Genomic DNA, 288358 nt, shown 5'->3' on the forward strand with positions numbered 1-288358 from the left:
GCAAGGGGGTGCATTTTAGGATACATGTTTATAGGAAAAAAACAGTCTTATTTTAACTCCAACAACACGCTCTTAAAATATTTGCACCGAATTTTGTAACACCCTGTATAATAAAAAAGTATTCTTAGTACACCCCTGTCGAAACTAACCTAATTTTTCATCACAGGACAGAATCCTAAGCCTAACCTAACTTTTCAGTATATTTTATGTATAGGTTATGTATATTATTTTCGTGCTTCGCGGCGATCCTAGTCGTTTTAAGTTAAAAAACGTCGTTTTAAATAAAAATGAGCCAAACTGACCTTAATAACACTGCATCGGAAATCCAAGATCCTCCAGATACCGATAAGGCAACTGTACAAGAAGAAAACCCTTATGCCTACCTAGACAGGGATTTTTCATCAGAAAATTTTAAAATTGAAATCAAAAACTTGCCCAAGTTTTACGGAATAGGCGTAAGTTGTTCTTAAATTAGTATAAGAAAGACTCGTAAATTTCTATTAATTTTGAACGTGTAGGATTATTATCTGTATCATCAAATCAAATATCTACACATAGAATTCAGGGAATGGTCAGCAGAGGCTGTCTGCAGGGAGGGGTACTATCACCTCTACTGTGGAACAAAGTTCTGCATAGTCTCATCATCTGCTTGAATAATAACTCCCACCACACCTATGCAGATGACTTCTTCAGCGATTGCTTTTCAGATCAATTCGAGGGCTTGAATTGACCTTGCTGCTGAGCAAGATCTTTACTTTCACCAAACCCTACACAATCAATACAAATGGCATTGGTACCAATTAGATGGTGGGTATTACTAATATCTCATCAGATGGTTTTAAAATTAAACCAGGGATATTATTTATTTAAGGCTGTAATTCGAACAGGCTACTTGGCTAAATGTTACCTGAAACAATAATTAAGTAAAACAACAATAAAATCAAAACAAAAGATAAGACTCCAACAACAATATAATAAACCTAATGAAATAAAAAATCTAAAAATAATATACATATAAGTTCCAACTGCAATAAACCTTAATCAAAGTCATCATGATATATCAATCATAGCACCAAGAATAACATTTATAGTAGACACAGGCTGCAACTTTATTAAATATATGGCACATTACATATAAAGGTGATTTTTAACAGCATCTATGAGGCCTTGGTAAGAAGAATGTTTATGTGACTTAAGCCTAGGTACCAATAAAAAATACAAGAGAGAAGAACAGGACTGCCCATTAAATCATTAATTAACCCATATAAAAACTTATCAAAAAAAAAGATACTTCTTCTCAGATGTATTGGATGTAGGTTAAGCAGTCTTAAAGTTGGCAGTGGTCAAAACGCCATTATTATCAAGTCTGTAGGCTCAGTACTTAGTAAACTTGTGGTGAACAGGCTGAATCAAATCAATGTGGCACTGCAGCCATATACCAATTTTGTCCTGACAAAGCAGCTTAAAAACAGTTTAAACATAGACTCAGCAGTAAAGCTCTGAGAGTTCCTAATTACAAACTGTATTTAAAATGTTCCTAATATTAATAGCAAATATGATATAGATTCTTAGGTGGAACATAGTGCAAGGCACTTATGTGAGTTAGTAGGTATGGCTTTGTTTTTTTAAAAGAAACTAATTAATTTAACTTTATAATTCTTATTTCAATTCATATAGGGTCTTCTTGCATAACCTCCTTAAAGAGCTACTGTTAGCGGTTTTGTATTCATGGATGAGCTTCATCTTTTGCTGGACACATGTAATTTTCCTGATATTGTACTTCTGACTGAGCACTGGTTGAGGCCTAGTGAATGTTTTTTAATATCTGATTGTGTTCCTATATAAATTTTTTGTCGTCGACAATCTATTTATGGAGGAACCATGATCTTGGCAAACAATTGAAACAATTTTTTGTAATATTGATAAGTATGATAATCTTCGGTTAGAGAATGTTTTTGAATTCTCTCTTTCTTTTTGTAAGCATTTTAATTTATATATTCTTTGTATTTATAGGCCACCTACAGGAGATATTGCTATGTTTTTGGACAAACTTGATTTTCTTTTATCCTAGTTGTCCCTACACTCTAAGGTTATATTGGCTGGTGACTTTAATATCAACTACACCGATGAAACTTTGCCACATACTTCTCTTTTAAGTATTTTAAATTCTTACGACTTGAAAATGCATGTTTTTTCTCCCACACGAATAAGTTCTTCATCTGTAACTACAATTGACTATTTCTGCACAAATTTTGATGACATTTTATGCACAGTACTCCCATCTGGTATTTCCGACCATGAAGCTATTCTTGCTAAAATGCTATATAATACTGTATTATCTTCATCTCATTATATGGGAAGAATTTTCAGCAGGAGAAATTTCAATGCTTTTTCTGCTGCTACAGCTTCGGTAAATTGGAATGCACTTGAAACGGCTTCTGACCCACTTACTTTGTAAGTTCTGTGTGATAAGATCAATCAGTGCTTTCCTAAAATGAGGCTTAAAACTAAGAATTTCAGCTAAAAACCTCAGTTTTTTTGACTAAATAGTGCAAATATACCACAAATGAAAATATCCTTGTATATCATCAGAAATTCCGTAGTCTGTACAGAAAGACAATTAAAGCAACAAAATCTAATTATTATAGGGATCACTTAAATATGTCATCAAATAGGCAAAGAGAGTGTTGGTCGATTATTAATGATTGTAGACATTGCCATAGAAAAGTATCTGTACCGTAGTTAAGGCCTGACATTTTAAACGACTATTATTGTGATATACCTAATATCTTGCTCAAGGGCATTTGTAGTAACATTGATCCCTTACACTATCTTCAACAAGTGTTGGTTAAGCATTCATTTTTCTTTCATCCTCTCGATCTTACCGAAGTAAAAAATTAAATCAAACGCCTAAAAAACCATAAATGATCTGGAGCTGATGAGATATCTTCGAGGTTGTTACTCTTTTTGCCTGATTCAGCCTTAAATGCTTTAGTTTCTGCATTAAACAATTCTTTACATATTGACATTTTTCCTTCATGTTTAAAAGAGGCAGTGGTTATCCCTCTTCATAAGGGTGGAGATTTGGATCAGCCTTGTAATTTCCGTCCCATTTCTATTTTGTCTACCCTCTCTAAGATAGTTGAAAAACTTGCAATTGCAAAAAGCAGAATTTTGTCCTTTTTACATCATAATGGCATTTTGTCTGCAAATCAGTTTGGATTTCAAGCCGGTAAAGGGACTCATGCTGTTTTTAGCTTTTTGGAGAGCGTCTATGTGTCCTTGAATTCTGGAGAGTCATCGGCGGCAGTGTTTTGTGATCTATCCAAAGCATTTGACTCTGTGGATCATGGAATACTGTTATCTAACCTCGATAAATATGGTTTTAGGGGCGTAGCGTTGCGATGGCTTGAGTCCTATCTATCAAATCGTACTCAGAAGGTTACAGTGTCTTGCGGCGTTCCCCAGGGTTCAGTGTTGGGACCACTGTTATTTTTACTGTATGTGGATGACTTGAGTTTATTGAAACTGCAGGGCAAGGTGGTTCAGTTTGCTGATGATACCACCATACTATGGAGCCATAAAAATTCTGATTATATTAAGACTTGTATCCTTGAAGACCTTCAGATTTTATCAGGGTGGTGTGCTTCCAACAGGCTCGTGTTTAATGTAAGAAAGACGTCTATTATGGGGTTTAAGTGCGATGTTCAAGGTCTGATGTTTGACGAAAATTCCCTCTTGCAGAATAAAGAGTGCTGCAAGTTCCTAGGAATTACCATTGATGGTCGCCTTCAGTTTGAAGATCATATTTTACATTTAGCTGGAAAATTATCTTCTGGATGTTTTGCAGTAAGAATGGCAAAACAAGAGCTGGGAGGGGTGGTTGCACGTTCAGTGTACTTTTCACTTATTGAATTTCATATTCGGTATGGCTTGCCTTTTTGGGGTTTAACCAATAAGGGGCTACTTAACATTGTCTTTGTTATTCAAAAAAAAGCAGTTAGATACCTGTGTTCTGCTAAGTTAAGAGATTCTTGCAAACCCCTCTTCATTTCTGAAAAAATCTTAACTCTTTTTTCACTCTTTATCTTAGAAACAGCTGCTCTTATTGACAAAATTCCCAAATTACCCTCTGACACTGGCCATTTGACTCGTCATGTAAATGATGTTCCCCTACCTATTCCTACGTCTTCCCTTACCAAAAACTCATTAACTTACATAAGTAAAAAAATTTACAATCATTTTCCTCTATGTGTTAGACATATATCGGATGTTAAGAAATTTAAAAGAGAATTATAGACGCTTTTATTGGCTTAGGCATATTATAACCTGGATGACTTTTTTAATGATAGGTTTTAACCTTGGACATGTTGTAAAGTTTTTTTTTTCCTTTTTTCTTCTCTGGTTTTGTCAACAAGTTTACCTTTATTTAGTAATTGATTGTTTTATTTAGTTATCTTTGATTCAAGTATGTTCAAAAAGTTTTGTCTCTTGTGTTTAATTTTGTTCATTGTTTTGTCAATTTTTGAAATTGTATTTTTGTTTTGTTTTTTTTAGCTTGTAGGATGCTTGTACACAAGATTATTCTTAGGTAATATAGCACATTTTCTTTCTTTCTTTCTTTCAAGAGATAGTCCTATTTTGTCAAAATATTTTTAAATTTCATTTTTATTATATATTGTAACTTGTATTATGTATTGTTTGATGTATGTTTAATTTGATAATCTGAATAAGCATGCTCAAAATGGTATTATTGATAGAGTCGTTGTAAGTAATGAGGATCTTTGATCTTGAATAACTGACCACACTACACTTTGTTGCATTAAGCGACAAAGCGACGGTTATCAGCACACCAAGTGTCCAAGAATCCAGACAATTCTGAAGGAATGAGCAGTCAATAATACTGTCTATGTTAAAGAACAAGCCATCACCAAAAGCCTGTCTATGGCAGTTGAGTGAGCTAACTAACTTGATAGACAAAATAAATAACAACGGACCTAGGCTTGAAACTTGAAGTATATCCGAGATAGCATTAAACAATTTGGGTAATATAGTCCTGATGTGATCTACCGTGTAGGTACCAATTAACTAAATTAATTAGCCCGGACAAAAAGCGATTCAATTTATTCAACAAAATATCAATGCTTTCAAAAGCTTTTTGAAAATCGGCTTTTAACGTCAAGACTGGGCATCAATAAATTCATAAATATGACTGAAAATACAAGGTAAATTAGTGATATAAGATCGAACCTCTAAACAAACTGTGCTGATCAATGGAAATAAGATCTTTGACATGGTCGAAGAAAGACAGATTCAATACAATTTAAAATATTTTTAAAAAATTGCAGATAATGAAAACTGACTGGTAGTTGGTTACCTGGTCACATCAGGTACCACACTAAGTGTTAAAAATTAATCATTGATTAACCAAACAATACCACACAAACAGCAGACAGGCAGTTCTTGTGCTATTCCGCCTCTTGAAACTGGTGCAATAATGCAATCGTACCTTCATCAGCTTCTTTTAAGAACAGGGTGGGAGTTGGATCAAGGTACTAATAAATTCAGACCCTCACACTCTTTTCAAAAAGCAGCGGAATGACTTGAGGCTGCAATTTGTCACTGTCAATGAAATGGTCAAATTTGCTATATGAAACTAAGAAGGAGTCATTATGTCAGGCATGCAACCATAAAGATGCGATTGCCCTGTTTCGAATTCAATTATACTACCCATTCCTTGAAGAGATAAGCAGACCCCATCAAGAGACCTCTTGGCGACGTTGTTGCCTTCGTTAATTGGTGGAGCTGAATGGCGAGCTGAGGGAGAGATCTGAGATAGAGAAATGACAATGGGCCTTCTGAGACCTAAGTGCACCACCCTATGCAGTTACATGAAAATTGAAAGTGTAGATATGATGATGAATTATATTATTTACTTCATTTCAGGAATTTAAGAAGTTACTAAATGAAAAACTGAAACTAAATGCCAATAAAATCAAAACCCCTCGCAGGAATTGTCAGTATGCATTTGTCTGTTTCCGCAATGAAGAAGACAGAGATAATGCTATTAAAGTGATATCAGAATACACATGGAAAGGAAAGCAACTTGCTGCAGTGGTAAGACAATCTAGCAACTTATCTACAAGAACAATTTTAATTAAAATTTTTATTAGTATGCCAAACCATGTGCAGATCCACTAGTGAAGAAAAGACAACAGTTTGACTCATCAACTGATTCAAATAAAAAGCAAAAAATCCCTATAGAAGACAGAATTAAACAATCAACAGTACCTTTGGTCGATCTTGAATATGAAAAACAATTAGAAACAAAGCAGGATGGCATTAAGACGACCCTCAGGAAACTTGGAAATGAACTTTCTCATCAAAATATTGAGTTAAGAAAGTATATTGAACAGCAAAAGGAGAAATACGACGGGCTGCCTTGTGAACTTTTAGGTATAAAATACTCAGATCAAATCAATGGGTAGGAAACATAATTGGAATATAAGCAAGTTTTATTTTACATTTTTCTTTTAGATATAGAAACAAATGTGAATTTTCTGTTGGCATAAACCCAAAAACTAAACTGGCCACAGTAGGATTCAGGATTGGGGCTTATGTTGATGGTATAACTGGTGTAGGACCAGTTGAACATTTAGCCCATATACCTGACTCCATGAAAATTGCTGTAAAGGTATTTGAAGATTTTGTAAGATCTTCCAGCCTAGAAGTGTACAACGCTGAACACCAAACAGGACATTTTAGGCAATTAACTGTGAGATCTGCCATAGATCAACTGATGGTAGTTGTTGGAATTCACCCTCAAAATCTGGAGCCAGCGAATATTGAGACCTTAAAAGAACAGCTAATTGAATTTTTCTCTATAGGCCCTGGCAAAGATGCCAAAGTAACGTCTTTGTACTATGAAGAAATTGTTAAAAAGTATACATTTTTAAAAAAATCAAAAATCTTCAATAATCAGCTCTTGTTTTTTTAAAGACATTCAGGAGATGATTTTACCCCAGCCACTTTTCTATGGGGGGAAACGCACATTTACGAAACCATTTTAGGCCTAAAGTTCAGGGTGTCTCCACAGGCGTTTTTCCAAGTGAACACGAAAGCCGCCGAAATTTTATATCAATCGGCCATCGATTTAGTCGAACCGACCGAAAACTCCAGCATGTTGGACGTATGCTGTGGTACAGGTACTATAGGGTTATGTTTTTCCAAGGTACAAATTAACTTAAAATGGAAAAAGAATTGTATAAATTATTTTTTTTAGCATTGCAGTCAAGTGTTAGGCTTGGAAATCGTTCCTCAGGCTATCGTGGATGCTAAAGAGAACGCACTTATGAATAAAGTGGAGAACAGTGAGTTTTTCGTGGGTAAAGCCGAAGAGATTTTGGGTTCAGTGTGTTATAAAACGAAAAATGAGGATGTTTTTGCTGTTGTGGATCCCCCTAGGGCAGGATTACGTAAGTACAATCAAATTTTTTAAGGAATATGTTAATCATATTCGGGTCTCAAGTAAATTTATTTTTTTGGATAATGTTTTCAACCCTTAATTGTTCCAAGATTTTTTTTTCAAAGAATTGGTAAAGTATGTCTCCAATTGCAATATTTATGTAGGTGCAATGCTTGAAGCGGATGAAGCTAAACCTAAAAAGTATCTATAAGTCGACATCCGTTTTTACATTTTTTATTGCACCTATTCCAATAAAAACTTTATAATTTTATTCAATAAAACCCTAATTTCACACTTAATCGGTAATACGGCGCATGTTACAATTGATTTTTAAGTTTTAAAGTTTATTTTGTCTAGTGTTAATTTAATAGAATACCATGAATTTCAAGCATCTGTGTTGAGAGAAAAAAAATAGAGGCATTGAAATGTGAAAAGTAATTGTCTAGTTGAAATAAAAACCTTTGTTTCCGGCTTAAATAAAATTGCTCTCATCATTCAAAATTTTGTTCAAAACTATTTGACATTATCATTCATGTAAAATCTGTATTGTTGTGACGAATTCATAATGAGTTACTTATTTTATTGAGTATTACGTCACTTATAGCAAAAATCAATTTAGAAAATACCCTAAAATCTCATACGCTCATAAATTAAAAAGAAGAAGAAAATAGACTCATTCACGTTTTTAAAAGAAATATGAACTCAAATCTTTAATGATACCTTTCGATATTCTTAATTTAATTTAAGTTTAATAAGTTTTAAATACAATAATTTACTTGAGGTATAATAGATTTTTTTATTATATATATATATATATATATATATATATATATATATATCTGAGGAGCTGAGGTTTAATCTATTAATATCTGAGCTCGTTCCTTCTTTTCAATATCCTACCTAACTTTGTTATGAATATTAAAATTAAAAACGATAAAAGCAACGAGAAGACTTACTTTTTTAATAAAAATACCTAATTTGAACAAACGTTTTGGTAGTTATATCTACCACCGTTATCAAGGTAAATAAAATTAAAAATATTAACAATACATATACAGGGTCCTGCAACAGTGCGTCGGTCTTCCATAAAGCCTAAAAAAAAAGGTTAAAAATTTCTAACCTCTTAAAAAAATGTTGGGACCTGATAGCGCATATCTGGAAAATATTTTGAAATATAGAGGGTGCTTCAAAAAAGTAGGGAGATATAAGCAGCATTTTTTTAAAATGGAATGCCATCCTATTTATTTTATTTTTAAGACCGTCTTAGGCTACCTAGTATATGCGCTAAATATGGCTGCTTTGTCATGCGCAGTTTGACTGCAATAATTTTTTTTTATAAAAAAAATCTAAAAATCATTACATCATTTAATTTCATCTTGATACTAGAAATGTTAATTCAATGTCAATATTGGACTTAATTGGGATTCTAGAAGAATGGAGAATTACTTTGACTTAAATTTGTTTCCTTCTGTCATATACAGGGTGTTCGTAGTTAGCAATCATATTTTACGAATTTCAAAGCTCCATTTCTCGCTTTTTTTAAATGGAACACCCTGTATATTTTTTATCTATTTAATGAAGATTTAATACATGAACATTTTTTATTATGTAAACATATTAGCTATCTTTAGTCGTTTTTAAAATATTCACGATAATAATTAAACAAGCATATTAAAAATATTTATCATTTTATTATTATTACATTAAGTGTTCAATATGTCCTCCGTTTGTTCAAAACATAAATTAATACATTCCTGAAAACTTCTTTCTACTTCATGTAGCATTTGTGGAGTTACTTGAGCAAACGCATCCCGTATTCTCTGCTCCATATCTACTGCCGTTGTAGGTGGATTTCTACTATAAACAATTTCTTTTACAAAACCCTATAAAAAAAATCTAATTTTGTTAGGTCAGGTGATCTGGCTGGCCAATTAATAGGTCCAATCCTTCCAATCTATTTTTCTTCAAAGGTTACATTTAAATATTCAGTGACATTTCGAGAAAAATGTGGAGGAGCTCCATCCTGTTGAAACCACATTCGGTTTCTAGGAATTAATGGAACATTTGCAAGTAATCTAGGCAGTTCATTTTGTAAAAATTGAAGGTACATTTCTCCATTGAGATGACCATTAAAAAAATAGGGACCGATAATGGTGCTTCCAATAATTCCACCCCACACATTTAATGACCACCTATGCTGATAGTCGATCTGCCGCATAAAATGGGGGTTTTCGGATGAATAATAATGAGAGTTATGTCTATTTACTGATCCGTTTTTATGAAATGTTACGTCATCCGTAAATAGGACATTATTAAAAAACGTGGGGTCGTTTTGTAATTTATTTCTGCTCCAAGTACAAAATTCAAGTCGGTTTTGTATATCCCTATCAAAAAGTGCTTGATGTTCATGGATGTGGTATGGATGAAAATGATTTCTTTTTAAAATTCGTTGCACTGGTCGTTCACTTATTCCAACTGCTGCTCCGATATTTGACTGACTTAGGTGAGGATCTTCGGTTACCGTTAATAACACATCTAACTCTTGCTCCTGATTAGTAACAGGCCTCATTCTATCTTGCTTGGGGTAACAAACACTCTCTGTCTCCACAAATCTTGCTAGTAACCTTCTAAAAGATTTTTCTTCTGGACATCTTCTATCAGGATAGCGCGCCCCATACATTCGAGAGGCTAAGAGGCAATTCTTTTCAGATTCCCCCAACACATGACAATATCATGTCAACAAGTTCGTCTTTGCTAAAATGCATTTTATAAGTATGCAATTTTCGTTCAGATTAGATTTCCTATTTTGTTAAGAATGCAGATTTCCTGGTTCTTATTTAAACATTTTATTATCTACGGATAATTATCGTGAATATTTTAAAAACGACTAAAGATAGCTAATATGTTTACGTAATAAAAATTGTTCATGTATTAAATCTTCATTAAATGGATAAAAAATATACAGGATGTTCCATTAAAAAAAAGCGAGAAATGGAGCTTTGAAATTCGTAAAATATGATTGCTAACTACGAACACCCTGTATATGACAGAAGGAAACAATTTAAGTCAAAGTAATTCTCCATTCTTCTAGAATCCCAATTAAGTCCAATATTGACATTGAATTAGCATTTCTAGTATCAAGATGAAATTAAATGATGTAATGATTTTTAGATTTTTTTATAAAAAAAATTATTGCAGTCAAACTGCGCCTGACAAAGCAGCCATATTTAGCGCGTATACTAGGTAGCCTAAGGCGGTCTTAAAAATAAAATTAAAAGAATGAAAAAAAAAAAGAATGGCATTTAAAAATTTTTAAAAAATAACTTACAAAATATTTTCCAGATATGCGCTATCAGGTCCCAAAATTTTTTTAAGAGGTTAGAAAATTTTAACCTAATTTTTTTAGACTTTATGGAAGACCGACGCACTGTTGCAGGACTTATATAACAATACTTCCTTCAAAACTCCTTCCTAACTCGACAATACTTTAATACTTTTTTATATAATTTCACGGTTGATTTACTAGCTTGACAAACGGTTTTGAAAGATAGCAAAAAATTCAATGGTACTTCTTTTAAAATTAGGGGTGTGATCTTAATGTAATTTGATGATGATAAAAATATATGAATATCATATATTTTAAATTATTAATCTCTTTTTAGCAAAGGAATCCATGTATTATTAAAATCAATCGAACAAGTAGCTAATCATTTATCTTTATTTAACATTATAAATGCACTTTAGTTTAGCTCCTTTAGTTTACGTAATTTTGAAATTGGTTCCTTCGCTAAAATTGAGGAAGCATTTCAGTTTATCCTATGGTTATTGTCGCATGTTACAAAATTAAATTAAGTAAATCAAAAGGTGAATAAGTCTATTTTCACTTCTTTTCAATTTTTGAGCATATGAAATTGTATTTTCTAAATTGATTTTTACTATAAGTGACGTAATACCCAATATCCAATTAAATAAGTAACTTATTATCATTCATGCCGATGTCTGGTCAATTCTCAAAATTAGAGCCTAATGTGGGCATCTTATTGTGGGATAATTTCAAGTTTTAATGTTAATAAAACGTTTTTTTGTCATAAATTGAGATTAAATCGGGTTAATGAGTTTCCGTTTACACAATTAATTTATGAGGGGCAACTTCTGTACTTAGAACTAAATTCCTTCAAAATCGTATAAGTTAAAATATTTTTTAGATCAAAAGGCCATACACCAAGTGAGAAAAATCAAGAAAATCAACCGTCTGCTGTACATTTCCTGCAATCCCAAACTGGCCATGAAAAACTTCATTGATTTAGGAAGACCAGAGTCAAAATACTTAACTGGACAATTTTTTGTTCCCGTTAAAGCGGTGGCCGTCGATTTGTTTCCGCACACTCACCATTGCGAGTTAATGATTTTATTTAAACGGTGGGATTTGGTGGAGCAAGAGTTAAATAAATAATTTTTTTTTTTTATTAATTTTTTTTTGAATTTCCCAAATAAAAGAAAATAATTTTGCCATAATATATTGAGATAATATATTAATTAATACGTTATAACTATGGTTGCACAACTTAAAGTTACATTTACAAAAAAAAAGAAATAAATTAATAGTGAATTGGAACACATAAATAACTCTCACTAGAATAAAATTAAAGCCATATGAATTAACAATAACTGGAATATGGTTAAGTTACACTCTCTGGATTTCAAAGAGTTTTACATCTGTATCGTACCATATGGGAGGATCCATATTCCTAAAAAAACATAGAATAAAAGCATAGAAATTTAATTTTAAATAAAATTTACCTGAGATATATAACTCCCCACATGTAAGTTCTGAACCAAGTGGTGGTGCCAGAATTAGCCTGATATTTTCTTATAAGGATTGGATGTGGTACTGGAAGTAACCCAACTAAAGTACCATGTTGCAAAAACTTCAGGATTTCGCTTTCATCTGTTAGGCCCCTAAACGAAACAATTCGTGAGTAAATACTCCTTAGTTGTAATCAATTATAGTAGATAATACTTTTTTTTTTAAATATTTGCACTCTATTATTAAATAACTTAGGTTATCTATTAATAAAAACAGATTTTAGTTTTCTGTTTCTTAATAATGTGATACTGGGGTCAGGCCATCATGATGGACAGGGTATTTATTGTGAAGCTTTTTGCGGACCATTTTGTCCATGAATTGACCATCATAATGATGGTCAACTCACCACATCTCAAGATTTCCGTCTGCTAACAATGTAAAGATCCACTCTTTATCCTTGAATATCATGATGTCTTTTTAAAAATCTCTAAGGCGAATGTAACATAGAGCCCTTACTTTGGTGATTGAGAAACATTACTTTTTTAATTTACTCGTTCTAACAAGTCACTCTCTTATTGTTACATTTAAAAATTGTGACACTTAACTCCTTTAAGTTTAAAAATGTCAATATCCCGAAACAAGGTTTTCCTGAGGTTTGTCTGTTTCGACAAACCTAATTGTATATTAGAGGACATTGGATAATGGAAATGCTGTAAACTGAGCCAATAATAAAAATAATCTTAACTGAGAAATTACATTCTCATTGTATTGGTGACCCCCTTCCCTTGCTGTCTTGGCTTCATTCTTATGCTACTGATAGAAGACAGAAACCTTGCAAAAACAAAAAAATAATGTTGACTGTGTGTTTATTTACAAGCTGTTAATATTCATGTACTAGCATTTTTTGCCACTGGTAACACTTTTCACATCATCAATCTCTATGTAGCGGGAAATTGCCTAAAACAGGATACCTAAAATGCTTTAACCCGATACTCACTAACTATGGTATTGATCTACTGTTTTTTACCTGGAAGTTTTTCATTGACTGTTTTTTACGTTAAACTATAGCTATTCATCATTATCTTGATGAAAACTTAGTATTTTTAAGAACATGTAAAGTATCCTTTTTAAGAAAATGTATAGTCAGGTAAAATGAGATGTTTAAAAATAATTTAAAAAATCACGTAAAACTTAAATTATCTATACGGAACTTAAAAGCAGAAGAAATTTAGTTATTAGTCTTATATTAATAATTAAATTGACATTTATTAATCATGAAAAAAATCGCACGAGTACGGCTCATCCAACATTTTCCACACCGGTGCAAGCTTCGTGAGCCCAATGTCGACAGTATACCTTCGTGACAATAAATGCAATTTTCATCATTTTCTTCGTCTACTTCTAAACTGTTGTTTATTTTCTCTCTTTCTGTCATCTATTTTCTTTTATAATATAGACTTTTCAAAATATTTAACTTAACTATTTAACTTAAATCGAAAACTTACTAACGAACTATTATTTACTATCGAAACTCTCTAACTTACTTATTTAACTTAAATCGAAAATTAGTATTAAAAGTATGGCTTTAAAAAATTGTATTGATAGTATAGCTTCAGCAGGGTGGTATTAGAAAGAAGAGTACGGTTGAAGTAAAAAGGCATCTTACAAAATAAGTAATTCAATATTAAAATCTAGAGCCTGAAAAATGACCACTATCTCCGACACATTAAATTTAAATAGGTAAAAAATAAGCTGTATAAGTGTATAGTATTCCTGGATTAATTTCTAAATAACAGCAAATTGGTTAATATTATTGATTCAGCAATTTCGCCTGTATAGCATAGGATAAACATAGATATATGGCGTTCGGTAAAACGGGATAGTGTTGCGTTTTACCCACCTCCCAAATATTCCATTTTATCTCTCAAACTATAGCCAGAGACCTACAGAATCAAAAGAAATCCTCACCCTTATTTAATTTCCGGCTTTAATCCAAGAAATTCAAAACTAATCAGTAACAAAACACAATATCGTAACCTTGCTTTTTCGAACTGCATTTTGTCACTCATCTGACTCATCGCAATAACAAAATTAATAAGAATCTTCACTTACTACATTTAGACACTACTACATTTGTTATTTTTAGCGACTAACACCGTCATTTAACTGGTGGCGCTGCTTGTTTTAAGAAAAGCAGTATAGGTATCCTGTGTTGAGCAACCCTCCCCTAGTTTGGAATTACTAATGATAAGACACACTAAGCAGGTGTGAGGTGATGTTTTCTCACTTTTTCTATTACAATTTAATTGAATCTTGTGTAATTAAACTAATAAATGTCTTGTAGCCTTGTCTTATTTTTTAACTGACATAATTTTATAATGTCTTTAATTATCTATATATTAGTACTTTGTACCATTGAGCATTAACAAAAAAAATAAATGTAAGATGGGATAATAGCACAAGGATTCAATGTAATAACAAACAGCATGTGCACATTTATAAAACTCTGGACACTAATTTAAAAAGACAAAAATGTAGTAAATGTCAAACTGATAAATCCTTAAATTTCAATAGACTATAATACTGCCTTGCTAAGACAAGAGGTCGTAAGTAATAAATTTTAAATTCGAATATATTTGCCTTTTTTCAATGACAATTTGAATCCTTAATGAATTACGTTAAATTCTTAATTTTTTTAACTCAATGGAAAATTAAAATTCCCCTGATTTGAGGTATAAATCGATTGATATCTTATATGGTACCTTGGTGGAGATATTTGAAAGTTACATTTTGATTAAGTAAATATTCATATTTTTTAAATTGACCTTCTTTTTGTCAGTTGCGACTTTTTGACTTTGGATTGTTGCGATACGACATATTATCTTAGTGATATATAATTATAGGTAAATATTATGTGAAGTTACGACATACTGTCTTAATAATGATAATGTAAAACCTAATAAAAACTATTATAAAATATTAATGATCAACAATGTGCAATTACAGCTATTGTTATCATGGTTAAAGATAATAGGAAAAATTTAATTTTTCAGTGGGACATAAAATAACACAATATAAACTAATAGAAACATTTATTAGTTCGCCTTTATTAGAATATGACGTCAATCAAAAATAAATCCTTAACATTAAAATTAACGTTATAATAATAAACAGTTTAGTCATCCACATTGGTTTCTTCCTGATTTTCAGGCAAACTTTGCCAAAACAGAAGTCGGCTCTTTGAAATACCCATTGCTGTTAGTTTCTGAATAAAATTTTGTTTTCTAGCTTTTCTTTAACTTTTTTTTAGCTAATGATACCTCTAGGAATAGTTTTTCTTTCTGGCTCAGGAACACCTTCTTTTAGTGCTTTGGCAGTAAGGAAGTCCAGTTCAATTAAAGCACTCTCGAAGTTTGTTTTATATAATAATGTCCTACACCCTCTGACAAAAGTTACTTCACAAATATTAGAAAGGTAGGGTTTTGGTTCAGTTTTATTTGGGAATAAAAATCTCTTACATTCAGAAAATCATGGAGGTTCATTTCTAGGCAGCTATTTTGGCCACTATTCGACAATTGTACACAATTCTTATAGTCTTCAAAGTCTAAAACCTTTCCTTTTTGTTTTAATGAAATCTCCACCTGATGGTGGAAGGCATCAGCACTCATATGAAGGTGTGCCCTGATTGCAAATATTTTAATTTAATTTGCTTTACAGATGTTTGCTCAGAATTTATAAAGAGTCAAGTTTTTAAATTTTTCAAATTATTTTTTAATAAGCTAAATTAATATGTCTTAAGTGACACATAGTACATTTTGTTTTTGTATACATTAAATATGACATTTTGATTTAGTATTTTCTCAATATTTGGCAGATATGACAAAATTGTTATACTGTTTCGGGCATTTCTACTTAACATACGACTTTATGACTTAGTATACTGATCAGAATAATCATACCGGTCCCAAATATGCAAAAATCTTAAAATCCAAAATTTTGTCACTTATGACCTTTTGTCTTAGCACGGCAGAATATATGTGCTTGATAATAAATTTCCTCAATTTATACTTAAAACTTTGAAGAGAAGCATGAATGTCCTCAAAACAATGAATTTTTTCAAAGTACTTTAAATAAGAAACAAGTTACCTCTCCACTGCAGCTACTTAAGATGTTTCTTTATGAATCTCTTAACCTAATATTAGAGTGCAAAAGTAAACAAGTCAACTGAAATATCACATTTTAATATATTTTAAAAAACATAAAAGTTAAAATAACCTCAAATCTAATTCTTAATTAATTTCTGTATGGGCCTCTGCAGAGGATGTGCCAAAAGTTTAGCAGCACACCTGTGCATCCTTCTCAAATCCCTGCCTACAGGAAAGAAATAGGCATAACCTTTCTGATCCAAACCTTGTAATTTATCAAATATTTTCTGGCAATTGTTGGCAGCCTCTACTGGTTCATGGGTCATCATAACATCACAAATTAAAAATGGATGATCCAGTAATCTTTGTGCTCGATTGCTCATCTTGATTTCTGGTAATGTGTATGACCTGCCATAGAATAAAATGGTTCTTATCACACATGGTGGGGGTAAACCATCTCCATATGGTTCTGGCAGGGGCACCTCCTCTATGATATCAAATACACTGTTCAAATTAAAAATGTCTTCGGTTTCACATGGAGTTATTTGGTTTATACAGTCCAAGATTTTTTTTGCTTCACTGGTAAACTCCAAGACTAAAGTGGAAGTGTTCTCGTTCATCAGTATTATGGCAAATTGATGTAAAGGATTAATGGAGAGCTTGAGTTTAACTAAAATTGTTACAGCCCTTTTAACCATGCTTAAAGGGGGATATTCTTGGTTGCCTATGGTAAATGGGGTATAGTTCTCGTCCTGCGCCCTATCAATGACCAAGACTATACGTTCAATCACATTAAAGTTGGGTAGAGTCACTTCCGGAGCAGAACGTTTTTCAAGTACATCATACGACTTGAGATATTCGTCTTCGACGTTCAACGGCGCCGGCTTAACTTGGACTTTTGGGGTAGCAGGCTTACTGCGGGCGCCTGAACTACCCGCCACGGTAGAGTAGGACAATTTTTTGCTTTTTACGGTGAGTCCTTTGAGTGATTCTGAGAGTTTTTCTTGTTCCTCACTGCTGGCCCTTTTACGGTCTCTGCCGCCTTCTATTTGGATGGGAATTATTCGTTCCCGTTCAGCCATTAAGTTGGTTTTTAATAATTTTTATTGTGGATGAATTCGGGTGACAAACTTTTGCGAAAATAACATAAGTTAAGAAAAATAAAACACAGAAGTGTCAGTGCTGACTTTGACATATGACGTGTTCATATGACAAAGCGTAAAGGTGAATTTATATGTACTCGGTGCGCAAAATATTTTAGATGAGATTAAATCGGGTTGACACGATCTAAGTACACTTGGATACCAATTTGGACCAAGTGTGCTTGGACCACGAACTTAAAAATATACCTGGACTGCTAATGCATATGGCCAAGATACCCAAAAATGACCACTGCATGGTGGCCGCCATTTTTATAGTGGTTGTGTCCTTTTGATGTTGGTCACTCACACCACTCAAATCACACGATAAAAAAAAGTAAAACTCGTAATAGTAAAAATAGAAAGAAAATAAGTGTTTTTAACTGAATTTGTTAAGTAAATACAAGCAAAAATTTAAATGAATATCATGATTTTCATGGTGTTAGGATTTATAAGACTCAAGATTATCAGAATGATAAAACAAATATTTTAAAGTGCACGCATCTATTCCAAGTTGATTGAAACTTGTCTGTCTCATTTTAGGTGAGGATTACTTTCTTTCATAAATTTTAACGAAATTCTTAAAGAAGTACCAGAAAAATCACAGATCTAACGCAACTATCTTAAATTCTTACCTATATCGTTGATTGAATATTTGGGAAGATACGCAACCTTATGGGCTAAAGCGTGACCGCAAATATGCGTGAAAAATAGATGGCGATTCTCTCCAGTATGCGCGAAAATAATTTCGTCCGTCGCTTCTCATTAGTAATCGGCCGATCATCCGAGTCGTGTGGGAGAGTTTTTGCACAGGTTCGTGTTTGCCGTATTGCAATTTGGTAGTTGTTAAAAATTTTTCTTGGATATCATAATCACAAATAGATAGATATATGTAAATGTGTTTAGTTTGTGAGACGATGGCTCCTTTAAGCAAAATTAATCAGTGTGCGTATATTAATTAAGACTTTGATTTATAACAACCTAATATGGGAATCTCAAAATCTTATTAGAAAATCTTTAAAAAAATCTAATTATAAACCTCACAGAAAATTATCTATTTTATCTACAAAAATCAATCCGAACTCTTAAAAATACTGTCTCTTCATGTCTATGAGAGCCATTTTCTCTTTTTCTTTTTTTTACTTTAAGAAAATTTTAAATCAATATATTATGTTTATGGTCTTTAGTGTTTTAAGTATTTTCAATAATTGTTTTCATGATGAAATTCATTCATGAAAAAGATAAAAATAAAGCCTAAAAAGCCTTTAAAGTTATTGAGAAACTGGTTATAGTACGAATGGTAGCTTTCCTAATAAAAAAAATAACATATTAAATGAATGTCGAGTAATGTTTTCATTCCTGGAGAGATTATATTTGAGCTTGAAGAAGGTCACTTTGCTGCAGCGGTATTCTGCGACTTCTCTAAAGACTTTGACTGTGTCAACCATGGAAATTGCTCGATAAGCTTTCTAGATATGGGTTTAGGGGAGTTGCTCTAGAATGGTTAAAATTTTGTTTTGTTAGACAGAAAAAAGTTTGTTTGGCCAAATGGCAGTTTGTCTGAACTTTGTGTAGTAAGCAGGGTTCGTTTCTCGGTCCTATTTTATTTCTATTGTATATAAATGACCTGGCGTTTATCCAGATAAGAGGATTCTTCACTATTTTTGCAGATGACACCACTATCTTATGGGCAGACAATAATAAAAGCACATTAACAAAAACAATTTCTACAGATTTATTAATGATTAAACAGTGATTTGATGCTAATTTGTTGTCTTTAAACATAGATAAGACTAAATTGTTAAGTTTTTATGTTCAGAGCAGTTCATGATTCACAAGAAAGAATTGGAAGTGAATAATTTTAACAGATTTCTTCGAATTGTTATCGATCATAAACGTAAGTTTTATGGAGATATGTCAGGAGGCAAAAACTGGCTAGACGATGTTATGCTGTTAGAGTGGTTTTAAATGAACTGAGATTGATATCTGCAAAAACGGTCTATTTTTTTTTGTCGAAAGTTGGAACTTACTTTCATACAAAAATACCTACAGTATAGAATAACATTTTGGAGTTGCATTAGTAAACGGCTTTTTGACTCGATGTTTGTTTTTAAAAAACGAGCCATTAAATATATGTGTCATAAATCTCCACAGGACATGCAGACCCCTATTTAAAGATACTTTCCTTGTGTTGCTTGTTTATTGTTGAGTCTGCTTGCCTAATATATAAAAAATATAAATTGTATCTTCAAAATAATGGCTCCTTAAAACGTTATAATATCAGAAAAGAATACAATATTCCAATGCCCATCCCGAAAAGTGAACTAAGAATTCTCTTATTTACTTGAGCATAAAAATTTTTAATCATTTTCCAAATGTCATAAAAGTCTCTAGAAGTTCTCCTCGCTTTAAAAGGTTCTTAACGAAACTTCTTAAAAGCAAGTATTTTTATAGCATTAGAATTTTTTTAAGATAGTTAGGAACAGGCCAATCGTATATAATTAGTTTTTAGTAAAGATGTAAAGGTTAGAATTTGTGATGTTACTCTAAAAAATTTTTAAGTCGTCTTGCTTTGAAATTGAAAATACATTTTGTGTTTATACTAGTATGTTGAACCCACTATTGTGTATTGTTTTAAATTATGTGTTAGTAATATGTCGATTAATGTGCCTATTTTATATCATAGAAGTATCATGTCAACAAGTAGGTACCATGTATTTATGAATAAAGTATGTTTTGAATTTTTTGAAATTCGAAATTGTATTTAAAAGAGAGAGAGGTATATAATATTTAATAGGGATGATTCCAACTACTCACTAGAAATTACCTCGTTGAAAAAGTAATTCTTGTTGTAAAAGGGTTATTCAAAACTGCAAGTGGCCAACATGGAGTCGACAAGAAGAAAAAAAGTTGATTATGACTCTCTAAAGAAGGATTTAAGAGTTATTAAACGTCGTATTTAAAAGTTAAAGATGTTAACTTGTAAATGAGAGAAAGCGTTTACAACAATGTATAAATGATTTTATTTTATATTTTCAAATAACGCCAGAAAAAAATAAAAAAACCATTTTGCCAAATTTCACCTTTTTCCTGAATATTAGGAAGTATTTGGCATTTTTCCAATTTTTAGATTGCATTTATTCAATCATTGCATTTATATTGCGCAACTTTCGCCTAATTAAACCATTTATTGCTCATCCTTATTTTGGACATCCTGTATAACCGCGATGAGACCCTTCATACTGTTAAACAAAATATTTGTTTTTTTTTCTTATTAACTTTTTCTAGTTTTAAGAATTAGTAATTAAGTGTTTCCCTGTATTGCAAATTAAAGTGTGGCCTATTTTCGATATTTTATAGTGTTGTTACACCCTTATTCAAAACATTTCAACCCTTATTCAAACATTCATACATTACTTAACCACCACATTTATCTATAACTATCTTTATAGTTATTTATGCGAGATCACAGCGCATTTAAATATCGGCAATAACAAAATAAATAAAAGCGCTGTTATCATCATCGCCCTTGTCTTAAAAAAATAACAAAACGGCCGGGCGGCCAAAGATTCCCGCGTCGTTAAACTGCAAATGGTCAATATAGCGCCGACAAAGAAAAACAAAGTTGATGATGGCTCTTTAAAGACAGAACGTCGTATTTTAAATTTTAAAGGTGTCATCGTATAGGCGAGAAAAAGTGGTCACAATAATTTATTCATTTAATAAATACTTTTGTCATATATTTTGAAATAACGCCAGAAAAAAATAAAATGATTTTGCCAAATTTCAGTTTTTTGCAAAATTTAGGAAGTATTTAGATTTTATTATAAAAGGACACTATATTGCTCAACTTTCCTCTAATTATTCCACCTCTATTGACGTCCTGTATAACCGTGATGCGGGGTCTTTAAACAAAATGTTTTTTTTTTGTTACTAGGTATCTTTTTATAGTTTTAAGTATAGTTGTAACAATTGGTAATTGAGAATTTTCCTGTGTCGCTTAAAACTTAAAATGTGGCCTATTTTCAATTTCTATTAACATCCTCACTCACAACCCCTTACTTTACAGATGTCACTACGCTGCACATTTTTCAGATATGGAATCACATGACAAAATGGGTTACTTTTTACAAAAAATTATTGATCAAGAAGTTATATTATGATCGGTATTAAGTCTTATGAATTATTTCAATTATTCTTTATAATATTTACGTGAACCCTACTTATATCTTAAAATTTGTTCCACATATTTTTTGTATATTAGTTTTTAGTTAATTAAGTGCAACGGGCTTTTTATTTAAAAACTTGACCCTCTTGAACACAAAATGAAGGAAACAATGTTTGTTGGAATTATAACTTGTATTAAACTTTGTTGGTAATTTTGTAAAAATAGCTTTTTATATATATTTTTGTATTAATTTTTGTCTCAAAAACATATTTTGGTAAGTAATTATTTGTTTATAAAATTTAACTTTTAAGAAATTTCAATATGCCTCCACCCTTAAGTATATCACTTATCACTTGACCACCACATAAATGACACCGTGTTGTATGTTCAAAAAAAATAATAAAAACATAATTGGCAGCATCATCCCATATCTTAAAAAAATATCCAACACGGCCGCGTAACCGGAGATTCCAGCGTCGTTGAAAACCTGACTCAAAGAAGCCAAAAGCCAAGTCCACACAGCTAAAATAAATCGTTCCTAGATATGACGCTTCGCGGCAGCACCACACGGTGCACGAAACTGAACGGCAATCCGATAGTCGACCGGGTACACTTTTTAACACAGGATTGCGTATCTTCCCAAATATTCAATCAACGCCTATATGTAGCTTTCTATTTTGTATTTTTGTAAACATAACCTCTCAAAAACTTTAATTGTTTTGTTTCCCTACAGTTGGCACAATTAAAATTTGTCAGAGTGACCAACATCGAAAGGACACAATCACGGAAAATGGCGGCTCCCTAGTAGTGGTCACTTACTTTTCATTGAATTGACAAGTAGACTTGGACCAAGTTGGTTTCCACGACAAAATGACTTGGATGTCAATAAACGAGCTTCAAATGCAGAAAAAAGAGATAAAAAAGAAAAAACGAAAGATTTGGATACGTAAACGTCAGGCGCTTGGAGCTTCCTCCAATTTCCTTACAGAAGTGGCGGGTGAGGCCACTTCTGTAAGTGAGTGTGTAAATGAGTAAAGCCACATTCAAAAACCATCTGAGAATAACTGCAGAACAGTTTGAGCAACTATTGGAAAGTGTAAAACCAAAAATTCAAAAAGTTGATACAAATATGAGAGCTGCATTACCTGCAAGATTAAAACTACAAATTACCCTTCGTTACTTGGCAAGTGGATGTAGTTCGTACGCTAGAATGTTTGTATAGAGTTCCCAAATCTTCAATATCCAAGTTTTTACCTGCAGTACTTGAAGCAATTTATGAATCATTGGAGATGTATATTCAGGTAAGTTGTATGATTTTTCGTCTTTGCATTTTTGGTTTATGTTAAAAATATAGAAAGTGCTATATATTCTAATTATAAGTATGTCATGCTGAAAAAAAATAATGATGAAAGTTGTGCTATAGATTCCAAACGTACATATATATACCAAATGTACTTGCAAAATGTTACTTTTTTATTGTAATTTAGCATAAAAAAATAAACGAAAAATTCAAAAAGTTGATACAAATATGACAGCTGCATTAACCTAAACCTAAAAAGAACAAGACAAGAAATTTAACTCATTTTCCATATTCATCAAAACCACCGATACTGCGGATAGCTTCACTTAATATACTGCCAGTGATGTATTCTTCTGACAAACTGTCTTGGCTGTCGCTGAGCGATTCATCTTATTGTGCAGAAGTTGATGACCTGGGAGATAGTTCTGATGTATCAGATCTATTTGAATGGTGAATATTATTCCTATTAGAGAGTATTAATTCCTGATTATGTGCAGGATTGTAAGACGCATTGCATGAAGTTGGCGGTTCATTAATTTGCTAGTTTCGACGCATTACCATGAGACGCTTTTCTTGGACTATTTCCATTATTTCTAATTGACACTCCATTGCATCAGCAATTGGAATTTCTCGTAATTGAGATGCTATGTTATTGGCAAAATGTGAAAACCCATCGACCATCTGGGTTTTTTGCACATCCTCTTTTAATGATTTTAAAGTATTATTGAAAAAATGATTTCAATATGTTCAGGGGTCGCGCTTTTAAATTTTTTGATTCTTTTCGAAATTGATTTTGGTGTCTTGAAACTGCTACATTCCGGTTTTGAACCTTCAGTATGAAGTGTCGTTTTATTTATGGAATCATCTGTCTCACTAAATGCTTCATTTGTACTAGGTGACTCAGCAATAAAGGTGTCAACGTGGGCCTCAGCAGTATAGTCACTCTCGTTTTCTGTTTCAAATTCTTGTTCACTTTGTTCCTGGTCCGTTGAGTCACTCACGTCTTTCTTAGGCTGCAACAGAAATAAAAATATATATTAAAATATTTATTAGTGTTTTATAAAATTTAATTTATTAAAATTTTACTTTTTTTTCAAGTACCAAAAACTAACGCTGAGTGGAATATCATAGCGAGAGGGTTTGAAGAGCGCTGGAACTTTCCAGGATGCTATTGACGGGAAACACGTCAACATTTAGCAACCACAGGGTGGTGGATTTTTATAACTATAAGGCCTTTTTTAGCACCGTCCTTATGGCACTTGTTGATAGTGATTACAGTTTCATTTTTATAGATGTTGGGAGTCAGGGAAGAATGAATAACAGTACAATTTTTAACCAATCTACATTAAAAGCCTCCATAGAGGATAATTCTCTTAATTTTCTAAATTGGGGTGTAATGCTCTTAAAGAATATCTTATGAAGCCATATTCTCGAAAAATGCCTTTAAAAGCCGAAGAAAAGATTTTGAATTACCGGCTCTCTCGGGCTAGACGAGTAGTTGAGAATACCTTTGGAATAATGGTAATGAGATTTCGCATCTATCGTAGCCCTATTTACTTGTGTCCCGAAAAGGTAGACAAAATTGTGAAAGCAACGTGCGCGCTCCATAACTGGCTGATTAAAACTTCACGATTGTCCTATGGTATCTGCTGGTACTTTCGATACCGAACATCTTGATGGACACATAAGGCCTGGGTCATGGAGAACGGACATATCCACGAACCTAATTTAACACATCAACAAGGCAGCAACAATTATTCTCAAATGGCAGAACGTAGGAGACAGAAATATACCACATTTTTTTCAGGTGCTGGTGCCGTACCTTGGCAAAACGACATGATAAACTAACTAGACTTTACGCAAATACTTTTCTTAATATTCGACTTTTTGTTAAATAAATATTTTAGTAAATAAAAAATGCTTTTTAAAATTATTGACAATTAGTTACAGTATAAACAATTATACAGCATAAACAATTATTATTAAAGCAACTTACCAGATTAGTGTATTTATTTCTGATCTTCATTACATCACGTAGAAATCTATCTGCGATTTCAAACCACGCAATACTAGGTGCATAAATGTCTTCAGTTGACGCGCTTGTTGTAGTTGATGCTTTAATTTTTTCTGCTTCCTGTTAATAGATGGTTCGCATGGCATTGATTTTTTTCAATACCATGTTTTCACTAAGACCAGGAATATTCATATTTATTCTTATTCGTTTAAGAGCCGAATTCCTAGCATCTTTGTTTTTATATTCCGCTAAACGCACATTCCATAAACTTTCCTCAGCTTTGTATAACTCCATGAATTTAATATTCTCCCTTTCGGACCATTTTCAACTTTTGCTTATTTCCAGTTTTCTTTTTTCAGACACCGACGCCATTTTATTTCACAAACAAACACCATTTCGATCCAAGTAAGTTGGGTACTGTCCTACTCAACTTGGATGTAACCTACTGATCCAAGCGCACTTGAATGAACTGGTGACACGATCAAAGTAACGTCCAAGTGCTGCTCGCGGACCATCCAAGTAGACTGTAATCAAGTATACTTGGATCGCGTCAACCCGGCTTAAGAGCCGGTTAGTATAAATGTCCGGTTGAGTTGCGGTTCACTCAACCGAAGCCCGAAAAACCGTTTGAAATTATGAACCGACAGTTAAGTGAAGTTTTTTACAAATGCTTTTTGTTTATTTTGGTGGAAGGCAAGAGGTAGAGAAATTAATCATTCCTATTAATTTTTCTATAAAGGAAACTATTAAAAATAATTTTGCTTGTATATAAAAATGTCATCTTCATCTTTACCTGAAAAAAGTAGATTTCTTTGGGAATCTAGCAGTGACGAGGACGAGTTTTCTAGTAGTAGTGATGAAAACCAAAATCAAGCTGTAAGAGCCCCATGAAACTTTTTACGTAGTCTGGATCATTTCACCCGGAGGAGTGATGAAGAATTTAAAATAAGGTTTAGGCTGATTCAGATGCATCTAAGCCCTTAACCGACAAACCTATAATGCTAATGATTTTTTCATACAGCAATTCTAATATAGCCTTATTTTTTGTTTCTTGAGTATCACCACCTGTCTTCATAAGGCTTTGCCTTCTTCGACTTTCATATTTACGTATTTACATATTTACATCTTTTTTCAAATTATCAAATTTGCACCTTAGTTACTCTGGTGTTCTAGGCGCCATTGAAGATGCATTATATAACTCTAACTACTTTTTCCCAAGCAGAAACCTTTTTCTCCAATTTTAATTCCAATCCTTTATATTAAAAATTGTGTTTACCTTTTGCCTCCAGGTTCCAGCATCAGTTTTCTTACTTTCTATATCCTTAACTTAATTACCGAATCTACTAAAGTATGGCAGTTCAAATCGGTATAAATGATTCTTTTTCCTTTACCACTGATATTAATTTTTACTTATAAAACACCCAAATATTTTATACCAATAAAATCCAAAATACCCGCGAAATAATACTATTGTCATATTTTTCAATGTCAAAAAGAAACTACTGCTATTGGCTTAAATTATTGCATAAATCAACACTTTACAAAAAAAGTACAACCAAAGCGAAGGTTAGCCAACGTAAGCCTAAAATCCGTTTATAATACGGAACAGTTCTGAACCGTCGGTTAGATTTTAACCTTTAGCTGGTTGGCCAACCGGGGGTTAACGTTCATTTTTATATAACCGTCCCTAAAAATCTTTTTCGTCGATTACAATAGACAGTATTCGAAGATGCTTATGTTTTGACGCTTAACATAGACATAAACGTTATCTTAGTCGCTGTTTAACAGCTCTCCAAAAAGTGTTTTCGAAATAGGTGATACATTTACCGCTAAGCCAACGATAGCGCAAAGCTTTATTTCCAAGAAATTCGCTTTCATCGTTTCCTTTGTGATTTTACGCCTTAAATTTTCTAAACTCATTTTTATTCAATTTTAAACCAACTATACAGGGTGTTTCAGAACTATGGGATCAAATTTCTGGGGGTTGTTCAGTGCAACAGAAGAATCCACTTGAGTATAGGAACCCATGTCCGGAAATGCGTCACTACGCCACTACGGCCCTAAGACGCGTTAAAATTTATAAAAAGCATTAATTACTTAAATAGGATCTGCATTTATTTTTACCTTTTGTACATGATACCATAACAACAATTGTTTAAAATCAACGCTTAACAAAGTCAATTCTCAATGTCATGTTTACAAATTTTATAGCTTACAATTTTTAAACATTTATTGCTAATGGAAAACTTTACCAATCAAGAATTGGCGGATATGCATTTGGCATAAGGAGCAATAAACTGCAATGCACGAGCAGCATCGCGGTTGTATCATGAACGTTACCTCGAACGACAGCATCCTGGATACAAAAAGTTTATTGCGGTTCATCGGCGGCTCGCTGAGATAGGCATGTTTAAGACCAAGATGCATGATACTGGTGTTGCTCGAACCGTAAGAACGGTTGAATTTGAAGAAGAGGTGCTTCAGCGAGTTGCCGATGAACCATCAAATAGCACACGTGACGTCGCTAAGAATATGAATACGAGTAACGCTTCTGTCTGGCGGGTACTACACGAGCAACAACTCCATCCTTACCACTTCCAGAAAGTTCAAGGTATGACTGCAGCCGATTATCATCCTAGAGTTCAATTTTGTCGATGGCTTCTGGATCGCATCATTGCACAACCAATTTTTTTACGATATGTTTTGTGGTCTGATCCGTCTGATGAAGCCTCTTTCATAAGAGATAGTATTTTTAATAGTAGGAATAGCCACGTTTGGGATGAAGAAAATCCTTATGCAATTTTTCCAAGAAAACATCAGAATCGTTGGTCTGTAAACGTAATTGGGCCATACCTTCTACCGGAACGGTTAACAGGACCTATTTATCTGCGTTTCTTGGAGGAAGTTCTCCCAGAACTCCTTGAAAATGTTCCACTAAACGTAAGACAGCAAATGTGGTTTCAGCATGATGGAGCGCCGGCTTCACTTTGCTGTACAAGTACGCGAGTATTTGGCTCAGCGGTTTGGGCACCGTTGGATTGCCAGAGGTGGAGCAGTTTCTTGGCCTCCTAGGTCTCCCGACTTAGTGCGGCATCATGTGCGGCATTTAAATCGGTGTATTGAGGTTGGAGGAAAACATTTTGAACAATTTTTGTGATGGTATCATATACAAAAGGTAAAAAAAATGCATCAGATCCTATTTAGATAATTAATATTTTTTCTAAATTTAAACGAGTCTTAGGGCCGTAGTGGCGTAGTGACACATTTCCGGACGTGGGTTCCTATACTCAAATGGATTCTACTGTTGCACTGAACAACCCCTAGAAGTTTGATCCCATAGTTCTGAAGCACCCTGTACATATTTTATTAATATTTGGTTTACAATATGATATCTAATTATTTAATTAGGTAGCCGTATTGAAAAATAGGAAAGTACCTACAGTTACAATATGAGGATTTTGCAGCTCTGGAATCAAAACAAAAATTATTGTGTATGACGGTCTATTTTGCTAAATCAACATAGGGATTATTTGCTAAGATGTGCATTAGAAGTATTTGGTCATCTTCATCATTAAATCTAACCCTACTTCTCTTGAATTTTGTCAAGACACTGACATTTAGATTTGGGTTGGTCGTGGTAATTGTGATACAAAATCAAAAAAACAAATTTCTGCTGACAAAAAAACATCTTACTGTTTGAGACAAAAGGAGACTAAATAAACTTGAATTACTAATTATTATTAATTGACAATAATGTAAACAACATTAATGCACATGCGTTTGGCTATGTTTATGGCTATGCCTATCCTCCGTAAGATAGGAGGGTGCCGGTGGGATATACAATAAACGACACTTTAAATGACATACATGTCAATTACTGGTTACCGGTGATACTTTTTAATCTCAGTCTGCAGTTGCTTAAAAATTATTTCAACGTGTAGCATGATTTTATTAAATACTGGTAATCAAAATATGAAATCTCTGTCTTTTAATTTAAGAATCCGCGTTGCTCATTATAAGGTTCATTTGATGTGCATAGCAATGTCCAGAGTTTGCAAATGAATATTTATCGTTAATCAATTTTTGTCAACCCCATTTACACTACCGCTCATTATTAACGCAGCATCATACTTTTGTACTTTTAATTATTTTGGCGTGACACTGATTAAAGGATCGACCTCATTTAAAATACAATTTGCTATTGAAATGGCGCTGTGTCGAGGAAGGTTTAAAAATTTCCAGAATCTTTCCACTGATGGCTTATTTCAGATAGTATGTCGTAAAAATAATTACTAATGGAAAGTCGTTTGGAACATCTGTAGTTTTATCGGCAATTACAGCTAGATAATTTGTTTTTTTTTTAAATTTCTTTAGCCACTTCTTTGTGGTATGCAACAAGCATATAATCTAAAAGTTCATTTTAAATAGTCTAAGAAGTCCCTTTAAACACTGCTGCTTTGTTAAAATGATTTTTTAAATCTATCTAATTGAGAACTAAAACTTATAATTTCCGAAAAACTTCTTTATTTGTTTATTCTTCCGACTCATCATGACCTCGCAAGCCTAATCCGATTTGAATTTTCTCCTGCGGGTGTGTAGAAAAAGATTTTGCCGATTTGCGTTTTATAAATATTAAAAAGTACAGTTGAAATTTGGATATTAACACTTTACTGTACATTCACGAATCTAAAATGCAACTGAAACGTTAAATAATGTAGCGTTTTATTTTTCTACTCCTTATGTTCACTAACGCTCCATTGATATTTCATTAATTTCAATAATTATATTAATAATTTCAATCTACTTCTTTTATTCATATTTCTTTAAATTCACACTGTCAATGACACATTACTACTGTAACGCATCACTCTCCTGGTTTAATTATTCATGCTTTCTGTTGACGGTCCGTTACTCTTCTGGTTGGTCTTAATTAATGTTTTCTCTGATTGGCTGATATCAGCCAAGAGGATATGGAGGCGAGAGGTGGGGTCGTTACTGATTAACCGACTAATTAACTAAAAACTGCATTTTTCGAGGACTTGTTCCCGTGTCGCAGGTAGAAGCGCACGTAAAATGCCAGTTTTTTATTTCCGAAGTTTGTGAAGCAGAAAGTGGCCAAAATGGTTTGTAATTTATAGTCCTTAATCTTGTTCTTTTAGGGAACCGTTTATTTCATAATTCTGGTGCAGAATGCCCAAGATTTTGATGGATAGATAATGAAACTTAGCAAGGTGAGTGTGTCACATTTTTAACGCCATTCATTTTTTTATCGACAGTGAATACAATGGCAACCGTTGTTTTAGGGTTTTACTTTTCCGTTTTCCTCTTTATTCTTCTTCAATTGTTGATGGCTGCAGGATTTTAATTTCCCCGGGAAATTGCTGAAAGCGGTGGAGCTGGAGCCAGAGTTTAGAGATTCCCAGTCTGGATAGCTAAGCTACAAATGGCATACATTCATCGCCGTTCAATTCTTGGAGGAATATACAGGCCAGTTTATTCCATTTATTTAAATATAACTAACCATAGATTTGTCTCATTTATTTAAATTTTTATTAATATATCTTTTATTTCAATTTAACGTTACAAATATTTAATCAATGTCATAATTTAATACGTCAATTTCTTATCTATAATATTAGTTATTTTTTGTTCAGTATTTTTCAGTACCCTTTTTGGTAGTTAAGTAGATATAACTCGGTTAAGGCTGATATGCCTTAGGTAAAAAGGTTCATGAACTTTCCCCTGCGTCATACAAATATATACTAAAAACTTTAATAATTGCAATTTATTTTTCAAGTGCTGAAATCTACCTATTAGTGAAATCATAATTTAAATGTTACTTTTGTCAAACTTATTTTAATCATATCAACATTATTTATATTTTAATTCATAATAAATTATTAACATTTAACAGATTAGAACATGAGGTGTATACATATCTTTGATGTAAATATAATTTGGTTGTATTGTTAAGATTTTATTTTTGCCTCTTTAAATCTACTTTATCCAGGGTCATTTAATTGTTAATTGAAACCTATATACCAAATCTTTTTTCTTAATTTTCTTTCATTTATAAAAAGAAAACTAAGTGGCGCCCTATTATTTAATAGTTATAAATCAATTTTTGATTCTTTAATAGCCAGTCATAAGTAAACCTTCAAACAATCCCAAGCCTCCAATAATTCTGAGCTACCGTCTGCAAACTCTTGGCAAAATAGTAACACAGTAAAGTTATATCCTTAACCTAAACTTTGAAGCTACAGGGTGTTAAAATATTAACAAAAAAATAATTTCTTCATCATAACTTCGATAATTTCCTAGATTTGTTTATCAAATTTAGCGCTCATTCACCTTCTGAGTATCAACAGCCATTTTTTGATGTAGGATATTTTTTAAAAGTTTAACCAGTGGTGTCCCTACAGAAACGTCACAATAAATGCTCAAAAAATTTACGATAACGCATGCATACCATTGATGCATTGATGATAATGCATTGTTTGGTTGGGTATTGCAGTTATTATTGAAATTAAAACAATTTTAAAAGTTATGAAGAATGATTATTTTTTATGTTATGACCAGGGCCATGGCTCGTTGGCCCCTTAAGATGAGCCGCCAATTTTTTTTTTTTAACAAAAAATAAATAAAACGTCAGTGCTGACTGTGACAGGAGACGTGCTCGTGATTTCTACCACTTAGTCCCTAAATAACGAAATAATCATTCTATTATTATTTTATACTTACTTGTCAATGCAAATCTTCTCCACCTGAGGCACTAACACTTGCAACAATCTCATGATGGTTTGCAAGGGCAACTTGCTTTTCCAGGAATGCACCCATTCGGCTGTAGGTACCCATTGGCCATTGCCCAATTCGGCTGTGGTCGTTACTCTCAAACTGTTTCTCTGTATAAAATAATACAATATTTTTTAAACTTTTTATGGGTTATAACATATTGGGGCTTACAGTGTTCACTGCTCTCGTGAAATTCGTTTCCGGAGTAGGGTTTTGGTTATTCTTTACTTTTTGCTAAAATATACATATATTTTTTAAATAAATAAATAAAATAAATAATCTTTATTATAACAGAATGTACAAAGGCGAAGTCTAGCCCTAGGCTGGACTTCGTCAACTTAAACTTAACTTATAATTACATGAACAAAAATACCAAATTACATAGATAGCAGTTATAGAAAAAAGATAATAGGAAACCCGTGAGATCCATCAAATCTATTATGAGTTAGAATATAAGCAACGACATAAAATTTTAAAAAAATGTACACTTTTTCCCTTTTAATTATAAGGAAATCATCTAACGTGGGAAAATGCGATATTGATTTTACTTTAAAACTAGCAATGGACATGCACCTAAATGAATTCGGAAGTTAATTATACACCAAAACAGCATTAAAAAGAAAACATCTGTGAAACAGGGCAGAATGAAAACGAGGAGCCGATAATTTATTTATACTAGATTGACGTCGTGCACATCTCTTCGTAAACGAAATTTTTCACGAAGGTAAGCAGGGGAAGATGTACCAAGCAATCGATGCACAAAAACGTCCAACTGATGAAGATAAAGATTCTCTACACGGAACCATCCATGGGTACACATTTTTCCTGAAACTCTGTCATATTTTCTTAAGTTAAAAATGAATCTACAGCACTGATTTTGAAGCTTCTACAACCGATATAGGGTGAATTTACCTAAACAAGGAACATAAACAACATTGCAGCAGTTCATAATAGATTACTAAAGACTCGCATACTTTCTTTCTTACTTTGTAGTTAATGATACTTCTATTAGGATACTATTAACTCTTCAGAAATACTTTATGCTTCCATTTTTTGTCAATGCTGGGAACAGTAGACGAAGAAAGACTTTCAATTTGGATTTTTCAAGGACAAATATTTTTAAAAGCCCACCAATATATAAAATGTGCAATTCTTTTAATAATCATGCTAGTGACTTGGACATAGATTTGGTATTCTTAGAAAGTTTTACTAGAATTATAAATGATGTTGTTGATGATATAATTGATGAGGTTGTATGCTTCTCAGATGCAGGATTTAAATAGTTTATAACGTTACTTCCTGTGTTAGTAGGTATTTAGATAATTTTTTAAGAGCTATGTAGGATTTTGTATTGTTTACTTAGTGCTTCTGATTATTTTCAATTTATTAGTTATAGGTAATTTCGGTATCTGGCTATTTGGCTGCCGATACTGTAATAATGAATAAATAAATAAATAAATATTTTTAATTGGGTCTCCCCCATAAAAAGTTCTAAATTTTACAAGACAATTTTGTTCTTATTTTTTGAAAAAAAAACACATTACAGAACACTTGCTAGGATTTAATTTCGAGTTATTGCTCAACGAGAAAGCAGAAACACATGACAAATTCTTATTTACTTTACTACAACCCCGCAATACATCATCAGCTTTAAAGAATAACAAATTTGCGTATCATCCGCAAAGCCCCGAATACTGCAATATTTAACAACCTTGTACATATCTGCTATGTACATTACAAATAAGATAGGACCCAAGACGGATCTTAGATCTAGACGGATCATAAATCTGTTGTTGAATAAACTTTTCCAAAACTTTCGAAATTACTGGAATAATGGATATAGATCTAAGGTTGCAGTAGTCCTTTGGACTACTGATTTTAGCTAAAGGCATTATAAGAGAAGTCATCCAAACATCAGGAAAACAACCTCTTTCCAAACAGGAGCTTATAACATGAGTCAAGTGAGGAGCCAGATGTTGAATACAATGTAGAAACATATTCACAGAGATGCAGTCACTACCACAGGCTTTTAAGGTTTAAGGTTTTTAAAATTTCTGTTACAGTGGAGATCAGGACTAAATTTATGATTAAGAAAATATTCGACTGTCTCTGGGCAGTTATCTGAAGGACTATAAACTAATGAAAAATAATAATTAATTTTGTCAGGATTTTGAAGGTTTACAGGTATAGAACGGTTAGAAGAATTTCCGAGACAAAGGTTTTTTTATTGCTCTCCATAGTTGTTTACTATTACTGCTTTTTTGATGAAGTTCCAAATATGCTTTCTTTTCCCGCCTAATCATCCCCATCACCGAATTTCGTAGTTGCTTGTAGAATAGCCAATCGGTTAAACTCTTAGCCTTTTTAAATCTCGATAACGATTTATTTTTTTCTTTTATAAAGAGTTTCACGCTTTCTTCACTAAGCCAAGCCTTAGAAATGCACATAACGTCAATTCCAGCTGATCAATCAAATCCGAGAGGTGATCAAAGCCATCAAACCTGATCAAAGAAGGCCAACAAGTTATTCTCCAAAAAGATTAGATATATGACTTTCCTATAAGCAATATATACCTAGAAATCACGAAAAATAGAATAAAACTGTCTTATATAAACTAAAGAGATAACAATAATAATAAGATGAAATAACAGTTTGGGTAGTTTTTTTCATTGCGGCTCTGTGTCGTCTATACCACTATATTACGCAAAAATAAAAACCATAGAAGTATAGATTCTTTCTTGGCAAGATTAGGCCAACCTCAGGGCACTACGATAATTAATTTAACAAATAGTTTTACTTACTTCTGGCGCTGACCCATTTCCTATGGACACTGCAGTAGCCGAGGGGCTATTTAAAGTGACCGCAGCCATGCCATTGGTCAACGGTTGCTCACTGGGAGACGAAACTGGATGCGCCGACTCCCTTTCGGTCATTTGGCCTATATGGGGCGTATCCGGCAACGTAGCCTACATAAAATTGAAGGTAAATTAATACGTTCTTAAACCCAAATGGAAGAAAATACATTCAAAGTTCCTGGTTCTGCCGGTAAAGCAGGATGCGAACCCTCCATGGCAACTTCCGAAACGTTCTCCGAACTAACTGAACTGTGCAGTTTGGCATATTTGCTCTTTTTATTGATCGATTTTACTATGGTGCCGTAATCGCATGGCAAGTTGGCCAAACTATGGAACACCTACGGAGGAAAAAGATTATTGAGCAACTAAATCCAATTAACATACACCTTCTTACCTGTCGTTTTCTTATAATGGTATAAACCAGATTTGAATTACCGTCGAACTGATACTGTATAATATTATTAAAGATTTCCAATAAGAAAAACACCAAATGGTGATTTTGGGGCGCTGAGAATAGGAACCATGGAGTACTAAACGCTTCTAGGAGGTGTAGCAGTTTGGTGCTGGCCACCATCGAGAGGGTTTTCAAATAAGGAGATACTGAAAGCGGATTTGTTATACAGTTTGTATGATTAGTAATATAAACTTAACTAAAGTAATGTGTGACTTTATGGATGAGCATAATTTTATTAATTTGTTTATTTATTAACGGAATCTATTCCTCCATCATTTATGTATATCACTTAGTATAAAACAGAATCACAGTAGGCAACGTGAATCATTTAACACATCATATATTACTTATAAGACTACGATTGAAGAAAGAATAATTTATAAAACGTGTTTTAGTTTTTGCTTGAAAGTACTAAATTTAGAGTATTTATTTGTCCCAGCAGACCATTAGCGTTGCTAATGAGTCATGCAGTTAATTCACTAATGTCGTAACTATGAAATGATGTTACAAAAGTATCAGATTGTCTGATACTTATATATGAAAAGTGACAAGAAGGGGTAACAGTTATAGCAGCATCTTTTACTTTATGAAGAAAACATAAATCTAGTAGAATTGTTGACTCTAGCGCAAGCAAATTTAAACTCTTATCTATCTTGCACCCACTGATAGTTATATTCCTCCCTGTGATATTTACTTCCAAATGCAACAATTCTCTCAAAAAATTGATTTTGCGCTTCCTAGTCGCTCAATGTAAGAATTGTAAGAAAAACATTCGTCTAAGAAGAGAGCAATTAAGCAAAGCAACTGAAAATAAGCATAGACAAGTTAACGCTTATGAACTCAAGTATCTTCATTGTCCTATTTATTGCATGATTAGTATGGCTCTCAAATAAAAATAATGAGTCCATTCAGATTCCCAAGTAGGTAACTTCTGTTTTAGAGTTAATTAGAAGGGTATTTATTGGTTAATCAAATGTATAAGTTTCTTTGCTTTGAAAAGGTTTCTCATTTTCTTTTCTTCATTTATTAATATTAAGTGACATCCTGTTTAAATCACACCAATTAAAAAACAATAGAAAATTCACTTATAAAAGAATAGCATCATTCAGGCTCAATACTAGAGATGAATCCTATAACATGTAGACTCTATGAGGGATCTAGGCTGACTACAAACATATTGATGAAGTTCTTAAATCTTCCTTGAAAACTCTTGGTTTCATAATCAGGAAAACAAAATAACTTAAAAGATTGGACAGTATTATTACCTTATATAATAGCCTAATTAAGTCTAAATTACTTTATGCAGCAATGGTGCGGTTCCCTAACTATAATATCCATATAGGCACATTCGAAGATGTGCAGCGTAGGTTTTTGAAAAATATGTGCTTTAAAATGTATGGAATTTACTTACTTTTTTACTTAAGTGGGTATGACCATAAGTTACTTTTACAAAGATTGAATTTTTTATCTCTGAGGGATTGTGCTATTCTAAACAGTAAAATTCTTTTTTCTTAAATTATGCAACTATAAAATCGATCACCTCATCTTTTAAGGGATTTAAACTTTTTTGTTCTTCCCCTCCTCACTATAAAATACCTTCGCTTAGAAAATAGACCTACTAAGTCAGCAAGAAATGCACCTTTATTTAGTTTTTTAGGACTATAGCTACATTTAAAAACAAAATTACTCCAATGATTATGACTTACCATCAAATCTCTCTTTCTATATAATAATGATGTGAGTATGTACAATAAAAATACAAATTTTGGATGAGATGCACAATTAATTATACTAATGATTTTTGCGTGCATCTATGCAATAATAAAATAAATACATTAACACTTCTACATTAATAATGCCTATGGAAAAATACTATAAGAAACCACATATTAAGAACTGACCTAAGTTTTTCAAAATGTCCTCGTTAAGTTCTAACAACCAGTTGTCTACACTTCTTTTAATTTTTGGGTAACTTTTGTTTTTTAGATGTTGTGGTGGGGCATTATATATTTTGGGCGCAATAAATAACACTTATTTGTACTGAAGAAAATCCCACAGCAGGAATTTGCCTCGACTGTTTCTATATAGACCTTGTATTAATTTAGTGACTGACTTAAGTCTTTTGAAAGTTTATTGTTACACAGCAACATGATGACGGCTCTTATATATAGCTTATAAATGTTAAGCACTTTAGAGTCTTGAAATAAGTTAATAGTTGGATAGTATTTATTTTTAAATAAAACTATTTTCAACAGCCTTTTTTGGGTTATTTCAAGAGGTGGTAAGAGCTGGTAGCTGCACTCCAAATACATATGCCGTAGGTAAGCACCGATTCAACTAGTGGCTTATAAATACACATTATGCTACTCGTTGACATGCTTTGTCTTAAAATATAGAATTTATGGATAAGTTTGCGTAGTTTAATGCAGACATATTCTATATGGCAATCCCATTTTAGGTGATTCTCAAAAAATACGCCAAGATATTTTATTTTGCTCACTGCGCTACTTTTTGCATTACATTTGTAGGCCCTATTATCTGAACAATAATTTTGATGGATTTTAAATGACTCAGTGGCGGGTAAGCCAGTTTTAGTCATAGCATAACATAAAAAGTGCGATTTATCAACATTGAGAGATAGCAAATTGAAATCCAGCCACTTTAACAATATTAATTATGTGTTCTGCTTATATAAAGATTTTATTCCAGGCATTTTCCTTTAAATTATTGCTGTGTTATCAGCATAGCAAACCACGGTGTCAAAGGGTAAAACTGAAAATATGCCGTCAATATACTATAGCCATGGTGGGTAAATGCACATGTAAGATCTCAGTATATTGGATTCATATTTTTAGGTATATATTTTAACAAAAAACATGATATTGCGCATACCTTAAATATTTTTTATATCTCACTCATAATGCAATGCTTAGAATTATATCCTGAAAGTTAAACCTGTTGTTCATTACTTTTTAAATATTCTCCGACTTAGAAGCTTTATAATTAATGAGTAATTCTGTTTTTTCTTTTTGTATTAGGGAATGATTACTGGGGCTAGTGCGTAAGTTGTACTTATTTTTCTCCTAACTAAAGGTTCTATAATCAATAATTAGTATTTTATTTTTCTTATGATACATATTATATGGTTTTGGTTTATGTAATTATTTATTGTTGCATAATTAGGTTAGTGATTAGTTTATATAGGTTGATGTATGTTTCAGCAGATTTCTTTATTTTGTTTTTGTTTAAAGATATTTTTCCTTGTAATGTCTGTACTCTATTGCTATAAGTATATATTGTATTACTTTAGAAGCAATAAAATTCTGTCTATTGTCTATATACAGTGTGAACAATATAGGTCTCAAAACTGTGCCTTGTGGCACACCACACCTCACAAGGAGTGGGGTGCTCAAGGAGTCACCAACCTTAACTTGCTGTATTCAGTTATGCAGTATATGATTTAAAAACGATGATGATTTAATTTTGGTCAGTCAGCAAGATACTGTAGAACGTTTACTATACTTTATAACCCCTTCATTTAATCTACTTTTGCCTGTAGTACCTAAAGTGTAGTTTTTAGGTTTTTTTAAAAGTTTGTCTTCTTTGTATAATTACTTCTTGATCTGTCAAGCATAAGTTGTCTTATTATTAGGAATTTCCTGTTAAACAATGTTTGGTAAATAAGTAAATAATGAATTTGATACCATCCGTAAACATCTACCAAATCAATTTCTACCAATCCAATTAAAAAGAGGCAAAACAAAACAGCTGTTCAAAGAAACAAAGAGAAATTGTGGTTTTTCAATAAATTAAATAACTAAAATTTGTTTGCGTACTTCTATTACACTCGAGCAAACGATTAATGCAGCCACAGCTATTAAACTCAAAGAGATTTTAAACTTCCCAAATTCGGTTTCAGGTAGGAAGCGACGACCATTAAGTCGAACATCATTAATTTTGCACTTGTTGGGAACTTTATTTAACACACTTAATAGCAATCAAAATTTAAGTAAATTTGAAAAAAAGCTAAAATTGTCTTAAGATAAGAGATAGGTACTACCTATGTAGGTAAAAACCAAGCAACCAAAACCAAACCTCTTAAAATTGATATCTACCGACACTGCACCAAAACCCTTAAAGGCTATAGTTAAATAGAACGCAAAACACTGAATAATACACCATTATATTTAGCTACATACATACCTACACAGATAAAATGTAGCCATAACAATTCCAATATTTATAACCATTAAATGCTCAAACAAATCTAAACTTATTTTTTATTTGGATAGTACATTTGTTTTTCAATTTTTCTTTCCTTTTCAAAACTATGAGATTTTTTGTTCCATCGCTTTATTTTTCAAATTGTTGCATTGAGTCATTAATGTGGTAAAGGCATTTTCATCTAAAGTTCTACCATAGCTACACAGCTGGCTACACATTGCTGGCAATGCAATCTTAAAATAAATTCCTTTCACACACACTAAAGAACTTTTTTAACATTCATTCAAACGGGGGATTCAAGCAATGCTTGCCGACTAGATGTAGTTAAGACAGCCTTGCTTTGAAATCACTCATTAACGAAATAGAAACTAATAATATAATCCCTTTGATTTCGAAATTGATAAAGGCAACCGATCTACCGAAAAATCCGGCACTGAAAAAACCAATGCTTATTTACTAAATATAAAATTTATCGGTGGAAATCCGACAAACAATTTTATTCGAGAATGTTAATAGGATTCACAAAGATTTGAAACTGCCATTAGAGAAAGGAAATATTAACATTTGCCAATGAAAAGAATTCAGCAAACATATGTAACGTGTATTTAATATTATTAAATGTGCCTCTCTGAGAAATGTTGCTGTCTATTTTAATAACGTGCTATTCGTAACAAGCATCTCTTAAAACTTCACACTGATATATTACGTACCCAAAAAGCTCATAATCCACCTGTACCCCACTAAGTTTAACGTTTCTAGGTATTTGTTTTTTAGAAAACAAAACTACAAAATAATAGAAACAATGTAATAATAGAAACAAAAGTAATTGGATCGATAGTTCGCCAGTAACGTAGGCGAAAGCAGCCGATGCTTCCCCGATTTGCTGTTTTTGGCGTTCTTCGAATCGATAGGCGCCGTGAATCTATTGTGTGTAGCAAGGCAGGTTGTTATCGTTTGTTTACGTTGTCTGTTAGTGTGGTTTTGAAGTTTAGTGGTTATAAAGTTTAGTGATTTTTATTAGTGTGACTTAAATTGTGTTGGTGTTAGATCGTTTATAAATTAAACAAAATGTCGCTTAAAAAACCAAAGTGTTTAACCGTCTATGAAAAATCTCTTGTAATTCAAGACTTAAATAATGGAAAAGGTGTTACATATTTAGCGAAAAAGTATGGTGTGGCAAAATCTACAATTTGCAAAATAAAAAAGAAAAAGGAACTGATTTCTAGTGCTGTTAGAAACACGTATGTTGGACCAGGAAAAAGACAAACCCTAAAGGGTTCCCAGTTTCCAAGAATGGAAAAAAGACTGTACAAGTGGTTTCTTGACCAACGGTATAAACATTTAATGGTAAGTGGCGACATGATTAAAGAAAAAGCAAAATACATTTATTCACAGCTCAATGAAAGGGATAAATCATTTACCGCTAGTGAGCGATGGTTACAAAGATTCAAAAAAAAAGATTTGGAATTCATTTTTTAAAAATTTCTGGGGAAAAACTGTCATCTCAACCAGAGCTTGTAAACCCATTTAAAATGGCTCTAAAAAATAAAATAGCAGAGCTTGGAATCTCATTGGATCAAGTTTACAATGAGACAGGACTTTACTGGAAATTATTACCAGAAAAAACATTTGTCTTGTCAAGAGAAAAAACAGCTCCTGGTAGAAAATTGGAGAAACAAAGAATAACATTTTTGGGTTGCACTAATGCTACTGGGCACCATAAAATTAAACCATTGGTGATTGGTAAAGCGGGAAAACCAAGATCGTTTGAAAATTTCGAGTGTCCTGTTGACTATGAACATTCTAAATCAGCTTGGATGACTGCCGCAATTTTTAAAAAATGGTTTCATTATTCGTTTGTACCACAGGTAAGTTTTCCTTATCTATAGTTTTGTTTTATGATTAGTACAACCATATTAATTTTTTTGAAGGTTAAGAGGTTCTTAAAAAATAAAGGTCTGCCATTGAAAGTTCTACTTCTTCTGGATAATGCACCATCGCATCCAACCGAAGAAGAATTAAAAAGTGAAGATGGACAAAATGTACTTGCCACCTAATGTCACCCCACTCATACAGCCTATGGATCAAAATGTTATTAGGCTAACAAAATTGTACTACAGAAAAGGTCTTCTATCATCCATAGTGGCCAACAATACGAATGTCATTGATGCCCTAAAAAACCTGATAATAAAAGATGCAGTGATCAATTTAATGTCTGCTTGGAATCATCTTGATTCTCAAGTTATCAAAAAATGTTGGAAAAACATTTTAAATGTGGTGCCCTCTACACATGATGTAGACAGTGATGATGAAAATGTACCTCTTTCTCTCCTAAAACACCAATGGGACAGCACTGCTCAGAAACCCATATCTGAATCTGAGGTATCAACATACATTGACACCTCAGGTAAATTTTGTCATTTTATATTTGAATATTAAGTCTTAATTTGGATTACAATTTTTTTTAGGGAACTTTTGAAGATTCTGACATTGTAGAGTGGAATCAGCGTGACAATAATTTTGCAGAGGACGACATTGAAGAATGTCAATCGGATGAAGCAGAAGTATTAAATGAGGTTGAGCAGGAACCCTCAAATAAAATTTCATTAGATAGGGCAATTAATGCCTTTAATATAGCGATATTGTGGGCAACAGAAGAAAATGAAATTGACATAAATGACCTTGTAGTCTTAAAAAAATTAAGAGAGAAAGCTGTGATGTTAAAAGTAAAACAACCTAAAAAACAAACAAAAATTTCAGACTTCTCTACAGTAAATAATATTTTTAAGTAAGAATATGAACTTTATGTTATGTTAATTACGTTTTGTTTCTGTTACTTTTGGTAATTATAAATGTTTAGTACACATAAAGTGTAACCTTCGTTAAGATGAATAAATCGATAATGTGAACAGCCTTTGTTTTTTTGAGTTCACGGTATTGAGTGTCTACTGTATTTTATTAGTGTTTTCATTCCTAAACAAAACCTCTCGATCTAAGTTGGCCAAAAAAATATTAATTGCAAAAAAAATTACCATTAAATTTGTATAATGATTTAAACGGACCTGAGGCTGGAATGTGTCTTGATTATAGTTTTATTAGCAAGAAAATAAAAAACGACTTACCAAGAATAGAACCATTAATTTAAAATGTAATTAAAATTTAAAATGTTAGTTAATTTAAAACCAGAAATTTTAAATTATCATATAACAGGTCATCTAAATATTCTAGGCCGATACTTCATTAAAATTTACTATAATAGAGTTTTAAATTCAGCAGGAAACATACAGTGAAATGAAATATTACAAATATTGGAGCCTGAGAAAATTGTTAAAACTTTGACAGAAATTATTATGAAAATAACAAAGATTTGTTATATTATTTGTTATTAAGTAATAAACAAATTAAACTAGAAAAAAACTAAAAAAAAATATTACAAATTAACTCAAATTCTGAAAAATTAAATGAACATAAGCATTACAAAACTAAGTTAAACAAATGAATTAGAAAATGAAACTAAACTGAAAAGGTACAGAAGATCCTTTGCAGAAATTGGTTACTCTAAGAAGAAAGAATTTGCATACGGGGGAAAAAGAGCCCCTCTTCATATAAACTTTTTCAAAAATCTTTCTAGGCTAATCCAAAGCTTTTGTCTTGCATATATAATTATTTAAAATATTAGTTATGGTGTTAGAGGCAAAGTACTCAACTTGTTCAAAAATTGCAATATACTAAAGGAAATGAAGTAAATGAAAGGCAAGGGTAGTCAATATGGAGGACACAGTTCTGTTAAACATCTATGTGAACTTACTTTTTAGTCTGGAAATAGAGTGTAAAAAAGGCGAAAAATTAGGGAATGACCTTGGATTTCTAAAGTTCTCCCTAAATACACAAGCCTTAATGAGGAGATTCTAATTGATGCATTAAGTGAGCCAATATAAGCAATTAGCAATCTAAAATATCTACTATTATCTATTATTAAAATCGTGTTTAAAAGAGCTAAGCCCAGCCACCAGCACAACTACACTCTATTGAACTAGGTAATCTAAAAACTATCTCAGCTCAATTTGCCTATACATAAGGAAGAACTATAACACAGCAATAAATCATAATCACTTAACTGAAATCTGAGAAGGCATATCAATATTCCACAAAGCAATAAATCTATCAATGTAACTATACATCTGATAAAGAACATTACAGTACACAATTATATACTGTTTTGATTTTTTTTTTGTTATTGTCTTATTTTCTGGTGGGTAATATATCTAATATTAGAATATACCTATATTAGTATAATTTAGGGGGGAAAAGCTGTTACAGTGGGTTATTTTTTTTTGTTGCTTTCCTTTTACTAAGTTGCACAGATGTGACTGAACTTGGTGAACTTGGTATGTTGGTGTTTGTAGATAGTAGGGTAGCAAGTAGTAAGCACACACATGCATTGTAATATAATATATACTATAGTTTTGTAATTAGTACTTAAAAAAAAAAAACCAAAGACTACTCACTTACCATTAACCAGAATAGTCAATAAACAATCAAACAGCGGTTGTAATCTTTGGTGTCCTGTGGTAATAATTTTATGGAAAACAATAACCAGTAAGTCAGCATGAGTGCCGGTAAAAACTGGGATGTCCATAGGAACAGTTGCTGTATAAGGTTTGTTCAGACGCACACCTAAATTCCGTTCTCCTGATAGAAGTAGCAAAATAAAGACTCCAATGTGCATTAGACCTACTCTGGCTAAAATTGAAAAAAAACATGATGTTTTGATATAAATTTGCTTTTAAATCTGTTGACCTTACACTGATCTGCTCTGGAATCATTTAGATGGTACAAAATAGGGACAAGTACGTCTAAAACGTCACTACTCTTTAGTACAAAGTACAGAAATTTCTAAAAAAAAGGTTGAATTATCTTTTCTTCTTAAAATTCTTATTTTGTGGTTCTGCTATAAACTGCACCATGTGTTTTATATAAGAGTTTTTAAGTCAAGTCGCTATTTGTTATAGTAGAAAAGTTATCCAAAAACTTGCATTTACCAGAGACACTAAAACGACAAAAATTGAGATTTTTTAATTTTTCTGAAAAAATCTCAATTTTTCGGAAACTTTATTATTTGGCTACATAAATGTTGATTGCTAATAGCAAAAAAGCTATTGAAAATGTTAAAATTTATAAAAAATATAAATCTTTCTTTAAAATCAGGAAAAACTCAACATACCTTATTATAATCACACATTTTCCAAAAAAACACCAACAACTCCTGATGGCAATGCACCTTTTTAGTTGAATTGGGCAAATAAGTCTGTAACAATGGATTATTCATGAGCCTGGTCACACCTGACAATATAAACTGAAAATCCTCATCCCTATGGATCCTTGACAAGTAATTTATAAATAAATTATCTGGAATTGCTACCTAAAATAAGCCATATCATTAAATCCATTAGGAACATTTAAATTAGGCTTACATCTTCAGATTCAACTGGGGTAGCTGAACTGGTATCATGATCCAAAGTTACTATCAATATCTGAAGACAAGCTTCAACTAAGGGTTCTAAGGTATCATTAAATATTAAATGATTATAAGGGACTCCCAGACCTACAGGGTCATATGAGCAAACTGTGTTTAAAAGGGAGGTAAACATTGGCAAAGCATGGCGGTTTTCTGCTGAAGTTAAATACCTAAAGAAACAATCTTAAAAAAAAGGGTTTTAAATTCCAAAAGTGATTTTTTACATAATCCACTTATTGGGGTTTAATGAAATGTCAGCAGGAGGATGATACATAGTTTCACTAAAACATGTCAAAAGTAACTTAAGCAGTTCAGTCCTGTTGGAATCATATTGGGGGTTTCTAGGCGGGGAGTGTGCAAAACCAACCCCTGCTTCCCATATATATTCACAACTGTCTATTAACGATAAATCTTCAGCCTTATCCTGAAAAATAAAATCATATGATACAGATTTATTAAGTATAGAAATGTGAGAAAACTTACAGGTCCACTCTTGCGACCCACTGACACTGTGAAATCTGGACAAAAGAGTAAATCCTGGAAATAACATGGAAATGTTACTTTGTTTATTAATTAATAGTGAATCCATACTATCGTGGTTTTGTCTAAATTTACGTGAATATTACATCTTAATTTAAGCTTCTTTAAAAATTATGTTGTTTACTTATAAGTAAAATTTACATAATTTGTTATGTTTTAATATTTCCCATGTATTAGCAATTCATATATATAATGTACAAGCAAAGGCTTGAATTTATTTTAATTTTAGGCTACTTTTGTTTATTTTATAATAATTATAAACCTTTATCTATTTACATTAACAAATGAGTAATTCTTACACAAATGGCATTCAGAAGAGAATGGGCTAAAGGTACAGCATCCTCCTCATTTTCTTCAGATTTGCTTGGTAAAGATGACCAGAAGAAGCCTTTCCATTCTGAATCTTCAAATATATAGGGTAAGATTCTTGTTAGAAGCCTGGTACAGTTCAGAACTGAAATAACAAAAAGTGCTAATTACCACCAGAAACATTTATCTTAAAACATTTCCCCAGTATAAACAGAATAAAAATTATTAATAAACCATTATCATATCACCTCATGAGATAACATTCCTGCCTTCAAACAATTTTTCTGTATACCACACATTCTATTGATTTTTTTATCATAACCTTCTCTCAATTATGCCAAAACTGATAATCCTACAGAATCTTTAATATAAATAAAACATAATCAATATATATAATATACAAATTGGTACCTGTTTGTTGCTCCCTGTGGGTCCGGCAACTATTATCAACTGCCTTAACAAGCTTCTCGACTGCCTTATAACATAAAGTAGCCAAATTCTCCGGAGCATCCTCCCTTAACTGGCGGATCTCTGTGGCAGGCACAAGAGTAAAAATATCTTGGACATGAGAGACATTTTCTGACCAAAACTGCTCCCAAAAGTTGTCATCACTTGCATCAATCGGCTGAAATAACAACCCTTAATTTAAGTTTATTGGGGCGAAGAGTTTTTCAGGGGGATTAAGCATAGTTTTGCTTATGTGGCGCATATGTTTTACCAAATTTATCAATAAAAAATAGTTGATTTTATTCGGATAGTATTCGGTACGGGCCTACCTCAGTTTTAGACGTCAGCTGCACCACCGCCTTACGGAAATTCAATTTAGTATCCACGTTTCCCATTTTCTTTTTTCGCGAAAATGTTAATTTAAAATTTAATTATTTATTTGTTGATATTGATAAAATTGATGACGGGTCGCGGGATGACGTCAGTTAGCTGTCAATGTCAAAATTATTCCGCTGTGCCTTAAGCCATATTTTAGCGAGTAAGCGCCTTACTCGGTTGCCTTACGATATCTTAAGTGTTATGTCATCATATGTTTGCGCTCGAATGACGTCATGTCTAACAGCCGTCAGAGCCTAAACATTTGTTAAGAACAGTTTTGAGAATGCATGAACAATTGAAATAAATACTAGCCGAAAATTAATCACTGATTTTCAAACTGAACTTACACAAAATATATCATTTACCTACTTATCTCTTAGAAAGTACTACTTTTACCAAAGTTTACAAAATATAATGCTTCTCACCGAACTCAAAAAAAAAACCATAAATTAGACATAAATTTATTATTTATTGTTGTCTGTATAACTTCCTTTCTGACATATCGAGTTTATTAGTTTTATTTTTATTAAATAATAATAATAATAAGCCTTTATTTCCAGCAGGAACTTGCCCAATAACAGGAAACAGTTGCAAAACAATGAATGAAAAGAAAAGAAAAAAAGTAAAGTCACAATCTTAAAAGTTATCCAAAAAATTAGAACAAATAATTATTAATATGATATAAAAACCCAAATCACATCACATATTTAACAAAATTAAATTAACTGCAATATACCTAGGGTCAATGAGCCAGTGGTCGGACAATTTAGAGAAAACTAAATTTAAATCATGAATAAAAAAATATTGATAGGTTTGATATAGAACCAAAGTCTTTTGACATGAATAATTTGGTTATTTGGGATAATGTTAAATATATCAGTTTTGTCCATAAATTTAGTTAGTATTTTTGGTATTTACTTAAGTAAAAAAAATTCTGTTTTGTTAGTAGTCGGACAGTCTTTGCCAATGGTCCGCCGGGTAGTTGCCACTAGTCGGACACCTTCTTATTGACTGATTCTTTACAGTCCCGTATTATCAAAGGTTTACTAGAATTTAAGTGCAAATTTAATGTTGCAGTTTTAAAACCTACTTATTTTTGTTTGTTTTATTAATAAAAAATTTAAATCATGGGTAATTATATAAAAGGCTATTAAATAAAATAAAAATATTTTATTGGGGTAAAAAAACAAAAATTTTCTCCACGTAGTATCAATCAAAACAACAAATAAAAAAAACTTGAGCAAAAAAAGCGTTATAGGTATTCTTTGGTAACTAGGGTCTAAAATCACGCAACTAAAAACTAAGTACTTCACTAACGTACGTGTTTTAGTCATCATCACACAGTTTACAGACAAAATCCAAGTTAGAGACTTCATCATAGGAGAGTCCTGACAACTTTGTGCACTCCAAGTGATACCAGCGACTACATAATTCACAGCCAACATTCTTTTCACCTTCGATTTCGGTATCACTATTAAGTTCGTCTTCGCATTCTTCACATGTTTGCTTTTTTTTATGTACGGTAGATGACTCTTCTACCTTATCTTTATCTTGGTTACCTGCACTGTTATTTTTTGTTTTTTTTTGTAGGGTTGCTATTTTCCTTTTCTTTTTCGCATTCTCTTTCTCCTCTTTTTCCTTTAATTTGCCTTCATAATACTCTCTCCAAGCTCTAGAAGAAATTGCGGAGGGTATTTTCTCCCGTTGACGTTTCTTATTTGTTTTGCTAATAGGTTGTGGATATGCAAGATGTTTTTCAAATGAAGAGCTGCTCCAGCTAGCCGACTTAGCCACTACAACTGAATTTAAAGTTTAATTTTTTTCATTTTTCAAAGGTGTCCAGTTTTCCTCTTTGTCATCCTGATTATTTTTTTTCTCCTCTGGACATTTGTCATTTATTGTGGATGAAGTGATTTTTTTCTCAATCAGATTGTGATTTATTTTCATAAGTCCTTTTACAGGGTTAGCTTGTTCTGTTGCATCAGGTTTGATTTTTTTTTGAAACTTTATTTTATTATTTGGATTTTTATTTTCTTCATCTTCGTTAGTTTTGATGTTCTCTGAGGTGTCTTCCAATTTATTTTCTTTTAGATTGGTCTCATGTGCTTCCTTTATTTCTTGGTCATTTATTCCATTAGTAAATATATCTGATTCTGAAATATCAACATCTTCAAACACAATACTCAGCATTAAATCTTTAAATTCATAATCATCCAGTATTTCTAAGATTTTTTCTTTTCTATATTTTCATAAGAACAAACATTTGGTTCTAATGTCGGTTCTATGTGAGTATTTTGATTTGTTTGACCTGGATTGAGAAGTACATTTTGTAGTATTACAACTTGAGGGTTTTGAAGGTTTTCAGTCTCTTCTTGATTTGATACTTCACTGCTAGGTGTAGTTGCATCATCAGTAAAAATAACGTTCATTTTCTGAATCTCTTCTGGAGTAAAAAAAGAAACGTCATTACCTTCACTTGTGTTAGTAGGAATAAGTGTTTTTATAAGGGTTAAAATTGTATCCGTGCAAAATCCTAGTTCAGATAGCTTCGGTTTCAGCTTTAAAATAACTTTTTCGGTGCTTATGATATCTGCTTCCGATACTGTTTCCTCAACCTGCGTTGTTTCGCTTAATAAGTTCTCCAGAACATTTTGCACACACTTTTTATAATTTACTGTGTCTGGATTAAACTGGTACAAACCACATGCCTTAAAGCCCTGTTTCACATTATTTGACATATTAGGATTCTGAAGGGCTTTTTCAAATATGGGACAAAACTCAGTCTTTGTAACCACACGATTTTCATTTTCAGCCTGCCATTTTCTTACCTCTTCCCGCCAATAATCCTTTAAAGGCTTAAAAACCGCGACATCCGCACGCTGTAGTAAGTGCGTTGCAATGGCAGCAAAGCATACAATATTATTCCATTTTCATGGCAAAATCTACTAAGTTCCACAGACATATGGGATTTATGCCCGTCTACTAAAAATAATACCGGTCTCTGAATCCCTTCGTTCTCTAACCATTTATTTAGGTCGTTAGCCACATACTCGAAAAATACCTTCGACCTCATCCACCCGCTATCTGATTTGCCGAGGACCCAATGAGAAGGCATACCGTTTACTATACTTTTTGGTGGTTTTACATATGGAAATATGACGAGTTGGGGACAAAGTCTACCATCGGCCGTAAAAGTAATTAATACCGTTAAATTTTCCTTGCTGCTTCCGGTTTTAATAATATTGAGGTCACGTCCTCTCACACCCAATACTTTCCCACTCTTTGGACACAGGCAGAACCCCCTTTCATCGCCGTTCAGCATCCGACTTAGATCTTGTCCAAAATGTCTGCAGCGTTAGACTTAACTAAAAAAGATTTTAGATCTTGAAACCAAGATCTAATGTATTCTTCAGTTATTTGTGCTCTGTATTTTTCTAGGGACTCTGCATTTTTTAAAGCTAAACGCGAATGTCGCTTTATAAAGCCGGAGAACCAACTTTATCCGGGTCGACCATTAGTGAACACTGTTTTTAATTTTTCTTCTTTTACAATTTTCTGAACTGTATCTAGTAATACTTGCTTCTTTATCGGAAAAACGCAACTGGCTAAGTTTTCAATCCATTCAACTAATTTTACTTCAATTTCTTTTTTCAAAACTGGATCCGGCCCCATCGTTTTGCAAAGGTCGACAACTTTTCCTTTAATGCGGTCCTGAACCGTTGATTTGGGGACCCCGTACTGCCTACACGTTTCGCGCAATTTTCCCTTGTTTCTAACTGCATTGACCGCTTGTTCTAGTGCGTCTTCATCGTATTGATGAAATTTTTCCTTTGGTTTTGGTTTCATGTCTGAAAACCAAAGAAAAACATAAAAAAACGGCTTAAAGCAGTGCCGGTTTAAGGTAGTTTGCCGCCCGGTGCTACAAAAATACAGCGCCCGGGGGGGGGGGGAGCGTTCCTCTCCCCACTCGTTCAAAAAAATTTTTTTTTTTGAAAAAACTTTTATTTTAAAAAATGTTCACACAAATTTTACAATAAAACAAAATAAAAAATACATCAGGTCAACGCCAGTATACAAATAAAAATAAACAATTCTATAGCATAAACTCTCTTACAACTAAAACTCCCAAAAAAAACAAACTCAACTCTTAAGCTTTCTACAAAAAGTAAAACAGATTCTTTGGTTTTAAAGGAACGTAAAAAATAAATTACACATAAATATATTTATATAATAATGCATATAAATTACTTAAACGATTGTTTTCTTGCTTTTAGTGACGCAAATTTTTCGATTATAGAAGATGTATCTATTTCATCAAGAATATCTTTATTAATTGAAATAATTGCCAAAAAGTTTAAATTTTCTTGCGCTATTGAGTTTCGTAAATAGGTTTTAACTCTCTTTAGAGTAGAAAACGATCGTTCACCGCTTGCATTTGTGACCATTATAGAAAAAAAAATGCGTAAACAAATATTGATATTGGGAAATGTAGATATTAGTTTATTCTCATATAATGCATGAACTAAATCTAATGGAGTTTCTAATTTAATTTCTGATATAGAATTTAATAGTTTTTTTTGATGAACACATTCTTGAGGAAAATATTCATCTAAATCGGAGCTGTATTTTTTCTTTAGTTTGGGTGCTACAGTGATAATATTTTCATCTTCTATTAATTTTAGCTTAAAAAGAAATTCAAATGTATTTGAACATGTTTGATATATTTCTGACCGACGAATAATTTCAGATTTTAGATTATCGATTATTAAAAAAAAACACTGCGTGCGGATTTTGTCTCTCTGGCTCAAATTTACGTCGGAACTTTTTTCTCCTAATTGCAATTTTCGTTTGATATTTCGCCTTTCAATATAATTTTCGTTTTCTGTTAACAACATTCCTAAGCTCTCATAATGGTCAAAGCGATCACGTAAGAAATCAAAATATTCTACTAAAGACGAGAAAAGTTGGGAAGTTGTACACAAGTCCAAATTCTCTCTTTGTACAATTTTATTAACATCGTTAACCCCCCAAAATATCCAACCAAAACGATAAGATTATCCCATTTTCCAAGAAATTAAGTTTTTGGCATAACGAACTTGCTTCGGCTCTTACAATATTTTTCTCATTAACATCTGTTGCTATATTATTTAAACAAGTCTTTATTGAATTGTAGCTACTTTGTAGCGCCTTTATGGCATCAAAGCGAGAAGACCAACGAGTTGTATTGACCCTTTTAGCATGAGCGATTTCTCAGAGCCTGATGAATCTCTTATTGTACTAGACAACAAGTTCCATCTATGTGTAGAAGCCGAAAAAATATAAAAAACTTGAACTAGCATAAAAAAAGATGTTGCTTCGAAGCAGCAATCCGCAGCATTTTGAACAACTAAATTGAGAGAATGTCCGGCACACGGAACATAGATTGCTAACTCATTATGTGCCTTAATACGCGCTTGCACTCGAAGAAACATCACAGAAAATCGACCACTCATATTGCTTGCGTTGTCATATGACTGACCCCTGCAATTTTGAATGTCCAAATTAAATGTCTTTAGCATATCCATGACGCACTGCTCAAGCTCTTGTGCCCCATGCCCAATGTTATCATAGAATCCTATAAACCTTTCAAATGGAAGCCCTTTACTATTGCAATACCTTAAAATTATTGTTAGCTGATCCTGATGTGATATATCGGGTGTTGAGTCCACACTGACTGAAAAATATGTATTCGCCTTAATTTGTTTAGCAATTTGCTCAATAACCCGATTCGCCATGATAGTGAGGACTTCATTACAGATATCCTTGGATAGGTATGACGTTTTACCCTTGCCCAAATTTGCCATTCGATTTATATGGTCTTTTAAAAACGGATCATATTCTGCTAATAGTTCCAATAAACCCAAATAATTCCCATTGCGCTTTTCACCAAAACGTTCATCAGTTCCTCTAAATGCCAATTCTCTAGAGGCCAAAAACTTAATCACGCTTATAATTCTTCTTAATACTTCGACCCAATAATCCTTTTTGCAACTTATTTGTTTTTCCAACTCATCGTTAATTTTTCCTCGCTTTAATTGGCGGCTTGTGTAAACATTTAAACTATCTAGATGACCAATGGAACGCTCGTGTTCGTCGAATTTCTCAATGCATTTATTTCACGAGGAAAATCCAGTTTTAAATTGGTTTTGTTTGTTACTAAAGAAACAACAATATAAACAAAACACATTTTCAGTACTTTCTGAATAAATTGCCCAATCTCTTCGAACTACTTCACCGTTAACTAGCTTCTTATAAAAAATTTGCTTAGTAGCATACCTATTTTGGTCCCCATGTTTTCTTTTAGACATTGAAAAGTCAATTTTATCAAGAATTTGTTCGGTCCAGTTATCCAAAAGAATTTGCACAAAATTTTGACCATCCTTCCAAAGTGCCGGATCCTTAAATTCGGTCCAATCGTCTGTTTTTGCATCTACAAATAAATACATTTGAATGCATTTCTATACCATTCAAATACAATTAAAATATTTACAAAGGATTTTGTCTTTAAGGTTTTTTTTAAACTGCAATTATGCGTAAAAGCATGCAATCACCAAAAATACTTACCTATAATACTATCACCAACTGTATTATTTTGCAAAAGACTTTCCTGTGGCTCCATCTCAAGACCGGTCTCTTGGGTATTCATCTCATTTGCAAGGCTAGCGCTCGTACTTGGTCCAGGTTGAGGTTCGCATATACTTCTGCTCTCGTCTACGTCTGTGTTACCCCGTATAAAAAAACTTGTGAGTTTAAGAGTGTTTTCTATAGCTTTCTTTTCCTTTTGCTGTTTTTGCAGTTTTCTTTTGCGCCAATACGAGCCAGATAACTTTCGTCCGTCCATTTCCTAGTTTTTTTTTTTGATATTAAGAGAGAGAGACTGAGAGAAGGGATCTCACATCACGTTCCTCTCCCTAGGTATAAAAATTAGTATTCTATAATAGCAATGACCGTGTGGTGAACGATCATCACGATCATGTAATTCTTACAGCGTTACCAGATTCTCGACCAATAGAATACGCTCATACGTTCGACGCGCCACTGACCTGACAAGGATTTTGACATTTGACGTACCGGATGCCGGGTATTTATTATTTATTTTTTTGTACAACGGATTAAAAGACATTAATAATTGTCTGTGTTAGTGTTACGACTTTAATAAATTAGATAGAAGTAGTCTGTGGTATTAAAATGGCAGAGTGTAATTGGTCAAATAATTCTAATTCTAATCTAATTTTATAATCAGAACCAACAAACCAAACAAAACAACGCTATTTCTTTTGGATTTTCATCGCCCACGCGTCTTTCTGTCACATGTCTCGGAAGTTAGGTTGGGCTCGATGCACACGAGCGATTTCGTTCGCGACGTCATCGCGTCGAGATCGCTGCGAGAACGCCGTTCTACAGTGCACACGAGCAAGTTTATTTAAGAGAAATCGCGTTCAACGGACTTTCATTACGTTTACGACTTTAGCGTGGATGGTTCAAGACGTGTTGCAGTGGCGTACTTATCGTACCATTATTTTTAATATCCAATCTACCTACCAATACTACCGGAGAAAAACTATATACACACCACTGATAATGACGCGAGCGCAAGCGACCGGGGCGAGCCGTGTGAATTGCTCAATGTTCCAACAAGTACTGCTTACCCGCAGAGCGAGGCTCAGCGAGGAATTTTGGCCGCGAAATCGTCGCGAAGTAGCAGTCCCCGGCGAGCGCCGGCGGTTAGCGGCGTCTACTCGGCGTATTCGCTGCGATTTCGCCTACGTGTGAATCGCACGATTTGATCCTTTGGTCTGCTACATGCATGCGAGAAAACTTCGCGGCGAGCTCGCAGCGAACTTCGAGCGAAAAATCGCCGTGTGCATCGAGCCTTAGGATACCCTTCTCCCTCACAATTTAGCAGTAGAAGTGTGATCACGCATTTTTCGCACGATGTGAGCGCTCCCCTGTTTACAAAATAAACTTTTAGTAATTTTCGAGTGAGCTCCGCCCACTTCTCGTGTGAATGTTGTTTCACGCGTTTACAGAATTAGTGTTGTAAAAATCCGAATTAATTCAATATCCGGACAGTACTGATTCGGATGAATTGAAAATTCGTTTTTTTCATCCGGATTAATTCATCCGCTCGATGCCTTGCCCGTTCGGCAAATTATGCTATGTTTCGGGCTCGATGCTCGACCGTCCGATAAACGTTTTTTATACCTGTTTTTCGAATATAAGGTATGCATTATGCAACCCATTAGACATTTCATTTTTACGGATTTCTACATGATGTTAAAACTAAAATAGCTAATTATGTATGTAATAAATCAAGTGTATTTTAAACGATGCAAAATATCAATACGAAAATGCTTTGTTGCCGGGTTATTTGTCCGGACGATTTAATTCGGATTCTCTTAGCCGGTGGAACGTGGAACTTCGTGAGCCTCTTGTAAGCTCATACAATTATTTCATCGTCGGGCTAACGGAGGACGGGAGGCGTGTATCCGGACGATTTAGATATCCGGATTGATTCGGAATAATTTGATATTCGGATTGAACGGACGATTAATCCGGACTCTTCGCATCACTATACAGAATAGCCGTCCTGATGTTTTTGTTCTGCAAGGAAAGGCGCGTTTTAATCGGCAATTCGTTGTTAACGAGGTACTGTTTTGTCCATATTATCGATTTTTGTGTTGGTAATATCGTTATACCTATTTGGCTTTGAGGATTTTTTTACGTTTTATGATGAATACTATTGATAATATTGCCGTTGGCCGATCAAGTCAAAATTAAAGAACTGGGAAGGCCCTTGCCAAATTTAAATTTAACGCAAACTAGTACGCGAAAAGCCGAGAACAGATCTTTTACCCGACGATTTTCAAAGGATATTTATGAAAAAACTAAGTGGATATGTGGGTGAGAAATAAGAAATTTGTTATTCTGTTTCCCGTGTTGTTTTTTAAAGCTGACTCTAACTGGGCAAGGAAAGGAATCAGTGATTTACACCATCTTCCTGAGAAAATGAGAAAACATGAATCGTCTCGTGACCACATCAATTCTTGCACTGCTTTCGCTATACTCGGTAAGGTTAATATTATGACACAGTTAAGCTCTGCTTACAGAGAAAGTATTATTTTACATAATAATAAGGTCCAGAAAAATCGTCATATTTTTTTTAAAAGGATAATTAGTTGTGTAAAATTTTGTAGTGCTTTTGAACTAGCACTTAGAGGTCATGATGAAAGAGAATCCTCAGAAAATCAAGAAATATTTAAAGAGCTAATTAACTTTACTGCAGAGCTCGAAAGGAACACTTGCGTATGGCTACTGTTTTTAAAGGGACCTCAAATATTATCCAAAACGAAATTCTCGATAGTATGTTACAAGTATGTAGAGAAGAAATTTGCAAGCAAATTGAAAATGCTGACTATTTATCAATCCAATGCGACGAAACCACTGATGTCTGGAATTATTGTCAAATGGTGTTAATATTAAGGTATTTTTATTAAGGATCCATCCGTGAACATTTTTGGGGTTTTTTAAGGGTTACAGATAAAATAGCCACTGGATTAAAAACATGCATAGAAGATCAAATTGATCCCCTAGTTTTAAAAACTCCTCAAAAATTGATAGCACAAACTTATGACGGTGCAAATGTTATGAGCGGCTTAAACCACGATGTTCAAGCTCAAATAAAAAAAAAATACCCAAATGCTCATTTCATTCATTGTTATGCCCATCAATTAAACCTAATAATGCAGAAATCGGCATCACAAAACGCTAAAGTTCGCGTGTTCTTTAGTAATCTCTCAGCAATACCCGTTTTTTTTTTTCAAACTCATCTCACCGGTGTGAAGTTTTACAAGAAATCATAAATAAAAGATTACCAAGAGCGGTTGTTACTAGATGGAACTATAATATTCGCACAGTTAATTTTGTTTATGAAAATCGCGAAAAACTTAACGTGTTTGAAGAAATTGAAAGTAGGTATGAAAAAGGCGTTACGTCAAATGAAGCTTCCGGTCTACGAAGAGCATTGCAAGATTCAGAGTTTGTATTTTGGCTAACACTTTTTCACAGAAGTTTACCACACGTTGACATACTGTACAATCAGCTTCAATCTAAAAATAAAGACAGCGTTCAGTTGCACAAAGAATTGTTAATTTTTGAGAAAAATATTTCTAATATCCGAAATGAAACTGATTCGATTGAAAAGATTGTCGAATCCGAATTTCCTACGCCTAAGAGAAGACGAACCGATGATAATTTTCGAAGTGTTATTGCCAAAGAAATTTGTGATACAATTACAACTCAAATGAAGGATCGTTTTTCCTATCGGGGTCATTTGCAAGCCGCTTACCTGTTTAATACAGAAAAATATTCAGAATTTTCCAAAAAGTTTCCTGTAGCAGTTTTAGATGATGTAGCTTCATTTTAACCAATGCTGACCAAATCAAGGCTAAGAACAGAATTAGAGGTAATCTATTCGAGAGATGATTTAAAAGAAATTGTCGGAGCAATGAATCTTCTTTCATTTATCATGGACAACACCCTTCATGAGACGTTTATTGAAACGTCAAAAATATTAAAAATTATCGTGACAACTCCAACGACCACGGCAGAAGCAGAACGTACTTTTTCTACGCTTAAACGCATAAAGACATTTTTGCGAAATAGCATGCTTAATGATAGACTAAATGCTCTGGCTATAATGTCCATTAATCGAAATTTGGTGCATGAAATAAATAATTTTGATGACAAAGTATTAGAAAAATTTATTTCCATGAAGGACCGTAGAGCGGATTTCTGTTTTAAAAAATAGCTCTTCTAGTTATTATAATAAAATGATCTCGAAATTAGTATTCTAAAATATACCTAAACATAACAATAATTCATGTAAATAGTAAATACTTACCTTATTTTTATGGTTGCTTTTTCGTGCTAAGAAAATTCCTTTATTCTTAGTGAACTGACTTATATGATATTAAAAGACTACTCTGATATTACAGTTTTTTTTTTCGTTGAGTTCAATCGATCCTGGATTCAATTTAAGTAAAAGAGATAGGTAAACTTTTATTCAAAACGTGCCATTGTTTTCGTTTTTTTTTGTTTCATATGATATCATTATTTAAAAAAAAATAAACCATTTTTTAATGAGTTTTAGGCGTGGCATTGCAAAAATTTATTTTTTTACTGTGCCCCTCCTGGCACAAACCTCACGACACGCCACTGGGACTATCAATGAATCCATTCAGTAACCCATGCAGGAATTTTACAGAGAAGATCATTCTTATGAGATGTAATTGATGTAGATTGAAGTGTTCCAATAGTTGCCGATGATCAAACCTTCTAACTGGATGTATGCCATCCTGCCTAAAGGCCAAAAACTTCAAAGCAAATCTACGCTGAACAGATTTAAGGAGACCAACATGATTCTGATAGAGCTGTTTCATATAATGCAGCCAAACTCCAGTTTTGATCTCACAAAGCAACAGAAAAGCAGTCTTAATGTAGATTCCAAAGTAAAACTCTGAGAACTTCTAATTATGAACCCAAGCCTTCTCAGGGCTGACTTGACTATGTTGTTGAAGTGTGGAACGAATGTAAATTCAGAGTCAAAGGTGATAACAAGATCAGTAGTTTGCTCTAATCTACTCAAAATAGTATTATTAATAAAGTAATTAAAATTTAAGGGTGTTTTTGATCTAGAGTAACTGACCACACTACATTTAGCCTCATTCAAGTCTAACCTGTTAACAGCGCACCATACCTCCAATGTATTTAGGCAGTTCTGAAGAAAAACACAATCCTCCAAACCATATACATTTAAATCTAGCTTCAAATCATCGGCAAAAGCCAGCCTATGACAAGTGAGTGACTCAATCAAGTCATTTATAAAAAAAAACTGGTTCGAGCCCTGTGGCACACCCGACGTTACATTAAAAAGTTTCGATTTAAAGCGCCTTTTACGGTGACGTCATGACTTGATCGCTCGAATGTCTTAAAAAAGACGTTAAATAAGCGCTTACTTGCTTAAAGATGGCTTAAGAATTTTGACAGTTATCAGCTGTTACCTTCTGTCAAAAGTGACAGCGGCTTTGTTTGTTATGAATGTGAAAATTACTAAAAAAAACCAAACATTTTTTACTTTCTCTGTTATTGGTGCCAGGTTTTATTTTTAAATTTATCCCACTAGTCTTTGTGGAAATCCGTCGTGGATTCGTTTTAATCATAGTTTAACTTCCAATTTTCCGCAAGGCATGGCCGTTAAATGTTTCATCTTTTAAACAAAACTGAGTCATTTCTCTTAAGAAAATCAAGGACTGGGGACTCCTAAAAAATGTCGGTCAACAGCAGAAATTCGGTTTTTTTAGACGTTTGGCAGCGCAGGTTCGATACAAAAATACACAGCATTTCAAAAACAGCAAAAAGTAAGTAAACTATTTAATATAGAGGGGCTGCAGACCTCCTTAAGATAACCATTATTATTTCCATGAATGTACAAATTGGTTTTAAAACAATCTCAAACCCTCCTTATTCACCCCATTCTATAGATGACCCATCTTTGGTGCAGCGTCTAGGCCTAATAAGAACCCTAGAGGTCCACAAAGGATGTGTAAACACCATTTGCTGGAATGAAAGAGGCGATTTGCTTCTTTCTGGATCCGATGATCAACATTTAGCAGTAACAAATGGCTTTACTTATAAAGTTCAGTCAAATTATGCCACTAGCCATAAGGCAAACATATTCAGTGCAAAATTTTTGCCTTGCACCAGTGATTACCAGATCATTAGCTGTTCTGGGGATGGGATAGTTTTACATACTGGTAACTTGGGAAATTCTAAATTTTACTGATTATTTAAAAAATAATTTCCCATTGTTTTTTAAATAGATTTAAACAGACAGCAAGAGACTTACCATAGTCAGTTCTTGTGTCATGGAGGTACTACTAGCTATGAAGTTATGACCATTCCTGATGACCCACATATTTTTATGAGTTGTGGAGAAGATGGTACTGTTAGGTGGTTTGATTTGAGAGAAAAAAGTTGGTAAGTAAATTAGCCATTAATTATTAATGAAAAAAAAATGTACAGAACTTTTGCATGGTTTATTTAAAGCTTTATTGCTGCAAAGCCAATGTTTCTGTCATATTTTGTTTTATCTGCAGGGCCAGTTACTAATATATTGAGAGGTTGAACAATAGTTTTTAATAAAAACTTTTATCTACTTAAAGGCCTTTAAATGTTGGAAAAACACATTTTTGGAATATATATCAAACACAAAAAATTCCTATACTTCAATTAAAAAAAGTCTGGACAAAAACACTTTATTCCTTAGGCATGATTTTCCAAGATACTTGTCAATATCCTATTTTAGATTTTTGGTAGGATACAGTAATTTCAATCAATACCTATATAAAATAAACATGAAAGATAGAGAAATATGTGATTGTGATCATAGACTTTTTTCTTGTACAAACAATTCTCAAACCATTCAGTTTTTAAACATGGAACTTGGAAAACTATCTTTACTACCAATGTGCCATGCAACCCTTATGGTAGAAGTTACCATAAATAAAAAACTAGAAGCAATTTTTCTTAAATTTTGAAAACATAATTAACATAAAACTAGACTTAAATAATGAATAGTAAAATTATAATAGTATACTATGCTAGTTTAGGATAAGATATATAAAATTATTTATTTACGGACTTGCCATTTTACAATAAATAGAACTAATTACCAAATACAGTATAGATATACATTGCTATACAAAAAAAAATGAAAGTATATGTCACAATATATGCCTTAAAGATCCTCTAAATCTTGCCTCTGAAGTTCCAAAAAAATCTACAGATTGTTGCATAGAGTTTGCATTATTTAACATTCTTGTAATAGGGCTATTTTTGCCATAATTTGTAGAATGGTAAGGAATATAAAAAACATTAGTATGCCGATTCCTTCTTATAGGTACATTCAGACATACTAGATTTAAAACATCTGGACAATCAATTACACCATTAATAATCTTGTGAAGTAAACGAATTTCAAGATTTAGTCTCCTCCCTTCCAAAGTATCAATATTAAGTAGCGATCTTAATTCACTATAAGAATAATCATCTCTGATATAACCACACCTGTAACCAATATAACAAAGAAACTTATTCTGCACTCGCTCAATTGTTACATAACAAGGGTTCCAGATAGGTGAGCAATACTCCAGAACACTTCTAACTAGCGAGCAATATAGTTTCTTTATCGTAAAAATTGAAAAGTCCTTACTAGACCATATGATGAAAGAAAGAAAGAAAGAAAGAAAGAAAGAAAATGTGCTTTATTACGTAAGACAACAAAATCTTGTGTACAAGCATCCTAAAAACTAAAAAATTCCAAATTCACTTTAAATTTCAAATTTCAAACAAACATAACATCTAAAACACTTTACCATAAAATTTACACACATTACCAAAATTAATCATAACAAAACAGATTGAGAAAAAAAAAACCTCTTTTTGATAAATTTCATTAAAAAATAAGTAAAGCTGTCAATAAAACAGAATTTAGAAGAAGTAAATTAAATTATTTAACAGGAAACAAAACTAAAACACTAAAATGATGTCAGAGCACAGGTTAAAAGGTACATTAAAAAAATCGTCAAGGCTTAATATGCCCTGGATAATAAAAGTGATTTTAATTCCTTTTTGAATCTCTTAACTTCTAAAATTTGTCTGATACATAGAGGAACATGGTTGTAAATTTTTTTGCTAAGGTATATAAGTGAGTTCTTGGTGAGGGAGGATGTAGGGATTGGTAAAGGAAAATCGTTAACCTGGCGAGTCATATGACCAGTGTTAGAGGGAGGTTTAGGACATTTATGAATAAGAGTAGCTGTTTCTAAGATAAAAAGAGAAAAAAGAGTTTGGATTTTTTGAGATATAAAGAGAGGTTTACAAGAATCTCTTAACCCAGCAGAACATAGGTATCTAACTGCCTTTTTTTGAATCACAAAAATTATGTTTAATAATCCCTTGTTGCTTAAACCCCAAAAAGGCAAGCCATAACGAAGGTGGGACTCAATAAGAGAAAAGTACACTGAACGTGCAACTACCCCTCCCAGCTCATGCGCCGCCATTCTTACTGCAAAGCATCCAGAGGATAATTTTGATGCAAGATTTAGGATATGATCTTCGAAGCGAAGGCGACCATCAATGGTAATACCAAGGAACTTACAGCTTTCTTTGTTTTTGGGAAGTTTTCACTAAACATAAGGCCCTGAACGTCACACTTAAATCCCATAATAAAGGTTTTGCCCACATTAAATACAAGCCTGTTTGCAGCACACCACTCCGATAAAATCTTAAGATCCTTAAAAACCTGGGCTTTAACATTATCAGAATCTCTATGATTCCATAAAATGGTGGTATCATCAGCAAACTGAACCACTTTGCCCTGCAGTTTTAATGAACCCAAATCATTTACATAGAGCAAAAATAATAGTGGTCCTAACACTGAACCCTGAGGTACTCCAGTTTTAAGGGATCTGGAATCGGATAAACATCCAGATACTGTAACTCTTTGGGTACTATTAGACAGATAGGATTCCAACCATAAATGAATCCTAACATTCTATGAGCCCGAGAGATAATACCCGATATATGAATATCAAATGATAATTTGCTGTACAATACAACACCAAGATCCTTCATTTCATCGGTAACCTTTAAGTTAGTATGGTTGATGGAATAATTGTAAGAAATAGGACTTTTTACTCTTGATATTTGATAGCATTTTTTTACGTTAAGGTCCATATGATTTGCTTGATGCCAGCCATAAAAATTATCAATGTCTTCCTGAAGAAGCTTAACATCAGTCATTGTTCTAATAGGCCGAAATATCTTTACATCATCTGCAAACATTAGTACCGAGCTATTTTTTATATTTTGAGGTAAATCTAATAGGAACAAATTGAACAGAAGGGGACCGCAGTGTGACCCTTGAGGTACCCCTGATGAAACAATTATAGGTCTAGACACCGAACTACCATATTTGACTCTGCATTCTAACAGTTAGAAAATTATTTAATCAATCAGCTACCCTACCGCTAATTCCCAAGACCCTTCACTTTGCAACCAAGAAATTATGTTCCACTCTATCAAAGGCCTTGGAAAAGTCAGTATAAACAGAGTCGACTTGACACCCTTGCTCCATATTGCTTAAAATAAAATTTATGTACATTAAAAGATTTGTATTGGTAGATCTATTTTTTATGAAACCATGTTGCTCACTATTAAGTATACCACGACAATCACTGTACAGTTTTTTAGCAACAAGGGAGTCAAACAGTTTAGGTATTTCACTCTGAATGCAGACTCCCCTATAATTATCAACAGCCGATCTATTCCCTGATTTAAATATGGGTTTTATATTGCTCACCTTCCAGGAATCTGGAAAAATTCCTGATTCCATTGATTTGTTAAAAATCATTGCTAGAGGAATAGCCAAAGTGTAAACACATTTCTTTAAAAAGTAACATGGTATTCCATCTGGCCCAATACTTAGCTTAAATGGCATTGAATTTATTCCAGCTATTATATCAATTAAACTAAAATGATAATAATTTACATTTATACAATTTTGAAAAACATAATTATTGGAATGATCTTTTACCGGCATTTTATATACACTAGAAAAAAAGTCAGAAAATAGATTTACAAGTTCCTGATTATTATGACTATTAATGCCATTAAATTCAACTATTTGAGGCAACATAAAATGCTTTCTTTTTTCATTAATGAATGACCAAAAAGATTGAGGATTATCATTAATATTGTGCTCTATATTATTTATAAAAGCATCATAGCAAAGTTCTTTGCACTTTCTTCTAAGTGTTACAAATGTTTCATAATCATAAATTTTACCTGACTCCATGTACAATTTATGGGTTTTCTTTTTTTCTATGACCATCCTACGTAGTTCAACGCTAAACCACTTTGGAAAGCATGAGGTTTTAAATTTTTTAAAAGGTACAAAATGCTGAATACCCTGAAATAAAATGTCGTAAAATAATGACACATAATCATTTACATTTAAGTTTGCAAAACCCCCCTGCAATTCCCTGCAAAAAAATCATTTAATGGAAAATAGTTACAATTATTATAGTCATAAAAATACTCTTCATAGTTACTGGATATATTATCACAATTAATAGGAACTCCAAAAGTTATGGCAGTATGATGAATACTATTTGGCAGTAATGTGTCAATAGCTTCTGACACATCTATATCTTTTATATCCGAAAAAACTAAATCTAAAAGAGTATTCGTACTGTTTACTACAAAGTTAAGTTTATACATGTTAAGAAAATTAAAACAGTTAGATAAACTATTTGCTGGTGAAGTAGCATTGCACTGTACACTAATACCTGTTACTTCATTTTTCCATGAAACTTCAGGAATGTTGTAATCTCCTGTCACAACAATCCTACAATTATCAATATCAAAATATTTACTAAATAAGCTATCCATTGTATTGCAATGAGATTGATAAACTTCTAATTTAGATATTTTAATTAGACATGGGATGTAAAATGTAAGCTAGTTAAAAACACTCCTGTTTTTCCTAGTGTTATTTACCTACTTATCTGAGTCACCCTGTATTGTCTTAAATTTAAAAGCATGCCTTGCTTAGACTCCAAGGCGAGAAGCAAGTGACCCTGTCTAAAATTTTCAAAAGATGTCCTGTTGTTTACTATTAGGTAGTAGATATACAGATCGTGTTATCATTCACTATGGCTGTTTATACCGCTTCCGAAAGAGTTCAACTAATTAAATGGTTTTATGGAGGCAATTTCTCCTTGTGCAAAAACGGTTTTAAATGTGGTTACAAATTTTGAGACATCTTTTTGTCTTCAAGATTGTAAAAAATGCCACACAAAACGTCAAGAACCACCTGTTGAAGTGGTCCAGGATATAGAACGGCGGGAAGAAATGGTTTGCAATACCCTAGAACTTGATTCGACATGGTCCACTAGAAGTGTTGGAGAGGAACTGCGATTGAACAATAAAAGTGTTGCTCGTATTTGGAAAAACTATGGGTACAAATGTTTCAAGTATTCAAGGAAATATTTCCTGAAGACCAGTGGCGAAAAATGGAATTTTGTGAAACCATGATGGAAAAGGCAAATGAAAACGAATATTTTTTTTTAAATATTTTGTTTTCTGATGAATCTTCTTTTCCATTATATGGCAAACACAATCCTTCCATTGTTCGTTATTGGTCTCAGGAAAACGAGCACAGAAGTTTTTAGGTTCGTACCCAGTATCCTCAGAAAGTGAATGTTTGGGCAGGTATTTTGGGCGACAATTTTATAGGGCCATTTTTTTTTGGCGATATTAAATGGCCTCCTAGATCTCCAGATTTGTCTCCAAATGACTTTTATCTGTGGAGTTACCTTAAGCAGACCATTTATAAGCATGAATTTAGTAGGCCAACAAATTTAGAGGAGTTGCGAAATAAAATTGTCGAAGGTGCCAATTCCATTTTACCTGAAACTCTTTTGGGAGAGGCGAAATAGCTTTTACGATAGGTTAAGTTTTTGTTTAGCGAAAGAAGGCGGTTTATTTCAGCCTTTTATTTAAAAAATTATATGTTGTTTATTTATGATTTTTTATTATATTTTTATCAGAGTTGATATTTTATTTATTATTAGAATAATGCTTTAATTTTCATTATGCAAAACACAGCATATTAAACATTTTAAGATTACAATTCTATGCGGGTTTTACACATTGTCATATCTGTAAAACCAGCATTAGAATAAATATTGATAAAAATGCCTGGATTTTCGCGTAATAATTTGGGACATTTTGTCGCCAAACGACTCAGCCTCCACGAAAGTCAGATGTTTACTAATCCCGTCCTCGGGCCGGCCGGGGCGGTACTCTGTCGCAGGCACTCGTACACGCGCGACGTTGCAAAATTTCGCCTCGAACGAACGAAAACACGATCTGTATATAAAAATAAATAAAGTAGATAAGCATTTAATACAGATATTAAAAAAATTGATATAAGCAGATATCTATATTATGGAGAGTTAGATATAAGTTTTTAGATAATTAAGTGAACCAATAAGTTTTTCTAATTTGTTTAAGATACAGGTATTTAGGTGGCTGTGAAATAAGAGTGATCATACAACATAAATACTGTTGTTCCACTTGAAACTTGTGGCTAAATGTGCTCAACAGAAGGCCATTAAAAAAAAAGTAAACAGGCACTTTTAAAATTGTACCATGCCAATATTTGTTCCATATTCATAAGGTATTTACTTTAATTGGAGTGTATATTTATGAAATTAGTACTTATTCAAGTCAAGTGCACACCAAATAGCCTTTTATCAAAAATATATTATTTAGTATAATGACTATAAAATTTAAAATCATTTAAGTCAAGGTGTCAAAGACTCCCCATATACATATATATATACTTTTAGGCTAAAGCAATATATTATTTACTTAAATGGGATTGTTACTCCTTATATGAGATTTTTATAATTGGTACTTGTAGGGTTTATATTCCTATTTCTCAAAAACAAATGTGTTGAGTTTTAAGTGTTCTATGGATAACGTTGTGTTGAATAATTAACTTATTCTAAGGCACCATTCTAGCAAATTTTTGGGTCTAACAAATGATAGGCCTAAATTTCAAGACCATATTATCAAGATATGTAATAAGGCTTGTTCTGGTTGCTATGTTCTTAGAGAAATTTCTTATAGTCAGATTCTGAGATAGCTTAAAGTGCTTATCATGCTTTTGTGTGTTCTCATCTGAGTGATGGCATTATAATTATTTTATAACAAAAACAATCTTTCGGGCTTCTCATAAATATCTGGCCAGATTCCATTACCTAAGGTATAGTTTAATCCGCATGGCTATGTTTACGTTATCGGTCAGCAAAATATGTAAACAGAGAGTTTCATTCCTTCTAATGATATACTATCAGTTTCAATTCGGCAAGATGTCGAAATACACGTCGTTAAATATTGGTAAAGTAATTCTAAAGTTATTCAATGAAGAAAAAGTTTCACGTGTAATTGAACCATTTTGGACATTGGAAAATCAACTGTAAATGATATAATTAATAAATATAAAGCTACAGGTACTTTAGAAGCTAAACGCATTCCTGGGAGACCTAGAAAATCAACTCTTCGCGTCAATAAACTCATAAAAAGAAAGGCTGTTATAGACGTAAAAAGAATGTTGTACGAAGGTGGACTTTTTGGACGTGTCGGTATTAAAAAACCTCTTATTAGTAAGAAAAACAAGATAGCCAGATTAAAATTTGCGAAAAATCACCAGTACTGGACGATAGAAGATTGGAAAAGAGTGTTGTTTTCCGACGAAACTAAAATTCATTTGTTTGGAAACGATGACAGGAGATACGTTCGATGACCGGAAGGTACCAGAAATGAATGGCGGTATCAAATACCAACTGTAAAACACGGTGGAGGTTATTAGACATTATGTTGTGGGCGGATTTTCTTATAGAGGCGTCGGTCCAATTTTCAACATTGATGGGACTATGGACTCTACAAATTATAGAGATATCATATTAGATATAATGCTGCCTTAGGCTCATAGAAACTGCTTCAGCAATGAAAAAATCCAAGTTTTAGAGTGGTCGAGTCAATCTCCTGACTTGAATCCAATAGAACACTTAATTGGTATGAATTAAAACAGAGGGTGAGAACTGTAAATAATTGTACCAACAGAACTGTTTTGTGGGAGAAAGTTCAAGAAGAGTGGAGAAATATCCCTCAAGAGAGAGTAAACAAACTTATTGAATCGATGCCTCAAAGATGTGCAGCCGTGATAGCTGCAAAGGGCATGGCTACCAAATATTGACGAGAACTGAACATTTGTTTGTTAAACTAATTGTTTATTGCCGTTTTTAGTTACTTTTTTGTTATTTTATAAGGGTTATATATATTTAACGTTCGAAATTTAATTTGGTCGGATATTTATGACAAGCCGGAAAATTGTTTTTTAAAATAGTTTGTTGTAATTTTTCTATTATTCTATTTTTAAGATAATAAAACTTTACGATGATAAGAGCAAATTTTTATTTTGCATTTTTCAAAATCACAATCATAAATTTATCTTTGGCCGGAATTATAAGAGAAATTTCTTTTGGTACTAGGCTCACTTACAGTTTCAGATTGTCAATACCACACAGAGAGCAAATAAAAAAGTCATTTATTTATATAGGTAAGAAAATCTTCAACCACCTTCCTCTTGAAATTAGATCAATAGACCTCTCCTGAGAGATGTAAGAACACTTTAAAGAAAATATTCATCTCAAAATCTTGTTACACCTTGGATATCTTAATGTAACTAGCTGGAATTAATAGTCTACTTTTCTTTTATATAATTAGTGTCGTTTATTTTTTATTTAATTTAATGTTGTTAAATTTTCCATGTACATATACTCAAGAATTTCATTCTGTATTCTGTAATGTTTTTAGGATTATTTTAGCTCATAGCAAGGCTTTGTCAACAACTTTGTAATAATACAGCTAGGTTTCAAATTGCGTAATATAATAGGTAGCAAAATCTTTTAATATTCAAATTAAGTATAATGGTGACAGTTTAAAAAAAAATAATTAATATTTTTTTGATTTTGACCTTTTCTTCAGTTAAGAAACTGTATTTTTGTACATGTATTTTGTGCTGAGGAAATAAAAGAATTATTATTATAGTTGTCTCCAGCAACGTTGCAAGGACAACATCCTTGTCTCTTGTCAGAGGGCAATTACATCTCTGGCAATTAGTCCTACAGCCAGCCATCAGTTGGCGGTAGGCTGTGCCGACTCGACCGTAAGAATTTATGATCGCCGCTATTTGAGTGTTGCTCCTGAGGGTAAGATTAGTGTCCCTGTCGGTGATTTTAATTCTTAATTTTTGTTTTTTTAAGAGCATTTATTGGCTCAACCATTTTGCTCATTTGCCGCCCCTAAATCGGGAGAAGACCGCCACTATCGCATCACTTCATTAACATATGACGAGGCGGGAAGGGAAATTCTTGTTAGCTACTCTTCTGATTATTTATATCTCTTTAATGTTCAGGTATTTATTTGATTTTTTAATTTATATGCAAGGGTTTGTGATGTACTATTTTTATACAGGAAACCACCACTGTAGAACTGAAAAAACCAATAGCAAAACAATCGCCTTGGGAGAAATTAAGGGCGGCAAGGAATAAAAGAGAAAGAAATTCCCCACCGCCAGTGAGGAGATTGAGACTTAGAGGTGATTGGTCGGATACTGGGCCAGACGCGCGGCCCGAACGTGATGTTAGTACCACAGTCGGTAAGTTATATAGATTTTGAAAAGATATGCTCTCAAATTTTAAGAAAATTTCCAGGTATAGGACAGGCAAGGCCTCACCTTCAAGCCACCTTAATGCAACGAATGACGGACATTTTATCCCGTATGCTCAACGACCCTATGACGCGTGCCGCTCTTTCTGCGGGCGGCGAGGACTCTTTGGACCCCAACGAGGACAGTCCGCAGAGGATTTTAGAGGCCAGAGATGGAGGAGCTGCCGGCATACAAGTAAGAAATATGACAATGTTTTAATTGGCATTGGATCGAAAATGTCTCTTGTGCCTTGGGTGACAGTTGACAAAGTTGTCTCTAATTAAGAGACTGTTTGAAGTACAAAAAACGTTCATATATGAAATTAATTGGTGAAAAAACGGCTTCAACTATATTAACGTAAAAAAATATATTTTGAGTTGTTCAAAAGACCAAAAATGTTCGTTAGTGAATAAAATTCTTGATGTAGCAATTAATGTTTCAAAACCTGAAATTTGGTGGCCCTTGGTTGTCTTTAAGAGGGTCCTTGAGGCACAAGAAACGGTTATATATGATATTCTTGGGTAAGAAATGCTCTTTCTTAAACTGAAACTGTTTTTAAAATATTTTAATTATTTTATTAAAATACACTACCGCTCAAAAGTATTTGCCCACATATGACTGTTTTAAAGTTATAACTAAAAATAATAAACCCATCAGTTATTCTTATTAAACGGTTTATTTATAACAAAATGAATATAAACAATACATTTTTCAATTAATTAGATTTAAGAAAATCAAATTTTGGATTCATCTATATGTCCGCCTCGATTTTTAATAACAGCTTGATTTTTTGCACTTGTCTATCCAGTTCATCCCACAGTAATTCGATAGGAGTGAGGTCCGGTGATTGTGGGGGCCATACCATAACTTTCAGAAGATGTTGCCTTTGTAATTGACCTAAATATTGCTTGCACCATTTCGACGTGTGCTTGAGGTCATTGTCATGTTGAAAGATGAAGTTTTCCCCAATTATTCGAGTACCAGAAGGAAGTACATTGTCACTTAAAATTGTTTTGTAACCCTCTTTTCGAAGAATTTCCTCTATTCTAATTAGATCGCCCACTGCAGATCCTCCGAAACAACCCCACACCATCACCGAACCTCCACCGTGTTTAACTGAGGCCACCATACAGTTCTCAGCGACCCTTTCATTGGCATAACGGCGAACAAAAACTCGCGTCTTCGTTCCAAAAACCTCGAATTTCGACTCGTCACTCCAGAGAACTTTCTTCCAGTCATTAATGGTCCATTCTTTGTGTCCAATCACACAACTCAAGTCTTTTTTTTTTATTACCATCCTTCAGTAGTGGTTTTGATACAGCTAAACGTCCTTTAAGACCAGCATAATAAAGTCGCCGTTTTACTGTCGAAACACTGACCGCTTTTTTACTCTCTTTGTTGATTTTTGCTGTGATTTCAGGGGCGGTAAGGCGTCTGTTGCGTTAGCTTGTAATTATAATATTTAAATCCTCCTTTGAACTTGTTGCCTTTGGCCTTCCCGATCGAAGTTTGTTGCTAATAGTCCCTTCTCTGGTGAATTTCCTAATATTATAATCGACAATCCGCCTTGGAATTCCCAAATCCGTCGAAATTTGACGGAATTAGTCTTTCCAGCCTTAAGAAGTCCAATGATAATACCTTTTGTTTCTACCGATAACTCTTTTGTTTTAGCCATTTTAAAAAATGTTGAAAAACCAGCAAAGAAGTCGTCAATAAGCAAGCGAAATTATTTACCAATGTTTCACAAAATCAATTCTTGAAGACTAAACACCTTTAAATGTTTCAAATTTTATCGGAAACGAGCTGTAAACAGATTAGTTTTTTAGAAGAAGTGCATGTTTTCACTACATTGTTTGTTATTTGCAAGACTATTTTTAAATACTCATTGTTTTTCAACGAACCATAGTTGATAGGTATGCTGTGCATATATGCAATTTACAAAAGAGATACAATCTAAATATAGGTATAAAGATAAGATTTTTGTATCTAATTTAAAATATTAAAAAGAATACATGGTGGGCAAATACTTTTGAGCGGTAGTGTTGTATGTGTGGTTCAAGTTATGACCAAAAATTAATGTTAATGAATAAAATTCTTGATGTTGAAATATCACCTTTAAAGCTTCAACTTTGGTGGCTCTTGGAGCTTGGATGATAACCTGTCCCTAATTAAGAGAATCTTTGAGGTACAAGATACTTTCATATATGAAATTAATAGGTAAGGAGTGCTCGTTTTTGGGCTGAAAGTCTTTTAAAAATATTCAAATTATTTGATGAAAATATGCTCAAGACTAGTGAAAATTTGCTTAGAAAATTAGTGAAAAAAAGGCTCCTTCTAAAACTGCCCTAACTACCCAAATTCCTAATTCAGAATCATGTGTTTATATCTAAAAAAAGTATTAAGCTATTTTGAATGGATGAAAAGTTATGACCCAAAGTTTCCGCTGAGGAATAAGATTCTTAGTTATGGTAACCTTTTTTATTTGTGATCTGATCCAGTGGCCTCAGGAGTTATTTAATATTACGTAATATTACGTAAATTAGGGTATCATAATTTACGAATATAAAGGTATCTTAATTTGGGGAGACAGAGAAAAGTGCAGTATTTGCATCACAAAAGAGAATCATCATAATTATGTATCTTTGGTCTATCGCAGAAAGTCATGCAGATCCTACTTTAAAAAACTGGGAGCACTTACAGTGCCAGTGCCGTCCCGAAAAAACTTCATATTTTTAGATCAAATTATGAGGGGTATTCTGTAGAAATGTACTTGGCATGTCCTTTCACAGATCACACTTTTTTTTGAAAAAGGACCAGTATACCGAGGAATCAAAGCTTTTATTATGTTGCCTATTGACATTAAATAGGCTTAGTCTTGAAAAATAAAACTAAACAATTTTCAGTTTGGTTTTGAAAAATTATGTGTTTGTAAATTGAACTGTTTCAATATTGTTTGTTTCATTAAACGTTGCTTACTCTTTTCATGTAAGATATTGTTGACAAATAAAGGATATTATTATGTTATAAAAAAAATTAAAATATTCCAAGAACTATTCTTTAAAATTCAAAACATTCAAACAATGCTGCTACGTTTTCTGAATGATCTGTTTTAGGTGTTGAGTTTATGGTATTAACTTTTCTATCTAATGTGTGTTCTGAGCAAGGAATTTTATTGCTATCTATGTTCTATTGATTTTTAATGGGTTTTTAACAAACTTTTATCCATTTTTTACTACCTGTCACCTTTATATGTGTATTTATTGTTCCTGCTGAAATTTTATTTGTGATCGTTTAATTAGTTCATAAGGCTTAAAAAAATATTATTTAATTTTTGCGATTACTGTTTTTTTAGGAGGGTGGTAGTATGGATACTGAAGAAGGTCCTAACTTAGGCGCCCAGTCGTTGTACACCATTGAAGGATTGGCTCAAGGCGGCACACGTGATACTAATAACGATTCACCCCAGTAAGTACATTCACAATTAAAAATACAGTGCAAACAAACACGTCATGAGGTTAATTCAATTTCATTAAATGTCAATCATTCAATTTATAGGGTGATTCAGACCTCCTCGTCTGAACCGGCAACACCTCACCAAGAACCCTCCACATCCAGCGCGACAACTGAAGGCTCCTCACCAGTTACCAGCGATTTACACAACCACTTGACGGCCCTCAGAAATCTGAGACAAGGATTTATTAATCAGCACGGCGCCGAACCGTCGGTGAGCTTCAGATACTCGGATCAGAGCACTTCGAGTTCAACCATAAGCCTGAGGGCCAACAACGAATCGGATCTAAATGCAAGTGAGGCAACGCAGAGGGGTGCGCCTAATAGAGCCTTAGAAGTAAGAAAAGTTATTCATTTATGTAAAGGTGTGGAAAATTAGGTTTTTTTTATGAATAGCAAAGTGAAGAGTTTAGTGAATGAGTTTGGGAATGAACGAAACATGTAAATATCACAATATCAATAATAATGCTATGTAAGTATTGGGGCTAGATAAGATAAAATATTATATATGGAGACAATTACAGTTATCCTAATATGTATCGGGTGGCCAAATAAGCGAGGTTAGCGGCTGTATCTCAGGACCTGTACATCTGGCAACAATGGATTTTTTTTTATTATTATAAAAGTGGCCATGAGAAAATTTTGGAAATTATTTTTAAGTTCCGTATTTCACCGCAAGAGGGCGCAACTAAAAATTAAATAAAAGAAACGTCTTTTTCTCCGAAAACTTAAGTTTTAACTTATACTTTTGATATTATTTTTAGTAAGCCTAGATAATTTGCTATAGTTTTGGTTTATGAATTATTGACGTACGAACGATAGTAGGGGTGGGGGAAGCTATTGAAAGTGGAATCATTAAAATCGGTGTAAATTCTAAACCACTTATTCGATTTGTGCAATTTAAAATTTATTTGCAAGATAAATGTAGCTGCTTTAAAAGTCTGATCTCATCACTACCCTATAGTTCCTAATAAAACCGCCAGAGGGCGCAATTTGTGACAATTCCAGTTTTTTTCATTTTGCTCCAAAAATTCAAATTGAATGGTATATTTTTGACATCATATTTAAAAAGTAGATAAAATTTGCAAAAATACTGTGAAAACCGCACGATGATATCTTTGCTTGTTTTAAAGTTATAGCGAATTAAAGTCTTTTACGCACCGAGTCCAAACTTATGTACCGCCATCTAGCGCTCTGCCTTAGAATGTCTAGTTAACGTATAGTAAGCGGCAAAAACAAAAGAAACTTTGAAAAAGGATTGTATGGAAACGTCAAATATTTATTAGACGGCCAGTATAAATCTGTTTTCAATTTTCTTTGCTCGATTTTTTGTAAAATGCCTTTGACAAATAATGAAGCTGTGGATTTGATTGAGGTTTTCTTTGAGTGCTTTTAAAATGCAGCAATAGCTGAAAGACAGTATGCCCTTCGGTACCCAGATCGCCGCCATTATGGCAGAAGAATTTTTCCACGGTTGGTACGGCGACTACGCGATACTGGGAGTTTTAGTCGGCTCAAATTTAGAAGGCGTCGCTCTACTGGAAGAACTGAAGAAAACATTCATAATGTGTTGGCCTTCGTAGAGTTTAATAGGCATATTGGAACTCGTGCGTTATCTTTAGATTTGGGAATAACTCGAACTACTGTTCAAAATATACTTAAAGGCCACAGGTAATACATCTTTCTATTATAATTTTCTTCCCGAAGGCATTTCTTTTTATTTTAAGGCTACACCCTTTCCATATAATCCTATACCAAGCTCTAAACGAACATGATTTTGAGCGCCGAATTGATTTTTGCCAATGGATACTAGCAATGATTCGCGAAAACAGGGCTTTTTTGTCACAGATTCTGTGGACCGACGAAGTCACTTTTTGTAGCGATGGGAAAGTCAAAAGGCATAATATGCATTATTGGTCGGTTGAAAATCCTCGTTGGATGCGAGAAGTCCAGCACCAAGGCCGCTGGAGTGTAAACGTGTGGTGTGGCATTATCGGAATGAAAATTATTGGTCCTTATTTTTTTGATGTCACATTAACCGGTAATGTTTTTTTGCATTTTTTAACAAATTCCTTGCCTATTTTAATGGAAGATTTGACATTGGACGGGTGTGCTTACCAGCACATTTTTCCCGTTTGGTGCGGCATCATATAAATAATTACTTTTAAGGGCGCTGAATCGGAAGGGGGAGTCTATATCCTTGGCCGGCCAGGTCACCCGATTTAACATGCCCAGACTTTTACTTATGGGGTCGTTTAAAAGATATTGTGTGTGTACCAAACTCCACCTACAACAAGACAGGATATGGAAAACAGAATCCGTGGTGCAATAAATGAAATATCAGCTGCTGAAATCGAAACAGCAGTTTTATCCACCCAAAGAAGATTGGAAGCTTGGGATTTAAAATCGGTCCTTTTCAGAACCATAATTTAAATATAAAAAGAAATTCGTTAATAAAATTATTCGCCTTAAGAAAGTCACATAAACTTCCAGTTATTCTGTGATACATAGGTATTATTAATTTATAATTTATCAATCAATTATTACTTTAATAATTTATTAATTATGATAACATCATGGTATTCTAGTTGTGATAATACTAATTAGAGATTTTTAGGCGGGATACTAGATGGCGGTATGTAAGTTTAGGCTCGGTGCGTAAAAAAACTTGAATTCGCTATAACTTTAAAACGAGCAAAGATATCATCGTGCGGTTTTCACAGTACTTTTGCAAATTTTATTTACTTTTTAAATAGTCAATCATCAATTATAACAATTCTGCACCGGTACAAGTTTCATCCTTACCACATTACACTTCATCAAGAGCTTTACGGACATGATTTTGAGAATCGCATTAATTTTTGCACTTGGATTTCAACAAAAATGCGTGAAAATAACCATTTTTTGAGAAACGTTATTTTTTCTGATGAGGCTTCTTTTAATAATTGCGGGCAGGTAAGATTTAACTTATTTAAATTAGAACATATTCAAGTTTTGGTTGTTTGTTTTTCTAAAAGGTAAACAGGCACAACATGCATTACTGGGCAGCAAATAATCCTCACTAGATGAGAACTGTACCAAATCAACATCCCTGGTCTGTGAACGTATGGTGTGGTATTTTCGAGGATAGAGTTATTGGTCCGCATTTTTTCCAAGGTCATTTAAATGGACAGGTCTACACAGATTTTTTAAGAAATCAGTTACCTCGTCTACTAAACCAAAATTTAAATCCTAACGTATGGTTTCAGCAGGACGGAGCTCCACCCCATTATGCCATACAGGCCCGTACTTATTTAAATGAGATTTTTGAAAACAGGTGGATTGGTCGAGGTGGTCCTGTCAACTGGCCTGCTCGTTCGCCAGATTTGACCCCCCTTGACTTTTTTTTATGGGGATTTATAAAAGACAAAGTAATAGCTAGTGCACCTACAACTCCAGAGGACATGAAGAACAGGATTCGTTTTGCTTGTTCATTAGTGACACCAGCAATGTTACAGCGGGTACGAAACTCATGTCAAGAAAGGATAAGAAAGTGTTTGGAAGTCGAAGGCGGTCACTTCGAACAGCTCCTTAGGCATAATACATAGACGATAAATAGTTAAAAAGTAGGAAATAATTTGTTTTTATTGTAGTAGAATATTCGAATTATTTTTAAATTTAATCAAAACATTTTTGATCATAATTCCGTAACCAGCAGAGCAATTTTAAAAATTTTTTGTAAACAGACTTCATATTTTATGTAGATTCGTATTTAAGAATAAAAAACACGTCATTCCATTTAAAATAAGGAAGTGAACCTCCCCCCCTCTTAGGGGGGTGAAGGGACAAATGTCAAAAATATCACAAAAAGTGCCCCCCGGTATACTTGAAATGTCACCAAAATGTCAAAAAAAAATTTGCAGCCGTTTTTGACATATCGCATTGTAACACTTTAAAAAACTCACCCTGTATATACAAAAATTTTTTTTTCAGAATTTTCTCATAATATAGTCTGACTGTAAAAGTTTAAATTAGGGCCACCCATTACTCCCAAATATTTAAAACATTTTTCTCCCTCTATCATGACATTAATGCCATTTAGATAATTATTCGATATTTTTATTTTTTTCCAAATAAACAGAACGTAGATTTAGACGTATTCAGACACAAATCATTAATGCAGTAGTTGCAAGACAGTAAGTTATTACCAGTTATTATTACAATTATCTATATAGATAATTGTGTGGTCTATAAACAGCTTAATTTTTTTGGTTTACACATATTGTACACCAACAAGATCATTTATATAAAAAACACCATAAAGAATCGAACTGCAGAACTCCATATTTAATAGACATAATCAGCAATGTTATTCTTTAAGTTAACACATTATCTCTTAGATCCGTTGTTTTAAATTCTTCCAATATACCGGGTGACACAGAAAAAAGGGAACACTTAATAACTTTTTTACTTTTGAAGATAAATAAATGAAATTTGGTATTGATAGAATTGTTATAAAAGCAACTTTTGATATATTCTATGGTTTTCCATCACTTCCGGCTTAAGAGGAAGAGACACTAACTTTCTTATTTCAAATGGGACACTTGGTATATTATTACGTATTTCGATGGAAAATGATATTCTAAAAACAATGATACTCTATTTGCTACTTTTTATTTTATACTCATAGAAAAAATCATTTTTTTAAATTTTAAAGTAGGGTGCCATGAATGAGTTGAAAGTTTTAGTTTTTAATCAAGTAATTACGGAAAAATAATTTTGATTGCATTTTATGACTTAATTTTGGCATTTACATTATTTTTTTAAATAGCACATTATTGGGAACAACCATTTTTGAAATGCGGTTTCTTTTCCCACTAATCTTATATGATAATTTTTTAAATCGTTTAATTGGTTGGTTATTTAACGGTTATTTGAGAATAAAAGAACAAATTTTTTAATATAAGTAGTAAACAAACAGAAAAAGTATGAGGCTTATAATTATATATAATACAAAACTATTTACATGTATTGTTCGAAACGATCACCTTCTTGTCGAATGAAAGTACGTATGCGCGGGAATATATAGCGTACGAAATATCTACTTTTTCTTCATTGGTAAACATTTTAAATATTAACAGCAAATAACAAATAGTAATTGCGCTTAATAAGATGTCATGTATTATGTCAATTGAAAAATAATTGAAGAACGCGTCAAAACGCAGCCTATTCAAGAAATCAAAGCCTTCTATGCTATTTTTATTAATTAAATGCGTTTATTTATGTGACTTAGTTTTTTTCCTCTTATGGACTTATTTATCGACCGATTTAAAAAATAATCATATCAAATTGAAATGGAAAAAGAAACCGCATTTCAAAAGTAGTTGTTCCCAATAATGTGCTATTAAAAAAAATAAAGTAAATGCCAAAATTAATAGTTTGGACATTTTTAATAAGTGCGTAAACGATTTAAATTATAAAATGCAATGAAAACTATTTTTCTGTGATTACTTGATTAAAAATTAAAACTTTCAACGCATTCATAGCACACTATTTTAAAATTTAAAAAAATATTTTTTTCTATGAGAATAAAACAAAAAGTAGCAAATAGAATATCATTGTTTTCAGAATATTATTTTGTATCGAAATATGATGGTAAATAATAGAATATGTCAAAAGATGCTCTTATAAGTATTATATCGATACCAAATTTCATTTGTTTATGTTGAAAAATAGAAAAGTTATTAAGTGTTTCCTTTTTCCTGTGTTACCCGGTATATCTCTATTAACCGTCTTAAATGCTTTTGTAAGATTCAAGAACACAGTAAAAACAAATTTATTATCATCAATAGTCTATAAAATCATTACATGTGCTTACAATTACTGATTAACATGAATGACCCTCTCTAAAACCTAGGTAATGCACTAAAATTTTGTCTCTAACACTAAAAAAAACATCACTTCATTTTTAACGGTTAGCTCTAGCAACTTTTTGCAGACAACTTTTGGTTTTTTACATTGAAGTATTCAATTTTCCATAATACTAAATACATCCGTAAAAATGTTAGTGGAGATGCCGGTACCACCGCCTTTTACATTGTTTGACCACCTTTCTTACCAGCTGCTTTGATTCAGTCATATTTAAAGTTTAAATTAGAAAGTAATTTGCTAGATGTAGCCGACTAAGGAACATTTAGAGAAATCCTTTGGTTAATATTTATTGACTCTACCATAACATCTATACTTGTGATAAATTATTTATTAAAAGTTATTTGCTATAGACAGTTCGTCTTTAATTATCTCTTGTTGTTCAAAATTATTTTCTTGAGGCAACAAATTTTTCCTAGAAGAATAGTATATCTTTGTTGAATAGTTATTCTTCTCAATTCTTATTTTGGAGAGAATGAAGTTTTGGATCCTTTTGTATTCAATCCATATATTATCAGTGCTCCTATACCTACTTCTATACCGCTCTTCTGTAAAGCATATCTCTTTCAATCAATTCTCTATTATACTCATTTATCCAATTTTTATCTTTATACTTGTGACGAATCTTCATCTTTATTTTTGGACACATTTCATTTATGATATCAGTCAGGCTGTTCTGGCTATTTATAAAACAATTTGCTAGTAAATTTACATTCCATGTTTTATTACTTATAATATATTTTGTTCGTGCTTTATTGTGTTGAACATAGACTAACAAAAGGCATTCATCACTGATCTTCGTCGTCAAATGTGTGATGAGATTTGTGCTTATCATTGGCAATTATATATAGTTATAATCTATTAATCTTTGACTTCTATTGGTTATTCATGTTTGTTTGTTAACTACTTGAGTGATCCTATTGAGGTCAAATTTAATAATTTCTGACTATAATTTGATTTGCTCAATCAAATTAAAAATCACCCATGATAATGGTTGTTCTATTAAAACCATTAACTGTATCCAAATAGTCAAAATAATTGTAAAGTAATTTTTTTTTCAAAAGATGCAACAATATTTGCTTCTAGAGAAAGTGTCTAGACATAATTCTCACATCATTCATTTCCGACAGTTTTTTATTTAATGCCTCTTTTATTAAAGCCATTACCCCACCAGCCCTTCTATTTGATAAATGTAAATACTTGCTCCATTTATTCTCAATTCTGTCTCAGAAATAACATTAGCTACGTAAGTTTTCGACAAAAACAGTAACTTGGGTTTCCATTTATTTGTTCGATTCGCATTTTATAATATACGTTGAATGTTTTTTATTTAAATTCATACCATTTTTATTTGCAATACCATAGTTTATACATTTTAGTGAATTACCTGCTAAGCTTTCTTTACTATCACGACCCTCGCTGCCACAAGAACATGTACTTTTATTTTTACAATCTTTTTGTAAATGACCCCATATTCATTCCATTCCATATTTAATTGCTTATTTATTATTATTTTATTCTCACATTCGTTTATTCGAACTACTTTAATCTTGTGCTTGTGCGTCCTATTTACCCCGTAATTTTTCCCAAGTTTGAATTTCTATCTTTACTGTAAAAATTTCTTTTTCGTTTCAGCATATGAAAAAAAAAGTCCTCCAGTTTTTGTATTATGACCCATAGATACTTCAACGCCAATCTCACTTGAATTAAACTTATCCCTTAAATCTCTCTTAATTTGTTGGACATCTTTTTGTTGATCTTTCTGTTTTATCACCAAGTCTTTACTACTGTTTGTTTCCCTTGTCGTAACTGCTGCATATCCATTCAAATTATTTTCCTTAGTTTCTTTTAGCCTAGCTATTTCAATTTTTACGAATTGATTTTCTTTGATTTGAACTTTTTTAGTCAATTCATTTGAATTCTTTAACAGGAATTTTAAAGTTTCTTGCATATCTTCAATTACATTAGAGTTAATAACATTTTCTTTCATTCTACTTCTTTTTCTTTATCTTTCAATTTTATTATTGCTGTTATCTATTTGTAGTTGTGGTTCCACACATTGTTTACATTTGCATAATGATTTTTTCATGTGAAATCCGCGTAAATCCATAACTATAAGGTTTTGTTTGTAATTTCTCTGTGTGTTAAGTAACTCTGTAGTCTGATGATGGCAAGAACACTTGCAATGCATCACTCCTGAAATTAGACGACTAGCATTTTATTTGTGGAGAAAAGACTTTTCCTACTAATTCAATGAAAACAACCTGACATTTACAATATTTATTACCACTTCCACCAGAACCTGACCTATCGACTCGACCTACATCACTACACGTCGTGTTGATACAGTTTGAAAATTAACAAATTCGGTAATAGTCTCTAAAAGAATCATCCTAGAAAAATCGCGATTTTTTGCCACTTTTTCCCTACTATTTTTTCGAGATTTCAGATCCGCAACCTGCAAACATTCGGTAACGAATAAAATATTTAATAAACTCGTCATAGAATACTTTAGACCGTAAAGAAACCATTGGGTTTATCGATAAGTCAACAATCCTTGATTGATTTTATTCTAGATGGACGTAGATTATCCAGAGGAAGATTCGGAAACTGTTAACGAGAATAAGACTATGGAGCAGATGATGTTCGAAGCTCAAGTAAAAGCCAAATATACCGGGCATAGGAACGCCAGGCAAGTGATTTAACCTTAACTTAAGAAAAAACACCTAAATTATCAATTTATTACAGGACAATGATAAAAGAAGCGACCTTTTGGGGATCGGATTTCGTAATGTCGGGCTCGGATTGCGGCCACGTGTTCATTTGGAACCGGCACACTACCAAATTGCACATGCTACTGCAGGCGGATCAGCATGTCGTTAATTGTTTACAGCCCCATCCGACTTTGCCCGTTTTGGCTACCAGCGGGATCGATCACGATATTAAATTATGGGAGCCTAATTTAAGCGATTGCGGGTTTCATGCCGAGGCTGCTGCTGATGTAAGAACAATTTTTTTTGTAGATTTTTTTGCTAGTTTTTGGGGAGAAATTTTGAAAAGTTACTACATTTTATTCCATGGAGCGCGATAGAAATAAATAATTAGGCGGTGTTTATGTATCTTTTTTCGATTTTTGTTTAAGTGTTTCGTAGTGGATAAATAATTACTTATTTCGCCACAGATGTCCAATTTATGAAATAATTCAGGAGAGCACCTAATTCGACCCTGTAGTAGGCGAAGAATGCAATATATGATGGTCCATCACAACACTCGTTGCCTTAAAGGAGCTTTAAACTTTTTTTGTGTACTTTTATTATAGCGCTGCGTGGAATCAATAACTGCATAAGTTCCTTGGTTCTAATTTTATGGTTATTCCAAAAAATGATAAGGTTTTGACCGTTGAATACGAAACTGGTTTGCTGCAAACTTAAAACGGTGGCAGTTTTTACAATTAATTTTTGAAGTCGCAAAAGTCTATAAAAAACCTTGAACAAATGGTCCTGTAATGGGAACTTTTCCTTCTTTTTCCAGTGCTATATTAGATCCCCCTGACGTTGGCTATTACTAGGGCAAGTCTTTCTCGATTCTGCCTGAATCTGAATAGTTTCTGTGTGCTGCGTAAACCGGTCCATAATTGCGGTCCGATAATTGTCCTGCCTCGTACAGCACCACTAGACCATATGTAGGATTTTACCATTTCCTGTCATAATTTTAGGTTCAAAATATAATTGCAGAATAGTGGTTCCACCGTTAACATTAACAACCGAAACGCGTCGGAATTCTTGAAATAAAGATTGTGAAGTAAACAGGACCCTTCGTCTATTATTTTGCTTTGCATAGTGGTTTCACGTTTTGGAATGTTGTTCCGACTATCTCTATTCTACACCTTGTTTCTCTATGTGGATTTAGATGTTCGATTATATAACATCTAAGGTACTAAAACCGGGTTACTCTAGTCTATATTTTTTATATCAATCTTAGTGCAGCATCAGGATGGTTCTCGACTGGAGGCCATTTTGTCGTGAATTAACATGTTCATCATTTATTCTGAGGGCTTTTTCGTATTCTTCTGCGTTTACAAGATGGTGCAGGTCTTCTAGTTTGTCACTTAACATGACAGTGTCGTCAGCATATCTATCATATTTATATATTCTCTATTGATTTGTACTCACATTTTTTTTTGTTTTTTTTTTTGAGTACGTTTACAGATTTTATCTGATATGTTAAAAAGTAGTGGTGTCAGTAAGCAGCCTTATTTGACGCCTCATAGAATTTGGCTCTATTCTGTAAGCTTTCTATTTAGTTGTACTGCTGCTTTCTATCTCGAGTATAAATTTTCGATATTTTTAATGCCCCTGCTGTTTACCTCCATGTTCTTTAATATGTCTATAAGCTTCCTGTATTGTACTCTATCGAAGACCTTCTCGTAATCAACGGGACACAACATCCTTGCTCTAGTCGCGATATTTTTATAGTAGTTTCCTCAGAGCAAACAATGCCTCTCTAGTTCCCAAAGCGTTTCTAAATCATCTAAATCTGCCTCCTCCCCTGAATAATTTTCTATATTTCTATATTATAGCCTTATTAGTCTATATTTACAGCATCGTTTTGCTTGTTTTTTTTTAATTTCTAATAAATAGGGATTTCAACCAATCTTCCGCTATGTCTGCAGTCCTGTACCTTACATTAAACAGTTTGACCAAGATTCCAATGTTTTCCTTTTTGATCATTTGTAATAGCTACGCTGGGATGGGTCATCAGGTCCTTTGGTTTTTGCAGATTTTATTGCAAATAGAACCTCACCTCTTGAGAATTTCTGGTGCTACGCCTATATCCGTATGATCATCGAAGTTGGATTCATTCGGTTTATTTTCATCAAATAGCTCGTTTAGTATATAACCTATGTAAAGACTTCTTCTTCATCTAAGATATTTTTGGGTTCAATGTCTACTAGCATATTAGTAATATTTTCTGATACTTTACTTCCCTGACCCTTTTGATGATGATCTCGACAGAAGTAAATTTATTTTTTTTGAATTAAATTTTATGAAATTGTTACAATCTGAATTACTGCAAAACATCGGCATGTACTTGGTTCCTGGGCTGGTATTTTGAAAAACCATAAGCACTTCAATGGTTTTAGACTTTAAGAACCGGGTAAAAAGTCCTGTAATAAAAACCCCATGATGGCAGAAAAACCTGGTTTTTTGTTAAAAATCTGGCACTTTTTGGGAAAAAACTTACCTTGTTGGGTAATGTATTTGATTCTTCGACTCGATATTTGGACTTAATTGGGCATAATCGGATTAAATGAGAATTTTCTTTATTCCAAACCTGGTACAGAGAGACCTGTCCTAGAAAGAAACCTTATGATGCCAGAAAAAATCTTCTTGGTTTTCTTAATTAAGAGTAATCAGTAAATGTGTATTTTGCGAAATAATTTGCCCTGTGGGTGCATGTATTTGATTTCTTGACTGGAATTTTGAAAAATCGTTAAAATTTCTTTGCTTTTAGTCTTTAAAGGACCTGGGCAAATGGTTAGTAAAATAAATAGAAATTCTATAATGATTTTTATTTAAAAACGGTTATTTTTCAGTAAAAGCTACCTAGTAAAGCACTTTTTAGTAGAAAAATTCCTCTACACTTGATGATTGCATGAAAAAACAGTTGGTTTGGAATTTCAAGAAAACGCAATAATTAATTTAACCTAACTTCAATAGAAGGAATAAAATAATACAATTATATTAAGTATGATCACAATCACAATTGTATAGCAATATAATTTAGTGACATCATTCGAGAAAATGCCAGTAGTAATAAACTACCAGTAAAGCAGTCCAACTGAGCTGAGTACCGCCTTGCAAGTTCGCTTAGCCTAGCGAAAAAGGATTTATTTCTTTAATTAGTCTTATAAAAAGGATGTGTTTGTCTGTATAATACATGAAATCCAATCCTGTTAAGAAGTTCAGGATAAGAACTTTGAGAATATAAAATATCATAAAACTCTCGTGTCATGATACCTCCTACGAGTTTCTAAAGTAGTTAGTAGATCAAACTCAAATTCGTGGTATAAGAAGTGGAATGTATCTCTTAAAAGTAATATATCTTAAGGAATTTATATTGAAACTGCTCAATTACTTGAATATAGTTGTTATACTAAGATAACATATACCTGAAAGGACGAACTAAGATGTAGTGGAGAAGCTTGAAACAGTAGGCCATAAAATGAGAAGAAAATATGACTTTGGAGTCCAACATAATTTTACAAGTCGCTCACTCTAGCCACAACCGCAACAGGACTGTCATTAATAGAGTAGAGGTTGACAATCAGTCTGATTTGTAACCTTACAATAAAATATTAAGATCAGTCTTATAATCAATATTAAGATCATCTGAAAATAAAAGGATAGTCACTGTGTAAAATTTTGGTAAAAAATTTACCAGGAGGGTTTGTGTATTTGACTCCTGGACTAGAATTTTTGAAAAATTATAAATATTTCCTTAGCTTTGGTCTTTAACCCATTCGCGGACAAAACAAAATTTTTTGGGGTCTTCCTGGGACATTTTTTTTTTTTTAGAATCGGCATGTCTTAAGGTCATAAATTATATGTCAGTTAGAATTTTTTTGTTTGTGGTGTTTTTTCGTAAAGAAACAGCCAGACTGCTATTGCAGACCTGTCCCTTTGGATATACAACTAGATAACAACTTGCGTTATATAGGGACAAGACTGCTTATGCAGACAATATATTTATTGAAAGGTTGCATAGGTACCAGGAAATAATATATCATGTATAAAAATAAAAGTTTTTATTCACAAAAGTAAGAAACTACAAAAATATTAATTCATATGCTTATAACATAGGTATTACAAAAACCGAAATTCATTTATTGGAATGAAAATTTTCAGAGCATTGCCCAACACACAATGGGGGATGCGTTTCGCAAACCTTACATCTCCATGATGTCTGCCCGCGTTTGTCATGCTTAGAACACTCCCGGCATCGCAGGAAATGACTTTTGCGTTTAGAGTTGGGCGGGACTGGTATTTTTTCTAAGACATGTAGAACTTCAGGTACAATTGCCTCCTCAGCTGTAACGTGTGCCGCAGGGACTGAAACTTTTGCAGCTTTTGCTGCACCTTGGTTCACCAGTTTTCTTTCGTCTCTCAAATTGTTTGGAATCCCAAGTAATCCCCTAATGATACTCTCCCGAAATTGAAGTAAATTTGTTTTTGATTTTGTGATATCTCGATACAGCAAGAAACTATTTATAACTGTAACATCTAACAGATGAAATATCACCTTTTTGTACCATCTGATTGATTTTCTGGGGCAGCTATAATAGGAAGTAAACTGATCACATCTGTCTACCCCTGACATATTCATGTTATATTCGTGAATTTCTTTTGGCTTTTGTAGTTTTTTCCCATAAGAATTCGAAACCTCTATCATCGTTGGGTGAAATTTGGTAGTAATGCACAAAACATCGCGCTTGTCCTTCCATTTGCTGACATACACTTTACCATTTCTTTTCGAAATATGGTCGCCTCTTTTGAGTTTTTTTTGTCGTAACTACTTTTGGGTTTTGTTTTCGATTTGATCTCAAAGTACCTGTCGTGTGAGTTTTTCTACGAAGGAGAATTTTGGACAACCCCACGCTATTATAATAATTGTCCATTATCAAGTGATGACCTTTATCTAAAAATGGCTGCATTAGTCTGAATACCAATGTCTGTAGCTTGGAAACCTATCCATCGTCCTGTTTTCCTTTATATATTTCAATGTTATGATTGTACCCATTTGGAGAGCATAATTCAAAGAATTTAATTCCATATTTGGCACGTTTATTTTTTATATATTGCCTAAAGCTCAATTCTGCCTCGGTGCAATAAAAGCGACTCATCCAGTGCTAATGCCTCCTAATCCTAATCCTCCTAATCATTGGTGCAGTTGAACGCCCGTAGTAACTGCTCATACCTCCTTCATTACGTTGGAAAATATGGGATGATAGTAAAGGGGATCCAAGGAGAATATTTTTCGCAGAGTTGGAAAACGTACTTAGGCTTGAAGAAGTGACAATCCAAAAAACTTACACATTTCTTCAAAATTGGTGTTCGGAAATGATGCCATTCGCGCATACCTTGGGCGCATGGGGTCTGTTGGTCGTTTCCATTTTTTCCCCATACTCATTATTGCATGATGTCAAAAGATCCATCACTTCATCATCCCACAAAGTTTTGAAATCTTCCAGCGGTGATGGTACATGATCAAATCTTAATTTGATCCCAGCATTTGCGTTGTCAAAGTTGAAATCCGGAATGTCTTCAACGTCGCTGTGCCATTCCTTATCGCTGTCTGACTGATTAGAGCTTGGCGATGGTAACGAAGGTTCTGCGTCATTCGATGCTGAACTGATATCCTCGTTCTCAGAAGCGGTACTTTCTTGAGTTTCATCAGAGCTATTATTTGATGGAACATAGTCTTCATCCCCACTTTCAGAGTTATGATAAGGATCCTCATCACTTTGTTGACTAGCCTCATCCGAACTAGACGATGCTGATTCAGCAGTCTCGACTTCATCATAGAACTTCAACAGCCTAGCTTCTTCTTTTTCGTCCATTTTTCTGCAAAAAAAATATAATTTTACTGGTACTGCCGAGACAAGTAGCCAATATAATACAGAATGTCCATTTACAGTATGTACTTGCCTAGATTTTCTGGCGAGGAGGGGCTCATGCAATGAGATGTTTTTTATCTGTTTTGGTTACCAAAATCTATACACATAAAAAAATTTTGAACCTAACCTAACTACCACACAACAAGTTTTCGGGCTACACAGCTGCAGCTACATAAGCAAAAACGTGTAAAAACAAAATATTATACTGTGTCCTAGTTATTTATTGTGTGCACTACTTTTCAATGTTAGTTTTCTATTATCACCACCAACTCCAGATTGAAACTGGCCAAAACCATATGTAAATACAATTTCCAAAAAAAAAATGAGCCCCTACTACTTATTTTTCACCTCTAAAACTTACCGAACACAGGTGCACTTTATTGGGACACAAACCACGTCTGATTGTCTAACCTTATGTATGTAGATTTTGTCTGCACTTGCAGTCTTGGCGCCAAAAGATCAGTTGACTGTCAACACATGCGCAGGTTACATATATGCATACTTTACGCTTCGTGGGACGATTCTCAGTATTATTGTAGTATTTAGTGGGACACAACAGATCTTTCTAAACCTTAGTACACGCTAATAACGACTGCAATTGAAGACTTGTCCTCTGGGGACGATCAAATTGCGTCTTCATATGCAGGCGTGTCCCTGCACGTCTGTCTGCATATGTAGACGTGTCCGTGAATGGGTTAAGGCAAATAGTCCTGTACTGGAAACGCTATAATGCCAAAAGAAACTAGTTCTTAATTAAAAAAAAAAACTGTAATTTTTCTGTAGTAATTCAGCTTGCGGTTGCACGAAAACTAATTTTCTAAGCCTTTAAGTACCAAAATATTATTTAGAATATATCAGATAAATTAGTTTATGATAGTAAAAACTTTCACCTCAAAAACCAAACAATTTAATCAATTTCAGCTCATAAATAGAAACGCTATAATGCTTGAAGAAACTAGGGATACAATAACCGTACCTGCAGCTTTCATGATACGGATGCTGGCCTGTTTAAATCAAATTAGACGCGGAGTGAGAAACCGAACCAGACGATTTAGCATCGAGGAAGAAACTTAAATAAACGTTTTTAGTCTTTTTTTATAACATTAGCTACGTATTTTTTACTTTAGAAACGAATATAAGAATATTATTGCAATAATAGGGATGTTCAAATATAAGTATATTAATACAGATTTTTATGCTCAAGGCTTAAATATACAGAGTGTCTGGGAGGTAGAACTTAAAATTCAATACTCCCAAGAATAAAGAAAGGAATTAAGTGAGAACGAAATTCTGACGTTTCATCCTTTTGACACCCTGTATACAGTAGTGCCCATAAATATAGCAACTTTTTAAAGTATCAAATTGAAAGAGTAATATTACATTATTTATTGAATATTGTAGTTATTTATAGTAAATATCTTATGCCTTATTTTACAATCAACATAATCGCATCTTCTTGATCAGATTTAAGCCGCAAACCATTCGTGTTATTATCGTCTTACAAGCCAGTGATAAGTTTGGACTTGTTTTTTATCGTTGTCGTGTTCAATTTTTTTTATCAAAGACATATTACATCAATATATGGTAACAATTTGTTATTTAATATGATAGGGTACGTATCGTACTCAAATATTATTGATGGAGAGGCCCTATTCCAGAACCTAAGAAACGTCCCCATATTATGGAACCTTCACTGTTTCACAGTAGGTTCCATACATCGTTTGTTCAGCCCTGGCCCTACAGGACGTCTGTAAACTTCGATTGTTAAAAACGATCCTTTTTTATTGGACATATGGTTTTTTTTCTGGCCTTCGTCTATGATAGACCATTACCTACTAATCTCCTTATACATCTTGTAGCAAGACCCATTTTTTCCAGACTACCTTTAAATTAAAATCACCGTTAGAAAGGATTTTTCTTTGGACATCTGTATGATGTACTTATTAGGTCCTTGGCGTTTTACTAATATTATTAATAAGCATTTTTTTATTTAAGCAAAATTAAATTAAATACCATTATTTATATAAGGAAAATTATAATGATCAAAAGGCTCTTCTTGTTTAGCTTCTGTCTCTCGAGAGAGGAGCTCGAATAAAACTAAGAAATTTCATTTGGTACAACATCATATGCTGGTTACCATTAAAAATGGAAAACAAGTTACCTCTTTAAGGTTATGTGAAATGTGTTTCCGCCATCTAATACCACAAATATAACGAATACAAGAGTTTTGGATGTGTAGCACTTTTCATAGCATCCAAATGTCGACCATAAACCGTGTCAGCAAAATCAAAAAGTCACCACAATTAAATTTTTGTTTTCAAGTAGCATCTCTGCGGAAAAAGATATTTAAGAGCCAAATAGCCTTTTTTATGCATCTCGTTAGGTGTTCATTAAATTTAAAGTCTAGAGTAAGGGCGACAAATATGGAATACTTTTTTTTAAACGGCAAAATTATAAGAACTTTTTATTTTTTTAACACAAAAATATTAAAAGTAATTAAAAAACATGTTATATTAAGCTATTATAACTTGTATTTGTAAAAAATTAAAACGTTTTAAAAATCGTAATAAAAAAACTAAAATATTAATATTTCCCTTTTTTAAAAATAGGGTCACAAATATGGAATACTTAGAAAACTAAATACTAAATCTATTGGCAGAAATCGCAAATATGAATGCCAGATACATATGAGGTACATTGCAAATGACACCATGAGTTGCAGGATTTGCACTGTATCCACTGTTTCTCGGATTTTTTGCTTTCCAAAAACTTTCCACCACAAAACAAGCACTCATCTGAGTCATCATCTGTCACAAAGTCTTCTTCAGAAGAGCTACTTGATTTTTCTGAACTGTATCCCAAATTTTTTGTCTTACGCTTAGCTTGACTTCTTGATGAGATGACTGTTGACGTGCTAGGAGTATCGGAATCAGTCAACTTGAAGTTTTTGAAGAAACTGAAACAGATGCTTTTGCGGATGATTCCAATTCTGTTTTGTAAGGTGACGCAGTTATTACGGCAGCTTTCCCTGCTTTTCGTCCTTGGTTGCTGGTTTTTTTACAAATGATTGGGACAGGCGAGACCATCTCAGAAGTTACAATATTTGTTGGTGGCGTCGGATTTTCAGTATCTTGAGGTACTGGAAGAGGGACAACAGCATCAACTTCATCTTTTTCGATAGTTTCGGAGGCAAGAAAGTCAGATTCACGAAAGACATTTGGATTAAGGGGAAAAATTCCGGTGGCTTTAAAACCATTAACAGCAATCGCACCACGCTGAGCTTTTAAATAAGCCTTGCCGAAAATTTCCATCACATCAAAAGCAGTTACTGGTCTGGCATTTTGTCGTACCCACGTTCTTATCTCCTCACTGTAATGAGCTTTGAATGGTCCCATAAAAGATTGGTCAAGGGGCTGAAGTTTATGTGTTGAATGTGGCGGTAAGCACACAATCGTAACATTATTTTCTCTGGCCATATTAATGACATCAATATTGCGAGTTATGACCGTCTAATACGAGCATAACTGGAGATTCACGTGTAGGCTTTACTGTCGCTACAAAGTGTTCAAACCATTTTGTAAAAATGTTATTTTGTATCCACCCTGATGGATGACATTCGAACTTTGTCCCAGGTCGAGCCCCCTTTGTAAGCTGCGGGCTTAAGTTTTTTCTGGGGAATATAACTAAGGGTGGAACAAAATTGCCCCCTGCACTCATACAAAATACTACTGTAATTAATGAGCCTCGTTCTGCGGAAATCATGCTACCAATTTGTCGTTTACCTTTACGTGCAATTACTTCTGGTATCTTTGAAGGCACTATAGAGAGACCACTCTCGTCAACATTGAAGACGCGGTCTGCTGAATAGTTATCTTTTTCATATTCATTCGTTAAGATAGTAAAAAATGACTGAACGTTTTCTTTGGAAAAGCCATTAGCTCTAGCAAAAGATGTGCCTGTAGGTCTTCTAAATAATGACAATGTATCTGAGTGCCGTCTCATAAACAGCCTAAGCCAGCCTTTTCCAGCTGTTTCTTTGCCAAAAGGATTTGGCAGATTATTTTTAACAGCAAGCTGATATGCCATATTCCTTATGTCGTTTCTGGTTAAATCAAAATACTTACTTTCCATATGAAGTAAGTACCATAAGTTCATCTTCTAGTTCTTTTGTAAGCACTGTTGGTCGACCTAGTTTTGTTTCAGCAGAGATATCTGGATCTTCGTTTTTCTGACAGTGTCTAAAAAGGGTTGTTCTGGGAACATTGTAAGTTTTGGCTGCCTGCAGGTACCCCATTTTATGTTCCTTAACAGCACAAATTGCTTGTATCATATCATTTTTTTCGTAGCATTTTCTTTTTCGACTACCTTTTGACGCCATACTAAAATAAAAAAAATCACATAGTTCTATTTCATCACATAAAAATTGAGGTTTCTAACGCAGAGTACAAGCACAAGATTTAATAGGTTTACAATGGCCTCTCTTCTGTTTATTACTTTTTTTTGCTTTTTTAGTTACAATAATTGTTATTGATATATTATTTAGTATAAAAGCAAATTTAGAAATGCTTTTATAGCAACAAAATATCACTTTTAGTATTCTTAATGGGATACTAATATGGAATACTATTCCATATTTGTGGCTCAAAAAATTCCATATTAGTGACCCTCATAACCTAATCTTATAATATTTTAAAAAAATATTTTTATGTTAAAAAACAAACTTTCCTTAAATCTATTGTAAACTGTGATGTTTGAACTGTCACAAATGCAGAACAGTTTGAATAAAAAATAAGTATTTTACCGCTAACACACGGAAACAGCAAGATCTGCAAAACTTTTATGATGCCGCAAAAAAAAACGACTGTCCATGGTGAGCCAACAAAACAAACTAGAGACGGACCGATCGAAAAAAAACCTTAGATGAATGCACTTCGACTTTCAACGTGAAATTAATAAAGGACGTTTGCTACTTTTTCTGGTTTACAACTATTCCATATTACTGACCTATTCCATATTTGTCGCCCTTACCGTATATAACTAAACCCAGATTCTTTGAGCAGTTTTTAAAAGAAAGGTCAGAATTGCCAATACTAAAATCTTAGCATTCAACTCAGTTAAAATTGATTGTCTTTCTTTTTTTCACCACAGAACAATAAAGCCACCGGTTTTACAGGGTTTAGGTTTAAAATATGATCCTTTGATACAGTAATTGAAGAACTGAGCTTTATTTTCTAGCTTCTGCAAATCTGCCAACTGTTTTTTAAATAATCTTGTGTATAAATCAGTAGTTTAATAGTAGTAGTATAATATCAGAGACTTAGATCTTATTGGTGACTTCAGAGTCGAAAATTATTAATTTATTTATGAGTTTTGTAAACATTGCCTCTAAAGGATTGTTGAGTTGGAGACAATAAAATGTGCCTTAAGTTTATCCAGGTTTTTTAAATATGGTGGAATGGTTCTATTTTATTTAAGGCATTAAGTTTTCTCCATTATGCCATTTTTCTTTGAATTAAGTGTCTGAAATTTTAAATTGAGTTATGCACTTTTCTCAGCTGTTTATAATACTCTCTGTGTCTATTGGTAAACCAGGATAATGTGCCCGATATAACGATAGCCGATAGCTCGACCGATAGTCCGATGCCTGCAACTGCATCAAAACAATTATTTTTAAATTTCTATAATTTATTGTAGTGTCAGGTGGAACGTCAATTTTAATTAGTATATTACATCAACACTTACTTTTAAGCAAGGACATGGTCAGAAATATTGATATCCTCTACTTCAGTGGTAATTGCAAGATCACTATTAAATAATATTAAATCGATAATACTTTCACTATTCCAAGTAATTCTAATAGGCTCAGAAATATACCGAGTAAGATTAAACGTTTCAAACATATTGTTTTTAGTGCAGAGTACATTTAAAGTTTTTGTTTAAAGTCTTTTATCATTGAAGCGCAACGCTAATTACGCTCCAATTAAAGCACCCAGTCAATCATAGTAACATAAAATACCTGACAGTTAAGTATACATAATATTAAATGAAAAGTCGCAATAAATCCCGGATTTTAATTAGCTGCTCTTTCTCCTTTATCCAAGTAATTTTTTTAACAAATCAGGAATTTGGTTGGACCCTGTTAGAACTGTTTACAATTAACAATAAACACTCGCTTCTTCCTAAAGTCGAATGATAAATTTAATGTCGAATAATGAAATATTACTACTTCAATCGATTATTAAAATAAGAAATGATCGTTTAAACTCACCATAAATAATGAAAAACTAAATTTGAAGAAGTTGCTATAATAATTTACAATTCTGTGTAAGGAATAAATGAACACCTCTATTAGCACTGTCTAGGGCAACTTATTATGTTATTAGTACTGAATTTCATGGTAGTCTGCAAAAATATTTCCTATACTATTATAATACAAGGTGTTATTTAAGCGAGTGGTAAAACTTCAAGGGGTGATATTCCAAAAGATATACTTTTTTTATCAACCTTTGCAGTTCGGCTACAGATTTAAATAATACACCGTATATTTTGTGATCTTGCGCTTTTATTTGTATATTTATTTTAATATAGCCAAACTAGCTGTTTGAGGTTTAAAACGATATTTTCGAGGCTTAATATGACCAAAAAAGCAAAATTAATTTCTCGTTTAGCTAAGTAAGTTTCTTAGTAACATTCGCTTAGTGGATTGTTAAGAACGTTTGGAATAATACATCTTTTTATTTTATTACTGTTGCGCAGAGTGTGATATTTATTTAAACTAAAATATTTGTGTACTTATTATGGAAAAATAAAGGTTGTTATGTCAAGTTTATTTTAATTTACACCTAAAGGAAGTAATAAATAAAACCCAACCAAAATAGATTTAAATATTTGACGTATATTGTTTGATTACTGCTCACCCTTTAATCATCTAATTCTCACAAAATCCTAAGGATTTCGTAATATATCTATTGGTTTTCCCGTACATGACAATTTTCTTAATTTAAGTATTGGCAACATGACAAAAGGGGAATTAAAGTAAGGGTGAGGCCAGTACAGACCCTATTCCCAACATGACTAATTTACTACGTCACAAAAATAGAAATTTGCCTAATAAAATCGACACTATATCATCAAACTATCATCTATTTATTATTTAAAACTGGAATTAATGACCTAAAGGAGCGATATGTGTATATTATAAGAAATATATATGGGTACAGCAAATTTCTACCGATTCAACAACAATGTTGGCAAGGACCTCATTGTCAACCCTGATACGTTTAAAGGCCCCTGGCTTGTAAAATTCGCCACAAATACTTATAAAAACCGCATAATGTTAATAATTGGAAACAAAATGTGGTTTTTTTAAGTACACGTAAGGCCTCCGGACACCTGCCGCGAAAAACTTTTATAAGAAAAAAAACAAATTATAAAAACTTAAATGGTGAACGGTCAAACTCCCCAACTAAGTAACGTGAAACATAGTGCGTGTATTATTTAAAAAAAAAACAACAAACTCGAGAAAAATACAACGAATCGTCTACCTAACCCTCATAGGTTAAAGGAAAACGGGGCGGCCACTATGTCCCACACTACTTAGCGGTACTTTCAGTGAATTTCACGAGATTTTATTGCGCCACCAAGAAAACAGGACCAGATGGGACTCGAAATCCGTAAAAGTGAAAACCGGCGAAAACAGGGTGAAGTAAATGAAGAAAAATGAAAAGGGGCCGAAGGTGTCGCGGAACCGTTTCGCGTTCACCGTCTCGTGTTTCACGTACGAACGAAAAAACTCCTTCGAGAAGATTTTGTACTTGCGTTTACGCAGGCTGCGCAGGAACGCGTGATAAAACGTGAAAACCGACTTGTCGGAGGCGATGTGCGACGCGATCTCCGCGTACAGGCTGGAAATGGTGCGACGGAAACGTTTGGGGCGGAAGAAGAGGGACGGGGTAGCGGGAAGGGATAAAGGATGGTGGGTGGGGCAAGTTACGCCAGGGCGTAACTGCTCCCGACACCCTCAGCTGGGGAATTTGGTGTAGAACGCGTAGATCAGGTCGTAGTTTTTGAAGCTGATTTGTTGTACGTCACGTCTGCTCCATTTGTTGTTGATTTGGTTTAGGCAGAGCAGATCTTTGGAAGTATCCTTTACTGCCGTCACCTGAAATAACGTATGCATAAATTATGAGAAAGTTCAGTAACGGTTTATGTTGGTTGAGATAAATATGAGTTAAAACACTTGACGATTTTTCCAAGGCGTCTTTGAAGGCTGGAAAGATCTTAAACCTTTAAGAAACGTTAGAATATATACTTGAAAAATCAGAAAATTAAACATTCCTTCACCAACATCAACTCACCCCTTCGGTGGATTTTTCAAAAGAAAGGTCAAAGAAAGTTCAACTTTGAAATATTTTTCCTGAAAAGCTATTTTAGGATTGAGATTTGATACTTGTCCACATACTTCCTTTTTCCCAATTTTTCAGGAAAACAACAGACATTTCTGGGAATTCATGAGTTATGACCCTAATTTTGTTTGAAGTCAATTAACTAATTTTTCAGAAAAAAAAACACAGGAATCCACAGATTTTTACCAGAAATTCGTTAGGAACCAAGCATTAAAAATTTCTAATTTTTCTTGCTTTTGAGGAACCATACCTCAGAATTTGAAACACTTCCCAAAATGAATCTTAAAGTTTTACACTGTATAGAAACATTAGAATAATCAATTCAAATTTATTGATTTCCACACGTCTTTTCTCACACAAAAATCCAAGAATCCATGGAAAATGTACAAATTTTTAGTTTTTATGTAAAAATTCCCGGTTTCCCTGTTTTTAGAGAAGATATGGCTCTTATGTCAGAATCTAGCTAATTTACAATTTTTCCAATGGTACCAAACGAAACGTTTTTTTTTTAATTTTCCTAGGACCGAAGTTGAACCTTCCTATACAATTCACACCAATATCAATTTATCATTAGAAATCCAGAAAGTTTAAATCTAGGTCCTAGGATCATTTCCAAGTAAAAATTGCAGAGTAGAAAATTTCTTTGACCACAAACACACACACATCCCTAATTTTTTCAAAAGAAATCGAAGAATCCATCGGAGATTTGCTACGATTCTAATCTACGCATTACTAAAAAAAATCTAATTTTCTCTTAGAAATGTAAACAAATATTAGACCCTTAGCAAATTAAAATACTATATTAATCATTAGTATATTCTCATAATCAATATGGAATTTTGAGTTGGGGTGAAGCATATGCAGTACGTCTAAAAAAGGCTGGAAAGCCAAAAACGTTTTTTTTAAATAATGTTTAATATGGAAAGACAATACTCCAGCGATTTATTACATGAGGAGAGTGGTGTGTTTAGATATTCATCAAATATTCTGCTTAAAGACGCTAAAAAGGCAACACAAGAATAGAACCGAACTACAAAACATTGCACACGACCTCAATATGAGAGATAAAAAAACAAGACAAACAAAATTGATAGGGCATTTTAAAAAAAATTGTCAAAGATCTAAAGAGCTTTTAGGACCCTACGTATACCGCTTTATACCAACGAACTTACGGAATATTTTATATGTTTCATCATTTAAAAGAAGTTTAAAGAAGAAGGCTTCAATTTATAGGTGTCAGTAGATTTTTTTTTGTTTTTCAATGACAAAGTTCTCAAGTTAAACCTTCTTTTACACACTTCCAGAACCAATTTATCATTACTAAATATAGACCCTAGGGTTGTTTTCCAGGGCAAAATTCCAAAGTTGAACATTGTGGGAGCACACCATTCCTTCAGCAATTTTTCAAAAGAAATTCTGGAATCCAACAGAGATTTGCAAACTTTAATTAATCTATGCAATATTCAAAAATTTTCCATTTTTGTATAAAATTCCCAATTTCCTGATCTTTGAAGGGTCATATCTCAGAACTTGGAAAAGAAACAAATTTCCCGATTACATGAAAGGAATAAAAAGGTTTTATGTTATGAAAAACATTTAAAGCTTGAACCCTTTTTGACCACTTCATTCGTCAATTTCTTAAAGAAAATTCAGGAATTTAAAACCTGTTTCTACCTCTTCAAAACATGAATAAGAAAAATTTTAAGATAAATATGCCCTTGAAAAACCAATATGACCTCACTTATATCTATTTAAAAAAAATATATAACCAGCTATATAAACAATTTGATGTGAATTAAATCTGGAATTCTAAGTAGCCAATGAACCTACCTGGTTAGTAAAGACGGTCACCGTAAACTTTCCGGGCATAAAAGTATCCAAGACTTTGCCAATTATCTCTTTATAGTTGCTCGCGGGCACGTTAGTCTCAAAACTGACGTAAGAAAACTCCGGTTCCGGAGTTATATGTATAGTCATGTAGCAGCCCTGGAAATAAAAAGACCGTTTTTTAATATTTGATATAATTTGTTAATAATGTGGCTACTCACTTCAGGTACGTCATAACAAACCTAATGTTAGGCGTGAAAATAACAGAAATAGATTTATCTTTGCATATATGGCATTTAAATTTAGATGTCTCGTGCACAGATAAACTCTCTGACCTCGGAAAAAATATATAATAAAAAATGCAGATAAGTATTGAATACTTACGTTCTTGGATACACCATTCATGGAATAACCGCATGGCTCGAATAAGAAATCATCGATTGTCATGTTTGGGATAATTTTGTCAATTCCGGCTTTCTGAAATGGAAAATTAACATAATAAGCCACTATATAATTAAAACCATTGTAATATAATTATTTATATTATTACACCAATTTTATTTGTTATGACTTTCCTAATAAAATGCCGCAAAGTTAATTGGGGAAAACACCATAAAAAATGTATGATGAAAACATTAATATTCCCGCATTATGTTATGATTTTATCTGAAAATTGCTTGGAGACCACAACTCTTATGCAACCCACTTATGTTAAAGTACCACACTGTAATTACATCTCAAGTGAGTACTTATTGCGTAAAAAACAATATTCAGGGTGCCCCAGTAGTATCACTTGAGAAAATAGGCCGCATATAATTTTTTTAAGCATATAAAGTTTTTCAAGAAGACTTTTTGTATCAGAAATTGCACATAAATTAAAGGTTTCTGATAGTTCTTATGATAGTCTCTTTTAACTTCAGCAACCTATAGACCTACGACTTGTCCCCAAATGAATGAGAAGATGTTAGATTATATAGATATGTTAGAATAAACATTCAAAAGTTATTGGTTTTCCGGGAAAAAAACCAAGTTGGACTTTTTTGACCATCTTCAACCCTCTCTTAAGTAGTTTTTCAGGAAAAAATTAAGGTTTAGTCAATTCTTAATTACACCTATCTGAAGGGTATAGCAGGGCCTTATTTTCCCTATTTATCAATGAAATAAACTACCATTTGAACTGCCTTGAATGGATGACTTTAAATAATTATTTTGAATTTTACTTTAAAGGTCCATGAATACAAGAAGCATCCCAAAAACATCCAAGATATTGATTCACAAATATCACTGAATCCCAAGAAAAAATTTAAAATGACATAAGAATAGAATGACAATTAAAACCTGTCTTCCAATGCTCAGAATCATATGGAATATAATTACAAATGCCTGTAATAAAATTGAAAATGACACCCAGTTCTTGAAATCTTTTCACTATGCCAATATTTCTAACTGCATCTCAGTCAGACATAGCCCCTCTCACTTAACAACAATTTCAGAATCCAGAATAATTCTATGTAGACTTACTTTAGTGGCCTCAGTAGCATTGAGACACTCCTCTTTAGTAAAAATCGCCATAATTTCAGGATCTAAATCGGTCATGAGAATTTCCAGGGTCTCGTCGGACTCGGAGGCGGACAGCACCGTGGAGCGTCTACGTTGTGGCAGGGGGTTAAGGGTGTACAAATACCAGCAATCCCTATTTACTGCGCCCAAACAGTAGGCCACCCCATCTGGGAATAAAGTGTCTAGTAGGGCCACCTGGAATTAAGTTTGACGCTGTTTATTTATTAATCGTTTTTCAGCTCTCAGAGGTTTAAACATCCCTCTGTATATGACTTTATTAAATGGATTTTTAGATAAGAATATGTTATCAGTATAACCGATTTTTTTTGTTTAATATTTGCCTTAAATTATCAGTTATTTTCTTAATGATTTTTATGCTTCCATTTGTTTTAATCTTTTATCTTGGACTTTGACTTAACCTTTCTTGTGATTAGTAAACGTGTCGCCCAGATACTACTTATCGAGGCGAATATCGATTATCTAAGGCTTCTAGAATGATTAAGACAGAGCAATTAGATTAGACTGTCTTTAAGTATACCCTGGGAAAAAAAATGTGCTTGATAAGATTTTTTTTTCATTGTGACTAGTAAAATATTACTCTTGAAACGTCTGGAATAATAACAAAAATCCAAGTAAAGTAATTTTAAATACTAAGACATATTGAATGACGCCATAATTGATGACGCCAGGTGCGTGGACTAGAATGTAAAATATGTTGAACATTATAGGAAATAACTTATAAGTCCAAGAACGCCAGAGAAAGTTAAAATGATTTCAGTTAACAGAAAACAAAGTAGAAAATGACTTTAAATGCATGAAAGAAATAAATCATGACATCAAATGCCTGGAAGCAAAGGCTGCATGCAATTGTCTAGAATAAAATGGGAAATGACTTGAAATGTCTGCAATATAAATGACTAAAATGTTTGGAATGATATGGAAAATAGTAAAAAAATAACAATGTCAGATTGTAAGACTAAATATATTTGAGCGGTTTACCTTGTTTGCTGATGATGCAACAGTTTTGTGAAGCAATGTAGATGAGAAAAAACTATTTGAAAAGATTAATGATGATCTATGTGCAAGATGGTGTGACTCGGATAAACTATATCTTAATATTTTAAAAATAAACATGATATTTAAATGTAACAAAGGGCAATTTTTTCTGGAAAATTAAATGTTAAAAGACTCTACACTAAGCAAATTCTTAGGTTTACAAATAGAAAATAGGCAAAAATTTGAGTCACATATAAAACCTAAATAAAAATCATCAAATTGTTTTGCTTTAAGAACTATTTCAAATGACTTAGATAAAAATATATCAAGACGGGCATATTTTGCATTAATAGAATCCCACTTACGTTATGGTATATGTTTTTTGGGCTCTTGCGCTAAACCGTTAAGGCATACAGTATTTATCATGCAAAAAAAACTATAAGATACAGGAGTAAAGCATAACCACAAGATTCATGTAAACCACTTTATTGCAAACAAAATTCTAACACTGCCATCTTTATTTATATTGAAGACTACTATCTCGTTAATTCATAAGAAGTATAGTAATACTCTGATTCAAAATCATGTACATATACCACCAGACAAACCTATAAGCTATTATTACCAGTTCCCAGGACTTCCCAGGTGCTTGACTCTTTTGTTTACCATGGACGAAAACTTTTTACCCATTTACCAAGTAAAATCAGAAAGATGTATGAAGAAAAGGAATTTAAGAGGGAAGTAAAAAGATTACTTATTGCGAGAGCCTATTATGACTTTCAGGAATATTGTAATGACTAATACCATTGAAAGATATGTATATGTTCTATTCAAATTTTTACTTTTTTGATGTGGGTATGTAACATTTTAGTTTAGGCATTTTGTTGTTGATGTATGACTGCAAGTATTTGTAATTTTTTGTATTAATTATTTAAAAAAAAATTATGACTGTTTTAACACCATTATGTGTTATGTTTTTTAAGTCAAGACAGTTTTAATTTGATCATTTTAATTGATAAATATTTTTTTAGCTTTGTTTAAAACAATTTTGTTGGAAACAATAAAGCAGTTTTTTTATTTGATTTGAAATTATATTTATTTAACTGCCTACAACAGCCTAGCAGAAATAAAAGAAGGATTGAAAGCCCCTTTAATAACATGGCTGATCTCGGGACGAATTTAAAGTTCTTCTACTGCCCAGAAGAAATCAAAGAAGTTGTTCAGAGAGTTGCCTATTTTGCAAATTCCATTAATCAAACCGTCCATTATACAGTGCATTTTTTTTATCTCGGGTCATAGGGTTTTACGTGTAATAATTTCAACCCCATGTTAGAACCTGTTCTATTTAATCGATAGGATTGAAACTTGGAACAAGTGAAGTTTAAGTTAACCGACTTTAAAAAATCTTATTATTTTGCAAAAAAATTTGCGAGAAACCTATTTTTTGAGGAAATTATTTTGTGTCACTGTCAGATATTTGTCTACCTGCTTTGAAGTGTAAAGGTAATGAAGGGTACGAGGTGCAGAAAAAGCAAACTTTTTCATCAGAAAAACGTATTTTAAATAGGTTTCTCGCAAATTTTTTTGCAAAATAATGGGATTTTTTAAAGTCTGTTAAACTTCACTTGTTCCAAGTTTCAATCCTATCGATTAAATAGAACAGGTTCTAACATAGGCTTGAAAATATTACACGTAAAACCCTATGACCCGAGATAAAAAAAATGCACTGTAGGTAATCATCTAGATAATTTACATGGTAGGCCAAGCGATACTTGCCTCTTGATCAAAATGTTTATGAGGGGTCACTTGTAAATCAGGTCTCTTGTAGTTCTTTCGAGAGTAAAACAGATCTTCGACTTCGGTGAATCCCGCGTATTGTTGGACCAGCAACAGCAATGGTTGGAGACACAGTAGCGGGGTGGTGGTCCCGCAGGTTTTCAATATGAAACGCCGCTTTGAGACGAACATGGAACTCTCGCTGAAAAATGGAAAACATTATCTTTTTTATAATTACTATTTAATTAATACTTATTCAAAATTCATTGTTATTGCTTTTGCTGGAGATACGTAGGAGGAGGCAAAACAGTGTGCTCAAAGAGGAAATGGGAATGTTAAGGGTGGACATGTAAAGTTAAGGGCTATCTTTGAAAATCTTTAAGTTTTCCTATTATTGAACAGAATGACCTGAATAGGCTAAATGATTGGTGTGTCAACAATATCTTATTCTTAAACATAAAGAAATGTAATTATATTAGTTTTCACAAAAGAAGTAAAAAAGTTGTAACATCATACAATATAGAGGGAAGCCCTGTTCAGTATTCTGATACAATCAAGGATCTTGGCATTTATTTTGACGATCATTTAAATTTTAATATGCACATAAATAATATAGTGGTTAGGTCCTCCAGGGTTCTGGGTTTTGTTCTGCGTAACTGTAGAGAGCTATCAGTTGGTTTGGTGGTTTCTTTGTTAGAGTATGGCTCAATGATATGGTCCCCCTATTACATGAACATCTGGCCCTTGAAAGGATTCAGAATAAGTTTTTGAGATTTTGTATATTTAAATTAAATTTGGAAATACCAAACGATCATATTTATGATGGTGCACGGAATGCAGTGCTGGCTATGACAACATTGAGAGAAAGACGTATTCGTAGTGATTTAACCTTTGTATTTAAAAATCTAATTTTAAATCATTTGCTTCTTAATGGTCTGATTGTATGCCCCGACCTTCTCGGTAGAATTAGCTTCAATGTCCCCTCAAGACGCTTGAGACGAAACCGACTATTTGCTTTGCCTTTTCACAGTACCAACTATGCCACTCACTCCCCTATCGAAAGAACCTTAAATATTATCAACCATGAGGATATTGAAGTTGTGGGCATTGGCTTGTCTAGTTTTAGGAATTAAATTAGAGAGATTGTGTAAAGTCAAAGTCAAAAATAGCTTTATTGTTACGTAACATCATGTGTTGTTATATAAAAGCATTATATAAAACCTTAAAGATAGTTGACAACATAATCTTTTACAAAAATATAAACATTTTAACAATTCTTACATACATAGAATATAGAACACACCCAAAGAAAGGGTAGTAAGAATTCACATTACGCTGCGCAAAACTCTTCACTGTCAAAAAATTATATTTAAAAACTCGTCTAGAGAATAAAATGCTTTAGCAAGCAAAAGTTTCTTTATATTTTTCCTAAAACGTTTTTCACAATTTATTAGCCTTATATAAAGGGGTAGGTGGTTAAAAAGCCTTCTGCCCCCGTACATAAAAGAGGACTTAATCTGCTCACTTTTTGGGATAGGCAGAGGTAAAGAGAAGGTTGTTCGGAGATTGTAACCCGAGAAGGGGGGCCAAGCTGATGGCGATATTTTTTGTGGATAAGACAAACAGTCTCTAAAATAAAAAGGCATGGCAATGTCAGGACAGAGTGTTTTAAAAATAATGGCCTACAGGGGCTACGAAAGGGAGCTGCACACGTGTAGCGTATGGCTCTTTTTTGCAAAATAAATAGAGAGCTGAACAAATACTGAGAGCACACACCCCAAAACACAATACCGTATCTCAGATGAGACTCAATAAGAGCATGGTAGGCAATTTTGGCCACATCAAGTTCCAGAGAATGTGTTATTACTCTAATAGCATAACAGTTGGATGATAACTTCCCTATTAAAGAGGAGATATGATTTTCAAATTTTAATTGCTTATCAATCATCAGGCCCAAAAATGTGCATGTTTCAGAAGGACTTATTGTTTCATTTTGCAAAGTGACAGTTCCAAGGTTACATTTAAAAGTTAAAATATTAGTTTTAGAAATATTAAAAGTTAATCTATTAGATTCACACCATAACTTTACAAGAATTAAATCTTCATCAATGATATTCCTTAATCTCTTGGTGTCAGTGTTATGCCAAAGTAATGTTGTATCATCCGCAAAGATAGTAAATTTGCCCCTAATTGGAATTTGAGAGATATCATTGACATATAGCAGGAACAATATTGGTCCAAGAACAGAACCCTGGGGATTCAGTTCTAAACTCTTCTGTTGATTTTATGTTGGTTTGCCTGTAAAAACATATTTGTATTTTAGTTATTTTAAGTTATGGTTAGGTGTAACTATTGAACTTTGTAATATTTATTTTTTTTTGTAATGGGATTGATCCCGTCTATTAAATAAATAAATATTATTATTTATTTTTACTTTCATTATCAGTATAATGAAAGTAATATTTAAATGCGCATCCTTCCGTGCTAGTGTAGCTATCTGAGACGTTGGTACGTAAAACAACACTAGCTAGTGTAAGTGGGTCCGTGATACTACTGCAACCCAGAGTGTTGCGACACCTGCGACTATTTGTAGACTGTGTAATTGACCAGTACATCAGCATGTTGTTTTGTGGGGTGTTTGCAAGCACTATCTCATCAAAATGATTTCTAATGCTGGACATCATGTTTTCTTCTACCTGGATTAGAGAACAACTCTTAAACAAGGTCTACTGATGTTTATAATTTGAAGGTTGTTAGTCTTATTGGTAATTTTATGGTATTGTGTACAGGTGCTATAAACCTGAAATGGCCTTACCATCGTCATGGTACCATCTCATATCAATGATTTCGAATCCTGACGGAAGCAAACCATCTATCAGTCTGTCTTCTTACATGTTCAAAACATACACCACAAGTTAATGTAAGTACATTTACCGTTTTGCTACTGTTAAAAGTTTACTGTTTTAATACATACTGACAAGATGTTGGACATCTATTAAAATCAAATAGAAATAACTGGAATATGCTTTCTCAAGAATTTAGGCCCTGACACTTGATGTATACAAATTAAAAACCTAACTACATTGCGTTTTCATAGACTAGAATAAATCGACCATTGTTTTCATACTTAGATATTTAAAATCTATCAGATAAAATTCATAAAGCATCAAATATAAAGTACTGGGGAATTATTATATACAGTAATTTGAGAAGGTATTTACATACTGCACATAAAAACGAAAATTTTTAGCTTGCAAGAGTGATTGTGTACACGTAGATAAATAGTAAGACAATAATAAAATGCGAAAAGCGATTTGTATAACGTGTATATATTTTTCTATTAGCAAAGCGCTTTCGGCGAACAAATAGCCATCATCAGTGCTACGTCCCAATTTAAAAATTAACAATATTTATACAATTTGAAAGTTTAGACAAAGAAGACAATAACCATCATTCAAAAGACTCTACATATACAGAGACAGAACGGTCAAATATAATAAAATTATGTGTTTAAAATGTCATAACATAATTTTATTAATTGTTCTGTCTCTGTATATATTTATATATATATCTCTTCTTGCATTTTATTATTGTCTACTAAAATGTCTAGTTTACAAATTTTACGCCATTAGAAATATTTTAAACGGAAATATGCGTATAACCATTTACCAAAGTTTACTAAAATCAATACTAAGATATGGAATATTACTCTGGGGCATTATGTATTACAATTCTTTAAGTCTTCTTCAGATAATGCAAAATAAAATACTAAAAATAATCCTTAAAAAACCATATTTATACCCTAATCAAGAAATTTATAATGAAACTTAAATAAATAAATTTAAGAAGTTTATTCTGTATAACTATTTGTTGTTTCTATTTTTTTGTTGATTTGCATGAAAAATCAAGAAAAAAATAGATATTATCCAATAAATCATAGCCAAAACACTAGATTTAATGACAATAAACAACTAATTCTTTCCATATGCTATAGTGACTTCAAAAAGAGATCCGTTAAATTTGTAGGGCCAAAACTATACAATTTATTACCTAGCCACATCAGATACATAAAAAATAAAACATTTACTAGAATAATGAAGCACTATATAGTGAACAATTTTAATAAGTGTAACTGATTGTAACCTAATATATTGTAGTTGCCTTTATCAGGTTAAATATTTTATTATCTTACTATTTGTATTTTAAAAAATTATTTAGAAGAAACTCCCATTAAATTCTTTAAACTAAGTTGAACAAAAAAAAGAAAATAGTACTCTTTTTTTTATATCTTCCCACACAGCTGCTTGCATCTAGAGGAATATAACTACATAATTCGGATTCTACTATTAATAATTATTCAATTCTAACTGTGTGACTATGTTTTAATAAATTAATGTTCAATTTACTACTAGGAATAAATTGTTTAATACATTTGTGCACTCATTCTATAAACGATAAACCAAAGCTTATCTTAAAAGGTTATTTAGATATTAAAGCTTTTTTAGGAATGCATGCTTTCATGCTTTATCTTTATTATTAAATGCATTATATAAAAATATGCATAGAATGAGTAATCTTACTTATGCATGGATAAGCTAAAAAAAACTGTAAAATAAGCATATTTAATAAGATGTCTGCATCACTAAGGGCCCAATTGACGCACACATCTTATTAAATACTTAAAACTGTTATGGGTAATAAACCGAATCAGCTGCCGTGCTTTATATAGTGGCCGGAAGTTATAATATAACAAAAATAAAACGCTATAGCAGTCAAACCCAATTGAAATCCGCGGTTAAATTTAGATGACTGATATAATAATTTTGCAGAGGTAACAGTTATCTGTTGAGTTCTTTTAGATAATGATGATGCTTTGACAAATGGTCAGGTCAAGTCTAGTTTTAAAAATAGCCCAACCCAAACAAAAAAAAAACAAAATATTTTGGCAATGGTGAATTGAATGACGATGGTTATTGAATTTTTGGGAAATTTGTGGTTTTGCCTCAACATCATTATTTCTAGCAAGGAAATATTAAGAGTAATAAACACTGTCAAGAGTCTTGAGAAAGGGATAATAAATAGTTTTATGTTCAGTCATTTTATATAGGTATATACTGGGAGCACCATTTGAATCATAATTTTTTAGAGTAACAGTCCTGTTTCTCTAGTATGTTTATCTTAAAAACTTTATGGCCTCCATAAAATGTTCCAATGTCAACATATGCATATATTCATATATTACCCAAAACCAACAAAAACCAAAAATAAATCACAAAATTTAAAATTCCAAACTCTAAATCCCAACGATAAAACGCAACTTTCGAAAGCCAGAGAAGTTCGAGGTCAAGTTCAAGTGTGGAATTTTAAAAAAACCTCATCTTTTTTTGTTTCTAAGGGCATTATATGATGCGCACAATTCAAATTAATTGCCTTAAGTGACCATTTGAAGAGGTGTCATGGCCACCATTCTCAGGGTCAGTTATGTAAATCAATAAAATCTAAAAATAACTTTTTTTAATTATCACAGATCTGGCGAATAAATGTTATGGTTAATATACATGCGGTGCATTTTCTAATCTGGATTTTCCTTGAAAAAAATCTGTCTTTGATTCAGGTGAGATTCTACCCTAATATTGATTTGGCTGCAGCAGCCATCCTGGCTTGTCTGTTTGGCACGTTTTTCGGGCTTTTACGTCACAAAAGCTTTTTAAGGGAAACAAATTTTAATTTGGTATTTGCCATGGAAGTAAATGAGAGCTAATAATCATAAAATAATAATATAATAAAAAAGAGATAGTATGGGTTAATGTTACTCTTATCATTATTTATTATTAAATAGGGTATATTTAATAATATAACAGAAGATAATTTATTTTTATATGGTAATTTAATGGAATCTATTTGAATATTTACAATAAAGTACAGACGGTATGTATTTATAGGATAAAAAATTCAAGGACATCAAATAATGGAAATTAAAATTATCATAGAATTATTGCAACTACCAGTTTCTTCCTTGGTAGTCAAGAACAACATCTTTATATAATCTTGAGGATGACCAAAACCAAAACATGAAACAATAAATAGAAATTTGAAGTAGTTTTATTAACCTGAATTTGAACTGTTGATTTGCAATGGGATTTTTGGGGCAAAAAAGTAAATCTCTCCATTTACAAATTTGATTTATTGTTATATGTATTCCCTGTCTACTTCAGACAATATTAAAATCCCTTGCCCAGTTTTCCCATACAAATAAAATATTTGTATTATTGCCCAAGTCAATGTAGAAAATTTGGTATGTTATAAACATTAAAATAACTTGTCCAGATTCCTCATAAAGTGAATTTATTTGTTAATGGAGGGTGGTCGTGGTACTACCTGAAACTTTTTACAAGGACTTAAATGGTTTTTCATGTAGCAAGATTCAGGGTTATTTTAGGAATAAACCAATTTTCAATAGCAAATAGATCTGCCCAGGTATATAATTCTTGTAGACTAGATCTTTTATTGCCAGATACTTATCAAACAGCATTTCATCAGAAAAATATTATTTACAATGCTTGTAAGATTTATAATCACTTGTATCATAATATAACAAATGCCTCAAATATATTTATTTTTAAGAAAAGGCTCAAGAATTTCCTGGTTGAGAAAAGCTGCTACTCTCTTGATGAGTTTTTTACTAAAATTTCCAGCAGCACGTTTGTAATGATGGGTAATTTTCTGGAACTAGATAATTAGTTGTTGAAGTTGATAATTATGAGTTGTTAATTGAAACTTATTTATATATAGGTATAGGATGTTGCACCAGCAGGCAGGACATAGGAAATCCCATGTAATTTTTAATAGGGTCACATATTGGCACTCCTAATTATTTTAGTGAAAAAATGTATTAGAATAATTTAAAGAGCACGAAAATCTGCAACCAAAGAAATATCTCCAATTATTTTTGGTTTGTCCGTTTAGGAATAACAGCCAAAAATCTTTACGAAACTTTGTCTTTTTTTTATTGCCTCATATTTACAGGTATGGCAGAATTTATTACCTTAAATGATTTTTCCAAATAGGCCAAAACTAGGAAAATCAACAGATAGTAGAACTGTTACAAAATTTGAGCAAAAGGGCACTGTAGTGAGTAGGAGTACACTGTAGGAGGGCATGACGGGTCCATCAGGAGACCTACAGTATCGGACAAAAATTAAGCGACGCTATAATATTCCTAAAAAACTTTGTGACTGTACCTCATATAATTAGGAACAATTTTGTAGTATCAGTACATAGCTTTGTTAATCATATTTAAACATTCTTTGCCTCTTGTGATGAATAGCAAGAGATTAGTAAATTGTTGTATGTTTTTATGCATTTTTTCATGGACAAAAATAAAGCGACTTGATCGATATTGTTCATACCATTAGTAGATAAACATCGGTTTTGGTCTGTATCAAATCTATATTTTGTTTAAAAATGCCTTGTGGTAAAAGTTTTTCTATTGATCTTAAAGAAAGAATTATTGCATCATATAAGATGGGAACACCACAATACGTAATGAAACAAGAACTAAGGGTTTCAAAATCTGTTGGGTCAAGGACCATTCAGAACTATTGAATTAGAGGAAAAGTAGTTAACCGAAAACAGACGGGTAGACCGAGAAAAACTTCAAAGAAACTGGATAAAAAAATTAAAAGGATCTCCCAGGCAAATCCTTTTCTGTCAGCAAAGCAAATTCTGGCTGAAGCTGGGGGCTCTAATGTTTCCTCTCGAACGATACAGCGCAGACTAGTTGAAGCAGGCTTAAAAGCATGCAAACCTGCCAAAAAACCGCTTCTTAGTAAGAAGAATATTGAAGCATGTCTTCTGTTTGCAGAACAACATGCTCACTGGACACCAGAGCAATGGAAAAAAGTACTTTTTAGTGATGAATCAAAGTTTAATTTGTATAAAAGTGATGGTGTTCAATATGTTGCTGGCTATGAAATTGGACCAATTTACCAAATTGAGGGCATTATGGATAGGTTTAAGTATAAATATATCCTTGAAAATGTCATGCTACCTTATGCGGAATGGAATATGCCACAACGTTTTGTTTTCCAACACGACAATGATCCAAAACATACAGCAAAATGTATGAAAGAATGGTTTAATGAAAATAAAATAGCCATTCTTAAATGGCCAGCCCAATCGCCCGATTCGAAAACCTGTGGGAAATTGTGGATGGGCAACTTAGAAGTAAAACCTATAGTAGTAAAAGTAAAACAAAGAGTACATTTTTGAAGAAATTAAAAATATATGGAAAAATATTGATCAAGATATAATTGATAATTTAATTTCTTCCATGCCTCAAAGGTGATCGCAAATAAAGGCTTGTGGACTAAATATTAAGGGGGCAATCTGATAATGTTTTCTTTTATTTTTATTGTAAGCGTCGCTTAATTTTTGTCATATAGAAATATTTAACTTTTCTTTTTCTTTTTATGATCTTGTTTATACAGATGAATTTTGGTATGTTATGTAATAAATATATGTTTATTAATGAGTGTATTTGTTTTATTGAGTTTTAATTCTTCTTGCATTTTTGCTTTTTTAACAAACTGAAAGAAACTGTATCGTCGCTCTATTTTTGTCTGATACTGTATATGCACAACTGCCTTGGCAGTCCACTGTTTTGACAATTCAATTCAGGGCACTGTAGTAAATAATGGCAAATGTGAGGTAAACAATGAATAAAACAATCATCAAAGGCAAGAAAAGAAAGAAAATGATAGAGACTTGCAGGTTTTTTTACATGTGGAAAAAAATTAAGAAAAAATAAGTACAAGACATCTTGGAGAGATCATGGGCATTGATCATACAACTGCATTTCGGGCTTTAAAAAAATAGAAATATTTCTTGTACAAATATGGAAGGCATCAGGAGCTTAGAGATGGGAATTAATTACGGTGGCAGGAGTTCGGATATGATGGAAAGGGCAAATATGGATAGGGATTTTATAAGAAATATTTGCTTCACAGATAAATGCACTTTTACGTTAAACAGTAAACCTAATGTTTAAAATATTATCAGTATAGGGATAAAGAAAATCATCATACATATGTAACAACACAAACTCAGTATCCACAGAAAGTTAATGTTTGGGCAGGGATTTTTAGACACATTTTAGGACCATTCTTTCTCAATTGAAATTTACATGAAAAATATTATTTAGAACTACTTGAGGAACAAATTTTGCCAAGTTTAAATGATCTTTTCAGGGAAAATTTTAAAAAATAAAATATTCTCATTAATACCATAAAATTATGGTATTAATGAGCCAATTACATGAGGTCTTGCTGTTTGAGAATATTTAAATAATGCTTTCAATGGGAATGTTATTAGCCTGTAACACATAATAAATTGGGCACCAAGGTCTGATGTTTCTCCAAACAATTTTTTTCTGTGGGGCCATTTAAAAAATAAAATTTACAAGGCTAAGAATTATCCAAATCTCGAAGAGCTAAAAAATGTGATTTCCATTGAATGTAACAAAATTTCAGTTTATCGATTAGCAAATGTTAGAAATGAATTTTATGACCATGTGGGCCATTGCTTAGCTTAATAATTTAATTAAAACCACAATTTTAATGACAACTATGGGGTGACAAAAAAGACAAAATTTTCAACAGTAACTTCTAAACAGGCAAACCTACAAAATTAAGTTATGTTGTTGCTTGCAGATTTAGTGCTCTTTAAATTACTGTAATAAATTTCTTCTTTAAAATAATTAGGAGAGCCAATATTTGACTCTATTAAAAATTACATGGGATTTCCTATGTCCCTCCTGGCAATGCAACACCCTGTATATTGATATATTTTAATATTTGTATTTTTTCTTTCTTTAATGGTGAATAATATATGACTTTTTCTTCAGTTAAAGATTTTCTGTATGTATATATGTGCTTTGTACTGAGGAAATAAAGGATATTATTAATCAAATAATAGGTTTTCTCAAAATATTTAAGAAAAATAGGGAAACAGATCCTTGCAATGTGCGGGGCAAAACAAGTTGGATTGCGCCAATAATACTTAAGAATAATATAAGAGATTACTAACACAAAACTAAAGTCCAATCAAACTCAATATTCGAGCAGGCGAGGGTTAAGTCAAATTTCGTATTGAAAATTAAATTTTTCGTTGAATTAAGTTGGTAATAATAATGTAAAGTATAACTTCTTACCTTAAAACGTAGGCATCGATCTGCTCATTTTTGGTAAAACTGATAATCTCGCATCTCACAATCTTTAAGAGAGTCTCCCATTGGGACCTACAATAAGAAAAACAAACAAATAAAATAAAGAAGATTCTGGAACAAGTTGTGCCTGAAAATAAACAGATTAGGAGCAATCAGCTGATCGCGCCAGTCATTATATTATGCCTCGGCTAAAAATAACACCCCGAATATAATCAATAAACCTGGTCCTGGTCACAGTCTAAGTGAAGATAACGCGGAGAAACGAGCAAGAAAAAGAGAATTTAGGTTACCGGCTCTTTTGTTGAACTAACCTCGGTATGCGACGTAAATCGGCGTTTTTCTCGTGCCCGTCGCTGTTGATAAACCAGATTTCCAGGAGTTTTTCGACCCCTTCGAAAAATTGCTCGCCGTCACTCATTGTGTCATCTGTTGCGGGGCCCATAAAACGCGCACCGTCACACGGAATCCCGAATATTATGAAATAGAAATTTTTTTCGCTCCCGCTTTTGTATGGATCCGGAACTATGCGCGCGCACTCCACCATCATCTCGTTTGCGCAGATAACACGAGGAATCTACCGGGTGAATTTTATAATTTATTTTTTGATTTCGGGGCTTATGAACAAATTTTTTCGAACAAAGAAGAAGGAAAACAAGGTGCAGGCAGGGTCGTTTAGCGAAGATGTCTGTGAACAGCCCCATGAAACATCATTCGCCAAAACGGAATTTCGAACGGCGGCCATCTTAGGGTGACTTGACATTAGGAAAATTTGACAGTAGTGATGTTAGTGACACTTTTGACGTTGCTTTTTTTTTTTTATTTATATTTTGGTAAGACGTCGCCCACGAACTTAATAAATATGCCTGGACTGCTAATGCATATGGCCACGATACCCAAAAATGACCACTGCCTGGTGGCCGCCATATTTATAGTGGCTATGTCCTTTTTATGTTGATCTATCAGAATATTTTTATTATTGCCAGCAAAAAATATGTTAAATAATGGTAATAAAAATCATATTTTAGCGAGTAAGCGGCACGAACTTAATAAATATACCTGGACTGCCAATTCAATCAAAAGTAAATGACCACTACTACACGGCCGCCATTTTACGTGATTGTGTCCTTTTAATGTTGGTCACTCTGACAAATTTCAGTTCTGCCATTTGTAGGAAAACAAAACAATTATAGTTTTTGAGAGCTTATCTTTACAAAGGCAAAATAAAAGCTACATTTAGTTAAGAATTTGAGAGACTTGCCTTAGATCTGTGATTTTTCTTGTACTTCTTTAAGAATTTCGTTAAAATTTATGAAAGAAAGTAATCCTCACCTAAAATGAGACAAAGTTTCAATTAACTTGAGATAGATGCACGCACTTTAAAATATTTGTTTTATTATTCTGATAATTTTGAATCTTATAAATCTAAACTTCATTAAACTAAATTAAATCTCATAAATCCTAATACCATGAAAATGATGATCATCATTTAAATTTTTGCTTGTATTTACTTAACAAATTCAGTTAAAAATACTTTTATTTTTTTTCTGTTTTTACTATATGACTTTTACTTTCCTTCTATAATAATTTTATTTATATTATTATAATTTTATCTACTTTTTTCCACATATGGCACACACATGGTACAACCATCTATAAAAATCAAAATATAGATGGTTTTATGAGGGTTTGTAATTAGCAGGGGTTTATATAGTAAAAATAAACAACTTTACATATAATTCATATCATAAACACAGGCAGACAATTCACAAATTTCACAATAATTCGGTTTTGAAAGATAGTGAACTTAATACGTTTAAACAAGGATGGTGATCCATTATCTACGTAATAAATAAGGAGAAAGCTATATCGCCTATTGCAGACGTCCAGACGATAATATACCCAAACGTCGTTTACAATAAATACAAATCGCCAAAAACTAGGCAATCCGCTATACTCACACGTCAAACGTCAGCATTGTCAACTTCATTACCGTTATTTAAAGCCATATTTTAGCGAGTAAGCGGTTTTAAGCGGCTTTAAGCGTCTTTAAGACATCTTATTCGAGCGATCAAGTCATGACGTCACCGTATAAGGCGCTTTAAGCGTTTGTTAGCGGTCTCCTGAGACCGCTAATAAACTCGATATGTCAAAGTCAAAAGCTATACAAACAATAATAAACAATAAATATTTATATCAATTTTTTGATACTTTTTTAGAGTAGAAGCATTATATTTCTTAGTATTAGTTTTATTTATTTTATATATTAACATATATCACTGTATTTTTTGCAAATCTATTCGCTCTTTTGATAATTTATTATTTTCTGCATTTTTATTTGGTTTGGATGTCTTAACTGTCTCATATACAATAATATTAAATAAATTAAAACTAATACTAAGAAATATAATACTTCTACTCTGAAAAAATATCAAAAAATTGATATAAATATCTATTGTTTATTATTGTTTGTATAGCTTCCCTTTGACTTTGACATATCGAGTTTATTAGCGGTCTCGGGAGACCGCTAACAAAGGCTTAAAGCGCCTTATACGGTGACGTCATGACTTGAGCCATATTTTAGCGAGTAAGCGGTTTTAAGCGTCTTTAAGACATCTCATTCGAGCGATCAAGTCATGACGTCACCGTATAAGGCGCTTTGAGCGTTTGTTAGCGGTCTCCCGAGACCGCTAATAAACTCGATATGTCAAAGTCAAAGGGAAGCTATACAAACAATAATAAACAATAAATATTTATATCAATTTTTTGATATTTTTTTAGAGTAGAAGCATTATATTTCTTAGTATTAGTTTTATTTATTTTATATTAATGTCTCATACATATTAACAGTTAAGACATCCAAACCAAATAAAAATGCAGAAAATAATAAATAATCAAAAGAGCGAATAGATTTGCAAAAAAATACAGTGAAGAACGTAAAGGTGAGGTTGCGGGTATTTTTTTTAAATTGATTTTTGATTAGTTTGGGTTTATTTCTGTGTGAAAAAAAATATGAGTGAGGTTATGTTTAACCCAGTAACTTTTTTGTTTATTGTATTTCCTCTTGATCTGATCCTTAAAATGTATGAGATCGGATTTAGTTAATTTAGTATTTAGACTAAAAACGTTTTGAAAACTTAGACAAATGGGTGTTTTCATGGTTTAGGTCAGTCTCCAAAGCGAATGCAATACCGATGAAAGGTATAGCTAATATTTACTAATATTTAGACTCTGACAGCTGTTAGACATGACGTCATTCGAGCGCAACCAGATAATGACGTAACGCTTAAGACATTGTAAGGCAACCCAGTAAGACGCTTACTCGCTAAAATATGGCTTTGATCGCTCGAATGACATGTCTTAAAGACGCTTAAAGCCGCTTACTCGCTAAAATATGGCTTTAATATATTTTTTCTGGGCCACACTGAAAATATTCAGAGTGTCCAACATCAAAAGGACACAACCATTATAAACATGGAGGCCACCAGGCAGTGGTCATTTTTCGGTATCGTGGCCATATGCATTAGCAGTCCAGGTATATTTGAGCCGCTCAGGAGCAGAGTGGCCCAAGTGCAAAAAAGGAGTTTTGAGATAATTGACATTAAATTTTTTTATAAAAAGTCAAACGGAAATTTGTATCGTAAAAGATTTATTTATTATAAGTTTACAATTTTAATAATAATAATATGGCACATGACATTATATTGGAACAAAATAATTTCAAAAAACATTGTTTTTCTGTAAAAAAAAAACCAGTTGGGCCACTCTGCCCTTTAAAATTATTAAAAAAAAAAATTATAGCACTTGAGCCTCAACGTCTTGTTCTTGTGTCACAATATCTTCATCAACAGCATTCTCATTGGTTGTTAAATTATTATAAAATTCATGGGCGATTGGGGGTATATAGCATAGAAGTCCTTGAAGGTCTTTATATATTTCAATTTTTCGATAGGTCGGCCTCTGAGATACAAAACATCTAACTGGAAGGCTTCCTGTCTCATCTGTTGAAGCTCTGTGCGTTTTTTAGTGACATTCACATTGTAGAAAAGAGCGGCATCATTATTAGAATATTTGAAATAAATATTAAAAGGTTCCTCGGATTTAAACTTTAGCCACTGAATTTTTAGCCATTCGACTTTTACATTTTCTTCTCCTTTTTTCGATTGGTTAAAAGTTTTTCCAAATTCACTGTACTTCTAAAGTCACCACTTGTCATCTTTACTACTTTAAATTTATTGGTCTTTTTGGCACTTAAAATTACTTTATTCCAATCATCTGGCAAAAAAATGTCTTGGAAGTAGCGTTTTTGCTTTTCAATCAGGCCAAAATCAAAAAAAGTAGGAATGGCCGGACACAAGAAATTTGTGATCGATAACTTTTGGACTGAAGTTATCAGAATAAGTCATGTACGCACAAATTGCAGCCATTTTTATGTTTCTATTCTGGCCTCCGCACTGGTCGCTGTACATAATTAAATTGGGAGTTTGTACATAATTTTTGACATAATGCATGATACATGAGCCTATTTCTTGAGGTCCACGTGATGCAATTCCCTTATGCCAGAGGTACATGTGTGCCTGGTTTGTAGTTAGGTTATGGATACCTAAACAATTGTCCATAACTGCCTCTTGTAGTAGGCTACCCCTGTAGAAATATTAGGCGTAGGTAATGTCTTCATAAGATCAAATGCAATGGTCGTTGTGGAATTTGGAACTTGTTTTGGATCTTCTCGCATTCCATTTCGAGCTGCTTCTGCCTTGCGTAAATGAAGTTCTTTTTCCATTTCCACTTTTCTTTTATCTTCGCCAGTTAAACTATTTATTTTTACCCTCATAGAATCACATTTTTTGAACGTGTCAGTTGCAGGATACCGGAAATGAAGATTAAACTCTTCGTTAAAAATTTTTGAAAACACAAATTTTGACACTTTTTGTTCACACTCATCACTTTGTAAATACAAGTTGTATAATTTGCTTATGTTTAAATCTGGTGAAAGATATTCCCGGTTTGGATTTTTAACCCTGCTGTAGTGCGATTTATACTTGGCAAATTTGTTGACAAAATGTTTAACATTATCAATATCCACCTGATTAGTTTTGTTTTTGGGGGGATGCTCACCTCTTCTATCTATAGGCGGTGTAGTATGCTCGCCACCCCTCGTTTTATTAATTAGAGCTCTGGTCGACCATCCGAAACCCTTAAAGCATTTTAAAACAAAAGTTTACAGACAATAACTTCATCTCCAGTTTCTTTGAGCAGTTTATAAATACGTGTCTTACTACGCTTGTTTGGATCTAGCGAATGCGTGAAACGATCCTTATTAAATACTGTTACTTGGCCATTGATATTAAGATATCTGTAAATTGAAGTTTGATAAACTGTAAAAATTCTCGAAGATGCGTTTTCTCTCTTGGATACTTAGTAACAAGTGGCATTGTCTGGAACAATTGCATTCTCCGTTAAAAAAAGTTTTTTTTGCAACTTCGTTTCCCCTGTAGTTAAGGTAAGATTTTCCGGAGTTTCTTGCAACTTTACTTTTTTGCCTTTTCTAACCTTCATGTTTTGTCTTTCTTTTTCTACCTTTTTTTTTCCTCCACGATGTTGGCATTAGGTGCAATGTTCTGAATCGACTCTCCAGAATCACTTTCGGACTCGTCATCCGTGGGCGGGTGAAAATCCGAACCAGAGTCTATATCAAATTCACTGTGTTCGGCTATGCTAGAAATATCTGACATTCTCCCCTGAAACAAATGAAAATTATCTTATAACTTATGGTTGTAATTATTATGGTTACGATAAGCCGAAGCCAAGTCACTCCCTGTAATTTGTTTTTTTATTTTCAGGTTATGTTTTTTTAAAATATTATTCTTAGCTTATTACATGCATGCCATACGTAAACTTAATATTTCTAACTTACCTGTGCTAGCACATCAACTCATTTCACAGCGAAAATTGTTATAATAAAATATTTATTTCCGGTTTACACTCTACAAAATAGAAAAACACTGGCAACGAAAATGACAACTTTTGAAAAGTCAAATTGGCCCAACTGCTAGACCAACTGTCACTTAGCTTAAGCCACTTTTCCTCTACATGTTATGTAAATCCAGTGTGCCGGCCCAAGTGTACTAAGAGCGCCATCTAGTGAATATTAGAGAAAGGTCAATTGGGCCACTTTTAATTTGTAAATAATAATACGGGATCTACGAATACGGGCCTATCTGAAATATGTAATTTTTTCACTTGGGCCACTCTGCTCCTGAGCAACTAATTTATTAAGTTCGTGCTCTGACAGCTGTTAGACATGACGTCATTTGAGCGCAGCCAACGTAACGCTTGAGATATCGTAAGGCAACCGAGTAAGGCGCTTATTCGCTAAAATATGGCTCTGGTATAACTTTTGACGTCTGTCAATGTTATTTGTCGTTCTTCTTCTGTTTCGGGTGTCCACCACTCGGTGGACCTCTGGTCTAAGCAACCTAGGCTGTTCCAACCATGTACTTACTATTCCCTCTGCTGGGGACTGTAGTTCAGCAGGACTTCCTTTTCTGTTTAGGTTTCCTTTACCAGTCTGTGCTGGCTTGAAAGGAGCTGCTTTTTTTGTGTCCTCACACCATCGCTATATAGGGTGGGGTGAGGCTCTTCTGTTTTGGGGCACACGCGAACTGAAGTTACCTCTCCAGACTGCTATTGCTTTAACGAATAACCGGTCTCTTTCAGCTCAAGATTTCGGACGAGCTTCACTAGCTAAATATGGCCGCCACACACCATTCCCCTCGTGTCTTCCGTCACCTCAAGAACTCTGCATTAATAGGAATTTTCGCTCACAGAGCCTAGTTCCGGTTGCAGAAACGACATTTCCGACTGGCTAGTGGAATTCGACTTTTACCGGTTGAATTAACCAGTTAGCCAAAAATTTTTCGGTATATCTCATGTTGCCGCTCGGTTACCATACCATTCAGAGACGCTTTTGTTGATTTTCTTAGAATTTTTTCTTGAAAAAAAATTGTGATACATCAGAGCCCACCTTTCTTTCAGCTCCTGTTGCGGGCCCTTCCTCTGATGGGCCCACACATTCTCCCACCCCCGAGGGCTCTGTTTCAGCAGGGAACCCGGTAATCCCCGACGTCAACATCGACGATCTAGCTGGAGCTCTCAACAGGGTACAGCTGAAAAGAAAGAACCTCTGCGGTTCTGAGAAAAGAAGGAGAAGGAAGGCTAGGGCTGCAGAAGAGGCCAAGGGCTCCCTGGGCTCGGCTTCCGCGGCGGCCCTGGCACCTACTCCCTCAGAGGCTTGCAAGCCTGGGGCTTCCACTAAGGAGGGACCAGGCACCAAAAGGCTCAGGACACCCGGGTCTACGCCTACCGAGCGCGCTAGCGGAGCTAAGAGACCGTGGAGCGCTGAGTCCCGGCCTCAAGTCAGCTATGCGCGATCGGTCGGCAGAGTGCCAAGCTGCAGCTGGCAGTGTGCCGTACGGGACAATCCGAGGTCGGTTTCACTGGCGAACAGCTGCTACAATTCGTGGACTCGGTGACTGAGGCCATACTGCGGACTTCGTCCGGCAGTGAGGCACAGTCACTGCAATTCCATCCACCGCGGCTGATCAGGAACCACATTCTGTTAACGGCCGCGAACCAGGAAAGTCTGGAGTAGCTCCGTCGGGCACTCCCAAGTCTTTCCCCTTGGGAGGGGGTCACGCTGACAACAGTGGATCCCTCCACGCTTCGCTTACGCCGGGCCATCTTAAGGATCCCGGGTATTAGACATAAGTCTGGCAAGGACACCCTGAGGCTTCTGGAGCTTCAAAATCCTGGCCTCCCGTGCTCCCAGTGGAGAGTGTGGGAGCGCAAGGAAGAGGCTAAGAACCTCAGGCTGGTGGTGGGGGTGGATGAAGAATCGGCCAAAACGATAAGGGAGAGACAGGGCTCGCTATTTTATAGCATCACCAGGGCCTCTGTCTCCCTTATCGAGAGCAAGAAAGCGGCTGATGACACCAGGGTGGCTACTTCCACAGTGGCCCCTGGGCCCTCGGCCGCCGACTTAGAAAAGGCCACTACTGCTGACACCGCAGCTTCCGAGGGGCCAGGGCTATCCGTAGACGATGGCTCTTCCAGCTCCAAGGACTAAGCGTGCTGGCAGTCACCTATCCCGACACCATACAGCATGCCTTTAACATTTCTGCAGGCGAATCTACAGCATGGAAAAGCGTCCACCGCTGTTCTGTGCAAAAGGCTCACTGAGCTCCATATCGACGTCGCCTTATTACAGGAGCCCTGGACTTACCAGGGCTCTGTTAAAGGCCTGGGTTTAACTGGCGGCACAATACATAAACATGTACCTTTTGAGAATCCCCGCGCAATCATCCTTACTAGGAATGTGCGGTGCGTTCTCCTCTCAGGTCTCTGTACAAGGGACCTAGTAGCCGTCAAACTGTCAATGGACACGGGAAAGGATCTGGTAGTCTAGCTCTGCCTACTTTCCCATCGAAATTGAATCACCCCCCCCGGCCGTCACTGCGGTGGTCACTTCCCAGACTCCAACTCATCTCGCGATCCTCCTAGCTGTTCTCGGGCTCCGATTCGCTTAGAGTTCGAGACTGCTAGAAGAATAATTACCTACGAGAGGGTGAAATGGGCAATCAAGACATTCCCCCCCTTCAAATCTCCGGGCACGGATGGATTATATCCTTTTGCCTTTTGCAAAACGGGTTAGAAGTACTAACCCCACACATAGTCAGACTATTCAGGTCGTCCCTTGCTCAGGGCTACGTCCCAAAGTTATGGCGTCAAGTGAAAGTCTTCTTCATTCCGAAACCCGGAAAAAGCAATTTTACAGATCCCAAATCGTACCGACCTATCAGCCTTACCAGCTTTATGCTAAAGGCGATGGAGAGGCTGATTGATCAATATCTTAAGGAAAGCATCCTGGTCAACAAACCACTGCATGTGCACCAATACGCCTATCAGGCGGGCAAATCTACGGACCTGGCCCTACACCACCTCGTTAGGAAGGTGGAGGGTGCTCTGGGTAGTGGCAAGGCCTGTCTGGGTGCGTTTCTAGACATTGAAGGGGCGTTCGACAACACCCCTTTTGCATTAATCTGCCAAGCACTCGAGAGCCGCGGCTCAGAACTCTGTTTGGTTAGCTGGATAGAGGCCATGCTCTCGAAACGTCATGTATCTGCCCAGCTCAACAACGAGATTGTCGAAACGTTGGCGGCTAAGGGCTGCCCGCAGGGAGGAGTATTGTCCCCTACCTTGTGGTCGACAGCCTGATAAATCTGTTAAACAATGCTGGCCCATACACACAGGCCTACGCTGATGATCTGGCAATCCTTTGCACAGGGAAAGACGCCGTCTCAATGCAGGGCCCTATGATGAGAGCCCTGCGTATGGTGGACATATGGTGGAGTGACCTATTCACGAGGAGACGTAACTTTGGCACGCCCCCTGTTATATCTCTAGGTGGCGTGCAGCTGCATTACTCCAGGACGGTTCGATTTCTGGGAATCAAGTTGGATCCCAAACTCTCCTGGCACGATCATGCAGACACCAGAATAAAGAAGGCCACCTGCGCGTTATGGGCCTGCAAGCGGGCTTTTGGCAATACCTGGAGTCTGTCTCCTACTGGATCTACTCGCGCATTGTGAGACCTCTTCTCACATACGGGGCTATCGTTTGGTGGCCATGTACGGAGAAAGCGAAAATTCGTGCTCAACTGGACAGAGTCCAACGTCTTGCATGTCTCAGCATAACGGGTTCCATGCGGACGGCGCCAACTAGAGCGCTTGAGACTCTGCTGAGCCTTCCGCCTCTAGACCTCGTTGTGCAATTCGAGGCAATGAGGACTGCGTACAGGCTATACGTCCTCGGCGAACTACGTGCTGGCGAGACCGGTCACGCAAACATTTGGTCACGGGCCATACAGGAATGTCCTCTCCTTCTGATGGGCAGTGACTGCATGGCTCCAGTGACTGTGGACTGCGAGGGATTCGTGACGCACATTGCAGGCAGAGAGGAGTGGCAGCATTCCAACAGACCTGCATTTCTAAATAGGGGAACCATCTGGTACACAGATGGCTCCAGAATGAATAACAGAGCTGGATCAGGGCTTATTGGTGGGATCCCACATACCAGTAGGGCATACTCGCTGGGGGAGCACGCCACTGTCTTCCAGGCCGAAGTATTCACTGTATTAAAATGTGGACAGAAAATCCTAAGCAGCGGACGCCGCAATACAGTTGTATCAATATGCTCGGACAGCAGAGCTGCCATTAAGGCTATCACGGCCGCAAAGATAAGCTCCAAGCTTGTACTAGAGGGCATAAAAGTGCTGAAAAAACTGGTACAGGTTGGATGCAGGTTCAAGCTCGTCTGGATACCTGGCCACGCAGGCCATGCAGGTATTGAGGAAGCGGACTCTCTCGCCAGACTGGGATCCGCGAATGTGCCGATGGGGCCGGAACCCATAGTTGGTATCGCCAAATGCGTTGCGTCGCGTCAATGAAGGGTCTGCTGGACAAGTGGACCCACCGAAGATGGACTGAGTCCCCTGGTATGAGACAGGCCAAAGCGCACATAGGTGGGCACTCTGCCTGTCTCACCAAAAATCTACTACGCCTAAAAAGACGCGAATTTCGGCTAGCGACAGGTCTTTTAACCGGTCACTGGCAACCCGGCGGACAACCCGGAATGCCGATGGTGCTGTGAGGAGGATGAAACCGTTGACCACGTAGTCGGGGAGTGCCCAGCACTCACGCGCGCCAGGTTCAAATACTTGGGTAACACTTTCAGTGTACCGAGCGACTTTAAGTCCTTCAGATCCTTCAGACCAGAGAGCCTTATCGGTTTCTCTAAGGCCGTTGGGCTCTGGTAACCCCCGGTGGGGCATGACGGGTCCATCAGGAGACCTATACGCACAACTGCCTTCTCAGCCCACTGTTTTGTCAATTCATTCATTCATTCAAGTTATAGTTTGTAACTTTTGCCCTGGTTTCGCACTTATGCGACATAGATTTCTCTATTACATTCGTCCTTGATAATGACGTCTGTCAATATCATTTCTCGTTAAGGGTGACAATGTTATTGGGTACTTCCGCCTATATTTGTGTTCTGTGACTTCCACGGCATTCTTCACCCAGTAACGCATGGTAATTCTTTGTCCTTTCCAATTCGCCTATCAATGTCATTCGTCGTTGAGGTGATATTTACCAAAACCGATTCCAAGCGATCTATCGGTTTTAACCGCGGTTAAGCCCTTGGTTCACCTTAAACAGTCCCTTTACAACATAACCAATTGTGTCCGCTTGGATGTGCTTGGTTGAAGTAGCTTCGTAATTTGTCAGCTGTCACTATCATCATTTTGTTTGTTTTTAAATAATACCCCAGACGCCAGTAATATTATATGTAATTGGTTCTTAAACATAAATATCAAAAAAGAAAACCTATTAGCCATAATAAATTTTGTGTCATTTTTAAAAAGGAAATAATTTGTTGTTTGTTTTTATTTTTCCCGCACTTATTTCAATATCTTTGACATTTGACGTTTAGAAAACAGCTCCGCACGTGGGTAATTACTGTTCCAAATTGATGACGTATAAAAAGCTAATTGGTGACGTCACGTATCTCAAGCGGTTATAACTATAACCGCTTGAACGTGTTTTTAACGGTAATTTGGCTTGAACGGTAATTACCGATAGACCGCTTGAAATCGGTTCAAGTTTATGCGGGCAATTAAGCCACTTTAGCGGCTAAAGCGATTAAAGCCTAATTTACACGAGCAAGTAAAACTATCGCAAGTTTATATCTGAGAGCCCTTCCAAATAATTTGCATAATGTAAACAGTGTCCGAGAGTCCTCTCCCAACAAGTAACAAAGCTTGCAGTCAAGTAGTTACGTCATAAATTATTGCAGGTCTAAACAAATCAGGACAGTTCTTAAGCAAGCTTTAGCTTTATAATTTCTTTTCCGTTTTGTTGAAAGTTGGGTGCAAGTTAAATAGTGCAAGAAAAGCAAAATGGTATGGTCCAAAGAAGATACGTGCGAATTAATAAGTATTTTTGAAGGGTTTCCGGAAATAATAGAAATAAAAAACAGCAGGCAGTAAAGTTTATAGCACAAAAAATTAATACAACTGATGCTGAAATTCAATGAAAACTCCATAATCTACACACTCAAGCAAACCAGGAGTGGAACAAATTGAAAAAAAGGAAAAGTGGTCAGGGTACTGATGAGAACCATAAGAGTTCCTGGGAATACTTCCATTTAATTAAGTTTATATTTGATCAAAACATAACATCAGGGACCGAGCATAATTTATTGGTAAGTAAAAAAGTACTACAGTTTTAAATTATGTATGTTTATTGAAGTTTTACCATTATTTTAAATATGTTTATATTGCCAAGAAACTTCACCTTCCGCCGAAACAAAGTAATCACGAAATTCTTCACGGATTTCTTTAGCTATTACTGAGTAATTGTGAACATTGTCGTTTTGAAGTGGTAACATATTGTCTCTAGGTAGTCCTTCATTGCGCCAATTTCCCATTTCATCATTGTCACCATCAAAAGTACCAGTCGGCGCATATTCATTTATAGAGGTGTTACGTGACATAAGAAAATTATGGAGGACACATATTGTGTTTTGTAATTGTTATTACTTTTTCCGGTGCTAGCGGAATGGGTTTTCTTAAAATTCGAAATCTAGTTGCTATTATGCCAAATACATTCTCCACGATTCGTCTGGCTCTCGAGAGACGATAATTGTAAATACGATTAATACCAGGTTGATTTCTAAATGGATATGGTTTCATTAAATATGGTTTAAGCGCAAAGGCATCATCGGCAACGACTAAATATGGTACTATATATATATAATATTGTATTTTCTTGCAAGGCTGTTGCTAATCCGCTATTATTGAAAACTCCTCCATCAGATACTCTCCCATTCGCTCCAATATCGGCATATGTAATTCTAAAATTAGCATCGGCAAGTGCCATGAGAACAATACTATTTGTCTCTTTATAATTATAGTAATAACTTCCACTGCCAGGAGGTACTTGTATAACAATATGCTTTCCGTCTAATGCTCCCAAACAATGAGGAAAGTTCCATTTTTCTTCAAACTGCTTTGCAATCTTTTTCCATTATTTTTCTGTAGTAGGTGCGTAAAAGTTGAGCTTTTGTTACATTTTGTAGGATGTATCAGAAAAGGCAGCTGAAACGTATTTGCAAGAGTCAAGTTAGGCAACTGAGGTAACGCCCAAGACTGCCATTACTAACAAATGCATAAAAAAGAAACGTAGTGCTATTGACAATGATGCTATGGAAAAAGCCATCACCGAACTTAATAAGCCATCCGATGAATATGATATATTTGGAGAATTCATTGCTTCTTAAATAAGAAATTTAAAATTTGACCAGAATAAAAGGAAATAAAAACGAATAATTCAGAAAGCTATTTTAGACATGTCCGAAATGGACGATAATGAAAGAAGTTTATCAGCTCCCTCAATACACTCACATACATCAGTCAGTTCCAATAATTTTGAAGATAATTTTTATTCTGTTTCATCACCACCACATTTAACCCAATTGACTCAGTCACATTCACAAACATCTTCCACTGTTCAGTATCAAGAATTAGGTAAACAAGAAAAATAAATCGTTTTATTATTTTTACCTTAAAGTATTCATTTTTTAGTGCCTCGTTCAGAGCCTGACAGCATTCCAGAATTATCGCTGAGATCGTACATACAGGGATACGAAACAGTTTAATTGTTGAATGTTTAATTTTGGTTCTGATTTTGTATAAAAAAATAAAATATTTTAGTTATTTGTATTTGAAACTTTTTAAAACTTACCTGTGGCCAAAAACTTCAACGTTAGCGCTAACCGTTCTCTTGGTTTGATGGATTCACGCATATTTGTATCCAATTTTGATATTTTGTCGGCAATTAAATGCAGTAAAAAGTTAAAATCGGTTTCTAACATACGTACGAAATTTTTAAATTTGTTTGGATCTTCATTTCTTAACTCATCTAACAACATCGCATAAGCGCCAAGAGTAGGCCTTCTTGCTATCCATTCTTTCACCCAAATTCTTTTCCTAGTCTTTTTTCGTTGTTTTTGGAAAATTGCATTAAGGACAACAACGGCAGCTGCAGCTCTCTTTCTGCGGCTAGACATTTTTCCATCTAGCAAACACTATACTACGCAAAACCAATCACTCCATCCTATGTATACACCCAAAATTACTTGCCGCAAGTATTGTCTAGCTAGAGCACTTGCCGATAGAAATTGCTGCAAAAATTTGCTTCAGTGTAAACACTTCCACAAGTTACTCTCACAAGTACTATCGCAATTTACTATCTCGTGTAAACTACGCTTTAGAGATATTTAAATTTGTCTCTAGTATGTATGTACATGAGAGGGCTAAGAAAGGGATTCCACCTTATGATTGAACAGCTGTTAACCATTGCCAACCTAAGAATTTAAAAAAAAAATTGGTTGAGCTGACTAGTTAGTTTATTACTTGAATATTAGCTGACTAGTTGAAGAAGTGATAACAAAATGATTTGGCAAAAAATTAACACCTAGCCTTAAAATATCAGTTTATTTATTTTTTAAATTATGTACATATTTGTGTTTTTGTTTTGTTTGTATAACATTTTATTTAATAAATCGCAACTCGTGTTTTTAAAAAATAATTCATTAAACAAAAGAATACAATTTATGTTACAATGTTGCAAAGCTTACTTATGACTGCGCTAAGATGACTAACTCATAGAGTAATTAAAAGTATTTAATATTCATTTCTCTATGGACCAACTATTCCTTTTTAACATCCTCTATATATATACTTATAAATGCTGAATAAGCTGTGACAATTATTATCTTAAACTAAACTTATATTAAGCATAAGTGGCCATATAATTGTAGCACTGAGAGTTGAATCGGTTGAGCGATGACAGGTGTTTGCGTTATTATACACAGAACACAAATATATAGTTATTATATATCGTTTAAACCATCTGCTAAATATTTAGCGCATATTATCGAAAATAAACTTATTAAAGGTTTAAAGAACATGTCATTTTTAAGATAAGAAATGGATATTCTGTGCTGAAATCTATATATATATATAAATCTATATATTTTCTCTCAAGCATTTTAAGCCCTAACCTTAAAAAATTGCTTGTGATTCGGTGATTTGATTACCATTAAACTTTTATAAAGCTATCTACGGTCTCTCTCTTGATAAGTCTGATGCGGCCAGAATTCAGAAGCTTCAAAACTGTTGTCTAGGGTTGATTTATGTTGTGGGGAGAAGAGACCATATATCTCATAAGTGAACTGAAGCAAACTGGCTGAGTATGCACTGCCGACGTGACTATACACTCTGTTTTTTTAAATATAATCCTAAAAATTTAAAACAGCTCCGTATTTATTAAAAAAATTTCTTATGGATGTGCATAATCTTAGCATTCGAGCGAAGGATCTTCTAACTATCCTATCGCATAATAAAGAATTATTTTTCATAGCTGCTCCACAACCATTTTCTTCCTTTCATTATACATTACGTGATAAAATAAATATCTGCTTTCCCTTGGTTAGACTTAAATCCAAGAGACGAAAACCATGGATCACCGCGGGACTAAAAACATCTGCCCAAAATTTGCGATGCTTAGCAAGACTTCGCAAATCTATTGACAATCAATTCATCAGGTCTTATTTTCAGGATTATCGGAAAATTTATAGGCATCTGATAAAAGTCAGAAAGGTATCTAAGGCTCATTGTATTACAATGAGCGCTTAGATTCGTCCGGTAACAGACAGAAGGAAAGTTGGCTAATCATTAACAAATGTAGGCAGTCTTCTCGTCGGCGGTTGGTTGAATCGGACTTGGGGCCCGATGATTTCAATGACTATTTTTCTAATATTGCTGAGAAGTTACTGGAAGCAGTTCCCAGTGACGGCGATCCATTGCAGTATCTTAATCGGAATGCTATCAACCAATCATTCTTTTTCCACCCTGTAGATGCCACCGAGGTCCTTGAAACAATTCACTGCTTGAAGAATCATAGGTCTTCGGGTTCCGATGGTATCTCTTCACGTCTGCTGTTACTTCTGCCTGCGAGCGCTTTAGGTGCTTTGGTTTGGGCAATCAATCAGTCATTTCTTCAGGGCGAGTTCCCATCCTGTTTAAAGGAAGCTATGATTATCCCTCTTCATAAGGGTGGTAGCTTGGACCGACCCTCTAACTTCCGAGAGAATTGTCTCTTTTTTGACCAAATACAATGTGCTGTCCCCTAATCAGTATGGATTTCAGTCATCTAAGGGCACGCAGGATGCCATTTTCAGATTCTTGGAGAGTGTGTATCTATCTATGAACTCCAAGGAGGCTGCAGCAGCGGTGTTCTGTGATCTGTCCAAGGCCTTTGATTGTGTGGATCATGGAATACTGCTGTCAAAGCTTGATTTTTATGGATTTAGGGGAGTGGCTTTGGGGTGGTTGAAGTCATACCTGTCTGGCCGCACCCAGAGGGTGGTTGCATCTGGATTTTTGTCAGGGATAGCACATCTTAAATGTGGTGTACCTCAAGGGTCAGTGTTGGGTCCTATTTTATTTTTATTATACGTTAATGACTTAAGCTCTCTATCACTGCATGGACTAGTGGTTCAGTTTGCCGATGATACTACAATTCTGTGGCATAACAAAGATCAAAAAGTAGTCAGATCTCTCATAGTAGAGGACCTTCACAAAATTAAAGAGTGGTGCATCTGCAATCAGCTTGTATTCAATGTTGATAAGACTTTTGTTCTGGGCTTTAAGTGTAATGTAGAGGGTTTTTTGTTTGATGAGCAGAGCCCACTACATGGTAGGGATTATTGTCGATTTCTCGGCTTCTTCATTGATTGAGAGTTTAAGGTTTGACAACCACGTTTTGGGCCTCGCTGCTAAACTTTGTTCTGGTTGTTTTGCAGTCAGGGTTGCCAGGCATGAGTTGGGGGGGTTGTTTGCTCGTTCAGTTTATTTCGCCTTAATAGACTCTCATATCCGTTATGGGTTGCCATTTTGGGGTTTGTGCTCCAAGGGACTCCTTAACATAATTTTTACTATTCAGAAAAAAGCATTAAGGTATCTGTGTGGTGTTGGTCTGAGAGTCTCTTGTAAACCTCTTTTTGTAGCTGAAAGAAATTTAACAGTTTTCTCACTCTTTATATTGGAAACTGCACAACACAAACAACTACAAACACACTCATACATAAGTCCGTAAGTCCACCATCCTGCACCAGTCATAATACTCGTCAAGTCGGCAACTTATCTCTTTCAATCCCCACCTCCTCACTTACGAGAAACTCTCTTATATTTATTAGTCGTAAAATATTTAATCATGTTCCTTTTTCGATTAGGACTGTTACAGACCTTAAAAAGTTTAGGAGAGACCTAAAGAAATTAATCTTACCAAAAGCCTACTACAGCATTGAAGAGTATTTTAACGATTCATTTTAATATTTAAAATTAACTATATATCTGTTGATCAGGTTTATTTTATTATTATTTTTTTTTTATTATTCTTTTTTTATGTTGGTTCTCGCCTTTTCTTTTCTTTTCTTCTTTTTTGGTTTTTTCTTTGTTTATATAAAATATGCTTCTATGTACAATCAAAATCGATTCTGTATTCTGTTTTTGTGCTGTATAACCAAATAAATACTTGTATTATAAATTCTAGGATTAGGAAGCTTTTAGCATAAGTTTGTAAACTTAGCAAATAAAGTATATTTTGACTTTGACTATTATTTAGGTTAGGCGTTTTACCTTATGGCATTATCGTTATTAACTAGGGTTACTGCCTACTATATTTTTGTGTTTTGTGGTTACTACAGTAAAATATATTACACGATGTAGTTCCATCTCTGCACGTTTACCTGCGTCATGTCATAAGTATGGAATCTTTAATGTATTGTTGTACTTCAAGTAATAAGACCTATCATTAGATACTGCATCATTACGGCATCATTGCTATAAGGTGAAACGCGTAACCTAAGTAATATTTGCTTGCTTGTTCTGGGTTATTGTCTTCTGATTCCAATCGGTTTCACAATATTTGATTATTAAAGACTTTTCCAATAGTAAATTTATAACTTTTGCACGTTGTCGCTTTCCCCACGATGCGTCCGGCATCATCCGCCCTGTTTACCGACGTGAATAGGTTTAGCCACGAACGGCAGGGGGTAGGTAAGGGTCTGGGAAAGGGATACGAGACTGTGTTAAGGATGACGCGAAAGCCAACCTAAGCAATAAATTTTACATTTGTGAGACTTTGAATGTATTTTCTTTCTTGTTAGAATTTAACATGCGATTAAATTAAGTATTCGTTATTAAGGTAATAATAAACTCATTACTCCGCTGCGTTTCCTTGAAGTAAGTGTAAAGACGCCTTAAGGCCGAAATGCCATGTTTACATTTGTTTACGTGGGGTGGAAGGGATGACAGTTTGTCAAGTTGTCAATGACCACGTCACTTAAGTAGGAAACCAACTTTTCAGGATTTTCCTCACAAAAAATCGACAAAATGAACATTTTTAGGCTACTCGGAGACCTCTCCCATCTCTTAGCCATCATTATCCTGCTTCAGAAAATTTGGTACACCAGGACGTGCGCAGGTAAGCCATTCATCTCCTTGTTTTAAATACATCAATGTCCTGGCCGGCAGTATTTTGGTCAATATTTAGGAGTATTTCAACTGTACGACCCAAATAACAATATTTATCAAATATTTAACATCCTAACTTAATTGACTTAAATCAATTTACTCTTCTGTTACAGGCATTTCAGGCAAATCACAAATTCTTTTTGCACTGGTTTATACCTCAAGATATTTAGATTTGGTATCCTCTTATGTCTCACTGTACAACACGTCGATGAAAGTGGTTTTTCTCGCTAGTTCCTATGCCACCCTCTATTTGATTTACCTTAAGTTTAGAGCTACTTATGATAGGAACCATGATACTTTCCGCATTGAATTTTTGGTCTTACCATCTATTTTGTTTGCCCTGTTGATTAATCACCAATTCAGTTTCTTGGAGGTAAGTTTATTTATTTAGTAGAGAAATAATAAACCATTGATTTTTTTTAGGTCTTGTGGACATTTAGTATTTATCTTGAATCTGTAGCAATTCTTCCCCAATTATTCTTAGTAAGCAAAACCGGAGAGGCTGAAAGTATTACTTCCCATTATCTGTTTGCTTTGGGATCCTACAGGGGGCTGTACATCTTAAACTGGATCTACCGGTACTGGAATGAGGGCCACTATGATTTGATTGCCATAATAGCCGGTATTATCCAGACTGTACTATATTGCGACTTCTTCTATTTGTATGTTACCAAAGGTAAGTGATTTTGGAGTGCCATGCAATTGTTTTCAATGTAAGTTCTATTTTAGTATTAAAGGGGAAGAAGTTACAACTTCCAGCATAAGAGGTACCTTGAGTAAGTGTTCTTTTGGCAGAATAATTTTGTTTTAAGTATAAATTGTTCAAAAAAGATAGTAAATATTGTTTAATTGGAAATTAGTAAAAAGGTGGTCTTTGGAATGGGAATGAATTATACAAGAAGTCTGATTATGATGTAATTAACTTGTTTGGATCCCCCAGGATCACCACATTATTATCAGCTTCAACTTATTGTACTTTTGTAATTATTATTAACAATTATAGATGTTTTCTATGTAACAAGTTAGGTAAATAGATTATAGACATTTTTCAACATAAATGTTCTTTAAGTTTTATTTTTTTAAACTAAGATTAATTCGTGAATAGTGTTTGATATCCAAAGAGTTTTGCTCCAAGTACTTAGTACTTTAACATTAAGCTTTTTAGGTCTAATTTTATAAATATTATTAAACCGAGCTATACAGGAACAGTCTTTGGCATGCCAGTTTGTTTGTTTTTTATTTACATTGTTTGTAAATTAATAAACATCTCTCTTTAAGTAAAAGTTTTTTTTTAAAGTAAAACACTAATTAAAACATAATAAACAATACCATTATATTTCATAAACCTACAACTATCACAATCATTCACAATATTCCCCACTATAATAATAAAAATAGCATTTTTCATTAAAAAAATGTGTGTTATGAAGGCAGCCGCTGTTGTAATAACTTCCAAGCCTTAAGGACCTGAATTTTTGTATATTCTACTTCCCAGAGGGTGCAAAAAACTACATTGGCAGATTTAATGTATTCCTTGTTGGTTATCTGGGAAGAAAGTCTGCTTTTTGCTTGCTCTTCTGTTAAATTGTTTCTGGTTTTTAGTCTGTTGATTGCTTCCAGGGGTGGTATAAATGTCACCCAAACCTTGGCAAAAAAATCATTAACATTTGAGATATATTTTAAATAAAAATTCTTCTTTATAATATTTCTATACAAAATTTATTTAACATCAATTCTAATTTGATAAGAACGACTTTCCAGTTTTTAAATCCAAGTTGTAACACAAGTGATGACTTTAATAGGCTCGTTCAGTTAAATTTCCCTAAACAAGTTTATTCACCTTTTTATGAAGTATTATCTACACATACCACATAAAAAAAATTTCACCTTGATTGAATAAAAATTAAAAAAGTTACACGTTTTTAAATATCAAAATATTTCCCGCGTCGGAAATTTACCGCTGTGACGTCATAGTATCTCTCGAGTCGAGACTGGCCAAGCAGGGCAGAGGCAGGATGCATACGTTTAGATTCATAATAATTTTATCTGCAGCATTGCAAAGTAAATTAGTGCTGTGCCGTTTTGTGTTATTTTATAGAGTAGTTATTGTAACTTTGTCATAAAAAATGTGCGATCTGGATTATGTTAAGGCAGATTGCTCCAATATGCCGGAAGTAGATATCATTATGGCAATGGACTATTTCAATAATGATCGAGACTTTATCAGTGCAGAAATGAGGGGTATTAAAATGCAGCAGTAAGTGTTTTATACATTATAATATAGTATTGTAGTAAAATATAAGAATTTTCTTTTATAATTAAATGTGGAAAAATTTCGGCCAACCTTCCCTACAGTGTAATTCCCTACATGTATTAAATATAGCATTATACATTTTATAATGTAATATTAAATTTCTGTTGATCGTGTCCAGGTTATTTCCTTCTATTTTTAAAATGTAATAAAATAAACGCAAATCTTATTGTATTCGATGGATTTTTTTTTTAGTTTTTTTATAAGATTCTGGAAGAAATTTTTAAGGAGTTAATAATATAATTATTCTATGCGAGTGTAGTTTTAATAAGGTTTATTTTATGCATGCCTATTACTAAAATTAAAATAAAAAATACAACATTTTCCCCATTTGCATAGTCTTTTGTATTGTTTTAGGTCTGCCCGTCAACATTATGGAGACAATGCTGTGGGTTATGTTCAACTTACTAAACTCAAACTCAAAAATGCTTTATTGTCAATATAAACATAGAAGTTGTAGACAAATCCCATAGACATTAAATGAATAAAAACGAGAAACTAATTTAAAATAAAATAAAATTATATAAAACTTTGAAAAATACTTAAATGCTAATCATTAAAAAATTCACTTAAACTATAGTACGCTTTACTAGCAAGAAATATTTTCGTCCTTGTACGTAGGCTTTTTTCAGTCTTAAGTTGTCTTATTTCTAGGGGAAGTTTATTAAACAGCTTTCTACCTCCATATATGGTAGAGCTACGGACAAGTTCAAAATGAGGAATGGGCAGCCTCAACAAATAATTTTGTCGCGTATTATAGCGGCTTCCTAAGTGGAGTTCCTGTTTATATTTTCTAAAAACTAAGCAAACTGTTTCCAAAATAAAGATACAACACAGGGTTAAAATATTATGACTTACAAAAAGCGGGCGACATGAGTCACGAGGCTTGGCCCCACATAGATATCTAATGGCCCTTTTCTGGAGTACAAACACTGAACTATAAAGTGAATTTGAACATGAACCCCAAAAGTAAATTCCATATCGAAGGTGCGACTCGATAATCGCGAAGTATGCAGATCTGGCGATGGAGAAATTAAGACTGGTGGCAATAACCCTTAGGGCGTAGCAGCCTGATGAGACTTTTCTACATACATTCACAATTCTTTAATTCACAGGTCTTTAAATTTAAGGAACTTGTTTATGGAAAGACCCAAAAACTTACTGAACGGTGGCATGGTGATGGCTTCATTATTCAAACATATATCATTTGTATTACATTTAAAATTAAGGATATTTGTTTTGGAAACATTAAATGTCAAAAAATTTGCATCACACCAGTCTTTTATTTTTAACAAATCTGCACGTATATTGGCCTCCATTTGAGAAACATCAGAGTCGTGCCAGAGGATGGTGGTATCATCGGCAAACAATGTAAATTTGCCAGTTACCTGCAGTTGTGGCAGATCGTTCACATAAATGAGAAACAGTAAAGGACCAAGTACTGATCCTTGCGGAACACCCACATTTATATTAAGTTCCTTAGAGATACCACCATTAAATTTGACAGCCTGGACACGATTTGATAAGTAGGAACGAAACCACTTAAGGGCAGTTCCTCTGAAACCATAGAGCTCCAGTTTCATCAGCAGCACTTTGTGACTCACGCAGTCAAATGCCTTGGACAAGTCACAGAATACCGCTGCTGCAACTTCACCAACATTCAGTCGGTTGTACAGGTGCTCTAGAAAGCTAAAGATAGCATCATTTGTGCTCACAGACTCACGAAAGCCAAACTGCTGAAGACTCAATAGGCCAAACCTATTTAAAAATAAAACCATCCTCACCTTAACGAGCCGTTCCACTATCTTGGCTAGTAGGTGAGTAGGCAATAACGCTATAGGTCTAAAGTTAGAAGGACAGTCGCGATCGCCACCCTTGTAAAGAGGAACAATCATTGCTCTTTTTAAGCACTCTGGGAAAACTCCAGACATAAATGAAAAGTTAATTGACTCGGCCAAGACTTGCAAAGCAACAAGAGGTAAAGCAGAAAATATTTTAAGAGAAAGCCCATCCCAACCTGATGAACTCTTATTCTTAATATTAACCATTAACTGTTTAAGCTCTTCTACACTTGTGGGGGCAAAAAAGAAAGATTCGGCTACTACCACATTGCTGAGATAGCTCCTGGGATCTATTTTTTGTGAGAGATTGGCTGCAAGGTTACTAGCAATATCACAGTAGAAGGAATTGAGGACATTGGAATCTAAGGTACTTGGAATAACCAAGACATTATTTTTGCCCCTTAGCTCATTTAAAATCTTCCAAGGCTCTTTTGCTCTGTTGGAGGAATTATTTATCCTCATTTGAAAGTAGGTCCACTTAGCCATTTTGATTGAGTTTCTGTAAATCTTGCGGTATCTGTTATAATAATTTAAAAATGTTGCATTGTTCATAGCGTATTTCCTAATGTAAAAAAGAGAGCGCATATCTTTCCCAGATACTCGTAAACCCTTAGTATACCAAGGTTTTCTATTTCGTTTCTTAATATTGACAACAGGAAAAGCAGTGTTAAAATTGTTTAATACTATTTGATGAAAGCTATGCAGTGGGTTAACAGTAGTCAATACATTATTCCAACTTGACATATTGCAAAGCAAGGAGAATTTGCGGAAATTAGCTCTAGTATAAAGTCCATCGCGTGCAAACTTATTCTCATTAGCTGCACTATTAAGCTTTACTAATCCCACTATTGCCTCATGGTCAGACAAACCGGCATTGATTGTTGTACACTGATTTTCGTGTTGGTTAAAATTCGTACAGAAGTAATCTATCAGTGAGGAAGAAAATGCTGAAATCCGGGTTGGCTGATCCACGTGCATTTTAAAATTAAATGAGTTTAACAGATTAAAAAGCATTCGATTTGATCCATTAGATTTGTCTAAAAAATTTACATTAAGATCGCCAGTCAGAATCAACATCGCATTAACCGAAATTTCACGTAAGAGGATCTCCAACTTTTCTAAAAACAAATCTAAATTACCAGATAGAGATCGATACAATCCTAAAATATACAAATTTAACTTACTGCTAAATACAATAGAAAACTCGCACACCTTTTCAATCAATAGATGATCAAATCTGTCAATAGTAATAAACACAAATTTAGTTAAAAAAGCTTTCTCTAACATAATGAAAGTACCACCATGTGTATATTGCTTGCATGAAAATTTGGGAATTAGTACATAACCAGGGATATCAATAGGCTCGTCAGTCCTCAACCAGTGTTCAACAAGAATTAACACACTAGGAAAGTTCTATTAAAGATTCTAAAAATAGTTTCAATTCGCTAACTTTTGAACGCACAGATTGAACATTAAGAAATGCAAGGGAAACTTGATTATGGTGGGAGTTTCTATTAAAAAAGAAGATCCAATAGCAAGGGTGTCTATAGATTGGTCTAGTTGACGCGTAACCGAATACCTTCGATCAAGGGTGTATCGCTGATTATCCCACTATTGCTAATACCTAAAGATGCTAATACTAATTTGGATGACAGAAAAGTATTTTTAACATATAAAGATAAAAGTTTGCACATAGATTTGGCAGAGTGACGGTACCTAAAATTTTGTCTGACATCAGTAATTATTCTCACAGAAAAGTTACGGTTACAGATGAAAGAATTCATAAAATGAATTGTATTGTAATATCTGCTTTTTGAGCACTTATTAAAATCGCATTTAATACAAACAATTACATTAGTTATCCTGCCCATTGATAGCAAGGACTTTATTTGGGAAAAAGATGGCAATGTACAAGAAAAATCAAGACAAACAACAACAACATCATTCTTCGTATAGTTAACGATTAGCGGAAACGCATAATTACATAAGGTCTGGGCTGTAACATTACTAAACACATAACCACAGGTGTTGTATGACGAGCTCAGAATACCTGAGAGAAGAGAAACCTCTGGCACTAGAGTCACCATAAATTAGTACATTTGATTTTGCTCGTGGGTTGAAATGCGCTTTTGCTAAGCAGTTTGTAGATTTTGATTGAAGATTTGAAGTCGTCAAATACTAATACAATACAAACTTACTAATACAAACATACTAATAATAAATGCTATTTAAAAGCCAAGGTTACCCCAGAACATAAAATAAAGTCGAAAAACTATAATGTACCTTGTGTAATCGATGAATTGCAAAAAACAGTTGTTGAGGTAAATTGTCATGATTGTCCGGCATCGGAGAGAAGTTGCAAACTTGCAGTGGCATTTTTAATGTGGGTACACCGTAGGAGCGAAGAGCCGTCTCCAACTGAAAAAGTTTGTTATTGGAAGAGATCAATTTTAGCTGCAGCTTCAAGTACAAAAAAATTTATAACCACCGAAGACTTTGGCGCCAACAAATCTATATCTTCAAATAATAATTTTTTAAATGATGACTTGAAGCAAAAAAAAGGAAAATTGAGAATAGCACTATGAGATACCATCTGTCTCAAAATTACGATTGTGTTTCCCTTTATCAACTAAAAATTTGTTTTATGTTTACTAATAATGTCAACGACGCAAACATATTTTGAATTATTACAAACAAAAAATGGACGAAGATTTGCTGAAACAAATCGAAATTAAAACTAGGAACCAGTCCAGATGTAGGGTATGGTCTGAGCTTAGATACGCACGGATAACTGCATCGAAAGCATATGAAACTACTAGTAGAAAATATTTTAGGTGCCAAAATTTTTCAAACAGAAGCCATGAAAAGGGGCCTTGAATTAGAAGAACCTGTCTTGAAGGTACTTTTCAAGGAAAATTCCCAAACCTTTCAAAAATCTGGACTCTCTCTTTCAAAAGAGTGTCCCCTGATTGGTGCGAGTCCAGATGCCTTAAATGAAGACTACGTTGTAGAAATCAAATGCCCTTCTTTAGATAAACCGTTTAATAACTTTATAGATGTTGATAGCAATATAAAAAGTAAATATTACCATCAAATACAAATGCAAATCCATCTTACAAACAAAAAAAAAGGCATTTATTTTGTAGCAAGCCCTGATCAAAACAACAAAATCACTTACAAATACTGTGATTATGATCAAAAAATTGTTGATAACATGTTAAATAAATTAACACATTTTTGGATTAATGCTATTTACAATAAAATTTAAATAACTTATATATCTTGTTTGTTAACTTATATATTTGCTTATATATCTGTATATTTATTAAAGCACTTGCTATTATTACAATGTTATCTAAATATTTTATTAGGCTTGAGTGAACACAAGCATGAGGCTCTAAAATAGCTTATTCCCGTATTCTTGATATGACTCTTTCGACGTGAATTCGCAGACTAGCAATCTTTTTGGAATGTTTGACTTCCTGCTTTGAATTTTTAATTTTTGCCGAAACCGATGGTGGTCTAACTAGCATGTTATTTTTTGTCATTAAAAGTTCATCAATGTGTTTAAATCCACGATCTGCCATAACATGCGCTTTAATTTCTAACATATCCAAAAATGCCGATTCTTCCACGATCATTTTGTCGGTAGTCCAGCCACCAAAACCTCTAGATACATAGGAAATTAGCCCATCAGGAGTACAAGCTATAAGGTATTTCATAGTATTGCTTTTTTTATAAAAGCAATAAAAGGACAAGAAAAGGACTGCAGAATGGGGTTTCCCGGTTTCTGGATGGAAATTTCAAAGCAATCGATTATGCACGACACATTTTTTAATCTTCTTCGAAAAGGTATTGGCAAACATTTTTGGGTTTCTGAAAGCGACTTCCACTGGATAAATGAATTTAAATGTTCAGCTATTTTTGGCACTGTTTTTTTAATTATTGCGCAAACTGTTGCAGCCGATATACAAAAATCATCTGCTAATATTTTATAAGAAAGGTTAAGTTTAATTTTTTTTAAGTTACAAATATTTCAATTTTTGTTAGCTGACTTCTTGTGGAAAACATGTCAACAATAAAAATTGAGTGACTAGGTATCCCAATATACATTTTCGGATTTTTCTCTATGACAAAAATAATGCGCTTTTCTATATTGTTCTTATTATTAAATTCTTTTTCAGCTTCTTCCGATGAAGTATAGTCATCAGATGTTGGTTTGTAGGACGTCGAATATTCTGAACTCGAACTACTGCTGGGCGAATAGCTTGTTTTCATTATATCTTTTGGTGTTATTTGCTTCTGTTTTCCCTTAGTTGTTACTTTAAATATGTTACACTCAACATATTTTGATCTCATTGTGGCCTTAATATTAACTTGAACACTCTTATTTACCTGTCGATCTTCCGCCTGGGCATTTTCAGAACTACTTTCTAGTCCGATTTGCGAAATATTTATACTAGATTCGCTGTTTGCCGATGAAAATCGAGTTTTCTTTGTACTTGTAGATGCTTCTTCTAAACATCTTTGTCGCTGTTTCTTATGAAAAACACTTCGAGTATCTCTGGTATGTGCAGATTTTCGTTGTTTTTGGCAATCAAAAATGTGTGGAACAACTCCCGGCTTAATCTTAATTCTTACATTATTCATTATCTTGCAACGCATGTAATTGTCCACATCATTTTTAAACTAAAATTAAATATACGACATTAATGATAATATAATTTAGTAATTCTAAAAACACTTAGATCAAAATGATCCTCACAGCAATACTTTGTTGAATTATTGCTCACAAATTCAGTTCTACGCATAGCTTCCTGCCACAACTTCCTTGTTTTTATGTCTTTTGGCAAAGTAATAAACATTTTATCAGGGCTGGTCACACTAGTGTTTTTAGATTGCGGTACTATACAATATTTATAATTTTTCTTTTCGTGTTCTACTTCAATCTGCGTAAAAATTGAACGCCAAAAAAACAATCAATCATAATATTCAGTAGACAAGCATCCAATTTTAACCGATACAAATACGAAACAAAACTAAACTTGTTAAAACAATCCGTTTATTATAGTGAGCATCGCGACACGAGTCATCGAGCGGCGGACCGACGCGATGCGTGGGCAAGAGATGTAGTGACGTCATCGCCGCATACTCGATACCGCGGAGTTTTTTAAATTTGCGGTATTTAAATAATTTATTTAAATATGAAATCGGAATCAGAAAATTATGAAATTTTTGCATAACTATTAAACTCAGCATACTCTTTTAGAATATGCAATAAAAAAATATGCTGAACGAGCCTAGTGTAAGAGATGATTCCTTATAATTTTTTAAGTAAAAAAGTTCATTTATAACAGTATGTCTGGAAGGGTGTTTGTGTGAAACTTTTTTTAAATCAATTTTTTATTAATTTCTAAATAATGTGGTTACAAAATTTGTTAAAATTTTTATAATTTGTTAATTATTTTTATAAGGTATATCTTGAAATTCTCACATTCCATTTCTTGTCGCTTTATTTTTTGGTCCGTTCTTCGATTTCTTATTTAAGCACTTACAATGGTTTTTGGTCTCTATAAAAAAATAAAATGCTTCAAAATTACCTGAAAAATGACCAGTATGATTAATATTTAAAAACTAAAGAAAGCTTCCAATAAACTAATTAATAAGATACTACTTTTGATGCAAATTTTAAATAATAATTGAAATGGTTAGCTGATTAAAATGATTGCTTTTGTGTGTACGGCACCACTTTTTCTGCGTTTCATATTTCTATCAAACTATCTAATTAAAAATTAAATTAGAAATAATAAGTCGATTAAAAAAATGTAACATCCTGTATCTCAAAATTGGAGCGTCTCCAGATATACATTTATATGCACTTTTTTACAAGGAATTATCCCTTAAAATTAGTCATCACTTTGTTACACCCTGTATATTAGATTTATGGACAAAAAAATACAGAGAAGTAACTACCGGTAATTACATAAACACTAGCTTATACCTCATGGCAAAGTTTGTCCCATCCTGCTTGACACAAAATAGCAGCTTCTACACAAATTACATCTGCCGAAGTATTCCCAATTATTTGGTGAATTTCATCTGCTATTGCCGGCCATAAAATATCCGTTAAATTCTTCATTTCTATCTGAAATAAACCATAAATAAAAAATTCATTCTTACTCATTTCATATGATCGTTACCGGGTTATTAAACACCATTCCGCCCAACACTTTCCTATCAATTTGTCCATCAGAAGAGACAATTTCAGAGCCAAAATGCTCAACAACCTTTTTGTAACACGGTCCTTCAATTGTATACATTTTATGGCCCAATTTATCACAATCTATTACTTCAACATTCAGGTTTTTTAAGTGGGACACTATGCCAGACTTACCACTTGCTATACCACCTAAAATAGTGCATTAGATAGCAATCTTTCTCTATTAAATAATAGTCAACTAAGTTAGTACCTGTAAGGCCTATTATATATGGCTTATTAGGAATACATTTCTTTTCAACTGGTTTCACAAGTTCCCCCAATAATCTCAATCTGTAGTTGCTTGAACTGACTTTTAATTCCTCTTTAGGTTGCGGGTTTGGTTCATCAATAAATGGTATAGGGACAATTTCTAAAGGGCTTAAATTTTTCTTTGTTCTAACTATAACAAAAATTGCGTATCACAATTGATAAATAAAAAAATGCAACAGCAATAATTTCAATAGATTTTACCTACTCTCATTAATTTTTTCGCCCCCGCGAACAGTTTCTTCACTAACAACAATCATTTCTATTGATGGATCCACTATGGCTGGTCCAAAAGGATCATACAGGCTGCAAATGTTATATTCCAAATCTGGATAGATGTCGGTGACAAAACTTCTGACATTATTAACTCTCACCTCTACATCTTGGATAAGTTCCCACAATAGTTTCCCTATAATGGAAGTGGCTGTAATGGAAAAAATAATTTGACTTGATTTATCCCTACCTTGAATCATATTTTCTTCAGTAATCCCCACTGTTAACTTATCAGTTGTTCTTATAATAGCATCTGTTAGTAGTAATTTATGAGCAGTATGTAAACGATCAAAAGTCCCTAAAAATAAACTAAATAAGTCCAAGGAGTTTATTAGAACCCACCCAACAACCTCCTAAACAAGTATGTTTAAACAGTTTATGATCTCCTTTGTTCACAAAGTTTACATCTTCATCTTCACCAGCATAATCAAAAGTTATCACATCATATTTGGTTGCAGGGTTTAATATCCTGCTCCCTATAAATGCTTCTATATCAGTTTTCATGTATTTTTTGTCAAATATAAATACATCAATTGGATTTTGGGTTTTTACTTCAAGAGAATCAGATTTTAGGCCTGTAAGTAACACTCGAACGTCCAGGTGGTTGCAAAGCTTTGTAACCTAAAATGAAATGAATATATTACTATACAACAGTATAGCTTTTACAATGAGCAATAAGGGATATGTATCCTGCATTAGCTTAAGATTACTTACATATAAGACAGATATAGCTTTAAATTTTATGTTAAGCACACAATAGATATAAAATTACAAAAATAAAATTATTACAATTTCAAACCATTTAAAACAAAATCACAAGTTTAAAATTCTGACACTAGATAATTAAAAATCTCTTCACAACAGCCTGATACCTATTGAGTAGTAAGTAATTCATGAATTTCTCTTGGGAGCCACCTATTCTATTCTATTTAAATGTAGGTGCAAAGTGGAGTATTGCATTCCAAGAGGTTCTTAGTCTAAGAAGGTGATCACGGGTCTCCTCAACAGTCCTATATTGACTCTTATTCCTAAAAGCATTACAGATATAACTCATATAAGAAATGGTAAGTATGTCAGAATGGTGAACCACAGGTTTTGCATAATTTCCGTAGGCAGCTCTAACAACAACTTGTGCTGCTCTACTCTGCAAACCAAACTGTCTTACCAGATATGCAGAATGGCCCCAGACAAGTAAACCATATAAACAAGCTGAATGCACAAAAGAATGGTAGGTTACCAATACAACAATAAAACCCTTTGAGGTAAATTTCTCAAAAGAAATACATTAGATTCAAACCTTTTAAAACAAGACATATGCTTTTCAAAAATTAATTTTTGGTGCAGACTTATTCCTAAAAACTGTATTCAAATTCAAATTGAAAACATGCTTTATTATCATAAATACATGGAATTTATTGATAAAGCTACTTATAATATAAAACATAAACATAAGTCGACATATTACTAACACATAATTAAAAAAAAAACAATACTGGGTTCAACATGCTAGCATAAACAATAATACAAAGTGTAACTAATTCAAGATGAAATGAGTTAAAATTTTCTGAGAGTAACATCAAAATCATCAGTAAAAAAAATAATATAAAACAAAAAAAATATAAGATAAAAAATCAAACCTTTAAATCTTAATTAAAAATAATTGTCCTATGGGCCTATTCCCAATTATCTTCAAAAAACTCTGTTAGGCTGTAAAATGCTTGCTTTTAAGCAGTTCTGTTAAGGACTTTTTAAATCAAGGAGGACTTTTAGAGGCTTGATGCAGTTTGGAAGATGGTTAAAAAATTGTATGCTCAAGTACATAAGGGAATTCCATGTTAGTTCACTTTTCAGGATGGGCAATGGAATATTGTAATTTTGTCTGATATTGTAATATTTTGAGGTGCCATGAATTACAAGATATGATTTATATTGTTTATATATTTAGCAAGCAGATTTCACAATAAATCAGCAACATAAGGTAAGTTTCTTTAAATATTTAAATAGGGGTCTACATAAGTCCTGTGGAGATTTATGACAGAGTTAAAAAGCCCTTGACTGCATCAACCCCAAAATGCAATTCCATACCATAGGTGACTTTCAATCAAAGAAAAGTAGACCGATTTTGCAGATTCAAATTGCACTTCATTTGCAATCACTCAACAGCATAACATCCTCTAGCCAGTTTTTGCCTCAATGCTGATATATGGTCACAAAACTTCAGTTTATCATTGATAACAATTCTAAGAAATCTGTTGGAATTATTCACTTCCAGTTCTTTGTTATGAATCACTAACTGGTCTGGGCCTACAGGGGCTACGAAAGGGAACTGCACACATGTAGCATATGGCTCTTTTTTGCAAAATAAATAGAGAGCTGAACAAATACTGATAGCACACACCCCAAAACACAATACCATATCTCAGATGAGACTCAATAAGAGCATGGTAGGCAATTTTAGCCACATCAAGTCCCAGAGAATGTGTTATTACTCTAATAGCATAACAGTTGGACGATAACTTCCCTATTAAAGAGGAGATATGATTTTCAAATTTTAATTGCTTATCAATCGTCAGGCCCAAAAATTTGCATGTTTCAGAAGGACTTATTGTTTCATTTTGCAAAGTGACAGTTCCAAGGTTACATTTATTAAAAGTTAAAATATTAGTTTTAGAAATATTAAAAGTTAATCTATTAGATTCACACCATTACTTTACAAGAATTAAATCTTCATCAACGATATTCTTTAACCTCTTGGTGTCAGTGTCATGCCAAAGTAATGTTGTATCATCCGCCAAGATAGTAAATTTGCCCCTAATTGGAATTTGAGAGATATCATTGACATATAGCCGGAACAATATTGGTCCAAGAACAGAACCCTGGGGTACACCCTCATCCATATTCCGGTAGCGCTATTAGGACCTTTAGTGACAGCCTATCCCATCCAGAGGAAAAAAGTTTAGGAGAGAACTAAAGAAATTAATCTTACCAAAAGCTTACTACAGCATTGAAGAGTATTTTAACGACTCATTTTAATATTTAAAATTAATTATATATCTGTTGATCAGATTTATTTTATTATTATTATTTTTTTATTATTCTTGTTTTATGTTGGTTCTCGCCTTTTCTTTTCTTCTTTTTTGGTTTTTTCTTTGATTATATAAAATATGCTTCTATGTACAATCAAAATCGATTCTGTATTCTGTTTTTGTCCTATATCCTGTATAACCAAATAAATACTTGTATTATAAATTCTAGGATTAGGAAGCTTTTAGCACAAGTTTGTAAACTTAGCAAAAGTATATTTTGACTTTGACTTTTATTATTGTCTGCCCATAAGATGGTGGTGTCATCTGCAAAAATAGTGAATAATCCTCTTATCTGGAGAGATGCCAGGTCATTTATATATAATAGAAATAAAATGGGATTGAGAACCCTGAGGAACTCCATCCATGGTGCACTACACAAAATTCAGACAAAGTGCCATTTGACTGAACAGACTGTTTTCTGCCTGACAAAAAAGATTGAAACCATTCTAGAGCACCTCCCCTAAACCCATATCTAGAAAGCTTACTGAGCAGCATTCCAAATTCGTCTGTAATTTATGGTATCATTTGTTGCACCACCTTTAAAGAGATGTGTCACAAGGGAAACCTTAAGATTACTTGGAAATGTTGCAGTATCAAAAGGAACATTTATAGCATAAACCATTGAGCCCAGAGCTTTATCAGGTAAAGTCTGCAAAACTCTGAATGGACAGTCCATCAATCTCAGATGTTTTTTTATTTTTTATTTCATTTAACAGTTTTTTAATTTCATATGAATCAGTATGTGTCAAATAAAATGATTGTTGTATAGAGATATTTATTTATTTAGCAGTTTATTTCCAACAGGCAAAGCCCAGTTACAGGAAAATCTACAATTAATGTTTTGAAAGTGTAAAGTATTAAATTACTACAAATTAAATAACAAAAAGAAAGAAAAATAAGGAAAACTTAAATTACTATAGTAACATCATGTATATATCAAAATTAAAGGAGATGTAAATTAACATTAGAATAAACAAAGACAGGGATTTATGGGACAAGGGAAAAAAGGAAGAGAAAAGGAATTATGGTAACTGTTGGTTTGTCAGAGACAAAATTAGATCCTTTATGAAGCATACAAATATATCACAGGTTGATGATACGGAATTAAAAATTCTGCACATTTGATATATGGGATCCTGACACCTAATGTTAATTCTGGCGCGATCTAAAGCAAAAGTGATATTTGCTCTAGAAGCAAATCGTGGTACATGAAATAGAATATCATTCAAGAGAGGAGGAGAATTTATTTGATTATTGGCCAACTTCCATAAGAATGTTACAAAATGAATTGTTCTCCTCATGTCCAGAGATTGCAGAATAAATCTACCTAACATCAGATCATGATCATGTCCCCTAACAGGATATATTCCATCCTCATGAAACATAAGAAACTTTAAAACCCTTCTCTGAACACTCTCGATGTAGCCAACATGGCATTCATAGAAAGGACACCACACCAAGGAACCGTATTTCAGTCTTGATCTAACAAAGGAAAAGTACAATAGTTTTATTGAGTTTGAATTGTTAAAGAGTAGGCTATTTCGAATGACAAAACCCAGAAGGTTCAACGAGGAGGTCACTGTCTGTTCAATATGTGGCACAAATGTGAGCCTATCGTCGAATACAACCCCTAGATCTTTAATAGAAGTACTTCTACAGAGGATTTGATTGTCTATATTGTAATTAAACAAAACAGGATCCTTGGTTTGGTGAAAGGAGATCACACAGCATTTCGAGATGTTAAGACATAACTGATTTCGACTGCACCACCCCCTAATTAGGTCCAAGTTACTCTGTAAGAACAAGCAGTCCAGGATACTATTGATACACCAGAATATTTTCAGATCATCAGCATAAGCTAGTCTAAGGCAGGAAATCAATTCTATAAGATCATTAATATAAAAGATAAAAAGAAGTGGGCAGAAATTGGATCCCTGTGGGACTCCAGAAGTTGAAACAAAGGTATTAGATCTGCAACCTTCCACCTCAACAAACTGTAGACTAAAGCAACTAAACCAATAAGGTATGACGAAAGCAATGAAATTAGCCTTTCTGAGAAGTTGAATTGCTTGGTCAATTTTTCCAGCAGAATGCTATGATTTATCTGATTGAAAGCCTTACTGAAATCAGGATACACCACATCAACCTGACTTTTTCTATTGAGGGCTAAAGAAATGATGCACGACCTTTTAGGAATAAAACCGTGCTGATCTATAGAGAGTAGTGATTGAACTTGGGGAAGAATTCTGTTATAAACAATAGTTTCAAAAGTTTTGGAAAAATTGCAAAGTATGGAGATAGGTCGGTAGTTGTCGATTCTGTTTATATAGTTTTTTTTGTGAATTGGTATTACTTTAGCACATTGCCAGACGCCTGGAAATTTGCCAGTTTTCAAAATTTTTATTTATTTATTTATTTATTTATTTACGGGCATTACCCATTTTTACAGAAATAGCATAATTTACAATAACAATAATTTATAACCTCAAACAATTTATACTTAGTATTATTTTATATAATTATCATTTGATATTCACAACCCATCACTATCACAGTCATAGAATAAAACAGGATTAATAAATAATGGCAACAGGAGAACTTAAAAAATATACAACAAAAGAACACAATAAAATTAATTAAATTCAGTTTTCACTCCCTTGAACCCAATTATCACCTCCAAAATTGGTTTAAACCAGCACACAATAGTATGAAGTATGAATAGTATGTACACACAATTAAACAGAATAGCAAAAACCCCACAACAATATACAAAGTCACACATGAAAATCCTCAACAAACTTAGCAAAGCGCCTTGGACTTATATTGAAATCTATGTTCAGAGATGTACTATTATTTGCAAGCCTGGCTGATCTAGCAATAAAGCTATTGTACTTGATGTTTGTTCTACAGAAAGGTTGGTAGAAAAGGCTGTTTGACCTTGTATTTCTCGTAGGTATTGCTAGACCTATTGAATATAGCAGGTCTGGTGAATCTACAGAAGCAGTCAGAAGGTTATACAAATTTTTTAAATCCCGTTGTTCCCGACGAACAACAAGAGGAGGAAGACAAAACAGCTCATACAGAACCCTGTAATCATAATGGTAGTTGTCAACAGGATCAATTTTGGATTTAAATGCCAGGTATTTCAGCATTCTCCGTTGCACCTGTTCCAACCTGTGAATATAGCAGGCATAATGAGGACTCCAGACTGAGGAGGCATACTCCAACAAAGGTCTGATCAATGTACAGTAGAGCATGCGGATAGCAGGGGTATTTGTAAAATCTCTTGTGCATCTCTTGACAAAACCTATTATTTTAAGGGCTTTTGTTACTATCTCAGATATATGAAAGCTAAATGTAAGAGATGAGTCGAATATGATTCCAAGGTCCCTAATTGTTGTCACATTCGACAAGGGTCTATTGCACAAGGAATATGCGAATGTTGTGGTATTTCTACGCTTGGAGAAGCAAATACTATAGCACTTGGCTGGATTCAAATCCATGCAGTTCTGAACACACCACTCTTCCAGTCTGGAAAGATCTGACTGTAGATTGACACAGTCATTAAGAGAGGAGATAGCTAGAAAACATTTCAGGTCGTCTGCAAAACATAAGAATCTGGAATATTTAAAACATGAGTGGATGTCGTTCATAAAAACATTAAAAAGAAGCGGCCCCAAATGTGATCCTTGAGGAACACCTGAGGGAACGCTTAGCTCATAGGACATGAAGCCATTGACCCTTACAATTTGGGACCTATCTGATAGGTAGCTGCGAAACCATCTCAAGAAATTTCCCCCTACACCCGCGGCTCCAAGCTTACTCAAAAGTATCTCATGATTGACTCCGTCGAACGCCTTCGAAAAGTCGGTATAGATAGTGTGAACCTCGCCACCCCTATCCAAGACGCTCGCCAGATAGTCTGCATAAGTCAATAGATTAAGCTCTGTTGATCTCCTGGTCTTAAAGCCAAACTGCTCTGATATAATGGTAGGACCCAAAAATGATGTAAGATGTTGTGTTACAATTTTCTCGAATAGTTTTGGAATAGCGTTTAAGTTGCACACTGGTCTATAGTTGCTTACGTCGCCCTTGTTTCCTGCTTTATGTATAGGGGTCAAGTAGCTTGTCTTCCAAAAATCAGGGAAGACTCCCAATTCTAATGATTTATTGAATAAAATAAAAAGTGGATGAGACAGAACAAAACTGCATGATTTAAGGATGGAGGGTGGTATGCCATCTGGCCCTGGACCCTTATTGGTGTTCAAGCTGCAAATTTCATTGTATATTGTAGAAATATTTATGTGAAAATTGCTTATATTGATATTATTGAAGGATAAAGATTCAGGTACAGGGTAGTTTTTGGTTGAATAAACTGTTTTGAAGTAATCAGCAAAGAGATCAGGTAGGGCAGGACCAAGAAGGCAATGCTTATCATTATAGAACATTTCTGAAGGTAGATCATTTCCTAGTCTTCTAGAGTTTACATAAGACCAGAACTTCTTTATGTTACTGTGATCAACTAAATTTCTTTCTGATTCGGAAACATATTGTTCAAAACAGACTTTTGCAAGTAATTTACACTCTGATCTTAAGCTTGAGAAGGTAATATAATCATCTCTGGAACCCGAATCTTTGAAAACTTTATGTGCCTGTTTCTTTGAAATTACCAAATTTTTAAGAGCTGGAGAAAACCACTTTGGAAAGTGCCCGCGAGACACCCGTTTTAAAGGTACAGCAATATGTATAACTGAATAAAGTATATCATAAAAAATATTTAACATAATATCTAGGGAATCCTGTTGAAGTACATAATTCCAATTAACCTGTCCAAGAAGTTCATTAATTAAATAAAAATTTGCTGAATTATAATCATAATAATATTGATTGTTAAATCTACCTGGATGATTAGTATGTCCTCTCGAAACAGTAATGGATGTAAGGAGGGGTGGATGGTAATTGTCCTGTGGAACCAGAGCATCATCAGCTGCCGTGACCTCTGCAGACAAGGTACTCTCACAAAAAATCAGATCCAGTGTATTCCCCAGGTGGTTTGGAATATTATTCAATTGGTATAGATTGTGGAAACTACATAAGTCTGATATCACTTCTATGGACTCGACTTCCAGAGGGCAAGCACCCAGTGCACTGGTCGCTTGAGAACAAAAGTTGTCTGATGACCAAATTGCTTTTGGCAGATTGAAGTCCCCGAACAGTAGTAATGGGCACTCCTGATTCCCAGAGAAAGAATCGATCTCTTGGCTGAGCATGTTGTACTTTTCTGAAGGTGATTTTGGAGGGAAATAAATACAGCCCACTATGAACTTTCCTAGCCCAGAGCCTACACTAACAAATAGCAGTTCAAGGTCTGTTGACAAGTTTATTACAGCACTAGATAGTTCCTTTGAGATCGCCACCAATACTCCACCACCTCTTGAGGAGGTGCTAGATTTTGCACTTCTGTCAGTCCTAAAGACATTGTACTTATCCAAACCAAGCTCTGCATCCGATATATCAGCCGAGAGCCAGGTTTCACTTAGTAAAATTATGGAGTAGCAATTAGAGATAATGTTACTCTGGAGAACTGACAACTTAGTTCTCAATCCTCGAACATTCTGGTAGTAAATATCTAGGTTTTGCTGTCTATGGGATGGTTGCTTTGTTGTAGAAGGCCCGTTTCAAAGTCAAGTCAAAATATACTTTATTTGCCAAGTTTACAAACTTATGCTAAAAGCTTCCTAATCCTAGAATTTATAATACAAGTATTTATTTGGTTATACAGGACAAAAACAGAATACAGAATCGATTTTGATTGTACATAGAAGCATATTTTATATAAACAAGACAAAACCAAATAATTTTAAATATTAAAATGAATCGTTAAAATACTCTTCAATGCTGTAGTAAGCTTTTGGTAAGATTAATTTCTTTAGTTCTCTCCTAAACTTTTTAAGGTCTGTAACAGTCCTAATCGAAAAAGGAACATGATTAAATATTTTACGACTAATAAATATAAGAGAATTTCTCGTAAGTGAGGAGGTGGGGATTGGAAGAGATAAGTTGCCCACTTGACGAGTATTATGACTGGTACAGGATGGTGGACTTACGGACTTATGTATGAGTGTTGCAGTTTCCAATATAAAGAGTGAGAAAACTGTTAAAATTCTTTCAGCTACAAAAAGAGGTTTACAAGAGACTCTCAGACCAACACCACACAGATACCTTAATGCTTTTTTCTGAATAGTAAAAATCATGTTAAGGAGTCCCCTGGAGCACAATCCCCAAAATGGCAACCCATAACGGATATGAGAGTCTATTAAGGCGAAATAAACTGAACGAGCAAACAACCCCCCCAGCTCATGCCTGGCAACCCTGACTGCAAAACAACCAGAAGAAAGTTTAGCAGCGAGGCCCAAAACGTGGTTGTCAAACCTTAAACTCTCATCAATGAAGAGGCCGAGAAATCGACAATAATCCCTACCATGTAGTGGGCTCTGTTCATCAAACAAAAAACCCTCTACATTACACTTAAAGCCCAGAACAAAAGTCTTATCAACATTGAATACAAGCTGATTGCAGATGCACCACTCTTTAATTTTGTGAAGGTCCTCTACTATGAGAGATCTGACTACTTTTTGATCTTTGTTATGCCACAGAATTGTAGTATCATCGATTTAAGGTTAAAAATATGATATAAAGGCTGACAAAGGACAAACATGCAGTCTTTAGCCACAAAACTTGGAACACCATCTGGACCGGCTGTCAACTTGTTTTTTAGCCTCCGACTGGCAGCAATAATTTCCTCAGTGGTAATTGATGAAAGAATGTCAATGAGATCTGAGGAATTAGAAGAAGGATAGGTTTCTGCGAGGTCATTGGATCTTTATAGGCATTCTGAAAAAGTTTGGCAAAAGCTGGCACAATATTTTCTGTTCCTTGAAAAGAATTACCACACACATGACAGACGGAAGTGAAGAGTGACCTTTCTTAGCTCTAACAAAAGACCAAAATGAGATATTATGAGTATACAATATTATCTGCATTGCTAGGAAATTTACTTGACTTTGAGGAATTGCCCCTTAGTTCATTAATAATACTTCAATATTCTCAGGATTGCTTGGATAGTAGTGTGTCTTAATAGTGTTTTCAGTTTTATTTAGATTTAAGATAATTTGCTCTAAATTTGCCTAATTTTGTCCTCACCATGCAAATAGTATCATCTCCATAGAGCTGTTGTTGTATTAGTATTTTCTATTTGTTAAGTAGCTCTCAAGTAAATTTAGACCATTCCCAGTAACATGCTTAATAATAGAGATTTTTCATTGAGATGCAATGTGATACACAGTCAGAGGCTTTTGAAAGATCCACAAAAGTTTTTTCCCTAAAGCCCCTGACTATGTAATGACAAATCCTTCCCACAGCTTCTGTAGTTGATCTACTTTCCCAGAATCCAAATTGCTCAACAACAAAAATAGACTTGCTTTCAAAGTGTGCATAGAGTTGCTCAAACTTAAAAAATGCTTTAATGTCATTATAAACACACAAGTTGTAGTCAGGGAAAACATAATATAAGCCACAAAGACATTAAGTATAAGAAGTTATAACAAAACTAGAGTAAAATATATAACATAAAGAATACTTAAATGTTTATCATTAAAAAATTCCTGTAAACTATAGTAAGCTTTACTGGAGAGAAATTCTGCTTTATATTTAAGTAAAGTTCAGAGTGAGAAATATGTAGCCTCAGTAAGTTATTTTGTTAAGTGTACTGCTTACCTAATTCTAGTTCATGTTTTATTTTTTTGAAGCTAAACAAACTGTTTCCAGAATAAAAGAAAATAAAAAGTCATGAGGCTCAGCAACACATAGATGCTTAATGGCCCTTTTCTACAAAACAAATAGTGAATTAAAAAGAGCATGCACTCCAGAAGCAGAAAGCATATTAGCAAGATTGGTGGCAATAACTTGAAGGGCATAACAGCCAGACAAAACCTTTTTGCATACATTTGCAATATGATTTTAAAATTTAAAAAAATTGTATAATACTGAAAGATCCAAAATCTTACTGAAGGGTGACATGGTGATGAGTTCATTGGTCAGATAAATACCATGGGTTTTATATTTAAAATTATGAATATTAGTAATAGAAACATTGAATGTCAAACAATTTATGTCACACCATCCTTTTATTTTCAACAACTAAAAGAAAAGTAACATTTTTGAAATTTGAGAAACTCCATTTCATCTGACATGCATTCCCAGATGTGATCCAAGTAAATGAAATTTTATGTTTTGCAGTTAAAATAAAATGTTCTATGCAGGATTATTATTAAAACTAGCATTTGAAACTATAAATTTTATCAAGGTTATTTCAAAGTTATTTACAGAGGCAACATAAATGACAAAACAATGATAATAATTACATATCATAGGGGGGTATTTCAATTGATATTCTTACATTCAATTGGTCATAATGAACATATGTCTCCTTTAATGCTATATAAGATATATGGTAGAATAAAGGCAACATTTACCTGAGAATAAATTGAAAAAATTGTGCTGCTAAGCTTAGGTGCTGAATTTAATACCAAAGGATGAAAATTCTTAGCTGCATCATTTAGGCCAGGCAATAGGTGGATATACAAAGTGTTTTTCACGTTTTTTTGCACTTCTATTAAGAGTTTGCTGATGCATTTCGGATTGGATAGAACAAGGAGACCAGTTTTCGCCAACATTTCCCATAAAAACCGAAAAACTAATAGGGTTCCTTTTGAATCTTGTAGATTTAACAGAATTATATGGTAAATAAGGTGTTGATAACACAAGTTTATCTTAAGTAGCTTCAAAAATCACATAATGAAATATAAAAATAACATAACCTAAAAACTTGTTATGACGCTTGTTAGCTGATCATATGACACCCGACTGACGTTTCGTTGCTGACATTTCAGCCTAAGGCCGCGCTTACTTTGAAAAAGTCTCCGAAACGGAATAAATTAAAATGACGTCATGGCTATACATGTCAGGTAAACGCGTTTTTTCTTTTGCAAAATGGATCCATGGAAAAATTGTCAACAACGTATTGACGATTTTCCGAAAAATATTCAAACAAAATTCGAAGATAATTTTACACCGGACGTTGATTGCAAATTACCAGACCACGAGAAGTATTTGGCCGGTTTAGGTAGGGAATAAAAATCCTCGTTTTATATATTCTCACAATCCATTTATATTTTTAGAATCCAAATTGAAGAAGTTAAAAACAAACCCAAACCTCTTGCAGCAACTACAAAATAAAAGGGAGTTTTATATGAGACAGCTTTTGTCTGAGGAGCCTCATTTACAGTCAGAAACGAGCCAAGAAATAACAGGTCTTGACGAGCCCATACAACATTCGGAGCCTTACACTTTAATTTTGAGGAACATTTTACCTGAAAAACAGGCATTAAATCAAGGCGAGATTATTGAATTTATTAAGTACGACCAGTTGGGGCAAGACGGTAAGAATAAATTCACACTATAATGTCCTTAAACTTGTCTAATTAGGGTCAGTTCACTGGTTCTCGGCTTTTTAATGGAAATTTTGAGTTGTAACCAAATTAAACATAGAAGGAGGCTTTGAATTTTAATTTTACCCAATGCAAAATGTTAGTCAAAGTGCTTTTAACAATTAAGAAATTTGTGTAAGTTTTTTTTTTCAAAGATTAAGCGTAAAGCCAGATAAAACTAAAAAAAGTGCCATTTCACTGTTTCTTGGCCCCCCCTCACAGTTCTTGGTCATTTTTGTATTGGTTCTCGGCCACCCCAAAACCTATTTTATTTAATAAATATTCTAGATTTTTCTATGTAGGGTTACACATTTTTAAAAAAGTTTTTGTTAATAAATACTTACCCATCTTTAAATTAAAGAAAATCAGTGTAAAATTTTACTTTTAAACAAGTTTTATTAAAAATAAACAGTTAAATTTAAATAAAAAACTTTATAGATAAATACTCTTAAATATTGAAGGTAAAATGAGCAATGATATTAAAACTAATCAGTCTTAACAAAACAGGATACTCTAGTATAATTATTCACATTAAAATGCAAAGTAATATAGTACATTATAGATAAACTTAATAAATATATGGAAAACTTAAAACCTAAATACTTTATTGCACATCATCACATTCATCACACTTGGTTTTTGTTTCTTCTAAATCCGGTTTTCTCTTATTTTGTTTCTTATTGTTTTTCTCAATTTTTGTTTCTTTCTTCCTTTCCTTTATTTTCCTTCTTTCTTCTTTTCTTTTTTCAATTTCAGCCTTTTTAAATTCTTTTTCCTGATCTTTTTTTTTTAAATATTCCCTCCATTTGTCACTGCTAATTGCACTTGGTGCTCTTTCATTTTTCGGTCGGTTTGTATTTTTGCAACATTTAACTGGTTCAGGATATATTAAATGTTCGGAAAATGCACCATGCATTCTATCAATGTTTTCAGTACCTTGAACCGCAGTTTTTTTGTTTTTCTGGTTCTTCCCATCTTCTTTTGAAATTTTTCCTTCTGATTTATTTTGTTGGAAACTATTGTTTTCTCCTTAATTTCGTTGATATTTCTCTACGACAGTATTCTTTTGTCTTTTTCCTCGTGGCACCATTTTTCTTTAATCTTTGCACTACCTTTTTTGATTATGTCAAGATTATTAGTATTATTTTCATTACCACATACAACATTTGGGACATTTCCTACTTCAGTTTCAAAAATATCATTAAATGTTGTACCGCGTGTAGGAGCCACTAAAATTTCAGGAATATCAATCAATGGAAGATCATCATCTTGATCATCTTTACCATTATTTAGAAAGGAGCTGGTCATAGAATTTTTACGGTGTCAATATTCAAATTATTATCAACAAAAGATGAAAAATTTACCTGCTGATTTTCAGAAAATTCATTTATCAGGGATATTGAGATCTGAGTTAAGATCAAATATTAATTTGTCAGTATCAAGGTCGTTGTTTTGAATAATATCTGATTTTTGTCATCAATGTTAAGCATACCCTTACTTACATCTATTAATAGTTCTTAACTGGCTTCTGATTTATTACTCTTATTTTGGTTATCTTTTTTCGAGGTTGAAGAACATTGTGGTTCAAGTAAGTTAATTTCGCTTAACACTACGTCCACATTTATACGGTAGGATGTTAAATTGTCTTTTATTTTATTAATAACTTTTTTGCAAGAAATTATGTCACGCTTCGTTATATTTTCGATTGATTTTCTTTTACTTTTATTTATCTCTACTGCTTTATCAGCCACACATTTGCTGTAATCTACGGCATCGGGATTTAATGGAAATAGTCCCGATTTTCTGAAACCATTTTTTACTGAAGTTTCGAATCTCTCTGGTTCAGAGAGTATCTCGTTAAACAGGCTACAAAAATTAATTTTGGTTACAGAGCAGTTCAGATTTTTATGGTTTTCTTTGCCAATTATGAACAGTTTTTTTCCACTCCGATTTCATTGGCTTAAATACGCTAACATCAGCCGGCTGGAACATGTGCATAGTGTTGGGAGGTAGAGCATATAGAATAATTTGGTTTGCGTCACACCATGTACTTATTGCAATATTAAGGTGGGATTTATGCCCATCCACAAATAGAATTACAGGCTTTGGAATTTCTTCTTTAATTAACCAATTGTTAAAATCGTTACATATAAATTCAAAAAAGACATCCGATGTCATCCACCCTTTTTCAGACTTTCCCAAAACCCATCCACTGGTCATATTGTCAATGACAGACCTAGGTGGTCTTACATATGGGAATAGAACAAGTGGGGGGCAAAATTTCCATTAGCGTTGAAAGTTATTAATACAGTAATGTTTTCTTTTTCGTTTCCTTGTTTAACAGTCAGCAAATTATGAAAACCTTTAGGACCCAAAACTTTCCCACTGGATGGACACAGTGCGAATCCCGACTCGTCACCATTGAAAATCCTCCTTGGATCATTCATTATGTAAGACAAATATCCCTCAGGGATATCTCGGGATTTCTTTTTAAGAAATTTGAAAACCACGTTTGTTTTGGTACACCTTTCTTAAATAAACACTTACCAGAATTAGCGTTAATTTTTGACACTGTATCAAAAAGCATCTGCTTCGTAATAGGGAAACCGCATTTTGCCAGATTAACAATCCAATTTTTAATTTTTTCTTCACCATCAACAGTTAATAGAGGAGGTGGTCCGGGTTTTCGCAGGACGTCTGGTACTCTCCCTTTTATCCTATCTTGGATGGTCGCCCTGGGAACACCAAATATTCGCCTCCCTTATTGGCATTTTGTTTTCTCTAATTTCAAAAAGTGCATTTTTCAAATTCTCTTTACTGTACTTAAACAGTTTCCTTCGAACCTTCGATGGATTGGGTCGAATAACCTTGGTATTAGTGGTTCTTTTTTTCTTCGATCTAGCCACTGAAAAAAAAGTTAGGATCAAAACTTTTAGAATTGCGTTTAGGCCGAGAACCGAAATGACTTAACTCTACAATTCTCGGCTCCCGCAATATTCACAATGGCCAAAAAATGCCAGATCTCGGCCCCTATCTTTCAGGATAATTTTATTATTAAAATAAACACCATCTTCAGTTTAATTTGCAGGCCGCAATCTAATATCAGAAAAGAAGCATTGAAAGCATCTTGTCGGACTTGCATTGTCTTATTTATTTATTGTAACACGACGTTTCGGTTGGTAAGTATCTCCAACCGTTATCAAGTGTAAATAACGGTTGGAGATACTTACCAACCGAAACGTCGTGTTACAATAATTAAATAAGACAATGCAAGTCCGACAAGATGCTTTCACTGTACCATTGTCTACCACCTTCAAAAACAAAAGAAGCATTGTTAATCTAAATGTAAAAACTAACAAAAACCTTATAACACTTATTTTTTACAGTTTTATTTAAAAATGAAAAATAACCTTTTAAATTAATTTTCGGCCCCTCTGGCCGAGAACTAAAAAAGTTAACTTTTTTTAAACCGGATCGCGGCCACTTAATATTTTAATTGTAAAATCATTTTTTGCTAAATTTTAGCAATATATTTACACGTTTTAACCCTTCCCTTATAATCTAATGTATATTACATTCACCTAAAACAAAAAAAATGTAAGAGACTTACTATTTATTTGGTTCACAACACTAAGCAAAATTGCACTTTTCACACACGTTGCTTGGAAGGTCGACAACTAAATGATTTTTCGCGCGCTTGTCATTTGTAATGTCATCTTAAGCCCCGGCGTTTTTGACAGAAAAAAGATGCGGGAAACGATTTTATCATTCAGAGCAGGCCAATAGCAATAAATTTCCTTAATATTTGGCTTTTAGTTACAAAAAAGCCGAGAACTAGTGATGGCCGGATAACCGGTGTACTGACCCTACTTGTAGTCTAAAACTAATTAAATACATGCTCTAAAATTATTTAGTACTCTAAACTAAAACCACTACTTTTTGTAGACATGTGAATGCCTTAAAAGTGTTTTTTGACAAGCCATCTGTGTGTTTATGAAATCAAACAATTTTGCACATAAGACCACTTTTTTTAAATTCTTTAAAATTAATAATGATTCACCTTTTTAATGCAGGCTTCTGAAATAATAAAAGAATATTTTTTTTTTGTATAAAATAATAATAATAAAATTTTGTATAAATAATAGAAATTTTTTTGAGAAGAAACTTTTCTCAGTGCTTCAGTCCAGCTTTAGGGAGGTGTTACAGCAAATCAACAGGCTTACTTAACGTTACAAACATTAAAGTACTCACTTTACACACTTCACAAGGTTTATAAAACGCACTAGTGCCAAAAAAATTCTCTTTTGCTACTAGTGCGTAAAAAGTAATTTGACTTTTTTCATTTAATTTATAATTTGTCAAAATTGTTTTGATGTTTTTTTTTTATGCACTAGTACATAATACAATTTTTTAATGTTTTCTTTGGTAGTAGAAAATTTTTTGTATATTACACATGTGTAAATTACCCTTTTATTATTACAAAAAAGGATCATTTCACACACTTGTTACATAAAGAACTATTTTATACTGCAATTTCTAGTCATTTAAAATTATTTTATCAAATGTCCAAACATATTTATTTTTTAAAAAGACTTTGAAATGTTGTAAAGTGGTCTAAACAAGTTCTTTTGCTGGCATTTTGGTGAAAATTTAAACCCTATAGTTTTGCATACTAGTACCTTCCTTTCTGTTATCATTATCAATAATCTATGTACTATTTTCAAAGTTTAAGAAAAGCAACATTTAAAAAAATATAAATTATTATTAATAGATCAGGACCCTACAGATACCATTGAAGAACACCAAGAAGAAGAATCAAATTCAATGGGGCATTAGGACACTAGACTTACTATCTTTAAGGTAGGCTTTTATTTAGTAATTGTAATTATTAAGTTAATCTTCAATTTTCTTTACTTAAATTAAAGTCTGAACACTGACCTGTTTCATAGTATAAACAATATAGTTCATAAGAGACTGATATACTTACCATACCTCCAATATGCCATGAAAATTATGGAAATAAATTTGAACTTTAATACTACTGCTCAAATAAGATATTTTCCATTTTTCGAAATGGTTTTTTTCCAAAAAAAACATTTCAACATTCAGAAATACGACTTGACATGTCAAGAATTTTAATAGAACATGTTACTAGTAGATGTGAACTGAAAGTTGTTACTGCTTTAAAATATTCTAATTACTATTTATGCTCTGTTATAAGTAGTATTTGTCTTTGGATTTTACTTTGATTTTAATTGTATTTTATATTATTGTAATTTTAGACATAAAAAATCTTTTCCATTTTTGCATTCTACCAGTAGGATTAAAAGAAAAAAAATACCTATGCTCAATGCAGGGTGGTTGGAAGGTATTCGCAATAAATTTATAAACATCTTTAATTATGGCCTTTTCAATGAGTTTAACCTATTTATGTATCCAATTGAAATTTTTATTGGTACAGAAAAAATTAAATTTTAATCATAAAACTAAAGAAACTTTGTAAACATGCTTTGTTTTGAGCATAAAGTAACTCGGTAGTCCTCCCCCCAGGGCATGTAAATCTAATGGTGTCAGGTCAGGGGAGCTACCCTGTCCCAGAACTGGTCCACCTCTGCCCATCCAGCTCTTTGGAAAACTATCGAAATATTGTTTTATGTCTCGATGGAAATGAGCTGAACATCTATTCTACTCCTTCAAATTATTCCAGTAGAACATTTCTTCGCCGTTGAATTTTTCAGGAAGATTATCCAAAAATGGCGGTCCAAATTTCAATTCGAAAGACAGCTTTTATTGTTCAGCGTGGATTTTCCTGCTCATTAGCACATTTATCCAAATTGTGAAAATTTGTAATGGTGAAAAATTGGATTCGTCCGTCCATAGAATGCTTTTCAGGAACCGTTCATTCTCAATGTCACTAGTTAAGAGAAAACGCTAAAACTGGGTTCTGCCTATAGGATTGTCATCTTTAAGTCCTTGTACTGTGACAAGAATATTTTCTACAAGCTGCATGACCTACTTAAACTTCCTTCCTACCATTTTCATCAGCAACTTTGATCATCTTCAAATGCTTGCAGGATAGTATCTTCAACTTCAGGACGAGGTTAAACTAATTATACAAACAAAACAAACAAAATTAGAAAACTGCTACTTGCCTACAGTGCAGTGGAATTTCTCAATGTAAATTATTTGCTGGTGGCTGGCTCCGGTCATTATTCTTTTAAAAATCAATACACCAAGTTTTTACAACAGATGATAACTTAATTAATTTTTTTTCTCTTCTCAATACTGTACGTCTGGGTTGTGTTAGTAGGCTGTATATTTCTTTTTATTTAACTGTTTTCTTCTTATTATTGTTTTTTTTTAACAGTACAGTGTAAATACTTTTTTCTGTTTTTTTCAAAGAAATATGCTATTTTTTCAGTTTATTTAGTTTGAATGTTGGGGTCGTTAGCTCTTGATACATAAGCTTATATTTCTTTGCGGGTTCCTGCTAAGATTTTGCATGTATCATTATTATGATTTATCGTTTTCTGTATATTGGTGTGTATGACTGGATCTTTTATTATATATTTTCGCGTCGCTATGATGTGGTTCTGTATTGCGAGGAAAAATCTTTCCCGCTCTCAGGGAAAAGTTTTCCATGTTAAGGGTCATTACACGAGAGTTTTTTTGATGTGTGGTCGTACTGTATGTTGTATATGTTTTCTAGGTAGTTGCTTTGTTGTCCATTTATTAAGTCTTTCCTCTATATTTTGTGTTGGGTATACACATCTGATGGATGACTGGCTGAGGATAGATCAAGAGATGTGTAATTTTTCTCAGCTTTGCAGACTACCTAAAGTGTGTTTGGTTACAAAGGAAGAATTTCCGAAGTTGCTGCGTCTGTTTTGTATGTACTTCTTCGATATCTATCATGCCGCTTCCTCCTTTTTTGTTTATTGCAACTCTTATATTTCATCTGCTCTAGTAAGTATATGGATATTTTCCAGGCCTGTTTGATTATACCACACGAGTATGTGAGTATTGGACTTGCAAATGTGTTGATGGCTTTGAAGTGAATAAAGTGGAGTTTTAAAAAAAATCCCATAATCTTTGTTTCATTGTTCTTTTAATTGTGTCTTTATTTCTGTGTGGTGTATCTTGGTGTTTTTTTGGAATTCAAGATATGTGTAAGTTTCGTTTTCTTTCATTGTTTACGGTTTCTCTGTTCTCACTTTATTGTATATTATTACGGTTGCTCTGGATTTTTTGGAAGAGTCTAGAAATCACCTTTGATGTATTTTCCAATGCTCCGACTGCAACAGGTTTTCTTTCGATTTTGACATTGGGTTTATTTCTATGGCGAGATCTCCGTATTTTAAGTATTTTTCAATTCCTTTTGTGCAGACTTGTCATCATCTGGAACAGAAAATCTCATGTCTTATTATGGTTTGTTTCTAATAATAATAGATTGTTTATTTGCATTAATTGTCCTGTCCGTGGGTATTTGCTGTCCGTAGAAATGGATTAAATTTGATATTTCTTGCATATTTTCCATTTTGGATACTTTTGCGGAGTATCTTTGTTATTTTTAACGTTGCCAACATTTTCATAACCCTTTTAGTTTTTAAGATACAGGGCATTGTTAAAAATGTTGCATTTAAGTACCCGCCTCGTATCTCCGTTATTCTTTCAACTTATCGAAAAGCAAAAAAAAATATTCGTTTAGATTTTGTCGTCAGAATTCAGTAGTGTAGATAATTTTTGTTACATATTTACTATTTTTGAGTTATAAACCAAAGTTATGTTTTTTTTAAATAGAACACTATATATTTATAGACTATAAAATCTGTCTTTCGTTTACCGTTTCAAAAATACATAATAGTATGCACTTTTTTTCATAAACATGCAAATAAATGACAATTTGCTTAAAATGAATGCATAATTTAAAGTAGGTTGTTATGACAAGAAACAAAAATAAATTTGAAATATTTGTGTATCTTATCGGTTTTTTTGAATTATTTCATTTTTATTTAATTGATATCTGTCAAGTTTTTCGAATAATTGTATGAAAATTACGAAAAATATGATGCGCTTATATATTTTATACAAAATATAAACCGTTTTGAAGATATTTGCTAGCTTTGGAGATATAAGCAATACATTCAACTTCATGTAGAAAAAATGAGAAGGAAATTGGGGTGGCAAAAACCGACGCTTAGTGGATCTTGGAAGAAATATCATCCATACAAATTTTTTATAGTACAACTATATGAAACTGTTTTGCCAGTGGTATGTACAGCAAAAACTGCGGGCATTTTGACTGGTCACAATACCAGGAACTGTCATAAAAAATCAGCATTTACTGTTTGAGAACATACCAGGGCGTTTCGGAGTTTTAAGTTTTAGTTTGGCAGACAAATGGTGTATAAGATTTTAAATCGACAAGTAATAACGGACTTGTTAGATGGTCTCCACAATCTCCAGATTACTCAATCCTGAAATGCAACATTTCACAAAATGCCTTGTATCTTAAAAAAACTAAAAGGGCTATGAAAATTCTGTTAACGGTATCTTTATCTTTATAAAAAAGTAGTACACTGCCGCGAAAACTGCATCCCGCTAATAATGGAGATGTAATAACAATATAATCAATATGTTCCTCTCGTTGTTGGCATATTTTGCATTTCCCGTCACTATTTATTTTCAATATTTTCTTTTCATAAAATTGAGTTCTTAAAGCCTGGTCTTGTGCGGCTGTAAGAGTTTCAGTGTCTTCTTTAATTTTTCCATCCTGTAACCATCCAAATGTGTCTGCTCTTTACTTATTTTTAAACTTTCAATCTTCTTCACGAATTATTCCTGCATTGTATTATTATTTTTATGACTCAATTTTTAAAAAGTGTCTATACTATTCTTAAAAAAGAGGATGCTACCTTTATTTCTATATGTTTTTATATGTATATCGACCAGGTTATTAATATAAATAATAAATGATTTTAGTTCCAAATGAGCGCAGCAAGTCCCCTTCTTTTCCTCTTAAAACTGGCGTGGGACTGCAGATTCCGGCTGCCCCTGCTGATAACCGTCGGATTTATGGTGCTAGACGTGAGGATGCAATTGGACTTAAACATACAAATGAGACAAATTCCTAGACCGATGAATGAAGCGAGACCTCAGGGGCAAGGACACGTTTCTAACAGGCATAGGGAACAAGATGGAGAACATTCAGATGGCAGTTTAAGTGATAGTAAGTGTGATAGAAAAAGCGGTTATATGTTAAATATATCTCGTATTTTCTAGGTTCTTGGAGTACCGTTGACGAAACGGAGATCACCGATGATGAGTAGGTGTCATGACAAACAACAACAAAAATATATGGTTTTTGTGATATTTTTATTAATTTTTAAACTTATTTTTCAATAATTTTGGTACCTGTAGTTGCATTCACAACTTGTTTATTTATCAATTAACGTCTGATTTTAGGGATTATTGTCTTATAAACAAATTTATTCAAGTAATTATAGCTACAGTAAAACAAATGTTAAACGGAATTGTAAAAATTCTAAACTAGTAAAAATTATATTACATGTAAAAATAGAGTATTTAATAAACATAAATATGAATGATTGACTACACAATTTTAATAGGGTGCAAGGGGTGGACGAAACACGTGGGCAGTCTTATTTTATTTTTCTTTCGATCGACTTCCGTTTCACACCCTAACTTCTTCGTTTAGCGTTGACAATTTATTGGCTAAGAATTCTATGTGTAGAGGAGGCATAATCGGAAGATGAGTCTGTCCTTCCATCGATGGTGCTACTGCAGTCGCTGCTGTCTGTCCATGGCTCGTAGCTTGAAAACTCTGGGAAAAAATTCGTTTATTTAAGGACATTTAGCAACAATTTAGAAAATTATTCTTTGGTTTTATGTACTACTAATTTCTTTGAAACAAAGCTTTGCATTTTAACCACTTGGTGGCGTTACAGCTCCTTAACAGTAAATATTAGAAATTTACTAAGATTTGTTGTTACAAATTATGACCAAAGGAGAAAAAAATTTACAGAGTTATTTTTAATATTGGAACCCGCTACCCGGAAAGGCTTCCGAACCCCGGATAGATTTTTTTTTCTTTTTTTTTAATGGAACACCAACCCTCTTCATTTGCAGACAAAAAAGTACTTAAATCTTATTATTTCACTTATGATCAAGTAAAAGGACTTTACAGGCACTCAAGAGAAGTGTTAATAACGTTAAAATTGACTACTTTTACTGTTTAAACGAATATCAAATGCCACGTTTTTTTCCAAATTTAAGAAAAAAAATGTTTATAAAAAACCAATACTTTTAAAATTATGTATTTTACAGTGTTATTCAGTGAAACCAAGTGATTTAAAATTGTAAAATAAAAACATAAAAATTACATATCGTCGCCCAGATGTTAAAACCTGGTAACTCAAAATATATCTATTTTGAGATATGAGGTTTACCGTGACTAGAAATCCATATTTCATCGATTTTAAAACCAAGTAAATCCATTAGTTAATAAAGATCACGCGCTGTCCTAAATTTAAATTCCTCGTATCTCGCGAAAGGAAAAATTGAGGTGTCAAAACCTCGTATCTTCTTTTGTTTTCATGTAAACACGTGTGTTGGTTTACGCCAGTGGCAGCTTGCTAATAGGGGCGCAAGGGCGCGCGCCCCCCCAATAATTTCATTAAAAATTACTTATTTTAAATTTCAAACTCGTGTGCAGTAATTATTAATTATATTAGATATATTTTTTATCAACCCGCGTTTAAACGTATAACACAAGCGCCCGTACTATAGGAGATAATGCGATATTCAAATCAACAACCAAAGTGCTCCTGGCATCCTACGTATACCGCTCTCTGTCTCGCGCAAGGTACAGCTCATCTATCTTCCTCTATTTGTCGTGGGGCGCGCTCACATCCGCGTCCATAATTTGGCCGAAAAGCTACTCTCGACGACCCATCTTCTCGGCTTTTATCACGCTGGTTACCGATAGCGGCAAAAATTTAGCGCCCCAGTTTTATCGTGGATTCGGCGTTTGTTTTAATGTTTTGTAAATCGGACCACAGGCGGCAGGAAGACGTTTTTTGTTGTTTATTCGGCAAAATTTTGTTTTTAATCGGTTCCGTGATCGATAGTTTGTGTGTGTGTGAGTATTTCGAGAGTGAACAATACAATAATTATTATTGAAATTTAATAATGAATCGTGTAAGCTTTTTAATTAACTGTAATTTTTCAAATCTTTCACTGAAAGAAAAAGTAAACATTAAGACTTTAGGCAGACCTTTGCCGGATTTAAATATTACTCTCTAAGATCTGTCGATATTTGAATCAAGCATTGCCAAAATAAGAATGACACCGATAATATTAAGGCTAATGTAGAATTAAACTTTGAAAGTGTCAAAAGAAGAAGAACTGACGATAACTTAAGAAGTATTATTGCAAAAGAGGTATTTGATACAGTTGTTTCCCAAGCGAAGGACAGATTTTCCTATCGAGGTCATCTTCAAGCAGCTAACTTGTTCGATAAAGAAGCGTATCCAAAATATAACAAGACCTTTCCAGTGGATATTTTAGATAATGTAGTTACTTTTTATCCAATTTTATGTAAAATTAGATTAAGAACTGAACTAGAAGTCATTTACTCAAGACCAGATTTCTCACAAAATATTGGAGCTATGAACTTGCTTTCATTTATTTTAGAAAATAATCTTGGCGAAACATTTGCCGAAAGTATAATTTTTCTTCACGTTTTAAAGTTACTTGTTATTGTTTTTAAAACTGCAGAGAGGTGGCAAAAATATTTTCGTGCGAGGTTCCGTGATGTGTAAATGCGATTGTTTTGTAACAATGTTCTTTATTTTTGATTGCCAGATTAAGACATTTATGTGCAAACTTTTTGTGATTGCCCATGATGACTGCAAACCGTCATGTCTCAGATATTATAACATATACTTAGGTACGTCCAGTTATATTTTTTTATTTATTAGTAAGTATATATTTATTTGGATTTGCGCGCCCCTCCATAGTCAAATGTCACGAGCCGCCACTGGTTTACGCGGCGTTTAGATGGTTTATTTTTATGTGTTTTGATTAAAAATATTGTTAATTAAGGTAAGTACTAATGTTCTAAATAATGTTGTGAGTGTTAAGAATACGGTGTTTTAAATGGTTTCTAATTTTATGATTTATAAAGGCAAGTTTAAGTAAATATTATTTTGAGGTTAGGTTGCAAAACTTTAGTTAGAACCATTTTTTACCTACTTACCTTTACTTTCATTTTTACTAGTTTACAATAATTTATTTAATATTTAATAGGTATTACTATATTATTATGTTAAAAACATTGAGATACGAGGTTCTTAAACTTACTTACAATACTAAAAAATAGGGATATTGTGGAGATACAAGTTTTTGCTATCACATAAAAAGTACTATTTTCACAATAAATCAAACAAAACATCCATTTTCTTAATTTTTAATTTACTTTATATATTACAGATGTCTTCAAGAAGTGAACAAATAAGGCAGTTGAGTTTAAAGGGAAAGGTTATGCATAAATCTGGTATCGGTACTCTTGATGCCAACATTTCTGATTATTCGGAAATGGAAGATAATAGCTTTATCGAACCTAATACACAAATTCTAAATTTGACCGTACAATCAGTAGACCGTACAAGAATTATCGAAGCCTAGCTCATCATATAATAGTCTAGTACTTTTACCTTCTGAAAATGAAAATTTCTCGACTAATGGTTGTTTTACAGAGCTTACGCCGGTACCTAATGTTATTATTAAGGATTTAACAGTAATAACAGAAAATCCATTATTAAAAGGTACAGAAGAAATGCTTGTAATATCCTCTGATAAATTAAACTCTAATCAGGAAAATGCATTCAGTGATTCAGGATCTAGTTTTCGACCATCAGGTAATAAAAAAAGCAAATTTTTTATTAATATTCAAACAAGCTAATTAAACAAATCTTACTTTTTGACGGGCATTCCGATGCATCCTCAGATGACTTACTATTGGCAAGCCTAATCAACGGTAAACCACCGAATAAGTGTGAGCCCGATGCTAAAAGGGCGAAGAAAGGAGCCGCCGATCCACTTACATGGCAAGTAAACAAAACTAAGCATCAACGCATGAAGGGCGAAAAATAGGTAACTTAAGAAAAAGATGGTGGCAAGAGCAGAGTTGAACGGAAATCGCGACAGTTGGGAAAAAGATGTGAATCAAAAAAATGTAAAAAATCTAAAACAAAAAGGCAGTGTCATTTAATAGGCGAAGAAGAAAGGCAGGAGCTATTTCGACGTTTTTGGGCCGACATGGACTAGAAACAACGTAAAACTTATGTTAATGCAATGGTAACTCAATGTAAAACAAAGCAAAAGACTACTAAAAATAAAACTAGAAGGCAAACAACGTTTTTTATCATTTAAAAATTGAATTCTTATCTACTTTAGGGCTCGGTGAATGGAGCGTCATTAACTGGGAAAAAATAGTAATGCTGGAATACCGAATATTACTGAAAAATATCCCAAGAAAATTAAACTGGCTAATGAGAAAAAACGTGAAGAAATCCGAAACTTCTTTGAAAAACTTCCTAAACTGCCCTCTCATTATTGTAGGGCTTCCACGGGCAAATTATACCTGGAGCCAATTTTCCGATCGTACTCTGAAGTTTACAAGAAAGAGGTTGAAAATCCTAGTGGCAAAGATGTTTTTGTGGCGGAAATGAAGAAACTAAACATTGATATGTTTCAGCCACGAAAAGATCAATGCGATCTTTGTTTTTCACACAATTTAGGTCATGTCGATGACGATACCTATAATAAACACATAGAAGAAAAAAATAAGGCAAGAAAAGAGAAGGAAAAAGATAAAGAGGATGCTATTACTCAAAAGTCTGTTACTGTATTTACGATGGATGTGCAAGCTGTACAGCTTGTGCCACAATTGCAGGCAAGCATGCTTTATTTTAAACAAAAGTTAGCATGTCACAATTTTACAATTTATAACGTGGTCACAAAGGCTGTAATTTGTTACGTCTGGCATGAGGGCCAAGGTGGCATGGGAAGCAACTGTTTTGCTACATGCTTAATTGATTTTTTAGATAATGAATTATCTAAGGATGCAAAAAATAAACCTATATGCTAATGCTAATGTTTTTCTTTCGAATCTACTGCTCGATTATTCTATTCTTACAAATACGGAGATTATGCAAAGATACCTGGTTAAAGGACACTCACAAATGGAGTGCGATAGTGTACACTCAAGCATTGAAGCCAGAAAAAAAATCGAAACATCTATTCCCCATCCAAGTATGTGCAGATTATTGAAGATTCAAGACGACATTCAAAATCAGGACCAAACAAAGTAAAATACGTTGATCATACGTTTTTCTTAAACTTCTCTGATCTAAAATATTTCAACTCGATACGTCCTGGGAAAAGAACTGATGACCCTTGTGTTACAGATTAGAGCACTAAGATACACAAAGTCTGATGGGATTCAGTATAAGTTAGACTTTGAAGATAAGTGGATTCCACTTCCTTCACGAAAAATGCTGTTAAATGATAATAAAGCTCACAAGAATTTATATAATAATTCCCTGCCAACTTCTCGCGATAAGTATAATAACTTACAAACTCTTAAATCTGTAACTCATAGCGATTATCATTATTTTTATAATTCATTGAGTCACGAATAGTTTTAGTTTTTTTTACGTTATTTAGCAATAACTAAAGTTAGTTTGCTTTGGGCTAGTTTGGTTTAAGTTAAAAAAGCTTATTTTTGTTGTATAATTTTTTTTTGCAAGCAAAGCCAATTATTTTGCTTTTAAGAATACCAATCCCATTATTTAAATAATGTAAAATAATCAACATTCAACCAAATAAAACAATATTTAAAAATTTTATAATCTGGACGACAATATCTTGAAAACTACAGGTCAAAAAAAAATTTAATTTTGCAGTTTTGTAAAGTAGATAAGTCTTTAATAAATAAGCAATAAAAGCCATTTAAAAAAAAATCAATAACATAATATGTATTTAAAGTTTGAGACCCAATGTATATTAATTTCTACATAAATCGTTAAAAATGTTCAAAACGATTTTCAAGTCGTTTAGGATAATATTAAATAGTAAATAGACTACATTAAAAAATTTAGTAAAACATTTTATAATTTATATTTTTTTTTTATTATCTTAAAAACGGTTAATCAAATAAACTAGAAATGTTGCAGCTAATGTATAATGTGATACGCCGTTTAATAATACGTAAAAAAAATTAGAGTTACCCTATAAAAAATCGACGATGACATTATATCTTCTTTTTGGGACACTGTATAATTTTGTTTTCAACAAAAAAAGAACCAATTAAAAATAAAAATCGACGAGTCCGAGGAAATTATTTGAGAAAAAAAGTATATGATCTACTGAATTTGTTCCAAGTTACAGACTCGTACTTGCATATAGTACGTTAACATTAATTCAAGGCATTTTTTAATAATTTAAGTTCTAGGCTATCAAACAATGTGCTTGCTATTATAATAATTTTTACGCCAGTTTCTCAGGCATTTAAGAAATTATGTTGCTGGAACTCTTATGTTAAAGTAATTTTGTATTTCGTCCAGGCAGTTGAGGTGACGAGTTCTTATACTGTCTGGCAAATAAAAAAGGAGCTTAAAATATTTGGTTCTCTAATATTCAATTACTTCAAAGTTCCTGGAAAAAAAAATTATATTCCAGGTGCTGTGATTTTCCAGATAAAGTTATTGTGTGTTTTTCCAGGCAGTTGAATCCAAGAGTTCTTATATTGCCTGGAAAAATAATAGCTTTCAATATCTACTACTCTTACGTTTAATGAGTTGAAAGGTCCTAGAAAACGCTTTTAGTTTTCAAGAATTTAAGACCTAGGATCCTAGAAGCTGTTATTTTTTAGTTGAAGTAATTTTGTTTCTAATACTGCCTGGAAAAAGAAGAATAACTTTCATTATCTGGTTAATGTTTTATGACTTAAAAGCTGTTGGAAAACGAATTAATATTCCAAGACGTCAAGATTCCTAGGAGCTGTTATTTTCGAGTAAAAGTTTTTTGTGATTCTTCCAGGCAGTTGAAAAAAAAGAAGTAACTTTTTTAACTCTGGTTGTTCACTGCTTAAAGACTGGATATTACAAAATGGAAAATATAAAGATTATTGGTTTCAACTGCTTGGAAAAAATGTTCAATTATTCTACTGCCTAAAAAGGAGCACTAGAAATAAACCAAAGGCTCCTTCCTACAAGGGTAGTTTTCTCCTTTTGCTATATGATTAGATGCCCTGTATAACTTACAGCAAAGTAATAATCATCACAGGGTCATAAATCGTTAATCGGACTAATCTCCGCATAGAAGTAAGTTTGCTCCTAAACTTGGTAAGTTTGGGGGTAAAACTAACACAAATCTCTTCTCAATGTAATATCTTTATAATTTCCCGGTTTTTTAAAAATTATTATTGTATTCGGTGATATTCACCCGGAAGTTACGGAAAATCATCCATATTTTCCCAATGACCTGATAACCCATAAAAACTAATTTAAGTTACCATTCTTCCCAAAGAAATCATGTCTCACTCTTTTTGCGGTAACCATCCGTAGGTATAGGCGCCAATATAAAAAATAACTCTGCATTTGCGAGTCCCCAAAGTAACTTTAAAGTTATTTTTGTAACTATCACTCTAACAACATTAAAACATAAAAATCATCAACTCTTCTATAACAATAGTTTCAAATTTCTATTAAAAATCTATACAAACAGTATTCTAAAATAATTAACTTGTCTTTCCTGCATGTTCATATAAATGTTATATGAACCTATTACTAAATCGGTCTAATTATTCCACGAATTATAATAAAATCTAACTTTTCTAAAATGCTACCCACTAAATCTAACCAATTAATTATCACTCTATTAGTTGTTCAAAAGGTATCCTAATTCTAAAAATGATATCAACACAATTATCACGTTTTCCACATTAAATAATTTCCACTTACTGCGACATTGGGAGCATACAGAATGTAGCGCTGATAGAATGAAATTTCTAGCCTTTCGGGATTTAAATAAAAAAGCCAATGAAACTTTTGATCGGACAATACTGAATAAAATTTAAAGTATGCCTAAAAGCATCCAGTTTGTTTTTTTGCTTTTCTCCCGCTTTATTTACTAAGTTCTATAACGTTATGAGGCCTTACCTTGCTCAAACTGGGTACGTTGCCGATTTTTAGATGAACTTTTTGGGCGCATAGGGTTTGAAGTAGTGCAATGCCTAAAAGAAAAAAAAATTAATGACGCGCTTTGTATGAGAAAAAGCAGTGCCGGCCCAGAGTATTTTTCATAGAGTGTCTCAACATAAGACTAAATGGCTCCTACAATATTTATTACAGATTCACCGTATTAACTCTGAATTTCTTAACTTGGGACTCCTTTACTTCCATATCTAGAGGTAAATTTTGTTTCAGGCCGTTGAGGAAGTCAAATTTATTTATTTAACGGTATCCACCAATTTTACAAAAATAAAATAACACAAAAGATACTAATAATAATACAACTTAAGCTAGATAATAGTAAGACATAAATTAATCAAAGTTACAAATTAATTTAAAGAACCCTGTTAAAGTAACGAGTCACTAATTAATGAATTAATTTAAGAGAACTCCTAAAACTGCTAAAAGAAACGTGCAAGTCAAGACTATATCGAAAGAACGTTGCATTCTAGTTATAGGAGTATGCTGTCCATAAGAACTACTATCAACATCTACTTAGAAGAGTTTTTTCAGTCTAGTCAATTTTTGCGCCCGAAAATTCAGCCTATTTAAAAGATAATCACAATCAGTCATGCCAGATATTAATTTAAAAATAAAACACAAGTCTGAATTATTACGCCTTAACTCAAGTGAGTCCAAAGAGAGAACTGACATGACCGACTTGTAATCAGTATGGCCATTAGCTAATGGAACCTTAAGTTTAAAAGAACAATTTTCAATATGCGATTTATAAAATGGAGACCATACGGGACTAGCATACTCCAAACCAGAACGGACTAACGAACAGTACAGAACTTTATAGACAGAGCATGAGAAGTCTTGAATGCATCTAGTTATAAATCCTAGATTTCTATACGCTTTCTGAACTAACTTTTCAGCATGAGACAAAAATGTCAACTTAGAATCGAAAATTACTCCGAGATCCCTAACTTTCGTTACCCTTTTTAAAATAGTGGAACCTATACTATAATCAAACAATGTAAGATTGCGAATTCTTCCAAAAGTTATTGAATAACACTTCGGAACATTTAAATCTAAACCATTAAGGTTGCACCATTCATACAGATTATGCAAGTCATCCTGTAACAATTGACATTGAACATTAGAATCAATAGACAAAAACAATTTCAAATCATCAGCAAATAATAAAAATTCACAATTTCTTACAAATAATCCTATATCATTAACAAAGATTATAAAAATCAACGGACCCACATATGACCCCTGAGGAACGCCAGATGGCACAGAAAAGCTGCTAAATAAGAAGTTATTAAGCCGTATACATTGCGATCTACCCAGTAGATAGTCCCTTAGCCAACAAACAACATTTGATCCAAAACCCAAAGCTTGGAGCTTTGCCAGTAGAAGCGCATGATTAACTCTGTCGAACGCCTTCGAAAAATCCGTATAAACAGCATCAGCTTGCGAACCCTTACCAAAAGCATTAAACAAATAATCTTCAAAACATATTAAGTTAGTAACAGTGGAACGACCTTTTTGAAAACCATGTTGACTGTTAATAATAAGGCTTTTACATTGCCATGACAATTGCTTGGTTACAAGTGTATCCAAAAGTTTAGGCAAGGTTGACTGTATACAAACTCCCCGATAATTACTGACATCACTAGTATTACCAGACTTAAATATCGGCGTAATATACGAATTCTTCCAAAAAGAAGGAAATACTCCCGACTTTAAAGACAGATTGAATAAAGTGCAAATAGGCTTCGACAGAGTACATACACATTCACGAAGTAGCAAGCTGGGTATGTCATCCGGTCCCGCAGAAGTCTTGCTCTGTAAGCCAAGAATCTCGTCAAAAACCTCTACTAAAGATAACTCTACAAATTTGACATCGAATTGATCCACAAGCCCTGTCATGTAATATTCAGGTATTTGAAATGCTTTATCAGAATATACGTTTGACAAATATTTGGCAAATAAATTAACAGTATCACCACCCTCATCACTAGTTTCATCATTAAAAAACATATGTTTAGGAATAATATTTGACTTTTTAACATTGCTTACATGTTTCCAGAATAACCTAGGATTTAACAATAGAATATTTTCGGTACGAGAAATATAATCGCGGTAACACTGACCGCTCAACACACTGCATGACTGCCGAAGCCCAGAGAAAACCAAGTAATCACTTTGCAATTGAGACTTCTTAAACTTCTTATGAGCAATCCTCTTACGTAAAACTAAGCTTCTTAACTCTCTTGAAAACCATACAAGAAAGCTACCAGTATTATAGGACTTAATAGGCACAAAATAGCTGATTCCTTCATACAAAAGGTCATAAAACTTATTTAGGGAAATATTTATATCAGAAGGGATGTTAAGAAAGGACCAGTCGATAGATGCAAGGAAATTATTCAACGATACAAAATCAGCACTTTTGAAGTCAAAAAACTTTACTGAATATTTCAGAGACCCTGACATAATATATGGTACTGAAAAGACACATTCATGCGGAGTGTGTCGAGAGCCAGTGACCGGCAATAAAAAATCATCCGCCAACCCAGAAGACCCATTAATACTAGAAAAATAAAGATCAAGAAATGTGCCTTCCGGATTTGGTAGCTGAAACATTTCTTTACCCTCTAAGTAATTAAATACCTGTCCAAGCAGTGAAGCTGGTGCGACATTTGAACACCCATCCGAAAAGGTAACTTTAAGATTTTGATTTTCATTAAACCAAGTGCAGCCAGGTAGGTTAAAGTCTCCTGCAATACTAAATAAGCAATTCGGATGGGCCTCAAAGATCTCCAGTACTGTATCACAGAAAGCACTGTATTGACCCATATCAGATTTTGGCGGCAGGTAAACCACACCAAAAACAATATTCTTAAGATCAAGTTGTACAGAAACAAAAAGATTAAGTTGTACAGAAACAATATAGAATGTAAATCCAAGAAACATTTTTGATTTATTATTATTAATGATTGGTTTATTATTATAGACGACCGAGAAGTCATATATGGAAACCTAGAAAAGATTTTACTAGTTTTGCTTTTAAGGATCATGTCTTAGAAAGGAATTTTATGAAATTTCTAATTACTTTACTCCAGGAAAAAGTAAATCAACAATTAATACTCTCTAATGGATAAACTTCTTGAGAAAAAAGGTCATGTAATGTTTTTTGATACAATTTGAAATCATTTTTAAATTTACATTCCAGGCTTGTTTCATTAAAACTTGCTTATTGGCAAGCATTTTTTGAAGCATTTTTGTGGGACCTTGGGACGCTTCTTATAACTCTGGGATTCTAAAGCAATTTCTTTACATATTCCAGGTTTTTGGAGTCTTTTTTTATTACATTCCAGGACTTCATTTTTATAAATTTGTATCCAAAAAAACATTGCTGTAAAAATTTTAAAAATTGAAAAGTGAACCCAACAATACGCTTGGAGAGTAAAATAGGGGTGGTGGAACTAAACTGGAGTTCAGAATATGGGAATTGTTTAAAATATATAAAAAATATGTTTAACTTGGACAAAAAGGTATGAATTCTTATAGAATAATTTGTAGGGAATAGAATGGAATATTTAGTGCATTCTAAAATAAATAGGGGCTCGCTGTTACGATTCTCAAAACAGTGAACTTTTTGGTGATTTGCGTCCAAAAAAGTATTGAATTCATATAGGCTCTATTTGTCCTCATTCCTTTTATTTTCCGGCTATTTGAAGTCCTTTAAAGTTTTATACTGATATTCTGGGGTTTTGGAATGCTTTTTATGTCCCTGGACTTTAAAAATAATATCTTTTAGGTATTCCACGCATTTGTCGTTAATCATGCCTTCTGGATTTTTGCGACGGTTTTGTGTGTCTTTACACTTCACGTGCACACACTAAAGCCATTTCTTTACATATTTCAAGATAAAATATTTTCTGATTTTATTCCAGGCATTTGAAGCCTTATTGTGGTTTTTTAAAGTGCTTTTGATCCCCTGTCTTTTTAAGCTAATTTCTCCATTTGTCCTGCTATTTAAGTTTTTTTTTCAATTTAGAAGGTATTTGAAATCAATTTAAAGTTTGTTACTAGCATTTGAAGCTCTTTATTAGTTTTTTCTGGGTTTCTGGGACGTTTTTGGGGTCACTGAAGACTTGAAGGTCACTTATGAAAATATTTCAAACTTATTAATGTTAGGAGAGTTGTATCAGGGGTTCAGAGTATTCTGAAATAACTTCAATTAATTCCCTCTTATTAATTCTTCCTCTAATTATTCTTGGATTTCTAAAGCCGTTCTCTACATATTTTATACACATTCTAAGGGTTTTTGAAACACACATCATAAACTAGGTATTTTTCGTATCGTTTTATATTTTCAAGCCATTTCAAGTCAATTTAAAGTTTCTTACTAGCAATTGAATACTGGCAAACAAGTACATGAAAAAGTCATATTAAACTTTGAGAGAGACTGGTCCCAAAATAGAAATTTTAAACTAAAATAACGTTTGCAGAATAGAATAGGATTTTTAGAATAATTATGAAATAAATTGGGGGCTCACTCAGACCATTCCGAGTAGTGTAGTGTTGTTCTCCAGGAATTTCAAGTCTTCTTTTAGATTTATTCTGGGATTATGAAACACTTATTATGTATCCCTCGACTTTTAATAAAAGTATTTTTTTTATATATTCATGCATCTGGAGATATTTGTTAGAGCGACTTAAACCAATTTTTTAGAAGCGTCAGTGTAAAATAGAAAATCTCTCACCGTCCTCTCTCCTATTAGAATATTTCGTTTCCCACGCGTCGAACAATCGATTGTAGTACCTCGGCTCCATAAAATCCAAATATTTGAACGTGTTCGCGGTCGGAAATATCCTTTCGAACTTCCCTTTCACCACGTATTCATCCTCTGCTCTTATCAGTTGTCGCACGTCATCACCTATAGAGAAAAACACCCATATAATGATGCTTTTTTGAGAGAAAAGTGTTTCTAGATATTCTATTATAGTTCATATTCCATTAAAACATTTCAATACGCCCAAATAGCATCCTTACCAGTCAATTCCTTTAAAATATCATAGACATAATCTCCCCTACTATCAAACTGGGTGAAACTGGTATGCTTTGAACGTTCTTTCTTGGTAAACGCTCTCGCGTATATCCGATTATCGAAGCACTGGGGAGCGGTCTTCACATAATCGGCAAGTTTAGCGGGCAAATGGAATTGCGCCATATCAAATAACGTTTGTACTAAGGGGCCTTTCACGTGGGCGTCCAGGGGCGATGCGCTGTGTAAGCTTGGAGATATGTTCACCTAAAAACACCAACCAAAAAATAATACTAAATGGTAGTATTTATTTATTATGAATATATTCTTATAATTAATATAAGAATAGAAGATGGAAGATGCGAAAAATGTTGCAAGATATACGTTTAAGTACTTATGAAATGATGTTGATAATCAATACAATAATATTTCCCATTTGGATAAGATAGTATGCACTTCAATTTTATCATCTTTAAGCATGTTTGGTAAGTTATTACAGTAAAAGTAAGTTAGTAGTTACGATAAAGATATGGTCTAAACTATATGAGGTAAAGCAAAAACCTCTGTAGCAGAGTTCAAGGGGTTCCAAAAATTTACAAGCTAAAAATATTTTTACATACACAAAAAAGTTATCATAAAATATAGACTTCTCATAAACTACAGAGTATTAAAATTAAATACGCAATATTTCTGAATTTTAATATAAAACACCTGGTCATTTTTTTCATGTTATTAAACTTATCCGTGAAATACCTTAATTTTTTGTTAAATATGGCCTATATCTAAACCAATTACTTTTTAAGATATCTTAATCCTTGTGTAAGGTAAGCATCTATAAAAAGCGTATTTTTAAATCCCTTTATTTGCCGGCCTCGTCAGCGCGCAGGTATACACCTGCCTAGCAGTCATGCGGCCCTGGGTTGGAGTCCCAGACTTGGTATGCACGTTTGTGAGTGTACGACTTAGTTTTAAGTATACAGATTGGCGACTAGAAGACTACTGTGTGATTGTGCATACACTGTTGAGTCTTGTAGCGCTATTTTAATATTTTTGAATATTTATCATTATGGCTGTTTATACCGCTTCCAAAGAAGTTCAATTTATTAAACGGTTTTATGGAGGCAATTCGGCCGTCTATTTTGAAAATAGACCGATTCTTTGTGCTAAAACTATTTTAAATATCGTGTCAAATTTTAAGACATCTATTTGCCTCCAGGAATGTAGAAATTGTCACATCAAAGCTCCACCTATTGAGAGTGAGTATATAAGTGTTGGAGAGGAACTGGGTATGCATCATAAAATTGTGACGAGTATTTGGAAAAAAACATGGATATAAAGATTTTTAATATTCTAAAACTCAGGAGGTGTTTCCTGAAGACCAGTGGCGAAGAATGGCATTTTTTGAAACCATGATGGAAAAGGCAAATGAAAAGGAACATTTTTTTGGAAATTATTTTTTTTTTAGATGAGTCCTCTTTTCCATTGCATGGTAAACACAATCCTCCCATTGTTCGTTACTGATCTCAGAAAAACGAGTACAGCAGTTTTCAGTTCTGTTCTCAGTACCCTCAAAAGTTGAAACTTTAAACGCTGAAAAATACCCTCAGTTGCTACAAAACCAAGTCTTCCTGCCGTTAAACTCTTCCCTGATATTACTCAATTTCCAACAAGAATGCTGTCCTGCTAATAATGCGGTTAGAGTAAAAGAATTTTTAACAAATACTTTTCCTAACCGCCTTATTAGTGGGACTGGTAATATTAATAAGTAAGTCACCAAATGACTTTTATTTGTTGGGTTATCTTAAGGAAACTATTTATAAACACCATAATAGCAGGCAAACAAATTTAGAGGAGTCGAGAAACAAAATTGTTAAATTTGCCAATCCATTTTAGCTCAAACTCTTTTGGAAAAGAACCAGCTTTTGCGATCGGCTAACCTTTTGTTTAACTAAAGAAGGAGGCTTTTTTGAGCCTTTCATTTAAAGAATTATTTATTGGGTTTATTATAAGGACAAAGCTGTAATTTATAATATGAAATGGTTTTACACATGTAATTCCTGCATTACAAAAATATTATACGAATGCCTCGTAATAGTTTTTTAAATTTTGCCGCAAGAGTTACAGTCCTTACCGATGTCAGACGCTTACATTTAAATTTAAAATAATCGAGCTCGAACCTCGAACACCAACGTACTATCACGGCGGCGGCACTGCAACATCCATTCGCCAATCTGTATATGGTATAAATTACGTTACTTGAAGTGGCTGCAAGCGCTTTTTATTAACATGTTATATTAAAGATTTAGTTTAATAATAAGAATGAATAAGAAGAATGAATACTATTGCTATTGCTTATACGCATTGTAAAAATTAATAATCGAATTTTATATATTCCCTATTACTTTTCTTGTCAAAAATGTATTGCTAGTGTCATAATATAATAATATATATCATATATATCAATAATATCATATATAATAATGAATATTGTTCTAGGATTCGTGAACACTCTATCTCATCTAATAAGGTCACTCTATCTAACGTCTTTTTAAAGCGCGTCAAAAACTTATTTGTTGGGTCCTTTAGAATCTTCGAAAAAGTCCTGTGAGCTCAAAAAAATCCCCATTAATAACATCTACTCATTATCACTAGGCAAGAAGTATTTTCTGATTTGGTAAAGATAAAATCACTATCGATTGTTTTTCTTGGGTCTATTGTTTTATTTTTGTATCAAAACTGAAGTTAGTGAAAATCGATTTGTATTGAATTTAGTTACTTAAATCTCGATTTGTTAAATAGAATATAATTTTTTTTGTTAATAAATAATGCATAGATGCATCACAATGCTTATTTTACATTTTTTTATCTTTATTAAAAAAAAATCTCTAAAAATCGAGTGGTGCGATAATTTTGTCCAGGAGTTTATGTTAGACTAACTTTGGCACAAATTTCGTATGTCTTCGAGTCCATACTTATAAATTTTTAGACGAACCCTCGAAAATACCAAAAATAATCAGATTACCTCCATTCTATTTTCCATTTTATAGTATTCCATTTTATTTTATGATAACTTTTTTGTGACCCACTCTGTCCATATAAAAATATTGTTAACTTATAGATTTTTAGCAGTTCTACAACTTTGCTATAGAAATTTTTGCTCGTAAAGTTTAGGCCCTATTTTACCATACCTAATAGGAGTAGAAAATGTTTAATTGTTGACTAAGTTGTTTATATTTACCTCGAGCAGCCAAGGTTTTAAATGTTCATCCAATAAAACGTCCACCCCGAACAACTCGTAACAGTTATAATAACTGTTCATATTGTCCTCGCATAATGGGGTGATAAAAGGTTCGCACGAAATGATGGTTTTGATTACTAATTGTTGCAAGTTTTTCCATAAGGATTTCGTGTCTACTCCCTCCTTGTGTAGATATTCCATAAGCTTTGAAAGGGTCCTAAAACATTTTTTAAATAATAGTAAATTTTTGGACTTTTACCGAGCGCATGGAGGATTTATACCGGCCATGTATACACGTTTGGCGAGTTGAATTTTACGGATTGAGTTTTAATGTATTAGACTTAATAGATAGAGAGTAGACAGAGAACGACTGCATCGGTAACCTCCCACCGATAGCGACGCCGATTCTCCGTACCGCTCGCAATGTGAATTTAATTTCGGCTTGTGAGTGATGTTTAGCAAGCGCTTGGAGATGGGTAGGTTAGCCTCGAATCAAGTATTGGATTTTACGCGCACACGAAAGATAAAAATGTATGTTGTTTTTTAACGTGCTCATAATCGCAAGTCAAAACAACAACTTTAATATGCTCAAATCTTAAAAACCTTTGGTGAAAACTAAATACAATATTCTAAAATAACTCTTAAACAAAATAATAATTCTAATTAAATGGATTATTTAATAAGGTGTTGGGCTTCACAGTATTCCAACCTGTCGTAAAATTCTCTACGTACATTGGCTAACATTTCAGGTGGAATGGACCTAGAAATATTAATAATTCTAAGTCGCAATTCGTCCAAATTAACGGCTCTTCCATGTCATGTTCGGTACCTCTTGTGGAAATAAGCCGTTCAGGAAAAGTGTTTGTTAAATAGCCCTGCACTTGTCTAGCGTTGTGAGCGGGACATCCGTCTTCTTGAAACCAAATTTCCTCAAAATTAACATCCAAGTTTCGTATAATATTTTGTTGCAATAAAAGTAAATATCTCTGAGTTTAAGGTACCATCAATAAAAAAAGGCCCTACAATGTGATTGGCTAAAATACCAGCCCAAACATTTACCTTTTGCGGGTATTGAGTTCGTAATGGTACACTCAAATGTAGATTTTCCCGAGACCAATATCTCACGACCCAAGAATTATGTCGACCTAGAAGAGAAAAAGATGACTCGTCTGTAAATAAAATATTACTTGTGAAGTCGTCATCTTGATCAATTTTTTCTCTTAAAGTTTCACAAAACTCCAAGCGTTTTATTTGATCTTCTGGAAAAATTTCTTGAGTGTTTTTAATTTTATAGGCTTTGTACTTTGGGAGCTAGAACAAGGTTCACTTACTTCCACAAAAGCACACACCTTGACCTCGTTTTCAATCCTAGCGTCAGGTGTTCGACGAGGTTCCTGATCGCCACTAGAACATTTTGCACACCGATTTAGACATCCCGACTGCTCAAACTTATGCTAGATATTATAAATTGTTTTAGCAGTAGGGACTTGCTGATCAGGATATATAAATATAAAACGGCCGACAACTTCTTCTGCACTATCCGCATGACAATACCATTTAATGATATTAATCTTTTGATCAACAGTGAAAACCATTTTTATTTTATTACTGTATCCTTCTTCGTACCAAAGGTTGAAATAAATTGTAAACATGATCGGCTAACACGTACATAGGTATGCGAGGAATTGCAACCGAACTTTAACCGGACTGATAAGCGCAACGACGACGCGATAGCCGCCCAGGGTGGAGCCAAGTTTGTTCTCGCTCTACTCCGTCTCCTTCTTACACATTACGCAAAAATCATATTCGAACTTTTTCAACCGCCGAACGTGTATACTCTTAGAAGTATATATAGTGTGTTACAAAAATCCAGGTCGCTACTTTAGGGGCATAACATACACGGTATTTTTTAAGACCAAAGTTTTTTTTCCTAAACCACCTCCTTCCTAAACCACCTCCTCTCCTTAACGGCAAAAGAATTCCCACGGATCCTATACAAACGTAAATTTGTCTGTGGAATGAAAAAATATCTAATTGCATTAGACATAATCCTTATTTATAGAGATTTCAAAATTGTCACTGGCGTAGAGTACAGAATGCAAATAAAACAAGTATTTTTAGTACTATCACCGTTAAATTTTTGCGACACAATTTATGGACCATGTCTCGATAACTCCGACTCAGGTAGAATTCAAAAACTTCAAAACTCTTGCTTAAGACTTATATTTGGTATAAGAAGACGGCAACATATTTCTTATAAATTAAAAGAAGCAGGTTGGCTAAATATGCACAATAGACGAATATTACATATTTTATGTTTTTCTTACAAAATTCTTAAATCAAAAACTCCGCCTTACTTACTTGAAAAGCTTACCTATCGTACTGATGTGCATAATCTTAATATAAGACGTAAAAATCTTTTAACAATTCCTTGCCATAGCAAAGAATTCTTTAAGCGATCCTTTTCTTATGTCGTACCAAATTTGATTAATAAGTTCAAAATAATTAATTTTACTGTCACTGAAAAAACTTTTAAATTAAAAACCAAGCTTCTTCTTTTAAATCAAACTTAATTTTTCTTGAATGCCTTTCTTTATTAAAATACTACGCACATGCTAACTAACTGAATGCAACGTAAAATATTCTATTAACATTTATTATTCAAAAATTAACTGTTTAAAAAAAAGGAAGAAAAAAGAAGATTTTTTTTCATTCCGTTTCATCCATTTTTCCCCTCATAACTATATGCCTACCTATCTGTTTTTTTTTAGTTTGTCTATAAGAATTGTTTTTTTTTTTCTCTCACTTCTTCTATTATAAGCCTTAACAGAATCCAGGAAGTTGTTTCCTTCTTTTCTGGAAGTCTGAATGCATGGCTTTTTAGTTGCTTTACTTGTGTTAACTAAATTCTTTATATAACCTATTGTTTTTAATATGCTCTCTTTGTTTAATATTCTAATATTCAATTCCATGTATATAATCATATTACCTTCTGTAATTATGCTTTTTTTTTGTATTGGTGGCTAATAAACGTCTTATTATTATTATTATTATTAATTTTTTTCAAAGTAACAATTACAACAGTTTAAACCTTCCGCTTTCCAGCAAACAGAAAAAATAACTTGACCATGAATATCAGTCATTCACAAATTTAAAATGTTTTTAAATGTTTTTATTATTATGCCTAATGCAATTCGTTTGCCGTTCGAAATATGTAAAAATAATAATGATATTAATAAGGAATGAGTTTATTTCAATGATTAAAGCCAATAAATATTATATTATTGCAAGTATAAGCATTCAAGAAGAAGTTCACCTCTAAATTCTTGTCTTCTTTATTACACAAAAACAGAATAATTCAGCACAAAACAAATAAAAACACAAGACTTAAAGAGTTACAAACTATAAACTACCTAAGCAAGTTCATGCTATACAAATAATTAATGTAAATTTATTTGAATAAAAATTTAATTTTTTTTAAATTTATTGCAGCTTCATTTTATTTTTGTTATTTTATTTTAGGTCACCTGAAATGTGAATTAATGCAATGTTATTTAGATCTTAATATAATTCGGTAGAGGATTATACAGATTAACTTTAGGAAAACTTTCTCAAGAAAGCTTTCAAACTCTCAAACAAAGCAGTTCTATGCATTAATGACATGTAGATCTGTTTGAAATGATAACATAAGTCATATAAATAGGATGGAGCTTTAGACATCAGTATCTTGTGATAAAAACAGTGACAATACATTCTGGTTCTTGAATCTTTGGGCAGCCACCGCAATTTATGCGATACATGTTCATATTTTCTGATTCCCTAAACAAATCGGTTACAATTTTGTACTCTTTATAATCTGTATCAAGGCAAGGACCGTAAACAGGAATAACTGAACTGAGAAAGAATCAAAGTTTCACATAATATTTTTTTTAATAGAAACACTCAAGCAATTCCCATGAGGATGTAATGTGTGTTTGTGAAATAGCAACTGTTATTAATTTTGATTTTGTCTTTACTGAGCATTATCCGCAAATTCTCTTCCATGATTTTGCATTTTTTTGTTAGCAATGAGCATGTATGGTAATGCAATATTAAAGAATACTCCACAGACGCCGGTGCAATAAAATCAAGATCGCGATTAAATCACCGACATTTTCCAAATTACCAACAGGGGGAAAGAACATTAAAACTGGGAGTCGTCGGCATAAAAATGAGTAGCACAGAGAATTCAAATAAGTATTTAACTGGTCAGCCATTATTATTTCAGTCAGCTTTAAAAGTCAACAAAGATACTGAAGGGCATAAGATCAGAAATATTTTATGGATCTTTATTCTTAGGAATTGTAACTAGAGCATATTTCAAAGGAAATTGTGATGAGAGTGACATAGTGTTAATAATATTTACGACAGCAGATTTAATGAGAGGACCCAACCCATTAGAACCAGGATTTATTTCTCAATTTAGCAAGAGGAATTATGAATAGCACTAGTATCCTGGAAACAAGAAAAAATATTATTCAATTTGTTGTTACCAACTGCTAAAGTTTTTAACTATTTATATAGATCTTTGCTACTTTTATTTCCATAAATTAAATTAAAATAGCGTTTTATATATTGCCTGATGTGGTTGATACTATTCCTTAAGCGTTTAAACTGTTCCCAATTATCTGCAGGTTAATGCCTTGTGTATCTCGCTATAGCTTTATCTCTTAATCTCATCAGATCACAAATCTTTTGAGTCAACAAAGGTACTTTTTTACTGCTCATTCTGACGGTTTTTAGTGGTGCATGTTTGTGAAATAGACCAAGATTGATGTTAAGCATTTTAATTTTTTCGTCAATTTGGTATTCATACGACATTCGATCCATATTTGACTGAAGAAGATCGCTGTAAAATTCATCTGGTTAGCCTTGATTTGGAGTGAGTTTTCAGAAATTTTAGAACAATGAAGGACAGAGCCGTAACTAACGAAATTTACGCCTAAATAGATATGGATCCCCGTTATTTTTTGCATTGAGTAAAACGAACCTTACGCCTTAACGGGAGGGGATATTTAACAGTTTTCATGGTTTTTAGTGCGACATGAGGTGAAATAATTCTTCTAGTTTCGATAGCATAAAGGAGGAGCATAAAGTATGGTAATTTTTCTGATATTTAATGAGCCAGAGCTTCTATATGAAAAAATAATTGACAAAACGTTTTCAACGAAAAAATTTAATTTTTTTTTTTGATCGGATTTCTCCAGAAGAAAATTCAGTTAATTTAAAGCTGGCGTCGAAAAATTTCATTGAAAATATTCATTAAAAATCATGCTATATAGTTTGTTAATAAATTTTTCGACCCCTATATCCGGGATTTTCACCAAACTGATATGAAACTAGGACGTATTTTACAAATCACCCTAAAACATCAATAACGATTTAAGGAATAACACTGCAAAAGTATTTAATTAATAGGAGAAGATAATTTTTTTTTGATGAAAAACTTACCATTTATGCCCATGACAAGCGTTGGCATCCTCATTACTCGTATACTGACTGGACAACTTATTTATGCTATAATTGGTTAAATGCATATACCTATCTTTTAAGTCTTTTACATCATCACTGTATTTCACTAAAAACAAAAATTAAATTAAAAAAAAGCTTTTAATGATATACCAAACTTAGTTTACCACTAGCAAACCGCGCTAAACCGTCCGGGTAAAGGTAGATCCTTAAAGGGTGAAAACTGGTGACTAAAACGTACAATCTTAAATCGAATTTGCTTCCGTTAATGAGGTAGGGGTTGTTAACGTATTTCTGGCACACCAGGGAGGTTTTTTTCGGTAATTGGGACCATTTGTTTATCACTTTTATGCCCACTCCACGCGCTGATGCCGGCTGAAAGTAATTTAGGTTATTGTAACAGTAATTGAAGTGTATAGGAAAAGTTCAACGGCAAGGAAAGGGAAAGTACGAAAATTAAAATTAGTAGTATTTTTCGACGTGACAAATGTGTGGTATATACCCTTTTAATTATTAAGTATGTTGATAGCTATCTACACAGAATTTGGTTTTACACTTCAATTTTTCCCAAAACATAAGAATTGTGCTCTTCCCTGTTCTATTCACTTTAAAACAAATGACTTTTAAAGTAACACCTTAAAAAGCCTCATCAAATCCTCAAGTAAACAATATATTTCAACGTTGGGGAGTCTGATGATGGTTTTATAAAATGAAACATGTTAAAAATGGAGATTTTATTTATGAAATTAAGTCGAGATATACTTACAGGCTTAATAATCCACATGTCTTTTCCATCTTTGAAATCCCAATTTTGCTTGAGAAGTTTTAATTCTTGAGGTAGTACGTAGGTATGAGGCAGGAATCCGAATCTGGGTAAATAAAAATATTTTATGTTTTTTTTTTCATCACAGGTTTGATTATTTAAGAGTATATTGGGCCTGTTTTGTGATACAGGTAACTCCTTAAGGGTTATTACCTTACTTTCATTACTACCATTACTTTCTCAGTATTTTTCAATATTAAAAAACTAAAGACCTTGTTTCTTTGTCTTTGTAAATATTAAAAGATGCTAGTGAAAAGTTGAATAACCGATTAAAAAATAGGTTTTGTCAGCAGATGTGATTTTGTCTTTTTTTTTGACAATGACAATTTTCTTTACAAAAGTTCAATTCTCTTTGCTTGAAAATGACATGATTCATTAAAGAGAGGCAATCCTGGGGTTTATCATGATAAAATTTAAAATACCGATGCAAGAATGGACGACTAAGAATTTTTTTCGTAATTCAGCCACTGGTATACAATTTCAATGCATACATATTGGACCTCTCAAACAAAAAAGTTCAAACGATGGGTTATAGATAGAAATTAATGGATTACTTACTCTTTCATGCCATATTTAGCGATCATCTTTTGAAAGTTGCGCCACAATCGATCCTTCCGACCCAAATGGAATGTACCGGGAAAATGGTTCAATTTCTGTGTATCTTTTAACGTTTTAAACATGGGCGATTTCATGTGTTTACCCCACGTGCCCAACCATTGATTCGATTCTGAAAACATTTATTTCTTGAATTAATAATTCAATATCCGATTTTTTTAGACTTATTTGGACTACAGGACAGTTAAGGTGGGGAGATAAAAACGGGACACACCTCTACTAAACTCACTTCTTATAAGAGCGAAGCCGCTGTTGGTGAGGGTTTTCCTTACAATTATCGGCGTAATCGTGCTCAGTTTCCATTTAAAATATTTTTTACCCGCCGGTAATTTAAATGGGGTTTCTAGCTCGTGAGAGCTGAATTTTATATAGGGTGGAATGTTTGGGAATAGACTGGAACGGATCGGCCACGACGCCACGCCATCGGTACCTGAAAATGTTTTATTTTATTTATTTATTCGTGTCGAAAAAGCACAAAATCTTACACAAGTCAAAATATAGCAAAAAGGTATTACTAATAAAATTACAAAATTAAAGTTATTCAGTAATTATGTGATAAAATTATTCAGAATTAAAGAAAAAAAACAGCAAACACTAGGCATTAAGTAAAAATAACAAACACAAAGGAACTTTAACAGAAATACAATACATATGTACATGAACCACATAATCTTCCTAAAAAACCATAGTGGAATGAAGAAACTACTCAAATGAGTAAAAAGGGCTATTAATTAAGAAGTCTTTATTTTTTAATATGCAAGGTGTCAATTTGAAAAGGTACCAGGGCAGCCATAACCTCTAAAATCTTAGATGGAAAGGGGGGTCGAGTGATACCTCATTTAAAAGGTCTTTTAATTAACTTTCCAAAAATACCAGATATTCAATTCAAATAACACATAAACTCAAACTCAAAAATGCTTTATTGTCAATATAAACATAGAAGTTGTAGACAAAGCCAATAGACTATACATTAAAGGAATAAAAACGAGAAACTAATTTAAAATAAAATAAAATTATATAAAACGTTGAAAAATACTTAAATGCTAATCATTAAAAAATTCACTTAAACTATAGTACGCTTTACTAGCAAGAAATATTTTCGTCCTTGTACGTAGGCTTTTTTCAGTCTTAAGTTGTCTTATTTCTAGTAGAAGTTTATTAAACAGCTTTCTACCTCCATGTATGATAGAGGAATGGGTAGCCTCAACAAATAATTTTGTCGCGTATTATAGTGGCTTCCTAAGTGGAGTTCCCGTTTATATTTTCTAAAAACTAACCAAACTGTTTCCAAAATAAAGATACAACACAGGGTTAAAATTTTATGACTTACAAAAAGCGGGCGACATGAGTCACGAGGCTTGGCCCCACATAGATATCTAATGGCCCTTTTCTGGAGTACAAACACTGAACTAAAAAGTGAATTTGAACATGAACCCCAAAAGTAAATTCCATATCGAAGGTGCGACTCGATAATCGCGAAGTATGCAGATCTGGCGATGGAGAAATTAAGACTGGTGGCAATAACCCTTAGGGCGTAGCAGCCTGATGAGACTTTTCTACATACATTCACAATATGGTCTTCAAATTTAAGGAACTTGTCTATGGAAAGACCCAAAAACTTACTGAACGGTGGCATGGTGATGGCTTCATTATTTAAACATATATCATTTGTATTACATTTAAAATTAAGGATATTTGTTTTGAAAACATTAAATGTCAAAAAATTTGCATCACACCAGTCTTTTATTTTTAACAAATCTGCACGTATATTGGCCTCCATTTAAGAAACATCAGAGTCCTGCCAGAGGATGGTGGTATCATCGGCAAACAATGTAAATTTGCCAGTTACCTGCAGTTGTGGCAGATCGTTCACATAAATGAGAAAAAGTAAAGGACCAAGTACTGATCCTTGCGGAACACCCACATTTATATTAAGTTCCTTAGAGATACCACCATTAAAATTGACAGCCTGGACACGATTTGATAAGTAGGAACGAAACCACTCAAGGGCAGTTCCTCTGAAACCATAGAGCCCCAGTTTCATCAGCAGCACTTTGTGACTCACGCAGTCAAAGGCCTTGGACAAGTCACAGAATACCGCTGCTGCAACTTTACCAACATTCAGTCGGTTGTACAGGTGCTCTAGAAAGCTAAAGATAGCATCATTTGTGCTCACAGACTCACGAAAGCCAAACTGCTGAAGACTCAATAGGCCAAACCAAAATGAAACCATCCTCACCTTAACGAGCCGTTCCACTATCTTGGCTAAAGTAGGCAATAACGCTATAGGTCTAAAGTTAGAAGGACAGTCGCGATCGCCACCCTTGTAAAGAGGAACAATCATTGCTCTTTTTAAGCACTCTGGGAAAACTCCAGACATAAATAAAAAGTTAATTGACTCGGCCAAGACTTGCAAAGCAACAAGAGGTAAAGCAGAAAATATTTTAAGAGAAAGCCCATCCTAACCTGAACTCTTATTCTTAATATTAACCATTAACTGTTTAAGCTCTTCTACACTTGTGGAGGCAAAAAAGAAAGATTCGGCTACTACCACATTGCTGAGATAGCTCCTGGGATCTATTTTTTGTGAGAGTTTGGCTGCAAGGTTACTAGCAATATCACAGTAGAAGGAATTGAGGACATTGGAATCTAAGGTACTTGGAATAACCAAGACATTATTTTTGACCCTTAGCTCATTTAAAATCTTCCAAGACTCTTTTGCTCTGTTGGAGGAACTATTTATCCTCCTTTGAAAGTAGATCCACTTAGCCATTTTGATTGAGTTTCTGTAAATCTTGCGGTATCTGTTATAATAATTTAAAAATGTTGCATTGTTCAATCAATTTTTTCAATTCAATTCAGTGACAAATTAATTAAAAAGTTGTCAAAAAAACTCAAAAAAGTCAAGCGTTGATTAATCATAAGGAAAGAACGGAAATTATTCTTATTTATGGGGAAAGTCAAACATGTGCAAGAAGAACGGCAGCATTGTTTAACGAAAGTTATCCTAATAGTCAATTAAATCATAAATATGTTTTAAAATTAATTGCTAAGTTTAAGGAAACTGGTTCGGTTGCAACAAAAAAAGGAGTAATCGTCGTCTTTTGGATGAACAACTGGAAGTTTTAGGCACCTTTAATTTAGAGCCTTCTACATCACATCGCAGTGTGTCACGCCAGGTAGGATTATCTCACGAAACAGTAAGAAAAGCACTAAAGTTACATTAATTTCACTCGTATAAAATGCAAATTCTTCAACAGCTTTTTGATGATAATTTTGATAAAAGAAATTGCGTTTTGTGAAATAATGACTGATTTTATAAACGAAAACCAAAATATTTTACAGAATATTTGCTTTACTGATGAGTATTGTCAACAAACAAAATTGTCGGTACTGGAGTAATGAAACTCCGCGAATTTTTAGAGAAGGTCACACGCAGTATCCAGAGAAGATAAATGTTTGGGTTAGTATTCTTAGCAATTCTATTAGAGGACCATTATTTATTGAAGAAAATCTAACCGGTGAACTAATACTTAATAACATCTAGCTTAGAAAATCAAAATGATGCAGCGAGTAATATGATTTTGCAAGAAAATTTAATATACTTTCAACAAGATGGAGCTCCACCACACTATTTTCTTCCAGAGAATGGTTAAATGATAGATTTCCTGGCAGATCCTGGATTGGTCGACGGGGAGCAATTGAATGGCCACCAGGATCACCCGATTTATCACCTTTAGATTTTTTTTTTAATTGGGTGCATTTAAAATCAATTGTTTTTAAAGAATGGACAACATTTTGAACATTCTATAAATTAAGCTACCTTTTATTACTTTTTTTATATTCTATTTCATTACCATAGTTATTACTTAAAAAAATAAATATTTTCACGGTTTTAATTTGTTTCTTATAAAGTATTAACAAAAAGATAAAGTGGTATCTTTGAAAAGGAAATTTAAAGACCTTTAAAATGGTATCACTCCACCCTCCTTTTCATTTAAGATTTTAGAGGTTATGTCCGCCCCCGCCTGAGCACTGCTGCAATTTGATTGTAAACTAACCTAAAAAATGCCCCCCTCAAAAATAAATTTCATGTGTTTGGAAATTTTATACAGGGGCAGAAATATAGAGGGTGGTACGTTTTCAAATTGACACCCTGTATTGTAGTTGTTAAGTAAGTTGCAGAACCCTTACAGAGGCTGGAAAATTATTCAAAAAATTCACTCTTAGTAACAAACTGCAGTTCTTGATCTGGAGAATGGATGAAAAGGAACAGTGAGACTTTTCAATTCCCTAAAGTGGGATTTATAACGCTCTCTGTATACAAAAACTAAAAATTATTAGTCACAAGTCGTGTAAAGTTTAAAAAGGTGACACGTGTTTCGCTGCCTTACCGGGATAGAAACTTAAGGCATGCACAATATTACAAGCAACATATATAAGATATCCTTAATTTTTAATAATTTATGCACAAAAAATGTAAATAAAGGAAACAGATGAAACATCAAATGAAAAAATAAAAATATAGATTTTGACCTACGAAAGGCCAGAAGCGAACCACCACACGTTCACTTCAAACAAAGCGTCAATACCACTCGGCTAATCAGGTTGCATGAAAGATAAGATCTCTATAAGGCATAGAGAATAAAAATTACTATCAAAAACTTACATAGCGAATAAAAGCTTTAATATCAAATCCGGTTTAAAATTAAATCTATGGGCCACACTCTCTTTAGTCCAAACGGGCAACTACCATCATACATCTTCTTTGAAATGAAAATATGAAATGGCAAGGAAATTAACAGTTACATTCGAGCGGTATGGAAAAAAACTAACTCGAAGAGAAAATACAACGTACTGAATTTTGGTTTCATTCAAACATAATCTGCTTGAAACAGCCCAATCTGTTGCATGACCCTTAAGAGATGCGAGGAATATTGGCAACGCCAGCTTAACCAATTAAAGAAGTTGTAAAATGAAAATCCTGCAGGCTCCCTCCACTTATTTATTGAGCACTTAGTTATTTAAAATTCCCTACATGTTTCGGATGGACAATGGTGTCCATCACCAGGGGATAAAAGGATTAAAATTGATATTGGATATACGCCCCAGGGTCTGATTCCATGTCAAAGGCCCTCTATTTGTTATTATTGATAATCGACCGATGGACCTGACGATGGACACCACTGTGTCCGAACCATGTAGGGAATTTTAAATAACTAACTGTTGTCCGCATAGAGATAAGACAGAAATGACAAATAAGTAGATCATGACGCATCCCTCCATAAATCATAAAATGTAACGTGAGAGTCTAAGCCACCCTCAAATACGAATTAGCAAAATAGGGCGATAATTATCAACCATCGAATTGACCAACATGGTTAGTAGTAATTATTATTAGTGGTAATCAAGTTTTTTATAAGTCTAGTGTTTAGATCAAAAGGATTAGTACTTTGACTACTTTTTAAACCATCAATCACTTAAAGTTATTTGAGTGATTGATTAAGTTATTAATCATAGGTCACTTCAGTAAAAGAAAAGCCGGGTTCACAACTGCCTGGCAAATAATCCAAAGGATTGTTATGACCAAAAAAATTTAACTCTTTCAGGTTAATATGAACAACATCAATTATTAAAGATTATCTTGGCTGCTATCGAGTTGGGAGACTGATATTTATATTAAATATGTGAAGGCATAAGTTTTGGACAGTACAACTGAAAAATTACCAAATTTGAACTGGCTTTAATATTGCCATTAAAGACAATTATTGCCTTATATGTCTAAATTGGTTCTTTTTTAGGTTGTATCAGCCAGTTTTTGGTAAAAAGTACGAAATGATGGCACTGTTTTGATATTCGAGGAGCAAATTATTGTGAATAATAAAGAAGAAAAGTACACTTTTCGGACTTCCAACGCATTTTATTATGGCCTATTATGTTAAAAAAAACCGAAATGTTTAAATAAATTAAACCCATATTGGATATTTCAAAAAATATGCTCCAGAAATTGACAAAAAAAGCGCCAAATAATGATTCAATTTTAATCAAATTTGACAATTTTCTAATCACTTGAAGCGAACATATTAAGACAACCAAAAAAGCTAATATTACTGTTCGTAATAAAAAAATAACAAAAGCCACATAAAATAAGCCATACTGGCCAAAAATGCTCTTGGTAGAATGCCATTGCTACCAACATGACTAATTCTCAAAATGTATGTCAATTTTTTTATTATTTTTTGGCAAGTTAAAAGTCGTAAAGCCGCCCCGAGAATGATAACTTTATTTGTCACTTTTGGCCACCCTTCAAAAAAAATCCCCAATTTATAGTAAAACCGGCGATAAATTCTCACCTGGTTGGCATATCGCCAAACTAGCGATAACATCGAGGGAATCTTTGGTGCTGTCGTCGGTTGAAATAGGATCGCTGCTGGAGGCGCTCGGAGGGTCTTCGTCGAGCGAATCGTCTTCTACCGAGTCACTTTCTGAGCCACTGTCCACACTAAAATTGCGAATTTTGGTTTGAATTTTATGGATTGAGCAAATAGTCATGGTTTGGCTTTATTAGTATATTCTTTTATTTCTAAGAACACTGGCGGACAAAATATCAAATTATCAGAAAAATTACCATTCTTTGGGCGCCCTATAAGTATCCAAACTAGAATAATTATTCCACCTCATGTCACACTATAAAAAACCGTGAAAACTTTTAAACTTCCCGCACGTCAAGGCGTCAAGTCCGTTTTACTCAAGTACTAAATAAAAAATAACGGGGATCCTTATCCCTGGCGTATAAATTGTGTTAATAACGGCGCGGACCTTCGTTGTTCTAAAAATACTGAAAAATCACTCGGAATCCGTGAGGAATGTTGCTAAAAGGCGCGCAAATATATTAACAAACAATTTATGGGAATCCGAGAGGAGAGACGGAAAACATTCTTTTAAAAGCCAACAATTTTGAGTCACGCTGTTATGCGTTTAAGTATGATTATTCATATACAGGGTGTCTCATGGTGGACAGAAATTCTTAAATTTTTTAATATTTTAAAATACGGTTGTATTAAATAGAAGCAAAAAAATTGTCGTTATTTTAAAAATATTCCTACCGGAATCATAAAGTAAAATAAAAGAGATGTGAAATGATAGCACGTTAAGGGCTCTCTACCTATTTTTGACACTTAATAATAGTTCCAATAGCTAGAATGGACGGCACCACCGACACTGAAAACAGTTGATATTGACATTGTCGTAATTGACAGTCATACCCGTCTTGGCCTCTAGTTATAGTTATATCTTATATATTAAAAAAAAATTAAACTGCAATATAATCATTCTAATAACACATTTTACTTATAAGTGACTTTATTAGTCAAAATGTAGTAGCCCGAGTAAAATTCCGCCAGCAAATACTATGCACCCTTCCATCAACATTCTAGGGTTTTGTCTAAAACCTGTCAGTGATGTTTTCTCATTAATCATACCTGGCGATGTCTAATTGCCAATATTCATATTCAGTTGCCTTGTGCTTAATTCCACTGCTATAGATGGTGTTGAGGAAAATTAAAAAAGGTTATACAACTTTTGGCACATTTCGTAAATTGACAATTGTTTATTTGGCAATTTTTAGTGATTTCGGCATTTTTTTGTCTGTTTTAAATTCAGAAAGATTGAATATATTCTTGTTTCTTTGCACTGCATTTGGAAATTTGTAGGTAACATTACATTTATCTTGTGAAATTATATGATAAATCATTTTAAATTTTATTATTAATAAAACGTATGTTAAATTCATTAAAAAATCTGCTCCCAATACATACAAATATTATTAATATTAAAAGAAAAGAAAATATTTAAATTTGATTAGCTTCACATATTCTACCTGGTATCCTGCATTTAGAAGTAGGTCAGCTCTTAATTTTGTTTTAAATCTTTTGTAACCCTAGTTGCAGAATGATCCCATCAGCTTCTTTGATGGCTCTGTGGATGGCTGCTATAAGAACACCCATTCTGAACATCCCTTTTCCAACCCATCTAAGGCCAAACCCATTTTTAATAAATGGGTAAGTTTATCAGGAAACAAACAATTCATATTAAAAGTGACACCAGAGGAATTTCACAAGAACCGCAAAATTTAGTCCTTACGCGTATACCCCAAGACTTTCGTCCCAATAAAATATTTAAAAAAGGTATCATATTTAAATTATCAATTATTACTTTTTGTTTAGATCCCTTGAAAACACTTAAGGTAGTTTGCAAATCTGAAAATATAATTACCGAGGAAATTTAAATTAGAAATTAGGACGATCTACATTACTCTCTGAAGTGCATGTTTTACAAGTAAATTAATACTTAAAATTATGTTATTTTGATGTTAAAATTGAAATGCTATTTAATTTTCTTTATTTAATTCCATGGAATCATTGGGTCGGTGCTTGGATGCAGTACGTAATTATTCAAAACAAAATGGTTTAAAATTAAACCCTAAAAAATCGGCTGTGTCATCTATATTGGTCTTAGAACATTGAAAGGCCTTTCAATGTTCTAAGATCCCCTTGGCATCATGGTGTCGTATTAACTGTGATCTCATGATAGATGGTGAAAACATTTCGAATTTAAAAGAACATAAAAACTTAGGTATTGTTTTTGACACAAATTTAAGATTAAAGGTATCTAAAGTAGTTCAAAAAGCATATATGTCTCTGAGAAACTTTTACAAAAGTAAGGCTCTCTTAAGTGTTACTCTAAAGAAGCAACTTTGTGAAACTCTCGTCTTATCGCATTGTAATTATTCTAATTATGTATATGGACTATGTCTTGATGTTTCCAGTAGGTACAAACTGCAATAAATACAAAATTCTTGCATTCGCTTTGTTTATGCGTTAAGAAGACGGGATCACGTAACTTGTAAGCTGAAAGAATTAAACTGGCTCAATGTGCAAAATAGAGAAAAACTACTTTATTGTTTTTTGTTTAAACTCTTAAAAAACAATTATCCAGCCTACTTACGTAATAAACTTAAAACAGGTTTTAAAATTTGATATTTGATCCCGTTACAGCACTGCAATTTTTCAAAGGTCATTTTCTTTCTGTGCATCAAAGCTAATAAATACATATAATATTAATGACTGATACATATAGTAACTTAATGACTTATGTGTTCAACTTAAGAACAATTTTATTTTTATTTCATCAATTTATTTGTTTTTGGATAGTTCTTCTCCTTTTGTTTTATTTATACTGCTATTATTGTAGAATATGATTTATTTCTTTAAGTATTTGTATTGTTAAGTCAAGTCGGTCATGCGCTAGGTAAGTTTGTTTTTCTTTCTTTAAGTCTAAATTTTTGTTTGTTTTTTTTGTATATTAATATTATATAGTTATTATATAGTTAAATATTTTCTGTATGTTTTATTTGCTTTTTTAAAAGTAGTTATAATAATATTATAATTTTATGTGTACTCGGTTAAGTTAACAGCATTCGCTGCCCTTCGCCGAGTATAAAATAAATGCCTAATTTATTTTATTTATTTATTTAATATTTTAAAATACCGGATCGAAAGATCTAGGTGCGACAAAATAATGCTGACATATGCATTAACGAGGAAGAGTCGATTCTATTTACGTCTTTATCTATGTCTTTAATTCTGTGTGAGAAATGATGAAATATCTTAAAGCCCTTATGGAAGATAGATTTTTTAGTTAAAAGAAATATTAATGCAGATAGGCGTACAATACTGAAACATCCGATATCGCGAATTTTCTACTATAAGTTTATGTCGATCGATCAAAAACTTCTAGCAACTTCTTTCGTGAGACTTGTTACCGTTAGAGCTTCCATGATTACCTTGGTAGCGAAGAGTACTTTTTTACCCTCTGAACTGTGTCCGAAACATGTCGGGTATTATAAAGCAGAATTATGTGTAATAAACAACTGTAGGATTTCCAAAAGGCTAGGATTAGGATTTTCTTAAAAAGTGGTTGGATAACACGGTTGCTAGTATTTCCTCAAAAGCTGATACTATACATAAGGTGTGACTTAATTAGGGTAAAGTAGTCTAATCAATTCTTGATCCAAGTTCTATGAGTTCAAAACTTATAATGTGTTGGTCAAATTTAAGATCCTTGTCAATTATATGACCAAGAAATTTGGTGTCTAATTGGTACTTCCTCCAGGCGGCGTTTAAGGCGCAAAATTTTATTGGTGTGTAAAGATAACAGATATAAATAGAACCATTCTTTTAAGACCCGAAGATGACCAGATAAAGAGGACTAGAAAGGGAGTTCACTCTCACTACTAGAACTATGCCACAAGATGAAGGTGGTATTATCAGCAAATAAAGTGAATTTTCCCTGAAAGCTAAGGTAAGTTAGACCATTGACATAACGCAGAAACAGTATCAGTCCCAAGACCAAGCCCTGTGGAACATCCCAAGCTATTGGCCCATATTCAGAATGTGGTAGCCAACCAAGGTAGACGCGTTGCTTATGATCTTTTAAGTAAAAGGTAAACCAAGACAAGGCTATGGCCCTCTTATTCGGGATTTTCGCAAAAGACTGCTGTGGAAATGCCACCATCGTTAATCTGGCTGTACAGATAGAAAATAAAGTTTTAAATGGCATCGTTCGTAGTTCTGTGTTTCTTAAAACCAAATTCGGATACACTGAGGATGTTGTTTAATCTCAGAAAAGTTATCAAGTGAGATTTGACCAATTTCTCCAACGTATCCATGGACATTTCTTTATTGATAGGAATTACTTTCGCTAATTTTAAACAATTTCGAAATACACCCAATGCCCAAGATGAATTGAGCGATTTTACCAGGGCTGATAAGGCTTCATGACGTAAGTAAGAAAGTATTCATGATGATAAGCCATGCTTACCTGAAGAGTTTTGTTTTTAATGAGTTGTCTTTTTTAACTCATCTAGGTTAGTTACATGAATGAAAAATAAATTATTGATAGACAAATTTTTCATGCAACTCGTTGGATCTAGTAGAGGTTTAAAATTTCTTTGAAGATCATGGGTTATGTTACAAAAGAATGTATATAGTTTATCAGGGAATACTACTGGTATAAGTTCTGAATGATAAGTATTTTTTCGATTTTTATATTTAACTATTTTTCAGCACTCACTCTGTTGATTTGACGAATTATTTATTCAACTAGAATAATAAGATTATTTAGACAGTCTAATTAAACGGCGATATAGAGAGCGATAGGAGTTGAAGTAACGATTAAACCAAGGAGAATTTGAGTACTTTCTAATCATATGAATCATATAGATTTTTCGAAGATGTTTTAAGCCCTTTCGTGAACCATGAAGACTGACGCAATTCTAGATTTTAATTTATAATGATCGGAAAAATTCGATTAACCATAGATGAACCATTTTTGCGCGAAAGACTGATACTGGATCGGAACATTACGTGGAAGGAATGTTCAAGTCGACTAGCCAGCTCGTGAAATCGGCTAAAGTTAGTACTAGTGTAAGTCTCAAAGATGTTACACGTAAGATTTCTTCATGATCCGATAGGCTCGCGCTTTCTACTACAGTTTATGTTCTGGAGAGGTTCGAACAAACATAATAATACTAGATGTCAATTGAGAAATTCTAGTCGGAGAGTTTGCATTGTCAGAATATGCATTGTCAAGGCAAAAAAGGGTGAACGTGAAGTTCTTGAGACGTACGCAAGAAACAGAAGTGTTGTCACTATAATTCATTTTAAAGTTTACTGCAAGAATAATACGCGCCGAGCTAAGTATACGAGCTGGGATATAATTTTTTTCTTAATTCTATTATTATAATTTTAAAAAAATGGCTTTAACAAGTAATATTAAAATCAAGGCCGAATCAATTTTTATAAATTTTTTATTCATATATTTTTTTAAATTTTATGTCAAATATCTCACAAAATCAACTTTTATTATAGTACGGTCCTGATTTCTATGTCAAAGGTACTTGAAAAACGTGACGTTGACAGTTAAGCAATGCACTAACCATATATGTATAAATGGTAATTTATACATATATGGCATTAACCATCAGGAGCCAGTTCAGGAATTCCACACACAGTGTGAGTGTGATATTTATGGTGTAACTGTCAAGTGCTCTTTGGTTGACGGTCTAACGTTACGATTTCTGAACAATTCATATGACATCGACAAGAAAGACGGAAGGAGTAGCGATTTAACCTCCTGGTAAGGACGGACAAAATAAAAGACTACATAATCTAGATTCATGTTTAACTTACCTACTTTGTTGCGTTTTTCATAAAAAAATTACAATTTACAAGAAAAGAAAATAATTTGGAATTAGAATTATGGAAGGAACAGAGGTTATTACTAGTACCACTCTTGAATTGGTAACTGACGAAAATGAGAAATCGATAATCGGAGATAATCAAGTTTAAAAAAAAAATAAACAAATTGTATGTTTTGTTTTAGTTTTATTAATTTTTTTGTGCAATGGAAAGAGATCTTATAAAAAGGACACAGCGAGAAATTCAATCCATAAACCCCATACAAATATATTATTAAAGATATTTCTAATAAATATAAATAAGCATTTCTTGACAAATGACGTTAATGAAATTTCAACACACTAATTACGGTGTGTTTGGGCGTGCACATAATTTCATTTCTGAACTTGATTCTGAAATGAAATTGTGTGCACTTGTATTCTGATTTTGAATTATTAAGAATTAAGTATCACGGAGGATGAACAATTATCCTTATACAAATGTAGGGAAAAAGGGTAAGAAAAATACGATCTTAAGATGATTCTGCCTGAAAAATCGTTTAAATCTTCAAAACACTATTTTTATCTCTCAGGCAGATTTTTATTATTCCTAGACTCATTAAGTTAAAACAAAAAACAGTTGAAAGAGAAAATATCTGTCTAGCTAGTGAAATTTAAATAATTATAATTGTACTAAAAATAAAAAAACTTAAGGCATTTTTATCCCCTAAATATATACAGTGAGGACAAATTACTTACAGAAGTAATTTATTAATAATTACAATAATTGTTAAACAAATTAATATTTGAAATGTTATTAATATATTCCTTACCCTAAAGATTTGTAATATATAGAAATAAAACTAAACTCTATAAGTATTCGCACAGGTATTTTTATATATGTATAATAAAAAAAGGCTAATACTTCGTTGAACCTCCTTTTCTTTTTATAATTTGAGTAAGCCTTCTGTTCATTGAATTGGCTAACTTTTGAATTGAGCTGCTCCTTACTGGAAAATGATGCTTTCTGATCTGTTTTCTTAGCTCACTCACTCCATAGATTTCCAATAGGGTTGATATTTGAAGACTGAGGAGGTGTATTTAAACTATGGGGCACATTAAAAGCTATCGATTGTTTAACAATATACGCCATATGGTTTGGATCATTATCTTGTTGAAAATAAGAATCGTCTACAACACTAAGTTTTTCTGCACTAGCTCTTAAGTTTTCTTTTAATATATTTAAATACACATTTTTATCCATAATACCGTCGATAAAGGCAAGATTACCAACCCCTTCAATTCTGTATTGAGCTTCCTCCATACACTAACCTTGCCATTTGAATGGAAAATATTATAATTGCTCTCGTCTGAGAATATTACCTTATCCCAAAATGAGCTATAATGGAAGTGTGCAGTAATAAAATCAACACGCTTCTTCTTGTTTATTTTATTTATAAAATAAAAGGCTTATTTCTAGCAACTCTTGACCGGTATCCAGCTCTATGAAGGACTCTGCGGACTGTTTTTGGATGTACAACTATCTTTTCGTCTTCTGCTAACAGAGTTAATTTCAGAAGCCCTAAGCGGAATTTTTTGAATACAGGTCAGTATTTTGCGTTCTAGTTTTTTTTTAAATTGTCGGCATTTTCAAACCTTTTTACAACATTTCGCACAGTAAACCGATTTTTTAAAATTATTTTTGCAATAGCTGAATAGGATTTACCCTCTTTTCTCGTGTTAATAATAATTTTACGTTCAGATTTCGTGGTTTCTTGACCCTTACGACCGATTTTAACAATTTACTGCCTTAAAATCAAAAATCAACTATGTTTATTTTCATATTGGTTATTAGCCTAAAATATTTGTTAAATTTTATTAAATTCTTTAGCATTAAGGGGCCTAATCTTTCACATTAGGAATTAAGTGTGCCAATACTTTTGTCACCTGATAATTTAGGTTTATTTTTTTTAATTTTATCTTTATTTTGGTGAAACAGTTTTTTTTTATTCCATATATTATAAATATCAAGGGTGATATTTATGATATAAATTGTGTATTATTTGTGTTTTTTTTTAACATTTGCATGTAATTGTTAAGGTGTATTGTTAAGTTTGTAATTGAATATATAAATAAATAAGAAAATATATATATTTTAAAATATTAATTTGGCATTAACACTATTTTTACTTTTGTTCCTCACTGTATAGTGTATATACCACCTTAAAACATAAATAATTAATAGAATAACCCGTAAATAACGCTTAATTTTTTGCCCAGAATATATTCAGAATTTTATTTTATACTTGGCTCCTCTGTATATACTCCTAAATGTATACAGGGTGTCCCAAAATTAGTGGACGAAACGCGAACCCTGCATTCTTTGGTCAAAAATAACCTCACTTTTTCTTATAAACATATATCGGCAAACGCCCCCCAAGGGAGCTACGCCCCTTTTAAGGGGGCACCTGAAGATGGTTTTTTCCACTTATTTTCGAAACGGGTAAATATAAAAATTTTAAATTTTAGTATTCTCCCAATTTTGCTATGGTGAATTTAGTTGTCATTTCATAATTTTCATTATTAGTCAGGTGCGTATCATTTATTATTTATTTTTCACTACCAATTTTTATGAAAACTTAGTAGCAGGCTTTGGAAAAAATTGACACACTGCATAATGACATTAACATTTGTTGTAATTAATTAGCTGTCATTTTGCATTCAAACTGCTAATATCTTTTTAACTATGGAAGACTTTTCGACCCGTGAAAAAGTAGATATTCATTTTATGTATGGGTTTTGCAATGGAAACGCACATGCCGCTGCACGAGAGTATCGGCGGAGGTTTCCTGCAAGAAGGCTTCCACATTGGAAAGTTTTTGTTAGAATTCATAGAAATTTACTTGAATATGGATCCTTCGAACGTGCTCGAGGGCAAGGAAGACCAATTGCAAATGATGGTTATGGGGAAGTACTGAATTTAATTGAAGAAAACCCTCAAATATCATTAAGAACCTTAGAAGAGATTACCAATATCCCAAAGTCAAATGTAAGTAAAATTAAATATGATAAATAATTAAGTACCTAATTTGTTATCCAAAAAATTAAATTTAAAGTACTTATAACTGAAAATTGAGATTGGTATAAATAGTGTTGTTATTAATTATTATCGTCGGATCGCATTAAATTCATTGCAAAATACTCTAATTACTATTATTATTATTATTTACTTTATTTACTTGGATAAGTTATCACAAATATCAAACACCCCAAAACAAATCCTTTTGACGACTAACTGGAATGTTTAGTGGCTTACTAAGGTTTAAGCTTATTTCCTATGCAATTTAAAATATTTAAAAATAATTTCAGATTGGATGAATGACTAAGATGTTAGGATACCATCCTTTCCATTATAAAAGGGTTCAGGAGTTAGAAGAAGAAGATTTTCCAGCTCGAGTAGACTTTTGTCATTGGATTTTAAATCACCCAAATCTTCGTCAAAAAATTTTGTGGTCAGATGAGGCAACTTTTTCTAGGAGTAAGAACTTTAACATTTTGGAGCATCGAGAATCCGAGAGTAGTTCGACGAACTAACTTTCAGCATAGATTTTACTTTAACGTATGAGCGGGTTTGATAGGAGATAAATTGATAGGCCCAATTATTTTGCCACACAGGTTAACTGGTCGTCATTATTTAAATTTTCTTCAAAACAATCTCAGAGATTTACTGGACGATGTTCCCATAGAAACTCGGCTGAAAATGATTTTTCAGCACGATGGGGCACCAGCTCACTACAGCCGACAGGTGAGAAACTGGCTGGACAATAATTTTACAGGCAGATGGATAGGCCGAGGTGGTCCAATAAACTGGCCTGCACGATCGCCCGACCTTAATCATCTGGATTATTATCTTTGGGGTAATATGTGCAATATTATTTATGCCACCGAAATTGATACTCCAGAAGAGCTTCAGAGGCGAATTCTCGCAGCTGCAGGGAAATAAGAGAAAACCGATTTGAAATTCTTAGATCGACCCAAAACATTCAAAAAAGATCCAGGTTATGCATTCAGGAAAACGGAACCTTGTTTGAACATTTGCCTCAAATAAATTAGTATTTTTATCTGTTTGCAATTTTATTTGTCAATTTACTTTTGAAGCGTGCTATTGAGTTTTAATAAAAATTGTTATTAATAATACTATGCAGCGTTATTTTTAAATTCGTTTTTCTCGAAAATGGTAATTCCTAGCGTTATTGACCAAGAGGTACTTTTTTACGTAAAAAGTTAATTGTTTAAATTTTAAAAATTTAAAGAAAAAAAAAAACTTTGCAAACAATTTTTTTTAAGTATTTTTTTAGGCTCACCCCCTAAATGATACGCACCTGAATAAATAATGAAAATTATGAAATGACAACTAAATTCAGCATATCAAAATTGGGAGAATACCAAAATTTAAAATTTTTATATTTACCCGTTTCGAAAATAAGTGCAAAAAACCATCTTCAGATGCCTCCTTTAAAAGGGGCGTAGCTCCCTTGGGGGGCGTTTGCCGATATATGTTTATAGGAAAAAGTGAGGTTATTTTTGACCAAAGAATACAGGGTTCGCGTTTCGTCCACAAATTTTGGGACACCCTGTATACATGGCAAGCACAAATCCTCTCTAATATTAAACACATATATCGGAATATTTCTCCTGACTCAAAGGCACTCCCGTCCACGCCGCGTTTAATTCGAGTTATTTTTGATTTTTCAGTGATCTTGACTCATTCCTGAAATAGTTACTTGTACCTTTTTGTCGTCGATTCTCGGCCACGCATTTCATCACACGTTTGAGAGGCGCGTGTGGGATTATTTGGTAGTTATACGTACGGTAAACACCGCTGTAAACGCAGTTTTTTCTGAATGAGATTTTGATGCGCTTTCATTTTATAATTAGTTTAGGAAATGAGTAAATCGATTTGTGGAGGTGTTATGCCTGGAAATAGTCTATTTTGAGTTAAACGTATGAATAGACCTGTATACATTTTATAAATCTTTTGTATTTTTTTTAAATTATGCAAAAAGCCCATATTAGACACATACCACAGTGAGTCAAAATGAAACTCATACACCTGCAAAAATAGTTTCAAGTCGCCGTATTAAATTATTTATACCGAAGCTAAGACATTAAAAAAATATTTCTGATATTCCTAAGCATGTAAAAGAAAATAATAAAAATACAAATTTATACAAAAAATAATAAAAGACAGGTAATCACAAAATAATATTTTATTCAAAAAATTACACCTCAAAATGAAAGTCATAAGCTACATAAAGCTTGTTTATTTAAAACATTGCATTTTATTTTTTGCATTCTTTTAAATAAATATGACATTTTGTAAGTATTCATAGTTAGTTTGTGAGTAGTTTAGGCATTGAAAGTTAATACAGGATGCCAGAGAGGGCAAAGTTCGGTATGAAAAAGAAGGTTGATTATTTTTCATCAAACTAATGGCAAATCTCTCCGTGATATTGAAAAAAATGGTTAATACGAGTCATGCTACTATACAAAGTATTATCAACTGTTACAAAAGTGAAAAAAAAAGTAAAATAAAACAAGAAAAAGTTCTCGCAAAATATTTAATGATGAAAGGTGGATTGCCTGAAAATGTCAGGAGAATTCTAAACTAAGTGTCCCACACTAGTACCGATGGTTGGAAACATCTTTGGTAAAGAGAGTTAATCTAGAAACCATCACAATAGTTCTGCGAAAAAGTAATTACCATGGCCGAACCGCTAAGAGAAAGCCCTTTGTTAATTAAATAAGCAAAAAAGGATAAATTTTGCCAAAGAACACCAAATGCCACTTTTGAGTTCTGGAAAACGGCCATCTTTAGTGATAAGAGTGAATTTAACATCTGTGCATCTGACGGACGTGTCACAGTATAGAGAAAACCCCACAAGGAACTTCTTCAGAAAAATTTAACAGCGACATTTAAACATGGTGGGAGTTCAGTGATGGTATGGGGCTGTATCGCAGCTACAAGTGTCGGCAATTTGCATTTTATAGACAGTATTATGAATAAAAAAGTTTACCTGAACATTTTAAGACAAACCCTTAAACAAAGTTCTGAAAAGTTAAATATTACTGAAACTGCTATTTGCTTTTTTTACTAAGACAATGACTTCAAACATAAAGCATATGAAGTAAGGAGTGGGCTTCTATATAACTGTCCTAAAGTATTGGATACATTTCCCCAATCACCATTAATGTGATATAAATGTGATTGAAAATTTGTGGCATCACTTGGAAAAAATATAAAAACTCAGAATATTTCTAATATCCAAGAATGGCATAAAATCAACCCTAATTATTGTGAAAAATTGGTTAAATCAGTGTCAACCAGGTTGCAGTGTGTCATAAAGAGTAAAGGGTTACTTAAAAAGTATTAAAATAATAATAAAAATTATAAATATAATATTGTATGAGTTTCATTTTGAGTTGACATTTTTGAAATAAAGCTTAATTTTTTTAAAACATATATTTCATTCTTTCTTTAGTTTTTTATACATTTACTATTTTCCTTTATGTCATTAAGAATATTATAAATATTTTTTGAATGGCATAACTTCTTATAAGTAATGTAATATATTGATGTCATTATTTCACAGGTGTATGAGTTTAATTTTGAACCACTGTATTTAATTCATAATTACTTGAGTAATGTGAAGTCTTGTTCCAGGCATTTGGGGCAATTTTCATTGCTCTACAGTGGCTTATTGTTAGTTTAAATTGCTTATAAATGAATAAGAGTATTGTATAGGGTTATACCAGGCAGTTGAGTGGCCCATAAATCCTTTTAGGACTTTTAAATTTTACTTAAGTAATGTATTATCTTTTGAGGCATTTATTAGTGTCAAGTCACTTATTGTTAGATTAAATTGATCATCAATGAACGAGGGTAATATAGAGACTTCTTTTTTCTTCTTTCTCAGCCTGTACAAATCCACTCCTGGATATTGGCCTCTTCCAAATTTCTCCACGTCTTTCTGTTCGTAGCAGTCTGGATCCAATTTTTTCCTGCGATCCCCCGAATGTCATCTCGCCAGCGTCTTTGGAGTCTTCCTACACTTCTTCTAGTCTCTCTTGGTTCCCAAACCAGTATTCTGTTATTCTATCTATCTTGCCTTGCAATGTGACCGGCCTATTTTAAGCGTGCAACTTTTAATACGTCTGACACCTTTGTTCTTCTCCGGATTTCCTAACTTCGGACTCTCTTCGGACTTTTGTGTCGTAAGTATACATACTCGGATACGTTTTGCAATATTCTGTTGTCTAACCTTACTTAAATGTTTTGAGGGCTCATTACTTAATTGGTTTTAGTTAGGTTCATTTCAAGTCTTCGGCGGAGTTGCTGATTATGCCTATGTCGTCTGCAAATCGTAAGTGGCTGAGGTATACGCCATCAATATTAATTCCTCTAATTTGCCAGGCAGGCTAGCTTCTTAAATACGTCATCCATGGGAAATCGTGTCTCCCTGACGCACTCCTCTTTCGATACGAATAATATCGGTCATTATTTGTTCATTGACTTTAGCTTGTAATGATGCGTGCGCGTATATGTACTTAATAAGGTTTAAATATCGGGAGTCGATACTTGCACTTTCCATTGATTGAATCGAAGGCTTTCTGATAGATGTAGAGGAACATTATACTCTGTAGATTTTTCAATGAGGGTGTGCAGTGTTTGCAAGTGGTCAATTGTGCCCAAGTCTTTTCGAAATCCTGCTTGTTCAACTGGTACATCCATATATATCCATCTTTGATGATGATTTATCTTGGTTAACAACTTATATAAATAGGATAGCAGGCTAATGGGTCGATAATTTTCAATGTTATTCCGGTCCCTTTTCTTATACAACAGGATAACTTCCTCTTTATTCCAATTATCTGGAATTCTCTCTTCCAACCAGCACCTATGAACAGCACTATAATGCTTTCATGCAAGGTCTCTCCACCCATTTTAAGCATTTCAATAGTGACCCGATCTTCGCCCGGGCTCTTTTCATTTGATGTAGTGCCCTCATCAATTTGTCTGAGGTTATTTCGGGGATTTCTTCTGATCCTACGTTTCGAATCACACTTCTACTATATTGCGGGTTATTTACCTTGAGCTACTTCTTTATAGAAATACGGAACAGCAGGAATTATTTGCTCATGCCCATTCACCACAACACCATATTTGTCTTTTATTTTAGTGATCCTCGACTTTCCACCAGACAGTTTGAATTTTGAAACCTTCATGTTTTTGTTATTTTCTATAGTGTTCTTTATGAGTTTTGTGTTGTAATCTCGTAAATCCTTCCTGACATTTCAGTTAATTTCCTTGTTTATTTCTTAATAGAGCATAGTTTCTCAATCTATTTTTCTTCTTCTTCCTATAAACTTTTGTGTATTGGGACTATTTTACTGGTACTTTATTAAGTACTAAGAGTATAAGTACTAAGAGTATATGTACTACCTTTTGTTTTGAACATATACTCTTAGTTGCAACGTGTATACTGGATGTACTTTTCTCGAGGATTTCATTTATTTCCATCCGACTAATTTCTTTAGTATCCCTCATTTCAGTGTTAAGGATCTGCTGAAACTTATTTTCCGTTAAAATATTTGTTGTCGGAAACCGTTGTTTTCTGGTTAATTTTATTCTTTAAAATCCAGTGTTAAATTTGAATAGTTGCTCTGACAATTCAATGATCCCTACTGGTGTCAAATTGATTAAGTACACTAACGTCTTGACAGAGACGAACGTCATAAAGAGACTTATTCCAGGCATTTTGGCCAACATTTTTTTGGAAGATAACTATAATTATTCCTATTTATAGACTATCTTTGTTTACTGAAGTAATATCTTATTCCAGGAAGTCGAGTGCCCGATAAAACCTTTTGAACTGGAATTTTACTAAGTAATGTGAAATTTTATTTAAGGCATTTGTGTCTTTTATTGGTCTAAAATCTCTTATAGTTTGAATTGCTTAGAAATTAACAAGAGAAATTTAGAGACTTATTCCAGGCAGTTGGACTGGAATGCTCCTGGAAGATGGATCAATTAGATACTTAGGAATATAGATACTTATTACGGGCATTTGGGATGGAATATTCTTGGAACATAAATCAGAATACTCCAAAATACCGAGAAACCTTCTTGGGAGTATAAAGTAATAAATAATAATAATAATAATAATAATAATAATAATAATAATAATAATAATAATAATAATATGTCTTTATTAAAAAAAAAAACAATATTAATCTTACAATATTACTTAAAACTATATTGTCAAAGAAGGCGAAGATTAGCTTAAAGCTACTCTTTAACTCTTAACCTTCCTAACATTCACAGTTTAAATGGAGAAAACGAGAAAAAAAAACAAAAAAAGAAACAAGCATATATAAAGTATTTAGAAGATAAATAACACTAGACTATATTTTGGATTGATTTAAAAACAAAAGTTTATAATATTTCCTATACACATTTAACGAAGTATTAAATATTGGTTTATAAGTATTAAAGAACTTAACGGCATTATAAGTAAAAAATCGCTCGAACAGAGCCGTGGAATGGTGCAGCATGGTGAAGATATCGTATCTAATATTTCGAGTGTGAACCTGGTTTCTTGGTATTAACTTTTCAAAAAGATATTCAGGTCTTTGACTAACATATAATCGATAAAGAAAAGTAGAAGTGAAGAATTTGAATAGGTAAGGTAGCGTTAACCACCTCAACTGAAATATAGAGTGTGATACATGATCAAACTTTCCGAGGTTAAAAATAAATCTACAGTAAGTCTTCTGCATGCATTGCAGGCGGTAACGATTTATTTGGTCTAAGCAAGGATAATAAACTATAAGGCAGTAATTTAAAATAGATAAAACAAGAACCACGAGTTTTTTCCTAGTTTTAAAATTTAAAATGTGTTTATTGGCATAAAGTATACGCATGCGTAAATAACACCTCTGCAGAAGAGTATTAACATGTTCCTTAAACCCTAAAGAATTGTCTATTTTAAGTCCCAGAACCTTCACAGTATCAGAGAACAAAATAGTTTCGTTATATACCAGCGTGGTACTATTATTATATCAATCTTTTGTACGCTCAAGACTCGAGTATGCGTCACTTATATGGCATCCAATATATGAAACTGAAATCAAAAACGTTGAATATATACAACGCAGGTTTATAAAGTATTTGCACTATAGGGAAGATGGCGTTTATCCAGCCAGAGGCACTTGCCAAAATGTCATGCTTGGACGGTTCAATATGAAAACCTTACTCGATCGTCGTGTGACAACGGCTATAACTTTATTATATAAGCTAGTAAACAACAAAATAGACTGCATTTCACTCCTAAATCAGATTTGGTACATTGTCCCAAGGATAAACTCCAGAAATTCTCGCACTTTTTATTGCAACAGAGCATTAAATAATATTTTCAAGAGAGCTCCGATTTTTTACATATGTAATTTGTTTAATACGCTTTGTAACTACAACATAGATCTATTTGTTGATTCACTATCTTCTGTGCTGAGGCTACTCAATCAATAACCTAGTATTACAACCTGTAAGTACCTGTCTAATGCTGTTTGTTATTTAGAAGTGTGGCATAAAGGTATGTTGAGTTCTTTTTTTTATTTTTCTTTTCTTTTTGTTTATTCTTTAAATTAGTTTTAACTGTTTTACTTTACTACTTTGTTTTTTTGCATTTAATTTTTATTCTGTTATTATTGTTTTGATTTGTATTTTTTTTCTGCACTTCCTGTAAGTGGGTGACCGTTGGAAATAAAGACTTATTTATTTATTTATTTATTTGTTATCCAATTGAATGTGAACAGTTTCCATTACATTTTTAGGTGATCCTCAGTTTGAAAACAAAACCATTTTTGTTTTATTAGGATTAATGACAAGGTTATGCTCTTTTAAAAATTGATTTATTACGTTCAGATCAGCGTTAATAGTATCAGCCATGTTATCAAAATTAGCAGAGTCAAAATAATGTATGTATTGAGTGTCATCAGCATACTGATGTATTTTAGAATCTTCAATTAGACCGGGTAAATCTGAAGTATATATAAGAAATAATAATGGGCCTAGGATCGACCCTTGTGGGACACCAGAAATAATATTTTTGAAAGCAGAATATTCATTATTCACCCTCACTTTCTGGGTTCTACGCCACAAGTAAGTTTTAAAAAAAGACAAAACAACCTCACTACAGCCATAATATTTCAGTTTCGCTACAAGCAAGTCATGATCAATCAAATGCTTTCGAGAAATCAAGAGCTATCATAATGGCTGAAATCTTTTTGTCAAGAGCTCGCATAATATTATCGGACGTTTAGAAGTGAACTAGCTGTACTATGATGTTTCCTAAAACCAGATTGATGGGAAGGGAGGATATTATTTGACATTAAAAATGATGACAGCTGCATATAGACTATTCTTTCGAGAACTTTGGAGATTACGGAAAGCATACTTATCGGACGCAAATCTTGAACACTTTCAGGACTGGAGGATTTGGGAATCGGACATACCACTGACTCACGCCAGGCCCTGGAAAATATCCTACCTCCAAACAACAATTTATAATATGAGTGACATGATCCAGTATATCAGGGAGACATAAGTGTAACATACGTCGAGTTATGTTACCCACACCAGAGGCATTGGACCTAATATTTGTTATAGTTTTTTCGACAGTATTTTGGTCTACTAAAGAAAAATGAAAATTATCCTCGGTAAATTTATTACTGGAGTAGAAGTTAATTTTGTTTACACATTTATCAGATTTATTAAAGACGCTTACAAAAAAAATCATTTATTTGATTTGGATCCGATATATTAAACGGCAGCTTGTTATTATTCTTGGTTGTTTTAATATTTAAAGTTTCTAGACCTTTCGAAAGTTTTTTACCAGTTTTGTCACTCTCCAAGCTTGCAAGATATGCAGCTTTTTCTCGTCTTATTGATGCCAACGTAAAATTACAACACTCCGTGTAATATCTCCAATTTTCTAAACACTTGTGATTTTTGTATTTAGTCAAAGCCTTATCACGTTCCTTTAAAATAAGTCTTAAGGTGTCTGTCAACCAGGGAGCTGGCTTCTGTAGGGTGCATGAATATTAAATAAACAATTATATTTTGTTCTAAATATTGAACTTTTTTATTTACGTCCTCAAGATAATAAATATTATCCCAGATATATGTGATAAATCGATCCTAAAATATATCTCATTGAAATATTTAAAATTGTGGATGGTTATAAATTTTTGTTTTTGTGTTTTAACTTCTAATTTGAAAGTGCAAAAAGGTATTTGATTGTGATCACTTAAACCTGAAACAATGGTGCCACTTTTATGACAAATATCTTTAGTATTGATAAAAATGGGATCTAAGCATGTTGCAGAAGTATTTGTTATACGAGTTGGTTCATCTAATAATTGTACATATCCAAAAGAGTTAAGCATAGAATATAATGAATTAGGCTTTAACATATCATTATTTAGATCTCCGAGAATTAGTGAATAATCATAGGTCACTAAAAGATGTGGAACAACTTCTTCCAGGAAATTTATAATTTCAAACGCTTTTGATTTAGGGGGCCTGTATATTATAAGTATTGCAATATTGTGTATACCAATTTTAACATTTAGGAGCATAAATTCAAAGTTGACATTATTAACATTAATATTTACAATTTCGCACTGAAACATTGACCTGACATACAGTAAGTAGTATCTTACTCCAGGCAGTTGAGCAGCCCATAAAACCTGGTATTGGACGTGTAAAATTTTATTCAAGGTATTTGTGGGACGGGCATTGGTCTAAAGTTGCTTATAAAAGAACAAGAGTGATTTAGAGGCTTATTTCAAGCAGTTGGTCCAAACTGTTCCTGGGTGATTGATCAAAATACTACTTTGTTTACTACTACTTACTCTGTATTTCAGGCAAAATACAGAGAAATCTTCTTGGAGCTATAACTGTTTACTGAAATAACATAGTATATTATTCCAGGCAGTTGAGTGGGCCATAAAACCTTTTGGTACTTTGAACCTTTACTCATACTAAGTCATGTAAAAATTCATATGTGAATTTTTTGTTGATCTTAAGTCATTTAAATAAAAAATTGCTTAAAAATAAGCGACAGTAATGTAGAAACTTATTCCTAGCTTTGGATTGACCAAACATTGCTTATAAGTTAATAAGAATATCCCACAATATTCATAATACTTCTTGGGACTATAAACTGTGTACTCAAGGAAAGTAAAGCTTTTTTTAGGGATATGGAGGCTTTTAAATTGCTCTAAATGTTACATCTAATATGAATACAATATAGAATCTTATTATTCCAGGAAATTGGAACATTATGCTTTGAATTTATATTGGAAAATAATAATATTGCTTTGAATTTAAGATTATGCTTTGAATTTATATGGAATATAAGGTTAATTATACATTATAAGTTTTTTTACCAATTTCGTTTTTAGAAGCTGTACATAAGAAACATACTTGAAACAACAAAGCAAGAAAGCTAATCTTATCTACTCTTGCCAAACAGTGGTAAGCCCAATAAAACTAACTCATCTGCTAAATGCCTTACCTTAGTGGATTCTCTGATATCCCATTTTTGCTCTTCACCTTCTTACTTTTAATCCCCTGATTCGCCTTTCTGATCTTTAATGACACTTTGCTTTTTGATGTTTTCACTAAGGGCGTTTGTGTGGATAAACTTTTCTTCAACACTTTTGGTTTTATTTCTATACTGGTGGCAATATTTTGGAGGCCGTCCCCCCGTTCCGCATCCAGATTCACTATGCTTACTCCCACTGGGTTCGGATGGTTTGTATAAACGGAATTATGCAAAATTTTCAGCTTTTCTTTTAAATATTCCACTTCTTTGGAGTATTTTTCTTTGTCTATCGGTCGATTGAAGTAGGTTTCTGTGGTGAAGCAGAGCGGTTTTCTTGTTGGGACATCGTGTGATCTAGAGAGAGAAGAATTAACTGCTGTAAGGTTTTCAAAAAATTACAAAAATATTTAGTACCTTAAGCCCACATATGGGCAAAAATCTTGGCAATTTGACCCTGTGATTCTGGTGCCACCCTCGGTATAATAAAGAGGAGAACCCTTCGAACGCAACGGATTTGTGGGTTGGTCCAACTTATGTGGACTGATTTTGCTACGTCCGTTATTTTTACTGTCCATCGACTCTAAATTTTCGAAAATGGTGGGACGATCGGCGCAGAACGGCTTAAAACAGTCAACATCATTTTTTGACATTGATTGCTGATGTATCGGCGGCATTTGGCAGTTGTTGGAAATGTACGACGTCGGCAGTTCTACTAAGTTTGATCTGAAATTAAGAAGTTTTGGAGTTAGTTAAATATTCTCACATTTATTTTACTTAACTCTTTCCTGATAATTTCGTATAAGAATGTCCTTTGTGCTCAAAACTTTTTGAGTTAGAGACGATTTTATTAAGCAAGGTCCATAAGATGTCAAATTACAAGTTTAGCCACATTTTCAGGTATAAGTAAGCCACTCAAAATATCCTTATATTTTCTTTACATGAATACAGAGGAGGTCTGATAATGGATTTGAGGGTAACACCATTATTCTAGGTTAAGAATTTGGATAGCTAAAGCAGTTTTGCCTGGAGCTATTTTTCTTGCTAATTCTCTTATCAAATTTCCACATTAATAAAATGTTCACAGGAATAATTAGAATATTCTTAAAGAGTATTCAGACAAAAAAAAGGTATTTTCTTCCAAATTCAAAACACATGGCAAGATCAAGATTCATTATACAGGGTGTTTCATAATTACTGGATGACTGACCATTTTTGCTGATGACACAACAGTGGCATGTGCCGAAGATACTCTTGAGACCGTAGAGAGGAAATTAAGAGTATTGCAGGGGGAAATTCAGGAATGGTTTAACATGAACCGATTGCATCTTAACGCAGACAAGACCAACAAAGCTATTTTTACTCTGAGACCAGCTGCCATATCAAAGGATTTTTCTATTAAGTTTCTGGGAGTTTTATTGGATCCTCTACTTCACTGGCATTTCCACATTAATATTGTTGCCGGAAGGCTAAAAACATCTATATATGCCCTTCATCGCCTAGCTGGATGTTTATCTGAATCTGGCTTAAGAACAGCCTATTTTGGCAACTTCCATCCCATAGCCACATATGCTATTGGGGTCATGCCCCACAAACAAAAAGGTTGTTTTCACTACAAACAAGGGCAATCAGAATTTTGGGTGAGCTGGGTTGTAGGGAGAATTGTAGATCCTTTTTCTCTATGAAGGGAATACTTACCCTGCCTTCCGTATATATATTGGAAAATCTTTTATGGGTACACAGTAATAAGGATCGGTATAAAGTACATGGTGATATACACAACTATGGTACTAGAAACATAAATAGGCTAGTTCCAATTTACCAACGCTTAACAAGGTGTCAGAGTGGTGCCGGATTTCTAGCTGTTAAATTATATAATAAACTTCCTACCGACTATGTGGATTTAGATTTGGAACGTTTTAAGAATAAAATAAAACAAATTCTAGTCTCTAATGCCTTCTATTCAACTGAAGAGTTTTTAAAATTCACATTCTATCTGTGATATTGAGTACCTACCTATATATTGCATTTTATTTAAGACATATGAAGAGAGGAAATTCCAAATGTTCTAAGTGCCATTTTTTTTCAAAATAGAGATATTGCCTTAAAAATGTTCTATGTGCCATCGCCAACAACCCTGAAAACGTTCGAAGTGCCAAACCCCTTTAAACGTGGTATGTTGCCTAACTTAAGAATGACAATGTTCTAAGTACGCGACCTATAATTTTTCCAAACGTTCTATGTGCCATCAGCGAATTTTATTGAAATTAACCGTCCGTTTAACGGACTTGAGTCACTTGTAGTCCTTGTATTTATTTTTTGTTTATATTTTGGTTTGGGGGACTTTCAGGTTAGGAAGCGTTTCGCTTAATTCTTAGAAAATACCCAATAAAAAATGGAAAATAAAACAGATAAGCATGTGTGTGAACTCAGTAAAACTTCAAAGCGTGCAGAACAGTATAAAAATCGCGTTTCTGGTAAATCCTATAAAAATCGAAAGAATAAAAGTGTTCCAGCGCTGCCACCTCCTCAAGAAAACGTGAGTATTTCGTTTTAATGCACTTAAGTTTTATATAAAAAATGTCAATAAATTGATTAATTTGTGTTATATGTTATAACAAGGGGGGCTCTTTGAAATTTTTAGTCAAAACATTTTCGTAAGTGCCTGCAGTAATAAAAACTTACATATTTTTGTTACTTACTAAAATCATTATCGCAAATTTAATCACTTTTTATTGTTACAGGCAACTTGCAAATGCAAATACGGCTGCAAAAATATCTCGCTCGATTTGAAACTCAAATTACGTGAAGATTTTATGAAGATGGAAAATCACAACTTGCAGAACACTTTTTTGCTGCGACTTTTGTCTGTGTCACAAATAAAGCGGAGGCGCCATGGGACCTATGATACCCCAACTAACAGTCGCAGGAAATGTACCATTTGTTATTCTGTTCCTAATAATACAGGTAGCTCCTTCCAAGTGAGCAAGAAAACTTTCCAGGATATTTTTGCGGTATCGCACAGACGTCTACAAACTCTACAAAGTCGGTGTCAAGAAGGACTTATCACTTACACAGACAAAAGAAAGGGAAACGCACATCACCAAAAGTATACAAACGAAGATTGGGAGCAAATCAAACACCACGTTAACTCGTTTCCATGCGATGAAAGTCACTATGGTCGCGCTAAAAGTAACAAAGTGTATTTTAGTAGTGATGTTAATATTAGTCGTCTTTACAGAAGTTTTACCAGCAAAAATCCAGGAAGCAAAATTACTTACAAATTCTATCAAAAAGTATTTCTGAAAGGTTTTCCACATGTTTCATTTTGCCGTCCCAGGACCGACTTGCAGGACCTGCGATTTGCTTGCTTGTAAGATTTCATGTTCCAGTGGATCTGGATTAGTAACTGCTAAACGAGAGCAATTACTTCATCACAGCAAGTATAAGAGAGCCCTTGAATGTATGAATAAGGACTCTTACGATTCACATTTTCCCAATTGTGACTTTTGTATGATATCTGTGGATCAGCAAGTTTTACTGGTACCAAATTTAACTCATAGTAATATGTACTATAGTAGACAACTGAGTTGTTATAATCTGGGCATCCATGTATCTCATCTAAATAAAGCTTTTATGTGTATGTGGGATGAAATAATAATAATAATAATAATAAGCTTTATTTCCAACAGGTTACATATACCCAGTTACAGGAAAATCAATTAAATATATAAATGTACGAATGCATGAATTGTATTAGATTCATGCAACTAAACTATAAAAGAACTACAAAAGAATTGCTATATAATAAAAAAAAAAAAAAAAAGTAGTGAACTTGAGAAAATAAATAATAAAAAATCAACACTAAATTAGGATAAGAATCAAGAATTAATTTAAATCAAAAGACCAAAAAAAAAAAAAAAAAAATTAGTAAATAAATGTATTCAAGCTAAAAACTAAATAACCAAAGACTAAATAACCTAGCCTCCCCCACCAACCATACGCAGGTGATTCAAGATAAGTGCCAAATCATCATGGTGAATGTCACAAGAATCAGCAATAGTGTTAAAGTTTTGACACATAAAGTGAATAGGACTCTGGTACAGAATGTTGGACCTGGCTGTGTCCAAGTTAAAAACTGGACACTGTCTGGATCCTAGGCGTGGTATATGAAAGCAAATCCTTTGCAAAAGGGATGGGCAGTCAATTTTATGGTTAAGTAAATTAAACAAGAATTTCACCGAATGCATCTCTCTCCTCTTCGCAAGTGACCGTTCAGTATATCTAGAGAGCAGCAGGTTATGGTCAAAACCCCTTGGAGGATAGACTCCATCATCCTTAAATGCCAAACATTTAAGGAATCGCCGTTGGACTGATTCTAATAGGTGAATGTGCTGGTTGTAAATGGGAGACCAAACGAGGGAGCAGTAGTCCAGCCTGGATCTAACAAATGCATAGTAGAGCGTTTTGGCAGTGGCAGTGTTCAAAAAAAGTTTGCAATTTCTAATAATAAAGCCTAGCATGCGAGTAGCTCTAGAAACAGTATCTTCGATGTGAGGGATAAAAGAAAATTTTTGGTCAAAGGTGACTCCAAGATCCTTGAAACAGGTAGACCTTGCCAGAGACTCTCCATTAACTGAGTAATTAAAGGTAATTGGACTTTTGATACGAAAGTAGCTGGCCACATTACACTTGGAAACATTAAGGTTAAGCCGATTCAAAGTGCACCAATGGTGTACAGCATTCATGTTCTCTTGCAGTAGACCACAATCTGCTATAGAGTCAATCCTATGGAAAAGCTTTAGGTCATCAGCATATGCTAACCGAGAGCAATTGAGGGTGGAGATCAAGTCATTAGCGAAAACGTTAAAGAGAAGGGGGCCCAAGTTCGAGCCCTGAGGAACTCCAGAGGTGGGTGAAAAACAAGCAGATCTAAAGCCTTCGACCACTACAAACTGAGAGCGGTCAACTAAATAGGAGTTAAGGAGCTTTATCAAGCGATCGGAGAATCCAAACTGGCGTTCAAGCTTATTTAATAGGATGAAGTGGTCAATCTGGTCAAAAGCCTTTTGAAAGTCTGTGTAGATAACATCGATTTGACTTCTATCGTTAAGTGCTTCGCACACAAACTGAGAGAAGAATGCTAGGTTTGTAGTACATGAGCGGCCAGAAACAAAGCCATGTTGATCGTTGGCCAGCATGGACTTAACCTTGGGAAAAATTAATTTATAGAGAGCCAACTCAAATAACTTTGAGAAATTGCACAGAATGGATATAGGGCGGTAATTCTCTATTGTTCCAGCATCGCCCTTTTTAAAGATAGGGCAAACTTTAGCTTGCTTCCAGATATTGGGAAAAATACCTGTGTTAAGGATCAGATTAAAAATGTGGAGCAGAGGGTCTGTAAGTGCAACAGAGCAGTCCTTAGCTAAAAAACTAGGAATTAGATCTGGGCCAGAGGTCATTTTGCTTTTGAGACACTTGCTCGCCATTATAATGTCGGTCGCCGCGAGCGCGACGACGTCTATGCAAGTTAAGGGAGGTTCAGAGACGACAGGATGATCGCTAGGAAGTGAGTTCGTGTATACACTCCTGAAATAATCTCCAAAAGCGGACACAATGCTGTCAGGCGTATTGTATGATTGGTTAGAAAGCTTCATTGAGCCGGGGATTTGAGTCTGATTACGTTTGCTTCGAATAAAAGACCAAAATTCACTCGGATCGGAGGTTATTTTGTTCTCAATACTATGGATGTACATTTTGTAGGCTTGTGCAGTTAGAGCTTTAATTGTCTTGCGCAGAGATCTAAATATCTCTAGATGTTGTTTAGACTTGGAAATCTTAAAATCACGAAATGCTCTTTCCTTTTTATATATATTACGAATTATGTCAGCCGAAAACCAGGGAGGGAAACGTCTTTTACGTTTTACCTTGAAGGGTACCGCTCTAGCGAAAGTGTTGTTCAGTATATCATAAAAAACATCACATGCGGAGTTGACGTCCTGCTGCACCATGATAGGCGACCAATCAGTATCTAGTAGCAGCTGATACAAAAGCGGAAAGTTAGCCTTTCTAAAATTAAATTCCTTTATTTCAGATTTATTAAGGGGTAGGTTATTGAGAGAGATAAGGCCTGCATGGAATTCAAATGACAAAGAAGGATGGTAGGTATCCTCCGGGACAAGAGATGCACCGCTGTTAAGTACAGAGATGTTAAAGCTTGCAAAGATTAAATCCAAACAGCGAAGATTGTTATTTACCACGTTATTGAATTGCTTATAGTTTAGGAAATCAAAAAAATTACTTAGAAGTTGACGTTTACTATTGGGAGATACCGAGTGTTCAATATAAGTGGGGACATTAAAGTCTCCCAGGATAATCACATGAAATGAAAGCTTGTCGTGGAAGCAATGAAGTTGGATCCTACATTTTACGTCTAGTGAATTCTTATGAAATTTTTGACAAAAAGAAACCTGTTCTATGGTCAGACAATTGTGCAGGACAAAATAAGAACTGCACTCTTATTTTTTTTATGATGTTTTTGGTGCAAATTGGACATTTTGAAGAGATTGTTCAAAAATGTCTATTAAGCGGGCATAGCTTCTTATCGTGTGATCGGGACTTCGCGATTATTGAAAAAAGGAAAAGTCTCAAAGTGTTTTACCCCGATGGATTTACAGAAAAAGGTTGCTTCAGCTAAAGTTAACCATTCACTGTAGTTGACATGGAAAATTCATACTATTTAGACCTAAAAAGCGCCTGCGATTCCGTACTAAAAGTAAATTTTCCAATATCAAAAGCTACTATGATAAAAGTTTCTAAAGATTATCCAGGTAATATTCAGTATAAGGCCACATACAGTGACACAGAAACTTGGAAATGTATCAATGTACTAAAAAAAGGTGCTAAACCTAAAGATATTGGAAAAGCTTGCATGTCATTAATTTCTAAGCCACTTTTGCCGGAAGGCAAGAAAAAAGATTTGTCAGCCATGTTGGATTTTTTGCCATAAACTGCTAAAGGTTATTACCAAAATATTCTAAAATAAAAATTTGTAATAACTTAGTATGTCATTAATAATTCTTTGGTTAGTTATGTTTTATGTCATAATACATTTTCTGTTCAAATGGTTCTAAGTACCACGGTACATAGAACTTTCTTTAAATACAGTTTTTTTTAGCACATATGGAGTTATTTTTTTCTTTTTAATTACATAGGTTAAGAGCGAATATACCCCAATGTTACAAGTAAAAAACATTTTAATAAAGCTTTTAACTTAGCATTTGACTTAGACAGTTTTTTTCCTTTCTTGAAAAAAAATAGCTAAAGGCACTTAGAACCTTTGGAATTTCCACTCTTCATATTGTGATTCTGTATTATTCATAGTATGTATATCAATCATTGTGTTTTGGTTTTAATGAGTTTTATGTAGTGTTTTAGGAAAAATTTTATTATCAATTTTTATAAACAGTCACCCTATTTTTTAACTTTGTAATTCTTGATTTGTGTGATACTATTTTGTATATTGGCATTAATAAATTGATTGATTGATACTACTGGTAAATTATTAAAATCATTAAAAGCAAGCTGTGACTAAAAATTTCAATTTTAGTGAGAAATAAATTTCGAACAATGGATTTTATTTTTTTATATGATAAAGGTATGTCTGAAGAAACAAAGCCAGGAGACTAAATTAAATGTGATTTAAAAATATTTTTCTACTTGAAGATATGCATGGACACCACTGGTAAAACAAAAAATTAAATTATGTATTAAAAAATAGTACTAGATGCATAGAAACTACCTACTAATTTTCAGAAAAATATCTACAGAGATGTCAAATTTATTGTGAAAAATAAGTTTTTTCATAAAATGTTTTTACCCTGTATCTCAAAATCTAATGATTTTTGAATAGGGGTGTATTGCACAAACTTGCTTATTTTGAGACTCTCTACAATGTTTCTCAAGTTTGTCCCACTAATTATGAAACACCCTGTATATGCAGATATATTTGGCAATAACTTAGGAACCACTTCAAATATCCCATATCCCTATTTTTTTTTTACATCAATCTAGAGTTCCTGAGAATGGATTTGAGGGTAAAAACATTATTTTAGGTTAAGAATTTGAATGGTTAAGGTAGTTTTGCTTGGGGCATTTTTTTGCTAATTCTTAATGAAAATTATTTACTATTCTTTAGAATTACAATATTTTCAAAGTATTGTAAATATTGTAATTCAAAATATTGTAAATTTTTTATTTACAATATTTTTTAAGTTGCTTTGGGCAGAGAAACAGCATTTATTTACAAATAAATTCATATGAAATGATATAAACCTCAGAGATTATCTGAGTTAAGACAATTTTACCAACTAAATACCAGAGAAGTTGCCGCGGCAGTGTTTTGTGTCCTGTCAAAAGCATTCAATAATTGTGTAGCCTATCAGATTTTGCTTCAGAAACTTTTTAAAGTGGTTGACATCATATCTCTTGAATTTGGGGTGTCAAGTGCCACAATGATCTGTTCTTGGTCCTCTCTTAGGATAGGAGTTAACAAATTGTTAGAAAAAGCTTACTACAATACTGATGAATACTTTCTAGTCAAATTTTAACCTTGTCTTATTTGATTGTTGCATAAGCTTAGATTATGGTAATGCTTTTTTACTGGAAATGTGGATCTCAGTAAATTTGTTTACTACCCAGAGCATTTTTTAATTTTTTCAAGTGTGTTTTTCTTGTTTTCTTTTACTGGTTAATCTAGTATATTTATGACAGCTTTATTATAAACATTTTGTTTTCCTAAATGATAACTCTTATTTTGACTTTGACTAAAACATAAGATAATTAGCCTACTTACACTTACCTTACTCTACAACAATCTGGTTTACTTTCATGCCAACCCTTATAATCATACTCCACTTCCATATTTTCATACTCATTACACTTATACTTTTTAGGAGTTAATGTTCTAAAGTCCCTAGATCTCTTTTTACAATACTCATTTGTTTCACTCCTGGATCTCCTCCTGGATAAACCATTTTCACAGCTAAGACACCATGATTTATAGGAATATGTACAATATTGATCTTTACATTCTGGACTCGTGTAAGGGAGTTTCACATTCCAGTCTTCCATAATTCTTTTTCCTATTAAAGCCTAATGTGTTTTGACTATATTTGGTTGAATCAAATGCTATCTAACTTCCATGACAACATTTCATTAGTGGGCTAGGTCATTGATAAACCTGAAAATAAAAGTGGTATTATCAATGGATTATTCATTTAGGCACATAAACTTATTTGGGTCGAAAACTATAGACAAGTTATGTGGATTAATGTTTGGAAATATGTAAATTTTGGTATAAATAATTTGAGTCATAGATTATTGGCCATGTAGTCAGTGAATATTGATGAACTAGGTGTATATTCCATTCAAAGGTTGTACTTGAAAAGGCTATTCTAGGAATCCTTGAATTGTCTTAAGTTCTTTTTCAGGATATTCATGAGATGCTCAAATAGGGGATTTAATCAAAAATCATGTGATATATTCACACTTGAAATTATCTTTTAACATAAACTTTATTTCTCTGGAGCCCAGATTTTTAAATAGTGTATGCAGATAAAATCTTAAGTCATTTTTTAAGCTTATGTAGCACGTTTCAAATAACTTAAATCAATAATAATTTAAAAGTTTAATTCAAGATGAGGCTATTGACAAAACTTACAGTAGGCTCATGGTGCATGTGGTTATTTACAAAACGGGCTTTTTATGAGGTATATTAAGAAAATTGTAACTAGTTTATTAAAGCCATAATAATCTTTAAACTTCAATATATTTACCTGTACAAATTCAAAGTTAGTACTCCATAAAACCTGGGCTTCAAACGCCTGCCTTCTCAGTCTTAACACGCCGTAATTATTAAATTTTTTGGTATATACTGGCAGTGACTAGTGGAACAAATAATAAAACGATGAATAATCGTCCAAAACTAATAAAATGAATAAATAAAAGTATTAATGTGATAAAAAAAGAAACTTTTTAAAATAAAAACGGAGTGGCTTTACGGCGCGATGTTCCTTCTACGGCCGAAAATGCTGACTCGAGAAAACCGCACAAAAGGATTAGCTGATTAGGATTTAAATGGCGGGTCTAAAGATGCCTTCACACTTACAACCGTAGCGGAATAAATTTGCTAAGATCAATTATAGTTATTTAGATCAATTAAGTTAAAGGGGTTATTTAATACAAATATAGAATTAAATTTATCAACTCGAATATGTTATTTATAGATCAAAACCCATGTTGGTATCCTTAATAAAATGCAAGCTCTTATTACAATTTTTATCTTTTAAATCTCATAAACTTTCAATAGTGTCAACGTTTGTTTACATTTAACAGCTGATCAAGTTAAGTTGTCACAAGATTATTCTGAGTCTGAGCTAAAAAATAGTTTATTAGCCCTAAAAAATGACGATAAATGAAGAAAACTTGGACCAAATATGCCAAACATTAGACAAACTCGCCCTAGATGCCTTAACACTTATTCAAGAAGAAATAGAAATAAAAATTAACGCTGAAAACGCCATGATAGGGGGTGAAAATCATCTAGCTAAAACCAGGTACTAATATGTAATTTTGTTGGAATGTTTTTTTGTGTTATTTGATTAAATCTTTATATATCCTACATTGGTTTAAATGAATTTTACCCTCTATTATTTTATATGCAACTTAAAAGTAACAAAATAGTGAATGTGCTTGGTATAGGGTCTCATCTACGATATGGCATTTGCTTCTGGGGCTCCTGTCGCGAGACTCTTTTTTCAAACGGTTTTTATTCTCCAAAGACGAGCGGTTAGATTTATGTGTGAGTTAAATAGTTTTCAATCTTGCAAACCATTTTTTCAGTCAAAAAATATTAACACTGCTATCCTAACATTTTTGTAGAATATCTTGTTAGGATAGCAGTATGCAATTCTACAAATATATTGTTTGATCCACTCTAATAATCCTAATCTTACTGTTGCTAATAACCCTAATCTTACAAGAAGTTCTCATGTTGTATCCTTGCCTACCTCACTCAACATTAACAAAGAATTCCTTAATTTATTCCAGTTTAAAATTTTTTAACCATTTTCCTTCTTCACTTCAAAAAATTAAAGAGGAGAATAAATTTGTAGGGGAATTAAAGTACTTGGTGCTCGGGAAGGATTACTTTAGATTGTCAGAGTATTTAGAGGATAATTCTGCCGTCCTTGTTAAAAACACCGTATCTCCAAAAAAGTTACTTTTGAGAAAATGACGTTTGAAATTTTAGGCTTTTAATTCGAGTTATTTTGTAGTTTAAAAAGCTTTATAGCAATTATGTTGTCTGTAACTATAAGTATTTTTAGTTATTCTATTCAAAATGACCAAAATTTTGTATATGGGATATGAATTTTTGAAATTATTCCAAAACATGTGATAGATACATGAATTTATTCTTGTGTAATATGTTTTTATACTAGGCAAAAAAACTGTATGTTGACATATGGTTCGAGTCAGCATATTAAAAATGTAGTTTACTAGCTATAAAGACCGTATAGCGTAAATTTAGTATCTATTATTTTAAAAGACAAAAAAAATAATAATCTGGGATCTATTACAATATATAATAAAATAAAAGACAGTTTATGTAATTTTAAAGTTTTAATGTAGAAACAAAGTAGAAGTTAAACAAATGACTTAGGTTTGTTATATGAAATTATGTAGAAAAAAAATATGTGTTAAAAATATAAAAATATCCACTAAATAATTAATTTTATTCATCTTCAATATTGTTAATTAGATCAACAGCATTGCTTTCAACCAGATTATTCCAAAAATGCAATTTTTGGCTTGGAATAATAAGGGATAAGTTGCTTAGAATCTTTTTTCTCTCAGACGAAATGCCTCGATTTGCCGTGTAACTTTTAGGGTCCTGAGCCAAAAAATTCTTTTTCTGAGGATAAATATAGTTCTTTGAAATCCGTTTCTTTAAAGCACTTTTTGTAAAATAACTGAGTGCATCCTCTCCTTACTTCTATCAAAACAATATCTTTTAGGAGTGGACGATCTTTATTAACTTTATTGAGCTGATAGTTAGTAGTGAAATTTGGCCAGTGTTTAAAATCAGCATAGGTTAACTCTTTAACATTCATAGAATTATTCTTTGTGCAATTTTGGACAACATTTTAAAAATCCTAAAAGTCGTAGACCTTGGGATTTTCTTTTAGGCCTTTTTCCACCAAATGATGAAAGCTATCTGCTGACATAAAGTATGTCCGGGCTCAAAATATTTAATGGTTATTTTTTGAGCGGTGGTGTAATTGGTATTAATTATATATACAAGATAACTTAAGAGCGACCAATTTTTATTTTGCCCGCTGCAATTGTCTGCCCATATGTAAATATTCTCTTTATCTCTTGCATATTTAGTAATAAAAATGTTGTAGCAGCTAATTAAGTCTTCTTTTTTTTCTCCCAGCAATGGCTTCATGCCAAAGCCTTATTTTCTCGAGTTAGACTGCCAAGAGGAACAAAGGATTGATTAAAGGCAATTATGCGAGGTGTAAATACAACTTGCTTGAACATATCTATTCTAGGAAGCATAATGACTTTTTGCATATCGGTAGAATAGAATATGCTATGTTCATTGTTAGTTTGTATTTTATCAGTACGATATTCCTCTCTAGTAAATTCAACTTTTTTTATGTGTTCTAGCCATCCAGAACAATTAGAACAATCGGTATTTTGTGATGCGTTTTCTTTATTGTGGCTAGAATTATGCAGAAAAAAAGATTCCCTTTTTTTCACACTCCTCGTGTCCCAATTTCGTAAATGATATTTTCATTACTTTTACAACTGTTCTATACAGTTCTTATGATATTTTCATATTGGCGTGACATATTTTAAAATCTTGAAACATACTTGTAATTGTTATATCACTGGGCAAATATAGTTTATTTGGCGCATGTTCCCTTTTGTAGTGGGACACGCAGGGTGAATATTTTTTAATGTGATTTTGGATCATGTCACGATCGGCCTTTATACGTTTATATGAACCACGTTGATCTGACAAAGGACTGCCTATAATTGGCAAAATAGTATCATTATTGCCAGCGTATCCCAAAGTTGTCAAAAAAAAATCCTACAGATTTCTACACGCACACCATCATCGCCTTTTAAGAAATACTTTTTTGTAAAGTGTTTTTTAATACTGTTACTTTTCGTTTTTGTTTTTTCTATGTAATGGTTTAAAAACGCTTTCTGCTCCGTAAAATTTTTGGCCCAGTAACTATTATTAATTTTTAAACGAAGTGGTGCGCCAATTTTAATCAAACATTCCTTTTGCACTCGCAACTTTTTTTAACAGCCTGTTTCTCCTTTTTTTGCTTGAAAAAGTCTTCCTTTTACCTTTATTCACTACATATTTTTTTCTTCTTCTTGCTTCTCCTTTCTTTGTATTAGAAGTATCCAATTCCATACAATCTTCGGCAGTAGCAAGTGACACACTTTCTAAAAAGAAAAAATAAGTTAATACATAATTATACAATGTTTGTGTAGTTTTAATAAAAAACGTATAAGTTAAGTGATAACCAGAGACCATTAGGGTATTTTTTTACCTGTTGTGTTGTTTTCAATATCAGAAGTCTGAAGAATTTCTGAGTCAGCTTCAACATCCATAATTTCTGACCCTAGTCTTTCTAGCATCTCCAGCTCTTCTCGTTCCTGGAGATCACAGCGCTCATCGTCAACTAAAACAATAAAAATATTATGATGTAGTTAAAAATATTTTTAAATGCCAAAGACAATTTTTAACAATTTCTAATTTAAAATTATTTTCATAAAACATATTGAAACATATTGAAACATAATCAAACCTGTATTTATGTTTTTTTCTACCTGTTGTTTGGTCTTCATTTTATCTGTGACATAAAGAATTTCTGAATCAGCTTCTGTATTCATCATTTCTGAACCCAGTGTCTGAGATCCCTCTAGCTCTTCTTCTTGAAGGTCACCGCGTTCCTCGCCATCTAAAAAAAGATAAAAAAATACGATGTATAAAATTTTACCTGGATCTAAGATCGCATCGCTTAGATCTGAGTATAAAAAATAAAAAAAGTGGTCTAAAGTCAATTAAAAATGATTTCTAATTGTCATAAAACTATGTATAACAACTAAAACATATATGTATATGGATAAATATATATGTTTTTACCTTTTGTTTGCTTTTTATTATCTGGACCATGAATAATTTCTGGGTCGCCTTCAATACCCATAATATTTGGCCCTAATCTCTGTGATTTTTCTGTCTCTTCGTTATATTTTAAATCAAATTCGTTGCGTTCATTGTTGACTAAAATATAATAACCATGTTAAGATAAATTATTTTTCTTTTTGAGTAAATTATTAGGTAATTTTTTTTTCTTTAAGTCATAAATTGTACCTATTTAAAGGAGATGTATTATGTATTTATTGTAGAACAAATAAATACTGCTAATGGAAAGATAATAAACACTAAAGTCCCTATTCGTTCTAAGATAAAATATATGTACCTATTATACATAAATACATTTTTACAAAACGTTGGATATTAATGTACAAAAAGGGTTAAAAATAGTTACATAAAAAATAAGGTAAACATAAAAAATAAATTAAAATAAATCAATTTACCTTGTTTTTTGTTTGATTGGGCTATATCCAAAATTTGACACATATCGTTCGTATCCAAGAAATTTACAATTTTTCTCTTACAAAACTGTCCGTGATTAAGGGATGTAAGTTTTCATCCAAAATAATCATGTTTTCTGTTATTATCAAACTGTCATTTAAACTAGTTGAGTCGTTTAAACTATTTCTAGATTCTTGTCCTAATGGTCGATTATTTTCCAAGACTTGCAGTACCATCCTTTTTGCCCTTGATCCCATGTTAAAAAACCGCGAATCAATTTGCCGAAAAGAAAACAAAAAAACCTGTTAGTTGACCCAAAGAGATGTCGGGGTTGAATAAAACTATTACAATTACAATTATTACAAATTATTACAATTACAATAAAACTATTAACAATCACGGCACATGCGGGACACCAAGGGGTACACGCCACCAAAAAGTCAATTCGCTACTTAATATAAACACCGTATTGGAAGTACGCTTTTGGCGGGAGCATACAAGTGCGAACATTACAAGATATAAAGACCGTATCTTTTATAGATACGGTCTTAATGTTAAGTAATATCGACATATTTTGAAGAGTTACGGTGTTTATGTTTAGGAAAAGTCTAGTCTTTTTAGCAAGTAACGCTTATCCTAAATATAAAAACGTGCAAAATGACTATTTAAAAAAAAAAATTTCTGTACTAAAATTTCAAAATTTTATTTTTTTTTAAATCCATAGATAAATGCCAAACCGCAGAATTCAAAAATACAAAAATCTCAATTTTGACAAAACTGCGAGATACGGTCTTTTTCACTATGACGGCAGAATTTTAAGCTTTGACTTTTAAATATTTTATTTTTTGTAAAAATGTGTGCTTTTGTTTTATTTAGTGTAGTTTATACCTAGTTTGTGCTTTGTTAGTAGCAATGTTATATGGTGAAATAATAAAGCTTTCTTTTAAATTAACCAACTTAGAAATTAGATGTAAGGCTTTGTACACATTATTTTGTTAGTTACAAACTACTCTAGTAGCTACCACATCTATTACCTTGATAAATTAAATGTAGGTAATGTATTGATTTTAGAAGGACTTCAGCAAGAACTTTTTGAAGGCATCATTAATGTCACATCATTGGTGTATTGCACTTTATCTTTCGTTAGTCATAGATCCGACTATCAAACTTCAGAAATGTTAAGCCCATTAATAAAGGCTTACTTTTTGGAAATTAGACAATTCGATAATATTATTTACTTAAATGATGTAGCTTTAAGAATTCAATATCTTAATGAAATCAAACTTAATAATTTAATGTCTTAGTGCTGCCTAAAAATGTAAGTTTCAAAGAACCTAAACATTGCAAGCAAATCCAAAGCATTTGGTATCGACAATCTTAATATAACATTAATTCATATGTGCTGCCCTTTTATAAAACCTTTAATATTGCATATAATTAATAAATGCATTGAAAGCAGCTATTTTCCCAAATGTTGGAAAGAGGCCTTTGTGATGCCATTGCCAAAGGTAAATAATCCAACAGATTTTAATCAGTTTAGATCCATTAGTATTCTGCCTACATTTTCAAAAATTCTTGAAAGAATCTTAGACACTCAAATTCGAAATTTTTTAAATGCTAATGATATTTTGCCCCCTAAACAGTCTGGGTTTATAAAGAACTTCAGTTGTGCTTCAGCAATGGCGGATGTTATTGATGACATCATAAGATCTAGGGATGATGGTATGATTTCTGCCCTTGTTCTATTGGACTATACGAAAGCCTTTGATTTTGTTAATCACGAAATTTTAAAGTCTATATTTCACTATATAGGTTTTTCTGATAAAGCTATTAATTTCATTAATTCTTATTTAAGTGGTAGGGTGCAGCGAGTCAAGATAGAGGAAAATGTATCTGAACCCTTGGAAGTTGATAATGGCGTGCCTCAGGGTGGTATTTTAGGACCCTTATTTTTTATTATTTATACTTTTAAATTTTATTTTTATTTAAAAAACTGCCTTTACCATTTTTATGCCGACGATGCTCAGTTGTATTACTCTTTTCTGCCAGAAGATGCTAAAAATGCGGAAGCAAAAGTTAATCAACACTTACAAGCCATATGTGATATTGCTTCAAAACATTTTCTAAAATTAAATCCTTCTAAGTCGTCTGTAATGTTTATTGGTAATAAGCAAAAAATTAACCATATTTTAAACAGCAACACTATTAATATTAAGATGGGTGATGCTAATATGCCTGTTGTAGATAATTGCAAAAGTTTGGGCTTAATAGTGGATAGTGATTTGCGATTTCATCAACACATTTCTAATGTTCTAAAAAAAGGGTATTTTGCTTTAAAAATAATTTACTTGCATAGGCATTCTAAGTGAAGATAGGCTATAATGCTAGGCGTCTAAGTGAAGATATTAAAAAAATGTGTGACTCTTTAGTGCTGTCACAATGCAATTATTGCGATGTTGTTTACGGTTGGTGCCTAGACTATAATGACAGGTGCCGATTGCAAAAGCTTCAGAACTCATGTATTCGCCTAATTTTTGCATACACAGACATAATGAAAGGCCTTTTAATGTTATGAGGGTCGAAAAGTTTTTAATCATTTGCCTATTAGTAAAAGCAACTAATTCATTATGGACTTTTAGAGGATTGCTGAAGAAATCACTTTTAAGCAAACTTTATAATAACTTGGAAGAGTTCTACCTGGACATCCTTGAGGATATTGTATAGTTTTATGGGTTCCTCTCTTGTTGTGAATGAAGCTAAAGTTTTATTTATATATGTTTTTTAATTAGTTTTATAGTTTATGATAAGCCTATTAGTTTAAATACATTGAAATTAGGATTTCTTTTATTAAAAACTTCTCTCCTTCGTCTTGCGCGTCTTCTTTGCTCGCCATAACCAAAAATCATTTAAATTCTTTGCCTAAGCGTGTATATCATAGTTACTAACAATAACGTACAAATTATTGTTATTGTTATTATTAAAGCAAGAAATTTTAACTGGTTAAATACCTAGTGACATTGACTGGTAGGAAAGTTCACTAAATAATATCTTAAATTTCGGATCATATAATCAAACTGTATGGAAACGAACTCCATTGCAAAGGAAAATAAACAAAAAAGAAAAAAAAATGTTTATCTTTCATGACCAAAAGAATTCATAGGATTTATAAACACTTTCAATGATAAATGCACCTGTTCTCTTAATGGTCATGTCAAAAAACAGTAAGTCAATAGGTTAGTAAAATAATCTATTGATTTATTAAAACAATTTACTAACCTAAAAAGATATGTTCCAATACAAATCTTAGCTTTACCGTAATTATAACACTTACAGGAATAATGTCTAATACTAAATAATTTACAAGGTTTAAATAACCCTAACTTGGCAACGCAGCACTCAAATTTAAAAAATAAGATGCCAAAATGTAGAGAATAAAAAGTTCTTTCAAATGAGATACCACTCAATGCCTATTGCCATTTAAGATTTTCAAGAGGGAGGTTCTGGGGGATAGGGGATTGAAAGATGCCAAGTGATTTCTTTCTTTTTTTCCAGATTTTGATATTTTATTCTGTTTTAGTATTTCATAATTGGCTTTATAACTTAAATCATATCTATGTTTTACCACTACTTTGTATATTTTATAATTTACTACTTTATTGAGGTATAATTATTTTCATTCATCTTGTTAAGCTATATTTTGAGTATCAGTGCATATATCATGGTTTGTTATCAAAAATGTGAATTTTTTTTTAAACAATAAAGCCTTTTTTGACTTTGACGAAAAGATGTAGCATTTACCAAATATAAAAACATGTACAAAATGGCATTGGGAATCCTTTAAGCAATTTAAAAATCAAACTACTATCGCTATAGTTATGGAAAAAAAGAGATGTTTTGAATTTACAATTCATATAATAATACACATTTGCAGTAAAAAATATATATATAAATTATATTCCTGTGACATTTAACAATCAGCAAAACCTAAAGCACCAGATCAACTACAATAGCTCTCTCGCTGGTAAATTAGCTCCCTACTGCACTTAAAATTATTTCCACCAAGATTGCATATCATGCTACTGGGATATGGAGTTGTCTTCTGCGGTGATAGGTGGGAGGCCAGCAGAATATTTATCCTCTAAAAATGTTGCATCAGAAATATGTTATACAATCTTAAAAAAATAGAAACTTGCAGGAAAAAATCTAAAGGCAATGAAATTTTAACACTTCTATCAATTTATATTCTGGAAACTTGCATTTTCATCAATAAAAATCCTTATCTCTTTCTAGAGTGAGGCAGAATACATTGTCATAACACTAGATTTAAACATGATTTGAAAAATATTAAGTCCAATTTTAGTTTCATTCAAAAAATGTTCAGTTTAACCTCATAAAAATTTCCAAAGAGCAACCTTTAGTAGTATGGTCCCTGGAAAACAAAAAATTTAAAAAAAATCTAAAATCACTTCTTTAGGAAAACCATTGTTATTCAATTGAAGAATATTTAACTGATGATAGTTTACTAGGCATTAGCAGGTCAAGTTTGAATTAATGCAGCTTCTTCCATCTCTGTGGTATCTTTTATAAGTGTATTGTGCATGTATGTATGTAAAATTGCTATTAGCCTTACCTATTTTTTATATATTAATAGACTGTTTTATCTTTTATATAATGTCTTTTTAACCCCTTTATGTTACATAGATAAGCACTAGCTTTTTTTACCTCCTACAAACTTATTTTGGGTTTTTTATATACAGGGTGTTTCCTAACTACGGTACGAAACTATACAGGGTGAATCGTTAGGTCGTTTTATGAAAAAAAGTTCCTATGAACGTATGTCGGGAGTTGCTTTGTTTCTGAGATACAGGGCGATGAAGGTTCAAAAAAATAACGGTATTTTAAAAATACTATAACTATCCCTAAACCGATTTGGTTGAAATTTGGTGCAGTTATTTGAAGTTATAAGACGCTTATTTAGCTGTAACTAGATTGAAATTATTAAGTCCAGTGGCGTGTCAGTGGGCACCACATGCTTATTGTTGAGAAAAAAACAAGGCCAATAATTGTTTTGCAGCTTTTTATTTATTTTTGTATTTAAGCAACTAAAAATACAACTTGTTCTTATCTTATTATCTTCATATCTGGCTTTGTTTTCGAGAAAAAATTTTTTAAGTATCTTTAACTCATTCTAAAAATTATCCATTGACGACAACATGAAATAAAAACCAATTAATTCGATAAACAATTTCAACCTTAAAGTACATGAGCAAAATGTCCACCCTCCAATGCACGACTTTTTGGTCTCTTGTGTCTTGTTTACTATGATAATAAACATTCAACTTCTACGATTTTTATTATCAGATTTTTGAAATACAACAAAATAACAAATACATTGCTTCTTATGACAAATAATTGGCAAGTCCATTCAAGTACCTCCTTTGTACCTACCCGCTTTGGAGACCAGCTGACAGTGATAGAATTGCTATAAGTAAAATTCAGCTGTCAATTAGCAGTGATTCATTACTTCATCATGAATAATTTTACTAACCATGAAATGACCGACATGCACTTTATTTATGGATTAGGAAATGGAAATGCGGAAGAAGCACGAAGAATTTACCAGGACAGATATCCTAACAGAGTAATTCCATGTGCAAAAACATTTAGAAAACTACATGCAACATTATGTGAAACTGGGAGTTTTAATAAAAATATGGGTGGTGGAAGACCAGAAACTATAACAACGCCTGAACTGGAAGAAGCTATACTTGATGCGATAGCAGAAGATCCTTCCAATAGTATCAGGAAGATTGCATTGCAGTTTGAAGTCAGTTCAAAAACCGTTTGGAAAGTTCTAAAAAGAAACCTTTTGCATCCATATCACATACAGCGTATACAAGCTCTACTGCCGCGGGATTTTCATCCAAGATGAATGTTTTGCAGGTGGTTGATTCATATGATGGCACACAATAATAATTTCCTACCACATGGGCGGAGTTAGGGGGGGGGCTTGGGGGGGCTTAGCCCCCTTTAAAGTGAAATTAGCCCCCCCCCCCCAAAAAATTGTTCAAAACGTAAAAAAACAGAAAGTATAAGACTTAAAGAATATGTGGTTGAAGCTTCCACTTCCGCAGTACACGAAGAAACGTTCTTAAATTCACCTTTGATAAAAAATGAGGCACAAAAGTTTTGGCTAATTTCAATTTATTATAGGTCTCTCGACAATATAATAAATCATCTAAAAATAAGATTTTCTTCCGAAAGTCAGAAATTAGCTAAATCTGTCTTCAATTTTTTGCAGATGGATTTTGATGGTAGTTTGGCATTCATTAAGTTGTATGGAGATACCTTTTTAATCGATAAGGAGCTATTAAAAGCTGAAATGACCGTTATTGGGAATTGCATAAATAAAAGCCAGAGCCACAACATTACCATTTCTGATATTAAAGATGTATTAAGAAAAGAGACTTTTCCAAATGCATATACCCTTATGCAAATAGCATTAGTTTTGCCAATTTCTTCAGCGTCCTGCGAACACTCTTTCTCAACAATGAGAAGAATTAAAAATTGGTTTAGGTCAACGATGGGTCAGGATCGATTTAGTTCTTTAGCACTAACCACTCTTAGTATTGAAAGTGGTTTAACAAAGTCATTGTCGCCAGATGAAATTTTAAAAGAGTTTTTAAAAAAAGGAAATCGCAAACTTTTATTAGAGTAGTTGTAAGATAATTTTATTGGATTTCATTTTATTTAAGGACATTTTAAATAAATTTTGCTTTTACTATTTTTGAAGAATTATTGCGTTTTATTAAAATGATATTGGTTTTGAAGGTGGCAGACAATGGAGAAGTAATATCTAATTGTCGGATTTGCATTGTCTTAATGAATTTAAACAAAGTTAAACACGACGTTTTGGTTGGTAAGTATCTCCAAGCGTTACCAAGTGTAAACTGCTAGTTTACACTTAATATAACATTTTAATATAATAATGGTTGGAGATACTTACCAACCGAAACGTCGTGTTTAACTTTGTCTAAATTAATTAAGTCCGACAATTAGATAATAAAATGATATTATTTTGAACTTTGAAATTTTTCTTGAAAGTTTAAATTTTTTTTAAAAACTAGCGACTTTTGACTTTTGTTGTGTATGCAATATACTCCAATACATATACAGAATGGTTCATACATTATGGGTATTGTAATAAAATTTTTTTCACGTTTTTCTTAGATGAAACCTAATATGAAAATAAAAGTAAAACAAATTCATGATATTATGTAGGTATATAGGACAGCAAATTAGAATAGAAGCCGTTTAAGACTATTCTTTTTTTTTTAATAATTTTAACGGCTTATAAGTAAAAATGAAGGTGCCCACCAAAAAATTTGTTACCTCCGGCGGCGCCTGCGGCGGACTTTTCTTTGATGGCCACCCCCTCACCTCTTCGTGTAACTCTGCCCCTGGATAGGGGCTTTAGCCCCCCCATTTTTGAGGCTCTAACTTCGCCCATGCCTACCAAATATTTTATTTACGGACGAGGCAAATTTTTCAAGAGATGCTATTATGAACTTCCACAATGATCATTTTTGGGCCGACGAAAATCCCCACGTTATTAGAGAAACTCATTTTCAGCAACAATTTTCGCTGAACGTTTGGATAGGAATTATTGGTGACTACCTAATTGGCCCATTTTTTTTACCGGCAAGATTAACAGGTGAATCCTACACGGATTTCTTGCAACACCATTTATCCACTTTATTAAAAGAAGTACCCCTACAAGTAAGAGTCCACATGTTGACGAGTTGAGTTTATGCACGACGGGGCTCCAGCTCATTTCAGTGTTCTTGCTCGTCAGCATCTCGGCGTCATCTACCCTAATTGCTGGATTGGACGTGCAGGAACTCAAAATTGGCCGGCTCGCAGTCCTGATATAAATTCCCTGGATTACTATTTATGGGGCCAATGAAGGCACTTGTTTATAAAACTCCTGTTCTAGATGTGAATGACTTGAGGAATCGGATAATTGTCAATTGCAATATCATAAGGGATACTCCAGGTATTTTTGAGCGTGTCAGACACTCGATAACAAATCGTTTGCAGTCGTGTATTTTATCAGAAGGTGGGCATTTTGCTCATTTACTTTAAGGTCGAAATTGTTTATTGAATTAATTGGTTTTTATTTCATGTTGTCATCCATGGGTAATTTTTAGAATGAGTTAAAGATACTTTAATTTTTTTTTTCAAAAACAAAGCCAGATATGAAGATAATATAACATACGAAAAAGTTGTATTTTTAGTTGCTTAAATACAAAAATAAATAAAAAGCTGCAAAACAATTATTGGCCTTGTTTTTTTCTCAACAATAAGCATGTGCCCACTGACACGCCACTGGACCTAATAATTTCAATCTAGTTAGCTAAACAAGCGTCTTATAACTTCAAATAACTGCACCAAATTTCAACCAAATCGGTTTAAGGATAGTTATAGTATTTTTAAAATACCGTTATTTTTTTGAACCTTCATCGCCCTGTATCTCAGAAACAAAGCAACTCCCGACATACGTTCATAGGAACTTTTTTTCATAAAACGACCTAACGATTCACCCTGTATAGTTTCGTACCGTAGTTAGGAAACACCCTGTATATTTGGTTGTATGATCTAATACTATTATTATGTCAATTGAGTATATGTATCTGTAATTTCTAGAACCAATAAAGTATTTTTTGATTTATATAATTATTACAAAAATGATAGGAAATGTTCCTACAGTGTACAGTGGCCTACCAGCTCGAACTTCATAAATCTTGAAATGGAGCATTTTTGTTGCCTTATATTACCATACATAACCAACATTATAAATTCCTGCAGATTCAATTTTTTGAAAAAGTTGGAAAATTACCTGGAGTATTTCTCATTTAAAAAAAAAAACGCAGATTCAGGAGTTAATGGTTTGCAGCCTACAAGCATGTCCAAAGTTCTTAAAAAAGTAATGTTTATGTAAAACAATTAAATCTGCATAAAAGTCTTTCTCCAAATCAGTCTAGTTCACTCAGGTTTTGGTTGTGCAATCCCACTATTAAACATAACTGATGATTAGTACTATAGTAATTAGGACTATAAACCCTTAACTCTTTTCAATCTTAAATTTTATTGGGTTTTCTGAGATCTTTTGATGGATTATCTTTCCAACAGATTCATTTTGTGTTTGAAATTCTGCAAGGCTCAAGCTCTTATCTCTTGGGAGCAAAGCTCAATCGAAAATAAACTCTTTTCAATATTTATAATGATAAACTTGCTAATTTCCTAAAATTCGGCAAGGTAAACCAATGTTTTACAATATATAGCTTTTTTTTTTCATCTAAATATTTTAATGCAGAGAAAGCTAACTATGAGTACCTAGAATGTTATTACATTCAAATTATCATAAACTTTTTATTAATCCATCTCAGTCAAAACTTTCAAACGGTAAAAATCAGGAAAATGTTGAATAAAAAATAATGGAACAAGTTCTTTGTAAAAAAAAGGTACCTACTAAACTGCTGCATTATGTTAGGTGTAGATATTTTGTGCAATACCTTGGTCAATGGTTATGTATTTTTTTCCCTATGTTTTCTATGGTCAACAGTGAACATAGTATGTAGTATTTTTCAATTGTACATACATACATACATGTTTTTTGGAACAAAACTTGTTTTTTAATTTGTTTTTGACTCCTCTTTTTAAATTAATGACAACAATATTTATGTATTGGATTGTTTTACATGGTTTACAAAAGAAACATATTATTAGATATTGTTAACATGGCCTTTCTTATGTGATTTTAATGCTTCTAGGTACATTTTAGGACAAAACAGTGTATCAAGCCTGCAACTACCAACAGAAAACTCCAATGCAAAAGCTCTCACAAAAGTGCATACAATCACAGACAATTATGGACTCAACCAATTTGATTTGGAATCAAATAAGCCCGATAATGAGGAGTTTATTAACCCTATAAAGTGGTTTGGGTTTATGCCACCACAAAACTTACATTTCGCGCAAAATTTGTACAGGCAGGCTCTGCAGTGGATTATACAGGCAGCAAACGTACAAAATAAATTGTGCAAGACGCAGGAACAAATAATGCAGTTAAAGGAGTTGAAAAAGGAGATTTTGACTAGAGAGAAGTAGCTTAATAATTAGTATTAAATATATCTTTCAAAAATAAAACTTGCGAGTTGTTTTTAAAAAATTACCTATATTACATTAATAGAATTGCCACAATTACACTTCAGAAAATCAAAAAAATTTAAACTTAAGAGAACTTGTTCCCTGAAACTGTATTGTGTTTTTCAGGTTTAATAGTGATCAACTTCTTATCTTTATGTTCCCTCTCTACAGCAGCCTCCATGGAATTCAAAAAGGTATCCATTCTCACAGGAAGATTCTCACTTCTCACATAAAGTGCATGAGCCAAAAATGGAATTTTCCTCAAAGTTCTTCCACTGAAACCAGAACTTTGATGGCAAATTTCCATAAGCCTTTTACTGTACTCATGGGTATTATTGGATAAATCCACTCCTCTGGCAATCATATCTGGTGTGTCTAAAGAATTTGGATCACAATTTATAATTTTGGCCTGAAAAGCTTAAGTTAATTTAGATAATTACACAAAAAATAAGTAAGCATACCCTAATCAGTTCCATAAGGCATGAATAGTAAATTTTATATATTGCAATCATACTTGGCAGTCCTAAAAACTGCTTTATATCAGCCCTATCTACAAATGCCACATCAATGGTTTCAGTCATATTGGAAGTGGCAAATATCAGCACATTTGGCATAAGTTTTATTTGGTCTATTTGTGTTAATATAGAGTTTACTACCCTTATAGAGTCAGACGGTTCATTATCTATTAAAAATAAAATATAGTACAAATTAATATTGCAGTTGGTTGAATATTACCACTGCAAAGGCTTCTAGCGTGGGCCAAAGATTCAACTTCGTCCATCAAGACACATATCAAGGTTTTCTCATTTTGACACATTTCCTTGATTTTTGTAAACATTTTTGTCACCAGTTTGCCGCTCTAAAATGTTTAATGTTGTAATAAATAAGTTTTCCCTTGCAACTGCCTTTTTACCTCAGAAAAATATCTTGAAAATAAACTGTGACTATTAATCTCCACCAACAGGCCACTGGAAAACAAATCTTTCATAGTAATAGTTAATTTTTGTGCCAGGGCTTTACAGAGGGAAGTTTTTCCAGTGCCTGGTGGACCATGCAGCAAAATTACCTTATTACAACAAACTATATTTGGGTTTATAGTTTTATTTGCGAAAGTCATCATGGTTCTTGCATACCTTAAAAGCTATACAATATAACTGTTAAAACTAATCAATAAATTAACTTTTACTTTGACTTACATCATCCTTAATATTACTATCATAGTACAAGTTTTCCCATAAAGAAAACAGTTCTTTGGAAGGCAAAGTTAGGTGTGTTGCCAATACAATTTCCTCTCCCCCCTGATCACTTTCATCATAAATTGTGGATTTTTCATTTTGCAGCATAAAGATGTTCCAGTTTATTTTGTATGAATGTAGATCTATAAATGGACTGTTCTGGAAAAAAAACTAACTCTAATCTTTGCCTCCAAACTTTAATATGCAAATCAATTTCACAGTTTTCAATACAAAAAAGCTGGAACTATGCTTAATAAAATAAACTTAAATACCTTCTAGTAATTCTATGAAGAGCATGTGCCAAGTCATAAATAGACATTTGAACCACTCAAAAAAAAATGATATTGAATCTCAAAACCTAATTTCCAATGATTTTAATATTTTTTAAATGCTGCCAACAGTATATCTGAGTCAGATACAGATCCTCTAGATAATATTGGTGGGATTGGGGTTTGAGCAGGTAAGTTTTAAACTTTTGCCTTAACTAGTTTTAACACATGAATCTAAACTACTTCCTGAACTGTTTACAAGAAACTCTTATATTATTATTTAAAAAGGGAAGGCCAGACATTATAGGCCACTTTCTCTTTCTACAGTATAACAAATTCTCGAAAAAAGTTTTGTCTGAACAAAAAGTACAGTGCTTACCTCATTTGTATTACCAATTGATACATAATGTACCAGAGTCTTGAGAGAACTAGAGGAACCTTCTTCATAATCAAATTCAGTTATTATTGTGTTGGGCCTAATTTTTCTTGCTAACAAGTACTTTTCAACTAGAGCAGTCAAGCAATTCTCTGACATAACAACACTAAAAAGAAATATTGTAATAATAAGGTAATTAAATAAGAATCATTTTAATTTGAAGAAACTCTATTACGGACCTCTTGCTCGCTAGAGCCACTTCTATATCTATTGTATCCATTTATTTAAATCCTAATAATAATTTATTCCTAGACATGCAAGTAAAAATCACAAAAAGAATATTGAAAGTGTCAACAAATAAATAACGATACTTTTAAAATTTTGAATTGGTGACGTCTTAAACTGACTTTTGAAATATTGACAGCTGATGTCGCGTAACGGAATAAACTTAACCTAAAATAGCCGATTTTTAGCGTGGAATGATTCTTAAGTTCGCTACAGACGATGCGCGTTAATTCGTGTGCACAAGGCCATTATTTTTGTGTAGTATAGGTTATATTTATGGTTTATAATTTAATTCGCGGGCCACTTCCGGATCATCCTTCACCCAGTCAACATGTGATCGTTCTTTTCTTTTCTTTAGAACCCTTTTCTAGACGCTTTCTTGCCCTTTGCCAGTGGTAGCTGAACCTATTCACGCCGGTAGCCAGGCCGGATAATGTCGGATGCATCGTAGAAGCGTGAGTGAGCATTTCAGTATTGACAATTGTGAAAATGGTCAATTCGCGGAACAGTTTCTGGGTACATAGCAGAGCTATTAAACTAGCAAGTCCACGTTTTGAAAGTGTTCATAAATAAATAAAAGTAATGGCCTCAAAAATTGGACGTCATTTGTGGGACTCGAAAGACAAAGACAAGACAAATAGAAATAAAAAAAAATATGCCTTTAAATAGTTGGGAGAAAAATTTGGAGTGACTCCCGAAGAAATTATAAAGAAGTATAGACATTTATTGCACAGTTATAAAAACTGTTGTCGGAAAGTAAAAATTAGTTGTGGCTGTGTTCCATTCCTCCAAGAACCATTGACAATTGTACCATTTTCTTCTCTATCAAATGTACTCGGAGGTGTGAACATATTTCTCGATTTTCTGCTTCTTAAAAAATTATGTAGCAATACTCAGCATTCCGTAATCAATCGAGCTTTATCTTGATTTAATAAAATAGGTCTTTGCCAAACTCAAAATACTGCAGACATAATTCCAAATACATTTTCAATTATTCTGCGAGCTCTTGAAGGTCTGTACTCGAATATGTACGCTCTGGTGTTTTATGTCATGATTTCCACCATATGAACGATAAGATATTCTTTTAAAGGGTATGCGTTGTCGCTAACAATAACCAATAAGGGCACAGACTTTGCTCTCATTGGCAATGGTTTGTCCGGAGGTAGATTTAAGGTCTCATCTTTCAACGCCTCATATAAAGAACAATTATTGAATAGTTGAATACACCTCTATCCTCCATCTGATATTTGTCCTTGTGAGCCAATCTTGAAAGGCCTTTAAATGTTATAATATTACTCTATATTACAATGTAATCCGCATCCCACAAAGTCATTAGTACTATATACAAATGTTCCGTTGTAGTTTATACAGTGTGTGTCAGCCAAACGAAATAAATTAGCTAATAAATAGACTGGAGCGTGTTGGAAAAAACGCTCGAATACGTCGATTGGTTTTTATATTTGCGAATTTTTTTTTCCATAAAAACGTTTTATACAGGGACTATCAGATAACGGTGGCCAATACCAACTTGCTTAGTTTAAACATAACACCCTGTATGTTAATTAATTTTTTAGATTCCTCAGATCATTTTAGACATATTTTGTATACAATGTCCTATACCCATCTTTGACTGTTTCGGAAATATTCAGTAAAATTCAAAAAATAACATTTAGAAAAGAAAATTATTTATTTGCCGAAAATTGTTACAATATATTCAAAGACATAATACAAATCTAAACAATAATGTCAATGTAGGAGATGTTCAAAATGCTCGCCACGAACGTCTTGGCAACACCCTACCCGTAAATAGAAATGTCTTCTAACGTTACTCAACATCTCAGGTCTGGTGTGATTGATCTAATTGCCAGGGTTATTCGTCTTCGTAAGTCAGTGGGTTTATTTTGTATACAATAGTTTTTACATATCCCCATAAGAAAAAGTCTAATGGCGTCAGATCGGGAGACCGTGCTGGCCATTCCATCGATCCTCGCCTCCCTATCCACCGATCTGGAAATATTTGTTTGAGGTACTGCCGGACATTTATTTGGTAGTGGGGTGGTGCTCCATTTTGTTGAACCCATATGATGTTCGCTGGAACTTGTGGGTTTCCTGGATGGCCATTCAAATTGCCCTCAATAAAAAAGGGATCTATGATCTGATCTTCAATAATTCCTGCCCACACGTTAACCTTTTCAGGGTATTGAGTATTGTCTTCTCTCGTCCAGCGAGAATTTTCCCTGGACCAATAGCGGCAATTTTGACGATTGGCATGACCGTGAAGAGTAAAGGTGCACTCATCAGAAAACATAACATGTTAAAACCAACTAATTGGATCACATTGCTGTCTAACATTGCCATCATTTGATCACAAAAATACATTCTTCTATCAAAAACGTCTTCCGTGAGCTCCTGGACGGGTATAATTTTATATAGGATGCATTTTGTTTTCTTTTAATATTCTAATAACTGATGAATAGCTAATATCGAGTACTGGGGCTGCTTTTCGAGTAGATGTATGTGGGTGTTCCTCAAACTCAAGCATAACAGCCAATTTGGTATCCTCACTTATTGCATTGGCAGCTGCTTTTTTGCATTGGCCCAGCTCGTGGAATTGCTTTTCTATTTTACTAATTGTCCCTTGGGTTAAAGGCGGCAAATTTGAAAATTTTTCGTGAAATAAGCGAGCTACTTCCATTTGCGTCCGTGTATTATCTCCATAGCCAATCACCTGTAGAATTGTTGTTTTGTGCATTTCTGTTAAATGAACCATTTTTCTGGCTTGTAGTTGAAATGAATAAAATTCAAATGACTATAGCACTGACGACTACTTCTGTCATGCAACATGAGTCAACATTAAGTCTGGCATTTTAAACCAAAGTAAACAACAATTTTTAGTTTTTTTTATTCTCATATCAATAAAAAGGAATGCTGAAATAGTTTTTGCTTGCTTTATCATTACCAAGATCTAAATGAGCAAGAAGTATTAAGTGAGTTGTAGAGAATCTTGAAAAATAAATAATTTTCTTTTCTAAATGTTAGTTTTTGAATGTTACTTAATATTTCCGAAACAGTCAAAGATAGGTATAGGACATTGTATACAAAATATGTCTAAAATGATTTGAGAAATCTAAAAAATTAATTAACATACAGGGTGTTATGTTTAAACTAAGCAAGTTGGTATTGACCACCGTTATCTGATACACCCTGTATAAAAAGTTTTTATGAAAAAAAAAATGCGCAACTATAAAAACCAATCGACGTGTTCGAGCGTTTTTTCCAACACGCTCCCATCTATTTATTAGCTAATTTATTCCATTTGGCTGACACACACTGTATATTCACTACTACTATTTATAGGAGACATTATCACTACATGTTTCCCATCTATAGCACCAACACAATTTATCATTTTATCTATCTTTGAATAAATCTGATTTCTTTTCCTTTTCCCTGCAGAAGTCACAGGAATCTGTAAATTGTTAAGAATTTAAATTTTTTTAACATTTGTTAAATAAATAATTAATTTATAATTAAATTATATTCATTCAGTTATCTACTAACACACCTGCACTTGTTGAAGTTTAGTTGATGATGCAATTAAATGAAAATTATTAAATATAATTTCTTTACTTCTTTAAAATATTTATATGAACTAAGCAAAGCACCCCGAGCTAGGCACATTTTTTGAAATATACATTTTCAAGAATCTTAATGTTCATAGATGTATAAAAGAACAATAAACATATCCCTTACCTGTGCCATTTTTAGTGCTTTACATACCTTAAATACAATGGAGGATATAAGCTGCGGTGAGATTTTAAGTGAATAACTTAAACTCTGATAACTGTCGCGAAAAACGAGGAATCGTAAACTTACCGCTAATCTTTACTTAGCAAAAATGGTACGCCTTATGTTAGTGGTCTGTTTAGTTATAGATAGGCCTATTAATTGCAGCAGAATTTCAAAATCTGCAGATAACAGCCGACAAAAAATTTAAATTTACCAGAGTATTCTAAACATAAATCATTTAGCAGATCATTCCCATTATATCTGTAAATAAAAATCGTACAATAATATAATATATTGATATAGGAACTGTATAGATTATCCCAACTGATTTTTTTCGTATATACTGTCTGTATAACTGTATTTATGTTTGAATAATTATACATTATGTGCGTTTTTTTCCGTTTATTTAACTTCTTTGTATTTTGCGCTAAGATTATATAAATTTGTGCTATTTATATAGTGCTGTAGTCAGATCATCGTCACTCTTCATATTTGTGAACTCTTGAATGAACCATGAACCAACAACGCATCACGAACCGTGAACAAGTTTGTATGCTCTGTTCGTCAAATACACGAACTCACGAACTTAATAAATATACCTGGACTCTATTGGTGTTCTGTGCCTGGACTGCTAATGCATAGTGGCTATATACCCAAAAATGACCACTGCCTAGTGGCCGCTGGCCGCCATTTTTATTGTGGTTATATCCTTTTGATGTTGGTCACTCTGAACATTTTCAGTGTTGCCAACAAACAATATATTAAATAACGGGAATAGCTACATTCGAGTGAACGCTGGTTCTGGTTTCGGTTAACCGAAGTGATACCAACCGTATTCGTTTTACATTTAATGACGTCATTGTTTACTTTTGGTCTCTCATATCTCGAACCAGACCGGCGAGGTGATTATCTGATTTGGTTTGGATTTGTCCATATAATATATATAGAGGCTGATATTTCTACTTGCCATTTACTTCTTACTGGTAGCTTTTTTGGTATTTCTTTTTTACTAAAGTAAAAAATATCTACATACATTATATTACTCTCGGTTACTACACTGCAAAAATAAATGCAGGGCCTTTATTACTCAATAATTTATTTAATAGCCCTTTAAATTAGTAGGTATTTTGTTTTTAATTTTTAGATAATGATTATACACTTGACTATTTAAGACAGGTGGCAATGACGGGCCACTTTGCTCAGTTTGGTATAAATTCTGAAAATTTTGATGTTGCAACAATAAAAAGAGTTGAGAATCAGTCACATTGTCCGGAAGCATTAAAGTTAAAAGTAAAGTTTTAATATTAGCCCATGTCAATATGGGTATTTGACACATAACATAAATATAGCAAGAACCATAACAAATAAAAAAAGAGCAGAACCATTGCATTCGGGTGGTTTGGTATTGGTTATGCGTTGACGTCATTATTTGTAACCAAATACGTCAAAGATTGACGTATTTGGTTAGTTGTGTATTTGGTGGTAGTAGAACTACCAGTAGTGGTAGTAGAACTACCACCAAAATGTACTATTTCTAGTGGTCATTTAATTTTCATTGAATTGGCAGTCCAGGGCTGGGATTCTAAAATCACGACTCGATCTCGATACGATCACGACTTCGAATTCGATTGCGACTCAGTCGTGACGACAAGGGTGATTATAAATTTCAATCGTCGGCTAAACTCGTTTTATTCGATTTGATTTAGGTTTCTTGGTATATATTTGTTATTTTCCCTAATATTTGACAGATGGAAACGTGAATTGTCTTTTCTATTGATAAAAAGTAAACTTATCTACTAAGAATTTTAATTTATTTTGTTAATTTTTTTCGCCGTCGTGTTTTTTTATCTCTTATATTTGAAAAATTATAGCAGTAGTTTTGCTAATTCCAAATTTAAAATCTTGTCCAATGCTTCTTTGGTAATAATCTGTGGCATAAAATCTTGACATACTAAAACTGCCCATTCAATGATAACTCTACTTCCTTAACAGAAGGTTGTGGAAAATAGGGTCGAATTAAATCTATTAGTTGTTGTGTTTAAGAAAGCTTCTTGATATACTAATGAAAACCCTGATATGAAACAAATAGGTTTAAAAAAGGATGCTGTCACATGAGGCACGTATTAAAAAGGAAGAAGCTATATCGTCTGGTGCATAGGGTAATTACGCCCGTTTGCCGACCGGCCCCAGTTTTCGACCATTTCAGATAAAAATCGTTAAAAATAGGAATACTGAAACATACTAAATGTGTTGAACTCCGCCACTGGGTAGCTAAATACCCATATACAAGATATTGTCGCCCCCTAGCGTTGTAAATTTAAAACGTCAAATGTCAGAATTTGTTCAGTATTCTATATATATTATTTGATTTTTGGAGGCAGTGTTTTTAACTCTTTCCCTCTAATCTCTTATTGTTTGTGTGTACGTTGTTTAACGGTAAGTTGAGCTTATTATACGTTGTATTGGCTTTTCATTGTTTTGGCTTAGATCATTTGCTTTTTGGCTAGAATTTTTTCATTTTGTGCATGCTTGTCTTAAATTCTTGCTTTCAGTTAAAGTAATATGAGCGATACAGGGGGGGGGCGGCCCCCCCTGCCTAAGGTAAAAAGTTCAGAGGAATGTGTTGTAGGTAATGCTGGTATTCTTCAAGATTCTACAAATACCAAACTTGAAAAAGAACCAATTCTTTATTCTCAAAGTGATAATGGTCCATTTTTAGTTTATCTGGAATCCACTGAAAAAGTGGGCTTCAGTATAGGCAAGTTTAATAACATAAAAATTGCTAGAGATATCTTTAACCTGAACCTTAATGATGTAAAAAAAATTAAAAACAAAGGCCTAAATAGAATTTCCGTAGAATTCATTAATTATCAAGCAGCAAATAACTTTGTAAAAAATAAAACTTTACTCAATAAAGGGTATAAAATTTTCATTCCTTTTAATTTTGTGACATGCAAAGGGTTAGTCAGGCAGATAGATTTAGAAATAGGGGAAGGAGAACTCTTAGAGTGCTGCAAAACAAATAGTGCAGTTGAAATTCTTGAAGTCAGGAGATTGAATCGTAGAATTGTTAAAGATAAAGAAACCGTATATGAACCTACTGGGTCAGTCCTCTTTACTTTTAAGGGTGTTTGTCTTCCTAAATCTATAAATTTATATAGGCTCGAAAGACCAGTATCCATATATATATCTCCAGTAACACAGTGTTTTAGATGTTTGCGCTATGGACATACTCGTACAAATTGTAAAGGCAAAGAGAGGTGTTTTACATGTGCAGAGGAAAAAAATAACAATGAAGAGGAGCACTCCTGTTGTGAAATTAAATGCTTCTATTGCAAAAACCCACACAAGTCAACAGACAAAAGCTGCCCAGAGTACACCAGACAGAAAAATATTAAGGAACTAATGGCTTTCGAAAATATTACCTTTTATGATGCTAGCGAAATCATTAAAAAAAACTACATCTCAAGAGATGAATTTGTATATCGTCCTACAGAATTCCCAAGCTTACAAAATATAAACAGACAAGACCCTTCAGAAAATACAATCCAACCATCACAGAGACGCACACAACATGCAAAAACAACACCTATAAAAAGATCTTTTCAACAAGTTGTCACTGAAAACAATAGAAAAAAACGCATAATCCATAAGGGTTATGACAAAAAAGCACATAATGAACATTTAATGTTTCCCAATTCAAGACCTCAAAAAGAAACTAGAGCACCCATTTTTTCACAAATTTCAGAAAATAATTTAAATACATCATTGCCTAGTACTAGTGCAGTTCACACTTATAATTTACAAGAACCTCCTTACCCTGATGATGTCAGGCATATTATTAATGCAATCTTAAACACCTCAGAACATAATAAAAGATTAATCCAAAGTATATTGTACAACCAAAACCTTGACATGGATATTGATCCCAGTTTTCAATCCGATTCAACCTAAAAGTCTACCTTGCTTCACACCCTTATGTTAAATAGAAATAAACTAAAAATTATCTGCTGGAATCTGAGAAGTTTAAATTCCAATAGGGACAATTTAATTAGCCTTGTGCATAAAGAAAGTCCCGATATTGTTTTAATAAATGAATCATGGCTAAAAACTAACGACACCTTCAATCTAAATACATATGTTACAATCAGGCAGGACAGACATGACGGTTATGGGGGAGTGGTCACCTGTATTAAAAAAAATCTTATTTTTAAGGAAATTGAAACTTTTTCATCAGACAACACACAATATATAATAGTAGAGATAGGTAATTTACAAGTTGTCAACTTCTATTGTAATTCACATAACAATATATCTATTGAAGTTTTAAGTAAATTGATTTCTTATAATGCTAAAAATATAATAATCATGGGGGATTTTAACTCCCATCATCCCTTATGGGATAAAGCTACACCTAATAAAGGTGGTAGAATTATCAGTGATTTTATTCAAGATAATGAACTTGTGATTTTGAATGATGGCTCACCAACTTTGTTCCAACTAGCCCTTGCAACACCAAGTGCAGTAGATTTAACTTTGGTAAGCGGAAAATTAGCTACACAAGCGACATGGAATGTTATTAAAGACTGTGGTAACAGTGATCATTTTCCCATATGCGTTATTCTTAACGATAACGGTGATGTTAACTTACATAATAATATTGCTAATCCTTATAATATCAGAAACTTCAAAAGGGCAAATTGGGAAGCCTATCATGATAAACTCTTAATACAGCTCTCAGATCTTAATTATAATCTGGATTATGACCAATTGATGTCTATAATTTTTGAGGTTTCTGAACAAGTAATTACAATAAAATTGGTTGGAACACCTATGAAGAGGGGTAATCCATGGTGGGATGATGAATGTACATCTTGGGTTAGAGAAAGAAAAAATGCCATAACAAATTTTAATAATGCCCCATCTACAGAAAACTATATTATGGCTAAAAAGACAATTGCAATAACTAGGAAAAAACTAAAACATAAAAAAAAAGAAAAATTCAAACTTTTTTGTGGCACTTTAAATAGGAATTCGAGTATCACATATGTTTGGAACAAAATTAAAAAATTTAATAACAACTCTAAAATAAGTAGATTTAATCACGTAATTTCAGATAATTTTAAGCAATCCATTTTAGACAATATGTCAGTTATAAATATAGACCCCAGTTTCAATCTGGTTCCGACCAATGGAGATGACAATTTTTTGCTTTTTTCCTTAAATGAGTTAAACCTGGCCTTAAATAAAAAGAAATCATCTGCACCAGGTATGGATGATGTATCCTATCAAATGTTCAAATTTCTGCCCTTTAAAGCTAAACAAATTCTCTTAAATATCTACAATAAAATCCTAATGGGAGGGGAAATACCGATATCCTGGAAAAAATTCAATGTTCTTAGTATTTTGAAACCAAATAAAAACCCAATGGACCCTGACAATTATAGACCAATTGTATTGTCATCATGTGGTGCTAAAGTTTTAGAAATTATGCTCAAGAATCGTCTGGATTGGCAACTGGAACATGATCTGAAATTTTCAAATAGACAGACAGGTTTCCGTAAGGGAAAGGGCATATATGACAATATTGCATTTATCACATCTTATATTAATGATGCATTTCTTTCCTCTGAATCAGTTATAGCAGTCTTTTTAGACATAAAAGCAGCATATGATAATGTAAACATCCATAAAATGTATAATACTCTACAAAACATGGAAGTGCCCAGTCATATGTGTAATGTAATCTACAAACTTTTTACACACCGACTTCTGTATTGTAGGAGCAATAATGGGTCATTCTTGGGCCCAGTGCTGACAACTATGGGTCTTCCACAAGGCTCCCCTTTGAGTACCATCCTATTTAATATTTATATAAAAAATATTTTTGACTTAAACCTGGGGGATGCATTTGTAATAGGATATGCCGATGACTTGACAGTAATAATCAAGGGCAAAAACGTAGCTACAATGATTAATAAAATTAACATTGCCCTGGAACGCATAGATTTATATCTCCGGGAAAACAACCTATCCTTATCGATTAATAAGTGTGAAGCAATGTGGTTCACTAGAGGGAGAAAAAGTGTCACCCCACCTCCCATACAAATTAATAATTCAGTTATCCCCTTTAAACAAAACGTCAAATATTTGGGAATAGTATTGCAAGAGAATCTAAAGTGGCCACCTCACATCTTAAAAATTAAAAATAAAGCAAAAAAGTCACTGAACGTCCTAAGAGCATTGTGTAGAGTATGGTGGGGTGCAGACCCAAACACCCTCTTGACTGCCTTTTTTGCTTTGGTACAATCTCATCTAGATTTCGGTTCGATATTTTTTAAACCATGTGCAGGAACGGCTCTGAATGGATTGGACGTGGTGTTTTACGAGGGCTTACGCATATGTATGGGATGTATGCGCTCTACGCCCAGAGTGGCATTGTTAGCGGAAGCATCTATGATAGACCCAGAATACAGGAGAAAACTACTGGCTTTCAAACTAATTTCGAAATTTTTATTAATTACAAATCACCCTATTATTCAAATCATAAATAATATTAGATCTAAAATAATACATAGACCTGAGTTTTGGAATAACAATAAAACTCCATATCTAGTGACTGCATTTCAAAGCTACAGACCATACATAACCTTACTCTATAGAGGAGAAAAATTTCCATGTTACGAAATCCCCTTAAACATTCTAAGTGGGTCTCTAAAAATTATAAAATGTAACTTAATAAAGGGAGATATTATGACAGGAAATAAATTTATAGACGAAACCAACAACTTAAAAATCCGCTATACATTTATTTATTCTGATGCTTCAAAAAAGGGCAAGAGGGTGGGATTTGGCATATCTATCCCATCCTTGAACTATAGATTCTCGTCACGTTTGCCGGATAACCTTAATATTTATAAGGCCGAAATAATTGCTATTCATGATGCTGTAGAAACCGCTATCAAGCAACAAATCAAGAGAGCAATAATATTTTCAGACTCAAAAGGTGCAATTACAAAGCTCAGTGGCTCTTTTTTTACAGCAAACTCTGAATATTGGGTTCTTAAAACTAAAAGATTAATTGCCATGACTAACAACAATGGCTATGATATTAGACTGTCTTGGATCCCAGGACATTCAGATATACCAGGCAATGATGAGGCAGATATTCTGGCCAAAGTGGGAACTGATTTAAACATCCCTAGAAGAATGCTCTATGATATTCAGGATATATTCAACATTCTAAAGCAGGAAATAATAAATACATTTAGGGACAAGTGGAAAATTTTAGTGTTAAACCATCATCGCAGATATGCTAGGGTACAACCCACATTTACCAACAAAAAATGGTTTGCTAACTTGAACTATAAAGACAGAAGACATATCACAACAATTATTAGAATGCGTACAGGACATTGCTTGACTAACTCCCACCTTTATCGAATTAACATAAAAGATAACCCTTTGTGTGATTGTGGTTTATGGGACGACTTGGACCATATTTTCTTTGAGTGCCCAATTAATCGCGTTATTAATTTTGACCTATATAAGATCTTTGTATCAAAGAAAGGAGATCACCATTATCTATGACTGACATCTTATCTGCTCCGGACGATGAAACAATAGAGATAATCATGCGATTCATAAACATTAACCAGATTAAAATCTAAAGCTCAACTTTCCAATAACCTTGAATTATCCTATAATCCTGCCTTAATTGCTTGTTTTAGTGCATTGGTGTGGTCATATATTCCCTCTGTTGTATCACTAATATTCCTCCTGTTTTACAGCCTTAAATAGAAACAGAATACGCCTAGAGGCCCAACCATAAGTTGTATTTCCTTATCAAAGAGTTACAGTGCAGCAAAGTATCCTGAGACTCCTACATGGTCCAGAGCCAGATAAAGTAGGATCTCACACAAATCGGGCTGGCAATTGCCTTGCAGCAGAGCCATCAAGTCAACAAGACAAGACAAGACAAGACATATATATTATTTATTATATATTCTATATATTTGTGTTCTGTGCAGTATTCAGTTATTTATCCTAACGACAACATGTAGCCATTTTGTGTAAAATTTTTAGTGCTACAGCCTTCACGAAATAGTAAGTAGAATAGTATATGTTCTTGAAATGTGTAGTTTTTTGGTTATTGCTGGACATGCAGTTTATATAGTTTATTAAAAATATAAGTTAAAAGAGATTTTTTGAATCATGCTTAAAATTTCCGAGTGTAAGGTGAACTGGTATTAAAAAATCGGATAAATCCACTTTCCGACCGACCCGGTCGAAAAATGGGTTTGAAATTTTAAACTATTTCTTCTTTCTTTAGACAATTGGTTAAGCGTATTGTCTATTTCACTCTTTTTTACTGATATGTGATATATGAAGAATATTTCTACCAGTTTCCGACCATACTTTTTTAGCGCCAAATTTAAAATTTTATTGAAGTGGTCGATAAATGGAATTTTGCTAACCAGTTAACGACCATTATACAAATACATGTCGGTAGAATTATGTTATTTGCTTTGTTTTGTTAATTTAACGCATCTAGTTATAAAAAGTTTAAGAATTTTGAATGAGTAATGCATAAATCCCTTTTTATGCAAACGTAGTCGCAAGCCCGGTATTTTTGACCTGAGAGAAGAACACGATGAGTTTAGTTTAGTTGGTACGGTCGAGGCGTTCGGAGAATGGGCTTGTGAATTCGTTCTGCTCATTACGGATTTGTTTATTAAATTTAATTTGTTCTTTCTTGTGAATTTATTTAATAGAAATAAATCATAATATCTGAAAGTGAAAGCGTTGATTGAATATTTGGGAAGATACGCAACCTTATGGGCTAAAACGTGACCGCAAATATGCGTGAAAAATAGATGGCGATTCTCTCCAGTATGCGCGAAAATAATTTCGTCCGTCGCTTCTCATTAGTAATCGGCCGATCATCCGAGTCGTGTGGGAGAGTTTTTGCACAGGTTCGTGTTTGCCGTATTGCAATTTGGTAGTTGTTAAAAATTTTTCTTGGATATAATCACAAATAGATATATATATGTAAATGTGTTTAGTTTGTGAGACGATGGCTTCTTTAGGCAAAATTAATCAGTGTGCGTATATTAATTAAGACTTTGATTTATAACAACCTAATATGGGAATCTCAAAATCTTATTAGAAAATCTTTAAAAAAATCTAATTATAAACCTCACAGAAAATTATCTATTTTATCTACAAAAATCAATCCGAACTCTTAAAAATACTGTCTCTTCATGTCTATGAGAGCCATTTTCTCTTTTTCTTTTTTTTACTTTAAGAAAATTTTAAATCAATATATTATGTTTATGGTCTTTAGTGTTTTAAGTATTTTCAATAATTGTTTTCATGATGAAATTCATTCATGAAAAAGATAAAAATAAAGCCTAAAAAGCCTTTAAAGTTATTGAGAAACTGGTTATAGTACGAATGGTAGCTTTCCTAATTAAAAAAAATAACATATTAAATGAATGTCGAGTAATGTTTTCATTCCTGGAGAGATTATATTTGAGCTTGAAGAAGGTCACTTTGCTGCAGCGGTATTCTGCGACTTCATTCTTCGAACACTTTGACTGTGTCAACCATGGAATATTGCTCGGTAAGCTTTCTAGATATGGGTTTAGGGGAGTTGCTCTAGAATGGTTAAAATTTTGTTTTGTTAGACAGAAAAAAGTTTGTTTGGCCAAATGGCAGTTTGTCTGAACTTTGTGTAGTAAGCAGGGTTCGTTTCTCGGTCCTATTTTATTTCTATTGTATATAAATGACCTGGGGTCTCTCCAGATAAGAGGATTCTTCACTATTTTTGCAGATGACACCACTATCTTATGAACAATAATAAAAGCACATTAACCTAGAACAATTTCTAAAGATTTATTAATGATTAAACAGTGGTTTGATGCTAATTTGATGTCTTTAAACATAGATAAGACTAAATTGTTAAGTTTTTATGCTCAGAGCAGTTCATGATTCACAACAAAAAATTGGAAGTGAATAATTTTAACAGATTTCTTGGAATTGTTATCGATCATAAACCTAAGTTTTATGGAGATATGTCAGGAGGCAAAAACTGGCTAGACGATGTTATGCTGTTAGAATGGTTTTAAATGAACTGAGATTGATATTTTTTTTGTCGAAAGTTGGAACTTACTTTCATACAAAAATACCTACAGTATGGAATAACATTTTGGAGTTGCATTAGTAAACGGCTTTTTGACTCGATGTTTGTTTTTAAAAAACAAGCCATTAAATATATGTGTCATAAATCTCCACGGGACATGCAGACCCCTATTTAAAGATACTTTCCTTGTGTTGCTTGTTTATTGTTGAGTCTGCTTGACTAATATACAAAAAATATAAATTGTATCTTCAAAATAATGGCTCATTAAAACATTATAATATCAGAAAAAAATACAATATTCCAATGCCCATCCCGAAAAGTGAACTAAGAATTCTCTTATTTACTTGAGCATAAAAATTTTTAATCATTTTCCAAATGTCATAAAAGTCTCCTCGCTTTAAAAAGTCCTTAACGAAACTTCTTAAAAGCAAATATTTTTATAGCATTAGAATTTTTTGAAGATAGTTAGGAATAGGCCAATAGTATATAATTAGTTTTTAGTAAAGATGTAAAGGTTAGAATTTGTGATGTTACTCTAAAAAAATTTTAAGTCGTCTTGCTTTGAAATTGAAAATACATTTTGTGTTTATACTAGTATGTTGAACCCACAATTGTGTATTGTTTTTAAATTATGTGTTAGTAATATGTCGATTAATGTGCCTATTTTATATCATAAAAGTACCATGTCAACAAGTAGGTACCATGTATTTATGAATAAAGTATGTTTTGAATTTTTTGAAATTCGAAATTGTATTTAAAAGAGAGAGAGGTATATAATATTTAATAGGGATGATTCCAACTACTAGCTAGAAATTACCTCGTTGATAAAGTAATTAAAAGGGTTATTCAAAACTGCAGGTGGCCAACATGGCGTCGACAAGAAGAAACAAAGTTGATTATGACTCTCTAAAGAAGGAACGTCGTATTTAAAAGTTAAAGATGTTAACTTGTAAATGAGAGAAAGTGTTTACAACAATGTATAAATGATTTTATTTTATATTTTCAAATAACGCCAGAAAAAAATAAAAAAACCATTTTGCCAAATTTCACCTTTTTCCTGAATATTAGGAAGTATTTGGCATTTTTCCAATTTTTAGATTGCATTTATTCAATCCTGTATAATCGCAGACATCCTGTGTAATCGCGATGAGACCCTTCATACTGTTAAACAAAATATTTCTAGTTTTAACTTTTTCTAGTTTTAAGAAGTAGTAATTAAGTGTTTGCCTGTATTGCAAATTAAAATGTGGCCTATTTTCTATATTTTATAGTGTTGTTACACCCTTATTCAAAACCTTTTAAATTTTGCGATTTTATTTTTACATTAATTTCAGTTAAAGGTATCTATTTTTTAATATTTTTGTCCAAAAAAAGTGTACTTCACAGATCTCACTACCCTACACAGTTTTTGAGATATTGGCTGGTTTCACAAACCCGTATTGTCAAAAATCACATTACGGGCTACTTTTTGCAATAAATTATTCACTCTAAAAAACTATAGTATCGTATATAGATATTAAATCTTTAATTATTTAATTTACTCTTTATATTTACGTGAAACCTACCTATATCATCACCTTTATTTAATATTTTTGTTAATTTTCTAATTAATAAATAAAAGCTTATTGAATTTTTCTTTTGTTTTTATTTATTTATTTTTGTCTCAAAAAAGGATTTTGGTAAGTAATTTATTATTTGTTAATAAAATTTAAGTTGTAAGAGATAGCACCTTCCAATACATTACTTGACCACCACATTTATCTAGTTATTTATGCGAGATCACAGCGCATTTAAATATCGGCAATAACAAAATAAATAAAAGCGCCGTTATCATCATCGCCCTTGTCTTAAAAAAATAACAAAACGGCCGGGCGCCCAAAGATTCCCGCGTCGTTAAACTGCAAATGGTCAATATAGCGCCGACAAAGAAAAACAAAGTTGATGATGGCTCTTTAAAGACAGAACGTCATATTTTAGGGTAGGTAGGTGTCATCGTATAGGCGAGAAAAAGTGGTCACAATAATTTATTCATTTAATAAATACTTTTGTCATATATTTTGAAATAACGCCAGAAAAAAAATAAAATGATTTTGCCAAATTTCAGTTTTTTGCAAAATTTAGGAAGCATTTAGATTTTATTATAAAAGGACACTATATTGCTCAACTTTCCTCTAATTGACCACCTCTATTGACGTCCTGTATAACCGTGATGCGGGGTCTTTAAACAAAATGTTTTTTTTTGTTACTAGGTATCTTTTTATAGTTTTAAGTATAGTTGTAACAACTGGTAATTGAGAATTTTCCTGTGTCGCTTAAAACTTAAAATATGGCCTATTTTCTATTTCTATTAACATCCTCACTCACAACCCCTTACTTTACAGATCTCACTAGGCTGCACAATTTTTCAGATATTGAATCACATGACAAAATGGGTTACTTTTTACAAAAAATTATTGATCAAGAAGTTATATTACCATCGGTATTAAGTCTTACGAATTATTTAAATTATTCTTTATAATATTTACGTGAAACCTACTTATATCTTAAAATTTGTTCCACATATTTTTTGTATATTAGTTTTTAGTTAATTAATTGCAACGGGCTTTTTATTTAAAAACTTGACCCTCTTGAACACAAAATGAAGGAAACATAATGTTTGTTGGAATTATAACTTGTATTAAACTTTTTTGGTAATTTTGTAAAAATAGCTTTTCATATATATTTTTGTATTAATTTTTGTCTCAAAAACATATTTTGGTAAATAATTATTTGTTTATAAAATTTAACTTTTAAGAAATTTCAATATGCCTCCACCCTTAAGTATATCACTTATCACTTGACCACTACATAAATGACACTGTGTTGTATGTTCAAAAAAAATAATAAAAACATAGTTGGCAGCATCATCCCATATCTTAAAAAAATATCCAACACGGCCGCGTAACCGGAGATTCCAGCGTCGTTGAAAACCTGACTCAAAGAAGCCAAAAGCCAGGTCCACGCAGCTAAAATAAATCGTTCCTAGATTTGACGCTTTGCGGCAGCACCACACGGTGCACGAAACTGAACGGCAATCCGATAGTCGACCGGGTACACTTTTTAACACAGGATTGCGTATCTTCCCAAATATTCAATCAACGGTGAAAGTGAGTTTATTCCGACATCAGAAGTGGGATCTAATTCACACCCACAAGACGAAGGACAATGGACTAAAATTTTGGAGGTGCAAAATCGTAATTTACTTGAGTTAATTAAAGCCGTTTAAACACCAGGACCAAGCAATAAAAATGTTACACCTCTTTTGCTCCCTAAATTTAATCCGGATGACGATACTGATCCCATTTCCTGGTGTTCTACAGTTAAGCTTTGTCTGGCAGATAATCCATTAGAAGGTAGTGCCCTTATAATTGCACTAAGCAAAGCTTTAGAAGGAAGTGCCTCCCAGTGGCTGTCGCAAGTGTGCTTCCCTGGAATAACATGGAACCAATTTAAGGACTTGCTTATTGAACGTTTTCGTGGTGTTGAAACAACAGCTGGTATGTTAATTAACTTACAGAATGATTCTCCAAAAAAACGGCGAATGCCTTAGTACATATGGCAGTAGGCTAATGACATCCATAATGTCAAGGTGGAAACAAATAAACATTGAAGAAATTGCTGTTTCAACTGTTTTAGCTCGTTTAGCAAAGTTTGACAGTAGATTACATCGTTTATCTTTTATCACGAAAATCACAACAAGGGCTGAATTTCAGCAAGAATTAAAGGCCATATCATACAGTAAACGAAAAGTTGAATCTTCTCTTGAGATAACAGAGAAAAAAAAAGATGAAATTTATGACTAGCATCAAATGTAATTTTTGTGGAAAAATGGGACACAAGGCCATTGATTGTCGATTGAAACGGGAAAAGAAGCAGCTATTTTTTAAAGGAAAACGTTCAGTGGTATGTTTTAAATGTGGGGAATACGGGCACTTCGCCTCAGTATGTCTAAAGAACAACGGCAACACGGCGACGACGACGGGACTCAAGAACAAGGATTCCGAAAGGCGAATTGATATGTGCGAGGTTGCGGCTCCATCAGGAGTGCTGATTCAATCCGGTGAGTCGTATTCATTTTGTTTTGATTCTGGTGCCGAGTGTTCTTTGATAAAAGAAATTATATCTGTAAAATTTTCTGGGAAACGAATAAATAAGCTTGTTGTTTTAAAAGGCATTGGAAATACTACGGTAAATTGTACCTTGCAGATATTATCTGAAGTTAAAATAAATAATTATTCTGTAGAGATTATATTTCATGAGTCACGAATCTGTTATGCATTTGGGGTTTGATAAAATACTGGATAAGCTCTACGATTATTACTGGTTTGAGGGAATGTCAAAATATGTTCGTAAGTTCGTTGATAACTGCATTACTTGTAAATTGTCAAAATCTCATTCAGGTAAAATTCAAGCCGATCTTCAACCTATTCCAAAAATCAGCATACCTTGGCATACCATTCACTTTGATATAACAGGGAAATTAAGTGGAAAAAGCGACCGCAAGGAGTATATTATAGTTATGATCGATGCTTTTACAAAGTTTGTGTCCTTGTATCATACTTTTAATATCGATACCGATAGTTGTATTAAAGCATTGAAATCGATTATTTCAATATTGGGCATTCCATCCAAGGTGCTTTGCAAGTAAAGATTTTCGTGAATTCTGTATGTCACAAAATATAGCTTTACACTTAATAGCTACGGGTTCATGTCGGGCAAATGGTCAAGTTGAACGTGTCATGAGTACTTTGAAAAATACGTTAACCGCAGTAGAAAGTAGCCAAAGATCATGGCAAGATGCTATTGGCGAGATCCAGCTGGCATTGAATTGCACGACCAATCGCGTTACTAAGGCTAGTCCATTAGAATTATTAATCGGTAGGGTGGCACGTCCGCTAGGGTTAGTATCTGTTAATAATGATGATGAAGTTATAATAGATATTCAGGGAGCTCGAGACCGTGCTTCGGAAAACATGAAAAAAGTATCAATTTATGATAAGGTTAGATTTGATCTTGGAAAGGCTAAAGTAGTTCGTTATAAAATAGGAGATCATGTGCTACTTAAGGATGAAGAGAGACATCAAACAAAATTAGATCCTAAATTTAAAGGTCCATTCGAAATAACAGAAGTTCTTGAGGGTGATCGATACACTTTAAAGTCATTAACTAATAAAAGATCTTATAAGTATTCTCATGATAATTTAAGAAGTATGCCGGGAAGTTAAGTTCCCGTGGAATTAGATATGTGTGATAATATTGAGGATGAGAATAATGAGTTGAAGGGTTCTCCTAGGATAGTTGACGTAAGTGGAAATGTAGAGTAATGGCAGAAGTAAATCAGGGCTAGTGGTTGCACCACATACGTTGTGCTGAAGTCGCAAGTGCACACTTGAATGTGTGATCATGGTGCGATGTGCGGTACAAGTTGTGGCGGGGACCTGGTCACCCGATGGTGATAGTGTTGCTCTAGAGCTAAAACGAGCATGTAATCGCTGTGGTATACAGCAAGAGCCTTGTGTATTTGTATAATTTGGGCCTGATAACTTCCTCATACGTCTACTATATAGTTTTATTGTTGATTTTGAGCTATATACTTCTTGACTTCATTATTTGAATGCACCTGTTGATGCTAAAGTTGATGTAATATAACAGAATCTCTTCATTCTAGGATCACCCGAGGACGTGTGTAAGTCAGGATAGCCGTGTCGGTAGAATTATGTTATTTGCTTTGTTTTGTTAATTTAACGCATCTAGTTATAAAAAGTTTAAGAATTTTGAATGAGTAATGCATAAATCCCTTTTTATGCAAACGTAGTCGCAAGCCCGGTATTTTTGACCTGAGAGAAGAACACGACGAGTTTAGTTTAGTTGGTACGGTCGAGGCGTTCGGAGAATGGGCTTGTGAATTCGTTCTGCTCATTACGGATTTGTTTATTAAATTTAATTTGTTCTTTCTTGTGAATTTATTTAATAGAAATAAATCATAATATCTGAAAGTGAAAGTGAGTTTATTCCGACATACACATTGTTATGCGTACGATAATAGGTTTTTTTTTCGACCACTAGAAAATTCTATTTTTGTAAATTAGGTTTTTTTCATTTGTAGATTCAAAATGGCAAGAAGAAATAAGAATAAAGAAATCAAAATTAAAAATAAGGTAATAAAACCTGACAAGAAGAAGAAAAGGTTTCAGTATTCTGAAGAATGCTTAAAACGGGCACTGCTTGAGATTCAAGAGGAAATGTCGGTCAGAACTGCTAGCAGAGAATTTGGAGTTCCAAAAACCACTTTGCAGGACCCTAACTTGGGAAAGCTTCCTAAAACGGACCTCAACCACTGCTTACCATGGAAGGGGAAGAAAAAATAGTTCAATGGCTTATTCATTTAGCCAAATCGGAATTTCCTGTCAAAAAAGAAAACCTTCTTGATACAGTAAAGGCAATAGTTAAAAATACGGAAAAAGAATCGCTATTTAAAAATGGAAGACCAGGACAAAAGCCAGTTTCTTAAAAAGGCATCCTATAATAAGCCATAAGGGAAGCAGAAAGTATCAATAAAGCAAAGGCTATAATCAGCGAAGAAGGCATTATGTTATGGTTTGCTGATCTTAAAAATTTCTTGAGAAAAACAAACAACCTGGATGTATTGGAGGATGGAGATAGAATATTGAATGGTGACGAAACTGGTTTTTCTCTGTGTCCAAAAACTGGAAAGGTATTAGCTCCTCGAGGATCCAAAAATATTTACACAATAAAAATTGGTAATGAAAAAGACAACATTACAGTTCTTCTTGTATTTACTGCTACTGGCAAGATCCACCTCCTTTAGTGTTATTCCCCTATATACGACCACCAAAGGCTCTAGTCGATAACATGCCTCCAAATTGGATTTTAGGTAGATCAGATAGTGGATGGTTGAGGGGTGATAATTTTTTTGAATATGTGGCAAATGATTTTACCGAATGGGTAACACAGATGAATTTAAAACGTCCTATTTTACTGTTAATTGATGGCCACCGATCCCATATGTCTCTTCATCTAAGCGAGTTTTGTGATCAAAATGGCATTATACTATATGCTTTGCCAGCTAATGCAACCCACATCTTGCAGCCTGCAGATGTTAGCGTGTTTAAGCCTCTAAAAAGTAATTGGAAGAACATAGTAAGGGCTTGGCAAAATGAACCTGAAAATGTGAACCACACAGTAAATAAAATTAATTTCTGCTCACTACTAAAACAGGCATTTGAAAAAACAAATATGCAACAACATATTATAAATGGTTTTAGGAAATGTGGTCTATTTCCATTTCAACCAGATAATGTTGACTACACAAAATGTGTAAAAAAAAATTGGTCACAGCCAGAAATTAATGCCGGAATCGACAGGAAACAAAATATTTCCGAGGTACCTCAATACGAAATAGACACAGCAAAAAAAATAATAGAAAAAGTTAGGACAAACTTATCTGGGCATGGGATTGACGTAGATTTAGTCCTTTCGAGATTGAATATAACACAGAAGTTATTTTTGAAGATATTGAGAGAACGGATTAATGGAAGAAGACGCAATCGGAATCTCTCTTGGTTTGTTATCAGAAGAACAACAAACTCATTCATCTAATCCGGTTTTTACAGTTCTTAAAGATTCCATAAGAAATATTAGTACTCTGAATAAATTTGAGGATTCTCTTATTACATCAGATTGCTCCATTACTGAACCTAAAAAAACAGAACAAATTGTTGACCATTTGGTAAATACAAGAAATATTCAAGACATTAACAAAGAAATATACCTAAACGGTAATGAAAAAAAAGACAAAAATGAAAACAAAGTTGACAAAAATGCGGAAAAGGGGATTTCTGATAAAGGGTTATCAAAAGAAAAAATAATTGTGGAGCAGACTGACAAAATTCAATATGTGCCTCTAAATGTTTCAATGGACAACATTTTAAAGTTCAAAAATATTCCGGAAAAAGAAAGCAAGGACAATAAAGACAAAATGCCCAGATCTATAAGCAGTCAGGCTTGGAGAGCTCTTCAAAATAAAAAAGAAGAAGATAAGGCTAAAAAAGCTGAAAGTATTAAAGTAAGAAGAGAGCAACGTGAGGCTGCTAAAATGAAAAAGGCAAAAGCAAATAAAGGAAAATTTAATATTAAAAAGAGTTTGAATATAAATGACCACAGCAATAACGCAGATGAAAAGGAAAATGTTGAAGAAAATAATATAATAAAATGCGCAGATTGCGGAGAAGATTTAATAAGTGACACTGAAGAGGATGACGGAAAAAATATAGGATGCGACCTTTGCCCTAACTGGTTTCATCTTAAATGCACTGAATTTGTAGGTCTAACATATGAGGAGGCAGAAACCAAAGATTACACATGTTTTAAATGTTCCTAGTTTTGTCCTAATGTAATTTTTTGATATTTATTTAGTTGTATTTTTTTACTTTAGATACCTATTCTAATCTGAAATTCAGCTATTAATCTATATATCTGTGTTCTGTGGTTTCGCGAATTTGGCATTGTACAGAATAATATCGTGAAGTTGAAAGTGGCACTTTCATTAATTTGGCTTGGAAAAAAATTCATATTGTGTAATACGTAATACTGAATGTGCAGCACTTTTCAAATTTTGGCAAGAAAAAAGTCATAAATAGCATGGTGAATGTTATAGTTTAGTCTTTCGTACTTTAATAAGAAAATTACTCTAAGCTTTTTTGTGATTTTTTGTTTTAAAGATTAAAGTTGTGTTTTTAAAAATGACATCTAGAGCTAAAAGAATAATGGAAATGGTGAGCCACAGAAAGTCTGCTGAGGATTCTTTTAACAAAGAGAATAAGGTATTGATACTTAAGATATAAAAAGTGCTATATTAGAGCCTAAAAATTAAGGCTTAAATGCAAAACAATTAAGAGACTAAAATCATATTAATTTAAATTATGTGTGTTTAAATTAATTAATTTTTTTTTTAGTTCAAAACGATATGATTTTAATCAGCTAATTTGTTTTGCATTTAGGTAAACCTTAATTTTCAGATGCTAATATAGCACTTTTTATCTTTAAAGTTTTAAAAGTTTATGTACATAACATATTTTTTTAAATATTTTGTGGTAGGTACATTTATCCTTGCCTTAATAACTAATACACACTGTTTTTTGCAGCTAACCGAGGCTCCGCCAATATTGAAACACTTGCCTATAATAATATTGGTGATGATTTTACCATAAGCGTTACTAATTTCGAATTGGAACAAAACATAAATATAACAGAAAGTAAAAAATAATAAATTAGAGAAATAAAAATTTAGCTAGTTTTTAACTGTGCATTTTTAAAGATAAAGTCGACGATGCTGCTGAACAGCTGTCTAATGAAGTCATGGCATCGCCCTTAAGGACACCAGATAATACCTTAACATTCGAAGATAATGCTTCTTCATCAGACAATTATGACCCAGGCAACAGTTCTGATAGTACTAGCTGCTCTTTAAGTTGTTCTACCTGTTCAAGCACCTCAACTTCATCAAATGATGCTAATTCTGAGAATTTACAAATAATTCAACCCCGTAAGTCGTAGACAATTATATAGGGAAAGTAAAAAAAAATAAAAGTGTTGATATTTTAGAGCATCCAATAAAAAGAAACGAATCGATGTGGAAGAAAAATATTAGAAAGGAAAAAAGGCGCAAAGGTGAAGCATACCTCGGTGCAAGAAACATAGAGCAAAACGCTCGTCCTCTTTTACCTTCTCCATGTTCGGGAAAGCCAAACCATAAATGCATCACATATTTTGTAAAAGAGGAAAACCGCAACCAAGAAATTTACAACCAGTTTCGCAACTTAGAATCTTTAGATGATCAAAGAACTTTTGTAATAAATCACGTGGAACAAAAATTTAAGAGCAGGGTGACAAGAAATTTTGAAAATTCTAGACGAACTTTTACCTGTGAGTATACCTTAACTGTGGATGGTCAGAAAGGTTTGTCGTGAGTTTTTTATGGTAACTCTTAATATTACGGATTCATTTATACGCACAGCATGTGAAAAACGTACTCCTTGTGGGATAATTAAGGGAGATTTACGTGGTACACACGCTCCCTTTAATAACCTTAAAGATGAATTTGATCAGAGATCACATTATATCATTTTCTTGTGTAGAGTCACACTACTGCAGATCGTCGTCAAAAAAAAAGTATTTGGATGCCAGTTTAAACATTTCAATAATGCATAGATTGTATAAAGATATGTGCGTGGAAAAGAATATTAAACCAGTTTCCTTGGAAAAGTATCGAGTTATATTCAGTGAATATAATTTAGGATTTTTTCGCCCAAAAAAAGACCAATGCAAGAAATGTTTAGCCCAGAAGAACATGACAAACGAGGAAAAACAAGAAAATGAGGAGAATTTCGAAAAACATATAACAAAAAAAACACAAGCTCGTGAGAATCGAGATGATGATAAGCAAGCAGCAAAGGAAAATGCAGATGTGCTATCTTTTAACTTTGATCTTCAGTCTGTACTTACAACCCCCAAAGGTCCAGCTGGCCAAATATTTTATTTAAGAAAGCTAGCAATCTATAACTTAACTATATACAAATTAGCAAATTAAAATGTTGATTGCTACCTATGGGAAGAAACTCAGGGGAAAAGAGGCGTAATCGAAATATCTTCTTGCGTCCGCGAGTACATAAAATAGCCCACCATACAATTAAAGAAGTTAGAATGATGTCAGATGGTTGTGGGGGCCAACAAAAAAATACCATACTTGCTGCTATGTGCCTTGATTCAAATAGACCATAAATTTTTTGAGACCGGCCACACCGAAATGGAGTGTGAGTCCATACACTCTAAAATTGAACAAAAAGCTAAATATATACCTGTATATTCTTCTGAAGGCTGGACCCAAATTATTAGAAGCGCTCGTATAAAACCACAACCATTCGCCGTAAAAAATTTAACACATGAAGATTTCTTTGACTTTAACACATTTGGAGATCAATCATTTAAAGTAAGTCAAATTTCTTGGCGTAAACTTTGTTGGATTCGATACCTTAAAGCTGATTAAACCAAATTGCTATACAAACTCGACTATGATGATGACTTTCAAGTCGCAAATATTACTAAAGGTGAAGGAAGGCCCAAAAAAGTAACATTAAGTAAAGCGTATAAAGATGAGTTACCGATTAATGCAGCAAAGTATCAAGATCTACAAAAAATGTGTACTGATCTTACCATACCAAAAATGTATCACCCATTTTATAAGGTAAGTGATAAAGTCAGGGATAGGTTGCCTGAACCAGACGTAGAGGAAGAAAGTGAAGATAGCGATAAAGAAAATTTATAATTTCGTTAAAAAAGTTTTTTGTAAAAACGTATTTTTTAAGTACTAAGTACAAATTTATTTGAAAATAATATTTTTAAACACTACTTTTTGAAATTTTTTGGTAATAAAATAACTTTAAAAAAAAATGTTGTTTACTTTTCTTAACCTTTTAAATAAATGCGGCCCAAAAATAAAATTAGTTGCATACCCGAAATTGACTACAACTTTTTTTCATCATTCTTAAAAAAAAACATAATTAACTTTAGTTTAATATTTATATTGAGTTAAAAGATTCTGGGCTAACCATTATATCGTAAAAATGTAATGCATTAAACTCTTTTATATTGCAATAATAGAATAACAAAAAGACAAAATTTCATGAATGTGGCACATTCATGTTTTTGGCTTGGAAAAAATTAGATCCAAATTCATGAATGTGACATATACAAAAACAATACAAAATAGAAAAAAAACAATAGGCAACTATTAAACTACTTAAATATATACAGTATAAAAAGATCAAATAATTACAAATTTAAGTACAAAAAGATCAAATACATAAGTTCTGACTGATTTTTCACAGCAAATTATATCTTTTAATTGCAATTATCTCATAAACACGATTTTGCACATGGTGTGCATCCTTTATAAATTGAAAAGATTAAATACCAGTTAGTCTTAAATTATCAAGGAGAAGTAGTAGTTATGGTTGAGGAAATGGCAAGAAATTTACTTGATGATACCTGTTAGAAATTTGGTATTATATTATTTGTTAGGCATGCTTTAAAAACTCAAAAATTTAAAAATAATTCTGGCCATAAGGCGTTTTATGGTTTCACTCTCTTCAATGCAAATTCACATGGCATTAAAAATAATTTGTTTTAAGATTCAAGAAAAGCACTATAGTTTATTCGAGAGAAAAGAGAAGAGGACTGAAGCTCTAGAGACTCAAAAAATTATACCAATTCTAGGCTGAAATTTGGCTATTAATGCCATGACCTAAAACTGATTTAAATCAGAAAAAAAACATCAATGCCAAAAAAAATTGTGGAGGAATATGTTTTGTGATTTAAATTTTTTCTTTTCTGAATATCTGAAGGAGATATATAAAAATATAGAAAAAGACACAGTTTCATTGTAAACAATTAAATCAAATTTTTATTTAAAAAATAATTGTATTTTACATTTAGTTCACACTCTAGTTCATTGGGTCATCATCAGATTGTACAACAATCTTTATATGTTCAGGATCACACTGTTGAGTTTCTATAAAATTATTGTTACCTTCTTCTTTCACCTCATTTTCCAATTCTGTTATATGCTCGGGAGAAGTGGTGTACTTTAAATAATAAATAAAGTCATCCAGATTCTTAATAATATGTTGCACTCTACTGTTGCTTGACACAGAAGCTATTCTTGCAATATACCTGCACTTTTTTAAAACGATTTTAAACTTAGTATCTTTATCCATTTCTGATATCGAATCAAAATCTACATCCTCTAACATAACATCAATAGAACTTTTCTTTTTCGGTTGGAGTCTCATATACTCTTGCTCATTTACTGGGTGATTATGCAACTCTGCCACATTATAAACTTCTAAATATTGACCGTCTTCAGTTACCCTAAGAGATAAACCAGCTGGGCATGATTCTGGAACTTCATGGGCCAAAGATCTTCTGAATCTCTTCCCAGTTGTTTTCGAGGGCCGGTGTTTATGTGCAAAAAAACATGCATATTTCAGCTGGTAAAATTCTAGTTCTAAGCGAATGTTTCTTCGCAATTTCCTTTTTGCTCCCTCCAGAGTACGACTATCCCTTTTAGAGTACCTCAAATAGTTCGCTCTCAGTGTCTTTTGGAGTTTTTCGTCAAATTCTTTGAAGCTTGAGAATCTGTCTCCCTCTTTAATGTCTAACTGTACCATTATTAACGTGGTGCTACCACTATTGGGCTCCTCAACAGTTTCAATGTTTTCCCCTTGTATTATAAAATCTTGGCTTTCTTCCGTTTCAGTCATTTTACCTGACTACTGAATCTACTTTGTTTGTAAACAAAATTTCTGCCATTTTCTCCTGAGATGACATAAAAGTCTAATGTCAAAATTGACAGATTGCGCGCCATCTGATTGGTTAGATATTACGTGACGAAACAAAATCAACCAATCAGAATCGTTGGTCGCCATTTATTCCATACAACATGGAGTGTGTTAGTTGACCTTTCAAAATTTGTCATCAGCAAGTTTCTAGTTTTCAATATTGATTTATCACATTGGAGTAAAAACTATTGAAACTGGACTTTCCTATCCCAGCGTAAGTAAATATTACAAGAGGAACTCGTGTTGCAGTACACACCCAACACATTTCCACCCTTCTTTGTAAATGTCATCAACTATAAATTTTGTTGCCCCACGTAATCGAAGCCCTAACGAGTTTTTATAGTTGCAGGATCGGCGAACTAAAGCTCCGTTCAAACAAATTAACATATTATTCTTAGTAGTAAGACTAATATAAGCTATGGCTGTGTTTGCAGCTGCCCAACTGTTGGATGAACTCATGGGTAGGCACAGAAATGTGGCCCCCAATGAAAAAGTACAGACTACTGATTGGGAAGACCCAGAGGTAAGACAGTTTTTGGTTCTAGTCGACTTTAGGTATCTCCGAATTTTAACATTTTTGAATATGAAATAGTAAGCTAATCTTCTTTGGACTATTTTAAGCAAAAAAAATTGGAGGATGAATAACATTTTCTTTAATAAAATAATAAAAACAAAAAAAATCATGACCATGTGTACCTATGTACGATATAAACTCGTATTTGAACATTCTCCGCAAGCCCTTCATGGTTTAATGGTAATGAGAGTGAACTATGAGTCGGTCGGCCTGGGTTCAGAGTTCAATTGTGCCAGTTTTACTTCTTTTATTTTTTTGCAAATAAGAATTTTGTAGTTTTGGAAAAATTATTAAATTTAAATGAAATTATACATAAAACATGACCAAAAAGACAAAATTGTTTATATAACATAAAAAAAAAAATGATTTTACCTTTTCTTGTAATTAAGTCCCTTTATTTTCGTGTATAAGAACATACCAAAGACACCCATAATGTATTATTTATTGTTGTGTACTTTTTACATTTCAATCCTAATTAAAAACAATATGAAATATAGGCATATTCTATTTAAAATTAAGTCTAAAGAATATTAATTTTTTATATAAATAACAAAAACAAAATTCCCTTCCACCTTCCTTCATTATTCTTTTTTATTGATGTTTGACATAACGCCGCGAGGTGACAGCCTTGCCATACATGTTCTTTGATTAAAGAATTTTTTTGATTGGATTGGATTGGGATAAATTGTTTTAAGCTCTCTTATGCTCAAACAAGTACTCTTTATGCTCAAATTTTAAAATATTGCAAAATCGGAGATACTTAAAGTTGACAAGACCCCAGTTTTTCTCAAAATTGTTGAAATTAGAACCATTTGGTGTTAGTGGGAGGGCAAAGGCAATTCTCATAGAATCACATTTAGGGCTATATAAACTATACCTATACATGCAATTTGATATTTAAATAAGTAGTGAAATGTGAAATAGCATTTAAAAAAAGTTTTATTAACCTATGTAGAACATTTTTTCTAAAAGATGGTGGGGCACATTGAAAATTCTAAGGCTTAGAAGTTTATGTGGTCCTATTGACTCTAAAACAAGGTTTCACTTTCAGTTTTCATTTTTATTTAACCTAGTTTTAATGTAAAAAATCTCAGAAAAGTGATAATTTTGAAATTTTATTTCAGTTTTGTAAATTCTTCATGGTAAAGTTTTGCCCTCATGATCTTTTTGTCAACACCAGAGCTGATTTGGGGCCCTGCTTAAAAACCCATGATGAAGAAGCCAAAAAACTATTTGAGGAAGCAAAAAAGACCCATTTCAAAAAAATCCAATATCAAGAAGATTTCATAAGGTTCTGCACCTCCATGTTGAATGATGTTGAAAGAAAAATAGTTAAAGGTAGACAAAGATTGGCGTTGAGCGGTAAAAATGTCTTGGCCTCCACAAATCCGCAATTAGCTGAAAAAAATGCAGAAAAAATTGGTGTATTAAATGAGCGAATCAATGAGCTAGAAAAAGAGGCTGAACAGGCTGGTACTGATGGAAATGTAGAGCAAGCTCAGGGTTTAATGAAGCTGTGTGACCAATTAAAAGAAGAAAGAGACTCATTGAAAAGAGCTGAACTAGGTACCTTGGGTCTTACAGCACAACTAGCAGTCGAACAGGAGAAGCAAATGGAAGTCTGTGAGGTTTGTGGGGCTTTTTTGATTGTCGGGGATGCACAGCAGAGAATTGATGATCATTTAATGGGTAAACAGCATATGGGCTATATGAGGCTTAAAACTGCTTTAGAAGAAATCACTGATCTGGTTAGGGAGCTTAAGGAACCTAAGAAGTTTGGTAGAGAGGGAGAGAGGAGCAGGGATAGGGATAGGAGCCGCTCAAGACAAAAAATGGGGTAAGTTTTAGTGTGAATTTATGTAAGTGAGGGGTTATTTGTATGGTTAATGAATTCAAAGTGGTCCTACATATAAAGTATATTTTTTACTTTAGGACTGGAAGCCCTGAAAAAACTTACATTTACATCAAATAACTGAATTACTTAAGACTGACTATAATAGATAGATAAATTCATATATTAATTCATATAGATAAAAAATAAGTATAAAATAAGAGCACTAAGAGCACTAAGCGACATTTCCTCGTTTGGAGAAAATTCAATTTGTATATTTCAAGCTATCCCGGAAATTGTATTGTAAAAATTTTGCAATGGTGTTTAAAAAAAAATATTCTATATAAGAGGTAAAATAAAGAGGATTATTGAATTTTATAAAAATTTCATAGGATCAAGGTCCAAAATGTCATTTTTGGTCTTTGGTTCCTTTTTGAAAAACTGAAAATTCAATAATCTGTTATAGTTGTCTGTCTGTCTGTCCATATTGTATGATAGAAATTATGATTATAAGGTAAAATAAAAAGCAATTATAGACAAAAATTTTAATTAGAGCTTTAGCAAAACTTTTGTTTTAAAGCTTTTTTTATTTATATTAAAAAAAAAATTAAATTTCTTCAATTTCAAAGTCAATTTCAGGTCCAAATCCTTCCAAGTCTTCTTCAAAATTTGCTGTTTGCAGTTTGGTGTTATAAAAGTTCTTACACACTTCGGGAACTAAAGTCATGAGGCTTTGGATATCCGCTTCCTTTTTTCAGAAATCGGTTTTCCCTCTGGATATAATATTTTTAGTTTTACTCTAAAATCTCCATTTAAAGTTTTGAGTTTAATACCTTTAGATCTTTTGTCTATTTTTAGCTCCCTGTAATCGACTTCGACGTGCGAGTGTTGAAAAAAGATGCTATAAGGATTTTCTTTTTCGATTTTGATTATTCTAGCATTTAGCCAATCAACCTTTTCACCTGTTTCAAATACCTTTCTGTTTGAAATAGCCTTCTCAACATATGTGTTCGAGATTTATTTCTTGTTTCAAAGTCTCACTTTTCTGGTTTTGTAGTTTTACTTGCTGGCTATCACATACATTGCAAGTATCTTTTATTGGAGGCTTTCTTCTTAAATTGAAATTTTCATAAAATATTTTTTTGTAGGTACTTAAACTAACAAAAGGATTATTTTCAGACAAGTATAGTGAATGCATTTTTGGAACTGAAAGATCAGGGTTTAAGTACTTTGCATCTGATTTTTCCCTAGTGTAATGCGATATGTAGGTTGGGAACATAGCTATGTGACCAAGAACAGCATCCTTAGTAATTTCGGATATTTTATTTAAACCTCCTGATTTCTTGCCCCTTTTATGTTTAATGCAATCATTATTTAATTTTTTTACTTCAGTATGAATTCTTTTTGTTGAGATTTGATATGTTTTAATGAACATTTCTCGACATACATTCTCATTTCCTAATTTATAAACTCTTGTGTAACGTCTTTTCACTGAAACGTGACGACTGTTAGAAACTCGTTTTCTTTGTATTTCATTAACTTGAACTGTTGCTGCTAAAAATGCTGTTTGAACATCATAAGATCGTAAATTCCAAAAATTCAGCTCGTTTTTGTTGGTCAACTTTTTCCTGACATTTCATTTTGCAGTTGCATTCAAAATCTATAAAAGTTTTTGATTCGACTCGTCTTCCTGTTACTGAATAATGTGGCAAGTTAGAGTCCTTTAATTTTTTTCGTAGTTTAAAAGTTTGCTCTGGAAATTTCCTCTTTCTTCCTTTCTTTGGCCTCCTTTCACCATTTTCCTTAACACTTTTTTAACACTAGTTTTTCCTTTTTGCGTATTACCGCTAAAGGGTAATCCTCTTCTGAATCTGAAGAGGTAGTAATATCTGTCTTTCAGACTGTGGAATCTCTTCATTAGTTTGATCAGATGCTTCATTAATCTTTTCAGATTCCTGCAAGAGAACATTAAAATAGAAATAAGTTGTTACGCTTTTAATTACCCTTTATCTTACTACTTAAAATGTAAAACTTCAAAACTTACGTCTATGTAATTTTCAGTATCTTGAAGAATAGCCACATTAGAAGATTGACCACAATAATTTTCATAGGAGGTATCCAAGTTATTTGCATTAATAAGATAACTTGATACCTCATAATTCTTGTCTGGCACACCATCTTGGTTTATCAAGAGTGTATTATTGAAAATAGTATCATTATTGGTAGCAACATTAAATTTGTTGGCAGACAAATCACTAGTTTCCTACAAGAAAGCATTAATTTAAAATTATGATCAACAATCTATAGTCAAAATAATGTTATAGGATCGTCTTTCTAAATAAAGCTAATTTTATTGCACATTTATAACGACAAAATTGGATGAGTTCCCAAAAACTCCTAAACAAATTAGGAAGACATTATCATGGTATATTTTTAATAGTTTTCGAAACCTAAGGTAAAAATTATTAAAAGTGAAATTAAGAAACTAAACGAACAAATATTTTACTTTTATTTTATATTATATTTTATCTGTCGTGTTTATGTAGCGACCTTAAGAACTAAATTATTTTTTTACTTAGGTTTTTCTCTGCAATTTGACTTATCTCAGTTTGGTTAGGTGAAATATTTTCTTTCAAACTCCTGCTATTGCTAATGTCATTGTAGTCCAAAATGTCAATACTATTGACTGGTAAAACTTCAACTTTCTATAAAAAAGTTACAAATAACTATGTACTATATTAAATTTAAATACTCTTTAATTAAACTTTTAAATTTACTTATTACTTACTTGAAAACTACTGCAGGCTAATTCCACCAACTTTTCACACCTGGTAAGATTTCTTTTCAACATTTTGATAAAAAAATTCTTAAACCATCAACCACCAACAAAAAAAACTGCAGCACTTACACTGAACAAAATAATATATAAACCACACAACAGAATAATAACTTTGAGGTTTCTAACCTCATACGAGAAGAACCAAACGCCGCATATCGATGTCTATAGATTATCTAAACAGAACCAGTCGCTTGGATCGGTTTAGATAAACAAGGAAACTGTGTTTAGTTGAATGGCGTTTGGTTCATCTGCTCATAGATGGCGCCACGGGTATTATTTTTATATGGGTATTTAGCAAAATACGGGTAACAGATAAACAGGTCGCTTGGTGCCATTTGCTTAATTTAGTCGTTTTGGCGCTTGGTTCCCTTTAGATAAGCGGTAGCCATATACTCTTGAATAAAATAAAAAGCCTTTGTTTGCAGTTATAGTTTAGATCCTTTTTTATCTCTTTATCAAATTTTTTCCTTAACTTTATTGGGAGTTTATTTCAAAATTCCATACAACCAAAATATTATGATGCACCACATTTCTCTTCACAAATGTAAAATTTGGCTTATAAAAAAAATTTGTTAGCATGCTTGTTACTCAATTACAGGAAAGAATAAAAAATGCATCACACTCTATGTACTAAAGCATACTATATACCAAAAAGACCCTCCAAGACTTACCTAGTTTATACATTCTATAATGGTTGATAACTGTTGAACAGAAATGTCTTACCATTCATTTAAATTATTATTATTATAATTCTGACACATTATATTATGTAACCTGATATTATGTGGATGTTAGCAGAGACCATTTTAGATTTTCAAAAAATATTTTATTATCAAGTACACAAGAAATACAAATATAAATACAGCAAAAGTTTAAGATATTATTGTAAAATGGTTTATAGGATTCCTGATAAGGTAAATCGAGTATAGTTCTAAGCACCTCTTTTTTCCAAATAAAAATTGAATTCCTTCCATTGAGTCTCTTGAATTTTCCCAAAGTATAATCTCATATCTGACCCTGACTGTATATAGATCGACATGATATGCTGAAAGGGCAGACATGTCTGCTGCCACTAAATGAACATGGTTCCAATCTTTCATCCCTCAATATTCCAAGGAAGTTAACTGACCTCTGCATTCTTACCTTTATTCTTCCAATTTGCACTAAAGAGTTTTCATTTGGTCTTTGTTGTAAATTCAATATTTACATTTTATTGACATTCAATAAAAGATTAGTCATGCTAAACCAGTTGGTCTTCCAGAGATTTTACGGTATCAGACAGTCAATTTGAACACTCCTATTCAGTGTTTTGGCTGCATATAAGATTTGTGTCATTAGCAAACTTGACCATGTCATAATAAACATTAGTAACATCATTGATGGTGTAGATTGACCTCTGAAGCATATATGGGTAATTTTTTATTTTCTTGTAGCTGTAATTACACTGTCTACCATCACCAGTGCTATCAAATACACACTGCCTACAATTTGACAAGTATGACTCTAAAAGTTCACATCAACACTTTCAAGGCCTGGGAATGGTCAAAAAAATTGCCATTGTAGCTTTGCGATTGATGCAATAATTTTCTTGGCTAACTGTTGATTTGTCTTTCCTAAAGCTGTTTTGTTTTTCTATTAGTATTTGGTGTTTTTTAAGATAAGTTTCAAGGCTGTGTAATAAAAACTTAAAATACCCGAAAGATGTAAAAGAATGTTTTCAAAATGTCCCTGACATTCATAATCAAGGGTTTAGGTTAATTTCTAAAGATTAATTTGATTTTTTATTACAAACAATTTGGTTGGCAAATAGTCAATATTTAAAACAGAAAACTTTTAATTTTAGAGAAAAAGAGAAGAGGAATGATGATAGATATGGAAAAGAAAGGAGGCATAGAGGTCACAGTAGAGATGAGGAAGGAAAACAGGGTGAGAGGTCCAGAGATAAGGAAAGAAGACACCATTCGGATAAGGAAGGTATGTCAATTTTACTTATTGTCTTTTCTATTAAAGTTGATTAAGGTTGTTCGAGTCTAATGTTATGTACATTTTTTTTTCAGACCGCCACAGACATCACCACCATCATCACCACCATTCGCACCGTCACCGCCGTTAAAACAGGCACACCTACTAATTTAATCTATAATAGACCAGTAAGAGTTGCCCCAAGCAGGTATGTATAATTTTTTAAGAAAGTCTCAATCAGGGTTGTCTTTCAGGTGCTACAGGTTAGTGGATCAGATATTTTTTTTGTTTTATTTAGTTATTTATCAATTTAATTATTTATTAATTTATTTATGGTGGCTCAGCTACAAGACCACACTTCCATTTTTTCATATAATGTTATAATCAACAAATAATAGTTACTTATCGACCATGTTTTGTCTTCTGGAAAGTTTTCAGCGAGAACCACTCCTGCAATACCGCAAAAGGTTGGAAAACGGTGTTAGCGCGCAAATTTTTTTGTACTTTTGTAATAAGAGGTATTTATAGCATAAGTTTTAATACTAGTTTAACAGCGTTTCAGGTATTTTTTTTATTGTGGATACCTTGGGATAGATTTTTAATGGTTTATAGGGGCCCTTGGATATAATTTTCTTTTAGTGTATAAGTTGTCTTTGTATGATATCGTTAATTGTTGGTAAATTGCAAAGATTTACCAGTAAGAAACTTTTCATGTTTAACAGGCAACTTATACTGATTATGGCAGTCTTTAGACTAACTTCAATATGAATATGTTATGGCAAACCAGATGTAGTTTTATTTACTTTGATTTGGATTAAAAGGCATACACAATTAAAGCTTAATGTAAACTATATTCTATTCTATGTCTAACAGACTACATTTCTTCTTAAAGTGAGCTTCTGGAAGGATCAAGTATTTTAATTCTATTCATAATTTATATGTAAATTTTAAATTTAAAATATGTTAGGTTTATTGCGAGATAAAGAAAGAAAATTTCAAGTCCACTCATTTTTCTCATCAATGATATTGGTTATAAGTTCACACTAATACTTTCTCTCTTGCCTAAATATTTCAAAATTTAGTGTATTAGGCGGAAAATCTTAACATGATCTAATCTAAAACTGAGGTTATAACTGCTAGATTTAACACTCTTAATTCCTGTATAAAAGCTTATAAAGTGATATCTGTTAACATTTAGAGATAAATGGTTATTGCGTGTTCACTCTACAAAGATATCAGTATTTGAATGTAAAGATATAACATCGTCTTCTGACTTGATTATTTTGAAAAGTTTTTGAAAAAAATTTATATCTGTAAATAGTAGGCTACTGCAAGAAAGTACAGTTTCACTTATTAAAAAGGTTAAACAACAAAGGTGACAGATGACGACCCTGAAGTACTCCAGATGTTACTCCTATATTTTTTTGAACAAAATTGCATTCTACAACTTTGCATTCTAAAAATATTCCATATTTTTTATAGTGTTGTTTCAGATAGTTCAGTATAGCCGAATCTTTAGTACAAGCCTCCGTGAACATATTTGACGTTAGTATTTTCAAAATTAAGAGAAGCTAAATTAAAAATCCAAATTGATAAATGCATATTTCTTAGAAAAGAAGTAGATTTTTAGGTCACGTCGTAACAATGCGAAACAATTAAGCTCAGTCCAAAAATTAATTTTTATCGCTGGATAGTTAGCGACCTATGTTCCTCTGACTTAAAAATTGGAAGGAGAAAACTGTTTTTTTCCAAGTATTTGGAAACTCACATTCAGTTATCGATTTGTTAAATAATATAAAGAGTGGTAGTACATTACACATTATCACGTATATTATATATATTACATTACACAAGGGCTAGAAATAAATATAAAACAATAAAAATTTAAATTATTACACTTTAAAAACCAAACACAATTCATCAACAGAACACCTAAAGAAAACAAACTGTCATACAGACTCAGCAGATAAATGCAGGCAACAAAGTCAGACCCCAAATTATATTTACCAAATATTTGATTTTCCTAAAAAATATCTTGGCTTCAAGATTTCTTATATGGATTGGAATAACATGAAAGAATTGGACACAATAGTAATCAGAGCTTTGTCTGCTTCCAGAGAGCCTGTGATAGGCTGTGATAATATTTCGACTATGTCTGGTATTGAAATGGTGTATATCTTAATAAGTTATATACTGTGAGATTGTATTAACAATGTAAACTAAAATTGATAAATTTTAGAGAACCTTAAAGTTGTACATGGCTAGAATGGCCTCAGTTCAAAATTGCATATCACATATTTGCAGAAAAGTAACTAAGTATGGTAGGCAGACAAAAGAGTAGACAAGGATATAATAATGAGTGTATCAGTTGTACACTGTGTTCGATTAATAACTAAAACATGCTATAATAAATTAAAAATTGCTGCCTAGCGCTTTCGGCCGTAGGCCTTCATCAGGGCTTAAGACATTGTTAAAGCAACAACACTATTCGAAAAAATGGTACACAACATATTGCCTACGTTTCTTAAGTACGCATTTAAGGATATAATAGCCCTTAAGGCCCTCATCATAAAAAGTATTCTACTTAGCCTGCCTGATAGGTGGTTATTATTATCATCTCTCTTGTCCAACACACGATCAGAAGCGGAATACCTAATAACATTACTAATATCATCTGCAAAAAGGATATGTTCTAAATGTTGAACATTAGAATGATCATTAATGTATATGAGGAATAGCAGGGGGCCAAGGATAGGACCCAGTGGCACACCACGATTCATGCTCCTCTCAGTTGACACACTGTTCATAAAATCCATATATTGACAATGACCATGAAGGTATGACTCAATTAGTGTCACACTATTAACTGAATCACTAATGATTCCTCAGGATACCTAGAGATAATTGCGGACCAATACGAAATCGGCATTAATTGGAACTAACTTTCGTAGAAAATTAGTTAATTGCATGATACCTCCATATAATCTAGGACCAGTGAAGTCTTTCATGCTTATGGGAAACATCTTCAGATGCCCTTTTGAATGTGTATATATATAATATATAGCTAGTATATATGGAGCTTGAATATTGAACATATCATTTGAGTACAACTGATCAGTTGGAAACAGCCCTGACTTTCTTAGAATTACTTTAGCAATATAATTTTAAGTGATCATCAAAGGTTAATTGTGTATATTGCATCCCATAGGTCAATATATTTTATATTTTCATATTTTATTCATGTAGTAAATAAAACTTATGAATGAGGAATCTCATTTTTTTTGTAGATATACGGCATGTTGTTCCCATTTAAGATAAGCATCTATCAATTATCATAATACTTAAGTAGTTTGTACAGGGTCTTTCCCAATATATTGATTCCCCCTCTACAGGGTTTAGGTGAAAAGTTTTAAAAAAAATATACAAAACTTCTGGGGTTTGACTTTAAATGTTTGAATCCGATGTCAACATTTTTTTTTCTTTTAGAAATGTCAAGATTTTGACACATGGTCAGTATTTTCTTATGGAACACCCTCTATATGACTTCATAGTTAAAAAGAAAGGAATTTTATGATTTCAAATATATATGGTTTAACTACTTTTAATTAAACCGTTTTGGAAATATCGGGCTCCAAACTTTAATAAAATTAAATATTGACGATCTTGGTAGACGGTTCATTGTTATTGTTTGACATTTATTAGGAAACAAATAATTCTATTATAAATTATATTAACTAAACTCATAGACAATTTATAATTCATATGATTGAAAAAATTCAACAAGATTATATAACCTGTATTAATAATTATTAATAACAGGGTACATATAACACAGGTCTACAAAATATAACTTTATGAGAGATGTTTTTAATTTGATAAGTGATTTTATATAAATTTGATACGCTGATTTCAATTTTGACATCCGTTTTTATGCATCACATAAGATGTGTAAAAATAAATCAAAATAAATAATATGAGCCATACGCCTACAAAACGACGTTTTGTAGAATTTCTAGTGTGAATTTTATGCGGATTATCACGTTGTAGCATCCAGCAGTAGTCTGCTATCATCGATACACTCCATTTTTTGTGGTCAACTAAGGTATTGTACTTTATATTTTTGCTTCCCGGCGTAAGGTTTTCTCTTGTAGGCCACTCCTTTTGACTCCAGTGTTCCGTCCTCGGTTGTCCCATTCACAAATAAAGCACGGATATTTAGTATATCCTGACTGCTTCCCAAGAAGCATACAGAGGACTTTCAAGTCAAAGTTCAAATCAAGAAGTTTCAAATTTTCATAATTTTCCTTCAGGTGAAGATAATGAGCAACAGGAACAAAGGCTAGCATATTACCATTGTGTAACAAAACACCTTTTAGACTTCTTTTACTGTAGTCAATAAAAAGTCGCCATTCTTCCTTTTCGTAAGAGGTAGCTCCTAGCTTTATAACTACTCCAAGTATATTGTTACAATATACTAAGGATCTTTTTAAACAATATATGGGCTTAGATATTTTTCTCGATTGCTGTAGAAACTGGTTGATGTTCCTGGAGCCAGCAAATTCTTGTCACGACGAAGTCTGAATGCTAGAAGTTCTGAGGCATCTTTGGGAATATTAAGGTCTCTTATTAAATCATTTAATTTCATTTGATTAAATAGTTCTGACCTTTTTTCGGTTTCAGAAGTGAAGTCGACGTCAGTGGAGCTAACTACAGACTACTCCGAGTCAGATAACACATTTTCAATTTCCTTAGGTGGAACAGGTATATCAGGACCATGAGCAATAGTCCTAATAGCGGAATTTAGATTGGGGTATAAAATGTGCTTTTTATTCTTGCCATTAAAATCTTTTAAATCGAAGGAACAAAATTAACAATCATGAGCATGGTTTTTTGGCTCACGCTACACCATAGGAGACCCGAAACTCGATGACTTTTTTGTACCCTTTGTCCAATTCCTTAAAGCTTCTACACAAACCCTACATACAATGTGTGGTGCCTAAGATTTGTCTTGATCTCCTAGTTTCACGCCAAAATAGGCATAATACATTACGCACAAAATGAGGTTATATTCTGTCTCTGTGTTTGTAACCACAAATATAACAAAAATAGTCTGCTTTATTAATACAGTGTCTCCTTTCCATAGCTCAAAAAAAAAACACAACGATTACGGAGCACGGCAAAACACTCACTCGAACTGTTGATCGAAACAATGACTAGTTTTTACGGTTTTTGATAAATTCAGTTACGGCTGCAAGAGCGGACTCGCGGTTTTACGCCAGTTAACAGATATTAGAATGTATTTAAATTAAATGTCTTTCAAATATTGGTTTTTGTCATATTTATGCTAAAAAACTTTTTGCAGAATTTTATATATACTATTTTCTTATTTAATAAGGAATTTTATTAAGATATCAGTTTGTCGAAAATAAGGATGTCATAGGACAAAACTAAGGTCAGTTTTGGATTTAGGAGGGCAAAATTAGTTAAGAAGAGATGTTGATTCAAAAACATCAATTTTGCTGTAGACCTGTGATTTTTATAGTGTAAAATCCATGCTTAAACTTCTTACGAAGGGTCTTGCTATGTTATGCTCTTATAGATTACTGTAGTATCATTTGCAAAAGCAATGATGTGACCATCAATGTTGAGCTTACCAATTGAGTAAATAAATTATAAACGATTTAAATAATTCATTATCTGTATCAAATGGGCCTATTCGAAAAGATTTATGTACTTGATAAAATGGCATTTTTTCGGATTTTTACTATTCATTTTCGAAGTAATCTGGGAACAACTTTACCGTTACCGTTAATTTTAATTAAACAATATTTAGTACCACAAGACAAAATTGAATTTAAATAAAATATCTTGTATTGATCTGTTTTTTTCTAAAAAATTGTATAAGTATATATAATAATTGTATAAGCAAATTTTATAGATTTTAGCAATACTGAGGTATTAGAACCAGCCCTTTCTGATCACCATGTATTAATACAAATGTAAGCATAAATGAAGAAGTCAGTACTAAGTATTTAAAATCCAAATTACAGGCTTTACATTCTGAAGTGGCTGGCCGTGTGTGTTTGTAAAAACCGAAAAAGTTTTTAATAACCTGACCGGTACATTGGACGGTACGCTTAACCAAATATTTCCAAGTAAAAAATGAGTTCAAAAAATTCAATCATTATTATCATTTATTCCATCAAATGATTTCTGGATACTATACAAAATACTGTAGTCTCTTAAAATAAGTAATTAGATAGGCGACAAAACCTAAATTTAAATATATTGCTGAATATGAGAATAAAGGGAAAGCTACATGGTCTTTAATAAAAAAATCACAAGCACAAAATCCCAGGAAAAATAGTTAATAGGGTGTTCAAATACGAGATTTGATAGTGAATCTGACTTTCTAGACATAGTTACGACTTGTAATAAGTCGAAATGAAGTAGAGAATATACATTAAACTAAAAAAATAAGAGATCTTTTTAAATAATAATATCTTTTTTGAAAATCTAAAAGGGCATTGACATAATAATACCAGGTACAAGAACAACATTAGAACAGATAAAGGAAATTTAACTGTCTGGAATAAGAACCTTAGGCAGAAATATGATAAATAGATAAAGAGGGATCTGAAACTATACTTGCAAACAAAGTGTTTCTATTCTATCTAACAATATATGACGACGAATTAAAATGAAAGTCTCGTTTAATTATAGTGATTTAGTGTATATGATTATCTCTATTAGTGTATGAGGTATTTTGTGAATGAATCTAATTTTTTGTTTTTTCTTATTTTTTTATTGTGATTCTTTTTAATGATATTTGATTATTAAAATATAATATGAATAACTTGGCATAGATAGTAAAACTAGAAAGCCTCAATTTTTAACTTTTATCTTATATTCTATGTTAATTTTAAACTACTGACATAATCCACGCCTTATATAGTTTAAAAAAATGTATACATGGTGATTTTTATAGAGCTATCACTTGCTATTGTAAGCTATTTTTATAGATTTAATAAATAATTTATCTATCTCTCATTAATATCAAGAAAATGGTTTTTGAAATCTCTCTACTGTAAATTAGTCTAAAGACTGCCATTATTACCCCATATTCCACATACAATTAGATCATTTTGTATTTGGAAACAGTTTGTTTTCAAATATTCGCCTTAAGCTGTTTACACTTTATTAATGAACAAAAAATACTTTTGAAGCCTAAAAGTACAGCATCAAAACGACCTAGTCAAGGTGACTTTTCACATTATTATTGCTAAATCATGGATAATGCAGGAATGCCAAAAATGCTTTTTTTGTTGGTTTTATGTGACATCGAGCAATAAAACTGCTGGATACAATTATGTTTTTTAAATGGTCTATTAAATATTTGTTTTTACATAAAGTTTTATGGGTGCTAGTCGTGCTGTTTACCTTAAAAAAGGAATTTTTTAATTTTGCAATAAAAAAATATTTATTGGGGTTTTTAATACCTAACAAGGGCTTCGAAAGTGTTTTTTTCCAATAGAATATTAAAACACCCCTTTAAAATGTTTTTTAATTCTGGGTCCTACTCTTTGCAGCTTTGGGCCAATAAAAGGACCTTGAAGCTGATTCCAGGATCTTCTGAAGATAATTATTTATGTTATTTCCAAGAGAGATATCCCCTCTGTCTGTTGCAGCAAAGCAGGTGACTTAGTTAGTAATTTTTAATAATAATAATTGTAATTATTATATTAATTATTTACTTTTAATTGTGTAATGTAATGTTAATTTTTAAAAGAAATAGATTTTTTCAGTGGGCATTTGGAGTTTCTTCTTGTTATTAATGGTAAAATATAGTGGGGTTTAGTATAGAGATGACCCAACTAAAAGTACCCAAATGTTTGTATATAAGGGTGTCCATTTATAAACTGACACATTTTAACTGGTCATAAGTCGAGAACGAAGAATGAAAACAATGTGCGGTTTTCACAGAACTTCATCAATATTTTTAAAGTTTTTTTTGACAGTGTTGCCAAGTTTCAAAATTTAACACCCTATACTTTTTAATTTCACATTAAAGCCTGTTAAATCCCCTTTCCGAAAATGTATAAATTGCCTTAAATCCTTAAATTCATTGTTTTTTTTTTACAGAGCCAATTTTAGTAAATGACACCTTTTTGAAAATTTTCCTAGAATACATATTCGGTGATTGATGAACATTTTCTGGTAATTGCCTATGTATCGCTTTAGAATGATCATAATTAAATAATTTGCGCAAATAATTTCAACATATTTTTTCTTTTTATAGGACAATCAAACTGGTATTTGAAATTTTAACAAAATGCATGCAGTCTTTGCTTTTGTCTAAGGTATATTTGGGTCAATTCACATATTTTGGTCTGTAGTATCTCCAGTTTCGAGATTTCCCAATCTTTCGCAGACACCGTGTTTAAAGTTTGTTTCTCATTTTATAATTAAGGAAATGGTAGGTAACTGCTGCAAACTCCGGATTTAATCTCGGAAATGGTATGTCTATAAAAAGTATTTATTCTATGTATTAAATTACAACTATTTACAACAATTTTAACAACAAACAATTGAAGAAATTAATTTTAATTTATAACTGATAAATTAGCTGCTGAATATGACCCCCCATTTTGCTCGGAACACAAATCTAGACGGAGAAATAGGTTGCCGAAGGCGTTTTGTAGCATTCGCGGTGTAATTTGGTTGAAAACGTTTACTATGTTGTTGCGCAGTTCATCCAAATTTCCTGGGGTTGGATTGTAGCAACGGTCTTTTACATATCCTTATATACAAAAATCTGGATTGGTTAGATCGGGAGAATAAGGTGCCCACTCGATTGGATCTGCTCGCCCTATCCATCTGTTTCCAAAAGTAATATTTAAGGAATACCTTGCGACTCTGAAGAAGTGTGCACCGTCTTGCTGGAAGTAGACCCTGTCTAAAATTCCATCCTGCTGAAGTTGAGGATAAAAAAATGTTTCCAACATATCGGTGTAATAGTTTCGATTCACTGTTGCTTCTTGAAAAAAAAATGGCCCATAAATTTTAAATTTCGATACTGCACACCAAACGTTCAGCTTAGGAGAATCTCTTTCAAATTCGTTATGCACTCGAGGATTTTCATTTCCCCAAATTCGGCAGTTATGCTTATTTACTCGACCACTGATGTGAAATGCTGCCTCATCAGACATTATTAAATTGGTATCCGGCTCATTTCTAAGAAGATCTAGTAGTGTTTTGCACATTAAATATCTTTTTTCAAGGACGCGATTTTCTATTTTTTGGAAAGTTTGAATTTTGTAGGGTTTAAACTTAATTTTAAAAAAAAAAATAATTTAAGACAATTTATACATTTTCGGAAAGGGGATTTAACAGGCTTTAATGTGAAATTAAAAAGTATAGGGTGTTAAATTTTGATACTTGGCAACACTGTCAAAAAAAACTTTAAAAATATTGATGAAGTTCTGTGAAAATCGCACACATTTTTCGTTCTCGGCTTATAAGCAGTTAAAATGTGTCAGTTTATAAATGGACACCCTGTATTTGTACCCATAAACGACTTTTTAACCTCAAATTCATCCTTAGTAACTCCTCTACTAATTTGAAAAAAGTATGAAAATATTTCGGGTGGTTCCGAAATCATACTCAAACGTCTTTAAGGAAATAAGAATACAATTTTGTCAAATTTGCATCTTGAACCTTAATCGACAAAATTGACTTAACAGTTTTTCAGTTATAGGAATCAAGACAAGTCAATAAAAGCTTTATTAAGTAAGATTTTTACATTTTGTTGACAAAGCTAAATTAAAGACATATAATGAAAAATACAAGTAAAATATGCTTAATTCTGTCTACCCTTAAAAACTATATATGGACAATACTTTTCACTCATATATACAAATGCATAAATCAAAACTTTACCCTAAGAATATTGTTATATATAAAGCTGATATACTGGTAGAAACTAATAAGAACAAAAACACTATTAAGCAACAATAGTAACACAATTTTTAATAAGTATCACAGTCAGAAATGAAGTGAAACCAAACTGAAAATCTTCCAGACAAGATAAAGTAAAGGCATATTTCCCAAATATGCCTTTGTATACCTGTGGTGTGGCTGTGGATTTGAAGTGGACAATAAAAATATTTATGTTTATGAGTTAAACACAGATATTCTAAAATTATCATTAAAGGCAGAGTTAAAATTAAAAAAGAAAAACAGTGGCAATTCCCTTGGCCGCAGCCAAATACCTCTTTTGCAAAACAAGCAGCATGTGAAACAAATTTTTGGCAAACATCCTAGAGAACGACATCATAGTCAAATTGAAAATCAACTAAAGCAAAGTAAGCAGTCTGTGCTTCAAGCTGAGGCATGCTTCTTGGAGAGGTTAATTATGTGTGCGTGTAGGTCGTTTCTAATGTGTAATCCCAAAAGCCTGCCACTATACTCTGCCTATTTATCAAATTACTGCCTAACCAGGGAGCAATAAAATTCCCACCACGTATTCTCCTACGAAACATTCAGCAACAAACTGTTGAAGTCACACCATCGTCGGATTTCTGCCCAATCTACATGAACCATCCCTGAAAGCTCCACATCATTGCTTGCATACTTCGTGAATGAATTGTGACTTAGTTAAGTCACAAAATACCCTCAGTTTTTACCCTCAAGTCCATCCTCGGGAACTCCTCTATATGAATATTAAAAAAAACCCTGTATACACTGATTTCTCCAAGATGTTTGACAGAATACTTCACAATATTTTGTTGCATACACTAACAATGATTGGTATTGATGGTTCCTGGTTCAAAAGCTGTCTGTTGTAGACTGATTGGTACTTTTCTTTTTAAAACTATTCAGGTTTCATCTGGAAAGCCTCAAGGCTTCATTATTAGCCTGTTTTTGTTGTTCACCGGTGCTCTAAACCCCATCAGACCTGGTGCACATTTTTATATACATGGACTTATTTTTTTATTTCCCTTATCTACATTTAAAACTACCGCAGACCTGTTGTACATCTCCATGTATACAATACCTTTAAAAATAATAATTCACATGGCACCATTTAGTGACGTATCCCGCGAATAACGTCCAGAATTCACTCGAAGGTTTCACAAGTCGCAGCACGCGGGCATCGATCAATATTTATTTGGTCTTTTTTTAGTGTTTTACTTTGAGTCAGGTAGCTTTATTCTTTTTAGAAATATACTGTTAAATTTTTCTTAAAACTTGATATATTGGCTTTTTTTTGTATTTATGTGGTCTAAAACTAGCTTGTACATTCATATGTAGAAATGGTATCGGTTACTGTATTCATACGTACACTCATATGTACATTTGGTACTAGTTGTTTTTGTACTTTAAAACCTATAAATCCCTTTTTTTTTTTAAGGAAATATGTTTTTTTACAAAAAGAACCAAAAAATGGATAAAAAAGAGAAACGATACATCTTGAATGACCCCATCCACGTCCAAGAACTTATAGACATGATTGAAAATAGTGATCTCTCCGACTTGGAAGATACTTATGTTGAAGCTGGGGATGAAACTTGGCCAGAAGATAAGGATGACGAAATGGTACAGGCTCCTTGTTTTTTCCAAACCTATTTACGCCCAGGCGGGAATGTGGTTAACTCAAGACAAGCAGAAACCTTGGAGAATGAAGCAGTACAACGGAGCGATAACAATGAAAGTAGTGAAGATGAGAACATACCATTAGCTGTTCGAAAGAATAAAAAAAGTCAGTTGTTTGGAAGCAAACAATTTATAGTCCACCAGTAAATATGGATCATCGGAATATAAGTCTTATAGTGAAAGACCTGGTAGAACCAGAATCACTTTTAATGCCACTTTTTCGTATTGAATACTTTGAACGCTACATTTTTAAAGTGGACTCTGAGAACATGGCTTTTTACACAAATATTTATGCTGCGCAAAAAAATTGCACTTTTAGAAATGCTAGCGCATCGAATTCGAACTCTGGTCTTCATATAATTATTGAAAATTTACATAAATTTCCCAGAGTTCGCATCTACTGGAAGAAAGTTTTAGGAGTCGAAGTTTTTTTGAGAATATGGGTAGAGAGCGATTTTTTCCAGTTCAGATCCAATTTGCATCTTGTAAATAACTTGATAAACCTGCACGACTGCACTGATAAACTGTACTGTAGGTGGGTCCTGTAATTAAAGCAGTAAGAAAAAGGTGTTGGAATTAAAACTGGAAGATAATTCCATTTACTGGAAAATTAGGATTCAAACAGTATATAAAAGGAAAGCCTTGTCCCTGGGGCATAAAGGTATTTGTTTTTTGTGGCAAAAGTGAACTGCCCTTTGACTTTGTTTTTTATCAAGGTAAGAACTCGGGTATAAATAAGGAAAACCAAAAGACATATGGTCAAGGAGCAGCAGATGTCCTTCATCTTGCTGAGAGGATTTCATCAGAAGAAGGTCATAAATTGTATTATGATAATTATTTCTCTTCGTATTTATTGCTAAAAGCATTAAAGAAAAAAAAATTTGCAGCTGGCACTATTCTGGTAAATAGGTTTTTCAAACCATCTCTTTCATCACATAACGAAATGAGAAAAAAGGACGGGGAAATTCTGAGGAGATAGTAAGCGATGATGGCATAGTTCTAGTCAAATGACTGGTCAAGAAGTCTGTGTTTTAAGCAACTTTGTAGGAAAGGGTGAGGAAGACATTGTTAAAAGATGGGATAAACAGACGTCCAAGTATATTGAAGCAAAAAGACCAGAAATTGTAAAACAGTACAATCATTGCATGGGAGGTGTAGATCTTCTAGACCGGCTAATAAGTCTTTATAAAATTTTCATAAGGTCTCGTAATAAAATGGACTTTAAGAGTAACAATGCATATAGTAGAATTTGCATTAGCAGCAAGTTGGATTGAATATAAGAAGGATTGTGAGCTGGCTAAAATTCTCTTCTTTTAACTTTAAGAATGCATGTTGCTGAAAGCTTGATTTATTATTGCAAACCAATTACTGTCAGTAAAAGAGGGAGACTGTCTTCGTCATATTCATCGCCCATTCCATCGTCTGTACTACATGCACGAGGTGAAAAACGACCACTAACAGAAATTCAATTTAACAACGTTGATCATTTTGCACTGTTTGTTGAATCTAAAAAAGCAACTAGATGCAAATTACTAGGTTGCAAAGAAAGAACACATGCGTTTTGTCAAAAATGTAAAGTGCATTAATGTCTTATGAAAGGAAGAAATTGTTATACAAAATTTCATATACATCCTAGAAAATAAATTATTTTATTTGTATGCATATAAGTAATTCTTTCAGTTTTTTAGTGTTTACTTAAAAAAAAACTTAAATTAACTTTTTTCTATGGGGTCATTTGAAATCTCTCTTGTGTTTACTCCCCAACCTGAAAGTTTGGATGAACTTTGTCAAGGCATCATCGACAGCTGCCATGATGTTTGTTTTTGAAAATGTCCGTCAGGAATTTGAACATCGCCTATATCATTGTTTGGCCAAAAACGGGCAACATTTTGAACACTTATTGAAATAAAAACTAATATTTTCATGTTTTTGTTTTCTATCTGAAGAAATTAAGATAAACAAAGATTTTTCTAATTTTCTCGAAAACGAATCGACCGATTTAAAAAAATCAAACGTAAAATAAAAGACTTCGAAAGACCTTTTAAACAAGCTATTACTCGATACCCCTTGCCATTTAAAATTTTTAAGGAGATTCCCCTGGGGGGCAGAGGGTGAAAGGGGGTTAAGTAATTTTAGGTTAGAAAGTTGTCCCCCTTGACAAACCTTTTGACGTATTTCGGCGTTTTTTTTTTAAACAGTGGTTTTCGATAAATCCGTGGTAGGAAGTTTTTAAATGAACACCCTGTATAGCAATGCACACACACATTACTTCAGGGTTACACCCTTACTATTTTGGAAAGACCTGTAAATATTTTGAAAGAAACTAAATTAATCTATTTACTCAAAAAAAAACTAGGGAAACTTTATTAACAATTTAATTTAATATTGAATTTAATACGCATTAGTAAATGAATAAATTAAAAATTAATTGTAACTTATTCTAGACTAA

At 33.0% G+C, this 288358-nt stretch overlaps 12 protein-coding genes, 1 long non-coding RNA gene and 1 pseudogene across 21 annotated transcripts; 7 read left to right on the top strand and 7 right to left on the bottom strand.

Moving 5' to 3' along the window:
* The first annotated feature begins 200 nt into the window (after nucleotides 1–200).
* On the top strand, nucleotides 201–11931 carry LOC126734696 (tRNA (uracil-5-)-methyltransferase homolog A). The gene is made up of 7 exons (XM_050438413.1): nucleotides 201–455; nucleotides 5947–6117; nucleotides 6174–6484; nucleotides 6538–6942; nucleotides 7000–7231; nucleotides 7283–7475; nucleotides 11671–11931. Exons 1-7 carry the CDS (start codon nucleotides 288–290, stop codon nucleotides 11916–11918), a joined length of 1728 nt encoding a protein of 575 aa, XP_050294370.1. The 5' UTR covers nucleotides 201–287; the 3' UTR covers nucleotides 11919–11931.
* A 37-nt stretch (nucleotides 11932–11968) lies between these two features.
* LOC126734679 (protein HID1) lies at nucleotides 11969–46673 on the bottom strand. Its single transcript, XM_050438391.1, has 16 exons — nucleotides 46507–46673; nucleotides 46142–46355; nucleotides 45721–45875; nucleotides 45365–45418; nucleotides 45106–45305; nucleotides 44838–45051; nucleotides 44588–44785; nucleotides 44169–44259; nucleotides 43876–44106; nucleotides 35080–35285; nucleotides 34853–35023; nucleotides 34632–34796; nucleotides 32002–32064; nucleotides 31780–31940; nucleotides 12266–12424; nucleotides 11969–12213 (listed from the first exon to the last, which is right to left on the bottom strand). Exons 1-16 carry the CDS (start codon nucleotides 46570–46572, stop codon nucleotides 12150–12152), a joined length of 2412 nt encoding a protein of 803 aa, XP_050294348.1. The 5' UTR covers nucleotides 46573–46673; the 3' UTR covers nucleotides 11969–12149.
* On the bottom strand, nucleotides 16498–17588 carry LOC126734847 (BRISC and BRCA1-A complex member 1-like). The gene has a single exon (XM_050438628.1). The coding sequence runs from the start codon at nucleotides 17497–17499 to the stop codon at nucleotides 16555–16557; it is 945 nt and encodes a 314-aa protein (XP_050294585.1). The 5' UTR covers nucleotides 17500–17588; the 3' UTR covers nucleotides 16498–16554.
* A 5375-nt stretch (nucleotides 46674–52048) lies between the features above and the next one.
* LOC126734923 (uncharacterized) lies at nucleotides 52049–53257 on the bottom strand. The gene is made up of 3 exons (XR_007660209.1): nucleotides 53159–53257; nucleotides 52871–53024; nucleotides 52049–52268 (listed from the first exon to the last, which is right to left on the bottom strand). It is a non-coding gene; the product is annotated as an uncharacterized LOC126734923 (long non-coding RNA).
* A 5412-nt stretch (nucleotides 53258–58669) lies between these two features.
* Nucleotides 58670–93917, top strand: LOC126734689 (DDB1- and CUL4-associated factor 6-like). Its single transcript, XM_050438402.1, has 12 exons — nucleotides 58670–59013; nucleotides 59137–59409; nucleotides 59476–59632; nucleotides 68339–68499; nucleotides 68554–68705; nucleotides 68765–68948; nucleotides 69004–69194; nucleotides 72352–72464; nucleotides 72555–72846; nucleotides 80993–81108; nucleotides 81165–81417; nucleotides 88015–93917. The coding sequence occupies exons 1-12, from the start codon at nucleotides 58923–58925 to the stop codon at nucleotides 88165–88167; spliced, it is 2136 nt and encodes a 711-aa protein (XP_050294359.1). The 5' UTR covers nucleotides 58670–58922; the 3' UTR covers nucleotides 88168–93917.
* A 51-nt stretch (nucleotides 93918–93968) lies between these two features.
* Nucleotides 93969–112647, bottom strand: LOC126734786 (S-adenosylmethionine decarboxylase proenzyme). 3 transcript variants are annotated; one of them, XM_050438514.1, is made up of 8 exons: nucleotides 112194–112644; nucleotides 111868–111954; nucleotides 101658–101859; nucleotides 98847–99080; nucleotides 97710–97802; nucleotides 97547–97567; nucleotides 97329–97484; nucleotides 93969–95254 (listed from the first exon to the last, which is right to left on the bottom strand). In XM_050438514.1, the coding sequence occupies exons 1-8, from the start codon at nucleotides 112427–112429 to the stop codon at nucleotides 95114–95116; spliced, it is 1170 nt and encodes a 389-aa protein (XP_050294471.1). In that variant the 5' UTR covers nucleotides 112430–112644; the 3' UTR covers nucleotides 93969–95113. The 3 variants fall into 3 exon arrangements, with proteins under 3 accessions (XP_050294471.1, XP_050294482.1, XP_050294489.1); XM_050438525.1 differs by lacking the exon at nucleotides 97547–97567 and having other exon boundaries at nucleotides 112194–112643; XM_050438532.1 differs by lacking the exon at nucleotides 93969–95254 and having other exon boundaries at nucleotides 97383–97484; nucleotides 97547–97655; nucleotides 112194–112647.
* Nucleotides 112648–130379: 17732 nt separating this feature from the next.
* LOC126734883 (ER lumen protein-retaining receptor) lies at nucleotides 130380–131880 on the top strand. The gene is made up of 4 exons (XM_050438712.1): nucleotides 130380–130547; nucleotides 130711–130970; nucleotides 131021–131273; nucleotides 131327–131880. The coding sequence occupies exons 1-4, from the start codon at nucleotides 130457–130459 to the stop codon at nucleotides 131359–131361; spliced, it is 639 nt and encodes a 212-aa protein (XP_050294669.1). The 5' UTR covers nucleotides 130380–130456; the 3' UTR covers nucleotides 131362–131880.
* Nucleotides 131881–131905: 25 nt separating this feature from the next.
* On the bottom strand, nucleotides 131906–153516 carry LOC126734712 (bifunctional coenzyme A synthase-like). Of its 3 annotated transcripts, none has more exons than XM_050438434.1 (8): nucleotides 153169–153515; nucleotides 141899–142169; nucleotides 141739–141846; nucleotides 141484–141684; nucleotides 141220–141408; nucleotides 140950–141158; nucleotides 140751–140894; nucleotides 131906–132241 (listed from the first exon to the last, which is right to left on the bottom strand). In XM_050438434.1, exons 1-8 carry the CDS (start codon nucleotides 153367–153369, stop codon nucleotides 132020–132022), a joined length of 1545 nt encoding a protein of 514 aa, XP_050294391.1. In that variant the 5' UTR covers nucleotides 153370–153515; the 3' UTR covers nucleotides 131906–132019. The 3 variants fall into 3 exon arrangements, with proteins under 3 accessions (XP_050294391.1, XP_050294400.1, XP_050294403.1); XM_050438443.1 differs by lacking the exon at nucleotides 153169–153515 and adding an exon at nucleotides 152701–152742; XM_050438446.1 differs by lacking the exon at nucleotides 131906–132241 and adding an exon at nucleotides 140171–140319 and having other exon boundaries at nucleotides 153169–153516.
* A 558-nt stretch (nucleotides 153517–154074) lies between these two features.
* On the top strand, nucleotides 154075–163794 carry LOC126734909 (uncharacterized). Its single transcript, XM_050438748.1, has 4 exons — nucleotides 154075–154134; nucleotides 158954–159042; nucleotides 163165–163411; nucleotides 163465–163794. The coding sequence occupies exons 3-4, from the start codon at nucleotides 163171–163173 to the stop codon at nucleotides 163509–163511; spliced, it is 288 nt and encodes a 95-aa protein (XP_050294705.1). The 5' UTR covers nucleotides 154075–154134; nucleotides 158954–159042; nucleotides 163165–163170; the 3' UTR covers nucleotides 163512–163794.
* LOC126734650 (tubulin monoglutamylase TTLL4-like) lies at nucleotides 163716–222700 on the bottom strand. 3 transcript variants are annotated; one of them, XM_050438351.1, is made up of 15 exons: nucleotides 222435–222700; nucleotides 221459–221839; nucleotides 213013–213321; nucleotides 212569–212952; nucleotides 193044–193192; nucleotides 186905–187120; nucleotides 186634–186802; nucleotides 186019–186121; nucleotides 185420–185627; nucleotides 185235–185361; nucleotides 179745–179961; nucleotides 176515–176773; nucleotides 176225–176398; nucleotides 171429–171502; nucleotides 163716–164026 (listed from the first exon to the last, which is right to left on the bottom strand). In XM_050438351.1, exons 2-15 carry the CDS (start codon nucleotides 221728–221730, stop codon nucleotides 163877–163879), a joined length of 2811 nt encoding a protein of 936 aa, XP_050294308.1. In that variant the 5' UTR covers nucleotides 221731–221839; nucleotides 222435–222700; the 3' UTR covers nucleotides 163716–163876. The 3 variants fall into 3 exon arrangements, with proteins under 3 accessions (XP_050294308.1, XP_050294312.1, XP_050294318.1); XM_050438355.1 differs by having other exon boundaries at nucleotides 186920–187120; nucleotides 222435–222699; XM_050438361.1 differs by lacking the exons at nucleotides 212569–212952; nucleotides 213013–213321; nucleotides 221459–221839; nucleotides 222435–222700 and adding an exon at nucleotides 193319–193503.
* Nucleotides 222701–223004: 304 nt separating this feature from the next.
* On the top strand, nucleotides 223005–237493 carry LOC126734890 (coiled-coil domain-containing protein 115). The gene is made up of 2 exons (XM_050438724.1): nucleotides 223005–223214; nucleotides 237118–237493. The coding sequence occupies exons 1-2, from the start codon at nucleotides 223063–223065 to the stop codon at nucleotides 237452–237454; spliced, it is 489 nt and encodes a 162-aa protein (XP_050294681.1). The 5' UTR covers nucleotides 223005–223062; the 3' UTR covers nucleotides 237455–237493.
* Nucleotides 237494–237504: 11 nt separating this feature from the next.
* Nucleotides 237505–239793, bottom strand: LOC126734768 (pachytene checkpoint protein 2 homolog). The gene is made up of 7 exons (XM_050438493.1): nucleotides 239613–239793; nucleotides 239377–239539; nucleotides 238690–238887; nucleotides 238407–238634; nucleotides 238229–238352; nucleotides 237955–238175; nucleotides 237505–237902 (listed from the first exon to the last, which is right to left on the bottom strand). The coding sequence occupies exons 1-7, from the start codon at nucleotides 239651–239653 to the stop codon at nucleotides 237579–237581; spliced, it is 1299 nt and encodes a 432-aa protein (XP_050294450.1). The 5' UTR covers nucleotides 239654–239793; the 3' UTR covers nucleotides 237505–237578.
* Nucleotides 239794–248592: 8799 nt separating this feature from the next.
* LOC126744938 (uncharacterized) lies at nucleotides 248593–258954 on the top strand (annotated as a pseudogene).
* Nucleotides 258955–267110: 8156 nt separating this feature from the next.
* On the top strand, nucleotides 267111–282063 carry LOC126734836 (luc7-like protein 3). Of its 3 annotated transcripts, none has more exons than XR_007660187.1 (6): nucleotides 267111–267262; nucleotides 267392–267571; nucleotides 268747–269459; nucleotides 274136–274266; nucleotides 274350–274772; nucleotides 281844–282063. XR_007660187.1 is itself a non-coding variant. In XM_050438614.1 (5 exons), exons 2-5 carry the CDS (start codon nucleotides 267467–267469, stop codon nucleotides 274403–274405), a joined length of 1005 nt encoding a protein of 334 aa, XP_050294571.1. In that variant the 5' UTR covers nucleotides 267111–267262; nucleotides 267392–267466; the 3' UTR covers nucleotides 274406–282063. The 3 variants fall into 3 exon arrangements, 1 of the variants encoding a protein (XP_050294571.1); XR_007660186.1 differs by having other exon boundaries at nucleotides 274350–274462; XM_050438614.1 differs by having other exon boundaries at nucleotides 274350–282063.
* Nucleotides 282064–288358: the final 6295 nt, after the last annotated feature.

The sequence above is a fragment of the Anthonomus grandis genome, chromosome 1, assembly GCF_022605725.1.
Source record: "Anthonomus grandis grandis chromosome 1, icAntGran1.3, whole genome shotgun sequence".
Classification (NCBI taxonomy): Eukaryota; Metazoa; Arthropoda; class Insecta; order Coleoptera; family Curculionidae; genus Anthonomus; species Anthonomus grandis.

What these genes read in the sequence shown, in the direction of transcription:
- LOC126734909 (XM_050438748.1), top strand. Translation starts at nt 163,171, where the DNA reads ATGAGCGCAGCAAGTCCCCTTCTTTTCCTCTTAAAACTGGCGTGGGAC. An exon ending in AGATGGCAGTTTAAGTGATA is followed by an intron (nt 163,412 to 163,464) that starts GTAAGTGTGATA and finishes CGTATTTTCTAG; the next exon opens with GTTCTTGGAGTACCGTTGAC.
- LOC126734689 (XM_050438402.1), top strand. Translation starts at nt 58,923, where the DNA reads ATGTCGGTCAACAGCAGAAATTCGGTTTTTTTAGACGTTTGGCAGCGC. An exon ending in ACTAATAACGATTCACCCCA is followed by an intron (nt 72,465 to 72,554) that starts GTAAGTACATTC and finishes TTCAATTTATAG; the next exon opens with GGTGATTCAGACCTCCTCGT. An exon ending in CGCCTAATAGAGCCTTAGAA is followed by an intron (nt 72,847 to 80,992) that starts GTAAGAAAAGTT and finishes ATTTTATTCTAG; the next exon opens with ATGGACGTAGATTATCCAGA.
- LOC126734847 (XM_050438628.1), bottom strand. Translation starts at nt 17,499, where the DNA reads ATGGCTGAACGGGAACGAATAATTCCCATCCAAATAGAAGGCGGCAGA.
- LOC126734890 (XM_050438724.1), top strand. Translation starts at nt 223,063, where the DNA reads ATGACGATAAATGAAGAAAACTTGGACCAAATATGCCAAACATTAGAC. An exon ending in AATCATCTAGCTAAAACCAG is followed by an intron (nt 223,215 to 237,117) that starts GTACTAATATGT and finishes TAATGCTTCTAG; the next exon opens with GTACATTTTAGGACAAAACA.
- LOC126734712 (XM_050438434.1), bottom strand. Translation starts at nt 153,369, where the DNA reads ATGTTGGCGAAAACTGGTCTCCTTGTTCTATCCAATCCGAAATGCATC. An exon ending in TTTTTTCAATTTATTCTCAG is followed by an intron (nt 142,170 to 153,168) that starts GTAAATGTTGCC and finishes ATTTCATTTTAG; the next exon opens with GTTACAAAGCTTTGCAACCA. An exon ending in GGGCGAAAAAATTAATGAGA is followed by an intron (nt 141,409 to 141,483) that starts GTAGGTAAAATC and finishes TTTTTGTTATAG; the next exon opens with TTAGAACAAAGAAAAATTTA.
- LOC126734768 (XM_050438493.1), bottom strand. Translation starts at nt 239,653, where the DNA reads ATGGATACAATAGATATAGAAGTGGCTCTAGCGAGCAAGAG. An exon ending in CAATTGGTAATACAAATGAG is followed by an intron (nt 238,888 to 239,376) that starts GTAAGCACTGTA and finishes TTTTTTTTCCAG; the next exon opens with AACAGTCCATTTATAGATCT. An exon ending in TTTCAAGATATTTTTCTGAG is followed by an intron (nt 238,353 to 238,406) that starts GTAAAAAGGCAG and finishes TAAACATTTTAG; the next exon opens with AGCGGCAAACTGGTGACAAA.
- LOC126734883 (XM_050438712.1), top strand. Translation starts at nt 130,457, where the DNA reads ATGAACATTTTTAGGCTACTCGGAGACCTCTCCCATCTCTTAGCCATC. An exon ending in GTACACCAGGACGTGCGCAG is followed by an intron (nt 130,548 to 130,710) that starts GTAAGCCATTCA and finishes CTTCTGTTACAG; the next exon opens with GCATTTCAGGCAAATCACAA. An exon ending in CTATTTGTATGTTACCAAAG is followed by an intron (nt 131,274 to 131,326) that starts GTAAGTGATTTT and finishes GTTCTATTTTAG; the next exon opens with TATTAAAGGGGAAGAAGTTA.
- LOC126734696 (XM_050438413.1), top strand. Translation starts at nt 288, where the DNA reads ATGAGCCAAACTGACCTTAATAACACTGCATCGGAAATCCAAGATCCT. An exon ending in CCAAGTTTTACGGAATAGGC is followed by an intron (nt 456 to 5,946) that starts GTAAGTTGTTCT and finishes ACTTCATTTCAG; the next exon opens with GAATTTAAGAAGTTACTAAA. An exon ending in TATGAAGAAATTGTTAAAAA is followed by an intron (nt 6,943 to 6,999) that starts GTATACATTTTT and finishes GTTTTTTTAAAG; the next exon opens with ACATTCAGGAGATGATTTTA.
- LOC126734679 (XM_050438391.1), bottom strand. Translation starts at nt 46,572, where the DNA reads ATGGGAAACGTGGATACTAAATTGAATTTCCGTAAGGCGGTGGTGCAG. An exon ending in AGCTGACGTCTAAAACTGAG is followed by an intron (nt 46,356 to 46,506) that starts GTAGGCCCGTAC and finishes TTGTTATTTCAG; the next exon opens with CCGATTGATGCAAGTGATGA. An exon ending in TGATTCCAGAGCAGATCAGT is followed by an intron (nt 44,107 to 44,168) that starts GTAAGGTCAACA and finishes TTTCAATTTTAG; the next exon opens with CCAGAGTAGGTCTAATGCAC.
- LOC126734786 (XM_050438514.1), bottom strand. Translation starts at nt 112,429, where the DNA reads ATGATGGTGGAGTGCGCGCGCATAGTTCCGGATCCATACAAAAGCGGG. An exon ending in GATTTACGTCGCATACCGAG is followed by an intron (nt 111,955 to 112,193) that starts GTTAGTTCAACA and finishes TTCTTATTGTAG; the next exon opens with GTCCCAATGGGAGACTCTCT. An exon ending in ATGCTACTGAGGCCACTAAA is followed by an intron (nt 97,803 to 98,846) that starts GTAAGTCTACAT and finishes TTTCCATTTCAG; the next exon opens with AAAGCCGGAATTGACAAAAT.
- LOC126734836 (XM_050438614.1), top strand. Translation starts at nt 267,467, where the DNA reads ATGGCTGTGTTTGCAGCTGCCCAACTGTTGGATGAACTCATGGGTAGG. An exon ending in CTGATTGGGAAGACCCAGAG is followed by an intron (nt 267,572 to 268,746) that starts GTAAGACAGTTT and finishes ATTTTATTTCAG; the next exon opens with TTTTGTAAATTCTTCATGGT. An exon ending in CGCTCAAGACAAAAAATGGG is followed by an intron (nt 269,460 to 274,135) that starts GTAAGTTTTAGT and finishes TTTTAATTTTAG; the next exon opens with AGAAAAAGAGAAGAGGAATG.
- LOC126734650 (XM_050438351.1), bottom strand. Translation starts at nt 221,730, where the DNA reads ATGGAAGACTGGAATGTGAAACTCCCTTACACGAGTCCAGAATGTAAA. An exon ending in TTTGGCGATATGCCAACCAG is followed by an intron (nt 187,121 to 193,043) that starts GTGAGAATTTAT and finishes AAACATTTTCAG; the next exon opens with GTACCGATGGCGTGGCGTCG. An exon ending in TATTTTAAAGGAATTGACTG is followed by an intron (nt 176,399 to 176,514) that starts GTAAGGATGCTA and finishes TTTTCTCTATAG; the next exon opens with GTGATGACGTGCGACAACTG.